The sequence below is a fragment of the Myxine glutinosa genome, chromosome 12 (genome assembly GCF_964187855.1).
Source record: "Myxine glutinosa chromosome 12, kmMyxGlut1.1, whole genome shotgun sequence".
NCBI classification, from domain to species: domain Eukaryota; kingdom Metazoa; phylum Chordata; class Myxini; order Myxiniformes; family Myxinidae; genus Myxine; species Myxine glutinosa.
The window spans coordinates 30,952,821-31,198,403 of record NC_136272.1 but is presented as its reverse complement, the minus strand read 5'-3'; the positions used below and the strand labels follow the sequence as shown (position 1 = coordinate 31,198,403).

Sequence of the window (245,583 nt, the reverse complement as noted above, 5' to 3'; positions counted from 1 at the left end):
CTGACTCTACAGTGTATATATGCAATATTCCTTTCCCTCTCCTATTCCCTTTCTCCAAAATACTGTATCCCCCCTTTTATTCTCACTTTTCCCCAGCTCTGATGTAGTGTACTTGCTGTAACGAAGTTGTCTCATCTCGGTTCAACTCCTACGAAATAGGATCAGAGGAGAATTTGCTGCTCTGATGCTTCCTTCCCTCAAATTTCGTTTACCTCCCTCTTTCCCCAAACCCCTTCTCCCTTGTATATTGGTGTACAGCAAAAAATATTTACTCATATCTGATTACAAAATGGTTTCATTCATTTCTCAAAATAAATTAGTGATGCAATGTGGGCACACATTCATTTTTTATTTTTTTTAACAGATTAGGGGCCTGGAGAGGAGAGGGAGAGACAACGATGCCAAAGAGGTGACATAGTCACCCTGCGTCTTACAAGAAACCAATAAATCACAATCTACAAACTCAGCAATGCTGTCAAGACTACATCATTTACAAGTCTTCACCATTTCAACAACAACATACATGGATCATAATCGTGCCAGCTGCTGGCAGAGCCACCCATCTTCCTTGCTTTAACAGTGTGTGTTTGAAAGCAGGCCAGAAATGTGCACAAGATGAATATTTCACAGCCAATTATAGACTCACAAATAGGCCTACGTGAGACCAGAAAACCTACAAGTCCATGAAGAAATGTGACAGCTCGTCCACAAAAGCACCGTCTTGCGTAACATGGAGCGCAAAGTGGGCCGAGCATGGCAAGTACACACCCCGTTCAAAATCCCAAAACTAATTTATATTGGATGAATCATTAGTTTGAATGGTCGATTGTCAAGCATGTGCAGCATCAGCTTTTCTGATCGGTTTGGTTTTACGAAGAAATCTGCTAATGTTCCCTGTCATGCTATCACTGACTTCACAGAAACCCGTTGACACAGTCACCTATTCAACTCACAATTTAAGAAGATAGTTGGAAATAATAGCAAACCTGCATAACTGCCACAGTAAAAGTGCTGTTTGAGAGAAAGGGTGCTTTTAAAAGGTTCCTAAATTGATGGCCGTAGTATAGAAATTGTGGGAGGAGTCAGGCAAACTGTCCAACCAACGGGTGGAATTCGCACGCACACTCACACCAGTCCCTGGTGTTGGGCTAGCGGCTAGGGTGCCAGCTTAGGATCCTAGGATCCTGGGTTCGAATCCCGGTCGATCGCTGAATTAACGCCAGGGGGGTTGACTCAGCCTGTCATCCTTCCGAGGTCGGCAAATTGAGTACCAGTTCACTGGTAATTCCCTGCTTGTCGTAAAAGGCGACAAAAAGGGTTGGCGGCAGGAAGGGCATCCGGCCATAAAACATTGCTTCAAAAAGGGGACCAAAAAACAACAACCACGGTCCCCGAAAAGGCCAACCCCTGCTTTGCGGGGAAAAATGGCCTCTAAACGGTGGTTTTACTCACGGCTCCTTGTATAGTATATATATATATGAATATGAATGAATGAATATATATATATATTTATTTTTTTTTCCGGTTTTTGGGAAACCACTAAAAAGTAATAGCAGCCACCATACAGGTCCTGGTGTTGGCTTAGCGGCCTGGTGTTGGCTTAGCCTGTTGGATTAGCCTGGTGTTGGCTTAGCGGCTAGGGTGCCAGCTTAGGATCCTAGGATCCTGGGTTCGAATCCCGGTCGATCGCTGAATTAACGCCAGGGGGGTTGACTCAGCCTGTCATCCTTCCGAGGTCGGCTAATTGAGTACCAGTTCACTGGTAATTCCCTGTGTGTCGTAAAAAGGCGACAAACAGGGTTGGCGGCAGGAAGGGCATCCGGCCATAAAACATTGCTTCAAAAAGGGGACCAAAAAAAAAAAACAACAACCACGGTGCCCGAAAAAGGCCAACCCCCGCGATGGCCTCTAAAGGTGTTTTTTTAATTTTATACAGGTCCCTTAGAATAGTTATTTCATAGCAGACCATTATCTTAGTCATTTTCCCTTATTTCAGGTTGTTATGTCATTATGTGTTGGGGAAAGGAAAGATAGGTCCTCCACTCATAAGGGATAATTTGCCAGTCAATGCACCAGGTGAAAGTTACTTTGGGGAAGCTTGTGGGGCGGAGTAACGGGCTCCACCAGTCGGGAGCCAGGACACCTCCAACATTTCCCCCCCTCCCGTGAACAATGGGAGATTGAACACGTTTTTGCAGACGCTGGGCCTGTCTCTCTCTGCTGGGTTCACTGAACTCGTTTTTGACTCTCTTCGGCTGGGACATTGTTGATCTTGCCACTGCGTACTGTGCTCACTCTTGGGCCTGGCATGAAGCATTACCGTGGATAACACCGACATGGTGAGCACAGTAGCACAAAAAGCTCCGTGAAGCCACGTCTCAAAGAGCAGTGATTGGACCTGGATTTGATTGACACAAGGACTGATAAGAAGGGACCATGGGATTGATGAAGCAGGCATGGATGACGCCAGAGCCGCGCGTACAAAATAGTTGAAGCGGCGGACATTTGCCCTTCTCGCGTCTTCTCGTTCTGGACTTTGTTAGCGAATGGTCGCATTTTGGCTCTCTCAGCATCGACGCCCTTCGCCCTTCTCGTTTTGGAACTGGTGGTGAACGGTCGTGTGCCGACATTTTCTCTTCTCTTGGGTCTGGACTGTTGGTGAACGGTCGCTATTGCTCTTGCGCAAGGAAGCTTCATCGCAAATGGTCGTGTTCCGACATCTTACTAGTTGTCGTGAGGAGGCAGAACTGCGGGCCGGGAACTGCGGTTTCCCATGCAGAGATCGTGAGGACAAGCGCGGCTGGAAAAGCAAGCTGCACGCCAAGTCCGTTCGCTTCGCTCACGGAGCCAGGAGTTAGTGGGCCGCGAGTGAGGCCTAGTTCGCACCAACAAACGTGCGTTTCCCGCCAAAGCCTCAGATGATCTTTGACGATTCCTGAATAAATACACCAGCCGATTTGAGCCAAGTGCCCACAAACAACACGTATTTATTTTCAGTTATTTTATCCCATTGTTTGTATTCAAGTCTGTATGTGGGGATGTCCCGTTTCGGCATTATATTTTTATTTGGCCGTGTTTTACTTTGTCACCGGCATATTGGTTAATAAAGCCGGCATTTTCTTGTACATTTTAAACCTGTGTCGGTTGGATTAATTATTGCAGGTTTGAGGACTACCGGTGGAATCGGTGAAGGTAAGCGCTTTTTGGTCTCTTCTCCCCACATGTATTGTCCAGTATATTTGACTGACCGCCTCGGATTGTTAAGCTTGTTTGGTCATCTGTGGCACCCTGCGGTGTTCACCACAGGATAGTCACACGACAATATATATATGTATAAATATAAATATATATAGATATCGTTTTGGGCCTGATCTCTCAATGGTGAAGATTCACTTTAAAAATTATTGTATCCCGATCCGGATCTTCACCAACATCAAATAAATTAGTGCAAGTCACACACCCAACCTGTCCACCAAGTTTCGTCTAAATCCGTCTCACTTTTTGAGATATCCTGCAATGTATCGTTTTTGGCCCTATCGCTCATTGATGAAGATTCACTTTAAAATTATTTTATCCAGATCTGAATCTGGATCTTCACCAAAATCTAATCAATTCATCCATGGCACACACCCAACCTGTCCACCAAGTTTCGTCTGAATCAGTCAATAACTTTTTGAGATATCCTGTTCACAGACAGACAGACAGGGGTGAAAACAACATCTGTTCACCTTCAGTGGCGCAGGTAATAACAACAACATCGTCTTACCGGCATGTGCATCTCTACAGTCACGTGCTTGCCTTCAGCATCACTCATTGTGAAACTCTTCCCAGATGGCTGCACCTGCAGCAAAAGCAAGCCGTCACAGAGCTCAACAAACAAGGAGCAAAGAGTTTGAATCAGAGGGATCTGGACAATTCCCTCTTGTTGAAATGGAAACGCAAACATAGATTAATCCATTTCAGTTTCAAATGGGCCACAGTCAGAGTTCAAGACAATGTCCTCGAGTTTCAGACAATCGAAAAGATTTCTGGACAGAAACTAGTACTGTATAGTCTGATGGTTTGTAATTAGGGGAAACCTTACAGATCGTCCTTTTGCAATTTATGTTCAAGAAAATTTGAAGAATAGACACACCAAATAAAACATCTTGCCACACATCATTACGGGATAGACAGAAAAATGTATAGATCCACATCCGGATATTCCGGATATATATATTTAACCGAAGAAGCACACTAACGCTATGACATGACACTGACGGCATGTACATAAATTATACCAACACATCACCTCCAAACTAGGAGGCATCCGCGTGGTATTCAATTATTTGCAGACTGAGATTAAAGCTCTATGGTCACAAATAGACAAATGCAGAGATGTTGATCTAGATTTCTCCCTTGTTATGTGCTCATCAGGCCAACATACTGCAAATTGTTTATTTGTGACACAAATAAAGTACCATGTGGATGCCTCCGAGTTAAAGCCACAAAGTGAGCCTTCCATACAGCTGTATGGGACACCTTACTGGCGTTCCCCACTGATGGTATGAAGTCGCATAATGACTGATATATAACCAGAAGGTTTTCAGAGTCACAAGTGTATGGAAGGCTCACTGCGTTGCCCTGATGAAGCCCCAACAAGGGCGAAGCCAGGTCGGCAACTTTGGGTTTTGCATACACTTGTGACAGTATCTGAATTTATAATCCATAATGACGCACTGCTAGATGGCTCCTCTGGAGCTTGGCAGGGAATGCGGGCATACGTGGCGATGACGTCATGACGTTCGCTCATTAGGTTGGAGCACAAAATTACAGATACTAATTAGTTACTCCCAACCGCATCCAGGTCGACTCTATATAGTGAGTGGATACCAGAGATAATGTTGCCGTGTGGCAGGCGGTGCTTATCACTCCCAGTAAGGTGCAGCAGTAGCTGTATGGGACACACTACTGGCGGTTCCCCACTGATGGTATGAACCACCTTTAGAGGCCATTTTTCCCTGCAGAGCAGGAGTTGGCCTTTTTGGGGCACCATGGTTCCCTTTTTAAGCAATGTTTTATGGCCGGATGCTCTTCCTGCCGCCAACCCTGTTAGTCGCATCTTGCGACACACAGGGGATTACCAGTGAATTGGTACTCAATTTGCCGACCTCGGAAGGATGACAGGCTGAGTCAACCCCCCTGGCGTTAATTCAGCGATCGACCGGGATTCTAACCCAGGATCCTAGGATTCTAAGCCGGCACCATAACCGCTCAGCCAACACCAGGCTCCCCACTGATGGTATGAAGTCGCATAATGAACCCACTCAGCGCACATATAACCGTGAGACTGACGTGTGTGTGTGTGTGTGTGTGTGTATTATATATATATATATACGTTTGGGGGAGGTTCGCAAAGGGTGAAGGGCGGGGCCTATATAACCCGCCGCAGGACGCTCCCAAGGAGATACGAGATGAGCTTTTACGGAGATGGGTCCAGGAGATGCGCTGGAGACGAGCAGGTGTGACCGAGCCGCCGTGAAACGTGCCGCGCTGCAGGAAAAGCGGACTGGAGAAACGCAAGGAGCGCACGAGGCAGCAGTACAGAGAAAGGAACTTCGCCCGCGCAGTTTGGGACCAAAGCTCGGCTTCTTGACGGCGGTGCCTTCTGGCCCGACCGTGCCCAGTACCCGCTGAACCTTCCTTGCCTCTAAAAGCCACCCATCTCCAAGCCATTCATTCCTGCCTGCATTTCCCAGTGTAAGTGTGATCGTCCGTCTGTCTTTAACGTTGTCCTGAGGGTTTATTAATTAAGCTTGTATAGGTAAGCTAAAGATTTCACTGTGTGCCTGCTCCTTCCATTTTCTGTATATAACCAACTGCTCTCTTTGCTTTGGCTTGTGAAAATAATTAATAAAACCTGTTATTCCTCCGTACGTCTTCTTTTTCTTCCTCTTTACATTCGGTCGCTTTAGAGGTTTCCATATTGAATAGCTGTGGCGCGATACGGCCAACGTCTGGGTGAATCGGGTGAGTCGGGAAAAACTGTTCGGCCGCGGGGCCTCCGCTCGGCAAATATAACATCCTTAACCGCGGACCGTAACAATTGGTGTCAGGAGTGTCGGATTCGGACCTGGGACTAAATTCATTTAGCCCAAATTTTGGACACAATTGTACAATTGGCGTAACAATTGGTGTCAGGTGTGTCGGATTCGGACCTGAAGCGTTTAACGCCCTCAAAATTACAAAGTACCGAAATTGCTTTTGTTTTACAAAACCCGAATTTTGAAATCGCGCCATGGCTGGTCAAGGCGACGGGATGCCGGTGGGAGAGATAGACGGGGTAGAATCGACCCAGGACCTCGGGGAAATGTATATGGAGGAGGTGGTTGAGGAGGTTTCAGGCGCGCAAAATGGCGTCCTCACGCACGTGGGTGTAGCGGCACCAAATTTTGCCACGCCCGCGACCGTAGCAGCGCCACCGGTGGATTTGAACCTTTTTATGATACAAATGAAGGCCCTTATGGACAAGAATAGTGAGCGATTGGAAGCCAAAATGGGTGAGCAAATAAGGGACGAAGCGAGGGCTCAGAGTGAGCGATTGGAAGCCAAAATGGGTGAGCAAATAAGGGACGAAGCGAGAGCTCAGAGTGAGCAATTGGGGGTAATGAGGGACGAAGCGAGGGCTCAGAGTGAGCAATTGGGGGGCGAAATGGGGGGCAAAATGGGCGAAATGGGGGGCAAAATGGGAGAAATGGGGGAACGGCTAGAAGCTAAATTTGAGGGTTTAGACAAGAAATTTGAGGGTTTAGACAAGAAATTTGAGGGATTAGACAATGGGATAGAGGGGGTGAAACATGGGTTAACGGGGGTGGAAAATAGAATGGCTGCCCAGGAAAATCAGATAGAGGGGGTGAAAAATGGGTTAGAGGGGCTAGAAAATAGGATGGAAGACAAATTGCGGGCAATAGGGGAGCAATCCGCCCGGGAAATCGAACAGATGGGGAACCAGATAGAGGAGGTGAAAATCGGGTTAGAAAGTAAATTGGATGCTCAGAGGGATGAATTGGGACAGATGAGGGTGGCATCTACAAAAGAGATGGAGGAGATGAAGGAGGAGATACGACGAGGTGTAAGTGAGGAGGTCTCGGGGGTACGCGAGGAGGTAAAGAGAGGTGAAAAGCGTATGGAGAAAGAGGTGAGGAATAATACGGTGAGGTTACAAGGGGGCATAGAGGACCTGACGGAGGAGGTGGAACAGCTGACGGTGGGACAGACGGAGTTAGTGGAGCAGGTTCAAAGGAACACTGCGGTACTAGTCTGGCCTGCAGGCCTGCAGCCTGTGCCTGGGCTAGGGGGTTTCACCTCTGCAACTGGTTCTCCCCCACCCAGCAAATCAACAGTCGACTACTGCACGCCTATCCACCAACCGATCACAGACAACGCAGTTGTTCGTGAGCTACTGAAGCGTTCCGAGGCAGCAACTGCTGAGGTGGGTCAGAGATGGGTCCTGAATACATTTGATCTGGGTGTCTGCATGAAAGCCCTTCCCATCATCTGGCGCTGGCCAAATGAATTTGCTAGTCATGTAGTAACGATTGGACCCTTCCACACATCCATGAACTACATCGGGATGCTCACTGGACACAAGATGCGTGGTTCTGGATATGCAGAGATTCTCTTTGAGGCACAACTAGTAACAAGTGGATCTCTCAAAGGTGTTCTCAGTGGAAAGGCCTACGCAAAGTCCCTCTTTTGCCTCAAAACAGTGTGTGAGGCAATGGAGAGGCTGTTGATGGAGAGATTCACTGAGGAGGAGAACATCATGATCTCTGACCCTGCTGTGCTTCTCAGAATGACCCAGTCTTGCAACCGAGAGCACCTCGATGAAGCCCTCAAAGACCCCTCAACTCTACTCCTCATCAAAAATTTGCATAAAATTTGCATAATTTTGCATAAAATTTGCAGCAGTAATTTGCATAAGAATGGTATGTGGGACATTTTTTCAGCTTGGGGCCATAGCTAGTCATTTTCTACACATTTTTTCCAATCTAGAAACACTGATTAGAAGTATATCTCCGGGGGGTGCAGGGGGACCTAGTCTTCCTACTAGACTATACTAGGAGGGTTAAAAGCGACACAAAACGACATTAAAAATGACTTGATAGCGACACAGAGGCAATGTCAGATGGTACGTGAGGGACTGACAATGAGGTTGGACGAGGTGACAGAGGTAATGGAGACGAAGGACCAGCAGGTGAGGACGCACATAGAGACGGTCAAGATAGCCTTAGAGGACGAACTTGAGGAGACGCACCGGGAAATAAAAGAGGTGAAGCAAAAATTAGAGGAAGTGGAAGAAGAGGTGAGTGAAATGAAGAAGAGACGGACAGAAACTAAGAGAGAAATACAGGAGGAAGTGATGGAATATGTACAAGGTCGGTGCTCAAATCGTGATGATGTGCTCGCTAACCAAATAAAGAGTTTGCAGGTGGCGAAGGAGGTGTGGAGACGAGGTGCCAAGGTGAGTGGCAATATACGTGGAAATGTATATGATGTGGGGGGAGCTTCAGTCGGCTTGGGGGTTGCTTTGGACCCGGGTGTTCGTGAGAGGCCGTTGGTGAAGTGTGCGACAGGTACGGTGTGCGAAGGAGGAGGTGTGCGAGAATGTCCGACTCTGGGATGTGTCAGAAAAAAGTGCGCGCCGAAGAGTGAGTGTACTGTCGAGAGTGAGTCGGTAGTGGCGCCTGTGCGAGGGAGCACATGGAAGCGCGTAGTGAGGAGTGTTACAGAGGATGTAACGGCAGAATGCACGCCTGTGGTGAGTGTTACGGAGGAAGTAACGAGAGAGTGTGCGCAAGAGGATGCGCGAGAAAGGTGTGTAACGGACGGGTGCATGAAGAAAGAGTGCGCTGTCAAGAGTGAGGGAGAATGCACACCTGTGGTGAGTGTTACAGAGGGTGTAATGGAAGAGTGTGCGCGAGAAAGGTGTGTAACGGACAGGTGCATGAGGAAAGAGTGCGCTGGCGAGAGTAAGGGTGAGTGCGCTGTCGAGAGTAAGGGTGAGTGCGTTGTCAAGAGTGGTGGTGAAAGTAGTGAGAGTGACACGGAGCGTGAGTTGGTTGTGACAGGTGAGAGAGGATGTACACCTGGAATGGAAGGATGCACACCTGGAATGGTAGAGCGTGTGTGGGAATGCACACTTGAGTTGGTAGTGAGGCACGTGGTTGGGTGTGCGAGTGAGAGCACACCTGTGATTGTCACGGAGGAGGTGACCGAGGAGGGGGCGCGGAGGTGTGTTGGTGAGGTGTGCGAACGACGAGTGTGTGCCAAGGTGTTCGGTGGTCAGGTGTGTGACCAAGTCTGTGAGCGAAAGAACGAGTGAAATAACGAAGTATGCGGGGTGTACGGGCGGCGTTGGAGCATCGAGCTCAGTGAGGGTGAAAGGGGTAGCGTATGCGTGTAAGCATGCAGGTGAGGCATCGACGGTAACCGGGTTAGCGGTTAGAACGACATTTAGCCGAATCGGGCCCTCGGTGCGCGTCGGGCAGCTTCGCGTGCCGCGAGGACCAGCGGGGATCCGAACCACGGCGGGTTCGAAAGGACCGCCGTATGTGATCCACGCTGGGCCGCGTTTGGAACGGCCGCGTCCGTGCTCCGCTAGGCGGAACGGGCAGCCCGATAGGAAGGGTCGTCATGCGACCCCCTTTTGTTGAGGCGTTCCGGCAGGTCGAGATCGGGCCATGGGATGGCTCCGTGCCGAGGTGGTGCATGGGATCTCGGCCCGGGTAAGCGCCCTTCCCTGCACGGAGTGCCGGACGCATCCAGCCGCCGGCACCAAACAACACGCATTCATTGCTCGGCTTTACGAAGCCGGGCTGTGGAAGTGAATTGGCGCACCGAGAGGATCTAGTAAGTAGACGGGTGATGAGGTTAGTGTTTTGGACCCAAAATTAGAAAAAGGCAAAATTTGATGATTGGCAAAGGATTGGCAGTAATGATTGGCAGATGATGGGTAGTGATTGGCAAATTTTTGATTTGTTGAAATTTGATGTGCAAAATTTATAGTTTGAGATGCCCCATGTGATGGGATGGCCAATCCACCATCCCTCACAGCGGGGGCAAAGGAGCACTAGATTTATGGGGTTTATGGCAGTGTAAGCTCGCCGAGGGAGGGTTTGGATAATGTGTAGGGACCTAGAAGATGACCTTAGGTGACGTTAAGATTAGGTAGTGACAATGACACCTGTAGTGGGGACGCAGGTAGTTTAGAGTGGATGATAATGACGAGGGAGCGCAATAGTTTAAAGGGACGACTGGGAAGCGCAAGTTTTAGAGGGGAGTAGTTAGATGAGATGATGCCGTGTGTTTGAGGATTGGAAGTGTATTGTGAAAAGTGTGAGGAACAGGTGTGATTGCACAGGTGTGCAACTGGACAGGTGTATGGAGCAGTGTATGAGTGAGTGATGGTGATGAGTGTTGTAGTGACCAAAGGGTCCAGGAAGGAAGGAGGGTGCAGGTGGCACCATGTAAGATTGCACAGGTGTGCAACGACAGGTGAATGGAGAACAGGTGTATGGAATAAATGGTATGGAGTATATGGAGTATTGGAATGGATGGTCGTGGAGTGAGTATGGTGGAAACTATGGAGTGGAGTGGATGGTGCGAAGGTGTGAATGGGGGAAGGATGGACCCCCATCACGAATACCCGGGGAGGGTAGTGTAAGTGTTAGGTAGAGGGTATAGGTAAATTGTGGTTGGATATTGGCATATGTGGTGCGTGGTGGAAGAATGGTATTTGGATGGGTGCATTAGTGTTGTGGAAATGGCTGGGCGTGTAGCCTGTTAGTGTGTGTAGTTGGTTTGGGCACTCCACCACTGTGAGGATGTCGGCCAGGTGAGGCCGCAGGTGGGCTCTGGGAGCCGGTAGTTGTGGATGGGGTTCGAGGATCCGGAGGACGGACCCGGGTAGCCCAGTGCCAGAGGGCACCGAGTGGGGTGACAGAGCCAGGAGGGGCCTTCCCCAGTTAGTTAGGTTAGGGTGAGGAGCTAGGTAAGCTCGGGTAGCAACTACAGTGGTGGAGGTGTGCAGGTGGGTAGACCTGCTGGGAGAGCTACACGTCTCAGCCCAGAAATTGTGCAAGGGCACCGGGAGATGAATCGGGGGAGTGAGACCCCAAATTGAGAAGCACCACAGTTTGGTCAATGGGAATTGGTTTTTAGAACCCATTGTGTAAGTTGGCCAATGGATTGGCAGGGAAAGACCCCGGGTAGTGTAAAGTGTGTTAATGTCATTTAGAAAGTAGTTAGGATGAAAATCTCCTTGCACCATCCACTCACCTGAGATGACGTACCTCCACACCATGCCAGGTTGTTTTTATTATTTTTATGTGCAAATGTTTTGGAATGTGAGACGCATCATGACGTGGGTGTGACATTGTGCTTGATGTTCCATCTCTTCCTCCTTATGAGGATTGATGATGAATTGGGTGATGGCAAATTTTGGATAGAGGGATTGTGGAGACGAATTTGGTATTGAAGAAATATGGGGAAGACGTGACAGTAGTGACGAATTTGTAAATGTGTAGATTTTGTAAATATGGGGTGAGGGCAAGGGTAGTGTAGGTGACAGGGGGGGGTGACGTACGGTAGGGACGAGCTTTCTCACTTCGCTCTCCGTACGCATTTCGCCCTGCATTGCCTTATTGATGTGTACCCTTGTGACCTTACCCCTCGCTCATCTGTTTCCCCCCCCTTTTGTCTCCCACCTGAGGACTGTGCGCCACTGGGTGTTGAGGGGAGCGTGCGGAGGTCGTCTTGTGTGCCAGGACCCTCTCAACCAGCATGCATTGCATTGATGTACCACTTTATGGACCGCTGTTCTACGGCCAAGTACCACTTGATGGACCCCAGGTTCTGAGGCAGGGCACCTCTGTTGGAGACCGGCCATAGTGGCCAAGGAATCTTGCTTGCGGACCTCGGTAAGGTGGCACCTATGCCAAACAGGTGGACCACCCTTAGTTGGCCCCTGTGGCCCTAAATAAAAATGGACACGGTTTGTGCTTTTTATATGTCCAAGTAGGCCGCATGAAGCAAGAAGACATCGGGAAGAACATCGGCCCAGCAGAGAAGAAGAAGACCACCACCAGTTGTTTTTTTTGTGTGTTTATTGCAAACAGTAATGACTGTGCACTGGTTGGTGCGTTTGGGTGCTTTTGGGTGCTTTGGTGTTATTGGTACTGGTGCATCGATGCAATGCGTGCTGTCTCCTCCCTCCCAAGAGGAATTTCCTTCTCTTTGTTTCCCTAAAAAGAAAAGAAAAAAAAACACAGGTCCTGGGTTGCGTTGTAAATAAGAAAGAACATCACTGTAAATAATGCTCCCCACCGTAAATGTATAGCTTGAAAACAATTCCGTAATTCGGTTATCCTGTGGGCACAAATCTGTTAGGCAGGGTGCAATGCAGCAGGGGGACATATTTATTTGTGTTTTAAAATTGTCACACTCAGGGTCAGGTTAATTGTAGAGGGAATTACACCTACGTGTCACACTAAGTTAAAGTTTTGTAGGCCCGAGCACGGGTCTGAAGAAAGGAGGGTGCAGTGTAACGAATTTGAGAAGTGTAACGGATTTGAGAAGTGTAACAATTTTGAGAAAGTGTAACGAATGTGAAAAGTATGGTTTTGTTGTGTGTAACTGACCCTCGTAATGTAAAGAATGGTCGCAGCTCGTCCTCTTAGTTAATTCCATAAACCTACACACAGGACACGATATATCCTTTTAAATAGTTAGTCCCTTATTCTCTGTGTAGGCTAAGGATGTGTTTCCCACTAGTTTGACTCTTCATTGCACCGAATTAAATAAGAGTAGGCCCTCTGACGCCCCATGGCAGCTTCCAAGTGCCAGGTTCGCCACTTTGCTGCAATTGCCTCTTTAGGCACTTTGCTGCATTTCCATCTGCCGTCCACTTTGCTGCATTTGACTCCATTACGCACGAGGTAACGCCGAAGAAGAAAGGCGGGTCTCCACCTCGTCATAGAGGGGAGGAGTAAGTCGGCCCCGCTCATCCAACCCAGAACGAGGGGTTTGGCTTGAGAGGGCGGAGAGAGAACGTTTGGGGGAGGTTCGCAAAGGGTGAAGGGCGGGGCCTATATAACCCGCCGCGGGACGCTCCCAAGGAGATACGAGATGAGCTTTTACGGAGATGGGTCCAGGAGATGCGCTGGAGACGAGCAGGTGTGACCGAGCCGCCGTGAAACGTGCCGCGCTGCAGGAAAAGCGGACTGGAGAAACGCAAGGAGCGCACGAGGCAGCAGTACAGAGAAAGGAACTTCGCCCGCGCAGTTTGGGACCAAAGCTCGGCTTCTTGACGGCGGTGCCTTCTGGCCCGACCGTGCCCAGTACCCGCTGAACCTTCCTTGCCTCTAAAAGCCACCCATCTCCAAGCCATTCATTCCTGCCTGCATTTCCCCGTGTAAGTGTGATCGTCCGTCTGTCTTTAACGTTGTCCTGGGGTTTATTAATTAAGCTTGTATAGGTAAGCTAAAGATTTCACTGTGTGCCTGCTCCTTCCATTTTCTGTATATAACCAACTGATCTCTTTGCTTTGGCTTGTGAAAATAATTAATAAAACCTGTTATTCCTCCGTACGTCTTCTTCTTCTTCCTCTTTACATTCGGTCGCTTTAGAGGTTTCCATATTGAATAGCTGTGGCACGATACGGCCAACGTCTGGGTGAATCGGGTGAGTTGGGAAAAACTGTTCGGCCGCGGGGCCTCCGCTCGGCAAATATAACATCCTTAACCGCGAACCGTAACAATATATATATGTATGTATGTATGTATGTATGTATATATATATATATATATATATATATATATATATATATATATATATATATATATATATATATATATATATATATATATATATATATATATATATATATATATATATATATATACATATATATACACACAATATATATACATATACATATATACACACAATATATATACATATACATATATACACACATGTAAGCTATGATGCAGCCATATCCACGACCCAAGCGGATTACATTCCAAATTAACAATTATATTTCACAAAACTAGTATCAAGAGGCAACCAGACAGGTAAGTGTCTTTCCAAAACTTGTGGTTACAACATTAAACAAATTCGTTTTTGGAAAATGATCATAACTTGTAACACAAAACACTTGTATCGTGTTTTGTTTTGCGCCAAAGAACAATAATAAACTTAGTTGTTTGTTACAGGTATCGTTCTTCAAAATGTGCCCAGGGTTTCTGGACCACCCTGTATATCGTTTTTAGCCCGATCTCTCAATGGTGAAGAATCACTTTAAAAATTCTGTCATCCGGATCAGGATTCGAATTTTCTCCAAAATTGAATCAGTTCTTCCTTGTCACATACCCAACCTGTCCAACAAATTTCGTCCGAATATGTCCACAACTTTTTTTTTTAGATATCCTGTTCACAGATAAACAGACAGACAAGGTGAAAACATAACCTTCACCCACGTTTGGTGGCAGAGGTAATAAACAAACATATCTCAGACCAAAAAGCCACTCCTGGTTAAACTTCCAAAATCCAGGCTCACTTCACACCTCAAAACTTTTGTTTCCCTTTTCTTCCATTTGTGGAACTGCCTTCCTTAGGCTGTTCAATTTTATTCCTCCTTTCAGAGCTTTACGCAGGCCATGCACCCACAACTCATGTTACATCCTCACACATAATCCTTATTATTTACATTAACTCTTCCCAACCCTACCCTCTTGCTCAGTGTGTCTTCCCCATTCTGGAAGACATTTTCCCCCACCACCTCCCCCCAACCGCTCTACACTCCACCTCTCACCAGACTGCCTTCCTGTCGACGATTTATTTCCCACCTAAGCTCTCCATCAACATAATTTCCTCCTTTCTTTTTGAATCCCGCGACATCACTTCTCCCAGAAAGACGAGATTCTCTTCCATCTCAGCCAATTCTAGCTACATCCTCGAAGACGACCTCCCAAGCTTCCAAAATGAGAAGACAAGAGGCGTGCCAGATCCACCACCGAATGGGTGCAATTGCAACCATAACACAATTTCATCCCCACTTCAACACCATGATTTAACCAAAGCAAATGGCAAACTGAATCTACCAAACCCTTTTTTCTGATACAGACTCGATCACACCAGTCCTATCATCACATTCACTCAGGTCATGCTATGATTATCGAGGTAGGCTGGTTAGTGGCTACTGCGCTTCCCCTTCTCTCTCTCCTCAAATGGCACTGCAATGATGCCCATCTTCAAGCTCAATTGATCAAAATCTAACTGACAGCTGCTTTTAGCCACAGAAAGTTTATCCCAATCAAATGGGCAACGCATAGTTTTGCCACCCATGCTTTCATATTAAATACTCCGTCCCAGCCAAACATAATCTAATGGCTCCAGAATAAATTCCCAAATTTTAAACGGTACCAACTCCGACCTGGTGACAATCGTTTTCCACCTATTCTTTCTACATTTCCCTCTCTTCCCCCTCCATTCCTCTCGGCCTAACTCCTGCAGAGGTTTCAGTAGCCTCCTGGGTCAGCCCCAATTCTTCTGCTGGCCTTCGCTGTCACTTGTACCGCCCACATGCGGCCCTGTCTCCCGTAATGCCAACATATGCGAGGGATCCTTTTTGGGTTATTAGGAGGCATGCTGTCCTCCCACGACTGTCATATTTATAGTCCCTGTAAAGTCTCAAAACCCCGTCGTATCATATTATCAAGTCTTTAAATCCCCCACTTTAAGACACTGCTTTCTCCCTACCCATTACTACCAGAGGGTCGTTTTTCTGCAGCTCCATCACTAATACCTGTTCTCGGAGCTTTGTACCTCGCAAATCTCCACCCTTTGCGTACTGGGAGTTCAACGTGCATTGATGAAGACCAATTCCGAAGCAATCTCTTTGGCTGCCAAACACCCCCTGATACCGCTGAGGGAGAGTACGAAACTGCAATTCCTCATCGATAGCTGTTATAAAGTCTTCACAGGTCAGATGTTCAAATCCAAGTCTATTCACGCTTGGGTAGACAAGCTTTACGAAACGTTCTGCATCACCAGTCAAATTCTGAAATGTTTTTGGGGCCACAATTTCCACTGAGTGAGCTGCACCCACACCAGCTAGGCCAGCTGTTCCTGCCCAAAACATCTATGAAGGCATTGCGCTACTAACTCGTAACTCATTGGCTCTTCTGGCCAAGTATTCAGCCTCAGCGATGCTACTCTCCCCTGCCCACTCATTCCTCCCCACACCCATTGTTTGTCTAAGTCTCCCTCTATTTTGTCCTTCAACCGTGCTGTTGGTGTTTTCCCTCTCTATCTCTCCACTATTCCTTTTGTTCTGTTGCATCCTGATCCGTACAGTGTTCTAGCTCTTCCACGAGCCTTTACTCCGCATACAATTTATTTAAAAAACTAGAACGGCACTCAGTAGAGAGCATACCTCTGCCAGGTGAACAGTTTACGTTTTGTATCCCAGAGTAGACCAGACCATCACATTTAATCAAAATCATTCGTCCACCACTTTTTGAGATATCATCTGCCAATGGTGAAGAATCACTTTATAAATTCTACTAGCTGGATCCGGATCTTCACCAAAATCGAATCGATTCTTCCTTGTCACACACACACAACCTGTTGTCCACCAAGTTTCGTCCAAATCCGTCGACAACTTTTTGATATATCCTGCTATGTATCGTTTTAAGCCCTATCTCCCAATGGTGAAGAATCACTTAAAAGATTCTACTAGCCGGATCCGAATCCGGATATTCACCAAAATCTAATCATTTCGTCCTTTTCATATACGCTACCTCTCGACCAAATTTCGACTGTATCCGTCCACAACTTTTTGAGATATATTCACAAACAAACAAATGGACAAACAGACAGACAGGGGTGAAAACATATCCTCCATACACCTTTGGTGACGGAGGTAATAAAAAGCAGCTGTTTTTCACCCTGCCACCTCTCCGTTCAACCTGGATAAACATTGAAATTCTTCAAAATATGCCTACAGGTTTTCCTCCTCACTCTAAATGCCACATGTGATGTCACGTTCGTGTGTGGTACTCCTTCCTCACTGTCCCCATGACAACAGTCCCCTCAACCCTGCAGACAATTTGAAGGGAATCCTGTGCCACAGAAAAAAAAAAACTCAAATCTTATGTCAAAGTCATGGTTCATTTTAGTAAAAATGTACAAAATTTGACGTTCATCTTTTGCATCGCAGCACTCTGGGCATTTCATTTGTTTTTTATTTATTTATTATGTATGCGTGATCAGAAGCTGCAGTAGCATTTCCAAATTCCCCACTCCCGACTCGACTCCACCGGCTGCTACCCTCCTCTTTTGAGGGCCCTTTGAGTTATTTCAGCCCCCTCGTCCTCTGTCATGCTGGTCCTCAATTGCTGTATCTGATCCATGGTACCTCCAACAATCAAAATTTGTCCCTCCCTTTAAGGACAACAAGCTCAAAATCCCACTCCTGACACCAGTGTTATGACCTCCCTGTGTTTGGGTACTTTTAAATATTAACTCCAGTGGTCCGAGGTCACTTACTCAGGAAGTCGATAATTTCCCCATGAGTGGGTTGCACTGTGTAGGTAATCAAATTATCATACCTGAATGCCATGAATGCCGTGAATGCCGTGAATGCTGAATGCCGTGAATGCCTGAATGCCGTTTTACACCCTGGTGTTGGGCTAGCGGCTAGGGTGCCGGCTTAGGATCCTAGGATCCTGGGTTCGAATCTCGGTCGATCGCTGAATTATTATGAATTATGAATCATTCGAAATTATGAATCACGGTTCCCGAAAAAGGCCAACCCCCGCTTTGCGGGGAAAAATGGCCTCTAAAAGGTGGTTATTGTTGTTATAATGCCGGCACTATCAGCTGGTACTTCCTGCGTTCAATTTGCAGTCCCCGTTAATATGCCCCAGCTGATGGAGTCAAAACGCACTGCTCTAAGCAAAGGCACCAATTTATTATTTTGCTATGGTGAACAAAAATAAAAAGATGGAACACAAAAGTGGAAGGTTCTTTTACAGCAGTGTCGTATCAAGTGTGGTGAACCTCCTCAACATAGATTAATAGTTGATTAATTCCAGCACTAGGTCGTGATTCCGGCACTAGACAGGGTTGCGATTGTTCTGAGCTCAACTCCGATAGCCTGACAGCATACCACGGCCCGGGTGGTTCTCTGAACACGCACCACGATGCGTATAAGACTGCTTAACCCACTAAATGCCAGATGTCCAGGCCAAACAAGGTGGAAAACAATCGCTCGGCCCCTAGATGGTGCAGCAAACTCAAAATGTCACTTCTTCCTCACTTTCCAGAAGACCGTTCTCCCCCTCTCACCATAACACTGTCCTTTTGACATTTAATTTGCCACCCAAGTTCTACTTCGACCGCACTTCTCACCGAAGGATTGAGATTTCCTTTAATCTCGGCAGACCCTAACTACCTTCGTTGAAGACGACCTCCCGAGTGTGCAACACAGAGGAAGACAAAACAATAAACATGGAAGATTCACCTTAACAATCATGTCAACCTCTGTCCCAATTACATAAAGCAAACCGACTACCCCCAGACAGCCCATATGATCAGTTGGACAACGGTTTTCATTTGGGGTTTTGGTCCTTTCAGCCAGGTGGTTTACCGCATAGTTGATTCATCAACCAAGGTGTGTAAACCAGTCACTCAATCCACCACGGTATTTTTAGCCCACCTGGAACGAAGTTCAGGTGAGCTTATGCGATGGCGCGTCGTCCGTCCGTCAGTCCATCAGTCCGTAAACACTTGAAACTTCTTCTCCAAAACCGCTGATGGGATTTGGCACAAATTATATTTGTTGTATTGTGACTAAAGTTTGTTCATGCCATCTAAAAATAAAATAAAAATAAAAATAATAATAATAATAATAATAACAGGCGTTACGCCTCGGTCCCCCGTCGGGGAAGTGATGTGAGTTGACAAAGTGGAAGATGCAGAAAACATGCTATGATATGATATTTCGCTCACAAGGTTCAGACATACATGGAGGCGGCCATCTTGGATTTTGACATGGCGACCCAATTTTCTATAGCGTTCTTCCTTATGCCTAGATACACCCGCACACCAGATTAGAAGTTGGTACTTCACTTATTTTTCAAGATATTCCACTCACAAAGTTCAGACATACATGGCGGCGGCCATCTTGGATTTAGACGTGGCGACCCAATTTACAATAATAATAATAATAATGCATTTATTTTGTATAGCGCTTTTCAGGAAGCCCAAAGACGCTTTGACAGAGTGCAAAAACATAATGCATAGCAAAACATAAAAACAATTGCAAAACACAAGAATCAATAGGGAAATATTTAAAGCAAAAAGGAGGGAGAAGGAGAAGCGATAGTCAGGGGTTAAATGCTGTGGGTTAAATGTTGAATGCAGTGTTGAACAGGTGGGTCTTGAGTGATGTTTTGAATGTGGTGAGTGAGGAGGAGTCTCTGATGGTGTGAGGTAGTGAGTTCCAGAGGGTGGGAGCAGCGATGGAGAAGGCCCTGTCCCCCCAGGATCTGAATTTGGTCCGGATGGGGGGGGGGGGGGTCAGGAGGTTGGTACCAGCAGAGTGGAGGTTACGGTTGGGAGTGTGTCTGGAGAGGAGGTCAGCCAGGTAGGATGGGGCCAGGTTATGGAGGGCTTTGTAGGTCAAGAGGAGGATTTTGTACTGGATTCTCTGGGGGATGGGGAGCCAGTGAAGCTTGTAAAGGATGGGGGTGATGTGGTCACGGGTCCGGGAATGGGTGAGTAGACGGGCAGCGGAGTTCTGAATGTATTGGAGTTTATTGGCGATTGTTGAGGGTGAACCATAGAGGAGGCTATTGCAGTAGTCCAGACGGGAGGTGATGAAGGCGTGGATGAGGGTTTCTGCAGCCATGGAGGAGAGGGATGGACGGAGACGGGCGATGTTTTTCAGGTGAAAGAAGGCTGTCTTTGTGATCTGTTTAGTGTATTTGTCGAAGGAGAGGGTTTGGTCAAAGATGATGCCAAGATTCCGGATGTGAGGGGAGGTGGACACTGGGATACCGTCGATGTTGAGGGCAAAGTTATGGGTGGATTTTATGAGCGTTTTTGGGCCAATGATGATTATTTCAGATTTATCACAGTTAAGTTTGAGGAAGTTGATTTGAAGCCAGGATTTTATTTCAGTGATGCAGTTTGTCAGGATAGAGTGGGTGGCGGTGGAGATGGACTTGGTGGAGATGAAAAGCTGGATGTCATCAGCGAAGCAGTGGAATTGGAGACCATGACGGTGGATTAAGTGACCGAGGGGGGACAGGTAAAGGATGAAGAGGAGGGGGCCAAGAACTGAACCTTGGGGGACTGTTGTGAAAAACCAATCGGGTCCACAACTTTAGTCCATCTGGTGGTTTAATTCCATTACGACCATGACATCATTCTGTAAATACAGGAAATGCAATAGGAATAAGGTTTGGCATCACATGGGTCCATTCATAACATTCAATGCAAGCAAGCTTAATATTCTATGCAGGCGTACCGTTAGCGAGTCCACTAGATGTAACATGTCACAGGAGAAGTCCCCCTGAGCACCGACCGCAGCGGGTCTTATAGCCGCGCCCCTAGCGGCGGTGTCAGCGAGCAACGATCATCACCTGCGTTCAGCATTAGTACGAATACGATTTCACTACATTCTCCCCACCGTTAGAATTATACTGCAGAGCGGCTAGAATCGAGCGAGCGTCAGCATTAACAGGGTGTGGAACATGGTATCAGTCGACCCAACCGTACCGGTCCGGGCGGCGAATTTCTCTGCCAGCACGCGTCCGAAATTCCCCGGGTACGGCATCACGTATCCCAGAGACCCCGGCGTCGGAGGAGCTACCGGAGTCAGGTGACGAAGGGGGTACCGCCAAGCCTTCGGGCACGGGTAGATGCGGCGAGGGGAGGGTCGGCAGACTTTCAGCGACGGGAGCGTCGGAAGAGTCCATAGTCTCATAGATTGGTTCGATCGGTTCGTCCGATTCCCTACGAGGGTCGGCGATCCCACATGGGGCAAGATGACATACAGAGACAGTGGTCTCACGTCCATCAGCCGTCATCACACGAGCATGCTCAGGATTAGCCTGGAGTATCTGCACTTTGTCCACTAAGGGGTCATACTTGCTCGTGCGAACCGCCCGTTTGAGGTAGGCCGGCCCGGGCTCAGTGAGCCAACTGGGTAAAGTCCGTATACACCCCGTGCTCCTGGGGTGGTGGAAAAGTCTCTCGTGGGGAGTCTGGTTGGTGTCCGTACACAGTAGAGCCCTGATCGAGTTCAACGCCGCAGGTAGCGACCAAGCCCATTTATCGAGGCCCCGGCCGAGGGTCCGGAGGTTGAGCATGACGGCCCTCCATATAATCCCGTTGAAGCGTTCGATCTGCCCATTTGCCTGGGGTCTGTACGGCGTGGTGTAACTAGAAGCGATGTTATTTTGGAGCAGATAGCCTCGCACCTCCTGAGACAAGAAGACCGCACCCCGGTCGGCATGCACATAGGCCGGGTACCCGAACATAGAGAACAAATTCTGTAAGCATCGCATTACCGTGGCAGCAGTCATGTCCACGCACGTATAAGCGAAGGGAAATCGCGAGTACTCATCGACGATAGTGAGCAGATAGCGAGAGTTACTCGACAGCGGCAATGGGCCCTTGAAATCCATCGCCAAGCGTTCCCACGGCCTCGTAGCCCTAACCAGAGTCCCCATGGGTGGGTTATAGAAACGCGGTTTGATTTCCGCGCATATAGCGCAGTCGCGACAGATACGGCGGATATCGTCAATCGAGTATGGTAGATTGCCACGCCGCACAAAATGAGCGAAACGTGTTACGCCCGGATGCCCCGCAGTGGCATGCAGCACGCGTAGGCCCTCCAAAGTAGCGATACCCACGCACGTAGCCGGTCTCGATAAGGCGTCGGCGGCCTGGTTATCCTTCCCCGGGCGGTATTTGATAGTGTAGCAGAAGTCAGCAAGCTCTATACGCCAGCAAGTGATTTTCTCATTCTTAATGCGCTGGGCGTGTAATGTGTCGTACATGAACGCAACACTTTGCTGGTCCGTGATGATTTGGAAACATCGCCCGAGTAAGTACAGGCGCCATCGCCGAATAGACTCGACGATCGCATACGCTTCCTTTTCGACAGACGAAAGTCTCCGCTCAGCGGAGGTAAGAGTCCGTGAAAAGAAAGCCACCGGACGCCCTCCTTGAGAGAGGGTCGCCGCGATGGCCTGATCCGAGGCATCACTTTCGAGGACGAAAGATCCGCTCTCGTCGATCGTCGCCACAGCGGCACTGGCGATGTCGGCCTTAAGGCCTCCAATGCGGCCGGACGCAGAGGGAATGTGTCGCAGGCCACAAGGGGGCGAAGTTTCGCGGAGAAATTCTGGACCCATTTTGAGTAATGGGCGAATAGCCCAAGGTCGCGCTTCAGGGACGCCCGATCGCAGGGAGGGGCCATGTCGAGCAAAGGTCGCAGACGCTCCTTATCCGGAGCGACAGAGCCATGGGTCACGGAGTACCCCAGAAGATCTATCTTGCGTAGAGAGTATTGACACTTATCTTCATTCATGGTTAAGTGATACCTCTGCGCGACCTCGAGGAAGCGCTTCAGATTAGCATCATGGTGCCCTTGGTCATACCCACAAACCGTAAGATTGTCTAGGTAGACGAAAACATCGGTTAGGTTCTCCCTTGCAATGAGGTCATCCATGGCCCTCTGGAAACAAGCGACCCCGTTCGTTACCCCAAAAGGCAATCGAGTAAACTGGTACAACCGTTGCCCCGACTCAAATGCGGTATAGATACGATCCGCCCTAGAGATGGGGATCTGATGGTACGCACTACGGAGATCGAGAGTGCTGTAGACCGAGTACTGGGCCACCTGTCGCACCAGCGCGTCCATCCCCAGAAGGGGGTAGGCATCCAGCTGTGTAAAGCGGTTAATCGTTTGGGAATAGTCGATTACCATGCGTCTGCGGTGTGCATCGCTTCGCACCACCAAGACCTGGGCTCGCCACGGCGACCGGCTAGGTTCTATGATACCGTCTTTCAAGAGCTGAGCCGTTTCGTCCGCAATGAATTGCATGTCTGCTCGAGAGTAGCGCCGTGATTTTACCGCGACAGGGGTACAGTCGGAGGTTAGATTGGGGAACAGCGAAAGCGGCTGGATTTCCATTTTCGCTAGGGCACACACAGCAAGCGCGTCAGCCCCCACAACAAGCGTGTCAGGCCCACCAAACTCCATTTCCAGACGTCCATGTCGCTTAAGAAAATCGTGTCCTAACAGAATATCAGCACATAAAGCAGGTAAGACCATAAGGTGTACATCTGGGAAAACCCGTCCCTTTATCACGAGTTTCAATCGGCATTCCCCCTTCGTGCTGAGTCGAAGTCCCTGGGAAGCCATGAAGATCTGTCTCGTAGACCTCAAGACCTGCCAACCATGCCTGTGCACTAGTCGCTGGTCGATAAAACTATCCGTAGACCCTGTATCCACCAAGGCCCGCACACAATGGCCCTCGACCATGAGGGGAATAAGGGCTTGAGCCAGGCCGGACGAGCCTGCTGGGAGTGGGACCAAACCTCCCAAGTGGGTCGGCCGAGCCTCGCGGGCGGATCCTATGCCAGCGGCAGTTTTGCGGTCGTTGCCGGAGTATTCGTTGTCCATGGGGAATCCGTTAAAGCCATCAGAGAGCTTTCCCATGCATTCCGGTGCTTTGCGATTCAAAATCGCCGTTTGATGTGTATGGGCCTCCGTAGTATTCGAAATCGCCGTTTGACGATCCAAAATCGCCGTTTGATGTGTATGGGCCTCCGTAGTATTCGAAATCGCCGTTTGACGGGTATAGGCCTCCGTAGTATTCAAAATCGCCGTTTGATGGGTGAGGGCCACCGTAGTTGGTACCGAACTCGTGTCGCCGCCAGTGGACGCTGTACGCTCTTGAGAGACACGACGAGAACGTACCGCTGGGGCTTGGCGAGGCTCCAAAGCCCCTCGCGTGGCCCGGAGTCTGGTCAAGGACGCATGTGCCGTGCCCGATTGAGGATGAGACTGTTGTGGCTGTTCGGTGACTCTCGCCAAGGTCGATTGAGTGACCAGGGGCCCGCGAGGAGGGGCCCTGTCCTTCAAAGCCGGGTAAGGCGCCGTGTTCCGAGCTCGGCTCGTAGGCTCCGCAATGAGCCCATTCAAGGTCGAGCCGCGTGCGGTTTTCCACCACACTTTTGCGTAGTGCCCCTTTTGCGAGCACAAATGGCATATGGCGTCCCGAGCCGGACAAACTGCCCGGAGATGTCGTTGTCCCCCACAGAAATAGCAGGTGGCTCCGCGTAAGGCCTTGGGTCTGGCCGTTGCGGCAGCCATCAGGACCGGATCCTCCTCCGGAGCATCCTGGAATTCCACGAGCAGTTCCGCTCCCTCGGCGGTAGCACTCTCCAGCCGTGCGTGTAGCATGGTTCCCGCCAAGAGGCGCGTGCGATCATAGACGTTCGACTGCAACCGCGCTTCAGTGTGTACCTTTCCTTGCTCGAGTGCCGCCGCGAAGGTCAGGTCGGTCTTCTCCAGGAGTTTGAGCCTTAGGTCCTCAGAGGAGACCCCGGCGACATAGGCGTCTAGGAGAAGGTCATCCTGAGCCTGCTCGTGAGTCCGTGGCTCCCGGGTGCTGTCCAGCAGGAGTTGCCGGAGCTCCTGGGCATAGTGATCCATCGGCTCGTTGGGTTGCTGGCGTCGCGTTAATAGCAAATGCCGAGCATACACCGGGCTCTTTTCCTTTATGTACAATCGTTTGAGCTCCGCAATCGCGAGGTCGTACGTCGCACATTGTGCGATGCTGTTGTACACCTTGTAGTCGATTTTGGAGTGCAGCGTTGCTAGCTTCGCGACAGCCGTCGGCTCGGTCTCAGGCTCAACGAAATGGTTCTCCAACGTTTTCAGCCAGTGCTTCAGTTGCAATCCACCATCCGAGGCTTGCGGATCGGCGCAGAATGGTGTGACCACCAGTGTCTTGTTGCCCGCCATGTCGGTAGATCTTTAATGAAATTAAGTGTTGTGAAAAACCAATCGGGTCCACAACTTTAGTCCATCTGGTGGTTTAATTCCATTAAGACCATGACATCATTCTGTAAATACAGGAAATGCAATAGGAATAAGGTTTGGCATCACATGGGTCCATTCATAACATTCAATGCAAGCAAGCTTAATATTCTATGCAGGCGTACCGTTAGCGAGTCCACTAGATGTAACATGTCACAGGAGAAGTCCCCCTGAGCCCCGACCGCAGCGGGTCTTATAGCCGTGCCCCTAGCGGCGGTGTCAGCGAACAACGATCATCACCTGGGTTCAGCATTAGTACGAATACGATTTCACTACAGGGACACCTTGGGGGAGGGGAGCAGTGGGGGATTTGCAGTTATTGATGGAGATGAACTGGCGTCTGTCAGAGAGGTATGATTTAATCCAAGAGAGGGCAGTGCCGGTAACGTTAAAAGTGGTTTCTAGTCGGGTGAGGAGGATGGTGTGATCGATGGTGTCAAAGGCGGCGCTGAGGTCGAGGAGGATGAGAATGTTGAGGTTGCCAGCGTCAGAGGAGAGGAGAAGGTCGTTGGTGATTTTGAGGAGAGCAGTTTCAGTACTGTGGTTGGAGCGGAATCCGGATTGGAATGTTTCATACAGGTTATTGGCAGAGAGGTGATGTTTGAGTTGAGTGGCTACAGCGCGTTCCAAAACTTTCGACAGAAAGGGTAGGTTGGAGATGGGTCTGAAGTTGTTTAGGGTGTCAGGGTTTAGTCCAGGTTTTTTCAGAATGGGGGTAACAGCAGCAATTTTGAGGGATGGTGGGACGATGCCTGTAGACAGGGAGGAGTTTATTGTTGCAATGATAAGTGGAGAGAGAGCAGGAAGGAGGCCTTGACAAAGCTGGAGGGGATGGGGTCAAGAGTGCAGGTGACAGTTTTCATTCCTATGAGGAGTTCAGAGAGGTCAGTAGGGGAGACTGGGGAGAATTGAGACAGGGGATGGCAGGATAAGGGGGGGCAGGTGGTTTGAGGGGGAGCGGGTGCGGCGGTGGTCAAGCTGTTGTAGATGTTTTCAATTTTGCGTTGGAAGAATGAAAGGAAGGAGATGCAGTTGTCTACTGTGAATGACTGGGTGGTGGTGTTCAGGGGGCTGAGGAGTTTGATTATTGTACAGAAGAGTGCTTTTGGGTTTCCGGAGCCAGAGTGGATAATTTCAAAGTAGTAGGCGGAGCGGGCATGGGAGAGGGCATCTTTGTAGTGTTGTAGGTGGTCCTTGTAGGCTTGGGAGTGAACTGTGAGACCTGTTTTATTGCGGAGTCTTTCAAGTTGGCGAGCACGAGTTTTCATCAGGCGGGGTTCAGGGGTAAACCAGGGAGCAGAATGGGTGAAAGAAACTGTTTTGGTTTTTATAGGCGCAAGTTGGTCAAGGCAGGAGGAGAGAGTGTGGTTGTAGTAGTCAGTGAGGTCAGAAGGGGTGTGGAGGTCAACGAAGGGAGAAGTGGACATTTTTTCAGAGAGGGTGGATGAGAATGAGGTAGGTGAAAGAGCGTTTAGCTTACGGAAGTTGATAGTGCGATAATGCCTTGGTGCTGGGGTGGGGATGTTGATGGTCATAGTGATGGCTAAGTGATCAGAGAGGGTGAGGTCGGAGCCAGAGAGATGGTGCAAAATTAATCCAGTAGAGCAGACGAGGTCCAGAATGTGACCACGGTTATGGGTCGGAAAGTTGACATGTTGAGTGAGGTTAAAGCAGGTGAGTAAATCAGTGAAGTCAGTGGTTATCATGGAGTCAGTGGAGTCCATGTGGATATTGAAATCACCGAGGAGGAGGATTGAGGGGGAGAGGGAACATAGCTGGGTCAGAAAGTAGGAGAAGTCAGACAGGAATTATGGGTGTGGTTTGGGAGGGCGGTAGACGACATCCATGACTGACTGTGTGTGATCAGAGAGTTTAAAAGCCAGGTGTTCAAAGGATGGAGCAGATGCGATGGAGATGAGGCTGGTCCTGATGTCTTGTCGGTGGATAACGGCAATTCCACCACCTCGGCCCTCCGAGCGTGGTTTATTGATGTAAGAATATCCATTTGGTGTGGTGAGGTTGAGTGCGAAGTAGTCCAGAGGTTGTTGCCAGGTTTCGGTGAGACAGAGAAAGTCCAGTTTGTTATCCAGGATGTAGTCGTTCAGGATGAGGCATTTGTTGTTGAGGGACCGGGTATTGAACAGGGTGAGCTTGGTGTTGTTTTGTACGGCGGGGATGAACCCAGGTGATTTGGCCAGGGTTCGCAGACAGGAGGTGCGATTGCGTGCGTTGCTGTGACCAGGTGCGCTGGGACGATGAGTGGGAGTGCGCTGAGCCGACCAGAGGACGGGGATGGAGTGACCTGATTGTAAATAAACAAACTTACGACCGGAGCCACGGTGAATGTACCTGGGTCGTCGGAGGAGTCCATTTGATTTGATTGTAGAGATGCATGATGGGGTGGAGCGGGTATTAAGCAGAAGAAGCCTTGCGGCGGAGTACCGCAGAGCCATGCCAGGCAGGAGCGAAGGGACGAGTACGAGGCCAAGGTTGAGGAGGTGAAACAATGGTCACAACCCACGGGAGCGGGCCCGAGGAAACAGCGAAGGAGCCGGGCAGGTGAAGCCAGGAGCAGAGCCAGGACCGAGCAGAGGGCAGACAGGAGCGAAGAGACGAGCACGAGGCCAAGGTTGAGGAGGCAAAGCGGCAAATGCAGCGGCAAACGACCGCCGCCGCTAATCAAGATCACGGCGGCAAACCGTCACCACCGCCGCTGCAAACAATGGCCACCACCCCTGGGGAAACAGCGAAGGAGCCGGGCAGGCGGAGCTAGGAGCAGAGCCGGGACCATGCAGAGGGCAGACTCAATGGCCAAAAATCCGCCACGACCACCAGCAAAGCACGCTACGGACAATGGCCCAGTCGGAGAAGCGGCGAGCAAGCGACGCCAGCGTCCTCTCCGGACCGGACCAGATAGCGTTCCTCCTTGTGCCTAGATACACCCAAACACCAGATTAGAAGTTGGTACTTCGCTTATTTTTCAAGATATTTCGCTCACAAGGTTCAAACATATATATGGTGGCGGCCATCTTGGATTTTGACGTGGCGACCCAATTTACAATGGCGTTCTTCCTTATGCCGAGATACACCCACACACCAATTAGAAGGTGGTACTTCGCTTATTTTTCAAGATATTCATCTCACAAGGTTCAGACATACATGGCGGCGGCCATCTTGGATTTTGACGTGGCGACCCAATTTTAAACAGCGTTCTTGCTTGTGCCTAGATACACCCACACACCAGATTAGAAGTTGGTACTTCGCTTATTTTTCGAGATATTTCGCTCACAAGGTTCAGACATATATATGGTGGTGGCCATCTTGGATTTTGACGTGGCGACCCAATTTTCAATAGCGTTCTTCCTTATGCCTAGATACACCCACACACCAGATTAGAAGTTGGTACTTCGCTTATTTTTCAAGATATTCATCTCACAAGGTTCAGACATACATGGCGGTGGCCATCTTGGATTTTGACGTGGCGACCCAATTTTCAATAGCGTTCTTCCTTATGCCTAGATACACCCACACACCAAATTAGAAGTTGGTACTTCACTTATTTTTCAAGATATTCATCTCACAAGGTTCAGACATACATGGCGGCGGCCATATTGGATTTTGACGTGGCGACCCAATTTTAAACAGCGTTCTTCCTTATGCCTAGATACACCCACACACCAGATTAGAAGTTGGTACTTCGCTTATTTTTCAAGATATTCAGCTCACAAAGTTCAGACATACATGGCATCAGACATACATGGCGGCGGCCATCTTGGATTTTGACGTGGGTTGCACCCGCACACCAAATTCGAATGCGGTCCTTCGCTTACGCAAGCACGCACGCACGCCCGCACGCACGCACACACACACACGCCCGCACGGACGGACACACGGACGGAGGGGAAAACCATAGTCCCCCTTTGGCTCCGCTGTGCGACGGGGGACAATAATAATTATTTTAATCGGGATCTAAGGGGGGTCTACTGGGGGTCAAAGTGCATCCAGGTTTGACCCTCCAAAATAGGAATTTGCTTTTTCCTTTGAAACTACACACACTGTTTCGATTAAACTTTACCACAACCTTCATCACCCGTGATGTACCATAGTTTGTTCCTGGCATTTAAAAAAAGTCAGGGTCTAAGGTGGTCTGTGGGGGGGCTTGCCCCCCAAAATATGTATTTGCTTTTTCTCAGAATAGTCAGGTTCACTATGTTAACAAATATAATTTCGTTCAAAATTTTGGTAGATTAGCAAAACTATACATTTTTGGAATATTCAGAGCATGAGGAATCCAAAAATTAATGTTTACATTTGCGTAGACACCTTTGCGAAAATGACACTCAGGACAGTGATGAAGATAGTCAGGTTCACTATGTTAACAAATATAATTTCTTTCAAAATTTTGGGATTAGCAAACCTGTACATTTTTGGAATCTTCAGAGCATGGAGAATCTGAAAATCAATGTTGGCATTTGCACAGACACCTGCATGGTCGCCATTTTGGATTTTGAAAATGGCCGCCATAAAATACATATTTTGCGCGATCTCGGCTTCTAGTCATCCTAGAGACTTAATTAAATATGCTAATCCTATGTTTTCTGGGTCAAGGAATCCAATAAAGGCCTCAAAATAGTGCTCAGGATTATAGAAAAGCAACAAACAAAGGTAATTGAAAACAATTGTCTTTATATTTGTGATATAACTGTATTACATAATACATGATATTGCAAGTCCTCTGAAGTTATAGGTTGTTATAGGAAGTTATAGGTCGTATCAGATTGAACTATAAGTCCTATACACAGGATCTACGAGGTCTATACCGTTCAGGAATATGCTTTTACAGATCTTCATCACTGTCCTGAGTGTCATTTTCGCAAAGGTATCTACGCAAATGTAAACATTAATTTTTGGATTCCTCATGCTCTGAATATTCCAAAAATGTATAGTTTTACTAATCTACCAAAATTTTGAACGAAAAAACATAGTGAACCTGACTAGAACCTAAACACACAATTTTGATGAAACTTCACCACAACCTTCATCATCCATGATGTACCAATGTATGTTCGAGGCATTGGAAAAATTGGGGTCTAAGAAGGTACACGGGGTGGGGGTTTCTCCCCAAAATAGGTATTTTTTCGGCGTAGCCCATCGGGCAAAGCCGTCTAGAACAGTGTTTGTCGTCTGAACTCTGTATGTATGTATGCATGTCCCCTCAAACGTATACCAATCAGAGCTGAGGATCTGGTCACATGACTGGGTGATGTGATTATGTCTGATGTTATTGCGGCAGTACAGCGGCTGAATCTCCACACACCGCCATTTTGATTTACATGCCGTTCATGCCGAACATATCGTCGAACCTGTCATATATCACAATCGCCATGCTCTACCTTTACGTTTTTCATTCTGTGTGAAACACAAACAAATCGAATGTTAAAATGATCATCAAATATCGAAAGCATTAGCGTTACGTCTCTTGCAACAAAACGTTACATATCGGCCTTTGGCATTATGCCTGACCTTCGGACTGCTTCGGACAAATGAAGCCCAGGTTTCTTAATACAGTAGTCAGTAGTGTATCGTTTCAGTAGTACCGTTTTCGTAATAATAATAATAATAATAATAATAATAATAATAATATAGTAAATGTAACCATAACATTTTTATTCCTAATGTCATGAATACAAGGATAATAGATTGAAGCAAGCGGTGTATGGTTCATGAATCAATGATAAGCGGTGTTCGGTACTAATATTAATAATCACAGAAGTAAGGAATTAGCCTTGGTTTTTTTTAATGGTAATATCATTTTCGAAATATAACGTTAATATCACAGTAAATCTAATCGTAACACTAATCCTTTCGTAGAGACTGCAAACGTACTGGTATTTTTATCTACATATTAAAGTAGCAGCAGTTTTGTGTCCGTTACGTCATTACGTCTATAATGTCATTACGACGGCTGACACCACCGACTGACATTTTAATTAACTAGTACATCCGTTCACTACGGAAGCTGTAGGAAGGGTCATTTGATCTATGGTCGGGTCTCAAGAACATTTGGTGTGTTCATTTACCAAGTTTCTTGTGGAGAGATCGCCATGTGGTTTAAGCATTCGAACAAGCACTCCATTCAAAACCGTTAAGGAATGGCTGGCTTGGCAAGCACTAGTTAGCTGCTTGGTAAATGAGCACACACCCAACCCTTGTGGGGTACATAGATTACAGTAGATCGTCGCTCAGTTCTGTAAGTAAAAATTACCTCACGGATGTTGAGATTCCTCCAAATTTCTTTGTTTAATGTTATAAACAGCATTAGCGACTGTTAAAAAAGCTAATCAGATGTGTTTGTGGTTTATAATATTTTACAAGCCTGGCTACACCGCTGTTGGGCTGTTGGTGTTATTTTGTTTAAAGTCTTATGATTACGTTAGTATGATTCTACATGCTGCATGTAAGGATAGAGGAACAATGAATGGAGCCAAATACAGCCAAATCCTTGAGGAGAACCTGCTTCAGAGTGTAAAATACCTTAAACTGCGGTGAATATTTACATTCCAACAGGACAATGACTCCAAGCATACAGCCAAAGCAACATTGGAATGTCTAAAGAACAAGAACACGAGAGTCCTTGAGTGGCCCAGCCAAAGCCCAGACTTGAATCCCATTGAGAATCTGTGGAAAGACGAAGATTGCTGTTCACCAACAATCCCCATCAAACATGACAGAGTTTGAGCAAATCTGCAAGGAAGATTGGGAGAAACTCCCCAAATCCAGATGTGCTAAGCTGATACAGACATAACCAAGAAGACTCGAAGGTGTAATTGCTGTCAAAGGCGCTTCTATGAAGTATTGACTCAGAGGGTTTTATACTTACGTAAATTAGATATTTCCATATTTCATTTTTTATTATTTTGTAAAAATTTATAAAAACTTTGTTTTTGAAATCTACGGCGTTAGGACAATCTTCCTTGCAGGCCATAACACAACAGAATGTGTAAAAAGTCAAGGGGTGTGAATACTTTCTAAAGGTACTGTACACATGCGCACGCGCGCACACACACACACACACACACACACACACACACACACACACACACACACACACACACACACACACAGACACACACACACACACAAAAGGCAGTGTCCGTCCGTCCGTCCGTCCGTCCATCCATCCGTCCATCCATCCATCCATCCGTCCATCCATCCATCCGTCCGTCTCCTCCATAACTCCAAACCATGAAAGCTAGCGGCCCCAAACTTTGCATGCATTGGCCTTCCAAGATTGCAATGATGAAAATTGGGTGTTTCGGTGTGTTATAAGTTATAACATCCTTTTTGAAGATGATTAACGAGGTTCTCATAACAAAAAACCCGAAAAAGCCTTACCAATATGGTGGCCCACCATCTTGGTCAGCCCTCTGCACTTTGCTGGGTTAAGCCGCCATTTTGTTTCGGCCTACTCAAACGTGCCTTGCCTTGGAAACACGATAGATTATATCATTACATAATTGAGAATTATCATTACATAATTGAAGATTATTAATAATTGAAACACGATATATTAATCATTACATAATTGAAGCACATCATCAAAATCTGTATTCGGATACGAGGATTGGATCCTGTAGACTAAATAAATGTCCAAATCTGGAGTGAAATCTGACAAAATTTACCATATGTAGCGATTTTTATAACCAAGTGTATATATTCATTTATTTAAGTGAGGCAGTCATTCCCTTTCTGGGGTTAGTTTTTTTTATTTAATTTAATAATAATTTTTAACCTAATTCATAGTTCCATGGGATAGGGTGTCACTCCACTGTACCTGCGATCTGTTTTTAAAATTCCCTCTAGATGATGGACCCAGATTGCGTATATTTTAAAGTATTTAAGAGGTCATGTCCCGAACATTTTCGGCCGTTTCAACCAGAGGCAATCAGCTTTCTATCGCTTGCCAAGCCAGCCGTTCCTCATCACCCATTTCGTTGGATTGCTTGCTGGAGTGTTTAAGCCGCTTGGCGAGGGCTCTACAAATGAAGTGAGAAATGCCTGTGTACTTAATTAATTAGTCACAAGGCCGGGGAGGTTTGGGTGTGTTATAACACCCTTTTTGAATATGCTTAACGAGGTGAACCACCACTTGGTAAACACTATTCAGGCTGCTTTTGCAAACCATGGCGTTACTGTAGAAAGAGTTCCCTTTTGGTTTTATGCACACATTTTTTTATTGACTAACATTTTTGTGCAATATACTTTCATTGTATTGAAAGAAAGTTATATTAATATACCTATAAAAACATACTTATTAAAAAACAAACAAACAGATCAAACGTCACGTATGGAACTCAAATCAAATGGCCGCCATATCAAACTGTATCATTGCAAATGTAAAGTTGACATTTTGTCTGCTCTCAGTGGTTTCCACATTTCGATGATTTTGTGGTGCCGTGCACACACAATTCGTTTGCCAAAAAGGTAGGCCACAACGCGTGGTACAAACGAAAGCACTTTATTACAAGCTCACACATCAGCACTGGGTGGGCTTGACCTTCGAGCCCGCATATGTCCCAAGGCCACGCCTTCCCCGTGGGCGTGGCCGATCGGCCGAAAGGTGGGGCATGTATCTCAGTTCCACGCCCGGACGCTCGCGCCACCCACTGGTGCGCGGAATTATTGATCATTGTGCCCGCCACACGCGCCCCCCCAGAATTCCCGCGCACCTGAAGGGTGAGCTTGCGGGGAAGCCAGATGACCCGGCCGAAACGCCCTCTGGCGATGCGTGCAGGGCTGGGGGGTAGCAGGACGGCGGGGCTGGGGGTGCCGGGGGTCTGACCGCCGGGGGGTGGCCTCGACACGGAGGCAGAGCTGCTTGCGGGGGGTGGTCCAGATCGAGGTGGGCCGGCTTGAGGCGGTCCACGATACACGATCCGCGGCACCGCCGATGTCCACGGTGAAATGTTTGTCCCCTGTCTCCAGCACGTGGAAGGGCCCGTCGTACGGGGGCCGCAGCGGTGCCCGGTGGGCGGCGTGCCGGAGGAAAACGTACTCCGCCATGCGAAGCTCCGGGGCGACGTGGGAGGACGGGCAACCGTGGTGTGCCGTCGGCACCGGGGCGAACTTCCTGGCGGTCTCCTGCAGGGTGGAGCGCTGTTGCGCCGCGGACCAAGGAGCCGTGGAGTCAGGGATAAATTCGCCCGGCACCCGCAGCGGTTGTCCGAAGACCAGCTCCGCCGAGGACGCGTGCAGGTCGTCCTTGGGTGCCGTCCTGAGGCCCAGCAGGACCCAGGGGAGCCTGTCGGCCCAGCTGCCGTCGCGGAGGCTGGCCCGGAATGCGGCATTCATTGAGCGATGAAAGCGCTCGCACAGGCCGGTGGCCTGGGGGTGGTAGGCCGTGGTGCGGTGCAGTTTGACGCCGAGCCCTTGCGCCACCGCTCACCAGAGCTCCGAGGTGAACTGGGGGCCGCGGTCGGACGAGATGTCCGAGGGGGCACCGAACCGGGCCACCCACGTGGCGATGAGGCTTGCGCGACGTCAGCCGCAGCCGTCGCCGCCAATGGCACGGCCTCCGGCCACCGGGTGGTGCGGTCCACCATGGTGAGGAGGTGGGTGAACCCCCGTGAGGGGGCAGAGGTCCCACCAAGTCGACGTGGACGTGGTCGAACCGACGCTCGGGCACCGTAAACGGGGCCAACGGGGCCTGGGTGTGGCGGTGGACCTTTGCGCGCTGGCACGCGAGGCACATCCTGGCCCAGTCGCGGACGTTCTTCCTGAGGCCATGCCAGACGAACTTCGCCGCGACGAGCTTCTGGGAGGCCTTCGTGCCCGGGTGGGACAGGCCGTGGATGGCGTCGAAAACCGGGCGCTGCCAACCAGCGGGCACGATGGGGCGAGGTCAGCCGAGGGAGACGTCGCACAAGAGGGCCGTGCCCGCGACGTCGAACGGCACCTCGGTGAAGCGGAGGCCAGTGACGGCGGTCCGCAAGGCCTGGACGTCGGGGTCGGCGGTCTGGTCCTCCGCCATCCGGGCATATTCGATCCCGAGGTGGACCGCATGTGCGACGGACCGGGAAAGGCAATCCACCACCGGGTTGTCTTTACCCGCGACGTGACGGATGTCCGTCGTGTACTCGGACACGGCAGAGAGGTGACGTTGCTGCCGGGCCGACCATGGCTCGGCGACCTTGGCCATCGCGAACACAAGGGGCTTGTGATCGACGAAAGCCGTGAACGGGCGGCCCTCGAGCAGATGACAGAAGTGTAGGACCGCCAGGTGGAGCCCGAGCAGCTCGCGGTCGAAGGTGCTGTAGCGGCGTTTGTGCGGGCGAAGCTGCCAGCTAAAAAACGCCAGCGGCTGCCAAGCACCACGCACCCACTGCTCGTGCACCGCGCCCACCGCGCAGTCCGACGCGTCGGTGGTGAGGGCGATTGGTGCATCGGGCACCGGGTGCGCCAGCATGGTGGCGTTGGCCAAGGCCAGCTTTGCGCCCGCAAACCCCACGACCATCGGCTCCGTCCAGGCGATGTCACCTTTGCCCGGCTTCCCCCGGAGGGCCTCGTGCAGGGGGCGCAGGAGCTGGGCGTTGCGGGGCACGAAGCGGTGGTAAAAATCCACCATGCCCAGGAATTCCTGGAGCCCCTTGATCGTGCGGGGGCGCGGGAAACTCCTGACGGCCTCCACATTGGCCGGTAAAGGGATGGCCCGTGCCTAGTGATGCGGTGCCCCAAGAAGTCGATGGCGGTGACGCCAAAACGGCACTTCGCGGGGTTGATGATCAGGCCATGCTGGCCCAGGCATTCGAAGAGCGTGCGGATGTGGAGCAGGTGCTCCTCCCGGGACGCGCTCGCGACTAGGATGTCGTCCAGGTAGACGTAGATGAAAGGTAAGTCACGCAAGACGCTGTCCATGAGCCGCTGGAACGCCTGGGCCGCATTCTTCAACCCAAAAGGCATCCGCAGGAACTCAAAGAGGCCGAAAGGGGTGATGACGGCCGTCTTTGGGACGTCGTCCGGTTGTACGGGGACCTGGTGGCAGCCCCGGATGAGGTCCACCTTGGAGAAAACGGTTGTGTTTGCCAACCGGGCGGAAAAGTCTTGAATATGCGGGACCGGATAGCGGTCGGGGGTGGTGGCATTGTTGAGCCGGCGGTAGTCACCGCACGGCCGCTATCCGCCGCCGGGCTTGGGCACAATGTGCAGAGGAGAGGTCCATGCGCTGTTGGAGCGTCGTACGATCCCCAGCCGTTCCAGCGTGGCGAACTCCGCTTTCGCCACGGCGAGCTTCGTGGGGTCGAGGCGGCGTGCCCGGGCGTAGACCGGTGGGCCGACGGTGGGGAGAAATGGTGCTCCACCCCGTGTTTGACGGCCACCGCTGAAAAGGTGGGCCGCGTGAGTGCCGGGAAACTGGCGAGGAGGCGGGTAAACTCGTCCGCTGCCGGAAGCGTACAGACTAACCTCGCCGGGAATGAACCACCCAGCAAGCCGCTTGGCAAGCCGATCGGTGAGCCGCTCAGCGAGCTGCTCAACGAGCCGCTCAGCGAACAAGCGAGCGAGCTGAAGGCTTCGGCCTGGATGAGACGTCGACGCTTAACGTCCACCAACAGCCCATGCGCACAAAGGAAGTCCGCACCGAGCAGGGGCATTGGCACGCTGGCGGTGACGAACAACCATTGGAAGCGCTGCCCTCCGAACCGCAGTGAGAGGCAACGGTTCCCGAATGTGCGGATGGGTGTTCCGTTGGCGGCAAGCAAAGCGGGACTCCGGCCCGCGGCTTGCTTGTCAGACGCGGAGGCACGGAGGACGCTTACCTGCGCTCCCGTGTCGCACAGAAAACGACGACCAGGCGAGGTGTCCGTGATGAACAGGAGGCTGCCGGAATGGCCGACGCTCATGGCCGCAAGTGAGCGCCGGCCCGGTCGTTTCCCGACCCGTCAAAAGAACACGTCGGGCGGCACGTTCTAGCCTTGCGGCCGAACCTGCCGTGATAGTAGCACCAGGTTTGCGGCGGTGGCGGCCGCGTCGATGGTGGTGGCGGCGGCGGTAGTGGGCGGGGCGTAGCAGCGGCCACGAGGGAAGCAGGGGGCGCTGTAGCCTCCGCACCGGGATCCACTACGGCAGCACCGTACACTGACCGCGTGTCGCAGGCCGCGAAAAATTTGTCGGCCTCTCCGGCCAGGGCGCGGGGTTCCATTGTTTTTGAACCGGCCAGCGCGAGGCGCACCTGTACAGGTAGCTGGCGGAGGAAAAGTGCTCGGAACAGGAAATCCGGGCGCTGGTCTCCGAGAAGGGACAGCATAAAATCCATCCGAACGGACGGTCGGGTGTCGCCGAGGGTGGGAAGGTCCAGGAGGCGGTCGGCGCATTCGACCTCTGTGAGCCCGAACGTGGCGAGGAGACCTTTGAGCGCCGCGTACTTGTGGTCGCCCGGCGGGCGCCGAAGGATGGACACGACGCGGGCGGTAGTGCCGGGCCCGAGGGCGGCGACCACGTGGTAGTACATGGTCTCGTCCGCTGTGATGCCCCGGAGTTGGAATTGAGCTTCGGCCTGCACAAACCAAACGTCGGCTTGCGCTTCCCAGAACTCCGGGAGTTTGACGGCGACGGCGTAGGTAGCCATGGCGCATTCGGGGGTCAGCGACGGCTGAACCCGTCGGGTCACCAGTGTGGTGCCGCGCACACACAACTCGTTTGCCAAAAAGGTAGGCCACAACGCGTGGTACAAACGAAAGCACTTTATTACAAGCTCGCACATCAGCACTGGGCGGGATGTCCCGAGGCCACGCCTTGCCCGCGGGCGTGGCCGATCGGCCGAAAGGCGGGGCATGTATCTCAGTTCCACGCCCAGACGCTCGCGCCACCCACTGGTGCGTGGAATTATTGATCATTGTGCCCGCCACAATTTGCTGCTTGATTTTCACATTTATAGGCTATTTAAATGTATATCTTTGTGGTTGCCGTTTTTGTGTTTGGTGTACTTAATCTGTGCTGTCCACCCGGAGAACAAATTAACGCTTTTTAGCAGTCAGAACTGCTGCTAACCTCAATACCGCAGCTTAAATTTTTTTATCTGGCTCAAGTTAAGAGTCTCCGGCCATCATAACCTCTCATTCTCATTGCATATCATTCTCTTTCCTAACTCACCCTCACATTTTCTACCCCCTTCTTTCTCTCTTTCTCTCTCCTCTCTCTCTCTCCTCCTCCTAATAAAGTGTCACGCACTCCTCGCTCCCCCTCCCTTCCGGAGCTTATAGTGCAGCGACATGTGGTGATGCGTTACTCCCCTTCCCCACCACCCATCCCTTCCTCGCTCCATCCTAATTCACTCCGCTCCCTCTCTTCCCTGCTCCTCCCCCTCCTCGCCTCCCTTCCGGAGCTTGTAGTGCAGAGACGTGTGGTGAGGCGTCACTCCCCTCCCCCACCCCCATCCCTTCCTCCCTCCACCCTCATTCCCTTCTCTCGCTCTCCTCCCTGCTCCTCACCCTCATCGCTCCATCCTCATTCTCTTCTCTCTCTCTCGTCTCCCTACTCCTCCACCTCCTTGCCTCCCTTCCGGAGCTTATAGTTATAGTGCAGCGACGTGTGGTGAGGCGTCACTCCCCTACTCCACCCCCCACCTCACTCCACCCTCATTCTTCTTTCTTCTCCCTGCTCCTCCCACCTCCTCTCTTCCACTTCCCCCTCCCCCTCCCCTCCCTTTTTCTCTACTTCCTCCTTTCTCTCTCTCCCCTCTCCCTCCCTCCGCTCTCTTCATATTCCCGTGAGGATGCGACTCAGTGTTACCCGGCAGCGCCGGATACTTTTGCTTATATATATATAAATATAACAATACTGTACTGGTTATTAATCATATTCTTCCAATCCTTTGTTTTCACTGACGTCACAGTTACCCATCTCGCATTGCGCGGCGGCCATTTTGATACCCAAGCTAATCTGTCCGTGTGCGCTGATATTGATTTGTTGCGTTGGTTTATGGTGAATGCGGATCGCAAAAAGTCTGTTTTATAAAGTAATTTTGTTTGTTTTGTCACGTTCATGTGGAGTGTGGTGCCATCTAGTTTATATATGTATTGTTGCCCAACAAACACAGAACATTCGGTTTAAGTTTGCCGTGGACCAGTGAACTGGTGAACACCTGGGCAGTGGGTCAACCTGCAACCAACTACCTGTAGAACAGACTTGGAGTGTACGTAAGGATACGGTAGATCCAGGCTTGAGTATGGCTAGCAGTGCGAGTGCCAACCTTGGCTACCAAGAGACGCTCCCCCCGGACGTTCTTGTTCGTTACAAAGAGAAGATTTCTGTCATTGGGTGTGACCCTTATGGTCTATCAAATGATCAATTTGAGAAGAATGTGAGCAAGTGGCCTCAGGTGACCCACATCGACATGATCAACTAACTACCTGTTGTTCAGCAAATCGGCCTATACCAAAGATGAGTTGAAGAAGTATAAATCCCTCGAGGCATACAGGTTGTACCAAGATGGATGGGTGCGACAAATCCTACACAAAGAACTGAATGACGTCCACTTGATTCGATCCAAGGTATTAATATATGAAACAAACATGTATTTTTTAAAGCTGCTTGTGTTAATGTTATGGACCGGATTGATTAAGTGCCCTCCATTTGTTCAAAAACCACTGCAGTTTTAAGCTGTGCATGCATGTGTGCATACTTTGTAGACATGTGACGCACAGTGCGAAGTGAGTGCCGCCATGTGTGCTTTGTGCGTATGGCCATAAGTCATCAGTCATCACCTATATATTTGTATGGTTATACAATGAAACATGTTCTTACTTAGTTAACAAAATGCTCGGAGCAGACAGGTGTGCGATCCCACTGTGATTCTGTTTGGATGTCACTGCGATTGATGGCAGCCTTCCACAAACGCCGCCTCTCTTCACTTAAATTTCTTGTTTCCTCACCCTGATTTAGTAGAAGTTTGGGCGTTTTGTAAAACTTAACTCCTGGCCTAACGCCTGGCCTGTTTGAACAACGAAATACGCCGCAAATTGGCATGACTGGTCGTGAACAAAAACTATTTAATGTGAATCCGCTGACGACGTTGTTCGAGAGGGTATCAAAATGGCCGAGGTGTCCCAGGGTGCCCTGCGCGCGTGCTCCGATGACGTCACAAGAAACGTTTCAGAACGTGGGTTCTGTCAAAGCAGTTTCTTGGCAAAATGTTATACTGGACGGTTTGTCATTGCCTTCCCAGCAGTAGTTTGGACAGGAATATTTAATTTGTTCAGGGTGCCGGAGATAGCTCGCCTACTCTTCGCAAAGCGCACCGTGGGATCTTTAACGTTCATCAGCTAATGCCGGCAGACAGGATTCCCAGATTCCCAGATTCCCAAACGGTACACACATTGGTGAATCACCCTGCCCGTGAAACATCCGGGATGACAGATTATAGCCGAGTCGGGATTCGCACCTGTTCGACACGTCCCACGAAGCAGACTTTGGCACCTGGCCGCAACATGCTCGCATTAACGCGTTTCTGCGGCACCTCCAAGGCTCCGTCCATGACTGACTGAGGAACCTGTTACCTGTCCAAGGCCCTCCAATTGGAAAAGAAACAATGAAAATAAACTTAAAGCACACAGCCGACAAAAGCCAATGGCGCACGGATAAAACTTGGCGCCAAAAATGCCCTCCAACCCGGAATTGTTTTTCTCTTCCTGTTTCGTCTTCTTCTTCTTGATTATTTGTAATAGCGAGCCGCTAGGCTCTATATACGCCACTCAAAATCAAATGCTGTAATCTACAGGTCTTTCTCCGTTTATTTAACAAATTGAACTATTGCTTTACAGAATTGATGGTATTTGTGATTGAACCGACAAAGTATATCCGTTAGAGCTAGATCATAGATTTACATTTCTCCAATGAAGTGGAAGAGCCGCCATCTTGAACCAAAGTAAGGTACCTCTCATACCAAGGTAGGCATGACAAAAAAGGTTTAATATCTTCAGGCTCATTGTATCATTTGCTGGCCCAAGAAGGCTGGCCCAAGGCCTTCAAGATCATTTGAATCTCCCGCGCTGAAGCTGAGTCTATGGGTTTATCACTTCGCCATCACAGACTTGTCGGTGGTCTGTCTGTCTTCTACCACCTGCTTTATGGTCTTGCTCTGCATGTGGGTTTGGTTCCGTGTTTTGTGACGTAACAAACGCCTTTGCGACTCGAACAGGATCGTGTAAGATCTCGCGAGAGTACGTCACGCAGCTTTTGCCTGACGAATAAAGTAGTTACGTCACAATCACTGCTCACATCCACTTATTTGTTCCTCTTTTTTACGGCCTGTGGAATCAAGTTCCACATTCTATTCAATCTCATTCTTCCCTCCAGATCTTCAAGGCAGCTGGTCACCACCATCTCAGATGATCCCCAATTCAAAAGCATGAACCTTTCTACCCTAGTTAACCCCACCAACATCCTTCTTTACAGTTTTCCCTTCTTGGAGTTTCCTTCTGTATCCATCCTGTCCACCCCATGCATCCTCTATATCCATCTTGTCGACTCCATTCATTTTGTGTCCATCTTGTAGACTCCATGCATTCTCTGTATCCATCGTGTCGACTCCATGCATTCTCTGTATCCATCCTGTCCACCCCATGCATCCTCTATATCCATCTTGTCGACTCCATTCATTTTGTATCCATCTTGTAGACTCCATGCATTCTCTGTATCCATCGTGTCGACTCCATGCATTCTCTGTATCCATCGTGTCGACTCCATGCATTCTCTGTGTCCATCTTGTCGACTCCGTGCATCCTCTGTGTCCATCCTGTCGACCGCATGCATTCTTTATATCCATATTGTCGACCCCATGCATCCTCTGTGCCATTCTTGTCCATCCCAATGCATTTTCTGTATCCATGTTGTCCACCCCCTGTATCTGCATCTTATCCACCCCAATGTATCCGATATATTCATCTTGTGCACACAATGCATCATCTTTATCTACATCTTGTCCACTCCAATGCATCCTGTGTATCCAATTTGTCCACCCCAATGCATCCTCTATATCCATCTTGTCCAACCCAATGCATCCTCTGTATCCAATTTGTCCACCCCAATGCATCCTCTATATCCATCTTGTCCACCCCAATGCATCCTCTATATCCATCTTGTCCACCCCCAATGCATCCTCTATATCCATCTTGTCCACCCCAATGCATCCTCTATATCCATCTTGTCCACCCCAATGCATCCTCTATATCCATCTTGTCCACCCCAATGCATCCTCTATATCCATCTTGTCCACCCCAATGCATCCTCTATATCCAATTTGTCCACCCCAATGCATCCTCTATATCCATCTTGTCCAACCCAATGCATCCTCTGTATCCAATTTGTCCACCCCAATGCATCCTCTATATCCATCTTGTCCAACCCAATGCATCCTCTGTATCCAATTTGTCCACCCCAATGCATCCTCTATATCCATCTTGTCCACCCCAATGCATCCTCTATATCCATCTTGTCCACCCCAATGCATCCTCTATATCCATCTTATCCACCCCAATGCATCCTCTTATCCATTTAGTCCACCTCATGCATGAGTGTTTTGCATCTTGTTTTTCCTGTTACATCCTAATCCGTTCAATATACGAGCTCTTCCATGAGCCTCGACAATGTATACAAAAAAGACACCGTGGGATATTTAACGTACCGTCTTTATGTCCATCTTTGTGAAAGTGCACTTTGTGATGCAACACCCGACTACCTGCAACGCATCAATCAGACAGTTTATAGTAGAGTCAGGAATTATGAAACCCAGACTAGCTCGCTCAAGGGCGAGAGAGCTACCTCTGCGCCATCTTGTCTGATTTATTATACAGTACTGTATACACCAAAAATCCCCCAACCAGTATATTTCAGTCGACTTCAGGATGAAGATTATTGAGGGGTGCTCGGTGGACTCGTCACGCTTGCCAAATGCAGGTTGCTGCCATGAGAGTCAAACCCACACCAAGTAGTGGATAAAGAAGTGTTCCTAACCTCTCAACCACACAGTCATCATAACTAAACATCATCTTAAAGTTGAAAGACACTTCTTCTTTTTTGGGGTTACAAGATCGAGGCTCGTGTAAGAGCTAGCACTTTAAACACAAAAAACATAAACGGACAAATAAAACATATAATAAAGGGAGAGGGAGACAAGATGGGGGGAGAGAGGGAAGCACACAAGTACAACAGTAGCACACAAGTACAACAGTAGAGAACAGGGACATCGGGAGATCTGTGGAAGTGGGAGGGCTGGGAGGGGGCGTACACGGCATAAAACAAATTGACACTACCAGGAATTTCAGGAATGAAGTCGGAGATTGAAAGAGGTGGATTTTGGAATTTAGGGTGTATTAACGGGGGTAGAAAAGATCAATGTTTTGGATGGGGGAAGATAAGAGATGGTGGTGAACAGCTGTTTTAAATACCTGGAGGGAGGAGTGGGATTGAAGAGAGTGTGGGAGTTTGTTCCACAGGCAAGAGAAAAGAGGAATGAAAGAGTGAAGATGAGCAGAGAGTCTTAATTTTGGCAGTTTCACCAGAAGAGCGTTGCTGGCAGTTCTTGTGTGTCCTGCAGGAATATTTGGGGGACAGAGCACAGACAGAGCTGGCGGAGCTCAGCCGGAGACGAGTCGGTAAAAGACAGAAAGACCACCAAACCTGCCTGCGGTGAGAGTGAAAGGCCATCAGAATCAGCTTCGTCGCGGTAGATACCAATGATTCTGAAAGCTTTGGATTCAACAGCGTGAAGCCGAGCCGGTGTGAAGCAGGAGCACCAGCCCAGAGGGGAGAGCAGTATTCCATCAAGCTGCGGATGAAAGCTTTGTTTGTGGTAAGGAGCTCAGAGGTGCCAAGGAAGGACTTCACATGACTAAGGATGCCCAGTCTGCAACTGGCTTTGGAGGCCAGATTGGAAATGTGGTTTTCCCAGGAAAGATCATGGCTGATTTTGCGACCCAAGAGCTTGAGTGACAGAACTTATTCGAGAGGATTGTTGAGAAAGTAGATGGGAGGGTTTTCCAGACGGTCTTTTCAGAGAGACAAAGTGAGAGTGTGAGATTTGTCAGGAGTGAAAGATGTGTTCCACATGTTTAATCAGTTTGTGATTTTATCCAGGTCTGCAGAGAGTGAAAAGGCTGCAGACTGCCGATCTAAGGGATGAGATATGGAGCGGCAGAAAGTGGAGTCATCACCAAAGAGATAGAGAGGATTTTCCAGAGAGTCGGAGAGATCATTAATGAAGACCAGAAAAAGCACAGGGCCCAAAACATTGCCTTGAGAAACTCTAGCCTGAACAGGGAGGGGAGATTAGAGAATTCCATTCAGGGCCATACGTTGACTGCGCCCAGAGAGGAAGTCCACAAGCCATTCGTTCAGATTTCCATGGATACCATAAGATGAGAGTTTGATGAACAGGGCGGGGTGCCAGACCGTATCGAAGGCATGAGATATGTCAAGGGAGATGGCTCTGATTTCCTGTTTGGCATTGAGAACCTCCATCCGTTGTTGAAACAGCAGAAGCAGCATGTCCAGAGTAGAATGACCTGGTCTGAATCCAAATTGATGATCTGAGATCAGGCCATTGGAGAAGAGGAAAGATTTAATATCAGAAGCAATGATGGATTCCATGACCTTGCTGATAATTGGGAGCAGGCTGATTGGTCTGTAGTTGCAAGGATCTGTTTCTGCACCTTTTTGTGTAAAGCGGTAATGTTGGTTGATTTCCAAGCTGATGGCAGAGGTCCTTGAGCAAAAGAGAGGGTGAAGAGAACAAAGAGAGGGTGAGATAGAGTGGCAGAGAAGGATTTTAGGACCCGTGGGCTGATGCCGTCTGGTTCAGTTGCAGAATCAGAGTCAAGGTTTGACAGGAACTTCTCCACCTTGTCAGGAGAGTACGACACAGAGTCCAGGAGCAGCTGGGTACGACTGGGTACGGTGGGTACAGAGAGTAATGGGTTTGGGACACAAGATTTTGAGGCAAACACAGAGTTTATGCATTCAGCTTTTTCACGTGCGGAGTCAGCTGTGTCGCCATTTGAGGTAAGGGAGGGGATTAAAGTGGAACAAACACCAGAAACTGATTTGACCAGATGCCACAAGCATTTGGAGGAGGGAGACAGGTTTGAGAGTTCAGTCTTGAGATTGGAGAGGAATAGTTTCCTGGCTCTCCTGAGTGTAGACTGAAGACCCACACTTGTTCCGAGCTCTGTGATAGGAACGGATATTGCCTTCCGTTGTATTTACCTTCCATGAGGTAGAGGCAAGTTGTTTCAGGGCAAATGCCTCACCACAAGATTCAAGATTCACTTACGATCATATATAATGGACAATCCAAAGCAAGCCTTGTTGTGCGACCATTGAATATCCAGAAATGTGAAGCTTCCCCATGCCATGCAACCACAGCCTGGAGATCCTTACTCCCCCATCTGCGACCAGTTCTTGATAGCTTGTGAGTGCGAGTTTTCACCACTCCTTGTGTTTCGCATACCAGAGTTACATTGTTAGCTCGGCCACCAAAGGTGGATGGAGGTTAGGTTTTCAGCCCTGCTTGTTTGTCAGTAGGTTGGGTGGGCGACGAGGAAGATTTGATCCACAACATTGAGAGATAGGGCCAACGATGATATATAACACGGTATTTCAAAAAGTTGTGGACAGGTCATGATATAACATGGTGGATGAGTTGGTTAGGTGACAAGAACAAGCAGATTAGATTTTGGTGAGGGTTACGAATGCCTACCAGTGGGATACAAAACGTAAACTGGTCAACCTGGCAGAGGTATGCGCTCTACCGAGTGCTTGTTCCAGTTAGTCTCGCCCTGAAGAGGATGCGAGACATATTTTCACTTTAAATATGTTTTTCTCTCCAACCACTTGTCCCATCAATGCGAAACTTGAAACATGGGAGAGACTACCCTGGAAGAATATTTTATTGCTCTGATATCATAGGTCATATGGTTTGGCAGCCATATTAGATTAAAGGGAAGAATGTGGACATCAATTTGTCTGAAACCGCTCAACAAAAAAAGTTGAAACTTGGCATATGTCATCAACTCACATGGGGTATACAACAACAACAACAACAACCATGCATTTTAAGGCCATTTTCCCTGCTAGAGCGGGGGTTAGCCTTGCGGGCCATGTGGTTGGCCCCATGACAATCTTCTCCATTTTGCCCTATTTTCTGCATCTCTCCTTGTTAACCCCCTTGCCCGCATTTCTTCTTCCACCATCTTTAGCCAAGTCTTTCTCGGTCTTCCCCGTCCTCTACTTCCTTCTACATTCATTTCCATCACTCTTCTCAACCAGTCACTTTCATCCTTCCTCAACACATGACCAAACAATCTCAACCTGTTTCTCTTCACAGCATCAATCACAGGCAATATTCCCATCATCTTTCGCAATTCATCATTTGTCTTCCTCTCTCTCAACGATACTCCGCACATCCACCGAACCATTCGCATTTCCACCCTTTCCAGCCTTCGTTGCTGCTCTACGTTCATGACCCATGTCTCGCTCCCATAAATCATAACACTTCTCACACATGCAGCATACACCTTTCCCTTCAGCTTCAACGACACTCCCCTCCTCATCAGCACGCCAATCAGTTTTTTTTGTTTTTTTTTGGGTTTTTTTGTATACTGAATCGAGGCTCGTGAAAGAGCTAACATTTACTTCACAGACAAATCAACCAGACAAACAAAATATATAAAAAGAGGGGCTTCAGCTTCACGCCGTCTCCAAGATCCAATTCAACATTTCCTCCATCTGCAGCTCACTCTGTGTACACCTTACATTTGAATGTAGCTGCCACACTGGTTAATGACCCTCTCAAACCACTACATTTTTGATGAACCCACTCAGCGCACATTGTACATTGAATGGAGTTCACTCCGACACCCTTCTTGCACACAGCACATGGCCACTTCCCAGTTCTTTCCACCTCACCACATGCTTTACCACTTGCCATCACCTTTGTCTTTCCGATATTCACCTTCAGACCTTTTGTCTCCATACATTCCTTCCACTTGTTCATCTTTTCCTTCAGTCCATCCATACTTTCCGCAATCAACACCAGATCATCTGCATACAACAACTCCCACGGTGGTATATAGGGTGATAATGATGTCATCATCATTGAAGTGGTATTCCAGCCTTAATTGGTTGAATTTAAATCCTTTGGTTTTCTCTGTAACCGCTTGGCCGATTGATGTGAAACTTTAAATGTAGGAGGGACTCCCCATGGAGTATATTTTATTGCTAACTCTGACGTCATAGGTCACATATTGCTTGCCATAGGCCATAATTGCTTGAATTGAAATCTTTATCCGAAAAATCTGAAACTTTGTATATCTGATCTGAGACCCAAGGTGAGGGAATAATGAAATTTATGTTGTACATAACCCATGCCGAGAAACCACGTGACATAATGGGGTGTATGGAAGATCCGGGTATATGGGCCATAATAGCAGTGGGTCATAATAATAGCGTGTTCAGTTAATGACGGTATTTTTGTCCAAAATGAACATGAGGCGAGTCTATGCACTCCACCTGTGCCCTTCTAGTTCATTAAGCTTTTTGTGCTCATTGTTTATGACTCCATACTTACAGAAAATGGCAACGGTAGTGATGGCACACCCTCCAGTATGCACCATGGATGCATTGATCTGAAATCGCCCTCACTTGCATAAGTAATAAATATATGGCCCTTTGTAATCCGAGAAAATACATGAACCTTCACCTAAGTCGCAGTTTTTCAAAGAGATATAGATACACCGTGTGCCACTGATCCAAAACAGTGGATCCAAAGTTTTTGTTTGTTTTTGTTTGTTTTCCATTCATAAAATCAGCTAATCTGCCTTTCACTGTAGGATGCTTGCAGGTAATATGTAGGATATACGTAAGCACCTGGGCTGAATAATAACTCGCACCTCTAATGAGAATGTGGGAGTATGACGCCATCTTTCTTTGGGTGAAAGGAATTGTCAGGAGAAAAGGAATTTTGAAGAAGTTTCTTTTTTCCAAAAAGTACACTTGAGGATTGTGGTGAATCCGTAAAAGGATTGTGGTGTTGTATTGTGGTGTCATAAAATAACACTTGAGGATTGTGGTGAATCCGTAAAAGGATTGTGGTGTTTGTATTGTGGTGTCATAAAATAACACTTGAGGATTGTGGTGAATCCGTAAAAGGATTGTGGTGTTGTATTGTGGTGTCATAAAAGAACACTTGAGGATTGTGGTGAATTCGTAAAAGGATTGTGGTGTTGTATTGTGGTATCATAAAATAACACTTGAGGATTGTGGTGAATCCGTAAAAGGATTGTGGTGTTGTATTGTGGTGTCATAAAATAACACTTGAGGATTGTGGTGAATCCGTAAAAGGATTGTGGTGTTGTATTGTGTCATAAAGAACACTTGAGGATTGTGGTGAATCCGTAAAAGGATTGTGGTGTTGTATTGTGTTGTGGCGGACACGAAAGCTCACTGGCGTGATGACATCATTCCGCGCGCCAAGTGGGCGGCGGCCACGCCCGAGGGGTAGGCGTGGCCGCGGGATATACACCGGGCACGCAGCCCGGAACGCTCCAGTGTTACAGTGGAGCTCTTGAATAAAGACTCTTACAACTTACCGCGTTGTCCACTTCCTCCTTGCTTACAAGCAGCGTGCGTAACACCACGCTTTATTGGTGACCTCCGACGTTCTGGTCAGTCGTCACTGACCACCCTAACCCGCCACAGCCATGGCAACCAACGCGGTAGCGATAAAGCTCCCCGAGTTCTGGGAAGCTCAGGCAGAGATCTGGTTCCTGCAGGCCGAAGCCCAGTTCAGGCTTCGAGGCATCACGGCGGACGAGACACGCGACTGCCACGTGGTCGCCTCCCTCGGGGCCGGCACGGCCGCCCGCGTCGTGTCGGTCCTGAGGAATCCACCGGCCGACGACAGGTACGAGGCGATCAAGCGTCTCCTCCTCGCCACGTTCGGCCTCACGGTGGACGCATGGGCCGATCGCCGCTCGGACCTCCCCGAGCTCGGTGACACGCGACCGTCGGTCCGAATGGACCATATGCTGTCACTCATGGACGACGAAACCCCGAACGCTCTATTCCGGGCGTTATTTTGATGCCAGCTGCCGGCACGAGTACGCCTCGCGTTGGCCGGTTCTGCGACAACGGAGCCCCGAGCGCTCGCGGCCGAGGCTGACAAGTTCTACGCGGCTTTGGACACGCAGGCGAGTTTCGGTGCGGCCGTAGCGGCTCCCGAGCCCGAAACTGCTGCGGGTGCCCACCCCTACTACGCGATGCACCGCGTAGCCGCTGAACCTCCTGCGGGTGCCCACCACTACGCCGAGGGGCGCCTCGTGGCGGCCGCCACGCCTCGCCCACCACCACCGCGGAAACCGCGGCCTCCGGCTTCGCCGCAAACCTGGTGCCATTTCCACGCTAGGTTCGGCCACGAGGCCCGGCAATGTCGCCCGCTGTGCTCATTCGGCAGGTCGGGAAACGCCCGGGCCGGCCCTCGGTAGTGGCACTGAGCACCGGCCGATTAAACAGCCTCCTGTACATAACGGACACCTTATCCGGGCGCCGTTACCTGTGCGACACGGGAGCACAGGTGAGTGTCATTCCCGCCGGTACGTCCGACAAGCAGTCCGTGGGCCGGGGCCCCGCGCTGCTTGCTGCCAACAGTACGCCCATTCGCACATACGGAAAACGCTGCCTTTCTCTGCGGTTCGGAGGGCAGGTTTTCCGGTGGTCGTTCGTCACTGCCGACGTGCCTATGGCACTGCTCGGCGCGGACTTCCTCTGTGCCAATGGCCTGTGGGTCGACGTAAAGCACAGAAGGCTTGTCCAGGCTGAGACGTTCAGCTCACTCGCGTGCGCGCTGCCCGCCTCGTTGAGCAGCTCACGGAGCGGCTCATCGAGCGGCTCGCCGAGTGGCTTGCTGAGCGGTTCGGTTCCGGCCAGGTTCATCTGTACGCTTCCGGCAGCGGACGAATTCACCCGCCTCCTCGCCCATTTCCCGGCCCTCACGCGACCCACCTTCTCGGCGGGGACCGTCAAGCACGGGGTGGAACATCACATCCCCACCGCCGGGCCACCTGTCTACGCCCGGGCACGCCGCCTCGAGCCGACGAAGCTCGCCCGAGCTAAAGCGTAGTTCGCTACACTGGAGCGGCTCGGCATCGTGCGGCGCTCCGAGAGTGCTTGGGCGTCGCCGCTCCACATCGTGCCCAAGCCCGGCGGGGGATGGCGACCGTGCGGGGACTACCGCCGTCTCAACGACGCCACCACCCCCGACCGCTACCCCGTCCCCCATATTCAGGACTTTTCCGCCCGCTTGGCGGGCATGTCCTTCTTTTTGAAGGTGGACCTCATACGCGGTTACCACCAGGTCCCCGTCAGGCCGGAGGACATCCCGAAGACGGCTGTCATCACGCCGTTCGGTCTTTTCGAATTTCTTCGGATGCCCTTCGGTTTGAAGAATGCAGCTCAGGCGTTCCAGCGCCTCATAGACAGCGTCTTGCGCGACTTGGATTTCGTCTACGTCTATCTGGATGATATCCTCGTCGCAAGACGCTGTCTTTGAGGCCGCATCCCGCGAAGAGCACCTACACCATCTCCGCACGCTCTTCGAACGTCTGGGCCAGCATGGCCTGATCGTGAACCCCGCCAAGTGCCGGTTCGGTGTCACTGAAATCGACTTTTTGGGGCACCGCGTCACCAAGCACGGGGCCGTCCCCCTACCGGCCAAGGTGGAGGCGGTGAAGGGGTTTCCGTGCCCCCGCACGATCAGGGGGCTCCAGGAGTTCCTGGGCATGGTAAACTTTTACCATCGGTTCCTGCCCCGCATCGCCCAGCTCCTGCGCCCCCTGCACGAGGCCCTCCGAGGGAAGCCGGGCAAAGGTGACGTTACCTGGACCGAGCAGATGGACGCGGCGTTCATGGGCGAGAAGGTCGCCTTGGCTAACGCCACCATGCTCGCGCACCCGGCGCCCGATGCACCGATCGCCTTCACCACCGACGCCTCGGACTACGCAGTGGGCGCGGTGCACGAGCAATGGGTGTGTGGAGCTTGGCAACCGCTGGCGTTCTTCAGCCGGCAGCTTCGCCCGCCCGAACGCCGGTACAGTACCTTCGACCGCGAGTTGCTCGGGCTCCACCTGGCGGTCAGGCACTTCCGCCATCTGCTCGAGGGCCGTGCGTTCACGGCCTTCGTCAACCACAAGCCACTGGTGTTCGCGATGGGCAAGGTCACCGAGCCGTGGTCGGCCCGGCAGCAGCGTCACCTCTCGGCCGTGTCCGAATACACGACGGACATCCGGCACGTTGCGGGGAAGGACAACCCGGTGGCGGATTGCCTTTCCCGGTCCGTTGCCCACGCGGTCCACCTCGGCATCGACTATGCCCGGATGGCGGCGGACCAGGCCGCCGACCCCGACGTCCAGGCCTTGCGGACCGCCGTCACGGGCCTCCGCGTCACCGAGGTGCCGTTCGACGGCGCGGGCACGGCCCTCTGGTGCGACATCTCCCTCAGGAGGCCTCGCCCCATCGTGCCCATGGGCTGGCAGCGCCAGATTTTCGACGCCATCCATGGCCTGTCCCACCCGGGCACGAGGGCCTCCCAGAGGTTGATCGCCAACAAGTTTGTCTGGCATGGCCTCCGGAAGGCCGTCCGCGGCTGGGCCAGGATGTGCCTCGCGTGCCACCGCGCGAAGGTGCACCGACACACCCAGGCCCCATTGGCCCCGTTTGCGGTGCCGGAACGTCGGTTTGACCACGTTCACGTGGACCTGGTGGGACCTCTGCCCCCCTCGCGGGGTTTCACCCACGTCCTGACCATGATGGACCGCACCACCCGGTGGCCGGAGGCCGTGCCTTTGGCGTCAACGACGGCGGCGGACGTCGTGCAGGCGCTCATCGCTACCTGGGTCGCCCGGTTCGGCGCCCCCTCGGACATCTCGTCCGACCGCGGCCCCCAGTTCACCTCGGAGCTCTGGGGGGCGGGGGCTCGGGGTCCAGCTGCACCACACCACGGCCTACCACCCCCCAGGCTAACGGCCTGTGCGAGCGGTTCCACCGCTCGTTGAAGGCCGCGCTCCGGGCGACCCTCCGCGACGACGGCTGGGTCGACAGGCTCCCCTGGGTGCTGCTGGGCCTCCGGACGGCGCCCAAGGACGACCTGCGCGCATCCGCGGCGGAGTTGGTCTTCGGGCAACCGCTGCGGGTGCCGGGCGAGTTCCTCCCCGACTCCACGGCACCATGGTCCGCGGCGCAGGAGCGCTCCGCGCTGCAGGAGACCGCCCAGAGGTTCGCGCCGGTGCCCACGGCGCACCACGGGCACCCACCTACGCACGTCGCCCCGGAGCTTCGCACCGCAGAGTACGTCTTCGTCCGGCACGACGCCCACCGGACACCACTGCGGCCCCCGTACGACGGGCCTTTCCACATGCTGGAGACCGGGGTGAAACATTTCACCTTGGACATCGGCGGCACTCCTGACCGTGTCTCCATAGACCGCCTCAAGCCGGCCCACCTCGACGTGGACCACCCACCGCCGGTGGCTCGGCCCCCGCGTCGGGGCCGCCCCCCGGCGGGCGGACCCCCGGCACCGCCCGGCCCCGCCGGCACGCCGCCCCCCGAGCCTGCACCCATCCCGGGTGCAGCCGGAGGCATCCCAGCTGGCATCCCTGCACCCCGGACGCCGCCAGTCGCCAGAGGGCGCTTCGGCCGGGTCATCCGTTTGCCCCGCAAACTGGCCCTCCAGGTGCGCGGGAATTCTGGGGGGGCGCGTGTGGCGGACACGAAAGCTCACTGGCATGATGACATCATTCTGCGCGCCAAGTAGGCGGTGGCCACGCCCGAAGGGGTAGGCATGGCCGCGGGATATACACCGGGCGCGCAGCCCGGAACGCTCCAGTGTTTTAGTGGAGCTCTTGAATAAAGACTCTTACAACTTACCGCGTTGTCCGCTTCCTCCTTGCTTACAAGCAGCGCGCGTAACACCGCGCTTCAGTGTCATAAAATAACACTTGAGGATTGTGGTGAATCTGTAAAAGGATTGTGGTGTTGTATTGTGTCATAAAATAACACTTGAGGATTGTGGTGAATCCGTAAAAGGATTGTGGTGTTGTATTGTGTCATAAAATAACACTTGAGGATTGTGGTGAATCTGTAAAAGGATTGTGGTGTTGTATTGTGATGTCAATCGTACTTTGTCATTCTTGTCATTCCTCCTTAACTTGTTAGGTTGTTTTTGTGGATTCCATCCTGACGTGTTTTTAGCCCGTCCGCCATGCAGCCGGAGATTGGGTTTGCAATCACTTCTGTGTCTCTCTGTCTGTCTGTCCAGGCCGTAACTTTTTACCATTTAAGCTTTTGTCATCAGCGTTTTAACAAAAGTTTTATGATGAGAATATGGAGAAGACAAATTAATATTTTTGTCAAAAGTTCAAAGGTCAGCATCACTTAATATCGCGCATTTTCGTCTAATTTACCTGGGATTTAAGGAATTTGCATATTTGGTCACTAAATTGGTTCACCAATCAAAAGCTAGAACCTGATTGTTTTGTTTTTTTAGATCAAAAGGTCAAAAGTCAAGGTTTCATAAAATCATCAATTTTCATCTAATTGACCTGAAATTTTAAGAATTTGCATATTGGGTCACCGAGGCCTGTTGATTTTGAGGTCGAAAAGTCAAGGTTGCCTAAAATCATCATTTTATTTCGCTGTTTTTGGCATGTTTAGCATACAGAAGAAGAAGAAGTCTGAATAAAATGCAGACACTGATCGGCTTTACATTTTCAGATCCTTTGTAGTTTCTTCTTTTATAATGTTTTTTTTTTTCTAACTTGTTAGAAAACTTTTGTTTAACTTTTGGTAGGATAGTTAGTTAGTTAACTTTTGGTAGGATAGTTCAACTGTCTCCAAGTTTCTTGCAAGTTTATCGGACATCAAATCCTTGCTCTTCCCTCGAGCCATCTGTTCTGTGGTTCCACCGAAAGGATCCGATGACTCGGTCTGTTGTCTCCACCATATTGCACATCTCCGGTCCAGTGGAACGTAGTCCTGATTGCAAGAACCAATCAAGTCTGAGCCGTTGCAGCAACTCATTGCAAGGAGCAGCTGTGGAACACTTCGGTATATTATGAAATGCTGAGCACTCTTGTCGACTTTGGCTTGTTTACGACATATTGAAAATGGAAAGAGTGCCTATAATTAAGTGAATTCTGAAACCAAGAAGTACTAGGAATCCATTGTTGGCAATTGGTGAAATCAATCTTAATCTTGGCAATACTGACAGAAAGAAGTACAAGATGTGCCAAGCAGCAGAAACTCGATCAGACAAGTAGAAATCAAACACAGAAAAGATCAGGGTTACACCGCTGATCACTTATTATTATCCCAGGGCCTTGTAATCGAATCAGGCAAATGATAAATAAGAAAGCCAATAACATTGCTGCACTCTTTAACTAACAAAAGATCATCGAGGTTAGTTTTAGCCAGCAAGAGTGAAAGTCTGACCAACACAGGAATGGCTCAATTAATAAAAACCACATTATCAATTGAAATAAGTCATTGTTGGCTGATAAGTGAAAGATGAAAGTCATCCATTTATGAATCTTTCCTCATGATTTTGAAGATCCGAGGGGCAACCCCATTGACGTATCTTTGGTCAAAACGAGCCAGTGATGCCCGTCTCCTCTCTGGGTCGGGGCTGGTTATAGGAGGATTTTGTCACTTGGTTAAGATATATCTACTTGTCATAACTCATCTAGTCTTTGTTAAAGCCCCTGTCACACCTTGACGATTTAGCCAGCGTATGCCGACGTATCAAAATTGAGTGCTGGTGTGAGTCATACGTTGGCATACGTCGGCATACGCTGGCATACGTCGGCATACGCTGGCTAAAACGTCAAGGTGTGACAGCGGCTTTAGACACCGTAGGATCTTTAACATTCGCCGGCAATCAATTGAACCAGACAGGACACATTGATGCCTCATCCTGCATGCGAAGCACCACTCCGCCAGTTTATAGTTGGCTCGACAATCAAACTCAGGCTAGACAACTCAAAGGCAAGTTCTCTCCCACTTGTGCCATCTTGTTACACATGGAAGATGTACTGATGTTGTAAAATCCTAAAAGACTGCAACGAAGAGCTAATGCCACACTTCCTCCATTCTTTACACACCAGGCCGTGCCATGCTGGACCCTTCTGTGCAAAGCAGGACATAAAGATTACAGCAATGGCGGCAATTCTGTACACAGTGGAATGCAGCACCTGATGGTGCGGTTCACTTTCTGGTGTGAAAAGGACACTCAGGACCTTTATCTCTACCATGTCTGTTTCCTTATTTATTTTTCCTTGGAACTCCAACACAAAAAAATGAATCCAACCATCAACATGTTGAACAGCATAATCACCCTTCATCATGGAGTACATTGGAGTATGGTCTGGGGGGGGTTCTGTATGGAATGAGCTAAGTGAAACAAACTGTGGAGTTGGGATACATGGGTTTTGGGGAGTAAAACGTATAGGGGAAGGTCGACAGGTGCTATTGCCCTGATCAAATTCCATGTTATCCAAACTGATCATGTACTATTGACCGCCTTAGCTCGTTAGAACTCTTTCTGGTCTGTAATGACGTGTTGACCTCTGTGTTTAAGAGCCGCTTGGGATTTCCATAATGAGCCTGGAATTCATTCACTTTCATTTGAAGGCCTTTCATATCCAAAATCGGACTGTTGAGGCATCTGTGCTCAAACAAGTGGAGCATGTCTTTCAATCCTGACAAGTCTCTCCGAAAAAACCGTCTGGATAACCCTCCTCTTTACTTTCTCAACAATCCTCTCCAAGAAGTTCTGTCGCTCAAGCTTTTGGGTCTCACTATCTGCCATGATCTTTCCTGGGAAAACCACATTTCCAAGCTGGCCTCCAAAGCCAGTCGCCGACTGGGCATTCTCCGTCATGCGAAGTCCTTCCTGGCCACTTCTGAGCTCCTCACCACATACAAAGCTTTCATCCGCAGCTCAATGGAATACTGCTCTTCAGTTTGGGCTGGTGCTCCTGCCACACACCCATCTCGGCTTCCCACTGTATAAACCAAAGTTTTCAGAATCATTGGAATCTCCCACGATGAATCTGATTCTGAGGGCCTTTCACTTGCTCACCGCAGGCAGGTTGGTGGTCTTAATGTCTTCTACCGACTCCTCTCCGGCCTTGCTCCCCCAGCTCGCTCTGGGCTCTGTCCCCCAAATATTCCTACAGGTCGCACAAGATCTGCCTGCAACCCTCTAATGGTTAAACTGCCAAAATCAAGACTTTCTGCTCACCTTCACTCCTTCATTCCTCTTTTCTCCCACCTCTGGAACAAACTCCCTCACTCTCTTCAATCCCTCTCCTCCATCCGGGTCTTTAAAGCAGCTGTCCACCACCATCTCTTATCTTCCCCCATCCAAAACCTTGATCTTTTCTATCCCCGTTAAAACACCCCAATCTCCAACTTTCAATCTCTAAGTTCTTTACTGAAATTCCTAGTGGTGTTCATTTGCTTTATACCGTGTACCCCTCCCCTCCCTCCAGCCCTCTCCCTTCCACAGATCTACCAATGTCCCTGTTCTCTACTGTTGTTGTGCTTGTGTGCTTCCCTCTCTCTCCCCCTCTTGTCTCCCCTCCCTTCATTGTATGTTTTATGTGTCTGAGCATGTTTTCATGTTTAATGTGTTGGCTCTTACACGAGGCTCGATTCTGAATACAAAAAAATATATAAACCTGCGTCAAAATGGAAGAAACGTATTTCTGGAGGGAATCGTCGTTTTCCTCCCAAGCCGCAGGCTGGAACTCGAAGTTTGGCCTTGTGGAAGTTCGTGGACCATTAAGGAAAGGTCACCTGAGACTAAGTCTGCCTTTTTAGATTTTTGCAAATTGGTGGAGTAGAAGACCAGTGAAGGGCCGCACACAACATTTTCAATAACTGCAGGATTCCATTACAGATTTTTAGATTTAATTGTGAATTCGGGAGATCACTGCCATACAGAACTGATGTGTTAATGCCCCGAATGTTTTTGAAACCTACCTTGCCTAACGTTGTGTTAGGCAATTGGCGGGTCGACATGTTGCGATGGTGATGAAAGCCTGCTTGAAACGAACAACATTTTCCTGATGTGAAAGAACGTTTTTCCTGGTGTGGAGGAACAATGTATTTACCAATGGTGGGAATCCGCACTCGCAACTTAATTTATGCGAATGTAGTGCATTTTGTTGCTGCGCCGCTATAGCGCACTACTTTTTATCGCGCCATTGGCGTGGACTTCACGTCACACCGGTATGATTTTATTGGCAAACGTGACATACAATTTCAATTTTAAATACCTTTCATCATTGATTCACTGATGTAAATCAGTCTTTTCACATAAAAATCGATCTTTTCTTTCTTCAGGCTATCTATCTACGGAAAAGACAAACTGGCCCAGAAGCTGCATTTCAAATGCGAAAACGGGCGACTTCTTTGGACAGAGGAACAAAAAGAAGCACAATTAAGAAGAAACCCAGAGAATAAGGACCCTTCTCCCTCTGCCCTGCTATTGGCATTTCCCCTCTTCCATGAGCCAAGATCATGTATAGAAAAAAATGATAAAACAGTAAAATGTGACATCAAGTCCTCAACCCCTTTCTTCTTCAAGTCTTCAAACATTCACACTCTCTTCAATCCCACTCCTCCCTCCAGGTCTATAAAACAGCTGTTCACCACCATCTCTTATCTTCCCCCATCCAAAACCTTGATCTTTTCTACCCCCGCTAATTCACCCCAGATCCACTTTTTTGAAATACCAATTTCTTTCCTGGAAGTCTGAGCAGTGTCCATGTGTTTTATACCTCCCCACCCCCCCCCCCCCCCTTTCCCACGCCTCCTCCCCCCAAGCCCTCTCCCTCCCACAGATCTCCCGCTGTCCCTGCTCTCAAATGTTGTACTTGTCACTTGTGTGCTTCCCCCATCTTATCTCCCGCTCCCTTTATTGTGTCCTATGTGTCCGTTTGTTTGTTTTTGTCATTAATGTTAGCTCTTACATGAGCCTCGATCTTGTATGCAAAAAAAAAAAGGTTCACTGCTTCCTAAAAATGATGGCAAAATTCTCCATCAGAAAGCCCCCTTCCCATTCGATGGGGTCCAAACATTCTGATTCCGACTGAGTAATGAACAGCAAGCAATCCTGAAGTTGGTCTCGCCTCTGCTCTCATCTTCGAGCTTCTTTAAATACATAATTGCACCACAATTTTATGCAACCAAACAACCTTTGTGGGCACGTTCTCAACAAGCGACCGCAAGTCACGGTGCCGTTTTGAAGATGAAACGGCGATTAAACAACAAAACGAACCAACTATTTCTCTATGTCGGAGTCTTCTATCTGTTCGCAAGTGTATGTTATGGTAATATTATGTCTGAAGCCTCAGCCGGTTCCTTAGGAAAGCATAAAGCTGGCAGCAAGCTAACGACCACTCGAAACCCATAACCAAATGTGAATGAACATTTAATTGGATGTCTGTCTCCACCTCATTTGAGCAATCTCGTACTGCGAGAAGGTCCTTCATTAGACGTGACACTTGGGACCTCAATTGGCTGAAGTCATTTGATTTGAAAATCTTCTTCTCCTCCAATAGGAGGAATCCTATTAACTGGTACAATGTTGGGGCTGTCTCATGATCAACGGGCTCAAGTGTTCTTTTTGGAAAAAGCTCTTCACAATTCCTTTTCTCTAGACAATCCTTTTGCCCAAAGAAAGATGGCGTCACACTCCCACAATCCCACATTCTCATTAGAGGTGCGAGTTATTATTCAGCCCAGGTGCTCGCGTACATCCGACATCTTACCTGTAACTATCCTATAGTGAAAGGCAGATGAGCTGATTTTGTGAATGGAAGACGAGCAAAAACAGGTTACCCTCCCCTGTTTTGGCTTATTGGCAAATGGTGTATCAGTCTCTCTTTGAAAAGCTGCGACTTGGTGCAGGTTCATGAATTTGCTCAGATAATAAGGGGCCATATGTTTATTACGTATGCAAGTGATGGCGATTTCAGATCAATGCGTCCATAGTGCATACTGGAGGGTGTGGACGTCCAAAAATTCCGCAACATATGTGTACGTAATAAGTAGATGTGCCTAAGTGTAAACCGCCAAAACGAAATGGCTCTTGACATTTCGAGGAGCAACTTGCATCTTCTCCAAACAAAGTGGAAGATTATTGTCCATCACGTTTTACGGAACATTGATTAAATTGTGTTAGTTCACTAGACACTTTTAATTATTGCTTACTGGGGAGAAATGGTGTATTCATATGGGACCTCGGGGAATATGGACCCCAAAGTAAGCAAGCAACTCAAAGCCAAATAAATATTACTTTGCAGTATATTTGGGGGTGTTTTCATGATTTTTCTTCTGGGTCTGTGGTTACTCGGGGTGTTCTTTCTTTCTTGCATATGGCGGACAAGAAATTCGAATCAAATGCTTAACGTTTCGTATATTGACTGAGAGCCCATCGACCGGGGGAAGGTTCGAAGGAGGAAAGTCCTTCAAGGATCGATGTCACCGATACTGTTAGTTGAGCTTCTTTAATCAATTCACCTCCTTGAATATGACCTACAGCTTTAGGCAACTAAGTGCATCATTCGATTAGCTCCTTGAATGTTGCAGACACTTTGACACCCTTGAGAACACCATTTTGATGAAGTTATTTATTTATTTATTGTTGCTCATTATTTTGAAAACTGCTAAGATATCGAGACAACTCTCAATAAAACGAAATACTGTGCAGGTTGTTCAAGTTTCCACATCCAAATGTAAATAATTCCAAGAACTGGTCCTTTCACCTTTCACTCACTTTTCACTTTTTCACTTTTCACTTTCAACCTTTCACTCACTCACTGCAGGCAGGTTGTTGGTCTTTCTGTCTTCTACCGGCTCCTCTCCGGCCTTGCTCCCCCAACTCTCTCTGTGCTCTGTCCCCGAAAATTTCCAACAGGTCGCACAAGGTCTGCCAGCAACCCTCTTATGGTGAAACTGCCAAAATCTAGGCTCTCTGCTCACCTTCACTCTTTCATTCCTCTTTTCTCCTGCCTCTGGAACAAACTCCCTCACTCTCTTCAATCCCACTCCTCCCTCCAGGTCTTTAAAACAGCTGTTCACCACCATCTCTTGTCTTCCCCCATCCAAAACCTTGATCTTTTCTACCCCCGTTAATTCACCCCAGATCCACTTTTTTGAAATTCCGACTTCTTTCCTGGAAGTCCTAGCAGTGTCCATGTGTTTGTTACCTCTCCCACTCCCCCCCACTCATCCCCCCTTTCCACGCCTCCTCCCCCCAAGCCCTCTCCCTCCCACAGATCTCCCGATGCCCCTGCTCTCCATCTTGTTCTCCCACTCCCTTTATCATGTTTTATGTTTTATGTGTCAGTTTGTCTTTTTGTGATCAATGTTAGCTCTTACATGAGCCTCGATCTTGTATACAAAAAAAAACAAAAAAAACTGGTATGTTACTCTTCCATGAGCCTCGACACCTGTATTTCAATAAGCATTTTCAATGACACTGTGCTGGAGTCACGAATTGTGTATTGCATTTTTTAATCTACAATTTTTGCTCTGGGTATCAAAACCCTCCTGCTCACCATTCCCTCCGCTGCCCCCAATGTGAACACCCGGGCTACAACATTTATTATGACGTTGTCGCCTCTCACATTTCAAGATTTTTCATCGTTATGTCCACCACCGAAGGTGGGTGGAGGTTATCTTTTCACTCCTATCTGGGTTGTTTATCTGTCTGTTTGTCTGTCTGTCTGTGCGCAGGATATGTCAAAAAAGTTATGGACTTGCTGGACATGTTGGGAGTGCGATAAGAAGGAACTGTCCAGATTTTGGAAAAGTTCCGGATCTGGATCTGAATCAAAGAATCTTTAGCGATTCTTCACCATTGAGAAATGGGGCCAAAAGTGATATATAGCATGATATCTCAAAAAGTTGTGGACAAGTTATGACAAAACTGGGTGGATGAGTTGGGTAAGTGACAAGAACAAGCCATTTTGATTTTAGTTCAGGTCCGGATCCAGATACGGCCTATCGGTGGGATACAAAACGTAAACTGTTCAGCCTAGCTGACCATTCTAGTTTCCTGCTCGAATGATTCATTTCAGAATTGGCTGGACAGGTATCCCAGAGGCTATGGCTTCAAATATGGCTGAAGGGAGCAGTATTAAGGATTCAGATTTGAATCCTCTGGAAAACTAGGTTGTTATTTCAGGAGAATCTGCAATGTGGTGAATTAGGTGGCTCACTAATGCCTTTCAGGAAGGGGACCACCCGCCTTCTTCCTTCGTATGCAGCATTGGGCCCTGCATGTGAAATACCAGGATGAATGGTTGTAGCTGTGTCGATATTTGGACCTCGGGTGGACAGCTCAGAGGCAATTGTGCGTATCTCTAGGTATCCTGCCTGCCCAGGTTAATCTTCCTGTCCCACTGAGGTGTGGTCTACATGCTGTGCCAAGCACATCATGGTCGACTATGAAGTGCTCTCAAGGCAAATTGATATGAGTACAGTACTTCTTCTTCTTTCGTATACAGCAATGGCTGCGGGTGCCAAAGTCGTGATAAACAAGGCAGGTTTATCTAACGTCGTCTGCACAGAGGAAAGCGGCAGAGAACGATGCGGGTTGCTCGGCTGGATTAGATGCTGCGGTCCTGACCATGCCTGCCCGCAGGGACTGCCCTTCATCATTGTCAGCTCTCATGTTCGCCGAGCGATTTCGTCAAGCTGCCGCACATGCTCTCTCGTTCAAACATCTTGTATGCAATTCACTGCGGAATGATGAATTCCCCAATAAACATTCGCAATTTAAAGGCACACGGCTCTGCAGAGGAGCGAGTGCTGTTGAGGCGAAGCAGATTCTGCCCGAGAACCTTTCGGGAATCTTGCACAGAAGTGGTTACATTTTACAGAAGGACTGGCTACTCAAACAGTAGAATGCTAGACTCTGTCAAAACCAGCCTGACAATTGGAGTTGTTTATCAATGGAAGGTTGTCTCAATGAAACCAAAATTGCCCTGCAGCTTCCAATTTTACCTTTGTGTTATGGTGATGTAGGGTAAAGATTATTATTACAAGTGATGGTAAAGATTTATGCTTGGGCTATGTAGGCCTTGCAGATGTTGCTGAATTTTCCCATTGAAAAATGCCAACCAGGTCTATGTCTGAGGCCCACACAGCTTTGCAGCTGTCAGGTGTGAAATCACCACAGAAGGCCCAGGCAGCTGTACCTTGACTGGAACCGTGCGAACACTGAGGCCTGTGTGAGCCCAGGCCTTGTGTACAGTCTGCGCCCTAAGCTGGGAATATGGGCTAAGGTTATACAAAGCTTTGAGAAATACACAGAACTCGCTTCACCGGCGTACGTCCTCACATTACGCCGATTCATCAAATCCCGACCATTCATTGAAAAGGTGGCTGGTTCGGTGTCGGTTACCCATTCGGCGGCTCAACCAAAACTGCCCTCGTGAATCTGAGCTTCGCGAACGCGTGCGGCCTTCCTGGTGCCTGCACGATTTCACGACCGCAGAGTGCTGTCAGGATGAAATCAAGGCACCTTTAAATTCAAAGTCGGGTCCCATTCCAAAAACTTCTGGAAGGGATTTGGTTGTCCCCAAAGAGCCGACCTAAGCCTGCAGGCCCAAATACAGATTCCGGAGGCTTGTCAGTTCTCGTTATTGTGCTTGCAATTAGCCAAGAGTTACACTTTTAAAATGGGGGTCAATTTCATTTCGAAGGGACATGTGAGTAAATAAGATCTTTTTGAAACGTGAATTGCCGTCTTGTTGTCGGGCCTGTTATAGCTACGGTAAGTCTGAGTTTTCTAGTCTTGGGAGAAGGGGTTTGAAACATCCATGAGGCAGGCCTCAGTCGATGAACTCTTCTATCGAAACTATTAACAGGATAGTGAATTTATTATGTTGGGCTGTGAAGATACCAAACGTGATGCGATCCGCTACGTCGACTTGCATGAAGAATGTCTCCAGAAATATGTGAACGTAAATATCAGTAAATTATTTTGGGCCTCAGGCCTCAAGTTGATGCGTGGCCATTTTGTAATTTATAAGCAGTGTGGAGATAAAACAGGCCAACCAAAGGCTTACTGGCCAGACAAAGCCTGCTCTGAGCTACGGCTGTTTTCGGTCTCCGTTTGCAAATCAAAAGGAACGATTCAGGCCTACTTTGATTGGACCATGTCAGCCCGCATGCCTCAACTTCCGGCCTGTCGCGTTTCATCATGATCACGCCCCCCAGGCAACGAACTTGTACTGAAGTTTGTGAACATAAAATACAGAATGGTTGTTAAATCCACAGCCGAGCAAAACTCAATTTACGCGTTATCGAGTACGACGCGACACAGTGAGGACGTAAAGCCCAAATCGAAGAGTTCAAGCTACTTCATATGAGGAAACATCTGGAACGAGACCATTTCTGGATGCAATATCCATGAGGCAGGCCTCAGTCAATGAACTCTTAAATTATTGCAAATCCTTTAGGAAAAAGAATCCTGCTTTTGTTTTTATATTCCTTTTGCACATCATGTCGGCATCATTCAACCTTGAATCTGTTGTTTTAGAAAATATGTTCTTCGTCCTAGTCTACGACAGGCCGACCTTTGTGTTTGAGCTTGTGTCCAGCTTGTTCACCCCCTGTAATCTTCCTGCGGCGACCCTATCATCTCATTCCTCCCCATCGCCCATTCTTTCTCCAAGTGTCCCATTACCCTGCGGCTGGTGCGTTCCCCTGCTTTACAACTGCTTTCTTTCTGTTCTGTTCTATGTTCTAACTCTTCCACAAGACCCAACTTTACATCCAAAAGAAAAACCTTTCAAATACTAGGGCAGCATCTATCAGTGTTGTGCAAAATAATCCCATTGCAAATGATCTGTTGCCCAAGGATTGTGAAATTCCACGTTTCTAGGAGTTGCATCATGTTGTAAGATTATTACATTGATAAAATAATTGGCAAACAAATGTTTTTTTCTCAAAGTCTTTTTCCTTTTGAGCCTCTTGGTGGAGCCTCATAAGTGCAGCCTCATGGGCTTTTGCAACATTTAGTTTGGAGATGAATCTTTACATCTGCATAGAGAGTGACAATTCTGTTTGGCCAGGCAATTGGATGACTCGTACGTGGTCTTTTGCTTGCGGGCATCGCCGGACGGATTTTGAGAGGGGGATGAGTGAAACTCTGTAATCCTGCAGGAAACATGCAAATGGCTACCAGAACTCCAAACTCTGACCTTCTCAAAGTGAGCAGTCATGTCAAGGCCGGCGTTCAGATGTTATTACAGCCCACGGGCACTTTCGTTAAAGAAACAGTGGATTTATACCTGGTCACTTCAAATGGGTCCAGTGTAAAGAAAGATACTGAAATGCCACGGCCTGTTTTGTGTCACACAACGTAAGACATACAAATTCTTACCGTGGAAGCATCAACTAAGTAATTTTATTGAATTGGGGATGTGTATTCTTAGCAGGTCGGTCCTGATAATCTTCTATGATTGCACATTACATTGTCGCAGACACGGCCAGGATAACATTGAAACCCCGGTGTGTCGATCAAAAGGCTGTCTCCAGCACGCCTCTGGCCGGATCTTCACGCCCAGAGTCGATTTACCATACCTGTGAGGTGAATGAAGCAAATGGGAAACCGTGCCGGTGGCTGGTTATTAATTGGCCAAGTGAACGAGTGTTATGTGACACACCAATTAATAACTTGGGCCAATTACCGCAGGAGCACTGACTCAGATCAAATCCAAGCAGGATAAATGAAGACGCGATATCAACTTTTTCATCGATTTATTACACAAGCAGGAAATTGGCAGAAGAAATGGCGGATGGGGAATTTAAACTGGGAATGGCAGGAGAAATTAGGAAAGGCTCTGCAAGCAATATTCACAAATATACAAGCATTATGCATTCCCAGTATCCCCTACACGATATAACCGCCATCAGGTCCTTAAAACAATTAGTTAGCACCTCAAAGCAACTGGATCCAGACACCAAAAGACATGAGAGAAAGTGTGGGAAAACGGGGTGAGAAATAATGGTGAGAAAGAGGTAGTGAGGGAGCTTCTATACACACCGACGCATCTTCCACAACCCGGCTGTGATTATGGTTGCCCCAATGCTCGACGGTTCAGGTTCGCCTCCTGCGCACTCTCTCAGATTCCTCTCTCCACTCCGTCAGCTGCGTCTCATCTTTTATTGACTCTCTCCCTCTCATCTCACAGCTACCAGGCCCCCCCCAATGGTCCAGGCATACAGGGACGCCCCCCCCCCTCCCACCGCCTGCCTTGGTGGTGATTGGCTGAGTCTCCACATCGCATCGCAGTTTGATTGGGCAAAAGGGGGCCTGTGCTAAAGTTCTGTCTGAGAGAGGGGAGGGGCATGAACTTGCCGCTCACCTGTCAAGGGTGATGGAATTGCTTCGTTTGAATGGGAGGTAGATGAGGCAGTGGCCTTGGGAGGACTGCAACAAATTTTCCGCTAAGGAAAAGGGCGCGAGAATTAATTGTTGCGCCATGTGTATGTGCTGGCGAGAAATGATTCGAGTTGAGAATGTACAGAAAGGAAAGTAAATAAAGTTATTCAAAACTCACATTCACAACCTCTTCATCTTGTTGACGGACAGGGAGCCAGAAGCTTGTCAGTGGATAGTTTCCCTTTTATTTATTTATTTAGTTATTGTTATACATGGTCTAGACTCGTGGAAGAGCTAGGCCACAGAACCGATCAGGGCACAACATAACAAAGGGAACATCAGGAGAAAGGGGAAACGCCAATGTCTATCTATATAAATAAAAATGAAATGTATGGTCTGTCCGTGAAGATGTGAAGTCGTCCGCAAAGCCTCGGTATATGTCTCTTAATTACGTACTGTTTGAATGTCAGTTGCCCTTGACTACACGTACGTCTATGAATTACGTACTATTGGAACATACCTTTAAAACCTTTCGACCCTTTAAACTGCTGAGACCCCTTAGACCTTTGAAGACCCTTCAGACGCTGTTACACATTTACGTCCTATAGACCCCTGAGACTCAATACCTTAAGACCCTCAAAGGCTCCTCAAACCATTGAGGCTCACAAGACCATTAATTCCGTTAAACACCCTTAAGACCCTCAAAACCCCGAAGACCCTCAATACCTTCTAAGACCTCCTAAGACCCCAAGACCCTTAAGACCCGAAAGACCCTTTCGACCCCTAATACTCTCAAGACCACTAAGGCCTTTAAGACACATAGGACCCGAGACCCTTAAAACCCTTAGGGCCCTTAAGATCCTTGAGACCCTAAAGAACCCTTAGGCATTAAAACCACAAAGTCCTTGTAGATCATTTAGACCCCATTAGACCCATGAACACCCTTAGTCCCCTAAGACACTATAGACCCATTACAACCCTAAAAAACCTAATATCACTGTACATAGACCCGCAAAACCCTTTATACCCATTTTACCTTTAAGACCCTTTCACCACCTTTAAACCCCTTCACCATTTAAAGCTTTTATACTCTTTAGACCCTTAGAACCTTTGGACCCCATAGATTTCTCGACCTTTACACCCCGAAGTCCCTTGACTCCTTTTAGATCCCTTCGACCTTAACACCATTTGGACCCCTTACACCCTTCAGACATGTTAGACAGTTTAGACCCATGACCATTTAAAGCTTTAGACCCCTTAGACCTTTTTACACCCTTCCTTTTTAGACACGTATCTATGCCTTTAGACCTCCTAGAGACCTAGACATTTACATGCTTGGAGATTAGACCCTTTCGACCACTTCGATCCTTTAATTAGACCCTAACTACCATTAGAACGTACCATTTGGACCTTTAGACCATCTAAAACCTTTTAGGATTACACCACACAAACATCTAAAGTCTTCTTGTAAAATCCAGACTATACTTTTTTTCAGCAAGTAATGCGTAAACTTTACTCCTCCAGGGGTGGCCACTCTGCTAATACAGAACTGTACTAAAATAAAACGGTTAAACTCTCTCTGTTGTTGAATCCTTTAAAACGCATTCATTCATTTCATTCTGGTCTAAAGGTTACATTATTAATTCTGGTGTCCCGTGTACCAGCATGAGTTGGTGGACCCGTGGACGTGAAAGACCCCACCATGCAGGCTTTTGGAAAATAGCATGTCATTGTGTGCCTGTACCATGGCCAATCGATATAATATACCATATAATGGACAAATGAACACGTGCGGGGCGAAACTCCGCGTGGGACGAGCCCTTTAAACTTGCCCGTGACTCGGTCACGTTTCTTTGTTTACGTCGCCACGGCGCGACGTCACGGCGCGTCCAGATCCCTTGGTGACGGAGCGAGCCGACCAATCACCGTGCGCCGCTACGATGACGTTTCGATAACAGGCGTGTCCAGCGAATGAGGCTTCGCCGTGCCCTGGGTATTTAATCCAAACGCAACGTGTTGGCGTTTCATTCATGGAGCAAGCACAGTGCGTGTTTCACGTGTTTAGATAGATAGATAGATAGAAAGGACAGGAAATAACAGGAACGTAAGCCTCAGAGCCATGTCGTCTCAAGTGTCTCGAGTGCGGCGGACAGCGTCGCCACCGCAGCAGAACCGGCCGCAGCCGCTGCGCGCCACGGTGCCGTTCCAGCTGAGGCACGGCGCGGCGAGCCCCGGCCGGCCGAGCGCCGCACCGGGCCCTCAGAAACTCGCCGCGTCTCCGTCTCCCACACCGGAGCACCGCGCTCGCCATTCACGGCGATCTCCCGAGCTGCGCGGTTCGCCCGAGCGCCGGAGCCCCAACTCGCCCGTGTGCAAAGGTGCTTGTCCGTGAGTGTGTGAGCGCGACACCCCGACGTCCCTTCACGGTTACACAATCACCTCAGCGCCGTGTACGAGCCGTGCCTGGTCGTAAAAATTAATTGCGGGACGAGGAATGAAATGAATAAACTCCACGTTCACTCGGCCTCGTCGTCCGCGGCTCCGTCCACGCGTTGCTTCCATTACACGTAACGCTCTTGCTGCCTCCACTTCCGAGCACAACGCGAACAAAGGCTCGCAGCGCTGGATGTCTGTCTGATTGTCTGTCGCCGTGTCTGCTTGTTGTCTGTCGCCGTTCACCCCCGGCCCCCTTGGCTGTCCCATAGCCAGTCTCTCTCTCTCTCTTGTTCGGTGCCCTTTCCTTTGCTGCCATTCCCCATCCTGGCTCGCTGCCTCTTGGCTCATCGCCTCGTTCCCTGAACTCCCAAAGCAGAACTGTTGTGCTTTGTACAAGGATATGTATTCTCTTGTCTCTCGATCCTAACGGTTGTTTCCCTTTATAGCACCATTGTGTCTGTGTGCCCACTCTAGCTCGTACAGTCCAATGGATGCAGATGTACGGTACAAAGTGATCCATGTTGGGGGGGGGGGGGGGGGGGGGGGTTGGGGTGGATTTTCCGATAATTATCCCCTCTTATCCCCCACTTAATTTTTTTTTGGGGGGGGGGGGGGGGGGTTGCTACCAAGCGATCTTTGTACGAAATGCTCTTTAGGTCTTAGCCCAACCCATCATACCACCCCACAATATCATCTAAACCCACACCCACATCTCCTCTCTTGCCCCCCCCCCCCCCAAACCCCTTTCCTTACCACCTTCCACTTTCCAGCTTCACATGCTCGACCTCCACCTCCTCCATCACTCCATCACTCCATCCCCTTGCACCTCCTCCATCACTATAAGCTTTGTGCATGAAGTGTCTAAACCACCGACGATTGAGAGCGAGGGTTCGCAGGAGTTGAGATGGAGAAAGGCTTCGCATGGACGAGCGAGCACATTCCTTTGTGCTGCCTTGTCCGGCTGATGAGGGAGTAACTGCTGGTCGGTCATTTCGGGAGATGTGGTGCGGAGCAGCCGTGGAGGTCGGTTCAAAGTATCCGGCCAAGATGGGCAGATAATGATGTGCGTATGAATTGGCAGTTGTGACATCCACTTGCTGGCTTTGTGGCCTGCGGAGGCCCCAGTGAGGGTGATCTGTGGTTGACACTTGCTGTTGGTTGTAGGTCCCATAAGGAGGTGTCTGTGCAAGTGCAGACGTGAATGTGTCCTTCTCTGAGCTGTCTATAGCAGACTGTACAGGGTTGAGAATGACTCCGTCCGACTGCAAGCCAAACACTGCTCGGTGTTATTGATGAGGCCTGAGATGAGATCTCGGATTGGTGTTGAGTGGGTTTAAAATGGCTCGCTGGATCTACCGAGGGGACTTGTTAAGTCTCCTTCATAACTGGTCTGTTTGTCTTGAACAGAAGGACATCTGTGAGTGGCGTTCCGAGTACATGAGAGCAGAGGTGATTAATGGCAGACCAGTCTGTCTCTCGCGTAGTTGTGCTTATTGTGTCCAACTTTGAATCCGAATAAGCCATTGCCAACTCCATACCTTGGAATAAAGCTTCTTCTTTTAGGGTCTCAATAAGGTACTGACCCTTGCAAAGCACCCTCTTGCTGAGGCTTTATGAGTGGTGCATTGTCTCTGCTTTTGGAAGCCGCACGAAAACACTTCTCTTGGGATTACGCTTGCCGGAAACTGATATTCCACGATAAATTGGGCCTGGTTCACCACACTGCCATGTTTGGGGTGTGCTGTGCTCCACTGCTCTGCCTGCATGGGTGTGAAGCTTGATCCGATGGACCTGCACCCACATGCCTGTGGGTTGAGTAGCAACATCATGCTGTGGCCTGTGAATTTTCCCTGTGAGAATGTGCAACTTTTACACCCAAAGCTCTTCAAACCATGTCTATGCCCCGGGCCATAATTGTATGATAATGGATGGATTGGGCAGAGCGTTCGTGGAGTTTTGTTACCAGGATGTGATGAGTTGCATTTCTGGTGTTAACCCTCCTTGGGAGCCTGAAATGTCACATTTTTCCTTGCTTCCCAAGGCGGTCAGCGCATCTCCTGTTGTCACCAATCGTTCTACCTGTTAATGCGGATCAACACTGTCCTTCACTAGCAAGACTAGTTCATTCTGAATGACCACTGAAAGGAACTCTACGTCGTAATGGGACGTCTACATATTACGTACGCATTGTGTATCGAGTTTGGAAAGAAAACGTTGAAGGGGAAGGAGGAAAAGAATACTGTGGTGGAGGAGAATGTCAAAACCATTTCCATGTTTTGCTTTGAAGATGTTTATTTGGGTCGTGGAAGCGGTGTTCTTGATGACCCGAGACACAAGCAATGTTCTGCCTCACGGATCCCGAGATACCTGCTCGATCGGCCCGACGACCCTGGTTCTGATGTCAAGAATGGCAAATTATGTCCCATTGATGGCATGGTGCCACTCGTCAAAGTCCTTGTATGAACATCGTGCATTTCTTGAGCTAGTGGCAGCCATCTATCTTGTACCTTGAGGCGTGGAAACGTCTGCAAGGAATCGTGTATTGTAGGTCGTGTTTTATGCATGTGCCTCTAGGCTTTCGATTTTACGTGTCTGCTTTTTAAGTGTACACGCATGAGCATACAAATTGATCGAGTGTGCGTAGAAAAGCTCGTTGACAAATGACCCTGAGCAGTTGAGCTTTACAAACCTTCACCGGGGTTGCTCTGGGTTCCTTCAAAATTGAAAATGCACAAAATAGCAGCAAACGTGCTCCACGTAACCGTGGGACAGCTGTGGGTTTTCAGAGTCCCGGGCAGATCACCGAGGGCAGTTGTACGAAGTCTGTTCGGGAGGACACAAAGCTTCAGATGCTTCTCTTCCCTCGCACCCGGTCCACCTCCACATCTCTGTGGTCTCTGAGCCTTCCGAGCCATTTTTTTTTTAAATGGCAACGTTCTGATCCACAGTCTGAGACTGTTGGCCTGGTTTAGTGTTCCCACCTGGGCACTTGGCTTAGGGTTCCGACATATTGGGTTCAAATCCCTTTGTACTGTGTTGATTTGTCTGTTGTCAGCAATGTCCTTGTAATTCAAGTCAAAGTACACTTGTTTCTCAAATCTTTGCCCTGTCCGTAACGTGTTTGGTTAATGCTCCTGAGCAATGTCTTAGATCACTGTTAAAAACAAAAAAAACAACCCAAAAACAACCAAAAGCTCATGTAATAAAACTTTAGGTTGTATGGAGAGTTTGTTTCGTGCCAGTAAAAGAGTTGGGAAGACGAGACTTTTATCAACTGCTCTGGATGTCCACGACCTTAGCAATCGAGAGCAGTTGCGAAAGTTTCATCTTCCCGGCCCTTTTACTGGCACGAAATAGTCAGGTTCACCATGTTAACAAATATAATTTCGTTCAAAATTTTGGGAGATTAGCAAAGCTGTACATTTTTGGAATCATCAGAGCATGGAGAATCCGAAAATCAATGTTGGCATTTGCACAGACAGATTTTGGATTTTCAAAATGGCCGCCATAAAATACATATTTTGCGCTATCTCGGCTTCTAGTCAACCTAGAAACTTAATTAAATATGCTAATCCTATGTTTTCTGGGTCAAGGAATCCAATAAAGGCCTCAAAATAGTGCTCAGGATTCTAGAAAAGCAACAAACAAAGGTAATTGAAAACCATTGTCTTTATATTTGTGATATAACTGTATTACATAATACATGATATTGCAAGTCCTTTGAAGTTATAGGTATGGGTTTATAAAGCAAGAAAGCAGCCTTGTTGGTATCAGATTGAACTATAAGTCCTATACACAGGATCTACTCGCTCTACACCGTTCAGGAATATGCTTTTACAGATCTTCATCACTGTCCTGAGTGTCATTTTCGCAAAGGTATCTACGCAAATGCCAACATTAATTTTTGGATTCCTCATGCTCTGAATATTCCAAAAATGTATAGTTTTACTAATCTCCAAAAATTTTGAATGAAAAAACATTGTGAACCTGACTAAAACTCTTTCTTGAGCTCTTTCACGAGCCTCGATTCTGTATATATATATATATATATATTTTTTTTTAAACCAAAAAAAAAAAACAAATATCTAAAGTTTTATTATATCCAAATTCACTCTTATGAAAAGTTTGTCCACATATTTATGACTTTTTTCCCCTTTCCATCCTCCAAGCGGGGAATACGTTGAGAGTGTACACATGAGCAGTTGAGAAATCGACTGGGTTATCCTGCATGATCTGGGTTTTGTAAAACGTTTCAAAGTTCAGATTCCTCTTCAGAATCTCATTGAACAAATATCCGTATCACGCTCAAACATTTCGTTTGAAAATGCCATTAACACCAAAGCTGTACTGACCTCGAAAGGTTACCTCCATGTGCTCTCCTCAATTTGCTTGCTCCCCCGATGTGGGATCGCCCCGTTTACCTCTTCGGGGCTCGAATAGCCCTGACATTTACTGTAGGACGGGATGGCTTGTGGTGTCCTGCCGTTTGTGTTGTGGACAAGCTAAGCAAAACACGATAGCATGTTGTCCACCGGGTCACGGCCCCGCTCGATTTCCTTTGGGCGTTCGCGGTCTCCCAGGCAACAGTGCAGACACCACAACAGCATCCAGCACGTTTGGTGGACTCGAACATTCTTATAATGAACACCCTGGACAATGCATTCCTTTGGTCCCCCCTTCGACCTGTCATTTTGACGGTGGTGCAAAATCTCTCGAGCCAGTTTTTGGCAGTTATCGATTCTTCCGTCCTCCCGATAATTCTGTATCGGGCGATTTCTTCCTCTCGTCATCTCTCCCAGGCCACAGATGGAACATTGCCTCTTTTTGTACTGCTTTTGTTGCCATCTTGTGCTGTGAAAGAGACGCACAACTTGATCAAAGTAAATCGAGTTGAGATGTTTACCTCCTGGAGCCCAGGATGCTGTATTTCCAAACCAGTTTGGACCACTCTGATGCCAAAATGGGTGTGATGTCCTGGGGGCAAGCTGCCCTTGTCACCGTTCTGTAAACCCAGCAATGGACGGATTCATAATGGGCCACTGCACAGGACAAGTTTCTTTCTCGTGTCTATGGACCGCTGTTGCACTATGAGGTGGTTTTCACGATGCCCACTGATGTGTTGATATTCTTCAATTATTTCATTCTTTTAAAACCCCCTTTTCCAAGAAAATATTGTTGGTTCTCCGGTGGTGCTGCAGTTTTCTGTTTGGCATCAACAATCATGCTAATTTCATCACCCCAACCCTAACCCTAACGACCCTAACCCTAACGACCCTAACCCTAACGACCCTAACCCTAACGACCCTAACCCTAACGACCCTAACCCTAACGACCCTAACCCTAACGACCCTAACCCTAACGACCCTAACCCTAACGACCCTAACCCTAACGACCCTAACCCTAACGACCCTAACCCTAACGACCCTAACCCTAACGACCCTAACCCTAACGACCCTAACCCTAACGACCCTAACCCTAACAACCCTAACACTAACAATCCTAACCCTAACAATCCTAACCCTAACGAGGGAGTCATGTTTATTGGACACTTTGGAATGTAAATTGTATTTTCTTTAATCTCTCCGTATATTAATGCAAGCAGTGCTGGCTCCATCAGCCCGTATAACCTTTTATTGGACACGAGTAGGAAGGGAAGGCAATGTCAAATAATCTTTTGTCGAGATGAAATTTTAGAACTGCTCGTGTGAGAATGGTGTTATGAAATTGGGACGTGCACAAAATGAAATGACAAGTCCTCAAGTCTGTTGGTAAATAATCTCTGCTGGAGTCGAGTGTAATGTGTTGATGAATAATCTGTTTAATTTTGAAATGAAGGCTCCACAAACGAATTCAGCTGTCCATCTGGGCAAGGTCTGATGTCAGGTCTGACGTTAATTTTATTTTATTTATTTATTTGTATACAAGATCGAGGCTCGTGTAAGAGCTAACATTAATCACAAAAAAACAAACGGACACATAAAACATATAATAAAGGGAGCGAGAGACAAGATGGGGAGAGAGAGGAAAGCACACAAACACAACATTTGAGAGCAGGGACATCGGTAGATCTGTGGGAGGGAGAGGGCTTGGGGGGAGGAGGCATGGGAAGGGGGGTGGGGAATGGTAGATGCATAAAACACATGGTCACTGCTAGGACTTCCAGGAAAGAAGTTGGTATTTCAAAAAAGTTGATCTGGGGTGAATTAACGGGGGTAGAAAAGATCAAGGTTTTGGATGGGGGAAGATAAGAGATGGTGGTGAACAGCTGTTTTAAAGACCTGGAGGGAGGAGTGGGATTGAAGAGAGTGAGGGAGTTTGTTCCAGAGGCAGGAGAAAAGAGGAATGAAAGAGTAAAGTAAAAGTAAAGGACAGTGAAAAGGAAAAGTAAAGTTTCCCCCAATCAAGGCCAGAGAAAGTTTCCAGCCCAAGTCTTTCACGACCCAGTTGGCCAAGGTTGATGCTTGACTGAAGGTGATTTTTTTTTTTTTGGGCAGGCATTTGTAAAAAAAAAACAAAAAAAAAACGGGAAAAATAATAATAAATTCAGGGCTGGAGATAACTTGCCGCCTCTTCATGAAAGACACTGGGATCTTTAACATCCACCGGCATATACTAGCAGACAGGACACCTGACTTGACATCCTTCTGAGGGACCGCGTTTTGAGATGCGACACTCTGCTTTTGAAGTATCAGTTTGACAGTTTATTGTTTGGTCCGGAATCAAAATCCAGATTGGATAACTTGAAGGTGAGCACCTCTGCGCCATCTGGTCAGAAATTGAAAACGAGGTATTACTGCTGATAAGAGTTTCTCTCACCTTCCCATTTCCCCACTGCCAACATCATGATTGTGACTCGTTTCCAGGTCCAATTCTATTACTCAAGTCTGGGTTGTTTGGTGTTCCCATCTGATCACTTAGCTTGGATCCCAGATGAAATCCCATAAACGATGTATCTGTCCATTGTCTGTATTTTCTTTCCTTTACGGGAGCAAGGTGGAGCTGTTAGTGGGACAAACGTCAATGGCATGAACGAACAAGAAAAGAGGAGAGGGAGAAGGGATGGAAACTCTTAAACTAGTAAGTAAGAGGGTTGGGTTAGTAAAGGTTAACATTGGGGGCAATAAAGATCATGGGTCAGAATTGGGGATGACTAGATGAATTGTGCATTGTCCTTGTAATTTATGTAAAACTGCATTGTTTTATCTTACCGTCCTTGCAAATCACGTTTAAGAACACTTGCCTCTTGATGTCCTCATCCTTCATGTGGTATCTGTACAAATTCCTCCCTCTGTTGTACATCACTGTTAAAACTAGAACGATACTCGGTAGAGCGCAAACCTCCACCAGGCTGAACAGTTTGTTTTGGATCCCACTGATGGGCCGGATCTCGATTCCAACCTGAACTAGAATTTAATCGGTTGTTCTTGTCACCAAACCAACTCATCCACCTAGTTTAGTCAACTCATCCACAACTTTTTGAAACTCATGCTATATATTGCTTTAACCGTATCACACAATTTTGAAGGATCACTTTGAAAATTCTCGGAAACGGATCCGGATCGTCGCCAAAACCGAATCAATTCTTCCATGCCACAGATTGAACCTGTCCAACAAGTTTTGTCCAAATACGTCCACAACTTTTTGAGATATCCTGCTCACATGCAGACTTCGGTGAAAACAAAATCTTCGTCCACTTTTGCTGGCAGAGGTGATAAAAATGGCCAGTATTTAATCTTTTTATTTCATTTTATCTACTTTAGTGTGAATGAAATACTCCAGGAATTAATAAATAGCCCCAAGTGGGCTGAAGGTCAGCTCGAGGTTGTAGTTCAGACTGCCCACTCCCCCACGGGTGCCCTCTGATCCCCTGCGACTGAACCTAATCCAAAATCGAAAAATCTAAGATCTAGCGATCCTGTGGACCTTCTAGCAGAAGGGCTGTATGTGGTGTCAGAACAATCAGTTGGTAAATAAGGGTCGAGTAGGGATCCGAAGTTTCAGCTCGGGGGGCAACCACCCTCCCTCCCGCACACCACCATCCCTCCCCCCTGGGAACCCCCATGATCCAAATTCGAAAAATATGAAATAGAAAAATGGAAGCCTGGGCGATTGTACGGGCCATCGAGTAGAAGGGCTGTATCGGTTTTCAGAGCAATAGGTTGGTAAATAAGGGACGAGTAGGGATTAAAAGTTTGGGGGTAACTCCCCCTCTCTCCCTTGTGCCCCCATTATCTGAAATTGAAATATCAAATCCCGAGCAATTGTGTGGGCTGCTGACTTGTATTCATATGTCAAATTTCCGAGCAATCAAGTGGATGATAAGGGAGGAGTAACAAAAATAGCAAAAAGTTAACGGCCAGATGGCTGGATGGACAGACATCCGGACATCACGACCCATTTTACAAGTTTATCTCTTTGAGAATGAGATGAAATGCCCGAAAAAGAAAGAAAGAAATAAATAAATAGTGAATTGTTGCGTTTATGAGAATGACATTTTAAAGATCGTTTTGTGCAGGTAGGTATTGACATGACCGGTGTTGAGAGTGAAATTACAGTTGGGTAGCATGCCGGTGCCATGATGCCACTTTGCACGTCTGCATGTCACAAGCTTCCGGAATTGTGGAAAGTTGTCATGAATGAATGCACTTTAGTTCTCTTTGACAATGGAGCCACCACTGACCTTATTGTTTGGCAAATATATATGTAACGTAAGGAGCAAATAAATGTAAAACACTTGCGGTCTCCTCTTTTTCTCCTCTTCACTCAGTAATTGTCCCCTGTCGCACCGCGGAGCGAAAGGGGGACTATGGTTTTCCCCTCCGTCCGTGCGTGCGTAAGCGAAGGACCGAATTCTAATTTGGTGTGTGGGTGGTGGTGTGTGGGTGTGTGGGTGGTCCACCCACGTCAAAATCCAAGATGGCCGCCGCCATGTATGTCTGACGCCAAGTATGTCTGAACCTTGTGAGCGGAATATCTTGAAAAATAAGCGAAGTACCAACTTCTAATCTGGTGTGTGGGTGTATCTACGCATAAGGGAGAACGCTATTGAAAATTGGGTCGCCACGTTAAAATCCAAGATGGCCGCCTTGCGTCTTCCACTTTGTCAACTCACATCACTTTACCGACGGGGGACCTAGGCGTAACGCTTGTTGACAACATTGTCTCAACCTTCCATGAACGTCGAATGTCAGTTTTACATTCTGCAATGTGGACACATTTCTTGAAAACTTTTGATATTGTTGTTTTGTGTTTGAAGCGGAATGTATTGGGAAGGAAGGGAGTAAGGGGCGTTCAATAACTATGCTCTATTTGTATACGTAGTATGTAGATAACATTTTGAACAAAACTTTTATATTGCATTCTTCTTTTGCAGCTCCTTGTGTACACTGATCTGCAGTGATATGATTTGTTCATCATTGCAGTCTGGTGGGTTGTAACATGACGAGGCCAAAGCGACCGACCGTATTTAGGCAATTTTGAATGTTGGACCAATAATTTCAGTGACCGCTAAGCCTGTTTTGTTTTTCGTATACAAGGTCAAGGCTTGTGGAAGAGCTTGTACACTCAACACATCAGGACACAACAGTAGACAGAGAGACAGGGGGAAACACTAACAGCAGGATTGAAGGCCAAAATCGGAGACTTGGACAAATGAGGGGTAGGGGAAGACACATGGGGCAAACAAAATGGACACAAGCAAACTCTCACGAAGGAAAAACTGCAAATTTGTAAGGGGATTGGCTTTGGGGTTGGGAGGAGTAATGGGGGAAGAAAATATGCTTTTGGATGTGGGATGATCTGAGATGGTGAACAATTGTCTTGAAGACCTGGAGGGAAGAATGAGATTGAAGAGAATTTGGTTCCACTTTGGAGAAGAGAATTGAAGAGTTGATTCCACAGGTCTGAGAAAGAGGAACAAATGAGTGGCGAGAGTAGTGATTCGGGATTTTTGGAATTTCACCATAATGGGGTTGATGGTGGACGACGTGCACCCTACAGAAAACTTGCAGGACAAAGCATGGAAAAAGTAAGACCAGAAAGGAGGCGGTAGAAGACAGAGACCACCAACCTGTCTGCAATGTGAAAAGACTCCGCTTCATCTTGGGACATTCCAATAATCTTGAAGGCCTTGGTTTTGATGGTATTAAGCTAAGCAAGGTGTGAGACCGGGGTGCCAGCCTCGGGGAGAGAGAGCATTACTCCAAGTTGCGAATGAAGACCTTTTAGGTAGAAGGGAGTTCAGTTGTGCCAAGGAAGGACTTTGTGCAATGCTGGATGCCCAGTTGGTGACTGGCTTTGGAGGCTAACTTTGAAATGTGGTTTGGCCAAGAAAGATCATGGCTGAGAGTGAGACCCAGGAGTTTGAGTGACTGAAATTCCTCAAGAGGATTGTTAAGAAATCAGATGGGAGGGTTTGCTAGCCGGTCCTTTCGGAGAGAGGTAGTGAGCATAAGATTCGTCAGGATTGAAAGACATATTCCAAGTGTAATTTGATGGTGTGAGTTGTTGCTTTTGATGAATCTCTCCTTTGTTCGTGTGCTCACTAAGCATTCTGTGTTGCCCGATGGCTGTTTAGGTAAAAATGAGTGGTGAGCAGATGAGCTGGTGCCAATGAAGGGAAAAACCTGCACAGAAAAGCGATTAAAGGGGAACCCAAACACTCAGACCACTTTGATACTAATCTATCCTGCTGATGCCCTACAATATAGATGTGATGTCTTTTTTGCAATTTATAAAGTGGGTAATTTTCTGATTAAAAGTCAGTCCTCTTCTTCACATTTAGCCATGACGTCAGTGAGTGAAAACGACCGCCACTTCTGTATTGTCTACGGATAACACCAATGAACGATTTAACTCAAACAGGCGAATAGTTTTCGAATTTCTACAAACATGCCGGGTCGATGTGTTCTTGGTTGTTGTAATAATACAAACCGAGATGGTTTCATGCTACACCAATGGCCAAAAGATCCGAGGTTGTCAGAAATTGGACGAGGCTTGTTCGAAATACCCGAGTGTGGATGGGGCCTACAAAATGGCCGCTTTTGTGCTTGGAACATTTTACAGAGAACTGTTATGAAACAACAGATGGCTATATCTTGTGGTTATTCGCCACAATTGAGAGAGGATGCCATTCCCACAATTAAGTGGAAGAAACAGCCGTCGCACAAATGTGTAACACCTCTGCTGAGCTACCAGCATATGGACACTGGTGATTTGAGTGGTGAATCGACCACCTGTGTTGGACTGCCGGCGACCTAACTCGCCTCGCTAGATATGCTGCCTAACATCGCCGCCACCTTGCCCTACGCATGTGAAGAGCTCATAAACCTAGAAGCCATTGTCTGGGACGCCATCACATCAACTCCGATATCCCATAAAGTACCACCAAAGGAAGGAAGATTCAAATTCAGTACAATCGGCATTCAAGAAGAGAGAGAGTGAGAGAGAGAGTGAGAGTGAGAGTGAGAGTGAGAGTGAGAGTGAGAGTGAGAGTGAGAGTGAGAGTGAGAGTGAGAGTGAGAGTGTTATTGTTATTGTAAATATATGATAAATACATTAAATCCTATTGCGAGTAAAGTTCGAATAAGTGATGTTGCATTGATGGGTTGACTGACTGCCTGGATGCAACTGAGGTTGTGGATCTACTGATTTACCATCAATTGATGTGGATCCATGACCGAAGTTGTGGATCCGCCGTTTGGAGAGGACCTGGGCTGAAAGGATCGAAACCTCGAGGAAGAACAGTGCCCAGCTGATGATCCATGCAGTCGGGAAACTACTCTCAATTGCTTACAGGTTAAGGTTCTTGCTTTAAGTTCCCAGTGTGTACCCTGGATTAGAATAGGTACACCGTATCCCTGCATGTCGTAAGAGACGACTAAGAGGGTTGGCGTCAGGAAGGGCATCCGGCCATAAAAACATTGCCTCAAAAAGAGAACCATGACAATTACAACTACATATGGGCAGGGTACAGCCCGAAGTGGAGATTGGTTTCTGAGGTTTGGGACATGGAATGTAGGGACAATGAGAGGGAGATCAGGAGAAGTGGTGGAAGTATTGGTCAGAAGAAGAGTGGACATATGTTGTGTGCAAGAGATGAGATGGAAGGGAAGTGGTGTGAGAATGGTGAAGGGTAGGCAGGGACAGAAATACAAGTTTGCGTGGCAAGGGTGCCTGCCTGGAGGGCGTGAATGGTGTTGGTGTCCTGTTTTCTGAGGAGTTTGTAGACAGTGTGGTGAGTGTGACTAGAGTGAGTGATAGGTTGATGATGGTGAAAATGATGATTGGAAAGCTCTTGGTGAACGTCATCTCGGGATATGCTCCGCAGGTTGGTCGGAGCGATGAAGAGAAGGACAAGTTCTAGTGTGCGACAGAGAAGCTGATGGAAAACGTGAAAGATAAGGAAGTTGTTGTGGTAGGAGGAGACCTAAATGGACATGTGGGAAGGAGTATGGATGGTTTTGAGGGAGTTCATGGGGGTTACGGATATGGTGTGAGAAATGGAGAAGGTGAAAGGATTTTGGAGTTTGCTGATGGAGCTGATTTGCTGATTTGTAATACTCAGTTCCAGAAAGAGGATAATAAGCTTGTTACATACACGTCAGGTGGGTCGACGACAACCGTTGACTACCTGATGGTGCGTAGGCGAGATAGGGGGCACCTCCGGGACACAAAGGTGATCCCGGGGGAGGAGGCTGTTTCACAGCACCACTTGGTTGTCTGCGACATAAGGGTGAAAGGTGCGAGGAGAGCTCGGCGGGTGAAGTACAAACCGAGAATGAAGGTGTGGAGGTTGAAAGAGGTGACAGTAAGGGAGGCATTAAAAGAGAGGCTGAGTAGGGTAGAGGATGATGTGGTTGAGCTTGAAAGTGGTTGGATGTCAATGAAAGCTAGTCTGTTGGGAGCCGTTGGTGAGGTATGTGGATGGACAAAAGGACCACCGAGGCACTCGTAAACATGGTGGTGGGATGATGAAGTTGGAAAGAGGATTGACGAGAAGAGGAAGAAGTTCAAGGAGTGGCAGAAGGTGAAGGGCACGGGAGCAGAAACAGCAGAGCATGAAAGTTATAAGGCAGCCAAGAAGGCTGCAACGAAAGAGGTAGCAAAGGCGCAGGAGGCATGAAGGAAAATGTTCGTAGAACGCTTGGATTCGGAAGCGGGTCAGAGAGCAGTATTCAGGATTGCAAAGCAGATAGCGAAAGAGATGTGTGATGTGATGGGGGTGAGTTGCTTGAAGGATGAATTGGGACAAATCGTTGTGGACCCAGATGGAATTAAAGGAAGATGGAAAAGATATATGGAAATGCTGTTGAATACAGAGAATGAATGGAATGGCAACATAGAGAGTAACCCAGTTTTAGGACTGGCAGAGAAGATAACTGAGAAGGAAGTTGAGGAAGCGATAAAAGCAATACAACAACAACAACAACAGCAACAGGCATTTTAAAAGGCCATTTTCCCTGCAAGAGCGGGGGTTAGATAAAAGCAATGAAGAGTAGAAAAGCGGGAGGGCCGACGGGAGTTGTGGGAGATATGTTGAAGGCAGCAGGAAGTTGGGGTGTGAAGAGAATGACAGAGATCTGTAATCTGGCGGTGAAAGAAGGCCGCATTCCAGTGGATTGGGAACTGAGTACCCTCGTCCCTCTATACAAGGGGAAAGGTGACCCTCTAGAGTGTGGCTCGTACCGAGCGATAAAGTTATTGGAGCAGGGAATGAAGGTATTGGAAAGGGTGTTGGAGAGAAGGATAAGGAAGAAAGTGAAGATCGAATAAATGCAGTTTGGATTTATGCCAGGAAGAGGAACGACAGACGCGCTTTTCATTGTGAGGCAGTTGCAGGAGAAGTACAGGGAGAAGAGGAAGAAGTTGTTTCTTGGGTTTGTTGATCTGGAGAAAGCATTCGATAGGGTTCCACGCAAAGTATTGACATGGGCAATGAGGAAATTAGGAGTGGAGGAATGGTTGATCAGAGTAGTGATGGCAATGTACAAAAGAGCGCGCACAGCTGTAAGGACGAAGGACGGGAACAGTGGTGAGTTTGAGGTGAAGGTGGGAGTGCATCAGGGGTCGGTACTAAGTCCATTACTATTTGTAGCTGTGATGGAGGTGCTGGCTCAGAACATAAAAGAGGGTTTACCGTGGGAGTTGTTGTTTGCAGATGATCTGGTGTTGATTGTGGAAAGTATGGATGGACTGAAGGAAAAGATGAACAAGTGGAAGGAATGTATGTAGACAAAAGGTCTGAAGGTGAATATCGGAAAGACGAAGGTGATGGCAAGTGGTAAAGCATGTGGTGAGGTGGAAAGAACTGGGAAGTGGCCACGTGCTGTGTGTAGGAAGGGTGTCGGAGTGAACTCAATTCAATGTACAATGTGCGCTGAGTCGGTTCATCAAAAATGTAGTGGTCTGAGAGGGTCATTAACCAGTGTGGCAGCTACATTCAAATGTAAGGTGTGCACAGAGGGAGCTGCAGATGGAGGAAATGTTGAGTTGGATCTTGGAGACGGCGTGAAGCTGGAAGGTGTAAAAACATTTTGCTACCTCGGAGACATGCTGAATGGAGAAGGTGGATCAGACTCGGCAACGGTTGCTCGAGTGAGATGTGCATGGAAGAAGTTTCGGGAACTGAGTGGCGTGCTGATGAGGAGGGGGAGTGTCGTTGAAGCTGAAGGGAAAGGTGTATGCTGCATGTGTGAGAAGTGTTATGATTTATGGGAGCGAGACATGGGTAATGAACGTAGAGCAGCAACGAAGGTTGGAAAGGGTGGAAATGCGAATGGTTCGACGGATGTGCGGAGTATCGTTGAGAGAGAGGAAGACGAATGATGAATTGCGAAAGATGATGGGAATAGAGCCTGTGATTGATGCTGTGAAGAGGAACAGGTTGAGATGGTTTGGTCATGTGTTGAGGAAGGATGAAAGTGACTGGTTGAGAAGAGTGATGGAAATGAATGTAGAAGGAAGTAGAGGACAGGGAAGACCGAGAAAGACTTGGCTAAAGATGGTGGAAGAAGAAATGCGGGCAAGGGGGTTAACAAGGAGAGATGCAGAAAATAGGGCAAGATGGAGAAGATTGTCATGGGGACCGCAAGGCTAACCCCCGCTCTAGCAGGGCAAATGGCCTTAAAATGCATGTTGTTGTGTGTTGTTGTTCTTGCTTTCGGTGGAGAAACTATGTTTAAGGTTTACAATTGAAACAAGTGAATCCTCTTGGATTGCGCTGAGGTTCGGGCTTGGAATTTCTAGGAGGAAGTATAATTTGTATGCAATGAAAGTACATGTAATATGGGATCGAGTAAGATCGAGTAAGCTTCACCAGTGCGCGTGCGCGAATTTACGTCACGTCGGCAGCGAGAAGGCGTTCCCCAACACGAACCAATCAGGAACTGCCACGCCCACTTATATGATCTCCGAATTCCTGTGACAGGAATTAGCGTTACACTGGCTGGAAGTCAATCGCTAAAGGCGCTTCCTCAGCGCCAATCACCAGTGCGCGTGCGCGAATTTACGTCACGTCGGCAGCGAGAAGGCGTTCCCCAACACGAACCAATCAGGAACTGCCACGCCCACTTATATGATCTCCGAATTCCTGTGACAGGAATTAGCGTTACACTGGCTGGAAGTCAATCGCTAAAGGCGCTTCCTCAGCGCCAATAAAGTTGAATATGGGATGTTGTGAAATTAACTTCATTTACAACGATCCTTTAAATTATTTATATTGAAGTTTAGGAACAACTAATACTGTGTGTGTGTGTGTGTGTGTGTGTGTGTGTGTGTGTGTGTGTGTGTGTGTGTGTGTGTGTGTGTGTGTGTGTGTGTGTGTGTGTGTGTGTGTGTGTGTGTGTGTGTGTGTGTGTGTGTGTGTGTGTGTGTGTGTGTGTGTGTGTGTGATGGAATTGTAAGGAACAGAAATGAAAAAACGAGGTGTGTGTGTGTGTGTTTTATATAACCAATACTGTACAATTAATTAAATGCATTTTAAATAAGAATTGAAAAAGAGAAATAAGAATTGAAAATCATAAGAGATAGAATTGTGGGAAAGAAAAATAGAAAAACAAGGTGTGTGTGTGTGTGTGTGTGTGTGTGTGTTTATGTTAGTGTGCAGATATACATAGAAAACCTTGCACTGCCATATATCAAGATGATATCTCCACAGGTGATGCAGGAAATACAATCGAGCAGCACATCCATATACCCTGATTCCCAGTTTAGAGGTATGACCTTTACACACACTACTCCAAAAGTGTTCCTATCACTAATCCTGTCTCCAGTGGCTTTGTCACACTCCCATTGATGCATTTCAACATATTGAGAACCTGCAGAGTTGCTAATGATGGAGGAATCGTTATCGGAATAGGAGCTTGGAATACTCTGTTTCTCTATGAACGTCGCCTTTTTGATTGGGGTGAGATCACGATGTGACATCATTGGTGAAATTGAAAATCGACATGCTCGGGCTGTTTTCGACACTTTGTGATTGGCCAAAAAAATGTTTAAAAAAAAAAAATCCCTTCAAATTAAACCACGATTAATGATTTTCAATGGTTTTCAGAAAAACAAATTGTGTTTGGGTTCCCCTTTAAAGTGATAGAGGTGTGTGCTATCCCTCTCCCACTCTCTATTCCTATGAGCAGCGTTGGCTGCAGGTGCAGTAAATGCAATGTGAGGTCTGATGCACATGGGCGCAGCAGACTGGCCAGCTTGTTGGTATGATGATGGCTGCCCTTGATGTCCAAAGTGGACACAGGTGTCTGCAGATGCTGTGCAGTGATGCCTATGGTGGTGCAAACCACTGACTTTCCTGGGCACATTTATCCACGATGTAGCGCTGCTCAGGCTGACCTACAGATGTGGTTTGATATCTGCATGTCCTCATAGCCTTAGCCTAAAGAGGCTTTCCCCATAAGGCAGTGGGAATCTGTTATCCTGGACAAGGGGCCCATTCCAGGTACTGTCAGCCGGAGCCAGCTGAGCCCGGGACTCACACAGGGCACGCCGAAGTAGTTCAAAACGGCTACATGTAATATAACATCCACAAACTAATGCTGGCATGCCGTTTTAACATACATCCGAGGGATGGCATGCATTGAATCACCCTGCGTGTGAAACACCGGGATGACCGTTTATAGCTGGGTTGGGATTCAAACCCAGGCTAGACAGCTTAGAGGTGAGTGTGCTTACCAATGATTGGGTGAAAAGAGCAGAAAGAGGATGTGTAAGAGCAGCAGAGCAGGTATTTAGGACATGTGAGCTGATGCAGTTGCAGAATCAAAGTCAAGGGTTCCCAGAACCTTCTCCACCTTTTCAGGTGCAAAAAACACATTCCAGGAGCAGTCGGATGTGAGTAAATGGGTAGGATGGGTACCGAGAGTGAGGTATTGCGGACACGAAATTTGGAAGCAAACACATAATTGAGGTATTCAGCCTTCTTTTGATTGGAGCTTGTTGTGGTGCCATTTGAAGTGTGGGAAGGGATGGATGAGGAGCATACTGCAGAGACAGACCTAACAAGGCACCACCAGGTTTTAGAGGAGGGAGACTAGTTTGAAAGTTCATTCTTGAGGTTGGACAGATGTTTTCTGGCTCTCCTGAGAGTGGACTCGCACTTGTTGCGGACTTTGTGGAATGAGCTGGGATTGCCTTGGCCAGTTTTACTTTCCAGAAGGAGAAGGTAAATTGTTTCAAACCAAATGTCTCACCATACGATTCAGTGTACCATGGGCAGGAAGAAGGGTAGGATAACTGAAGACGAGATGGGATGAATTTGTACATAGAGAGCAGATATTTGTGGAAGAATTCCCAGGCTGAGTTAACATCAGTGACAGTAGATATAGGAGACCAGTCTTGAAGAGAGATGGCTGCTTCCAGTGCCTGCCAATCTGCTTGAGTGAAATGCCAGACTTGCCGGCGCTGAGACAGCTCTCTGAGAATTGCCAGAGAAATGTTTACTCTCACAAGCACATGAACCGATGAACAAATTGGAGCAGAGGAAGAGTAGTAGACATTTGCAGGGAAGTTTTTCATGGACAAGTCTAGAAGGGAAGATTTGCCACTGGGAGAAAACCGGGTCTGAACCTTTATAGTTGGCCAGCCAAGGGACGTAAAAAAAAAACTTTTGATGGCATGGCGCGTTAAAAGCGGTCATCCATGCTTAATCAACTCTACATGTGATGGGGATAAAGATGTGACCGGATGACATTCTCAGTTTTGACCGTAAAGGTCATTTTTTAGGTCATAAAGGTCACATGAGGTCAAATAAGTAATATTTATCTGGTTTTTGCAATATCTTTGGGATGAAAACAATTAAGGCCCCAAACGAGGAGAGATTCGATAGGCCATTGTACTGGGCTTTTTTCAATCAATTTGCATAATCATAGATACAAAGCATCATGGGAAAATTCAACATGGCTGCCAATTGAGGTATTTAAAAAGTCGTTCTAAAGTAGAGTAATGCAGTGTATTTTTTCTCTAACTTCTATACCATTCAATATTTTAATATGAAACTTCACAACTCTATAGCTCAACACCTGCTTCCATTTCAAATCTGATCTGCATAAGAATCTATGCAAAGGATCATGGGAAATTTAAAAGGCAACCATATAGCATCCTCAGAGATCGTGTTTGTGTTGTTAGTGGTCATTGTCGGCAATACAGAATAGCCATACAGAATATGGCATTCTAATGTTGATCCTTTGGTCAATCGTAATAATAGGTCATTCTAAGAGTCTTTTTGGGATCTTTAAGTGTCTGTATGGCAACTGACAGAACAAAAAGACGAAACATCGTTATCACATCGCTGGTCGTATCAGATACAAGTTACATTGTTATATTTGCAAATCATCGGGCATATATTTCAACTCTTGTAATATTTCTCTGGTAGATCCACATGTTGATGGTTTCCCACAAATCTTAAAGCATCGTAGCATATATGATTGCCAGAAATAGTGTTTTAACTACAGAATTAAAGAATGTAGCTAGAGGAACAAGAATCATCACTCAGTCCCGTCCTCCATCCCTGATATCTCTTCTGAGATCAATGATCGAACTAGAGAATTTACGCGAGTCAATCTATTGTCCTGCAGGGTTGCTGCAGTCCTCTGCATCACAACCACAAGCAGGAGTGCATCTCAAGTTTTTCATGAAGCAACTACACCTTGCAGAGCCACATTTCGCCTTGCAACCACACGTGATCAATTCCAGACATGCATCTGGTACAGAAGGAAGTCTCTTCCATACAACTTGAAGGGCACCATCATCAGCTGCTGTCCATGCCTCTGTGCTAACAGGGTCCTGGATCTCAATTAATTCCTTGTCGGCCTGTAGCCAGATTTTCGCCTGGTGATTAACTCTCGTGATATGAAGATATAGAGTATCCTTGGTCGGTGGAAGTTTCTCCAGGTCCTTCTTGTCCTTTGTGAAGAGATTGTATCTAACTTTATCAATGTCCTCCTCGCCAGCTGAACCATACAGCTGGCAGACAAACTTCTCGGTTTCAGTATCTGCCCCACCACGACCGACACCGCTCAGAAGACCAGGCTCTTTGAAATAGTTTCCAGCAGGTCTTCTTTCCATATCCAATGAAGGAGGAGGTCGTATCGCAACCTGTCAACGCCTGTCAACCTGGAAAGGATCCAAGCCAGATCTTTGGACTTCGCTTTTGATGTCTCATCAGCATGGTTGAACCAAACACTAGCATCAATCTCTGCATCTTTACCAAAGACAGGTGACGGCCTCTGGCCCGATAGAAAGCGTGCGCGATCAATCATTTGAAATGTCTGCAAACTCCCAGGCTTTATGGCTCTTGCTCTCTGAATATGAATGATCGTTTTAAGGCCATTTTTCCCCACTAGAGCAGGGGTGAGCCTTGCGGGCCCCATGACAATCATGGTTGAATGGTGGGGTCAATGTATTTAGTTGTATCCCGTTCTGTTTCTGGTCCCCGTTGCCAAACCACCATCTGTGTACAGTGGAAGGTGTTTTTGCCATCCAGAGTGGCCTCCAGCACATCGATATTGTCACATGAACAGTGAACCATCCGCCCTTCAACTATGTTCTCCGGTATGAACACGTTATCATTGTTTTCCATCTTGTCTAGGATGTTTTGTGCTATTGCAGTGTTAATTCGTCGGACGGTATCAATACCAATGGTGTGGTTTGCTGCATGAAACGTATCCACCAGTGCTTCGGATCTGGTGGCTTGGTGAAGAGCTAAACCCAATCCAATATGCTTTGGAGTTAGTTTACGACTGTCAGAAACAGCATACACTATGTCTTGCGCAAAGCTGCACACTTTGCGCTTGACGTCATCATCATAATCGTCATCCTCTGGGCTTTCGTCCAATACAGCCGTGCCGCCAAATAACGAGCAGGAACAGGTATAAACGCTCAGGAATCACCCGTTCAACATGAACCTGATCAATACCCTGCCATGTGGTTGAATGACCCGGGGTATCTTGTAGGTCTTGTCTGACACGTAGAGCAGCATGCACCATTTCCTGGAATATACTGCTAGGATTAAGGGATAATGTCAATTCCTCATCGGTGGACTCATATTCCGATGAGGCCACATGTTCTGCTGCCTTCGTGAGAGTTTTAGAGATGAGAAACTCTGACTTCTCTCCAGGGTACAAAATAAGGTATGCTTTCGGGTCTAAAGGCCGAACACAATTTCCCTTATGCCTAACTTTCTGCTGAATATCTTCATAGAAAGTCTTCCTCCTTGATTGGTATTTCAGAGGAACATCTGAACCAGCTTCCTTACATATGCACTCATATCTGCGCCATACATCCATCATGTCATACACATGGCCACGAGACAATCCTGTAATCAACTCGCAACACAGAGTGCCCATACTCTCATCGTGCTCGAGACCTGATGCCGAAGCAATGTGTTTCTGCTTGTTTTGCCTGTCAAACGCTACCCAACATCGGAGGTGATAACAACCCACAGCTGCTATCAAATCATTGATACCTTCCAGTCTTACGCTCATAACTGGGTCATTCTGGGCCATTTCAATGATGCATTCGGATTTCCTCATTGTTGTGACTCTATGGGCCTTCTCGTCATCAGCCTTCTGACAAAACGTACATGCTTTCCAGTGAATTGGCGCTTGAGAACTACGTCTCTGGATGGGTTCAGTATGTGATGAAGTTGCAGCAACAGGAAGGTTAACAGGACTGACACGCGATACAAGTCGTTTTTTAAGCCTGTTGATCTGGCTCTCGGACATAAATGTACTGTAACATGCCTTGTGCCATTTCACTTCTTCTGCAAGAAAATTTGCTTCTGACACAATATCCAATCTATCTCGCACATCTAGATTGTTTGTATCATGAAGTTTTCTTCTCTGTGAAGCAACAATGAGAGTTCGGCGTTTTCCTTCGATAGACGCTGTCCGCAGTTCGACAGATGTTGCTGTATATTCCTGGCAGAAGAAACAACGTGTGTCGTGCGATTGATTTTTTTTTTGTTTTGTTTTTTTGTTTTTTTGTATACAAGATCGAGGCTCGTGAAAGAGCGAACATTAATCACACAGAAAGACAAACAGACACACAAAACAAATAACATCGGGAGCGGTAGACAAGATGGGGAGAGAGGGGGAAGGACACAAACACAACATTTGAGAGCAGGGACCGAGAGACATGGAGACATCGAGAGAACTGTGGGAGGGAGAGGGCTTTGGGGGGGGGGGGCATGGGAAGGGGGGCGGGGGTGGGAGAGGTATAAAACATATGGACACTGCCAAGACTTCCAGGAAAGAAGTTGGAATTTCAAACAAGGTGGATCTGGGGTGAATTAGTGGGGGTAGAAAAGATCAAGGTTTTGGATGGGGGAAGATAAGAGATGGTGGTGAACAGCTGTTTTGAAGACCTGGAGGGAGGAGTGTGATTGAAGTGAGTGTGGGAGTTTGTTCCAGAAGCGGGAGAAAAGAGGAATGAAAGAGTGAAGGTGAGCAGAGAGCCGAGATTTCGGCAGTTTAACCATCAGAGGGTGGCTGGCAGATCTTGTGCGACCTGTAGGAATATTTGGGGGACAGAGCACAGAGAGAGCTGGGGGAGCAAGGCCGGAGAGGAGTCGGTAGAAGACAGAAAGACCACCTACCTGCCTGCGGTGAGTGAGTGAAAGGCCCTCAGAGATAGCTTCATCGTGGGAGATTCCAATGATTCTGAAAGCTTTGGATTCGACAGCATGAAGCCGAGCCAGGTGTGAGGCAGGAGCACCAGCCCATAGGGGAGAACAGTATTCCATTGAGCTGCGGATGAAAGCCTTATATGTGGTGAGGAGCTCAGGTGTGCCTAGGAAGGACTTCGCACGACGGAGGATGCCCAGTCGGCGACTGGCTTTGGAGGCCAGCTTGGAAATGTGGTTTTCCCAAGAAAGATCATGGCAGATGGTGAGACCCAAAAGCTTGAGCGACAGAACTTCTTGGAGAGGATTGTTGAGAAAGTAGATGGGAGGGTTGTCCAGTCGATCTTTACGGAGAGACATAGTAAGAGTGTGAGATTTGTCAGGATTGAAAGACATGTTCCACATGTTTGACCAGTCTGTGATTTTGTCCAGGTCTTCAGAGAGTGAGGAGGCTGCAGACTGCCGATCTGAGGGAAGAGGAATGGAGCGGCAGAGAGTGGAGTCATCAGCAAAGAGATAGAGGATTTTCCAGAGAGTCGGAGAGATCATTGATAAAGACCAGAAAAAGCACAGGGCCCAGCACACTGCCTTGGGGAACTCCAGCCTGAACGGGAAGGGGAGATGAGAGAAATCCATTCAGGGCCACACGTTGACTATGACCAGAGAGGAAGTCCGCAAGCCATGCATGGAGATTTCCATGGATACCATAGGAGGAGAGTTTGGTGAGCAGAGCTGGGTGCCAGACCGTATCGAAGGCACGTGATATGTCAAGGGAGACAGCTCTGATTTCCTGTTTGGCATTGAGGACCTCCATCCATTGTTGAGACAGCAGAAGCAGCATGTCCAGAGTAGAGTGACCTGGTCTGAAACCAAATTGATGATCAGAGATCAAGCCATTGGAGAAGAGGAAAGATTTCATATCCGAAGCAATGATGGATTCCATGACTTTGCTGATAATTGGGAGCAGGCTGATTGGTCTGTAGTTGCAAGGATCTGTTTTTGCACCTTTTTTGTGTAAAGCGGTAATGTTTGCTGATTTCCAGGATGCTGGTAGATGACCTTGAGCAAAAGATAGGGTGAAAAGAACAGAGAGAGGGTGAGATAGAGCGGCAGAGCAGGATTTTAGGACCCGTGGGCTGATGCCATCTGGTCCAGTTGCAGAATCAGAGTCGAGGTTTGACAAAAACTCCTCCACCTTGTCAGGAGAGAAGGTCACAGAGTCCAGGAGCAGTTTGGTTCGACTGGGAAAGGTGGGAACAGAGAGAGATGGGTTTGGGACTAAGGATTTTGAGGCAAACACAGAGTTGAGGCATTCGGCTTTGTCACGTGCGATGTCAACTGTGTGGCCATTTGAGGTAAGGGAGGGGATGGAGGGGGAACAAACACCAGAAACGGATTTGACCAGACGCCACCATGATTTGGAGGAAGGAGACAGGTTTGAGAGTTCATGCTTGAGTGAGGAGAGATAGTGCTTCCTGGCACTCCTGAGGGTAGACACACACTTGTTCCGAGCTTGGTGGAAGGAACTGAGATTTCCTTCAGTTGGATTAGCCTTCCAAGAGGCAAACGCAAGTTGTTTCAGGGCAACTGCCTCACCACAAGATTGTGTACCATGGACGGGAGGAAGGGTAAGACAACTGAAGGCGAGATAGGATAAATCTGTGCATGAGAGAGATCAGTTTGCTTTGGAAGAATTCCCAGGAAGAATTGATGTCAGAGGCAGTGGAGATGGGAGACCAATCCAGACGATTGATGGCTGCTTGAAGACCGTCCCAGTCGGCCTGAGTGAAATGCCAGACTCGTCGACGCTGAGGAGGCTCTCTGAGAATGGCCAGAGAGATGTCCACTTTGACAAGCACATGATCAGAAGAACCGATTGGAGCAGAAGAAGAGCAGCAGACATTAGCAGGGAAGTTAGTCATAACCAAGTCTAGAAGAGAAGATACTCCATTGGCTGAGATCCGGGTCGGGAAATTGACAGATTGTGTCAATCCCAGTGAGTCACAGAAGTCCTTTGCTGAGGTGCCATGACTGGTGAGAGAGGAACCCACACCCAACCAGGTGGCATGATGACAATTGAAGTCACCACATATGAGGAAGAGAGAGTTGGGATGAGTGGATAGAAGTTGGTCCATGTTGTCAGACAGTGAAATGTAGATGGAGTCATCACTGTTTGGGGGACGGTACAGAACACATATTAACAAAAGGTGGGAGCGGAGAGGAAGCCGTAGCCAGAGGTACTCCTGGGGGTGAGGAGGAGAGAGGGCAGTGCAAGGAGAGTGAGGAAGAGAGTTTTTGATAAAGATAGCCACCCCACCACCAGGCCGAGGCTCAGGTCTATCATACCGGAGGAGGGAGTAACCAGGAAGAGATATTAAGGAATCGGAGACATCTTGAAGGAGGAAAGTTTCTGTTAAGCAGATCAAGTCTGGATTGTCAGAAGCAACCTGTATGGAGAGATCAGTCAGGTTTGAGCGAAGGCCCCGGATGTTTGAGGTCCATACCGTTAATGAAGAGAGAGGGGGAGCATCGGGTACAGGACAGGGGAGGGGATGAGTAGGGTAAGATGAAGGATGAGAGGGGGAGGTAAGGAGAGCAGTTGTTAGTGTGTCAGCGATTGCAGAAGAGTTCCAAGAAAGGGAAGGATGAGGAGGATGAAAGGTTTGAAGGTGAAGGGATGAGGCACAGAGAGGGGTTGTTTGAGGGGGGGCAGAGGAAAGAAGAAGGTTGGGGGGGGGTGGAGGTATGAGATAGAAGGGAGACGAAGTGGGGAGGAGGCAGCTTTGAGGAGGAGGGGGGAGGAGGGAGAATTGGAGAGGAATGGTATGGGGGGAGATTTGAATGGGAGGGGTTGGGAGGGAGTTTTGAAGGGGAGGAGTGAGGGGGGAGTTTAGGAGGGGAAGGGCAAGGGGGGAGTTCAGGAGTGGAAGGGCAAGGGGGGAGTTTAAGAGTGGCGGGGCAAGGGGGGAGTTTAGGAGTGTAGGTGCAAGGGGAGGGATTTGGATGGGAGGGGCAAGAGGGGAGTTTAGAAAGTGGATGATTAATGAAAGACGAACATTGAAAACAAATTGGGTTTGTTGTGATTTTCAAGTTAGCAATCCGGTTCAGAATGACGGAGGAGGGATGGAATGAATGTGAATTTAGACCATGTAGTGAGGGAGACGTATAAGATATTGAATTTCTTTTTTTTGAGGTGGAATGAGTTGGAGAGGAAATTGAGAAAAGCCTTTTAAATAGGAAGAAAAACAGCGTGTTGTAAAATACCACTGAGTAAAACACTGAAGGGGAAAGGTTATACATATTTAAATAATATTTAAACAGAACCGTGAACAATCTTATGTGCACAAAAATACCAACGGGGGGAGAGCCGAGAGGGACCACCACGAGTCACGTGAAGGGCAAACGGTGGATGGCAAGGAGTTAATGGGGGCGGGGCGAACAGCACACCTGGACAGAAAATACAGGATGAGTCAACAGTACACGTGGAGAAAGGAAAATAAATGTTTTTGGTTTTTTTTTTGTTTGTTTGGTTTTTGGGGGTGGGGGGAGGGGGAAAGGTGGGGATTTAGAACGTTAGACAGAGTATTATGTTCGGGGTAGAAGGGAAAAAAACTAAGAGCCAAGCAAAACACGATTAAGATAACAAACACCGACGGGGGTACAACTACAAGGCCGCACACGAGGAGCAGAACACGATTAAATAATTACAAGTTACAGGAAATTCAAACCAAAAGTAACTATAATCAAAACAATAACGCATGGACGATAAAATAATGAGTTGAAATTTGACAATCTATCTGGGGAAATGGGGGAGAAACACGTGGTCGAAGAACGAAAGAACGAACGAATAAGAATGAATAAACGAATGAGAACAGAGAAGGAAATGTTTTTTTTTTTGGATTTTTTTGAGTTGTGATTTACACAAGGAAGAGGGCTATGGGGTGAAAAGATTGGGAAAACAGAGAACGAAAGTTATTGGATCACAAAAACACGGACCGCTGAGAGAAAAACAAAGCCTCAAGGTTGTACAGTGTTCACTGTACAACTACAAGGCCTCAAAACACGACCCGAATTAACACGATTTTCAATACAGGTATGAAAGATTTTCACCGAAAATCTTCGTCGGGAGACAATATATACACCATAAAATAAATAGTTATAACGAAAATACAAATGGGAACAATTACTTAACTTCGATTTCGATGGATAGCATGGAGAGCTGAGAATAAACGAACCCTCGCCAGCAAGACCGGAAACGGAAGTAAAAGATTCTGGCTTTTGCGCTTAATCACAGCTACTGGATCCATAATCCTGATCTCTGTTCTGACGAGAAGCTAGTGAAATCTGCAACGAGAAGAGAAAATATCATTGTAAAGACGCTTCTACAAGAACATGTACGCAACATTCAATGTTATCTATCTATAATTCCAGTAATCTCTGTGTGTGTGTTTGTCTGTGTGTATGTCTGTGTGTCTGTGACCGCTGTTTCTCGACAACCACGGGTCCGATATACTTTAAACTTGCCAGGTATATTGCTGGGGACCTGAGGATGTGCCTTTTCAAGGTTTCATATTAATCGGAGAAGTAGTTACCGAGCTATGTCCAAAAAACGATTCAACCAATCAGAGAGCAGCGAGCTATCACGTGTGCCGAACGTGCCGAACAGACTCTGCCTCGGACGGCACATTTGAGAGCGTATTCATTTATTTCACGTTGGCAAACTATGTTGGCGTTAAACTATGTTTTAAAACTAATTAAAACTAATTTGCGATTCATCGTAACTGCGATATGCGACCTTCCGGACAGTCAAATGAGGACGTCACTTCCGGACTTACGGATAGTCATAGTGACGACGTACTGATGCTGAACGTGGCGAGCAGACGCTGTAAGGTACGATCGATTGTAGTACACGTTTATAATAACTCTGCCGATACAGGCCCGATTAACTGCAGCGCCATCCGAGCTGCGGCGTCGGGACGATACATTCATTGTACGGTCACATCACGCACTTACGGGCACGCCCATGGGCCCATGGGCACGCCCAGACATTTTTTTTTTTTTTTTTGGCAAGGAACGGGCACCCACGTACGGGCACGTCCTAGTATAGTAAAACGGAGCAACACAAATCTGTGACAACACTGTGTGGCCGCAACTTTGAATTTCCCATGATCCTTTTCTCGCACCGTCAGGCAAATAGTCTTCTGAATAGCCCAATAGTCGAAGCTACATACTTGATAAGTTTAATGTTCTTGGTTTGGGGCGTTTATGGGTTACAGAAAGACATGTTGTACATTACTCTACACCAGAGACAGGTTTGGTGGCCATTTTGTGGACGCCATATTTAATTTTCCCATGATGCTTTTTACGTGTGTGTATGCAAATGACCTTAAAATAAGCCCAATACAATGCGCTATCTCGTGCCAAAGTTTGAACACGCAGGTATATTCCATTCATGAGTTATTGCAAAATTTAGATACATTGTCCTTATTTGACCCCACGTGACCTTGTGACCTCAGAAATTACCTTAAAAGTCAAATTTGAGAATGTCATCCGGGCACTTTCTAATCCCCACGCCATGTAGAGCAGATTGAACATAGATGACTGCTTTTAACACGCCATGCCATTAAAACGTTTTCTAGCGCTCTTTTAGCTAGGTGGCTGGTCCACTATTACAGATCGAGTCAGTCCCATGGAGTCGCTGAAGTGCCGTGGCTGGTGAAAGGTACCAACACCCAGCCAGTTTGCATGGTGACGATTGAAATCGCCATGTATGAGGAAGAGAGAGTTGGGAGGAGTGGTTAAAGTTCATCCATCTTTTCAGAGAGAGAGAGAGAGAGAGAGAGAGAGCGCGAGCTTTGAGCGATAGAGAGAGAGCTTTGAGCGATAGAGAGAGAGCTTTGAGCGATAGAGAGAGAGCTTTGAGCGATAGAGAGAGCTTTGAGCGATAGAGAGAGCTTTGAGCGATAGAGAGCTTTGTATTACATTTGAATTATCTTCCATTACCCAAAGATAGTATTATGGTCAATGTTAACTGAAGTTGCCTGTTCTGTTTTGGTAGCTATTTCATTGGAGAGGCCAGGAGGATGAGAGGCTGTGGACACATTGTTGTAAATGTTCGGCGGCATCTCCTGAATGTCAAGGGCAAACAGGAGTGCTGTCTGGATCGGCACAGATGGACTAGTGTGATTAGACTGTAGTACAGCCCGCAGGTCTTCACACAAGCACTGCCGGCACGATCCCCCTGATAGCGACGGCCTGGAATATATGTTTGAGCTCGTAGTCGGCTCCGGCAGCGTGATGCTTGTGCTGGCGTGGCACCAGATGGGGTGCACTGATTAGAAAGCTATTTTTTGTTATTGTTGTTATTCACTGATGGGTACTTTTGTTTTGCAAGATTGAGTTTTGAAGCTTTGCCCGATGGGGAGCTTGTTTGATGGCTTTTATTCCTTATAAGTCAGGTTCCTTTGCTTTGACTAGGTTCATGTACCTGTGTGGCCGATGAAGGATGTTGTATCGAACGTGGGTGTGGTGGGAGAGAATGTGCGTTGCGCAAAGCCAAGATGTGTAACTTGGATACCTGAGTAAATTGGCAGAAATAAATGACAGGCCTAATCTGTCAGAATTGGCAAATGCTGATTAATAAACTTTGCTTTACTTCCTGCCTCAACGCAGAAGCCGATTCTGGAACTTTCAGGTTGGTGATCGGAAATTTCCTTTCTTGAAAAGCCCCAATTCTCATGGTTAAAATAATTTTGCTTCATGACCGATTGCTTTCAAATATTCTACCAAACTAACTTTCTATCAAAGGAAACTGCTACTTTGGTGAAATTTCTGAAGATCCAATGTATTCCCTTGAGGCAGGAGGACAATGCTAAAGCAAAGTTGTGTGATGGATTTTTTTTTTATGCCTCTGCCGACAAAGTCGCCGGAGACATTATGTTTTCAGGTTGTCCGTCCGTCCGTCCGTATGGGCTAAATCTCGTTCTTCTCAGCGACCATGTGTCTGATTGAGACGAAACTTTCAGGGTAGGAGTAACACCCATGCAGAATGTTTGTATGATAATTGTGACGTCATAGGTCATGTGGTATGGCAGCCATCTTGGATTGAAAGCAAATAATGAAAAAATTATTTCTCGGAAACCGCTGAATGGAAACATTTGAAACTCGGTACATTGTCAATTACTCCCAAAGGGAACAAAAGCATGATGATGATGATGACATCATAGGCGAAGTGGTATACCAGCCAAAAATGTTTTAATCGAGTTCCTTATCTTAAAAATCTGAAATTGCATGCACATGACCTATGACCCATTTGTATTGAAATATTAAATTTATGACATCATAGGTCACATGGTTTGACAGTCATTTTGGATTGAAGGAAAATATTAAATAATTATGTCTATGAAACCGCGAACCCTATCGATGCGAAATTTTACAATTATCATCTAACATCATTGTTGCATATAGTTTGAAAATGATGTCATAGGTCACATGGTTTGGCAGCCATCTTGGATAGAAAAACTAACCTTATCCAATCAACATGAAACTTCACAAACGTGATCCACTACCCATACATATGCAGAGTGATGGAATCTACCCGTTGTGGGACTATGCAGAGGCGTTTTGGCGACAGTCGCATTGTTCTCGTTTTTTAATGAATCGGTGTTTTGCTTTCATGTGGCTTCTTCTGACACGGGTTTTGCTTCCACCCATGTCTTTGTGTGTTTCTGTCTGCGAGCAGTATAATCTCAAGTTATTAACGGATTCCGACGAAATTTAGTGGACATTGAGTGTGACAAGGACGAATTGATTAGATTTTGGGGAGCATCCGGATCCAATAATTTTTTGTGAAAGCAATTCTTCACTATTGAGAGATGGGGCCAAAAACAATATATAACATGATATCTCAAAAAGTTGTGGACAGATTCGGACGAAACTTGGTGGATGAGTTTGTTCGTTGACAAGAACAAGCCAATTAGATTTTGGTTCAGGTTCGGATCTAGATCTAGCCTATCAGTGGGATACAAAACGTGAATTGCTCAGCCTGGTGGAGGTTTGTGCTGTATCTAGTGCCGTATATATATATTTGTTTTTTCGTGAAAAAGAGGGCATATTGTGTCTGTATTTGAGGGAACCACAGAAACAATATTTGTTTTCTGCTGCTTGATCGTGCCAGAATCTGCACGCTAAGAAACCATGAACATGGAGCCTCATGAAACATGAACATGGAGACCATGGTGTGGTGCTTCAAGTTTTGGCTAAACGTACTAAGGTATTGTATCTTCTCATATGTGCAGGTCCTGGAGCAAGTACCCATGTGTTTGATCTGTGAAAATGTAATTTAGCAACATGGTGTGAGGGTGATATAATTGAAAGTGCTTTTGGGAGTCCACGCCTCCTCCGCACATCAATCGTCGAGACGTCATTGTGATTAGCATGTTTGATGCAGTATTGCCATGGATGATGATGTGAGTCTGTTGGAGCGGTCTTTATCTGCCTTCTATTAACGTGGTTGCATTATTTACCAATCAATGTTGCCCCTCCCCTTTCTGACATTCTATTGACCTCTTGCCCCAAAATTGGTAGATAATATTCCCTTGCTATTGCCCAGCATTGTCCTTTATTAATACAAGTTAATTGTAATTATGGTGGTGGTCAATATTTACGTGTACACATAAAAAAATGCATGTAAGCTTCTTCACTTCAATTGAGGAAGTTGAAGTTGATCCAGAATGTAAGTGTTTGCAGATATGTTTAATGGTACGTTACGTTGTTATAGAATAATTTTGATTTTTTAGTATTGTGCACAGTTACAACTGCTAATTGTAAAATTTTGTTTGTCATGTTAGTGTTTTTATAAACAAAATCTAGAAATATTGAATATTCTGTGAAATATTAGAGAATTGTATATAACGCATATATTCAAGGGACGGGGTGGGGTAAGTCGTCAAATCTGTGATATATGGCTGTTCTATTAATGGGCCTTTGTTTTTGTATTTTGCATGTATTGCCTGCTTTAAACAACGCAACATGTGCTTGCTGGACAATGGTCGTTACAACTATTCCCTCTCCCCCCCCCCCCCCCCACCCATGCCGGTCGTTACAACCCCCTCCCCCCCAACCCATGCTGGTCTTCGTGCATCACTTTGTGTTGTGTGTGTTTGTGCGTGTATGTCCAATATCTATAGAAAGTTTACACCCCCTCTCAAAATTTTCACCTTTTGTTGCCTTATAGCCTGGAATTGAATTACATTAAATCAGACTTTTTCCACCTTCATTTACACATCGTCACCCACAACTTCCAAGTGAAGAGCAAATTCCACAAATTTGAAAAAAATAATAAAAAATAGAAAACTGGAATATCTTTGTTGGATAAGTGTCCACCCCCCTGAGTTAATACTTGGTGGAATAAACTTTGACAGCAATTACACTTGTGAGAATGTTGGGTTAGGTCTCTACCAACTTTGCACACATTGATTGGGCAATATTTGTCCATTCTTCTGTACAAAACTGTTCAAGCTCAGTCAAGTTGCATGAGGAGTGTTGATGGACAGCAATCTTCAACTCATGCCACAGATTTTCCATTTGATTGAGGTCGGGGCTCTGACCGGGCCACTCAAGGACATTTGTCTTTGTGTTCCTGAGCCACTCCAGTGCAGCTTTGGGTCGTTGTCATGCTGAAAGGTGAACGTCCGTCCCAATTTCAGTTTTTTGCAGAGGGCAGAAGGTTTTTCTCTAGGATTTTCTGTATTTTGCTCCATCCATTTTCCCTTCTATCTTGACAAGTTCCCTAGTCCCTGCTGATGACAAACATCCCCATAGCATGATGGTGTTCTTTGGGTGATTTGCTACATTGGGTTTGCGCCAAACGTAACGTTTTGCATTTCGGCCAAAAAGTTCTATCTTGGTTTTGTCAGACCACAAAACGTTTTGACACATGTCTTCAGAATCTCTGGAGTGTTTTTTGCATACCCCAACGGGTCTCAAGGGGGGCTTTTTTGAGTAATGCCTTCCTTCTTTCTACCCTCCCTTACAGGCCAGAATTGTAGAGTGCTTGGGATATTGTTCACATGCACACAATAACTAGTCTTTGCCATAAAGGCCTGTAGCTCTTTAAAAGCTGCCATTGGCCTCTTGGTGGCCTGCCTCTCTGATCAGTCTCCTCCTTGCTTGGTCATCCAATTTAGTGGGACAGCCTGATCTTGGCAGGGTCTCTGGTACCATATGCCTTTCACTTCCTCATGATTGCTTGGCTGTGCTCCAAGAGATATTCAAGGCGTTTGAAATATTTTTATACCCATTCCCTGATCTGTGCTTTCCACGACTTTATCCCGGAGGTCTTTTGAAAGCTCCTTAGTGCTCATGGTTGAGTCTTTGCTGTGAAATGCACTACCCAGCAGAGAAAACCTACAGGAACAGCTGATTGTATTCTGAAATAATCAGAATCACTACAATTGAACACAGGTGAAGTTCAATTAACTTTTTATGTTATAAGGGGGTGGACACCTGTCTAACCAAGATATTATAGTTTTGTATTTTTTATTAATTTCCTGAAATTTGTAGAATTTGTTTTTCACTTGGAAGTTGTGGGTAACGATGTGTCGATCAAGGTGGAAAAGTCTGATTTAATGCATTTTAATTCCAGGATACAAGGCAGCAAAAGGTGAAAGAATTGAAAGGGGGTGTAGACTTTCTATCGGCACTGTATATACAGTCACGTGAAAAAGTAAGTACACCCCATGTAAAGTTTTGACTTTTTCAACATATTTCAACATACAGCTGTTTGATCTTCATTTCAACAATATTGATAGATAAAGGTGATATAATATAACAAATATCATGAAACATTTACATTTTGTAGTCCATTGTGTAATTTAAATAAACATAAATGCAAATTTCGCATGTGGAAAAAGTAAGTACACCCTTGGCTCGAATAGGTGGTATTGCCCTCTTTGGCAGAAACAACCTCAAGTAGGCGTTTCTTATAACTGTCTACCAGTCTCTGACATCGACTGGGAGAAATTTTTGCCCACTCCTCCATGCAGAATTCTTTCAGCTGTGCGATGTTTGAGGGGTTTCTTGCATGCACAGCTCGTTTCAAATCCCCAAACAACATCTCGATGGGATTTAGATCCGGGCTTTGACTTGGCCATTCCAGAACCCTCCATTTCTTTGTTTTCAGCCATTCCTTGGTGGATTTACTGGGATGTTTAGGGTCATTGTCATGTTGCAAGGTCCACCTTCGGTTGAGCTTCAACTTTCTGACAGATGGCCTCACATTATCCTCAAGCACCCTCTGGTACAATGAAGAATTCATAGTGGATTCTATGATGGGGAGCTGCTCAGGCCCTGATGCAGCAAAGCTGCCCCAAACCATAATATTTCCACCACCATGCTTTACAGTTAGTATCAGGTTCTTGTGGTCAAATGCTGTCTTTGGTTTTTGCCAAACATGTCTTCTGGTACTGTGGCCAAATAGCTCTGCCTTTGACTCATCTGTCCAGAGCACATTGTTCCAGAAGTGCTGGTCTTTGCCTTGGTGTTAATTGGCAAACTTTCGTCTTGCCCTGATGTTCTTTCTGGACAGCAAATGTTTCCTCCTGGCACACCTCCCATGTAGATCAAATTCGTGCAGCCTCTTTCTAATGGTAGACTCGTGCATTTTGACATCAACAGTGGCAAGAGCTACCTGTAGGTCCTCTGATGACATTCTGGGGTTCTTCGAGACTTCTTTCAGCATCTTGCGGTCTGCTCTCGGGCTGAACTTGCTGGGGCGGCCTTGCATGAACAAGTTGGCAGTTGTTTAGAATCTTCTCCACTTGTAGATGATCTTCCGGACAGTCGAATGATTGATTTTAAATTGTTTGGAGATCTTTTTAAATCCCTTCCCAGACTCGTAGGCATCTATAACCTTCTTTCTGAAGGCCTCAGAGACCTCTTTTGATCGAGGCATGGTGACGCCGCACACTTCAACAACAAAGAGCAAACCAAACTAAATATCTGAGGTTTAAATAAGACAGGTTCCTCCAAGATCCTCTCTAACAATGTTCAAATCATTTGCACCTGAGCTGGTGCACCTGATTCTAATTTTAGGTATTTGAAGTAGTGATAAATGTAAGGGTGTACTTACTTTTTCCACAGGCGAAATTTGCATTTATGTTTATTTAAATTATACAATGGACTACAAAATGTAAATGTTTCATGATATCTGTTATATTATATCACCTTTATCTATCAATATTGTTGAAATGAAGATAAAATAGCTGTTTGTTGAAATATGTTGAAAAAGTCAAAACTTTACATGAGGTGTACTTACTTTTTCACGTGACTGTATGTGTATATGTATATATGACAAATGCATACATACATACATACATACATACATATGCATATTTGTTTTATTTGTTGGCAGGCACTATACCCTAAAGCTATGCACAATTGCCTTTGGGCCGTCTACCCTGGGTTTGAATCTGAACCCAGCTCAAAACTGTCACCCTGATGTTTTCATGCAGAGCAATCCATGAATATGTGCATTGTTTATCGGTAGGTGGTTTAGGCAGAATACCAATCTGCTGAGCTGAGCTTCATTCAGTGCATCATGGCAAGGCCACTGGATAAGCCAAGGATGTGCCTTTCTATGGGTATGGCACTGTCCAATGAGTGTGCCCCATATGTGATTCAATAGGCACTGTGGGACTAAAACTAAAAGCGTACCTCACGTACAATAATGTGGCAGAGAGGCTCGGTTCGTGCTGTCGGTCCAGGAGGGAGACACCTGAGGTGTAGCGGGGCCAAGATTGTGCCAAACTGCTTGCACCCACCCAGGACCCCAACAGCTGACAGGGTCGAGTAGCAAGCACCTGGGCGATGCAGAGTCGCATCAGTCAGGTTTTTGTCTCGTCATTCCCCTGCGTCATCCGTCATCCCCCACCGTCACGCGTTCCTCCCCCCCCCCAAATGAACCAATAATGTGTAATTGTGATGGGGACCACAAGGCTAACCCCTGCTCTTGCAGGGAAAATGGCCTTAAAATGCCTGTTGTTGTGAAGGCCATCATGGTTTCAGGGCATGTTGTACTTAATTGTCTCTGCCACCAAGGGTGGGTTTTTTTTTCCTTTCATAAAGCATGGCGATAATCAGTCATTGCATGTGTATGTGCTCCATCATTCTCCTGAGTCGGTGTTGCTGCATAACATTAGGTGCGAGAAATTTAGCAATGGTAAAGTGACTTTCAGACCACCCTGTACAAAGATCCCTCTGCTTGGCCATGCTTTCTGCACCCTCCACAGGAATTGTGAAAGTGGCCTCAGAATGCATTCGTTGGTATTTAATATATCTGGCACCATCATTGGCTCTGAATAAATATTTTCAGAAGTGAGTATGTACTATTTGACCTTTTAAAATTCATAGTAAATCAGTCTTGTGTGCCTGCACATAATGTAGTAAGGGAAACATATGAAAATCTGTTAACTAAATTGTTACCAAAAAATTTCTTCACCAATATGTTTATAAAGGTGTGTAATAACATGTGTTAAAATGTTGAAGGTCAACTCCCGTGGGAAACCCAGAAAAAAAGCTGTTGAATTCGGGTACCGAAAAATTATTTTCGAGAATTTTTAATTTTTTTTAATCGGCCCTTAAGTAACTTATGAGGGGTCAAATAAGGGTTTTTCATGATTCTGAGTTGATTGTTAACATTTATATTTCACCACAGACACTCCTTTGTGGAAAAATAATTTCTAAATATATCATTTTCTACTTTGCAGGACATGGAGTCTAGCAATATGGATGAAGACGTTACTCCACCTGTGCTCAATTGCTTCATCTGTGCACGCTCGGATACACCAGCTGAAAGGCTCATACAGGCAACTCCAAAGGGATACTCAACTTTATTGAAACAAGCAGAAACTGTCGAAAATGTTACTGTTGTGGAACGTATGAAGGAGGCTCAAAAGGAAGGAAAACTGAGGTACCACCAGAAGTGTAAAAATGATCTGTACAACAACTTTGTTGCAACCACCAAGAAGTCAGCTCAAGCATCAAAGGCAGAGAAAGAGTCATCAAAGTTGAAGAGAAGACGCACTACTTGTGAGTTCAGTTCATCAACTGGCTGCAGTTCTAGAAGATCACAGTCAGTTGACCTCCTGTATAAGGATGTATGCATTCTTTGCAACCAACCAGCCCAGCTCTACAAAAATAATCCAGCACAAGCTAGAAAGAAATACAGAGTGCCAGATAATTTGACTGCAGATACACTGAAGGCAAGCTTGCTGAAGACAGCACGGAGTCGCGGGGATGACTGGGGCACTGAAGTCACTGGACGCCTGGAAGGGATCAACGACTTGGTAGCAGAAGAAACACTGTACCATTTGCGATGCAAACTTATGTTTGCGAGAGGTGACAGTTTGTCCAAGACTGATGAGGAAGGAAAAAGGAAGAGAGGACAGAGGAGTATTGATCAGGAGCGAGAGGCAGTTTTTATTGAATTCTGCGAATGGTTAGACTCAGAATTAGAGCATGGGGTAATGAACATGGACCAAGTCCATGAAAAGCTGCAGGAGTTTGATCAGTCACCAGAGAAGAGCCTTTCTTATTCAAAGCATTGGCTAAAGATAAAACTTCTAGAGAAATACGAAGACACCTTGTATTTCACAACACAGGAAAGAAGGGCAGATGTACTCTGTCTCAAAGATGGCACCGACAATATTCTGCGAGTGCATCATGCTAATCTTGACCATGGAGATGAGAAGACTCAGATCATAAAGACGGCACTCAAGTTCATATCCAATGATATTGCCTTGATTGATTTAGGTCCAAAGTCATACCCCACCACACACAGTATGACTGACATCGATAGTCAGCTGACACTTGTTCCTGCAAGCCTTCAGATGTTCTTGAGACCGATTGTCAAGACAGACGAAAGAGTTGCCGTTTGGGGGCAGAATTTTATTAAGGCCTGTCGACCTCGGTCTGGAGTATTGCCACACCAAATGGGGCTTGCCATACAACTTGATCATAGATTTGGGTCAAAATGGATGCTCAACAAGTTCCACCGGCTGGGATACACTGAGTCTTACACGGAGACACAAAACTACAAATACTGCTTCCTTAATAGTAGGAGTGGAGATGATGTTCCAGATACTTCTGGCACTCTTGACACCATTTTGGAGGAAACCGATGAACAGATCAATGATGAGGTTGTGGTTGATGCTGTGCTTGAGGATCAATCAGTGATGACAGCCAAAGTGCCAGCCAGTGAAAGTGAATTGTCAAGTAATGATCAGGTGGTCTTTATGGAGGTTGGGGAAACAAACAATGCAGTCACTCAGTTTGTTGGAGACAATATAGATTTAAACATTGTCTCTATTCACGGAAACACTCCCTTTCACTCAATGGGTTGGATCGAAGTCACCTCTCCGGCACCACCTTTGCCAGATCCACAGACAACAGCAGCTTTCCCCCGGGTGAAGTTGAAGGCACTCGACAAAGCTAAGATCCTGAGAGGAACTGAAGTAAAGATTATTCCATTTACGAACAGGAAACAGATAGGAACGAACGCGATCATGTTTCTCCCCCTCGCTGAGCTTTCCTCCTCCCTGGCTCATGATCAGCCACTCCTCACTCCAGGTGACACACTCTGGGCAGCGGGGTGGGTGATCAAAGCCAACGATCCTGAGTTCCCACACTCCAACTGGAATGGCTGGATGAAGAGAATCCATGCTAATGATGCAAAGCAGAGCACACAGATCGAGTTCCTCCCAGTTATTGAAGGAGACCCTAATGACCTCAACACCATCTTCACCACTCTGAAAGAGTGCATATGGCGCGCTGGGGTCGCTATAGTGACCTTTGATCTTCCGATTTGGCTGAAGGCTGTGAATATAATAAAGCAGGCAAATCTACCCGTCATTCCAAGGTTGGGTGGTTTTCACCTGCTGAAGTCTTAACTTGGATCAATGGGTAACATCATGGAAGATTCTGGACTACTAGATGTGATCCAGTTGATCTATCCTGGAAGTACGACAGCCAACCACATCATGGATGGAGGCAATCCGTGTTTTGACAAGGCAATCCGTGTTCACCTCCTCATCGATGCAGCCATCTATCAACACATCATGAAACTTGCCTTCACTGAGGAGGAGCGTGGTGACATGAAGACCTTCATGGAGAAGGTGGCTGATGGGAAGATGGGAGCCAGACACTCAGACCCAGTAGTGCCAGTGTTTGAGCAAAGGTTTGAAGAAACCTTCAAACGACTCGCAAAAGGAGGAAGAACACCTGCATTCTGGGTGGAGTACCACCACATGGTAGATGTGATCAAGGTCTTTATCAGAACCGAGCGACTTGCAGACCACAATGGGCATCTGTCCTGCATTGTTACCATGAACTCAGAATCATGAAAAACCCTTATTTGACCCCTCATAAGTTACTTAAGGGCCGATTAAAAAAAATAAAAATTCTCGAAAATAATTTTTCGGTACCCGAATTCAACAGCTTTTTTTCTGGGTTTCCCACGGGAATTGAACTTCAACATTTTAACACATGTTATTACACACCTTTACAAACATGTTGGTGAAGAAATTTTTTGGTAACAATTTAGTTAACAGATTTGTGAAATATCTCATAAAATGCCCTTACTAATGGTAAAAACAAGTATCTGCACAAGAAAATAATGCAAATTTGTATTCCAGACAGTTTGTTATATATGCATGATGGATGGTAGTTTAACATGAATGGAAAAGGCCAATTAGCATTTCGTAGAAAAACTTACTGGATTGCTGTTTCTTTATTTTTTTTTTGTCCCCCGTCGCACAGCGGAGCGAAAGGGGGACTATGGTTTTCCCCTCCGTCCCTCCCTCCGTGCGTGCGTGCGTAAGCGAAGGACCGCATTCGAATTTGGTGTGTGGGTGCATCCCACGTCAAAATCCAAGATGACCGCCGCCATGTATGTCTGAACCTTGTGAGATGAATATCTTGAAAAATAAGCGAAGTACCAACTTCGAATTTGGTGTGTGGGTGTATCTCGGCATAAGAAAGAACGCTATTGAAAATTGGGTCGCCACGTCAAAATCCAAGATGGCCGCCTCCATGTATGTCTGAACCTTGTGAGCGAAATATCATATCATAGCATGTTTTCTGCGTCTTCCACTTTGTCGACTCGCATCATTTCCCCGACGGGGGACCGAGGCGTAATGCTTGTTACCTACTGGATTGCTGTTTTTTAATTTATTTACTGGATTGCTCTATATTTTGTCTTTAAGATTGCTGAAAAAGTTACGGCATGAGATAGGCAGATTGGATCTTCGCTTATGCTCCTCAATACAGGATGTCGACGAGCCCCACTCGCCTATTTCCGTCGGCGATGGTGCCACGGTAGTTGTTTGGAGACACCAATTCCAGGTGGATGCGGAGACATTTTTGTCCCAGATGGTGTGACGGTCATTGAATACGACGTGACTGTAGCAATATTTTCGATTATTGTCATTATTGTGACTAGCAACGGTACGCACCCTACGGGTGGGGCTTCAATTGGGAGGCCCAAATGAAAAGGCAAAATATCAGAAATTGAAGGCTTTTATTTTATTTTAAACGATTCATATGAACATCCGTTGAATCATATCACAGGCAAATCATCAAAATCTAAACAGTACATGGCGCCCATTTTGAAAAAAGATTGAATTCTGCAAAACGGAAGCGGCCGCCACACGTCTTTCTCAGTCGCACGTTTATGTGTGAAGAGTGCGCGCCGAATCTGTAACACGGAAGCGGCCGCTACACCTGTTTCTCAGTCGCTTTGCACACGCTGCCGTGTTACTTCGGAGCCACACGCTTACATAGGAAGAGTTTGTCAGGAGTCTATCTACTCTCTCCTGGTATGTAGAATTTCAACAAAAGCCACATCACTGTTCATATCGGTAAATATTATTCCATCGAGTTTGGAAAAACTGGAAAATTGGAAACTTGGAAAATTGGGAAAAAATTGGAAAAACAATATAGCCTATTTTACTCCCAGGGGTCCCAGGAATACCCACCCAAAATATCGTTGCGATCGGTTGAGCGGTTTTTGCAGTACCTTCGAACGGACGGACGGACATTTGGTGAATTATAGTAAGATTAATTTTTTTTTACCTCCACCACCGAAGGTGGATGGAGGTTACGTTTTCACATCTGTCTGTCTGTTTGTCTGTGAACAATATATCTCAAAAAGTTGTGGACGGGTTCTGCCAAAATTTAGCGCCATGGTTGGGGTTGTGACAAGGAAGAATTGATTTGTTTTTGGTGAAGATCTGGGTATGGATTTGGATACGAGAAATATTAAATTTTTTAAAGTGATTCTTCACCATTGAGAGATCGGGTGAAAAGCGATAAATAGCGTATTTCAAAACGTTGTGGACGAATTATGACTAAACTTTGGGGATGAGTCGGTTAGGTGACAAGAACAAGTCAATTTGATTTTGTTTCATGTCTGAATCCAGATCTGGCCTATCAGTGGGATACAAACCATAAATTGTTCATCTTTGCGGAGATATACGCTCTACCGAGTGCCAAAGCTAGTTTTGTCTTTTCTTTGATTTCAACTTGTACCTCTCCTGATCTACATGCTGCTAAATCCCACTATTAGCACAGCCCTATCAACCTTATTTTTTCCTTTTCTCTTACCATAGACTTCATTACAGCAAATTTCAGATTGAAACATCCCTCTCTGGCACATCTTGGCTCGCTGCTTTTCTGGGACACAACGTGAGAACAATTGGAAATATGTTATTGGAAGTGCACAAGAAGCAGGGCATGGAGTAGCGTAGAAGCAATTTAAAATATATCAGTTTGATAGCTGTTGGACACGCTATTTCTTTGATGTATTATGTGAAGGAGCACTGGGAAGGTTGTTCAGACTCGTGGATACACCTCCCACACTTGCTCTCCAGTTATAGATCAAATTTAATTGTGTTTTGGGAAACCTGCTATCCATGTCTTGGCAGGTCTACTTTCCAATGTTAATCAGGGATGATCGTTATAATGAGCTTCCCAGCTGCAGATGTACGAAGCCACCATATTTGCACTTGCCCATTGTCAACACTGCCAAGTGTGACTGCGGTTGACCTTTTACTTCGGTTTTCACCAGGAGCCCTGCCAATAGCTGCCTGACAGCGTATTGCAGGCTGCCTATGCCTGCTTACTACCTTGCTTCAAAGGAAAACCAAAAGTGGTTAAATGTACAGGATTTTGGGTGCCTATTGTTTAATGAGCAGGTAACATTTGAATTTGTACGTAACGGGCTTTTGGTATAATGCTGGTTTGTAGTGATTGCATATGTGGGTGCAGTTTCTCCATGGCTTTTTTTTTTTCCATGTCCAGATCCTGATTCACTCTGGCTTTCCTGCACCACTAAATGGTTTATTTACACTCTTCCCTTTAGGTTGGGGCTCCAAGCAGACGAGGCACCACGATCATCGCCCATCCCTACTTGCAGTATACATTTTTTTTTTTTACGCTCATTATCCTTACCTAACAAAAGCCAAGTACTCGCAGGTTGCTGTTTCCTCCCTGCCTCCCCCTTCTCTTTTGTTGTTGACTCATTTCCTTGCGTATTGTATCCAACTGTGGAACCATTGTCACTCCGTTGCCTCTGTACCCTTTAACAACTCATTGTTGTTGCCTCAGTTTTGTAATTTGTATACAATAAGGGTCTTCCTTTAATTCCTGCATTCTTCCACTTAGTTTAAGGTAGCTGGCTAACTGCATGTCTGCAAAGTAATTCTTTCATGTCACAGCTATTCCTGGAGGTTCCAGAATAAGTGGAAGTGTGTAACCGACCCACCCTCACTCGCCTTTTTTTTTTTTTACTTCCAAGTGGTTTGTTTCCTCAAGTGTGCATTTTGCATGCCTGTTGTCTTTGTCTTGTAAGATGGAGAAGTCCTGCCACTCCTACATAGCTGTTGAAAGCAACAGACGTCACTTGGGATTTGGTGCATTACAGCCTGTGACAATCGCAAGCTCAATACAAGTGTTGAATGGGTCATCCTCCTCAGCAGTTAATCTCTTATCACCAGTTTCCAGAAATGTCCTGGTTTCGGCAGTAACCCAGCCGATATGAGCTTGCGGCCCTTGTATACCTCACAGACTGCATTCATGCCAATTCGCCAGTCACCGTATTTGCATTATTATAGTCTCGGGTTGAAAGTTGATAATTTGGGGCATTGTACATTCAGTTTCGCGAGTGATTACGACATGATTTGTGTGTTTTCAATTCAACAGAGACTTACAACGGTTAATCCAGCATTAATTTAGTTGCAGTGATTGATGTCTGTTTCTTAACTGGTAACAATTGGTGGCGTCCTGCAAACATGGCCGTATCAAGACTAGAAGTGGTGGTAAAGTGGTGGTAAAGTGGTGTCCCCCAAGGTTCAGTTCTCGGCCCCCTCTTCATCCTGTACCTGTACCCCCTTGGTCACTTAATCCGCCGTCATGGTCTCCAATTCCACTGCTTCGCCGATGACATCCAGCTTTTCATCTCCACCAAGTCAATCTCCACCGCCACCCACTCTATCCTGACAAACCATCACTGAAATAAAATCCTGGCTTCAAATCAACTTCCTCAAACTTAACTATGATAAATCTGAAATAATCATCGTTGGCCCAAAAAACGCTCACCAAATCCATCCATAACTTCGCCCTCAACATTGACGGTTTCCCAGTATCCACCTCCCCTCACATCCGGAATCTTGGCATCATCTTTGAACAAACCCTCTCCTTCGACAAATACACTAAACAAATCACAAAGACAGCCTTCTTTCACCTGAAAAACATCGCCCGTCTCCGTCCATCCCTCTCCTCCACGGCTGCAGAAACCCTCATCCACGCCTTCATCACCTCCCGTCTGGACTACTGCAACAGCCTCCTCTATGGTTCACCCTCAATAATCACCAATACATTCAGAACTCCGCTGCCCGTCTACTCACCCATTCCCGGACCCTTGACCACATCACCCCCGTCCTTTACAAGCTTCACTGGCTCCCCATCCCCCAGAGAATCCAGTACAAAATCCTCCTCTTGACCTACAAAGCCCTCCATAACCTGGCCCCATCCTACCTGACTGACCTCCTCTCCAGACACACTCCCACCCGCAACCTCCGCTCTACTGGTGCCAACCTGCCCCCCCCCCCCCCATCCGGACCAAATTCAGATCCTGGGGGGACAGGGCCTTCTCCATCGCTGCTCCCACCCTCTGGAACTCACTACCTCACACCATCAGAGACTCCTCCTCACTCACCACATTCAAAACATCACTCAAGACCCACCTGTTCAACACTGCATTCAACCTTTAACCCACAGCATTTAACCCCTGACTATCTCTCCTCCTTCTCCTTCCTTTTGCTTTGATTAGTTACCTATTTATTTTTGTCTTTTTGCACTTGTTTTTTGTACTCTGTCAAAGCGTCTTTGGGCTTCTTGAAAAGCGCTATATAAAATAAATGTATTATTATTATTATTATTAACTTGCTCCGCATGGTTAATCCTATCATGGACTGATGCATCAGTCTACGTTTGACTTGGGTTCACAGTGCCACATGAATGTTGGATATTCCTTTCCATACCATCACAACTGGTCAGTGCTCACCACAAAAAATGTCTCCACATTAGCTGAATGATGGCTTTTGAAGTCAAGCATGGTATGCTGAACTCGTGATTCAAGGGAATGTAGAGGTTTAAGATTCCAATGTACATTTCTTGGAATGGTAAGGTAAATCCTCCGATTCTGCAACCGGACCGGACGACATCAGCCCACAGGTCCTAAAATCCTGCTCTGCTGCCCTATCACATCCTCTCTCTGTTCTCTTCACCCTCTCTTTTACTCAAGGTCATCTGCCACCTGCTTGTAAATCGGCAAACATTACCGCTTTACACAAAAAGGTGCAAAAACAGATCCTTGCAACTACAGACCAATCAGCCTGCTCCCAATAATCAGCAAGGTCATGGAATCCATCATCGCTTATAATATTAAATCCTTCCTCTTCTCCAATAGGTTAATCTCAGTTCATCAATTTGGATTCAGACCAGGTCACTCTACTCTGGACATGCTGCTTCTGCTGTCTCAACAATGGATGAAGGTCCTTAATGCCAAACAGGAAATCAGAGCCGTCTCCCTTGAAATATCTTGTGCCTTCGATACGGTCTGCCCCCTGCTCTGCTCACCAAACTCTCCTTTTATGGTATCCATGGAAATCTCCACTCATAGCTTGTGGGCTTCCTCTCCTGTCGTCTTTCAATCCTGACAAATCTCACACTCTCACTATGTCTCTCTGAAAAGACCGTCTGGAAAACCCTCCCATCTACTTTCTCAACAATCCTCTCGAAGAAGTTCTATCACTCAAGCTTTTGGGTCTCACTATCTGCCATGATCTTTCCTGGGAAAACCACATTTCCAAGCTGGCCTCCAAAGCCAGCTGCCGACTGGGAATGTTCTGTCGTGCGAAGTCCTTCCATGGCACTACTGAGCTTCTCACCACATACCAAGCTTTCATCCGCAGCTTGATGGAGTACCGCACTCCCCTCTGGGCTGGTGCTCCTGCCTCACACCCAGCTCGGCTTCACGCTGTTGAAACCAAAGCTTTCAGAATCATTGGAATCTCCCGCGATGAAGCTAACTCTGAGGGCCTTTCACTCTCTCACCGCAGGCAGGTTGGTGATCTTTCTATCTTCTACCAACTCCTCTCCGGCCTTACACCCCCTGATCTGTCTGTGCTCTGTCCCCCATATATTTCTGCAGGACACAACGTCTGCCAGCAACCCTCTTCTGGTGAAATCTCCAAAAATCAAAACTCGCTGCTTACCTTCACTTTAATTCCTCTTTTTTTTTTTCCAACCCTGGAACAAACTTGCACACTTTCTTCAATCCCACATTTCCCTTCAGTTCTTTAAAACAGTTGTAATCCACCATCTCGTGTCTTTGCCCATCCAAAAACCATGATCTTTTCTACCCTTGTTAATCCACCCTAAATCCACCTCCTTCAAATTCCGTTTTCTTTCCTGAGTCCTTGTAGTGTCCATCTTGTTTATCCCGTGTACCCCACCCCAGCCCTCTCTCTTCTACAGATCTCCTGATGTCCCTGTTTTCTACTGTTCTTGTGCCTCCCTGTCTCTCCCCCTCTTGTCTCCCACTCCCTTTATTGTATGTTTCTACGTGTTAGCTCCCATTGAGTCTCGACTTAGAATACAAAAAATAATACCGTTTGTACAACCTCACTGTTGCAGTTATTTATAATTCCTTCAAATGGTTCTGAAATAATCAGTCTCGGCAACCTAAAAACATTGTTGCTGCTAGTCACGTGAAAAAGTAAGTACACCCCATGTAAAGTTTTGACATTTTCAACATATTTCAACATACAGCTATTTGATCTTCATTTCAACAATATTGATAGATAAAGGTTATAATATAAGAAATATCATGAAACATTTACATTTTGTAGTCCATTGTATAATTTAAATAAACAAATGCAAATTTCGCATGTGGAAAAAGTCAGTACACCCTTGGTTCTAATAGGTGGTATTGTCCCCTTTGGCAGAAACAACCTCAAGTAGGTGTTTCTTATAACTGTCTACCAGTCTCTGACATCGACTGGGAGAATTTTTTGCCCACTCCTCCATGCAGAATTATTTCAGCTGTATGATGTTTGAGGGGTTTCTTGCATGCACAGCTCGTTTCAAATCCCCACACAACATCTCAATGGGATTTAGATCCGGGCTTTGACTTGGCCATTCCAGAACCCTCCATTTCTTTCTTTTCAGCCATTCCTTGGTGGATTTACTGGTATGTTTAGGGTCATTGTCATGTTGCAAGGTCCACCCTCGGTTGAGCTTCAACTTTCCGACAGATGGCCTCACATTATCCTCAAGCACCCTCGAGTGCAATGAAGAATTCATCGTGGATTCTATGATGGTGAGCTGCCCAGGCCCTGATGCAGCAAAGCTGCCGCAAACCATAATATTTCCACCACCATGCTTTACAGTTGGTATCAGGTTCTTGTGGTCAAATGCTGTCTTTGGTTTTCACCAAACATGTCTTCTGGTACTGTGGCCAAATAGCACTACCTTTGACTCATCTGTCCAGAGCACATTGTTCCAGAAGTGCTGGTCTTTGCCTTGGTGTTCATTGGCAAACTTTAGTCTTGCCCTGATGTTCTTTCTGGACAGCAAAGGTTTCCTCCTGGCACACCTCCCATGTAGATCAAATTCGTGCAGCCTCTTTCTAATGGTAGATTCGTGCACTTTGACATCAACAGTGACAAGAGCTAGCTGTCGGTCCCGTGATGACATTCTGGGGTTCTTAGAGACGACTTTCAGCATCTTGCGGTCTGCTCTCGGGCTGAACTTGCTGGGGCGGCCTGGCCTGAACAATTTGGCAGTTGTTTGGAATCTTCTCCACTTGTAGATGATCTTCCGGACAGTCGAATGATTGATTTCAAATTGTTTGGAGATCTTTTTAAATCCCTTCCCAGACTCGTAGGCATCTATAACCTTCTTTCTGAAGGCCTCAGAGAGCTCTTTTGATCTAGGCATGGTGACACCGCACACTTCAACAACAAAGAGCAAATCAAACTAAATGTCTGAGGTTTAAATAAGACAGGTTCCTCCAAGATCCTCTCTGACGATGTTCTAATCATTTGCACCTGAGCTGGTGCACCTGATTCTAATTTTAGGTATTTGAAGTAGTGATAAATGTCGGGGTGTACTTACTTTTTCCACATGCGAAATTTGCATTTACGTTTATTTAAATTATACAATGGACTACAAAATGTAAATGTTTCATGATATTTGTTATATTATATCACCTTTATCTATCAATATTGTTGAAATGAAGATCAAATAGCTGTATGTTGAAATATGTTGAAAAAGTCAAAACTTTACATGGGGTGTACTTACTTTTTCACGTGACTGTATAAGAACCTGCTCCCTATGGGAGCTTCCAGAGGGGGTCATGTTATCTTTGTGATTATTAATAACATACCTTCTGTTATGTGCTCCTCCCCGACCCCTTTGTCGCGGTGTACCTCCGAGCCCCGAGAGGAGTCACGGCAGAAAAATGTGTTATTCTGTATCTAAAATCAATTGTGAAACCACACCAATTGTTACTAACAAACAAATATTGTATTAAAAATCGCACAAGAATAGCAGTACAACAATGATAGCAATCAAAAGTACAATCAACATATATCTTATGATGGTACCATCAGCTAATATCAGGTAACTCACTGTGCTCCAAGTGAGTGAAAAAAGAACATTCCCCAATGTCTCTATATTCCCGTCTTCAAGCTCAAAGTTGATCCCCTCCAGCGATCATCAGAGCAATGTCGAATCGAAACCAGAATCCCGTTCAGATGACGGGCCCAGTCACGCCGCCAAAACTGCACAAAGGCGTACGCGGCCAAAGCAGCGCAAAGAGTCACGCGGCCCAAAGCTGCGTAAAAGTGCACTCAAGGTGACTGGGGAATCACACCCTCTGGTATGGATGTTTTACAGCTCCAAATCGGCGAACCTCAGGTTTGCCTTCAAAATCCGCGTTGCACACACACATCCCAGATAGACGTCTGAATGGTGAAAATGGCTGACGCGAAGCAAAGACCTTTCGCGATGAGCAAAGCGCGCGAGTCAAAATGGCCGACGGCTCGTACTTGAGACGTAATGACACAATGATGATTCCTCGGAATCCAAAGCCAAACCTGACACACAGGTTGATCAGTCACAGCGATAACAACCCTATCGTAGGAATCCCTTTGCAGGAAACCCAAAGTTTACTCGTGACTCTTGCTCGACAACGTTCGCTCAGGACGAAGAAACGACTCGCTTCTTCTCCGACTTCACTCGCTCCGCCTCCTTTTTCCTCGTCTTCTTCCGGTTTGTCGTCCGGTTCCCGATACGGTCTCCTGTTTCTTTTAACATTAGCTTTTAACTTTTGAAACTAGAAATATCTGTTCCCTTTAAATGACAACAATAAGAATACATGGAATCGGAAATATTTACAGTGGATGCAAACCACCACAACGGAAGTGACGAATCCGTAACACATGGCAGATTGCTTGGAGGGTGGATATACTCTGCTAAGTATGCAACACCTTCTGAAACATCCCTTTTAATAGGGTGGTGTATTAGCAACAGACCGCTGCCTCGATTGTTCCCGAAAATAAAATTAACCCGGGTTCACGAAAAAGCGAAAATATGCACACTGCTTTTGTGCATATATAATAATGTAATGTGGTTATATAGCACAGATAATTACAATTGCCCTCCCCCCCGCCCCAAAGGAAGACCAGAACGGCACTCAGTAGAGAGCATACCCCCACCAGGTGAACAGTTTACGTTTTGTATCCTAGAGTAGACCAGAAAATCACAATACAGAATCGCATTTCATCAAAATCATCTGTCCACAACTTTTTGACATGTCCTGCTTTGTATCGTTTTTGGCCCCATCTCCCAATGGTGAAGAATCACTTAAAAAATTATACTAGCCGGAACCAGTTCCGGATCTTCACCAAAATTGAATCTCTTCTTCCTTGTCACACACACAACCTGTCCACCAAGTTTCGTCCAAATCCGTCCATAACTTTTTGAGATATCCTGCTATATGTTGGTTTTAGCCCGATCTCTCAATGGTGAAGAATAACTTAAAAAAATTAAATAATTCTCATATCCGAATCCATATTCAGATCTTCAAAAAAATCGAATCGATTCTTCCATGTCAGACACCCAACCTGTCCACAAAGTTTCATTCAAATCCGTCCATAATTTTTTGGAGATATCCTGCTATGTATCGTTTTTGGCCCTATCTCCCAATGTTGAAAAATCACTTTAAAATTATATTAGCCGAATCCGGATATTCACCAAAATCTAATCATTTCGTCCTTGTCACATACCCCCACAACTTTTTGAGATATCTTGTTCACAAACAAACGGACAGATGGGTGAAAATATAACCTCCATCCACCTTTGGTTGCAGAGGTAAAAATGCCAAAATGGGCAGAATTTTTCTTTCCCAAAAGTTGATGGAATCGAACGAAATTCGCACACAAAACTTCAAGGTGCCCTCATTAATCCCTGAAAGTTTCAGCTTCCTCGGTCAACTCCTCTCGGATAAGTGTATGACGTACATACACTTGCTCCATATATATATATATACATGCATACAAACATACATACATACATACATACATACATACATACATACATATAGTCGGACCCTGCTATTCGCCGGTTCCACGTATTCGCGGTTGAAAAAATGCGACATGTTTCTCTATTCGTGTAAAAGTGCCCTGCGAATACACGATTATTATTATTATTATTATTATTATTTTTTTTTCTATTCGCGGCCATGTCATGCAAATTCGTGGTTTAGGGGAGGGGGGGGGGGGGCGCAAAAGAAAATTCACTAGCCGCTAGCTTGACACATTGATAAAACCCATCTTTCACCAGCCATGCACAAAGCAGCTGGACATACACAAAAAAACGTCTGGCCTCTGCCATAAAGCCCAGATCGGTGGAGTGTTGCAGTGATGGTTGTCCTTCTGGAAGTTTCTCCCATCTCCACACAGGATCTCTGGAGCTCAGCCAGAGTGACCATCGGGTTCTTGGTCACCTCTCTTACCAAGGCCCTTCTCCCCCGATTGCTCAGTTTGGCCGGGCGGCCAGCTGTAGGAAGAGTCCTGGTTGTTCCAAACTTCTTCCATTTAAGAATTATGGAGGCCACTGTGCTCTTGGGAACCTTCAATGAGCAGAAATGTTTTTGTAGCTTCCCCAGATCTGTGCCTCGCCACAATCCTGTCTCTGAGCTCTGCAGGCAGTTCCTTCGACCTCATGGCTTGGTTTTGCTCTGATATGCATTGTCAGCTGTGAGACCTTATGTAGACAGGTGTGTGCCTTTCCAAATCATGTCCAATCAATTGAATTTACCACAGGTGGACTCCAATGAAGGTGTAGAAACATCTCAAAGATGATCAAGAGAAATGGGAGGCACCTGAGCTAAATTTCAAGTGTCATAGCAAAGGGTATGAATACCTATGTCAATGTGATATTTCAGTTTTTTCTTTCTAATAAATTTGCAAAACTTTCTAAAATCCTGTTTTCTCTTTCTCATTATGGGGTATTGAGTGTAGATTGATGAGGGAAAAAATGAATTTAAACGATTTCAGCATAAGGCTGCAACATAACAACATGTGAAAAAAGTGAAGGGGTCTGAATACTTTCTCAATGCACTGTGTGTATATATGTATATATATATATAATTTTAGGTGTTTGTTGGTTTTCAAGTGTGTGCGTGTATTTTTGTGATATGATGATTGCCAGGTTGGCTTCGACCTCGATGGAAGTGTGTGGTGCATATATTTACTATGAACAAGTTTAACTCGCGTTTACCTTCTGCCAGTTGACTTGACTTTGAAGACAGCATCTCCTCTCAGCTATCGCAGCTCTTTTTCTTTCTGTCCCTCGATGGTCAGCAAGGTAGCACAAATTAATTAATCAGCCGTTTTGCCAAATCCCTTGCCGTGTTTGAAGCATTTGCACATTTTATTTTAAGATCTCCATTTATCCATGTAATAGGTTTTTCTTCCTGTCATGGCCTCCCGCATTATGTCGGCCTTCATAGGTTGCTCTCCACCTCAACCTGAATTTATCTTCCTTTGTCTTCAGCTGATTGATCCTCAGTCTGAATATCAGTCGATTGGTTAATCTCAAGCTTTGCACTGCTTCCATTGTTCTCAATTTCATAACTAATTTGGAAGATATTTATTGAACCTGCAAACGTTTTTCAAAAGCAGGTCCACATTCTTCCCAGTTGTATGGAAAATTCAGCTCGTCTCCATGAAAGAATGAATGAGCAGTTTGGGTGCCATGTCTCCTCTGCATTGCTTGCTGACTCTGCATCTTGATGATCACCTTTCATGCTTTAATAGTTTTGTTCCTGCTGGGCCACTAATTGTTAGCGTTAAATGTTTGCGAATAACGAGTGTGTTGCAAAATTGACAATATGGTAGCAGGTGCTTCTCCATCGGAGACAATTACCAATGCTCGACTTTCATTGATTGTATGATGATGGAGAAATCGCATGGAAACTTTGGAGATCCCTTTCGAGGTGGTCCTCAACAATTTACCAAAGCTCATTTTCTGGCCTGAGTTTATATTTATATATTTATATATTTATATATATTTATTTATATGTTTATATATATATTTATATATTTATATATATTTATATATTTATTTATATATTTATATATATTTATATATTTATTTATTTATATATTTATATATATATTTATATATTTATATATTTATATATATATATATATATATATATTTATATATATCTTTTTTCCCTTGCTTTTTAAGCTGCTGGGAATGCGACTTGTTCCCACAAACCAATCATGGTGTTTTGACAGCTCTAACTTGTTTGAACTTGATACTACACAATCTGGGCACAGCCCTGAGATTGTTGCTCCTTCTTTGGACCATGGGGCACTCTTGTGCTGGTACTTTTCAACAGCTGATTTTTTTTTTTTTTTTTTTTTCTTTGTAATTTATTTTAAATGTAGACCAGACCAGACGGAGCAAGTAGATTACCCTCCACCCCCACCACCACCCTCCACTCATAATCGCATCATATCGTATGCAGCTTGTGGCTGCTGGTTGCATCATTGCTGGGTGCACAGCCGTGCTGCGAATGTGGTGCTCCCTGTTGCCAGTAAGCAGGTACTCATCTATCTATAATTCCACTAATCTCTGTGTGTATGTTTGTTTGTACGTTTGTTTGTTTGTTTGTATGTCTGTGACCGCTGTTTCTCGACAACTACCGGTCCGATATACTTGAAACTTGCCAGGTATATTGCTGGGGACCCGAGGATGTGCCTTTTCAAGGTTTCATATTAATCGGACAATTACTTACCGAGCTATGTCCAAAAAACGATTCAACCAATCAGAGAGCAGCGAGCTATCGCGTGTGCCGAACGTGGCGGACACACTCTGCCTCGGATGGCACATTTGAGAGCGTATTCATTTATTTCACGTTTGCAAACTATGTTGCCGTTAAACTATGTTTTAAAACTAATAAAAACTAATTTGCGATTCATCGTAACTGCGATATACGACCTTCCGGACAGTGAGGACTGCACTTCCGGCATCCAATCACAGAACGCGTTATTGCGTAGGCGTGGCCGATGTGAGAGCGAGCTGATGCTGAGCCCAGCGCGTGCGCCATTACGGTACGTAATTCGATTTCTTCCGGAGAAAATAATAATTTCTCGATTTCTTATGCGCATTATTTCTCCCAATTCAGTCAGAGCGAAGGGCGGAAGCGAAGAGCGTTGTTTTTTTGTTTACGGGCGTACGGGCGGGGTAGAGCGTACGGGTAGCGTTTTTTTTTTTTTTTTGGCACATTTGAGAGCGTATTCATTTATTTCACGTTGGCAAACTATGTTGCCGCTATGTTGGCATTAAACTATGTTTTACAACTAATTAAAACTAATTTGCGATTCTTTCGCTTTCCTGCGCATTTGTGCACGCTATGGCGATTTCTTTACCAAACTCCGCTAGCCGTTAGCTTTGGACCAAACCATTTCATGTAAATAGAGGGGGGGGATTGTCACCGTACTCGCAAGCCGTTAGCTTTGGACCAAACCATTGCATGTAAATAGAGGGGGGGGGGGGGGGATATACTTTTAGATATATATATAGTACGGGCATGCCCTAGTCTATCTATAATTCCACTAATCTCTGTGTGTATGCGACCGCTGTTTCTCGACAACTACCGGTCCGATATACTTGAAACTTGCCAGGTATATTGCTGGGGACCCGAGGATGTGCCTTTTCAAGGTTTCATATTAATCGGACAAGTAGTTACCGAGCTATGTCCAAAAAACGATTCGACCAATCAGAGAGCAGCGAGCTACCGAGCTATGGCGATTTAGCCGTTCGCCGTTCGCTTTGGCTTTGCGAATGGACCAAACCATTTCATGTAAATAGAGGGGGGGGGGGGGGGTTCTACCGTACTCGCAAGCCGTTCGCTTTGGCTTTGCGAATGGACCAAACCATTTCATGTAAATAGAGGGGGGGGATATAATTTTAGATATATATATATATAGTACGGGCATGCCCTAGTTTTGCCAATCTCAGAAAGATCTCAAGCTGTGTCAACCCACCTAGTGTTATTTAACAGCATGACCGAGGCTCAAACTCAAAACCCTAAGATCTTAAGCCAGCCATGTTAACCGTTAAGCCAAAACCAGGCTTACCCCTCTCCCGATGGTCATTAATGATTCGCTGGGTTTTTACAATTTATTCGTGACATGGCAATTCTCCTGAGGCTCACTTAAAATTCCTAATATTTCTGTCTTCAACTGGATTTGATCCCACAACCTTTGAGGATGGTTTCCAATTCACCAAAAACATAGGGGATGTTTTCTGTACTTGGAGAATATATATTTTTAATAGCAGGCCTTGTTGGGGGCTCCACTGTTCTGTAAACTGAATGCAAGGTGGTATCTTTAACATCTTATCACGTAGATGGTTTTACCTCCCCTGCTTTACCAAGGCCCAAACAGCTAGTTGTAAAAGCAGGCCGCTGAAGGTGCTGCCATGCCAAATGCTGTGCTCTGCAGCTGCTTCCTTTGAGCATACCAACTGTAGTCATGACTTGAATGACACGGCTGGGAGATGCCTGGTTGTTGGCTGCGTCTCACATATACTGTCCTTCCTGCTGGGCCTTCACTGCAATAAATCGAGCCCTGCCCGTATATACCATTCAAGCTCGTAACCACAAGCACATTACAAAATTTATGTTTTACCACCGGTGAAGTTGATTTTAATGGTTTCTACGTTAGGACAGACACCTTAATGCCATGAGGTAATGAGCATTCTATGGTCTCTTATGGGCATTCATCCCTCTTTCTGTCTCATTCCAATCTGCAGGGGATCGACTTCGCAGCCATTCACGTAACAGCCCATCGGGCCTAACCCGGCGGCCCCCTCCTGTGGACCCCATTGCCGGCTCCTATCTCACTGGACAGTGGCCTAGAGACCGCGAGCCAGCCGTCTGCGTCCGGGACAAGGCGACACAGGTAATGAATTATTTATTTATCTATATTTTTGTTTAGCATTGCACAGCTGTTTGTGTTCGGGACAAAGCGACACAGGTAATAAATTATTTATTTATTTCATTTTCGTTTAGCATTTGCACCATTCATTATTGATTGTTATTGTACCAGCAATGTTATGCATTCCTTTTGTGATGGGATGGGCTCGTTAAAATGCACAATATATCTGGGGTAGCCTGTCAAGTCCGGTAAGACAATATTTGTCACTTGATCATTTTTTGTTGTTTCTGTCCATTGTCCATGATGATATATTTTCTCTGTCCCTCTCCCTCTCGACAATAATAATGCACGTGTGATGTATTTTATTCATGCCATGACTGTGCCAAGTACAATGGCCAGGTGTTTTCCGGACACGGATCTAAGGTGGCTTTTGTATGTTAATAACATGTTCAAATAAGTTTAGTTTTAATTTCTCGTACATGAGCTCACTGGTGTTTATCTTGCTTTGAAACAGCTGAACCTGTTCTCTTTGACTATACATTTTGTTCTACCTCGTGATGATTGTTTTTCCATGCTTTTGACTTGGTTTTTCTATATGGGTTCCTTTTTTGCGTTCCTCTTTTGCTGATCATTTCTTCTTTCTGGTGCAGTGGCACAACAGATTGTCAGTGCCAGCTCATGCTGCTCGGGGCGGCTTTGTAGCCGGTTGTAATTTTCAGGTGTCTTCGTGCGTCGTGCTCAAAGGCAGAAGCGGCCTTGCTCTTTTGAGCCTTGTCCCACGCCATGCAGCAACTTGTCAGACTGATTGCAAATGCCCGTGTAGACTCTTCATCTGCATTAGACATGACCTCCCATGCACCTTCACGTTTTAGACATTGCCTTTCTTGATTACATTATCTCGTAAAGTATTTGTTTTTTTTATTTTTAAATACTGTTTGTCTGTTACCAACATGGGTTACTACTTGGCATTGTCCGGTGCTGTTATAATCCTGTTGGTGTTTTGAAGAAATTTTGTTTTCGGGTAGGGGATCATTTACTATTACTTTTTACATAGCTACAAAGGTTTGGGCACTATCGAGCAATTTATAATATAAAAAATACACAAAAATGTTTTTTGCCGAAATCACTTGCTGATGATCCTCTGAAAGTTTGGCGATGATCCGTTTGGCCATCTTAAAAAATGGCGAGAGACAGACAAACATCTCTCATGGTATAGATTATTCATAGGAGAATTGGTTCTCCATCTTGGACTCAGGTTTGCATGTTCAGAAATTAAAATTCTGCAACCGTTACGAACCCCGGTGCCCACAAGTACACTAACCCAGAGCACTTTGGTGGCGACGTTAAGACGATTGTCCGATTTGTTGTGTTTTCCTGATATGATAGGTCATGTTTGTGAGTACCGGTATCTCAAAATGCTTTTCTGCGGCATTAGTTTCAGTGCAAACGCTTTCTTTTATATATATATGTATAAAAGAAGGCGTTTGTTTGTTTGTCTGCACGCGCTAATCTCCTGAACGGTGAAAGATAGGAGGAAACCTCTGACACAAAAAATGTCGGGACGGGCCCCGGGAAGGTTTTAGGCTAGGTGGCGAGGCCGGTCGAGGCTGCCTCGGCCGGGCTGGGCCCATTTCGCAATTAAAAGCCGAGCTGAATTATAGTAGTCAATCTTCTATGGCCATGAGTAAAAGCTGAATTATAGTAGTAAATTCATTCCAAAAGAACCAAAAATGTCGGGACGGGCCCCAGGAAGGTTATAGGCTATGTGGCGAGGCCGGTCGAGGCTGTCTCAGCCGGGCTGGGCCCATTTCGCAATTAAAAACTGAGCTGAATTATAGTAGTCAATCTTCTGTGGCCACGAGTAAAAGCTGAATTATAGTAGTAAATTCATTCAAAAAGAACCCGGGCAACGCCGGGTGTGTGTGTGTGTGTGTGTGTGTGTGTGTGTGTGTGTGTGTGTGTGTGTGTGTGTGTGTGTGTGCGTGTGCGTGTGCGTGTGTGTGTGTGTGTGTGTGTGTGTGTATGTATATATATATATATATATATATATATATATATATATATATATATATATATATAGAGGTACCTGTGCTATGCATGGGCTGGAAGTTGAAAGCAAACGACCAATGCTGAAACGGCGAATGCTAAACCATGAACCAATAATTTCCACATTCCTGTGCCACACTCAGTCGAATGTTAGGCATTGACAACAGGTTCGTGAAGGACTTGGGCAAAAAACAACGTACCCAGTCTGAATGTTTCTATACCCAGTCAATGGCAAAACTGCAAATGGTGAATAAGTGAATGTCATGGGTGGAACACCCCACATAATCTCATTATTCTACCTTTAACTAAATATCTCTATTTTCATTCCAAACAGCATCAATCACAAATTCCAATCACAGTGGTTGTGTGATTGGTATAAATATCTTGCTTGATTCACAAGATGCTCGTTGAACTGGTCGCGACCGTAAATAGGGACAAAGATAAATCGTAGGACTACCACTTCCACGTGTTGTTGGTAGTGCTAAGTAATTGGTCGGGGTTACTACGGGTCTGGTGTGTCCCCTTCTTTCCCAGTGTTGAATACCCTCTAGACTCTAGAGTACATATTTTGGTATAATGAGTGTACTTACTATGAGCTAGCCCAGAAACAAACCACCTAGCCCATTCTGCCGAAAGATGCGGAATGACCTTCAACACATGTTTTGTCATGCCTATGACATGCAAGAAGCAACTTCCACAATACCACGACTCAATATTTGATATTGATCTGCAGAAGATGAAGTCTATCAAGTACCTTGGAATTCAGTTGTCACATGAGCTGAGATTGGAGAAAATCACAGAAACTGGAGGCATGTTGAAAGGTAATGCCTCCGATTCTTTTTCTCCAAAACAGGTAAAGATTTTGAATGAAACAGATGGATACTATTATCTATCTTTATTCTACCTTGGTGCATATTTATTTCTCAAAGTAATCACCACTGTGGTCCACACATTTCTGCCAATGTTCGAGTAGTTCAAGGATATTGTCACAATAGACCTGCCTTGCTGACAGAACCAGTGCTTCACAGCAGCCTTGACATTGTCAGAAGAAAAATGTTCTCCAAGAAGGTGTTCCTTAAATTGGGGAAGTGATGAGAATCTGATGGAGCAAAGTTGGGGCTGTATCGTGAGTGTTGTAAAGCGGTGAAACTGAAGCGCACAATTGCATCAGTAGTTTGTGCACTTGTGCGAGGTTTTGCATTGTCATGCTGGAGGAGAATCATCTGCATTTCAGGATGAACCCTCTGAATCTGCACCTTCATTTTTCTTATAGTTTCATTGTAGCATTCAAGAGTTAATGGTGTTGCCCTGTGTCATGAATTCCAAATGGACTATCCCCTTCACGTCACATTAAGCTGTAAGGACAACTTTCCCGGAAGGTCCTTGTCTTGAATTTCTTTTGTAGCAGTACTCCATTGGCCGTCTCCATGACCTATGGTATGTCTGGTGTATCATTACTTTAGATTGTAATGGTACACCCAACTCTCATCCTCAGTCACAATATTGAGCAGGAACTGTTCACCTTAACGTTCATAGCGCAACAACAGCTCTGCCCACTTCCGTCCACTACTTTAATGCATCAGTGTGCATTCGGGGAGCACACCAGGCACACAACTTCCTGTATCCGAGGGTGGTCACAATAGTTGATCGGTGCGTTGTTCGTGAGCCGTACCCATTGCCGTTATTGGTCTCCCACAGCGCTGTTTATCCAACGTCACTGTCTTTAGTATGCCCAGCCCATGGCAGGACAGTTCAGTACTCGCATCAATGCAATCACCATACACATCATTCGTTCACTGATGAATGTCGATATGAGGCACATTGACTACTGTTAGAAACTCAACTGCATGCTGCTTTAACCGCACTGACAATGTGCTGCTTGCTCTCTGCCATCTTGACTAACGTAGTACTGATGCATCTCGTGTTGTGACCACAACACTTCACAGCCAATGCTGGGAAGAACTAATATGCAGACTGTGCTTTGCTTCATTCAAATATCTTTACCTCTTTTGGAGAAAAATAATAGGTGGCATTACTTTTTAGCATGCCCTTGTGGAGCCATTTTTCTGGAATTGTTCTGCAGGAATGTGGCAGCACCATTCTTCCACAAGGAGGTCCTCCAATGCACTTCAGTTTGTTCAAGGCAGAAACTGCTATCTTTGTCACCTCTTCAGCCAGTCCCACAAATCATGATCTATGAGATTTAGTTCTGCTGATTTGGAGGGCCATGGAAGATGGGTAATTTTGGTGTTGTGCTCTGCAAACCACCCAATGACAACACGTACCCTGTGGACTGGATCATTGCCATCCTGAAAGACATTCCTACCAGTAGGGTAGAAAAGAAAGTAGGGTAGATGCAGATGATCGCTCAGGACAGTAACATGCATGCTACATGAACCCTGCCTTGTAATGGAATGAGTGGACCCATACCATGCCAGAAAAACTTACCCACACCATCATCGAACCGCCAGAACTTTTTTAATGGTGGAACTCGGCACTCTGGGGCTGTCAAACTCCTTTTCCTGTCACCACGCATGCATTCGTCGAGAACACTGTGAAGGATGACTCATCAGACCATAACACATTCCTCCACTGCTCAGCAGTATATTTCCTATGCTTCTTACACCACTGGACCCACAAATGAGTGTTTCCAGGTGTTAAGAGTGGTTTGTGCCCAGCATCCCAGCTATGGTATCACATTCCACGAGGGAGTGGTTTGTGCACAGCATCCAGGCTATGGTATCCCACTCTGTGAATTTCCCTTCTGACCATTTCCGATGATGCAGGATGTTCACAACCCACGTTGAAGTCCACAGTTTGTCTGCCATTACTCTTTCACCAAGCAGTCTGGACTAATGCCTGCTGCATCATGCTTCTTGAGTATGTGCTTCAGTCCATTGTTGCCCTTCAATGACTTTCCTTCTTTTTCTGAGACCGACATCACCTTTGAGACAGTTCCTCATGACACAATCACAATTTCTGCATCCTTTATCACTGAAGTGCCTGCCAGATGTGCACCAACAATTACACCCTGTTTGAAGTCACTGAAATCTGCTATTGTGGCCATGCTGGTTCTTAATACTGCAATCGAGTCGCAGCCTGCTGCTTAAACATGCTGGGAAAATATATGCATATGTACGCGTGGTGGTCCCATATAAGACGAAAGACGAAAGTATCGTCTTACACGAGCCTCGATCTTGTATATATTTTTTGTATACAAGATCGAGGCTCGTGTAAGAGCTAACATTAATCACAAAATCACAAAAAGACAAACTGACACATAAAACATAAGCTAAAGGGAGCAGGAGATAAGATTGGGAGAGAGACGGAAGCACACAATTACAACATTTGAGAGCAGGGATATCGGGAGATCTGTGGGAGGGAGAGGGCTTGGGGTGAGGAGGCATGGGAAGGGGGAGGGGGTGGGAGAGGTATAAAACACATGGACACTGCTAGGTCTTCCAGGAAAGAAGTTGGAATTATATGTTGGAATTATATTTATAGTCGGAAAATATCGGAAGTCGGAAATTATAGTTGGAATTATACTTTGCATATATGTTGTATAACCTGGTGTTTCCATTTTTTTTTGTCCACTATATCACAACTATTTAAACGAGAGCATCAATACTTCATGGTACTGTAATATTCTTTGTGCACAATGTAAAAAATATTTGTTTAATGTACAAAATAAACAAATAAACAAATATTTTTTACGTTGTGCACAAAGAATATTACACTTATTACAGTATCATGAAGTATTGTTGGGCCTCGACATTCATGGTCCCAACATTCGCGGTTCATAACATGTGAGCTGCTTATACATCTGCGCTTCGTGTATTTGTGGTTTAAAGAAAAATGTATGTATTTTTGGTTTTGATACCTCATCAGGACTGGTCTCCTATATCTACCACCACTGCTATTGATTCAGCCTGGGGATTCTTCCACAGAAACATGTTCTAGCTTATGCACAGATTCATCCCATCTCATCTTCAATTAACTTACCCATCCTCCCACCCTTAGTACACTGAATCTTGTGGTGAGGCAGTTGCTTTAAACCAACTTGCATTCTCCTCCTGGAAAGCAAATCCAACTGAAGACAACCTCGGATCATTCCACAAAGCTCGCAACAAGTGTGTCTACTCTCTGGAGAGCCATAAAATATCTGTCCAATCTCAAGAATGACTTGTCTCCCTCCTCTAACACCTGGTGGTGCCTTGTCAAGGTGGCACCTCTTCAAGACTCTAATAAAGTTTGCTTGTGTATCCATCTTGTTCACCCTTTCCATTCTCCCTTACCCCTAATCACCATACCCTGCATCCCTTGTTTTTGTTTCCATCTATTTTCTCCCTCCACCCTGCTGTTGGTGTTTCCTCTTTCTCCTGCTGTTCCCTTTATGTTGTCCAGTTTTGTTCTGTGTCATTGCTCTTCCACGAGCCTGGACCATGTAGTTAAAAAAAAAGAAGAAAGTTCCACCCCCTCTCCCCATTCAAACAATGCCCCCACATTCACAAATTCGCCATTCATGGCAATTTCCAGGAATGTATCCCCCATGGATGTTGGTGCCTGACAGTACTAATTTTTTCATCTTTCTGTTTGGATGGCATGAACTTCCAAGCAATGTCTTTGAAATTGGGTACATGGACACCTTTAAGGCAGCTATCTCCCAACACCTACTTGGTATAAATCATTAAAAAAAAATTGGAATCCAAAAATATGGACACCTGTGATAATACCTAGGAGGACACCAAAAATATGCCTTTCCAGCTGAGACTGACCCTTGGTGTTTGCATAATTGATAGGAATATCGGTGAATTTGGATTCAAAAGAATGAACCCTCATTCTCCACCCCAAGTTAAAATGTCTTGATGAAAATGACATAAGGTCTCACCATCTGCATATTGCAGTCACGTGATTCCCCCTGCCCTTGGGAGGATACTTAACACCGAGCACATGATGCCTGCGGTCCACGACGAAGACGCCTCGATTGTTTGAAACATTGGACCTGAGCCCTGCCTGCGTGGTCGCTATACTAGTTTGTGTTGCATTGATTTTTGAATATTATACTGTACGTATATTCTCATGAACTAGTGCCAGTTAGTTTGCAAATTTAAGTATGCTCCAGCAATGTTTTTTTTAAGGTTAGTCTGCAAAACCTATTTAGCCAACCATCATAAGTCTTGAAGAGCAGTATACAAGTGTTTTGATTTGTCGTGTTGTGGTGCCTTGTTCAAATATAGTTGATTTGTCCATCCTCTCCTCGTGGCTTTGACCCCCTCCCCTCCCCCATGTGATAATACCTAGGAGGTCTTCCATGAGCTTGGGACCCTAAAACTGCCTTGGTCTTGGTGACTTAGTTTACCAGGTTATACTGCTCACTTGATAGTTTTCCTTTCTTGCCTCAGTCCATGAAAGACCTTTTTGTATTTGGGGGTTTGATTGCATTTGTGCCCACATGTCCATGCTTTGCTCTCCGATCTTGCACCCCAGCCATAGAAATATGGGTTGGATGGGGGTAGATGGCAGGGTCATTGGAGCCTGGGTCAGAGCTGGGTCATCTACCCATATGCCAACGAGGTGTATCGAATGAAAACAGCTGGCCCCTCATGACAGCATGCCGGCTTGACGCAATACACATGTTGTTTGCATTTAGTTGAGATTCGTCTGAACGTGCACATTCGGAGTAGCCCCAGTCTTCAATAAGAACTTTATGAATCTGAAATGAGGTTGCCATTAACAGTTATCTGCTTCTGCCTGGTTTAAGCAACCACTTCCTCAGCAACGATGACCACGAGCTTTTGTTGCTTTCATAGCCATAGCTATATTTCATACAACGAGCAAGTTATTTTCTTGAGGATTTCAGCCCCTTGTAATCCAATAAGCAGAGCTGGATTTTCTGTTTGGTGGTGATGTGCAACAGCAGCGGCTCACAGACGTGCAGGCTTTAGGCCTTTGGCACAAGTGTCCGACGCTGCATTCCACATGCCAGCACTTGGGAGTGGCTGCTGAAAACAATGGTTCAAGTCTTCATTTGTTCTTTGCCACTTGCAAACTTTTTTCTCTCAGCATGAACACTTGGATAAGAGCAACGTATTCAATGTAGACTATCCTTTAACATAAAGATTGTTTTGTGCAGTTTTGAAGTGGATGCTGCAAACAGTGTTTGCATATTGCTCAAAAATAACATGTTTTTCCCTAATCTATTGTTCAAATACCTTTATTGGCAGTTCCAGGTGGTGCATACTTTCACCGAGCTTGGAAAAAGTTTTTAGGAAATGAGGAAACTTCTTGTTCATTGGTCAACAGGTCACATCACAATAATTTGGCAAAACCATGTTAAGTATCGGTTTTTAGAGACTTGCGAGCATTCTTTTTGAACAATTGGACATCTTTGAAATGCATTTTTGTCAAAGCTAACATCAACAATCCCGAATGCTTCAGACTCGACAGTCTCCAATGGTTACAGATGAGTTGCACGTGTTCCTACCTGGAGAGAAAGATGTTTCATTTGGCTCGAAGAAAACATTCTCAGCAATGAGAAGCTTAATATAAAGATCAGTTCTTTACTGGTGCAAGTCCACTTTTAAAACTTGAACATCTTGAGAAATGCAAAGCAGATTGAGAGTCCAAGCAATTAAGATTTATTTACCCCAGCAAATGTCTTACCACAGGTTTTTGGTCCGATTTATAAAAAAGAAAATGACACAATTTTTTTGAGCACTGTCCAAGCCTATCCAAGAAACTAAAAAAGGCAAATTCAATCGACAGCAACTTTATTGAAGTATTGCTAACAGTCGTGGAAAGCAAGGAGAAGTTGATGCTTTCGGCATTAACCCTTCATCTGAGTGATAGCGGTGCATCATGGTTAAAAAAGAATTCCCCTCTATCCTTTCCCCCCTCCCCCCCCCCCCCCCTCTCTGTCTCTAAGTCTGCTCCTTTTGTTCTGTTGTGTTCTGATCCATTCAGTGTTCTAGCTCTTTCACGAGACTTTATTCTGTGTACAAAAGAGAGGGGTTAACACCCGAAACGTCAGCTTCCCATGGTGGTTAGTGTAATACCTCAATCAGCGTCCTGTTATCATCTACTATAGTACACCTGCGGGAGCAGCCGGGCGGATCATCTTGTTATCCTCTCTGGGGTTTATATAGATTACGGTAGATTTAGGCTCATATAATACCTCAAGAACGTTGGGTTTCCTCCCTTTCAGTTTAGTGCTAAACAGCAGTAGCAACTGTTTAAAAAAAGGTAATCATACGTGATTGTGGTTTATAATTATTATTATTATTTTTACTTCCAGAGTTTTACTCCCACGAAACGACACGATAATCTATTTATACGCGTTAACACGGTGCTTGTCCAAGGAGGAAAGACCCCTTGGGGAGGGAGAATATTATTCGTATTAATATTTGTAATAACATTAATATTCTATTATCGCTGGTGTTGTCACGACTTTTATAATTAGAAGCGACTTTGGAAAAACACCACAATGAGCTGTCGTAACATGGATATACACCTTAACACGGATTTCGCCCAAGGTGGAAAACTTCCTTGGGGAGGGAGAATATTATTCGTATTAATATTTGTAATAACATTAATATTTTATTATCGCTGGTGTTGTCACGACTTTTATAATTAGAAGCGACTTTGGAAAAACGCCACAATGAGCTGTCGTAACATTGATATACACCTTAACACGGATTTCGCCCAAGGTGGAAAACTTCCTTGGAGAGTGGGGGCAATGAAGTTGCTGCAACCTCCATCGTGTGACCTTTAATTCTCCTGTCAAGTTTGGTTGAGATTGGATAAGTAATGACCGAATGTATCGTGGTCAGACAGACAGACACCAAATTACGGATTTTGGTATGATTATTATACCACTTTTCTGACACAGGTTGACACTATCCTTCACCTGCCAGAATAGTTGTTCATTAATCATGGTTAATTGATCATGAGCGCTGTGGAGTGTCGACTCTTGCGTCTGGTAACTTGATGTGTACCGTTGTCTGTTTGTATGGGACAAAAATCTTCCCTCATCCATTGCTTTTTGTCTCAAGAATTACATTTGCTATTCATTGGTTTCCATTTGTACACAAATTCTGATTTGTGAGCGACTACACTGTCCAAGTGTGACATTTATGCACAATACTGCTGGTGGGGTTTTTGACAGTTGGGCATGTGTTCAATGTAACAAGAAATAAATAAATAACAAAATAATTATAACAAATACATAAAGCTTTCTCACCACTCACTCACCGACTTGCTGATGTAAGTGTTTTGTACTTTCTTGGTTTTGGCCAAAAAGCTGAAATTTTGCATACCGATTCAGCTCGAAGCCAATATACCAGGAATAATCACAAACCCATCCTAAAATATCCAAAAATAGAAGTTGGTCCATGCAGCCTCATGCTGCTCATGGCGGGTCACGTGACCCAAGTCGATGGAGTTTACACTCGACCTAGTTGCCATTTAACACGAACACGCTCCTCTTCTCTCGCGTGATAACTTTTTTCTATAATAACATGAAAAATCACACCCGTGTCCGAAGGAAACGGTGCAGTTTGGCAGCATGTGTGCAATCCTTGCAAGTTACAGGGCTTCCAGATGCTGACGACCTCAGAACCCTTTAGAACTACCCTTGTAATTATCTTTTGGAACCCTCTATAATTGCACTTTAGAACACTTTAGAATTAAACACGGTGGGTTCGAAAGATTCTTATTATTTTTTGCCCGGATGGAAGGAAGGACATAGGCAAATAATGAAGCGGCTTCACCGCTTAAAAATGACTACAGCTGCAAATTTTTAAACAAAGACCTCATTCTAATCACTAATTCTTCATTATATAACTGCTTTCGGAATAGAAGTACCGGTACAATCCACATCATCAAATATAGAAATCTATTATTATGTACAAGCCAAGGTCCAGAAACATCTGGTCTATCCTGCCTCCACACTCCCACACATCCCCTTCCACTCACTCCTCCCACTTTCACTCTTTCCCTCTGTTCTCCCACCTCCACCCTTGTCCTCCCCCCCTCCCACAAAGGTACCCTGCATTTACATCTTTTGGATTACCACAATTAAGCACCTATTTAGAGACAAACATTTTATTTATCAAGTTGCAAAATATGGAACAGATATCCTCAGAGATTTCTCACACTAACACTGCGAGCTTTATAATGGCTGATGTCTTATGTGCCTGCGAGGCAGACCCCGGATGTGAATGTATGTAAGTGTGTGAAAGGGTAATGAGAGTAATGTCACTGGATGAACAGTAAAATTGCCTTTTAAATCGGTGTATAGATTGTGTTTGTACTATTCTTGGTTTTTGAATAATTAGCTATTAGCGCACACACACACACACACACACACACACACACACACACACACACACACACACACACACACACACACACACACACACACAGAAACACACACACACAGATAGACACACACAGATACACACACACACACACACACAGATACAGACACACACAATGAAAACACAGACAAATACACAGACACAGAAACACACACGGCAAATACACAGAGATACGCACACACACACACGTGTGAATCCAATATGGCTCCTCCTTTCCCCCTCATTGTACATTTCTCATGTTCAAATATTTCCTGGTTACCACATCCAGGGCCCATTAACCACAAAATAAAAAAACTACGATCGGTTTTGTATTAAATTTGCTCCATAATGAACTAATCGGACTACGATCAGAGAATAATTGTCCGAAAAAAAACAAATCAACCAAAAAATAATTCTACAATTAGCGTATTGTGTAAAAAAATATTAAATAATCGATCATTTGAGGCAATTTCCTATTTGAAGTATTTAAATAATACATTCAAAAGCATCGATCGACTGACATGCGTGAAGAAAAATATTAAGCACCCAAACAAAACCGATAAGAATTATTGGAGCAAAAACCCGATTTGAAAGGCCAAACAAGACGACAAAGCAAGAGCGGCTTTCCAGAAACAATTCTAGAAAATTTATCTATTCTAGAAAAATTTACAATTTACAATTTTTAATTTACAATTTTACAATTCTAGAAATTTTTATTTATTTATTCTAGAAAATAGATTAATTTATCTGTATAAAGATAGACGAGGGAATGAATTACGAAAATAGAAACGTCCGTTATGTTCGGGGAAATGTGGAATGGTCTTATCTGTCTTGTCGTCTTGACACACACACACACGCACACACACACATATTGTTTTGTCGGTGGGGTAGTGATGACTTTAGACCAGGTAGATTTGTATAGGTAGCCTGCTCTGATTGTCGTGTAGAAACCACCATGTAATAAGTACTTGTTAGCCCGGATGTCGGATTAAGTGTATATTTGTCCCTGTCATGGGTGGTGGGGCATGTTAACTAGCTTAGGGAATAAGGGTAAATTATCCCTTGTACGTAGTTCCCTTGGTGATTTATCCTTTGTCCCTTTTGGCACTGCACCATAGACACTAGTTAGAATTGCCATTAAACTACACTAAATAACAATAAAAGCCAACCGGAAGCTAGGCATCAAGCACTAGGGCTGACAAACCCGCCTGGCAGACACACATAGCTCAGGCAGGCCGAGAGCCACGCCCAGAAGGGCAGTGATTGGTCTGGAGGTGACCAACAGGATGGCCGGGGTAAGAAGCAACTCGCTGATTGGTAGAGGGAAGGACGAGTAGGAAGCATCACGCTGATTGGCAAGGCACGACCGACGACGTCAGAAGGCGGACTGTGCGCTAATTGGTGGGGAGCTGGGCCTATGGTGTTGGCCTGCGGAGATTGGAAGAAAAGCGCCGATGACGTCAGAGCGGGACGTTAAAATAACTCTCTAACCGGCATTTTCCCTCTTGCGCTCTCGCCTCTCTCTTTTGCCTTCTTCTCCTTCTCGCTCTTGTGCCTGCTCACGTTTTGGACCTCGCAAACGATTGTGCGTGGACGACGGGCTCCAGGAAGCGATCGGACTGACCGTGTTCAGAGACACCATCGGGAGACGTGCAGAGGCAACAGGAAAAGCCGCGGCCCGGGAACTGCGGTTCTCAGTGCGGCTTGCCGCTGCAGTGTGACAAGGCCGAGTGAACAAGGGCACATCGAGACCTAGTGAACAAGGGCGCATCGAGGCCTACTGGGAGTGTTCCAGCGCACGGACCTCCGGGACTCGTTCGCAGACTGAGGAGGCCCACGAGCTGATCAAAGTTAAGTGCACTAAATAATCTAACACAATTATTTTCCAGTTTATTTTCTTCCTGTGTCTGTGTTCAAGTCTGTTTGTGGGGGCGTCCATTTAGGAACATTAATTATTATCACGCGTTTTATTTTGTATTATAATACCGGCATTCCGTTTTAATAAACCTGTTAATTTTTGTACATTTCTAAATCCGGTTTTGTTTGAGTTATTTTCTGCAGGTTCGGGAACCACCGGCGGGACCACAGGTAAGCTCTTCAGTTCCCCCTTCTCCCTTTCTTCCCCCCGCCTACATTAAGTCCGCATTTGATCGTCGCCTCGGAGTTGAAGCCTGCTCGGCTAATCTGTTTCCTGGGAAAGATTTTAATCACCAGAAATGCAACTATATATATATATATATATATATATATATATATATATATATATATATATATACACACACACACAGTCATGTGAAAAAGTAAGTACACCCCATGTAAAGTTTTGACTTTTTCAGCATATTTCAACACACAGCTATTTGATCTTCATTTCAACAATGTTGATAGATAAATGTGATATAATATAACAAATATCATGAAACATTTACATTTTGTAGTCCATTGTATAATTTAAATAAACATAAATACAAATTTCGCATGTGGAAAAAGTAAGTTGACGTCTTGGTGAGGAGGAACCTCAATGGAAGCTTAAGTACCGCAGTGTATAGGAAACCCACCCAGACCGAGCGTTACCTCGATTTCACGTCTTGCCATCCACTGCACCATAAAAGAGCTGTGGTGAATACACTCGTAAAAAGGGCAAGGAATATACCGTCCACCTTGAAGGGAAAAAGGAGAGAGATCAAGCATCTAAAATGGGTATTGAAAGCCAATGGCTACCCAGACCACCTCTGCCCAAAAAATGAAATGGTACTGGCAGCTCCAAGAACCCAGGACGTGCCACAGGAACCACCTAAGGGCTTCTGCGCGCTACCATTTGTGCCACGGGTATCTCAAAGGATTGGCAGGATTTTGAGACCGTTCGGGATGAGGGTTAACGACCAACCTATTTTTCACCTTGAGACGTGCACTGACCAAGGTCAAAGACAAAAGACTAACGAATGATTGCACAGGTGTGGTATACACCATTCCATGTGACTGTGGTGGAGAATACATAGGCGAGACTGGAAGAACCTTAGGCTAGCGCATTAATGAACACCACAAGGCCTTTGAGTGTAATCACCCAGAAAGATGTGCTATTGCCAGGCATGGAATAAGGGTGGGCCATGTTCCTCTATGGGACAATGTGAACGTGCTGGCGGCATCCCCGAACCGGGCCAGGAGGCGAATACTGGAGGCCTGGCACACTGGCCAAACGAGGGCACCATTGACAGAGGAGACTATGGCATTACCACAGGCATATGGACCTCTTATGCATAAATACACCAGAGAGACACTGATGCTGGGAGGAGGACAAAGACAAAGTGGGACATAGCCGACACAGGCAACACGGACAACAAAACACAATACACCGCTCAAACACACACAAAACACTTGCAACATAAGCCGAGCATGGGTCTATGGTAACGAGGTCTCACAACACACCTTTGTGATTGGTTGATAGAATAGGCCCACCCCTCCCCCCAGGTATATCTGGGAGGAGGTGAACAAGGGAACTTCTCTTGATGAAAGCCAGTGGAGGCTCAGCGCACGCTGGGTTGCTGGCCGAAACGTTGTTTTTTTTAAGACAAAGCTATAGGTTGGAGAGCGGAAAAATGGATATCGTGGATATAATTCCCAACCGCCGTTCATTACTTTATATATATATATATATATATATATATATATATATATATATATATATATATATATATATATATATATATATATTATATATATATATATATATATATAGTTACGGATCTCAGAGACGGCACTCACCTTAGCAAGGGGGGGTTAATCCCCTTGGCCTGTTAAGCCGGCCGTCTCTGGTCCTGGTACTTGTCACGCTCTTTTGCGGGGTGGGATTGATCAGGGTTATTGGTCAAGGTGTTATCCCGAATACCTTCACCAGTCCCTCCGCAAAACAGGGAGACAAGTACCGCTCGAACCACGGGCAAGTTGGTATTTGCCGAGCGGTTTAGCAATCCGCGGTTCGAGCCGTTATCAAGGGACTAAACCCGATTCCGAGCGTTGGCCGAATCGTGCCACAGATACTCAATTGAAAGAAGGGACAAAAGCGATCGGATGAGAAAGAAGAAACCAAAGGTAAGAAATAACAGACATTTATTAATTATGTACAGAAAACCAAAGGAAGAGAAATGAAAGTAATATACAGGACGAAGAAGAAGAAGATACACAGGGCAGCCTTAAACGGTCTTATATTAAAGCCCAGACAACAAAAAAGACTTGCACGACAAGGGAATAGCAGGCAGGAATCACTGGAGGAGGGGATGAGAAGGCCCAGACAGACGGTGGCATCGAGGTCCGGCTCCAGGAGTCGACTCGCGTCGTGGTGGGAAACCCTGGCAGGCAGCGAGTGCGTATCGTTCACTGCGAGTGGTCGTTGCATACAGCGATTGGGATGCTCCTCTCTCCCTTGCCTTCGTCTTCCAACTCCGGATCACGTCTCTCTCTCGTGCCTTCTCACCGACTCGTACCTTCTCTCTCTCTCTCCTTCTTCGGAACCCTCTCACTCCAACTCCACTCAACTCTCTCAACTTCTCGGTTCGGCTGGAGCACTCATCTCTCTAAGCAGTCCCCCGCGCCCGCCTTTATTGCTGTAGGCCGTATCAAGCCGTGGGCTCCGAGGGCACGCCTACCAGTTGGCTCACCGCGGTGCTGGTTGGCCGGTAAGGGCTTGCTGACTCCACCTCCGATGACGCGTCGACGTGCCACGCCCGTGATCTGGCGGCTCCTCCCCCTTCTTCTCGGCCCGGCCGCATGGCCAATGGCGGCTGGTGGGGAGTTAGCAAACCACTCGCACCACTTTTGAAGGGAACAAAAGGGACATATCTTATTTGATTAATGCAACGCAGATTCAACTACTGGGAACAGTTCCTTAACTGAAACACATAATAATGAAATAACTACAAAGAGGGCCTATGGTTCGCTACGTGTTGTTCATGGACTAACTAGGGTGCGATCTTTAACCAGCCAATTGATGGGGATATTTATAAGGGATACATTTACTAAATTTACTAGTGAAGGTGATAAAAACCGTAACGATATATATATATATATATATATATATATATATATATATATATATATATATATATATATATTGTTGCGGATATGAGGACTATTTTTTTTGATTGTGTTGTATTGTGGTAAATTGGGGATGAATATTGCTTGAGTCTGCGCCTCCTGCCTCCGGAGCTGTGTAAAGGTCAAAAGGGCGTCCCATAATTAGTCCACAAGCATACACGTCAGCCAATCATAGAATACCCCTGTTCGATAGTTATATCTTATTCTGTGTTTTAGGGTAAGGCTGTGTCTCCCATTAATAGAAGTACTCCATTGCACCAAGTGAAAGAGATAGATTCCCTTCATTCCCATTCCCAAAACCTCCATTCCCCCTTTTCGTCAATTGCCAACTGCATTTTGGGCGGTTTTCCCTTCATCCGCCATTGACCACGAGGCAGGGTTGGGGAAGAAAGGCGGGTCCCCACCTCGTCATAGAGGGGAGGAGTGAACCAGCCCTTGCCGACCAACCCAGAACGAGGGGTTGGCTTTAGAGGGCGGAGAGAGAACGGTTTGGGGAGGTTCGCAAAGGGTCAAGGGTGGGGCTTATATAACCCGAGGCAGAGGCCCCCGGAGAGAGTCGAGGAGGGAGGAGATCAGAAGACAGAAAGGCCTTGAGTTGGACTAAGCAAGAGAGGAAGTTGTTGGACTGGGTGGGACTAAGAAAGAGAGAGAAAGAGTCCTGAAGCTTGTGAGGGAAGGAGAGAGAACCCGTCACACCAACCCCCCACCAGCCGCGTTGGCTCCACCAAGCGTTCACCTCCACCAAGGCTCCACCAAGCTCCGCGTTGGCTCCACCAAGCGTTCACCTCCACCAAGGCTCCACCAAGCTCCACGTTGGCTCCACCAAGCGTTCACCTCCACCAAGGCTCCACCAAGCTCCGCGTTGGCTCCACCAAGCGTTCACCTCCACCAAGGCTCCACCAAGCTCCGCGTTGGCTCCACCAAGCGTTCACCTCCACCAAGCTCCGCGTTGGCTCCACCAAGCGTTCACCTCCACCAAGCTCCACGTTGGCTCCACCAAGCGTTCACCTCCAGCCATCCACCTCCTGCGATTCCTGTCATCATTCCCCGCGTGAGTCTGTCTTTTGTTTGTTCTGTCCTGGGTTAATTAAGACTGTAGGTAAGCTAGTATTTGCACTGTGTCACCTGCGTCTTGTGTTGTAAATAAACGTGACTGCTTTCTTTTTGCTTATGTGTGTAAATAGTAAATAAATTGAGTAGTATTTCCAAACCTTTCTTTGCCTTCGTCTTCCTCTTTGCATTCGTCGTTTTAGTCTTTTCCCTCATTGAGCAGCCGCGGTGCGATCCGGCCAACGTTTGGGTGGAATCGGGTTCTAATCGGGGAATAACTGTTCGGTCGCGGTAATACCAACCGCTCGGTAAAATAACATCTTTAACCGTGTCCGCAACAATATATATATATATATATATATATATATATATATATATATATATATATATATATATATATATATATATATATATATATATATATATATATATATATATATATATATATATGTATATATATATGCAAAGATTTGCGGTTGGGAGTAAATCCAAATGACTCCATGGTAAGATCTCCAACCTTTAATTTAACAAACAATGACAACGTTTCGATTAACAACATGTGAAGCCACACGCCTCCGTTAATCTTCCTCAAGAGTGATAAAATCATCTCAACATCCCCTTATATGCAAAGTGGGGTGGGCAAAGCTGGACAGCCAATGAAACCGTATCACACCGCTCCCGTGAATGGAGACGTTATTGACCAAATTCAAAAATCAACCGCATATTAACGGCTTAAAATAATCCTGTAAGCAATGCTGGATTATAACTCAAGTCTTTAGAAAATCCAAGAAATATATATATATATATATATATATATATATATATATATATATATATATATATATATATATATATATATATATATATATATATATATATATATATATGGTCGCGCGGACCCTTTAGTTAATACCAGGGCTCGCGGATGGACCAGAACGGCTTTACTTGGAGGCGACGACCGAACACGGATTTAACTATGAAACGCGGGAGGAAGAAGGAAAGTGGAAGCTGCGGTAAAAGCGCATACCTGTGGAAGGCGAACAAACTCAAACGGACACGGGTTTAACAAGGAAGGAAAAATAATGCAAGGGTTTATTCAAATAAAAGGTAGGGACAGGTAAACGCGCTGATAAATCTAATTCCTAATTTGGGATCCCACACATCAGACTTCAGATACAGATGAGGGAATGAATTACGAAAATAGAAACGTCTGTTATGTTCGGGGAAATGTGGAATGGTCTTCTCTGTCTTGTCGTCTTGCGTCCGTCGACGCCCCACGCGGCCCTCTCCGTCCGCCTCCGAGCACCACCACGCCTCGCTCCAAGCACCACAAGGCCTCGCTCCAAGCACCACGCGTCCAACGCAGGCTAGCGGCTCCAGACGAGGTCGATCTCCACCCACGATCGGTCTGCCAAGTCCCAGTCAGCTCTCCCAAGAGTTGTACGTGCCAGAGAGACAAAGAACTTGCAAGAAGCAAGCGAACTCCACTCGACTCAAGAGAACTCCCAGAAGCAAGCCAGCAAACTCGGGCTAGGACTGCGCATAGAGTTCGGCGCGCCCTTTTTATAACCCTGCGGCGGTGACGTCGGCCTCGGCACGCCACCCAATCAGTGCCCTCCACCGATTCACAGGGCTAGAGCGTGGTTATAGCATGTAGCGTGTGGCGTGGTCATAGCACGTAGCATGTTGCGTGGTCATAGCACGTAGCATGTTACTCGAGGCCTAGCGGAGGTGTAGTTGACCGGTCCATGCGGCGGTTCCCTGAACTGGCTTCCTGTCCGTTTTCTTCCAAAGTCTTGTCAGGGAAGGGAATTTAATTAATGCGTGCACTAAAGGGCCTAACTAAGTGTCTACAGGTGTGCATTGCCATAAGGGACAAAGGTTTGATGACCAGGTGTGACACACAGGGGCGTTACCTTTAAATCCTACACTATCTCACACACGAGCATCCTGGTATGTTCACAAGCAGACATATTAACCCGACAAACCGGACGAACAGAACTTATTACAGGTAGATTCCCTATCGCGACAGTCGAATACCTACCTACTCAGATCTATCTGGCTCTAGATACTACTTTACCCCCAGACATAACTATATATATATATATATATATATATATATATATATATATATATATATATATATATATATATATATATATAATTATATATTCTCGTATTTCTCCTCACAACTGCGTGTGCAAGTCTGCCATAATTGACGCAATCTGAGGGAGTAAAAGCCAGTTCGGTCCTTCCGCCCAGTGTCTGGTATTCGGCCTGAGCGTGACAATATATATATATATATATATATATATATATATATATATATATATACATATACATACAGGCACGTGAAAAAGTAAGTACACCCCATGTAAAGTTTTGACTTTTTCAACATATTTCAACATACAGCTATTTGATCTTCATTTCAACAATATTGATAGATAAAGGTGGTATAATATAACAAATATCAAGAAATATTTACATTTTGTAGTCCATTGTATAATTTAAATAAACATAAATGCAAATTTCGCATGTGGAAAAAGTAAGTACACCCCGACATTTATCACTACTTCAAATACCTAAAATTAGAATCAGGTGCACCAGCTCAGGTGCAAATGATTAGAACATCGTCAGAGAGGATCTTGGAGGAACCTGTCTTATTTAAACCTCAGACATTTAGTTTGGTTTGCTCTTTGTTGTTGAAGTGTGCGGCGTCACCATGCCTCGATCAAAAGAGCTCTCTGAGGCCTTCAGAAAGAAGGTTATAGATGCCTACGAGTCTGGGAAGGGATTTAAAAACATCTCCAAACAATTTGAAATCAATCATTCGACTGTCCGGAAGATCATCTACAAGTGGAGAAGATTCCAAGCAACTGCCAACTTGTTCAGGCCAGGCCACCCCAGCAAGTTCAGCCCGAGAGCAGACCGCAAGATGCTGAAAGAAGTCTCTAAGAACCCCAGAATGTCATCACGGGACCTACAGGTAGCTCTTGCCACTGTTGTCAAAGTGCACGAGTCCACCAATAGAAAGAGGCTGCACAAATTTGGGAAACCTTTGCTCTCCAGAAAGAACATCAGGGCAAGACTGAAGTTTGCCAATGAACACCTTCGGCAAAGACCAGCACTTCTGGAACAATGTGCTCTGGACAGATGGGCACATTTTATATATATATATATATATATATATATATATTGTTACGGACCACGGATTTGATGTTATTTACCGAGCGGAGGTCACCGTGGCCGAACAGTTGCTCCCCGTTTCTTCTCTTTACACCCACCCGATTCACCCAGACGTTGGCCAAATCGCGCTATGCTAAATCAATGATGGAAAGGACACGACGACTGGGATAGATGAAACGACGCAAGGGGTACAGTTCTCAAGACCTCCGGAGGAGGGTATAATTACAGTGGTGGAGAAAAGGGGGTAGATTACAAGGCAGAGTGAGGTAAAGACACAGAAGAGATGGGCACTTAAATACAATCTTATCTATTCCCGGACAGACCACGGACAAACGGGCAAGGTAGACTCACACGGGGATTGATGGCGGGAATGGGCAGGTCGGTCGATGGCACAAGGTGCACCTTGGCTCGGGGACAGGATAAAGCACGGTTCAAAAGATGCAGGGAGGTCTCACAGCGCTCGGAGGTGGTCTTGCTTGCTCCAAGCTCGGCGCGCATCTGACGTCACCTCTCTCTCCTGCGCATGCTCAGCGGGGAGTGACACTCCCTCGGCTGGTTGGTTCCGCCCCACTGGGGCCGGTCCGCCGCTTCCATTGGGTGCGGGGGTTACCGGGCCCCGCCCTTGACGAGGAGCCGACAGGGAGCCCCTGTTTGGTAACCCCGTCGAGCACATGTTCGATGGCGGCTCGTTGGGAAGGCCTGGTGCCCTCCCACCACCCCTACCAACCAAGCCGGAGTGAGGACGCGCACTCCCTGCGCTCGTTGTTGTTGTTGTTGTTGTTGTTGTTGCTGCTTAACTGTGAGGAAGAGCTGCGGGGAGGTATTGGGAGGTCCTAAACTTCCTAACGGTGCCATACAATCACATTCTGGTGCAACGAAGGGTCAGAATTAATGGAAACAAATCCTTAACTGACATAGACTAAGAATAACTAGCAAGATGTCCTATAGTTGTCTTACATGAGATGCGGTGAACCTGGGTGCGACATTTAATGGGGGAAATAGGGGGAGGTCGGGTCTACAGAGTGTTGTTTATAGAAAATGGGACTAGGGAATGGGGGATTGGGGAGTTGGGAAGTATTGAGGAAATAGGGGAATATTTACAAGCGGATATGGATGGATGCAAATCACATATCCACAACAATATATATATATATATTGTCACGCTCAGGCCGATTACCAGACACGGCAGAAGGACCGAACTGGCTTTTACGCCCTCAGACTGCGTCAATTATGGCAGACTTGCACACGCAGTTGTGAGGAGAAATACGAGAATCTTATTTATTTCAAAACCAATGGGTTTATTTCCCAAAACAACACAAACCAGGGGACGATTGATCTGACAGAGGAAAACGACGGTGGGATGGGAGGGGAGTAAATGTGGAATGCAATGAACAAATAACTATATACAATGAGGTTAAGTAAATCTAAGTAAATCTAAGTCGCCTCAGTCCAGATTCTATCACAGACGGAGAAGGAACTACAATGTGGTGGGGATGTCGAAAGAGGAGTTGGTGCTGAGCAGGGAGACTTAAGAAGCAGGCAATGCGACAGGACAAGGAACACGTTTCTCCTCAACGCAAAAGCAATTCTCCTTGGCTTGAAGCTACCTCCAAAAGTTCTCTCTCCTTTGACTTGGAGCGTGACTTTTACTGTCAGAGCTAGACATGTCATGCCAGAGCAGGTGGCATGGCTAGGCATAGGAGCTGGGCATGTCAGAGCCAGGTCTTTAAAACATCTGTTCACCACCATCTTCCCCCATCCAAAACCTTGATCTTTTCTACTCCCGCTAATTTCACCCCAGATCCACTTTTTTGAAATACCAACTTCTTTCCTGGAAGTCCTTGGTGTCCTTGTGTTTTATACCTCTCCCGCCTCCCCCCCAAGCCCTCTCCCTCCCACACATCTCCCGATGTCCTTGCTCTCAAATGTTGTGTTTGTGTGCTTCCCCTTCTCTCCCCATCTTGTCTACCACTCCCTCTTTTTATATATTTTGTTTGTCTGTTTGATTTTTTTTGGGGGGGGGGGATAAATGTTAGCTCTTTCACGAGCCTCGATTCTGTATACAAAAAAATAAAATAATAATTAAAAAAAACATTCCCCTGGCACACTGCCAGTTCTCCTCAGACCAGCACGATGCTTCAGCGCCCCCAACCCTGCGACACTCTAGCTCCTGCCCCTTCTCTCCGGACCCTCTCCACCATCTGAGACGTCCACAGCTCTGCCCCCATCAAAAGAAGATCACAACTCACACACCCCCCCACCTCTGTCCTAAACTACACCCAGCCCTCTCCGCCTGGGGGATTACAAGAGGTTTTCCACATGTTTGTTGACCCTTAAATCCTAGCTATTTCTAGCTCACCTGGAACGTAGGTCTGGGGAGTTTATGGGATGGCGTATCGTCCGTCCGTCAGTCTGTAATCACTTGCAACTTCTCCGAAACTGCTGATGGGATTGTGACCAATCTTGGCACAAGTGATAGATGGTATGTTGCAACTCAAGTTTGTTCACGCCATTAAAAAAAATCGGGGTCTAAGGAGGTTTACCGGGGTACAAAGTGGATCCATGTTTGACTCTCCAAAATATGAATTTGCTTTTTCCCTTTAAGCTGCACACGATTTCGATGAAACTTGACCACAACCTTCATCATCCATGATGTCCCAACGTTTGTTTGTTCATGGCATTAAAAAAAATGAGGTCGAAGGAGGTTTACTGGGGGGTCAAAGTGGATCCAGGTTTGATTTCCCCAAAATAGGAATTGGCTTTTTCCTCTGAAATGCATCCACTATTTCGATGAAACTTGACCACAACCTTCATCACCCATGATGTACCAACGTTTGTTCATGGCATTAAAAAAAACACAAGGTGTGTGTGTGTGTGTGTGTGTGTGTGTGTGTGTGTGTGTGTGTGTGTGTGTGTGTGTGTGTGTGTGTGTGTGTGTGTGTGTGTGTGTGTGTGTGTGTGTGTGTGTGTGTGTGTGTGTGTGTGTGTGTGTGTGCACGCATGTACATTTTGCTATCCTCATGTGGCATGTGATTTGTGTCCAAGCTCCACAGTGAGCCTTCGATCCATGGACAAATGGAAGCTCGGCCTTTGGACATGTTTTCTTGTTGATCCATTGGTGCAAAGAAAAAACATTGTTAAACTAGAAGTTTGTTTGATGGAAGTTTGTTTGATGGAAGTTTGACGTTCAATACACTTTCCTGATGTAATAAGGTATACTGATTGGGCCGGCCATGTTAAAGGCAACAAAGCCGAGCCATGCCACCCTGTTTCTACATTCCAGCCTGATGGTTGCACTCGGCAGGGAAAGTCCCTGCACCACCAACGTAAAGCTATTTTTATGTGCCATAATAAAGTCGGCTTTGGCATAAACTGCCAAAGAAACTCGACTGACTTCAGAGTCAACGCTCGCAGAAATGAAGCTTCATCGCCATTTGTGTCGTCCATTTTATCATCCGTGTCGGTGATGCAGAGATGTGCACACTTTTGTTGTGTGCTTGGGCTTCGAGGTACCTTTTGCAGCCATTTTCTTTTCGTTTTGCCAAAGTCCTAAACGCTGCCCTCCCCTCTCTTCTGTGAAGTTGACTCAGCTGAGGTTGAGCGGCCCTGGCAGCCTCTTCTGGCACTGGTAATTTGGCTTGGTGACATGTCCGACGGTTTGCTCAGGGTGTGGAAAGTCATGGTGCACGTTTTATTATTATTTCTTGAGGAATTGTTTTTAAGAGTCCTCCATTTTGGAGTGAATGAGTGATGCCGGCACGGTGTCTTGTAAAGTACAAGATTGTCATGTCGTGAAGATCACGCTGAGGTTAAAGCTATCAGATGTCATCGAGCAACATCACCACAACTTGTTTGTAAGTGGGCTTTTAATCTTCTTTCGCTGTTTTTATCGGCATCTTGTTTGCATTTTGTTCGCCCATGGTTAAAAATGAAGTCTGTTTCACATAAAATGTTTGAGTTTTTCTCTTCTTTTTTTTTCCTTTCCCCCCCCCCCCCCCCCCCTTTTTACCTTCGCCACCAAAGGTGGATGGAGGTTATGTTTTCACCCCTGTCTGTTTGTTTGTCTGTCCGTTTGACCATTTGTGAACAAGATATCTCAAAAGGTTGTGGACGGATTCGGACAAAATTTGGCAGAAGTAGGTTGTGTATGTAGCAAGGACGAAGTGATTAGATTTTGGTGGAGATCCGGATTCTAGAATTTTGTAAGTGATTCTTCATCATTGGGAGATAGGCCCAAAACGATACATAGCAGGATATATCAAAAAGTTGTGGACGGATTTGGACGAAACCTGGTGGATGTCTGACGAGGACGATTTGATTTGATTTTGGTGAAGATCTGAATATGGATTCGGCTGCAGGAATTATTGAATTTTCAAGTGATTCTTCACCATTTGGAGATCGGGCCAAAACGATACATAGCAGGATATCTCAAAAAGTTGTGGACGGATTTGGACGAAACCTGGTGGACCGGGTGGGTGTCTGACAAGACGATTTGATTTGATTATTTTGTGAAGATCTGAATATGGATTCGGCTACAGGAATTATTGAATTTTCAAGTGATTCTTCACCATTTGGAGATAGGGCCAAAACGATACATAGCAGGATATCTCAAATAGTTGTGGACGGATTCAGACGTCTTTGGCCAAATTTGGCAGGGATGTAGCGTATTTTACAAGGTCGAAATGATTAGATTTTTGTGAAGATCCGGATTCAGATCTGGATACTAGAATTTAAAAAAGTGATTCTTCACCATTGGGGATAGGCATTTGTAGTTTAGTGTGATATAATGTGTGTAGTTGGACTGCAGTTGGACTCTGTGGTTACAGGAGAGCAATGATTGGAGACACTCAACTAACATTCTGGAATTTGTCGGTTTCAATTTGCCTGAACGAAAGGCCATATAATTAGAATTAGGATTTGGGTTCTGAACATGTGGAAACTGAGCTAGTAAGAAAGTACCAAGTCATTATTGGTATTTGCAAATGGCGACTCCAAGAAAAAAAAAAAAAATTTAACACAACAATCCGACTCGCCAATGACCTTCAGCGAGGGGAAAATGTGCATGCCCCACTTGGTATGGCCTACACTTTATCGTCAGTCCACAGGTGCAGACATCTTAATTACTTAATGTGGATTTCTCCATCTTCACAATCTCATGCCGTTTCATTTGAAAGGCTGTCTAGTGTGCAAGCATTGGAATCTCCAAAGAGCACCTACAAATGCTTAGTCAAATTGACTGCACAAGGTGATGACTTTAGGTCCATAGAGACAAAAAAAGATCCACTTTTCACCCCCATCCCATCCCCACCCCACTCTTCCCCCTTCTCTTTTGCCCATTACCCTCACTTCATTAATTGCTAGTGTTGTAACTTGCAAAACCTCTCAAAGGGTTCCAAACTATGATTCCTCAGACTCTTCCTAACATCGATGGATACATAGCCCCCTCAGAACCACAGAAATGTTTTTGTTTGGGATTATTTTGTTTTGAGGGATAAAACTTCTCATTTGGTCATGTCCTGCAGGTCTTTGGGGTTGTTCACACCCATGGCCTGGCCAGACAACAGGCAACATCTTTGCCAGCTCATGGGCAGGCATCAGCCGAGGGTGGAGATCATCGAGGCTCTGCACAGAAGTGCAAATCTCGTCATTGGGTGAAGCTGTAAACCCTCCCTTTCCCAGAGGCCTTGTGAAATGTAATGGAAGCTGAGTGCCAATATTCTTTTGTTATAATTTATTACCTTGACATTGCAAAGCATTGATGGAATTTCTCGTCCTTTCGTTGCCTTACATTTTGTTGGTGATTCGCTGATCAGAATGCTGGCTTCCCATTGTGATGTCACTTTAACTGCCTCAACCTTGTTGTTCCCATGGTTGTTGCTGTTCAACCAACAACAAATGTACTGCAAGAATGGCCTGATTTTTCTCGCTTATATGAGCAAAAGATAAATAGCCTCCTCAGCCCCATTCCACTAAAGGCCAGGCAGCTGAGAGAGCGAGACCAACTTGTGTTCCTTTTGGCTCTCAGTTTCTCTGGACACAAAGCTCACTCTCATAGCCTCCGAGGGCTGTGTTTGAGAAGGGGGCCTTACTGGGTGGTGCTAAGGGTCTCGCAACCCCTCCCCCAAGCAGCCAGAGCTCCCCATCGGTGGCAAGGCTTTTATGCACCGACTGACGGGCAAGTGAATGGATTAGGACCCGCCTGGCGGGGACTGGGTGGTCCTGTGAGGCCACATTTTATTCTTGGGCCTATGCCTCGCAGTAGGAACACTTTTCTGCCTTTCACGGCTCTGGCGCCAGCCTGCGAGACCTTCCATTGCCCCCATCATCCTGTTTCTCCTTCTCTGGGAAGTCATTTGACGCTCGGAGCTTTATCTTGGCCTAGAGAAGAGGAAAGGGTGTGCAGAGGGAGACGAAGCGGACCATGCCGTGGCCTTGTGTGACATTAAGGCGAGAAACTAGGGCACAATGACTTGTTGGAGTCCGATTGTCCATGGCCTCGACGTTCCATGTCGCAGATAGCCTTACTGGAATGTGAGCGCTCCCCTCCAGCTTTTTTTCATCTTTCTTTGTCATTTGGTGTTCTTTAGCATTCCAAAATTTAAAAAAGCTTCAATGTTGGCTGGATGTTAAAAATGCCACATGTTTGTGGGATGCAACACCTTCATGGCTTGATAATGAATGCCCATTGTAAGTTTTTAAAGTGGTCATGGTTCGTGCGGCGACAGCCTCGATGCAGGCACCTTTATGTGTATGATAGGCAGACCATTTGCGCATGAGAAGCCAGGAGAGCCTCCATTGGCCTTGTATTATTATATGCGGATGGTGCAGCCGCAGATCGATAGATGTTTCATATGGTGTGCACTGGTGCAACATATTAGCAGTGCTTCCAAAATCATGTAATATGAAACTTGTTTGATGTTTGAACTTTTGCTTTCTCTGCTTTATAATTTTATTTATTTATTTATTTCTTTGTTCCCATCTTTGTATTTGTTTTTTTTTTTTTTGTTAGTTCTTTATGCTTCTTACCTTTTATCCTAGTTCTATGTATTCTTCATCTTCATTTTGTCTGTATATATATATATATATAATTATATATATACAGTATATATATATATATATATATATAAACTTGCCATTTAATATGGAATTTTTTTTTTGTGGGGGTGAACTTACTTTTCAAGATGACTTAGAACCAAAAGTTCATTGGAATTATGTTGAAATTATTCTAGATTTTGTTAATGTGACCTTTAAAAGAAACAAAAACCACATTTCACATTTCGAAGCAAATAAATTGATCCTTGAAAGTGATGTAAACTGATATCGAACTCAATTCACGGACAGTACTGTGTTAAACTTCTGTACGTTTTCCAGAATTATCTCTATTTTACACAATAGCCAAAAAAATTTTCAACAAAAACAAAAGCTAAATTATGACTAGGATTACGGACAGTAAAATTACAGTTCAGTACTTCGTGTAACCCCCACGAGCATTCAGGAGAGCACGTACACGTCGAGGCATGCTGTTCACGAGATTTACCAAGGTTTGGACAGGAATCGCTTGCCATGCAGTGACAATAGCCTGCTGCAATTCATGCACAGAGGTCGGCTGCTGGTCCAAGTTGTCGATTTGACGCGTTAATTCTGCCCACAAGTTCTCCATCGGATTCATATCCGGGGACATGGCAGGCCACTCCATATGCTCTACACCACGGTCAGCAAGAAAGTGTTGGATCATGCGAGCACGATGAGGCCGTGCATTGTCATCTTGGAAGACAAAGTTTCCTCGAAAGGCTGCACGAGCAAATGGAAGCAATGTTTCTTCCAGAATGGCCCTGTACTTGAACTGGTTCAGGTTTCCATTCAGAACAACCAGGTCCGTTTTGCACTCTGCATGAAAAGCAGCCCAAACGGTCACCCCACCACCTCCAGCTTGGACTCTTGGCACTATACAATCTTCGTTGTGGGCTTCATGCACTTGTCTGCGCCCTCGGATGCGGCCATCTTGACGATAGACCAGAAATCTAGACTCGTCACTGAAGGTCACTTGATTCCAGTGTCCTGGCTGCCATTGACGGTGCTCTCTGGCCCACTGCAATCGGCGCTGGCTGTGTTGTCTGGTCAGGCGTGGCTTTCTCAGGGGACGCCTGGCACGATAGCCTGCTTGAACCAGTCGTTGGTTGACTAGCCTTCTGGATACAGGCACATTTGTCAGTTGCTGCCACTCAGCCCGAAGCCGATTAGCTGACTTGGTACGGCCATTGCAGACTAACCGGTGCAGCTGGTGATCATCTCTCCTTGTGGTTCTGCGTGGACGTCCTGGCCTCGGTATTGGAGTAGGGACACCCCTCTGAGCATTTCGTTTCAGGATCTTTGACACCTGACCTTGAGTGATGCCATACTGCCGAGCAATAGCATGCTGTTTCATGCCAGAATTTCGTAAAGCAACCACTCCATGACAAACAGCATTGTCAAGTTGACGGACCATCTCCAGAGGAAGCGGCAATAACCTTTGTAGACGTGCAGCAGTTGTTTTCCACTAATACAGAACGCAACAACCCTTATATCCCCGATTGTGAAGCCAATCGTCAAATGTACCTGTCCTTACATTTTGTCACGCCACCTGTGATATAATCCTGTGATTGACTTCTTGCTGCGAAAGACAATCAGTGACATGGTTCTTTCAACAGACATCACTGAAGGGTAAAAGAAACTCACCAGATTGATATACTGAGTTCAGAAAGTAAACCCGTCAAGAAAAAAATAATATTCCATATTAAATGCCAAGTCTGTGTATATATATTTATATATTTATATATATATATATATATATATATATATATATTTATATATTTATTTATTTGTATTTATTTATATTTATATATTTATATATATATATATATATTTATATATTTATATTTATATTTATTTATATATATATATATATATATTTATTTATATATATATATATATTTAAATATTTATATATATTTATATATATATATATATATTTAAATATTTATATATATTTATATATATATATATATATATATTTATATATATATACATATATATATATATATATATATATATTTATTTATTTATATATATATATTTATTTATATATGTATATATGTATATTTATATGTATTTATATGTATATTTATATGTATATATATATACTAGCCGAAAGCACCCGGCATTGCCCGGGTTCTTTTTGAATGAATTTACTACTATAATTCAGCTTTTACCTGCGGCCGTAGAAGATTGACTATGATAATTCAGCTCAGCTTTTAATTGCGAAATGGGCCCAGCCTGGCCGAAGCGGCCTCGACCTGGCCTCGCCACCTAGCCTATAACCTTCCTGGGGCCTGTCCCGACATTTTTTTGTTTCAGACGTTTCCTCCTATCTTTCACCGTTCAGGAGATTAGCAAGATTGCTGCCCTTTGCAAATTGCTGATTAGCAAGTTTGTCTTGCAAACAAACAAACAAGACATCATGCGGAGCACGATACTTGCAAAATCTGCTCCCCAACCCCAAGAAAAAAAATTCCATTGATACAGCAAATTGTCCATTTCATCAAGATTAAAATTGACAATCTTGATCAAAGCTCGGGTCAACAGGAAGAAAAGTGACGATTTTTCAGATGAAAAATGATTTTGTAAGGTTGACCTTGATATGACCTTTGACCTTTTGACCTCAAATAGTTAGTTTCCCTATTTAGTGACAATGGGCAAATGCTGTTCAATTTTCAAGTCAATCGGATGAAAATTGAGGATTTTAAAAACTTGGCCTATGTTGACCTTTTGGCCTATGTTGACCTCAAATATACTTGGTGGTTGAATTCAGTGACCAGATATGCAAGTAGTCTTCAAATTTGAAGTCAATTGGATAAAAATTGAGGATTTTAGAAATTTGGCAATATTGGTGACCTTTGGCCTATGTTGAACTATTGACCCTAAAAATAATAGGCTTCTCATTTGGGACGACCTATACAACTTGGTGAAGTTTCATGACTATCGGTTTAGAATTGTGACCTGTAGGCCCGTGACAAACAAACAAACAAACAGACAAACAAACAGACAGACAGATAGAACCACAAACGCAACTGACCAATATACTTGAAAAATCTTCGATTTTGCAAGTCACAAACAAAAACTTTCTTATATATATATATATATATATATATATATATATATATATATATATATATATATATATATATATATATATATACTGTATTTAAAAAAAACCTATATATTTATATTGTTGCGGATCTCGTCGCCGGCCTTCTCCCCTTACCAAAGGGGGATTAGTCCCCTTGTCTTTGACTGGCCTGGCGGGACCCGGAACCTATGACGTCCTTCCCGGACAGCGCGAAATCGGGTATTAGGACCAAGAATTCGCTATTGCCTAATTACTCGCGCTGCCCTGAAACGAGGAAATAAGCCCCGCACGAATCACGCGTGTTGAGACGCCGAGTGGTGCGTACACGCGATCCGTGCCATTTAGATGGTGACCCCGGTTCTAGCGATCTTATTCGTGCCACGCTTCGTCAATGGATAAATTACAAAAGCGGTCAAATTGGAAAAAGGAAGAACAAATTTATTTACACTATTCACAATGGTTCAGAGAAAAAGGGGACACAGTGCAGCCTTAAAAACAGTCTTAACTTACTACCCAGGACAAACGGGCCCGTCACGCACACACTCACACGGGGCTTGCAGCTGCAGGATGATGGTCCACGTCCAAGGATGGCTCTCGTGCAGCTCCCTCCGGTCTCCGGTTCGTCCCGTGCAGATGGTAAGTAGAGAAGGCTGGAGCTCTCCGTGTGCCGTTTGGCACACAAGGGTTAATACGGGGCGATTTGGTAGGGAGCGGACTTCGGCGTTTAATCACTGGCAGGTATTACCGCGTTTACTCGCGTGGCTGACGTAGGCACTATCGCCACCGGCGCGTCTGGCTGCAGCCGTGTACTCAACGCCTCTTCTTCCTCTCCTCTGGCGCGTACGTTATACTGTGCGAGTTACAGTTCAATGCCTCCAAATGCTTATCGCACGAAGTTCTCTTCACACAAGTCCTTTCACCAAGCCGTGTGCACGCGAGTCCTAACCAAGTCCTGTCTCTCCTCTGCGAGTCCTTTGCTCTCAACCAGTCCTGTTCAAGGGCTTTGTGCAGTCACTTATATCGGCACGCCCTGCGAACCTTCTAGAACTCACCAGACGCGCCTCTCCACGCCCCCTCATGACATGCCGTTAGAGCCCTGGTTGGCTGGTGGCTCTTACCGTCAACGTCTCTGACGCTCCGCCTTGACGCCGCCCCCACCCCGACCTCGCGCTCCTCCTCCTTCTCAGGTCTACCTCGTGTTACTCGACTAGTGAGCGAGCAAAGGGCAGCAAATGCTGCAGGCAGCCAAAGCGTAACAAATGCTGCGGGCAGCCAAAGCGTAACAAATGAGTCGGTCAGCCAAATGGGGCGCGGGATCAATTATGCCCATAGAGGTGGAATCGGAGTGTGAACACAAAATGACCGGGACCTGAACTCATGTCTTTACACAACGCAGATGTTACTAGGGGAAATGGCCTATACTTACACATACTATGACATAACTAGTACTACAGGTGGCCTACGTGTTGCTCGTGGACTAACTGTGGGGCGGGGGGCAACCCTTTAACCTTTAATGATCAATATGTGCAATTCTCAAAACCGTAGCAATATATATATGTAGGTTTTTAAAAAATATTGTCTTGTCTTTTATGTTTTTTTTTTTTTTTAATAGTGTGCACCTACAATAGGTTTGTAATACTTGTGTGAACCTTTTCCTTTGGTAATATCGGAGTAAAACTCAACTTTTGACTTCATTATTCTGCAATGACTGCTCATTTTGACCTTTCATCATTCTTCGCCATTCCTTCAATTCCCTTTTACAAATGGTCTATTTGCACCAATCATGATTATGATCGATCACGGGGCCAGTGCGAGAGTTAAATTGGTTGAATACGAGTCGCATATTGTCAATTTCGCCCCGACTGATTCGTCGCAGAATTATCCGATTCGATGCTCACAGGAGGTGCCGCATTACGGAGCATGCTGGATTATGTTTCTTTTGGAGAGGAGGTTAAGCTTGTTAGCTTGTTGTGCAATTTATTTCTTTTCATCTGGAGAGATCAAAGACCCCACATTATTTTCCATAATATGTTGGCCTTTATGCTGGCACCACTTACATAATTCAAAATTGCATGAAATGGTGGAGTAGGGGATGTTGAGCACCTTTCCTTGCAAAGGATCATCCCAGGTTTAACTGGCATGCCCCAATGAGGCGCCAAAATCGCCGAGCTTCCAATGTGAGATCACATCGGTTTTATTTTTATGACGTGAAGGCACTTGGTTGACTCTGAAATATATCCCAGGTCCCTTCTGGCATTATGACGTTCAGAACCACTCGGCCACATCATTGCTGTGAAGCATGACGGTTTTGTTCAAATGGATGTTGGCTTCGGGCAGTCTCGGCCTGCCACTTTCATGTCGGCTCCAGCCACAGCAATGGCCTTTGAGGGACGTGGCCGTAATTATGAAGATTTAAAGGTGGTGGATGATGCGCCATGTACTATGAGGTTAGGATGAGATGGGAGTATCGGCTGAGGCCTGCCTGCCTCCACCTCACCTGGAGCACATCTCTGCTGGCGCCATTGTTTTATCACCTCGTGTATTCTCTCATGCTGTTGTTTGTCCTCACGTGTGCCGCCCTTCTTTGGTGAGTTTGGTTGCTCATGGACAGCAAACCATCGTGAAATCGAATGCAGGTGCATTAAAATGAATGTTAGTAAAATTAGGACAAGATGGTGCCTGCTGACGATCACAGGCCTTGCAGGAGTAAACAAATGAATGTTGATGTGACGTGATTTTGTAACAGTTCAATGTCATCAACCCGCTTCTAGTGAGAGAAAACCTGCTTCCCTGATGATTTTGACTGAAGGTGGACTGTGGTCATTTACACATCTGTCTGTCTGTGAGCAGGATATCTCAAAGATATGGACAGGTTCGGACGAAATTTGGTGGACAGGTTGGGTGTGTGGCAAGGACGAATTGATTCGATTTTGGTTCAGGTCCGAATCCAGATCGGGCCTATCAGTGGGATAGAAAACATAACCTGTTCAGCCTGGCGGAGGTTTGTGCTCTCCTGAGTGCCGTTCTCGTTCCCCTCTTTATTTATTTTTCTTTCCAATATTTTACCCTCTTTTGGCTTCACTCTCTGATTTGCTTTCTTGTGGATTCATGTTCTGCACTCTATTAACTGTTTCCTGCTCGCGTATGCTCCAACTGTTGGGGGAAACAGCAGCCCACTTTCACTGTGATGTGGTTGATTTGGGTTTCTCTGTAATTGCAGACACCAAGCACGTGGTCTGAGGAGGTCGGTGAGAGGGAAAAGGGAACCACGTGGCGAATTGATGCTTGGAGCAGCTCAGAGCAACGGAGGGAGGTGAGACACCCATGGGATATCACCGTTGACCACCAATTAAAAAGGGTAGTGTCATGATCACAGAGAAGTTTGTACGGGATGTGTAGTGTACTGGTTTTTTGTTTTTTTTGGTATACAAGATCGAGGCTCGTGAAAGAGCTAACATTAATCGCACAAAAAGTCAAACCGACACATAAAACACAAAATAAGGGGAGCGGTAGACAAGATGGGGAGAGAGGGCGAAGGACACAAACACAACATTTGAGAGCAGGGACATCGAGAGAACTGTGGGAGGGAGAGGGCATGGGGGGAGGTGGGAGAGGTATAAAACATATGGACATTGCAAGGACTTCCAGGAAAGAAGTTGGAATTTCAAAAAAGTGTATCTGGTGTGAATTAGCGGGGGTAGAAAAGATCAAGTAGTCCGTGGGCTGAGTAGGGTTTACATGCACCCCCCCCCCCCCCCCCCCACAACTTAACTTCCCGGGTATGTCCATGTACCCCCCACCCTAGGGGTTAGGAAAAACCATGTTAACAGAAAAAAAACTCATTCCCAAGGTTCCTCCCACGCATATTTTGATGTTACCCCCCCTGTGTCAGTGATTTCCGGAAATTAGGGGTAGGCGAAATTCAAATGGCCATAACTTTTTACCTCGTCATCCTATGGTTGCATATGACCCCTCAAAATGTTTGTCCTGGGACACTCTTTACAATGATGTGTTATATGCAAATGAGGTCACTAATGAGGTCACCAGAGGTCAAACTATGAGAGAATGTTTTTTTTCTGTTAACATGGTTTTTCCTAACCCCTAGGGTGGGGGGTACATGGACATACCCGGGAAGTGAAGTTGTGGGGGGGGGGAGGGGGTGCATGTAAACCCTACTCAGCCCACGGACTAAAGGTTTTGGATGGGGGTAGATAAGAGATGGTGGTGAACAGCTCTTTTAAAGACCTGGAGGGAGGAGTGGGATTGAAGGGAGTGAGGGAGTTTGTTCCAGAGGCGGGAGAAAAGAGGAATGAAGGAGTGAAGGTGAGCAGAGAGCCTAGATTTTGGCAGTTTAACCATCAGAGGCTTGCTGGCAGATCTTGTGCGACCTGTAGGAATATTTGGGGGACAGAGCACAGAGAGAGCTGGGGGAGCAAGGCCGGAGAGGAGTCGGTAGAAGACAGAAAGACCACCAACCTGCCGTGAAAAATAAATAAATAAAATTGTTTCTGACTTTTAATGCTATTAGCCTGACGATGAAGAAAGCAAATAGTCGGCATCTTATTCAAGTTGATGAATTGTTTTTCCACTTTTAAAGTTTGTCAATTTTATTTATTTATTTTCCACGGTCCAAGGCTCATGCAGGAGCTGGTGTATCACGTGCAGGATAAGGACGTTAGGAGAGATTGTTGTAGTTGAACATGAATTACAATCTCGTGAGAAGAACAAATTGTCAGTGTTTGGGATTTGAACCCAGGATCCCACTTTTGTGAGCAATGTGCTCAGATGGGAACACCAAACAAAATGCCACAAGAAATGTGGAATGTCCCTTATTTCCAATGATTAGTTACAAGTACATGTAGATGAAAGAAAAATAAATTGATTTCACTGTAAAACTTTGTGGTGCTGTCCCACTCTCCTCTAGTCCAGCAATTGTGAAGAAGATGACAGACGCAAGAAAAGTACAATCAAACAAGTTCGTCACACTTTGACTTTGTAGAGCTAAGCAGGCAAAAATGAAATGCTCGACTTTATGGACACTCGGGAGTCGTGACGATCTACATTTGCCGACAAAGTGAACGATGAATGTTATCAACTGAAAGCAGCGGGGCTGACTATTTGACCATTACCCACCCGTTCATCAGAGCAAAAGAGCTATTAATTTATTGATTTATTGATTTATTTTGTTCTTGCACTGACGGGTCCTTTTGATCTGACGAGGGGCTAATGCAGAAAATGTCACCTGCACCTCTTCCCACTGTTGAACTACTCTTGTTTGCTTTAACGTGAAAGCCGTTGTTTGGCAGATATCCATTGCTGGAGCCACTCGAATCAGCCTCTTGATAATGAATCATAAATAGTTTGTTGGGCTTTTCTTTTTCTTCTAAAGAACAGCCCATTGACCTTTTAAAAATTTAGGTAACTACAAATTTGAAATTCCATCTGCTTGTGTGAAATTTACAAATACAGCTGTGTTTGTTTAAGTCTGTTTCAGCCGAAGACGAATAGAAAACCAAAGCAAATGTGATTAAATGAGGCAATATTTCTATAGTTAAAGTGGTAGCAGCTGCCAACTGTACACTTGTAAACTTTCTGTACGGTACATACTGCCACATATGGCATATAAAATAGTGGAGTAAAAGCTCTTAATGTTGCTTGTCAGGGCTGTGCTTGTCGAGTGGATGGGGGAGAGGGGAGTTTTGGGGTCTTGGGGGGGGGGGGGGGGGGGGGAATGGTGGTGAATGGGGTAGTGCAGAGGTATGGGGGGGATGAGTGCAATTGAACCATCTCTGCAAGGAAGTTCCACAATTGGGAGAAAAGAAGAACAAAAGAGTGGAGGTGGGTGGGAAGCCCGGATTTTGGGAGTTGAACCAAGAGGGTTTTTACTGCAAGAACACGTGCATCCCGAAGGACCGAGAGCAGATGGAGCTAGACAGCTAGACTGGCAGAGAAGCTGTAAAAAAAAGAAGGAAAAAAAAGAGGTACTTATATATATTTTTACTGTAGATTCACTCAAGATCAATAGCAAAATGCCAATCTGTCATGTTAATGACAGCAACAGCCAACTGACCTTGTGCTTCAGCCTCATTGTGGAATACCAATAATGTTGAGAGTTTTAGATTCCCAGAGATGGAGGGGGATGTTAGGGCCCGAGCCCTAAGGGGGACCAGTACGCCATTGAGCTATGGACAAAGGCCTTGTAAGCTAAGTAGGTCTCATTTTTTTTTTTTAAAGGAAATTCTTGGAATGATGAAGGGTGCCCAGTCTGCAGCTGGTTTTGGATGCCAGCTTTGCTATAAGGTCAGACCTGGAAAGATCTGGAGGTCATGGCTGAGGGTGATGCTTACAAGTTTGAGACCAAACCTCTGCCAGTGGTTAATCATTCACGGTACCAGTGGGATGCTGATATTGACCAGGATTTATTCACATTCCATTTATCAGACCAGCATCTAATCAATTCCATAACAGCAGAGGGTGCAGCTGTTATCTGCCTCCTGTCAGTGGGATGGGGTGATGTGCACACAATGCAGAGTCATATGCCAAAAGGAAGGAAAGAATTGTCGGAAGAAATTGAGCAAGTGCTAAAACTTCTCAAGAGTTGAAAGAAGTGCCAGCAAGATAGGGCTAACAATTAATGCTCATAAAATCTAAGTGAGAGCAATGAACCAATCGAGCGAGGTCTCAATCCTATCAAACAATGGAATAAAACTGGAGACAGTCAATGATTTAAAGTGTCTTGTTTCCTGTGTGCAGTTCATACAACTTCTCAGGATATAAAACAAAGGAAAACTGCTGCATGGAGAACTTTCAACAAATTTTTAAGAATATGGAAGTCAAAACTCTTGGCGTATCAAGGAACGACTGTTCATGGCAACAGTTATTGGTCCGTCATGCTTTATCCAAGCAAAGCATGGACCCTCACTATGATCCACGAGAATGGACTCGATGGATGCTGTGCCCTACTTCTTCATTCTGCTTTAAATGTTCATTGGTTTGAACATTTTTTTTTTTAATTCATGATCTAAGTCTTCAATGGAACTCGCACACATGCACATGCACATACACATACATACAGTCACACACACATACATACAGTCACGTGAAAAGGTAAGTACACCCCATGTAAAGTTTTGACTTTTTCAACATATTTCAACATACAGCTATTTGATCTTCATTTCAACAATATTGATAGATAAAGGTGATATAATATAACAAATATCATGAAACATTTACATTTTGTAGTCCATTGTATAATTTAAATAAACATAAATGCAAATTTCGCATGTGGAAAAAGTAAGTACACCCCAACATTTATCACTACTTCAAATACCTAAAATTAGAATCAGGTGCACCAGCTCAGGTGCAAATGATTAGACCATCGTTAGAGAGGATCTTGGAGGAACCTATCTTATTTAAACCTCAGACATTTAGTTTGGTTTGCTCTTTGTTGTTGAAGTGTGCGGCATCACCATGCCTAGATCAAAAGAGCTCTCTGAGGCCTTCAGAAAGAAGGTTATAGATGCCTACGAGTCTGGGAAGGGATTTAAAAAGATCTCCAAACAATTTGAAATCAATCATTCGACTGTCCGGAAGATCATCTACAAGTGGAGAAGATTCCAAACAACTGCCAACTTGTTCAGGCCTGGCCGCCCCAGCAAGTTCCGCCGAGAGCAGACCGCAAGATGCTGAAAGAAGTCTCGAAGAACCCCAGAATGTCATCACGGGACCTACAGGGAGCTCTTGCCACTGTTGATGTCAAAGTTCACGAGTCTACCATGAGAAAGAGGCTGCACAAATTTGATCTACATGGGAGGTGTGCCAGGAGAAAACATTTGCTGTCCAGAAAGAACATCAGGGCAAGACGAAAGTTTGCCAATGAATACCTTGGCAAAGACCAGCACTTCTGGAACAATGTGCTCTGGGCAGATGAGTCAAAGGTAGAGCTATTTGGCCACAGTACCAGAAGACATGTTTGGCAAAAACCAAAGACAGCATTTGACCACAAGAACCTGATACCAACTGTAAAGCATGGTGGTGGAAATATTATGGTTTGGGGCAGCTTTGCTGCATCAGGGCCTGGACAGCTCACCATCATAGAATCCACTATGAATTCTTCATTGTACCAGAGCGTGCTTGAGCATAATGTGAGGCCATCTGTCGGAAAGTTGAAGCTCAACCGAAGGTGGACCTTGCAACATGAAAATGACCCTAAACATACCAGTAAATCCACCAAGGAATGGCTGAAAAGAAAGAAATGGGGGGTTCTGCAATGGCCGTCAAAGCCCGGATCTAAATCCCATCGAGATGTGGGGGGATTTGAAACGAGCTGTGCATGCAAGAAACCCCTCAAACAATGCACAGCTGAAAGAATTCTGCATGGAGGAGTGGGCAAAAATTTCTCCGTCGATGTCAGAGACTGGTAGACAGTTATAAGAAACGCCGACTTGAGGTTGTTTCTGCCAAAGGGGGCAATACCACCTATTAGAGCCAAGGGTGTACTTACTTTTTCCACATGCGAAATTTGCATTTATGTTTATTTAAATTATACAATGGACTCCAAAATGTAAATGTTTCCTGATATTTGTTATATTATATCACCTTTATCTATCAATATTGTTGAAATGAAGATCAAATAGCTGTATGTTGAAATATGTTGAAAAAGTCAAAACTTTACATGGGGTGTACTTACTTTTCCACGTGACTGTATGTACCTGAGCTCAATTTGGAGTGTCATAGCAAAGGGGTTTTCTTTTTATTGAGTCAAGAAATTTCAGTTTTTAATTTTTAGTTATTTTGTAAAAAAAAAAATCCTCTAAAGGAAATTTCACTTTGACATTATGGGGTTTTATGTGTAGATCAGTGGCAATTTTTTAAATGTAATACCTATCAAATTCAGGCTTTAACAACAACATGCATTTTAAGGCCATGTTCCCTGCTAGAGCGGGGGTTAGCCTTGCGGTCCCCATGACGATCTTCTCCATTTTGCCCTATTTTCTGCATCTCTCCTTGTTAACCCCCTTGCCCGCATTTCTTCTTCCACCATCTTTAGCCAAGTCTTTCTCGGTCTTCCCCGTCCTCTACTTCCTTCTACATTAACTTCCATCACTCTTCTCAACCAGTCACTTTCATCCTTCCTCAATACATGACCAAACCATCTCAAACTGTTCCTCTTCACAGCATCAATCACAGGCAATATTCCCATCATCTTTCGCAATTCATCATTTGTCTTCCTCTCTCTCAACGATACTCCGCACATCCATCGAACCATTCGCATTTCCACCCTTTCCAGCCTTCGTTGCTGCTCTACGTTCATTACCCATGTCTCGCTCCCATAAATCATAACACTTCTCACACATGCAGCATACACCTTTCCCTTCAGCTTCAGCGACACTCTCCTCCTCATCAGCACGCCACTCAGTTCCCGAAACTTCTTCCATGCACATCTCACTCGAGCAACCGTTGCCGAGTCTGATCCACCTTCTCCATTCAGCATGTCTCCGAGGTAGCAAAATGTTTTCACACCTTCCAGCTTCACGCCGTCTCCAAGATCCAACTCAACATTTCCTCCATCTGCAGCTCCCTCTGTGCACACCTTACATTTGAATGTAGCTGCCACACTGGTTAATGACCCTCTCAGACCACTACATTTTTGATGAACCCACTCAGCACACATTGTACATTGAATGGAGTTCACTCCGACACCCTTCCTGCACACAGCACACGGCCACTTCCCAGTTCTTTCCACCTCACCACATGCTTTACCACTTGCCATCACCTTTGTCTTTCCGATATTCACCTTCAGACCTTTTGTCTCCATACATTCCTTCCACTTGTTCATCTTTTCCTTCAGTCCATCCATACTTTCTGTAATCAACACCAGATCATCTGCATACAACAACTCCCACGGTAAACCCTCCTTTACGGTCTGAGCCAGCACCTCCATCACAGCTACAAATAGTAGTGGACTTAGTACCGACCCCTGATGCACTTCCACCTTCACCTCAAACTCACCACTGTTCCAGTCCTTCGTCCTTACAGCTGTGCGTGCTCTTTTGTACATTGCCATCACTACTCTGATCAACCATTCCTCCACTCCTAACTTCCTCAATGCCCATGTCAATACTTTGCGTGGAACCCTATCGAATGCTTTCTCCAGATCAACAAACCCAAAAAACAACTTCTTCCTCTTATCCATGTACTTCTCCTGCAACTGCCTCACAATGAAAAGCGCATCTGTCGTTCCTCTTCCTGGCATAAATCCAAACTGCATTTCGTCGATCTTCACTTTCTTCCTTATCCTCCTCTCCAACACCCTTTCCAATACCTTCATTCCATGCTCCAATAACTTTATCGCTCGGTACGAGCCACACTCCAGAGGGTCACCTTTCCCCTTGTATAGAGGGACGAGGGTACTCAGTTCCCAATCCACTGGAATGCGGCCTTCTTTCACCACCAGATTACAGATCTCTGTCATTCTCTTCACACCCCAACTTCCTGCTGCCTTCAACATATCTCCCACAACTCCCGTCGGCCCTCCCGCTTTTCCACTCTTCATTGCTTTAATCGCTTCCTCAACTTCCTTCTCAGTTATCTTCTCTGCCGGTCCTAAAACTGGGTTACTCTCGATGTTGCCATCCCATTCATTCTCTGTATTCAACAGCATTTCCATATACGTATCTTTTCCATCTTCCTTTAATTCCATCTGGGTCGACAACAATTTGTCCCACTTCATCCTTCAAGCAACTCACCCCCATCACATCACACCTCTCTTTCGCTATGTGCTTTGCAATCCTGAATACTGCTTTCTGACCCTCTTCCGAATCCAAGCGTTCTCCGAACATTTTCCTACATGCCTCCTGCGCCTTTGCTACCTCTTTCTTTGCAGCCTTCCTGGCTGCCTTATAACTTTCATGCTCTGCTGTTTCTGCTCCCGTACCCTTCGCCTTCTGCCACTCTTTGAACTTCTTCCTCTTCTCGTCAATCCTCTTTCCAACCTCAACATCCCACCACCATGTTTCCGAGTGCCTCGGTGGTCCTTTTGTCCATCCACATACCTCACCAACGGCTCCCAACAGACTAGCTTTCATTGACATCCAACCACTTTCAAGCTCAACCACATCATCCTCTACCCTACTCAGCCTCTCTTTTAATGCCTCCCTTACTGTCACCTCTTTCAACCTCCACACCTTCATTCTCGGTTGGTACTTCACCCGCCGAGCTCTCCTCGCACCTTTCACCCTTATGTCGCAGACAACCAAGTGGTGCTGTGAAACAGCCTCCTCCCCCAGGATCACCTTTGTGTCCCGGAGGTGCCCCCTATCTCGCCGACGCACCATCAGGTAGTCAACGGTTGTCGTCGACCCACCTGACGTGTATGTAACAAGCTTATTGTCCTCTTTCTGGAACTGAGTATTACAAATCAACAAATCAGCTCCATCAGCAAACTCCAAAATCCTTTCACCTTCTCCATTTCTCACACCATATCCGTAACCCCCATGAACTCCCTCAAAACCATCCATACTCCTTCCCACATGTCCATTCAGGTCTCCTCCCACCACAACAACTTCCTCATCTTTCACGTTTTCCATCAGCTTCTCTATCGCACACCAGAACTTGTCCTTCTCTTCATCGCTTCGACCAACCTGCGGAGCATATCCCGAGATGACGTTCACCAAGAGCTTTCCAATCATCATTTTCACCATCATCAACCTATCACTCACTCTAGTCACACTCACCACACTGTCTACAAACTCCTCAGAAAACAGGACACCAACACCATTCACGCCCTCCGGGCACCCTTGCCACACAAACTTGTATTTCTGTCCCTGCCTACCCTTCACCATTCTCACACCACTTCCCTTCCATCTCGTCTCTTGCACACAACATATGTCCACTCTTCTTCTGACCAATACTTCCACCACTTCTCCTGATCTCCCTGTCATTGTCCCCACATTCCATGTCCCAAACCTCAGAAACCGATCTCCACTTCGGGCTGCACCCTGCCCATACGTACTTGCGATTGTCATGGTTCTCTTTTTGAGGCAATGTTTTTATGGCCGGATGCCCTTCCTGACGCCAACCCTCTTAGTCGGCTCTTACGACACGCAGGGATACGGTGTACCTATTCTGACCAGGGTACACACTGGGAAATGTTTAAACAAAATGTGAAAAAAGTCAAGGGGCATGAATAATTTCTGCAGGCACTGTACATACATACATACATACATACATACATACATACATACATACATACATACATACATACATACATACACACACTGACATACTGATGAGACAAACAAACTTAACACACCCACTGAGCCTGGGAGAAGTGATTTCACTGCCGTCACCTCTGGGGTTACTCTGGGTACCATCGACCTCATAACAATGGCGCCGCTTTTCTCAGTGCACTCAGAGGGGCATTTCCTCCTCCCCAAACTGATGGGTTTTCCATGCTCTGTGCTTTTAAATGCTGAACATCAAGCGAGGAAGCAGCCTTTACCATTTTTAAAGTCTTTGGTATGAATCATGTCAAATTTGGATGGGTGTTTTTGAGGAGACACCATCTCCTTACTGGATGATCGTTGGCTCCCTTCAGGAGCTCATCTGCCCTTTGTCAATATTGTTTTTAGTTCTGGCAGGGTGTCGGTCACCTTCCCCACTAGCAAAACCAGTGAGATGTCGTTTTAGTCGCTGACGACCACAACCAACTGTGCAGCAGGTAGCACTGGGTTACATATTACCAGTGGCAGTCCCAAAAGATTGACCTGTCTTGACGAAGTCCCAAAAGATTAAGGAGAACCAAAGAGCTCTTTATATGATAAATGAAGAGCTCTTTGGTTTTATTTCGAAGCTGTTGGTTAAACGTAGAAGACATCTCAGGGTTGCTGCTACTGCCGTAAAAACGACCGTTTTCAATCGTCCATACATTATATGCAATCAGTTGATGAAGCATGTTGCACGCAAAACAAAGGACAAGACCAGAACTGAAAGACAAAAAGACGCTAGTGCATGCGTATAATTTAATGACTGGTCGAATTTGGTAGCACATATTGCAACGGATATCCTCATGATTCTACACGTCGCAGCTGGTGACCACATTGTGGTCATTTTTCTCTTGTTACTTGCAAAATCGAAGATTTTTCAAGTATATTGGTCGGTTGCGTTTGTGGTTCTGTCTGTCTGTCTGTCTGTCTGTTTGTTTGGCACCGGCCTACAGGTCACAATTCTAAACCGATCGTCATGAAACTTCACCAAGTTGTATAGGTCGTCCGAATTGAGAAGCCTATTGTTTTTGGGGTCAAAAGGTCAAAAGGTCAACATAGGCCAAAGGTCACCAACTTTGCCGAATTTCTAAAATCCTCAATTTTCATCCGATTGACTTGAAATTTGAAGAGGACTTGCATATCTGGTCACTGAATTCAACCACCAAGTATATTTGAGGTCAACATAGGCCAAAAGGTCAACATAGGCCAAATTTCTAAAATCCTCAATTTTCATCCGATTGAATTGAAATTTGAAGAGAACTTGCATATCTGGTCACTGAATTCAACCACCAAGTATTTTTGAGGTCAACGTAGGCCAAAAGGTCAACATAGGCCGAATTTCTAAAATCCTCAATTTTCATCCGATTGAATTGAAATTTGAAGAGAACTTGCATATCTGGTCACTGAATTCAACCACCAAGTATTTTTGAGGTCAACCTAGGCCAAAAGGTCAACATAGGCCGAATTTCTAAAATCACCAATTTTCATTTGATTGACTTGGAATTCTAAGAGGACTTGCATATCTGGTCACTGAATTCAACCACCAAGTATTTTTGAGGTCAACGTAGGCCAAAAGGTCAACATAGGCCAAATTTCTAAAATCCTCAATTTTCATCCGATTGAATTGAAATTTGAAGAGAACTTGCATATCTGGTCACTGAATTCAACCACCAAGTATTTTTGAGGTCAACGTAGGCCAAAAGGTCAACATAGGCCGAATTTCTAAAATCACCAATTTTCATTTGATTGACTTGGAATTCTAAGAGGATTTACATATATGGTCACTGAATTCAACCACCAACTATTTTTGAGGTCAACATAGGCCAAGTTTTTTAAATCCTCAATTTTCATCTGATTGACTTGAAAATTGAACAGCATTTGCACATTGTGTCACTAAATAGGGAAACTAACTATTTTTAAGGTCAAAAGGTCAAAGGTCAACTCAAGGTCAACCTTACAAAATCATTTTTCATCTGAAAAATCGTCACTTCTCTTCCTGTTGTCCCGAGCTTTGATCAAGATTGTCAATTTAAATCTTGATGAAATGGACAATTTGCTGTATCAATGGAATATTTTTTCTTGGGGGTGGGGGGGTGGATTTTGCAAGTATCGTGCTCCGCATGACGTCTTCTTGTTTGTTTGTTTGTGAACAAGATATCTCAAAAAGTTGTGGACGGATTCAGACGAATCTTGGTGGACAGGTTGTGTGTATGACAAGGAAGAATCGATTCCATTTTGGTGAAGATCCAGATCTGGCTCGTATAATTTTTTAAGTGATTGTTCACCATTGGGAGATAGGGCCAAAAACGACATATAGCAGAATATCTCAAAAAGTTATGGACGGATGGTTTTGATTAAATTTTATTCTGTATTGTGATTTTTCTGGTGTACTCTGGTTTTAACATGAATAATAAGACGAGTGTCATTTTCTCGTACTTTGACTTAGAAATCATGCCGGCCACACGTGCAAAGAGAATGAGAATTTTTGTTTTTCATGTTCAAGATGCAAAGTGCAAACATGTGCAAAGGCCCCACATGGCCACACATGTGCAAAGAGGAATGAGAATTTTTTTTTCATTCTGTCTGACTGCCTGACAATCATACAAAATTAATAATCATTCCAGACATACAACTTAGTTTTAAGGGTGTTATAAAGGACATGACTAATGTGACATGTTAGATAGTGTACTTTAATAGACACTGGGTAAAATGGTGGTAAAACCTGGAATTATTTTTTATTTATACGTTTTAAAAACTTTATTCGAATGTAAATCATGCTTGCAGACTGTAGAATACAATAATACTTCCAAGAACCTCCAGTTTTTCAGTACTTCAATTTAAATAAAGGTTTAATTGGGTTGTGTATAAGGGTACTGTTCAGGAATGCTTCTGGACTACTTCAATAGCACTAAACGTTGGGATTTTTTATATTTTTTTTAACGATCCTTAAAATCATTATTTTATTAAAAGTGAAGTTACACAGTGTGGGGTATCGTGTTCTATGAACTCGAGTTGATGATTGTGATGAGCTTAGACGAGTTGTTGAAATGGTTAAGTGCACTTTACAAATTCCTGTACCAAACGTGGTAAAATGGCATTCTGGAAGATTATGAAGATGTTACAATTCTACATTATATATATATATATATATATATATATATATATATATTCTCAATTGTTTGCATTTAGTCCGAGAGTGAACATCTGTTCAACCTGCTTCTTGGCCTGAGACATGTCTATAATGTAAACCAAACAGAAGTAGTTTTTAAAGCCTGTTTCTGTCAGCCTTTGTACCGTATTTTATTTAATTATTTATTTTTTCAGGGTTTGGTCAGGTTCATCTTTACTTGTTCCTGATGAGACAGTAAAGGGAATGTGGGGGTGTGTCATGGGTGTGGTTGAGGAGGATGAAATGAGTTTTGTCGTTGGCTCCGGAAATGAAGGTGCTGCGCTGTATGAAATTTCTTGGAGCCAGCCAAGCATGTACAGTGAAAGGGAGACAAAGATTAAGGAGTAGCTTTCACTTGCTTTTTGAGGTCAGTTTGCTTGTTAATACAACACCCTAGTTCATCGTGGCCCTGTAAGGGATTGAACTTGGCCTAGTCAGCTTGGAGGCTCTATCACAGGGTCATTTTTCTCATCTTTCCTGATTATTCATCAATATGTAAACCCTACTCTGTGATAAATTGGTTCTCTTCATAATCCTAAACAAGTTTCAATAATGCTTCCATGCAAGTCTCTCTTTTTCACTGTAAGCCCACTGGACCTGTATACGATTTCTTTGTAATCCAGGCGAACTTACCATCTAGGTTTATTTGTGCTTTGTAATAAGTGGGAGGTAATTTGCACTCACTTGTTGGCTGTGAGTGATGCTTGGCGCCTGGACATTAATGTGTTTGTCTTGATGAAAGGAAAGTTTGTCACAAGTTTGTTTGTGTGTTCATTTATTTTTGCGACCTTAAAAAAAAAAAAATCACACCAATGTCTGAAGGAAGTGGTTCAATTTGGCATTTTAAATATGAACTAAGCAAAGCCTAGAAACAAACGAAACCCTTCAGAACCCTCCAGGATTACCCTTTAGAATTACCCTTTAGAATTACGCTTTAGTATTACCCTTTAGAATTGCCCTTTAGATTTCCCCATTAGGATTACCCTTTAGGATTACCCTTTAAGATTACCCTTTAGAACCTTTTAAAATTACCCTTTAAGATTACCCTTTAGAATTAAACATGGTGGGTTAGAAGGTTCTTCTTCATTTTTTGGTGGACGGATATAGCCAAATATTGAAATGGCTTCACCACTCAAAATCTTGTATTTTAAGACCAGCTTAGCCTTGTCGTGTTCTGAAAAAAATGTTTCGAGCAAAAGGCGATGGGCACATTGAGATTTGCATATAAATTAGTCATTTTGGGACAAATAAAGGTGGATAAGAAAATTGAAGTACTCGTGGAATCTCTTTGAAATACTTCGCTTTGTTTTTGAAGTCTGGACGTTATCTGTTCACCATTCTCCATCTCTTCCTGGCACAATGCAGGCCTTCTGATTGTGGAAAAAGAGAAACGAGGTTGCTTTTAAAACTACCTTTTAAACAGCTTCCACTGGAATGTTTTTTTTTTTTTTTTTTTTTTTTTTGTAGTATACTGAATCGAGGCTCGTGAAAGAGCTGGCATTTACTTCACAAACAAATCAACCAGACAAACAAAATATATAAAAAGAGGGAGCGGAAGACAAGATGGGGAGAGAAGGGGAAGCACACAACCACAACATTCGAGAGCAGGGAGAAGTGTGGGAGGGAGAGGGCTTGGGGGGAGGAGGCGTGGGAAAGGGGGGGGGGGGTGGGAGAAGTATAAAACACAAGGACACCAAGGACTTCCAGGACAGAAGTTGGAGAAGTATAAAACACAAGGACACCAAGGACTTCCAGGACAGAAGTTGGACAGATGTTGATGATGATGAAGAAGATGTACTGTATTTTCCTTGTTCCTAATGGCATCAAGTTTGTATATGGGTGATCGTAGATATGCTGTTCTTTGTTTGTTTTGTTTGGTCTTGGAAAAAATTAAAACGATAGCAAAGTCGATGGCATGCCATCGCAAATCCCCATGCTTACCATCTAAAGCAAGGTTGAAAGATGGCAAAGCGTTTCACCAGGGATGACCCAAATTTTGACTTAAAAAGAAATCTTCTGTTTTGACCCGTTACCCTAAGTCGCCACCTCTGGGGCATGAACCAGGGGTCAAATCCAAAAAATCATTCCATATTTCATGCATCCCCCAATGTTGATTGCATAAAAAAAGTTTCATTAAAATGTGCCCATAGCTGCATTTTTTTTGTGGTATTTAGCAGTGTATACAGTATACAGTATGTAACACCACATTTTCCCTTTCCTTTCAAAACAGTTTTCCTTTTTCTGGCAATGTGGTGAATGGCTTACAGGTGCTGCCGACCAAATCTGTTGCATAATGTTTTGTGGTAAGGAAGTCAAACTACTTATCAGGCTTCAAAATATCACCCGAGAAAGTCCTTGACCAGGTGTCATGGCTTGGGAATACAAACTGAAGGCCTCCCTCTCCCAACCCTTCTTTAGAACCGAAAATGATCATTTATAGAGATAGAGTTATAGTAGACTATGGTTAGTAGGGGAAATAACTATAGTTAGTGGATCAGACTTGGCAATGGTTGCTAGAGTGAGATGTGCATGGAAGAAGTTTCGGGAACTGAGTGGCGTGCTGACGAGGAAGGGAGTGTCGTTGAAGCTGAAGGGAAAGGTGTATGCTGCATGTGTGAGAAGTGTTATGATTTATGGGAGCGAGACATGGGTAATGAATGTAGAGCAGCAACGAAGGCTGGAAAGGGTGGAAATGCGAATGGTTCGGTGGATGTGCGGAGTATCGTTGAGAGAGAGGAAGACAAATGCTGAATTGTGAAAAATGATGGGAATAGAGCCTGTGATGGATGCTGTGACGAGAAACAGGTTGAGATGGTTTGGTCACGTGTTGAGGAAGGATGAAAGTGACTGGTTGAGAAGAGTGATGGAAATGAATGTAAAAGGAAGTAGAGGACGGGCGAAGACCGAGAAAGACTTGGCTAAAGGTGGTGGAAGAAGAAATGCAGGCAAGGGGGTTAACAAGGGGAGATGCAGAAAATAGGGCAAGATGGAGAAGATTGTCATGGGGACTGCAAGGATCTAGCAGGGAAACTGGCCTTAAAATGTCTGTTGTTGTTGTTGTTGTTGTTGTTGTTGTTGTTGTTGTTGTACTTGGTAGGGGAAATGAAGAATATTGAGAATCAATAAGTCCATCCTCTTTCATTCAACCGACAACATTGATTTGGTTTAAATTAAATGTTATTTGATTCAATATGATATGATCTAATTTGGAGGTTCAGTGGAAGGAGATTGATTAGTCCTCAGCCCTGGAAAGGCTGAGGAATGTTTTATTATTTATTTATTTATTTCTATCCCCACACTTTATATTATGTGTGAATTGTAACTCGTCCTGTGTGTCTGTCTGTCTGTCACGCTATCTCCAACAACAACAACATGCATTTTAAGGCCATTTTCCCTGCTAGAGCGGGGGTTAGCCTCACGCTATCTCCAAAAGACCTAAACGGTTTTTCAGAAATTCACCAATCCTTGGTAGTTATGATCACCACGTGGCAAGGTGCGAGAGCAGTGTGTGTCATTTTGGGGTTGTGGGTTGTTGAGTCAAAAGGTCAAATACCAAACAATGTAATGAGCACATTTTAAAACTTTTTTTTTTAAATGACATTTGGTGTATGCAATCAACATTGGGGTGCGCATGAAATATGTAGCAATATTTTGTCTTTAACCTCCCTCAGTAAATGCCCCAGGAGGGACATCGGATCACATGGGTAAAAACAAGACTTTTACGCAAAATTAGATATTTGGTCATTCCTGGTGGAACATTTTGCCAAATTTCAACTTTGCTTTAGGTGGGAAGTGTGGGGATTTGCAATGTCGTGCCATCGACTTTGCTGTAGTTTCCACTTTGATATTGTTTTTCTTTTAATGTTGTATCCTTTTATTTACTTGTTTTAAACTGCTCTCTATTCCTGTCTACCGTATCGATGGCTAATTATGGAGATGTTCTTGAGTGCTGTGCCATAACCAAAATGATGCTTTGCTTACAGTCAAAATATTATTTGTCTCACATGTCTGCTACATGTTCTTCTGCCGTCTCATTTTGGGTACCATACAATGTTGAATTCCGTAATACTTTTATGTGGTATAAAATGTTTCTCTTTCAATGTTTTCAGCATTTCCATGTTGCATTGTAACATGGCGATGGTGAAAAAGAGATCGATATCCATGATCTAACATTTTAACGTGTTTTGACTGTCATTTAGGCAATTAAGTACGAAGTAAAGGCCAAAACTTGACATGTGACCAGCTTGTGGGTAGAGTTCCTCATAGCAAACAAAAACTTTATTCTCATCTTTGTTCCACAAACAAATTCCTTTAACATATTGAATCCACCATTGTCCATTTGAATGCTTGTGCTCCCCCACTTGTTATGCATGCCTGGTGGAAGCCTGATCGCATGGTGTGCATTTCCAGCAGAGGCTTGACAGCATGTGCTCTACATGTTTCCTGTGTGCGGTTCAGATAGCAAAGATGCGGCAACAGCTGCAACGCACCAAGCAGGGAGGGAAGCATGGCGCCGACCGGGAGCCACCGCAGTCGCCCATGCACCGAGCCCCACCACCTAGCGTCCAGCAGCAGGTAAGCTCCACCAAGTCGCTTCCCTTGCTGTCGCATCTCATCTGCACTACATCTCTTGCCACAGGCCTCTACATTGTTATATGAACCCTCTGTAAGCACTCTTTCATCAGAGCATCAATGTTTTCATTCCATGTTAAAGTTCAAATTTTTCACATTTTAAATGAACAATGACTTGTGTTGCATAACACACACGTGATACACATCAACTTTGGCTGCAATTTATCCACCAAACAACTACTCCATTAAACGAGTGAAGGATGCATGACTGATGTGGGTGAACGTGAATGACCAATGCTTCATCTGTGTCATCACTTTGCCGTTCAGGCCTCTTTAATGAAGCTGATTGCCTGAAAATTAAGTGCCAATCCAGCAGGAATCGATTTTGAGATTTTGTTCATGCCCCGCGTGGTACATGTAATATTATTCTTCCTTGTAATGCACCGGGCGAGTGTCTCCTTGGACTGCTTAATATGTTCAAGTTAGTTTCAAAGTCATTGATTGAATTCATATTTAATTTCTTTTTAAATATTTGAGAAAAATATCTGAGAAAAATGGTACCGGTACGTGCTGCTTACGTGCTTGACGTTCAGCATTTAATGGAACAGAGCACAGACATTCCCCCATCGGCTGGCATCCATGGGGAGGAGGAAATTCCTGTTGAGGAAGTGACCCACTGAATGCGGTGAGAAAGGTGGCACCATTGTTATGATGTCACTGGTACCCAGAGTACCCCGGGAAGTGACGGCATTGACAGCACTTCCGCCAAGACCAGTGGGTGTGTTAAGTGTTTGTCTCGTCAACTGGTGCGTTTGTGTCGGTGTCTATGTCTGTGTCTGTGTCAGCTCAGTTATGGGCTCAGACAATGTATTTTTCAGCTTTTCTTTATCTTTTCAGTTTCCAATATTCCCATTTTACGAAGTTCCAAATTTCCAAAGCTTTCCAATATCAGCTTCTTTGGTTAATTTGCAGTTTTCTATGCGTCAGAAAACAAAAATGTTCCACACCTAAAATTTATTATCTGTAAGTACCTGCTTTACATGTACCTGCTTTCAGATTGTGTGAGCAGCAGGTATTTAAGTTGGTTTGAACATGTCTTGAATGCGATTATTTGCCACAGCTAAATGCAAAATAATGTAATTTCTTTTCAAACTTCCAATTTGTAGGCATTGCCCTCCATTTTGAACAAGGGTTCTTCTTATCTCCTGATATGTCCATTTCAATAGGCTCTTTATAATGGGCAGGATCCCATATAAAGGGGTTCAGCATCATTCCGAGACACAGGGCAGATCTACCCAAGTACAGACTGGTTGGCCTGCCTCCAACCATAAGTAAAGTAATTGAATCCATAATTGCTGATGGCATCAAGAAGCAACGTGCTAATCCACCGATTCACTTCTGGGAATCATCCCTTTGAAGATCTCAACATTGAACTCTGATGCCTCAGCATGGGGTACCTTTTTTTTTTTTTTGTATACTGAATCGAGGCTCGTGAAAGAGCTAACATCTATTTCACAAACAAATCAACCAGACAAACAAAACACACAAAAAGAGGGAGCGGAAGACAAGATGGGGAGAGAAGGGGAAGCACACAACCACAACATTTAAGAGCAGGGACATCGGGAGATCTGTGGGAGGGACTTCCTTTTTTCTTTTTTCTTTTAAGGTGGCTTACAAAGCCAGGCAGACTGGGCCCATTAATAGTCGGGTTGTGCACTTCATCGGAAACCTTTGAACCCATTCCAGCTTTAAAAGTATTTATTCATATTGCAATGGAGTTTAGCTCTTAGCTGTGAGCCAGCGCTCCTGAATCCCAACTTGCGGATCTTCTAACAATCCAAATCTGAGAATCTTTTCACCACTCATTGAAAGCCGAAAGCACAGGGCTTGCTGGTCCGTTATTGCAGACAGGTTCGGAGCCTTCTGGTCTTTCTCTCACCGCACGTCTTATCTTGTACTCTGACATCTCGACCATTAGTTATCCTCCTTCATTCGTATGCAGCACTCGGCTGCTGGGTGGATGCCGTTGATGCAATGCCCTCTCTGCTGGTTAGAGCAGGAATTTGGGACACCATGGAATCTTTAACGAATGCTGGCAGACGGGATTCCCGTTCACGTTCATCCAAGGGGCGGCACACACGTTGATAAAACCACCGGCATGATCGTTTATAGCTGGGTCGGGATTCAATCCCAGACTAGACAGCTTAGTGTGCATACGTCTAGGCCATCCTGTCGGCCTACTCTTCTCCTACCCTACCAGGATGAATGCGTTATTCTGCTAACCCACTTCTTAACATTCCAAAGCCAGGACACTGCACTTTTTTTTTCCTGCATGTGGAATTGCTTACTGTACGTATTATTCTCTCTTGCTTGAAAGTTGCATCTCACTGGCATCACATTTCATTTCCTGTTCTTATCCATTGTCTTTCATTGAAGCCATCCTTCTGGATGCAGGCCTGTACAGTCCTCTTGGTGCAGTCAGTTCTTTTAAAATATATATATAATTATTACTTGCAAAATCGAAGATTTTTCAAATATATTGGTCGTTTGCGTTTGTGGTTCCGTCTGTTTGTTTGTCACCGGCCTACAGGTCACAATTCCAAACCGATCGTCACAAAACTTTACCAAGTCGTATAGAGTCGTCCCAATTGAGAAGCCCATTGATTTTAATGTCAAAGGTCATCTGGAGGTTAAATTTTTTAAATCGCCATTTTAAATCAGATTGACTTGAAAATTGAATAGCATTTGTATATCGCGTCACTAAATTGGGAAATGAAGTATTTTTTGAGGTCAAAGGTCAACTCGAGGTCAAATTTTTTACATCGATTTTCATCTAAAAAGCCGTCATTTCTCAACCGATTGACTTGAAAATTGAACAGCATTTGCATATTGAGTCACTAAATTTGGAAACATACTATTTTTGAGGTCAAAAGGTCAAAGGTCAACTCAAGGTCAAACCTCCAAAATCATCACTTTTCATCTGAAAACTGTCAATTTTCATCTGATTTACTTGAAAATTGAACAGCATTTGCACATTGAGTCACTAAATAGGGAAACCAACTATTTTTGAGGTCAAAAGTCAACTCGAGGTCAACCTTCCAAAATCATCATTTTTCATCTGAAAAATCGTCACTTTTCTTCCTATTGACCCGAGCTTTGATCAAGATTGTCAATTTTAATCTTAATGAAATGGACAATTTGCTGTATCAATGGAAAAAAAATTCTAGGGGAGGGGGTGGGGGGGCGGATTTTGCAAGTATCGTGCTCCACATGACGTCTTGTTTATTTTATTTTTGCTATAACCCTGTTTTGTACACCTGCCTTTTCCTCCCAATCATGGTTTGACCTACACATGCCCAACAGGCATGATCCCAACCACCGTTCTCCACTGTTTGTAATCTCAGCATGTCATTTGACTCTTCCTTGAGCTTCAACTCTGTATTGAAAAAGAAACATTGAGTTGTAACAATAACAAAAAAACAGGCCCAACCCAACAAAAACTGCCCCAAGGTGAGTTGCAGGTTTTTGTTCAAACGACTTGATTCAGATTAGTAATGCCTGTCAACTTTAACTTTTTCTTCCGCTTCATAACGCCCAATCATTCCTGCCAACATTTTCAAAGGTTTAAGGTGAACAGCAAAGAAGTACAAGACGTACTTGAAAAGGTTAGGTCCAAAAGTTTAGGGCCTCACCACATACAAGGCTTTCATCCACAGCTCAATGGAATACTGTTCCCCCCTCTGGGCCGGTGCTCCTGCCTCACACCTAGCTCGGCTTCACGCTGTTGAAACCAAAGCTTTCAGAATCATTGGAATCTCCTGCGATGAAGCTAACTCCGAGGGCCTTTCACTCACTCACTCACCGCAGGCAGGTTGGTGGTCTTTCTGTCTTCTACCGACTCCTCTCCGGCCTTGCTCCCCCAGCTCTCTCTGTGCTCTGTCCCCCTAATATTCCTTCAGGTCGCACAAGATCTGCCTGCACAACCCTCTTATGGTTAAACTGCCAAAATCGAGGCTCTCTGCTCACCTTCACTCTTTCAGTCCCCTTTTCTCCCACCTCTGGAACAAACTCCCCCACTCCCTTCAATCCCACTCCTCCCTCCAGGTATTTAAAACAGCTGTTCACCACCATCTCTTATCTTCCCCCATCCAAAACCGTGATCTTTTCTACCCCCGCTAATTCACCCCAGATACACTTTTTTTTGAAATTCCAACTTCTTTCCAGGAAGTCCTTGCAGTGTTCATGTTTTATACTCTCCCACCTCCTCCCAAGCCCTCCCCCTCCCACATTTCTCCCGATGTCCCTGCTCTCAAATGTTGTGTTTGTGTCCTTCCCCCTCTCTCCCCATCTTGTCTACCGCTCCCCTTATTTTTTGTGTTTTATGTGTCGGTTTGACCTTTTGTGTGATTAATGTTAGCTCTTTCACGAGCCTCGATCTTGTATACAAGAAAAAAAAGAAGAAAAAAAAGTGCAATTGATTATTGCAACAATTTTTTTTGGTGAATCCTAATCTTTTTGGGATGTATATATTATATGCTTGATGAGTCAGAGCAACAACAAACAGGGAAAAAAGTTGTAAATTATCCAACAAATCTTAACCAACAAAGAAAAAAGTTGAAAATACAACTTTTTATTGTCATCACTCATCATATATATATTTTTTTATTTTCAAATTTTTCATTGTAAATTAAGTAATTTTTGAGATGTGCGTAAAGCAATTGATGTTCTCGATGCACCTGCAAGAGCTGATGCATTATTCCGATGCATTGTTGCATCGTTTCAAAACCCTCGACTACAGTTGCCTTAATTTATTTATTCCTGCTCTCTTTGTTTTGCTGTTTTTAACTTGCTGTGTTGCTCTAAGTAGTTGCTAGTGGACCACTCGTCGAGAGTTGTGGGCCATGTTGACAAGAAAGCATTGGTTTTCGACCAGTAGTTTTACCAGAGTGCCTTTACAATGCAAGTGTAATTTACTCGTCTGGGTGTTTTTCTGCTTGCATTTCCTCCCACACCCACGTCTCTTACCCCACCTACTTTTACCGATTGACATTGATCATGTTGACTTCGCATCCCCGAGGGGAGGGAGAGGATAGCTATTATCAGACTTGTGATCAGTTGTGATGTTGTTGTAAGGAGTTTTCGAATGGCATTTCTGATTGCAACCTTGATTTTGCTTTTTTTTTTGGAATGAGATGGCTTCCAGCATGTCTCCCGCTGACCCCCTCCAACCTCCAACCTCCACTCATCACACCAACTCTCATCTTCCATGTTCTTCCTTTCACTGATTTGTCATTGAAAGCTCATCGAAAATGCCCTCGAGCATTGTGTGCTTGTGCTGTGCATGTCTCGGTGCGTTTGTACAACTTTTTCACCAGTTTTTTAAAGAAATCTCGGCTCTCTGCTCACCTTCACTCTTTCATTCCCCTTTTCTCCCACCTCTGGAACAAACTCCCCCACTCCCTTCAATCCCACTCCTCCCTCCAGGTCTTTAAAACAGCTGTTCACCACCATCTCTTATCTTCCCCCATCCAAAACCTTGATCTTTTCTACCCCCGCTAATTCACCTCAGATACACTTTTTTGTTTTTGAAATTCCATCTTCTTTCCTGGAAGTCCTTGCAGTGTTCATGTTTTATACCTCTCCCACCTCCCCCCAAGCCCTCCCCCTCCCACATTTCTCCCGATGTCCCTGCTCTCAAATGTTGTGTTTGTGTCCTTCCCCCTCTCTCCCCATCTTGTCTACCGCTCCCCTTATTTTTTGTGTTTCATGTGTCGGTTTGACTTTTTGTGTGATTAATGTTAGCTCTTTCACGAGCCTCGATCTTGTATACAAAAAAAAGAAAGAAAAAAAAAGTCTGCAGCCTTTAAATACATGAGTATTTGATATCTGGGTCTTATTAACCCTAGCCCCATAGGTGTGGGTCAAATGTCAGCTAGGTCAAACCTCCATTCCAAAATCCCACTTTTCTCTCGTTGTCGTTCGCATAGGTGTGGGTCAAATGTCAGCTAGGTCAAACCTCCATTCCAAAATCCCACTTTTCTCTCGTCCGTAGAATCAACTCCTTGACATCTCGTGCTCTTCTCTCTCTCTTTCGTCCTACGAGACTGCTGCCCCTATGGTCATATCACAGTATCTCCCACACCCCTTCCGGAGCTTTCTAAACTTGCTGACTCTAACCTTTTGTCTTTCTGGTTACGCCCCTTCTCATCCTGTAATGCAGCTATGCAGTCTTTCTTTTTTCTCCACCTGTTCTGCTGTGCCCTCCTGTTGACCCACCAGCCTTTGCCATTCCGTTCTTCTACGAGCCTTGATTTCTGGAAAAATATACAAAAGATTTCACCTCATAGCAACCATCATTACTTCTTGGGAATTTTTTAGAAGTTTTAACTGATGAGGGCGGGATAATGGGAGATGGGACGATCATTCGAGACTGCGCTGCTTTCTTTGTTTCAGAGTAAGAGAGGAGTGAGATTTGGGGTTTAAATGGGTCCAATTAAACTCGGAACATGATCGTTATCTTTAAATGGGTCCATCCATAAAGCTTTTCCTTTTTCTTTTTGTCTGCAGTGTTGAAGCTTGTGGAGGAGGTAGAACACAAAACGGACCATGACCTAACAGAACGACAATAGCAGTAGAAAGAGGATAGGTGGTAGGAGGGGGACACCAAGCAGCAGGGTTGAGGGATAAAATGGAGGGAGACTTGGAGGGATAAGGGATGTGAAGAATGAGAGCGAAGGGAGGACACTGGGGAGGGGGGGGGGGCGGTTGGGAGTGGCAAGATGGATATACAGCCGCAAAGTATCAGTCAGAGGTAGAAGGATAAACTAGACACCCAGAAAGAGGTGGGTTTGCGGAGGTTTTAAGGTGGGGGTGGGAGGGGTAAGAAAATATCATGGTTGTGGATGTTGGAGATGATGATCAGCTGTCTTAAAGCCCTGGATAGAAGCGTGAGATTGAAGAGACTTGAGGAAGTTGGTTCCACAGGTGTGTGTGTGTGGGGGGCGGAATAAGGAGCTAATGTAACAAGTGTGTGTGGAATTTGCGAGTTTCACCAGAAGGGGGTTACTGACAGACTGTGAAGGCCTGCAGAAACCTGGATGGAATGGGGGACAAAGCACGGAAAGAGCAAAGGGTGCAAGACCAAAAATAAGGTGGTGGAAGACAGAGATCACCATCTGTGATGTGAAAGTGATAGGCCCAGAGACTCGGTTTCATCATGGGAGAAGCCTCAACTGAACCCATTTTAAATGGGTACAGTTAAACTCGGACATGACCATTGGCTTTGTTAGATCTCGCTCTGCCTTTCAGTTTGCTCATGTGCGTTTCCACTCGAGCAAAGAGCCTGTGTTTTGGATTTCATGTTTGGCAGCAAGGCTGTGAATATTGCCAAAATAGTGGCAAGAAGACAAAAAAAAGAGTACTATCATATGGTGTGTGCTCTCATTTTCTGGCCTGGCTGCAAAAGATGGCTTTCTTTATCTGCCAGATGTCCTGAAAGTTGGTGAAAATTTACAAATGTTTAAGACAATATCCCTCAACAATTCTCCAACAATTGTTTGAGCAAAAAAGGGAATTGTTGCACCATTGGCTCGATGTGAGGTTCTGTGCATTTGGCTGAAGGAAACAGGCAAAACCGCATGTCGGTTAGTGATTTTGCAAGATTATAATGTTTTGTCCAACATGTATGGAGTTGGGTGTTTGTGTTTGTGAGAGGCGAGATCTGGATTGAAGTTATTCTTGAAATGCGTGGGCTGAGTAGAGCTCAGAGGCAGGATACTCGCCTTTGAGTTGTCACGTCTGGCCTGTATTACCAGGCTGAATATGAAGTAACATACTATTGTTTTATAGGCAGGGTGTCGCATCATCAGTGAGAGATATTAAGCCCAGTGTCCCATGTGCGAGCATTTTCTTATGGGCATTCCAAGATCCCACAGTCCCTCAAAAACACAAGCAGGCCATTGTTTGCTGGTACTCAGACCATATTGTGCAGATCCCTGCCTCATCCTACAGGGGCCTGCATCAAATTTTCTGTGCTTTTGTACTCCCCTTTTTGCACAAACCGACGCCATTATGGAAACATTTAAATACAGCTGTGTTAAAACGTCGGTTCATTTCTGGTCAACCCGGCTCCCACCTATGAATAACGACGACATCAGAATGCGTTCTTCATTTTGCTTTTCTTCCATACAAGTCTGGTCATTAACGATGGAGCTGCAACCTGTCTCGTGTTCATAAGCGGATAAATATATAATTTATTTTAAATGCAACAATAAATGTTTCGATCAATGCAATAATGATTGGAAGGATTTTTAACCACTTAGGAAGAAGTGTCCACCTTTTCAACAATGGAAAGTCCATAACATCTTCTCCTGGTCGTTCACCCTGGGCATGTCCTCCATCACAGGCATCACAAACTAGTTTGCTCAATATACTGGTTGAGAGTTTCCATACTGCTACACAGTTGAGATTACAGAAATGATTAACTATGGAAAAAAGTAAGAAGACCTGAGGAGTTCCTGCAAATGACTGCAAATGATTTCCTTTTTCTTTTACACTTGCGAAAATTTGTCTGAAAATTCCAGAAAGATGGCCAAACACATGGCCTTCTCTCTCAGTGGTAGTTGGAAAATAAACTCAAATTATGTTTTTTTATATATATATATATATATATATATACAGTGCATTCAGAAAGTATTCAGACCCCTTCACTTTTTTCACATTTTGTTATGTTGCAGCCTTGTGCTGAAATCGTTTAAATTCATTTTTTCCCTCATCAATCTACATTCAATACCCCATAATGACAAAGAGAAAACAGGATTTTAGAAAGTTTTGCAAATTTATTAAAAAGAAAAAACTGAAATATCACATTGACATAAGTATTCAGACCCTTTGCTATGACACTTGAAATTTAGCTCAGGTGCCTCCCATTTCTCTTGATCATCTTTGAGATGTTTCTACACCTTGATTGGAGTCCACCTGTGGTAAATTCAATTGATTGGACATGATTTGGAAAGGCACACACCTGTCTATATAAGGTCTCACAGCTGACGATGCATATCAGAGCAAAAACCAAGCCATGAGGTCGAAGGAACTGCCTGCAGAGCTCAGAGACAGGATTGTGTCGAGGCACAGATCTGGGGAAGCCTACAAAAAAATCTCTGCTGCATTGAAGGTTCCCAAGAGCACAGTGGCCTCCATAATTCTTAAATGGAAGAAGTTTGGAACAACCAGGACTCTTCCTACAGCTGGCCGCCCGGCCAAACTGAGCAATTGGGGGAGAAGGGCCTCGGTAAGAGAGGTGACCAAGACCCCGTCACTCTGGCTGAGCTCCAGAGATCCTGTGTGGAGATGGGAGAAACTTCCAGAAGGACAATCATCACTGCAACACCACCGATCTGGGCTTTATGGCAGAGTGGCCAGACGGCAGCCTCTCCTCAGTGAAAGACACATGAAAGGCCGCTTGGAGTTTGCAAAAAAGCACCTGAAGGACTCTCAGACTGAGAAACAAGATTCTGTGGAAACAAGAAATTCACTGTATATGTATATACGTATATATCTGTGCAGTGTCTGTGTTGTCTTGTCTTGTCTTGTGTAGTCACTGAACAACTCCCTCAAACTTTTGTGAAATCGTACCAAACTTCTGGTATGCACCTATGTCTCCCGTCGGTATGTCCTCAGGGTATTTCTTGACAAATTTTCCAATATTTATTTATTTTATTTTTTGTGAATTTTTGGGGGAAAATTTTTTTTTTTCAACTTAAGTTTTCAACTTCAATTGTTTATCAAATGCAATATCACGTATATTACAAATGCATTTGTGCATTTAGCATTATGATTGTTTGAATTATGATTGGTGTAAACCATGACAACACAGCAACTCAGGTACAGTCATTTATCTATATATCTACATATCTGGGCAGTGTCTGTTGTCACTGAACTACTCCCTGAAACTTTTGTTTCCGTGGTTGTGCAGTGTTTTTAATAACGTGGTGGTGGTTTTGAATCACGTGGTGGTGACGTGTTTTAAATTACTTGGTGGTGAGGTGCTTTTACATGACATGGTGGTGAGGTGTTTTGAATTACGTGGTGGTGAGGTGTTTTTAATTACGTGGGCGTGAGGTTTTAAATTACGTGGGCGTGAGGTGTTTTCAATTACATGGTCGTGAGGTGTTTTGAATTACGTGGTCGTGAGGTGTTTTGAATTACGTGGTCGTGAGGTGTTTTGAATTACGTGGTGGTGAGGTGTTTTGAATTATGTGGTCGTGAGGTGTTTTGAATTACGTAGTCATGAGGTGTTTTGAATTACGTGGTGGTGAGGTGTTTTGAATTACGTGGTGGTGAGATGTTTTGAATTACGTGGTGGTGAGGTGTTTTGAATTACGTGGTGGTGAGGTGTTTTGAATTGCGTGGTGGTGAGGTGTAATCGTCCCAAACTTCCAGTCTGCACCTACCCCTCCTGTATGTATGTGCTGAGGGGTTCTTTTTTGAATTCATGTTTTTTTCAACCTAAATTGCTTATAAAAATGTAATATCACAAACACTACAAATACATTTGTGCAAAAAAATTGTTTGTCTTATGATTGGTGTAAATCATGATAACACAGCAACTCAGGTACAGACATTAACCTCACCTAAAATAAGCCTGTTCCTCAGTAACGACGTGTGGTGAGGCGAGCGTAGCGAGCCGAGCTAAGCTAGTATATATATTTATACAGTCAAGTGAAAAAGTAAGTACACCCCATGTAAAGTTTTGACTGTTTCAACATACAGCTATTTGATCTTCATTTCAACAATATTGATAGATAAAGGTGATATAATATAACAAATATCATGAAACATTTACATTTTGATGTCCATTGTATAATTTGGTGACAAAAAGGGTTGGCGGCAGGAAGGGCATCCGGCCGTAAAACATTGCTTCAAAAAGGGGACCAAAAAACAACAACAACCACGGTCCCCGAAAAAGGCCAACCCCCGCTTTGCGGGGAAAAATGGCCTCTAAAGGTGGTTTTTATTTACATTTTGTAGTCCATTGTATAATTTAAATAAACATAAATGCAAATTTCGCATGTGAAAAAGTAAGTGCACCCTTGGCTCGAATCGATGGTATTGCCCCCTTTGGCAGAAACAACCTCAAGTCAGCGTTTCTTATAACTGTCTACCAGTCTCTGACATCGACTGGGAGAAATTTTTGCCCTCTCCTCCATGCAGAGTTATTTCAGCTGCGATGTTTGAGGGGTTTCTTGCATGCACAGCTCGTTTCAAATCCCCCCACAACATCTCGATGAGATTTAGATCCGGGCTTTGACTTGGCCATTCCAGAACCATCCATTTCTTTCTTTTTAGTCATTCCTTGGTGGATTTACTGGTATGTTTAGGGTCATTGTCATGTTGCAAGGTCCACCTTCGGTTGAGCTTCAACTTTCCGACAGATGGCCTCACATTATTCTCAAGCACCCTCTGGTACAATGAAGAATTCATAGTGGATTCTATGATGGTGAGCTGCCCAAGCCCTGATGCAGCAAAGCTGCCCCAAACCATAATATTTCCACCACCATGCTTTACAGTTGGTATCAGGTTCTTGTGGGCAAATGCTGTCTTTGGTTTTCGCCAAACATGTCTTCTGGTACTGTGGCCAAATAGCTCTACTTTTGACTCATCTGTCCAGAGCACATTGTTCCAGAAGTGCTCGTCTTTGCCGAGGTGTTAATTGGCAAACTTTGGTCTTGCCCTGATGTTCTTTCTGGACAGCAAAGGTTTCCTCCTGGCACACCTCCCATGTAGATCAAATTTGTGCAGCCTCTTTCTAATGGTAGACTCGTGCACTTTGACATCAACAGTGGCAAGAGCTACCTGTCGGTCCCGTGATTACATTCTGGGGTTCTTCGAGACTTCTTTCAGCATCTTGCGGTCTGCTCTCGGGCTGAACTTGCTGGGGTGGCCTGGCCTGAACAAGTTGGCAGTTGTTTGGAATCTTCTCTTCTTGTAGATGATCTTCCGGACAGTCGAATGATTGATTTCAAATTGTTTGGAGATGTTTTTAAATCCCTTCCCAGACTCGTAGGCATCTATAACCTTCTTTCTGAAGGCCTCAGAGAGCTCTTTTGATCGAGGCATGGTGACGCCGCACACTTCAACAACAAAGAGCAAACCAAACTAAATGTCTGAGGTTTAAATAAGACAGGTTCCTCCAAGATCCTCTCTGACGATGTTCTAATCATTTGCACCTGAGCTGGTGCACCTGATTCTAATTTTAGGTATTTGAAGTAGTGATAAATGTCGGGGTGTACTTACTTTTTCCACATGCGAAATTTGCATTTATGTTTATTTAAATTATACAATGGACTACAAAATGTAAATATTTCTTGATATTTGTTATATTATATCACCTTTATCTATCAATATTGTTGAAATGAAGATCAAATAGCTGTATGTTGAAATATGTTGAAAAAGTCAAAACTTTACATGGGGTGTCCTTACTTTTTCACGTGACTGTGTATATATATATATATATATAAAATGGGGGTGGGGACAGTTGTTCCAGAAGGGCATTGATTGGTGGTTTCTGTGTCCCCACCCCCCTTTTCCCTTATATAAGGGAGGGTATAGAGTTGTTTTGCTTTACTCTTGAGAAAGGTCAGTGGATGCACGTTTATCCGTGTTGCTGATCGAAACGTTGAGCAGTTATTTATTTGCTCATTAAAGGCTGGAGAACTCAAAATGGATTTATATATATATATATGTATGTATATATATATATATATATATATATATATATATATATATATATATATATATATATATATATATATATATATATATATGTATATATATATATATTTATTTATATATATATATTTATATATATATGTATATATATATATATATATATATATATATATATATATATATATATACACACACACTCACACACACACACACACACACACACACACACACACACACACACACACACACACACACACACACACACACACACACACACACACAAGTCAGGAGACGACGATAGTTCACGAGCGAGTGGTATTCAATGACAAAGGTCAAAACCGACATTGAAAATATATAAATAGGAATGTATTATCTGTTATGAGACTAGTTAGCTACACAATACCGAAAATGTGGTTCGATTCCGACAACTTTGAAAATTTGACCTTTGCGACCTTCAAAGGTCGAAGATTCTGAAATTTGTTGGAAAACTTGTATTTCATGATGTATGTGATAATATAAGATCATGTACGACATTTCACCCTATCAGGAAGTGAACAATGTAATAAAACCATCAAAAATCGACTTTTCTAAATTTCGTGACCTTGTGACCTTGACCTTGGGGCGAAAATGAAAAATCGAGCTTCGTGGGGCTAGATACATGACATTGGCCTAACCAAATATCGAAACCCCTGTCAGATTCCACCAAACCCTTCAGAGAAGATGTAGCTTGAACTCGATTACCACCAAAAAAGACATCTTTTTGGGCGTGGTTTCGCCCACAATGGGCGCAATACACCCACTCTAAGCAGGACACAACTCGATCATGATATCAACCTCCCACCCAAGTTTCATCCAGATCGGATGATATCATCGGGTTGTTATGCTGCGGACAGACAGACAGACACACACCCATGACGAATATAGTGGTGACTCTGTTTGATAACTCGTGAACCAATATATATATACACACAGATTGAACCCCCTAACTTGACTAGGAAGCAAGGCACAGATTGAGTCTCACCACAGCAATTGCTGCATAACCTGTCAGCAACAAGTGTCGCCTGTATAATTTATGCACATTTTGTCAGCGTCATGTTATCGGGTTAGTATTCTTCCTTAGTTAAATTGAATATTCCTGACTGCAAACCTCCTAGTTGTTGATGCGCAGGGCAGAGACGACGTGTCCGCGTGGCAGGCGGCACTTGTTGCGAAACAATTTCATTAATTTGAACAAAACTTTGAACATATTGGTTTTTCGGCGTGGATGTGACTGGAACTGAGGCTTTTGTGAGATTGGGTTGAAATGCAACATCTCAGTTGCCGGTGAAAATGCATCACATTGCTCATTCCGCATCAGCTGTGCAGCTGCACCCCCAGAAAATGATGCTACCTGCCCACAGCCATGTGCTGGATATGAAAAAGAAGAAAGCTATTTCTGAAATTCCCACATTACATTTGTATGCCCTGAGAGCTGTTGTCGCGTCAGTCTCTGCATACATGTGCGTGTCTGTACTTGTCTCTGTTTATCTGTGTTAAGCAAAACAATTTAAAATAAATTATTAACAATGATATCGAGCACTGCAGAGTCGGTTTTCCCCCCAGTTCAATATAAAATCCCTTTTAGGTGTTTTATTAATTTAATTATTTTTCTACTGAGGCTTAAGCGTAGTGTCGCTTAAACGTGTGTCACATACAAGACAAGGACATTAGAGGGAGGGTATCATTGTATTTTGTCATGAATTGCAAGGACATTGGTAGGCAATAAACGTATTGACACAGCACACGAGATTTGAACTGCGTATCCCAAGATCATGAGCTAATTGCTCAGATAAGAATGTCAAGCAGGCCAACCCAAACAGGTATTGCTTTCTGATTCTGTTGTACCTTTTCTTTAGTTTTAGAACACATCACCTTTTATTAGTAATTTGTTTTATTCACTTTGAACTTCGACATTTTGGTTTCTAAGTTTTTGTTTTTTTTAACTCGTGCACCAAGTTAATTTAGCTTTAAAATTTGCCTCGAGTTTAGTCTCTGCATATTGGAGGAACAATATCTTTTACAGCCCCACTCCCTCCCTTTTTCAACCTATAGTTTCATGGAAAATGGTAATTGGGCAATGTTAATGAGTCACCATTCACCCAGTATTGCAGCTTTATGGCATGACTCGTTAGGTTACCCTGTCAGGAACGGGCTATTCAGACTTTGGTTGAACATCAAATCGAACCAGACTGTGGCATAATGGTTATGAGCGTCCACTCTGAGACGGAGGTCGGGGGTTCGAACCCCGGCCAAGTCATACCAAAGGCTTTTCAATGTGGTACGTGCTGCTTCCTTGCTTGACACTCAGCATTTAGAATGTTGGAGCACGGACAAAACGATGGGAAGGCAATGGCAAACCCCCCAGTACAACCCTCGCCAAGAAAATGCTTCAACAGCACCAACACTCTGAAACCGAGTTTTTTTTTTTAATACATGGGCTAAGGCTTCGAATACAGCTGACACACACACACACACACACACACACACACACACACACACACACACACACACACACACACACACACACACACACACACACACACACACGAGACAAACACTTATCACAGTCACTGAGCTTGGGGGAAGTGACATCACTTCCCGGGATACTCTGGGTACCAGCGAAGTCATAACAATGGCGCCACTTATCTCCAACTGGCTCGTTTCCTTGTTTAAGGTCGTACAGGAGTGTGCGACACTTCGTTCCCCTTGGTGTAGTCCCACAGTGAGTGCAGTCCCTTTATAGTTTATATTGATCGATTTCCATTGAAAACATAACCGATTGATACAATGGCTAAACGGGGAATAAGTACTGACAGAAAAATTGCGATTCATGTTCAATAATGAAATCCAAGATAGTGCTGCTGCCTGTCTGGAAAAAAACATAATTCCTGGAATTTTGTGTGTGTGTGTGCGCGTGTTTGTGTGTGCACGTGTGTGTGTGCACGTGTGTGTGTGCACGCGTGTGCGGAATCAGTAGGCATAAACCAACATAAAGACCAGAGAACTGTCTATGAAAGAAAAGCAAGCAATTTGGAAGCTGAAAGAATAGAATAATTAAATTAGGACCATAAGCACAAGTGTTGGCTTAGCGGTTAGGGTGCCGGCTTGGGATCCTAGGATCCTGGGTTCGAATCCCGGTCGATCGCTGAATTAACGCCAGGGGGTTTGACTCAGCCTGTCATCCTTCCGAGGTCGGCAAATTGAGTACCAGCTTGCTGGGATGAATGATCACAGTGTTTACCCCGATTTATAATAGGTACACCGTATCCCTGCGCATCGTAAGAGCGTGACCAAGGGTTGGCGTCAGGAAGGGCATCCGGCCATAAAAACATTGCCTCAAACAGGGAACCATGATTGTCATGGGGCCCGCAAGGCTAACCCCTGCTCTAGCGGGGAAAATGGCCTCAAAACGATCATTCATTCATTCATTCAAGCACAAAAATTGGGCATAACGACTACAACAATTTGGAATATCTTTAAAAGAAAGAAACCACTTGTGTACTCAGAAATAAACAATGGCTAGGTTGGCCAAGAAAAAACAACTGCAATTAATGATAGAAAAATCATCAGAGCTGTGCAGAAAAACTTGAAAACAACTGTCAATAATATCACCAACAATATCTGGAGTGCAGGGGTGAAAATATCACAATTTACCGTTTGCAGAAGACTTAAACAGCAGAATTACAAAGGCTACACCACTATATGCAAACCTCTCATCAGCGCCAAAAATATAAAGGCTATATTAGAATTATCCTTTAGAATGTTCCAACACAACTCGGCAACGGTTGCTCAAGTGAGATGTGCATGGAAGAGGTTTCGGGAACTGAGTGGCATGCTGACGAGGAGGGGAGTGTCGTTGAAGCTGAAGGGAAATGTGTATGTATGCTGCATGTGCGAGAAGTGTTATGATTTATGGGAGTGAGACATGGGTAATGAACGTAGAGCAGCAACGAAGGCTGGAAAGGGTGGAAATGTGAATGGTTCGGTGGATGTGCGGAGTATCGTTGAGAGAGAGGAAGACAAATGATGAATTGCGAAAGATGATGGGAATAGAGCCTGTGATTGATGCTGTGAAGAGAAACAGTTTGAGATGGTTGGGTCATGTGTTGAAGAAGGATGAAAGTGACTGGTTGAGAAGAGTGATGGAAATAAATGTAGAAAGAAGTAGAGGACATGGAAGATCGAGAAAGACTTGGCTAAAGATGGTCGAAGAAGAAATGCGGGCAAGGGGGTTAACAAGGGGAGATGCAGAAAATAGGACAAAATGGAGAAGATTGTCATGGGGCCTGCAAGGCTCACCCCCGCTCAAGCATGGAAAATGGCCTTAAAATGCCTGTTTGTTGTTTTGTATATTAGAATTTTCCTGGAAGTTGAGGTGAGCGAGTAGAGTTCTGCAACAGTTTTATGGACAGATGAGACCAAGATAAACCTTTACCAAAATGATGGCAACGCGAAAGTGTGGAGAAAGGAAGGAACTGCATCCGATCCAAGGCATACCACCTCATCTGTGAAGCATGCTGGAGATAGTGTCATGGCTTGGGCTCCAATCCACATCTTTATTCGGATCTTCACCAAAATCCAATCAATTCGTCCTTGTCACATACATACATACATACATACATACATACATACATACATACATACATACACAAACACACACACCCTGTCCACCAAGTTTTATCTGAATCCTTCCACAACTTTTTGAGATATCTTGTTCACCGACAGACAAACAGACAGGGGTGAAAACATAACCTCCACCCACCTTCGGTGACAGAGGTAATAATGTTAACATGAACAAAATCGATGAATTATTATTTTATATGTAATTTACAGTTTGTTACTATTGTGTACAAATATGTCAAACGTTATTAAAGTTCAAAGTTGCACAAGGACTTTATGGACACGATGCATACATACACAATACATATATCATGCATGCATGCATACATACATACATACATACACAAACACACACACCCTGTCCACCAAGTTTTATCTGAATCCTTCCACAACTTTTTGAGATATCTTGTTCACCGACAGACAAACAGACAGGGGTGAAAACATAACCTCCACCCACCTTCGGTGACAGAGGTAATAATGTTAACATGAACAAAATCGATGAATTATTATTTTATATGTAATTTACAGTTTGTTACTATTGTGTACAAATATGTCAAACGTTATTAAAGTTCAAAGTTGCACAAGGACTTTATGGACACGATGCATACATACACAATACATATATCATGCATGCATGCATACATACATACATACATACATACATACATACATACATACATACATATATATACATGTAGTGGACAAAACAAATGTCAACCAATGCGAGTCCATCAGCGTCTGGCATTCTGCAGGAGGAATGTGGCACTATTCTTCCATGAGAAAGTCTATCAACTCGCACCTGTTTGATGAGGTGAAAAACGCTGTGTCGGATGCCGTTTCAGAATCGTACTAAAATACACAATTTCGTGTCTGTCTGTGATTTTTTTTGACCCCTATACATTTGGGGTGGTAAGGGGTGTTTCCTCTTTGAACAAATGCCGTGTTAACGTGTGTACATAGCTTATCATGCCATTTTCTTGGGAGCACCCCCTACCAGAAGTAAAAAGATTATAAATCACAAACAAGTGTGATTACCTTATGAGAACAGTCGCAACTGCTGTTTAACACTAAACTGAAAGAAATTGTCCAGACAATTCAGACATCAGGAATCCAGACATCAGTCTATCCTTCACGTCGACGAACGCACCTGATCGCAGATCTACTGTAGTCAATATACCCCATAAGTGTTAACGTGGGAATTTAGATTGGTGAGGCACAGTCTGATCTTTTCAATAACCTGATCTAACATAAGTAATAGTCATAATAATTGGCAATAATAATAAGGATAATAACATGTCCCTCTGTCACTTACATAGTGAGCGGGTGTACTTGTTAGTTTCCCATAAATGCTCAATTGTGTTCAGATCCTGTGACTGAGAAGGCCATGACATGTGGATAACATCAGTGCCATGCTCACCAAACCATTGGTGAACCACACATGCTCTGTGGACGGGGGCATTGTCATCCTGGAAAACACTCTTCCTGGTAGGAAAGAAATGGTGCAACATGTGGTGAAGATGATCACTCGGTACTGTTATGTATCGATTGGCATTAACCTTGCCTTCTAAGGGAATGACTGCACCCAAACCATGCCAGGGAAATTCACCCCACAACGTTACAGAACCACCAGAACCCTTCACTGTTGGAACTAAGCACTCAGGGTTGTGGAGTTCTTTAGCTCTTGGTGCCACGTGCACTCGTCTGTTTGTTGAGAACATGGTGAAGGACGATTCACCTGACTATCACATTTCTCTACTGCTGAGTACTCCATTGCCTGTCCTCTTTGCACCACTGAACTCGCAAGCGTGCATTGCCAGGTGTGATGAACGGTTTTTGCACTGTACCCCGACTGTGGTATCCTGCACTGTGGATTTCTCAGCAGACCGTTTTTGATCAGACTGGCTGCTCGCACCCCAGGTTGAAATTTCGTCAATTGATCTGCAGTTGCTTGCCTGCTTTGCCTTGCACTTAAATTTTTTGCATAGTTGTCACGATCTTGTGGTATGCACTTCCGCCCACTGTTGCCCTTTGCTGATGATCCCCCAGAGTTCCATGCCGACATCACCTTAGACACCATTGCTCGTGGAACATCAGCAAGTTGAGCTGTTTTTATCACTGAAGCTCATGCCAAACGCGACCCAACAATCACCCTTCTTTCAAAGTAACTGTGGTCTCCTCTTGCAGCCATGCTAGCCATAATTATAGGCAACCAGGCCTGTGCAGCATTTTTATACATCACGTTAAGCATGCTGGGATGTTATTTGCTGAATTAATACGTGGGCCGCACCTGTGTGGAAGCTGTTGCTTTCAATATACAGTGCCTACAGAAAGTCTACACTCACTTTCAAAAATTTAACCTTTTGTTTCCTTCTAGCCTGGAATTTAAATGCATTAAATCAGACTTTTTCCACCTTAAATCAGACTTTTTCCACCATGCAAAAAAAACCACTGGAGATTCTGAAGCCATGTGGCAAAAAGTTTTGTCTGACGAAACCAAGATGGAATATTTGGCCTAAATGCAAGACGTTGAGTTTGGCATAAACCCATCACAGCACATCACCCAAAGAACACCATCCATACTGTGAAGCATGGTGGTGGCAGCATAATCGTATGGGGATGTTTCTCATCATCAGGGATCTTGGGGCACTTGTCAGGCTAGAAGGGAAAACTGATGGAGCAAAATACAGAAAACTGTTAGAGGAAAACTTGCTGCCCTCTGCAAAAAGCTGAAATTGGGATGGAAGTTCACCTTTCAGCAAGATAACAACCTGAAGCACACAGCCAAAGCTACACTGGAGTGGCTAAGGAACAAAAAGATAGATGTCCTTGAGTGGCCCAGTCAGAGCCCCGACCGAAATCCAATCGGAAATCTGAGGCATGACTTCAAGATTGCTGTCCATCAACGTTCCCCGTGCAACTTGACTGAGCTGGAATAGTTTTGTACAGAAGAATGGACAAATATTGCCCAATCAAGGTGTGCAAAGTTGGAAGAGACCTACCTCAGCAGCCTCACAGCTGTAATTGCTGACAAAGGTGCTTTGCAAGATATTATAGTTTTGTATTTTTAATTAATTTTCTGAAATTTGTAGAATTTGTTTTTCACTTCGAAGTTGTTGGTTACGATGTGTAAATAAAGGTCGAGAAAGTCTGAATGAATGCAATTTAATTCCAGGCTGTAAGGCAACAAAAGTTGAAAATTTTGAAAGGGGGTGTAGACTTCCTATTGGCACTGTACTTGGTGTCCCTCATTTACCCAGGTATTTCCATGGTGTGCACGACCTGTACATACATGTACACATTCTGGATATATGCATGTGTATTTGTTCTTGATTTTGGGGTAAGTGGAGATGAAATTATACTGTGATGGGACAACAAAATTTATGCAATGCAATAAAACTGGATATTGATTAGAAATAAGTATCATTGAAGCATCAGTAATGAAAGGCACTTGGTTTGAACAGAGATATCAGAATGAAATTAAATTGGAAGATACATTTTTACCACCAGATACAATTTGTGCTTCAGAAATGATGTACAGACTTGGCATTTAATATGGAATTTTTTTTTTCTTTCTTGACTTGGGTTTACTTTCTTAACTCAGTATATCAATCTGGTGAGTTTCTTTTACACTTTGGTGATTTATTTGTTAAAAGAACCATGTCACTGATTGTCTGTCGCAGCAAGAAGTCAACAACAGGATTATATCACAGGTGGCGTGGCAAAATGTACGGACAGGTGCATTTGATGATTGGCTTCACAGTCGGGTATACAAGGGTTGTTGCGTTCTGTATTAGTGGAAAACAACTGCTGCACGTCTCCAAAAGTTATTGCCGCTTCCTCTGGAGATGGTCCGTCAACTCGACAATGCTGTTTGTCATGGAGTGGTGGCTTACGAAATGACGGCATGAAACAGCGTGCTATTGCTCGGCAGTATGGCATCACTCAAGGTCAGGTGTCAAAGATCCTGAAACGAAATGCTCAGAGGGTTGTCCCTACTCCAATACCGAGGCCAGGACGTCCCCGCAGAACCACAATGAGGGATGATCGCCAGCTGCACCGGTTAGTCCGCAATGGCCGTACCAAGTCAGCTAATCGGCTTAGGGCTGAGTGGCAGCAACTGACAAATGTGCCTGTATCCAGAAGGCTAGTCAACCAACGACTGGTTCAAGCAGGCTATCGTGCCAGGCATCCCCTGAGAAAGCCACGCCTGACCAGACAACACCACCAGCGCCGATTGCAGTGGGCCAGAGAGTACCGTCAATGGCAGCCAGGACACTGGAATCACGTGATCTTCAGTGACGAGTCTAGATTTCTGGTCTATCGTCAAGATGGCCGCGTCCGAGTATGCAGACAAGTGCATGAAGCCGACAACAAAGATTGTATAGTGCCAAGAGTCCAAGCTGGAGGTGGTGGGGTGACCGTTTGGGCTGCTTTTCATGCAGGGGGCAAAACTGACCTGGTTATTCTGAATGGAAACCTGAACCAGTTCAAGTACAGGGCCATTCTGGAAGAAACATTGCTTCCATTTGCTCGTGCAGCCTTTCGAGGAAACTTTGTCTTCCAAGATGACAATGCACGGCCTCATCGTGCTCGCATGATCCAACACTTTCTTGCTGACCGTGGTGTAGAGCATATGGAGTGCCCTGCCATGTCCCCGGATATGAATCCGATAGAGAACTTGTGGGCAGTATTAACGCGTCAAATCGACCACTTGGACCAGCAGCCGACCTCTGTGCGTGAATTGCAGCAGGCTATTGTCACTGCATGGCAAGCGATTCCTGTCCAAACCTTGGAAAATCTCGTGAACAGCATGCCTCAACGTGTACGTGCTCTCCTGAATGCTCGTGGGGGTTACTCGAAGTACTGAACTGTAATTTTACTGTCTGTAATCCCAGTCGTAATTTAACTTTTATTTTTGTTAAAAAAAAATTGGCTAATGTGCAAAATAAAGAGATACTTCTGGAAAACGTACAGAAGTTTAACACAGTACTGTCCATGAATTGAGGTCGATATCAGTTTACATCACTTTCAAGGATCAATTTATTTGTTTCGAAATGTCAAATGTGGTTTTTGTTTCTTATAAAGGTCACATTAACAAAATCTAGAATAATTTCAACATAATTCCAATGAACTTTTGGTTCTAAGACACCTTGAAAAGTAAGTTCACCCCCACAAAAAAAAAATTCCATATTAAATGCCAAGTCTGTAAAAAACAACAACAAACAAACAAAAAAAAACTTTTGTTTGAAATGTAGCACGAAATATTACATGTGCTCAGAGAAAACACGAAAAATATCCATGCAGGAAAGCGAAGCATCTGAAGCACTGTGAATCCAAAATGCATTTTGAGCTAGAATATATGCATTTGTGTCTGAAGAACTTAAAATAAATGCAGATTGTGACCTTTTAAGTGCCCATTGCACATAAGTGGATTCCATAAGTCACTTTATGATGGAGAAATTGTTAATTTTGTCGGTACAAGCTATCGAGAAATACGACCTCCAATCTTGTCCAAAAATCTTAAATAAGTTGGGCTATCATCCAAACGATTTCCTTTTGGAAGTTGCCTACGGCCTTGCAACACTGAACCGTTTGACATGGATAGGCCCATTTTTGGTACCGAAATCGCTCACTTCCTGCATGTTGGAGCCATTCTTCGGCCTCTAATAGCAGTCGTTGAGACTCGCTGTGAACTGCAGCTCACGCCGGCATGCAGCAGTTGTGGCCACGAAGAAGCAACAAGGTCGAGAAGGCATGCATGCATGTCTGGCCGAGCCAGAACAGGAAAAGCCCGATTGGATGTGTCCAAACGGTTCTTGTTCTCACGCTTGAGATTCTTGCCGCTTTAGGAGTACCGTAGTTTATTCCATCGAAAAACAAGAGGCTTATTATTCAGCATTTATATCGCAACACTTCCCTCTCTGTTTGAAAGTGCATATATCTGGAAGAATCCCTTTTGAAAATATCAGGCAATGATATGGGCAAGGTGTCCTGAATAGGCTCCAGTTAATTTTCTTCTCGTACTGTTTCTGTGCCTCACTGGGAATAGTTTTGTCTACTTTCGGCCTTGGGGTGTTCTCTTGGTACCTCGTTCATTTTTAATTACATGTGATGCATGGTGTGATCTTTGTGAAGACAATGATGCATGTTATTAGGCGTTTTTTGCATGCTTGCATGTATAATTTTGTACTTAAAAAAAAACATCATTATCTCTGCTCTAAGCACATGTATCATGATGGAATTTGGTGTGTTTTGATTGCAGGTTGATTTTCTTTATTTTTATCCATCCCTTCCTGCTTTGTGAAACAGGCTTCACTTGGCAAGCCTGTGGGAATTGCCCTGTGCGGGCTGGCAAGCATTTCCAAGGCGGTGCTACCTCGACTGCGTGGCAGTATGGAAGCTCTCAACCAGGAGATTGAGCACACACTTGTTCGTGATGCCTGTGATGGGGACATGCCCAGGGTGAGAATCTGCTTCATTCGGCTTGGTTGCATACTGTGGCGATTGTTCGGATTATTTTGTGCAACGGTATTTTGAATGGGTTATTGGCTTGTACATGTGTGACGACAACATTGAAGGACCTCGGTGTACTTATATGTGGATTACAAGGTCATTAATAGATCATAGACAAACACCACATTCAAAACTGAAAGCACCACCAACTAGTATCACTGCCCAGCGGACAAGGCTCGGGTCTGACCTTTCCACCATTGAGTGGTCTTCATCAAGGACCTTGGAGGCATTTTGTATCCTCCCAAAGGGAGTAGGTTTTCGGAGAGGAGGGCATCACTTGATCGAAACGAGCAGAGGGTGAGACCTAATAATGCTTTCATCATCACATTTTTTTTTTTTTTGCAAGATCAACACATGGTGCAGCATTCAAACATGGTCTCCCGACACCAGGCGTTGTGCTTCAATTAGAATGGATTTTATGGAGGTAAATTGTTGTGCACTTGAGGTAGAATTTCCTTTCAGTACAGAATCCATAATAATAGGTTATGTCTCCAAAGTAGCGCAGATTTTGATGCAGTTCATACACCTTCGTTAGGCATCAGATATGAAGCTTGTGGCCGAGTTTCATCGAAATCGTGTAGTTGGTTGAAGCGATAATGACTGAAGTGTTTACGCACTCACTCACTCACTTCCTCACTGACTGACTTACCTACTGACATTGCTCGCATAATCGATGAATCACATAAGCTCGCTGGACTAAAGTCAAGGTGAGCTAAAAATCACCCTTTCATGCTTGACAAACCAGATGGATTCACGTTTACCTCACGAAGTGAGAACAACGAAGGCTTCCACATAGACTGAAGTTACTGCACTTTGGCTCTTGCTGACTTGTCCAGACCCAGAGGATCTTCATTTGTTTGACAGAGATTTCAATTGAATGATCAAGGTAGTCTGTAGCCTTTGGAGACAATGTAAATAGACAATTCTTCCATGAGACTTTCAATCAAATCTGCCTCTGATATAATCTAGGTGTGAACTTTGAAGCATTTCAAACTCCTTTGACTTCATGTAGGACATCGTGAATTTGCAGCAAGCAGTAAATAAATGAACAGTCATTTTGTGCCAAAATACTGCTTGCTCGGTTTCCTGTCATGGTTTGGATCCATAAGATCAATGTGGTAAACAAATGTGATTCCGCCGTGCAGTACGTGGAGACAGAATTGGGAGGGAGTGGTTTTCATTAATTGATTGTTTAACTGATCGATTGCATAATTAAAATTAATAAACAGAAATCGTAAAATAATTAATTTCTTAATCAATTGGCTAATAGCGTACCTAAACCACCACCGTTTCATCCAAATCGAACTTTTTGAAAATTAATTAATTCAGTAATTAATCGAAAAATTAAAATATTAATGGATTAATTGATTAATCAATAAATCAAAAAAATACCCTTTACAGCCAGACAAATCGCTTGGTCATTGCCGTGTCCAAATATCAGCTTCCTAACTCAAAGGATGGCTGAGATATCACCCGGACAAACAAGAAAGAAAAGAAACAAACGGAGCAAATATGAGTCCTCCCTTTCAGCGCACATCATCGCCAGGCCCCCTTCGGCACCCAGCGATAATGTCATGCAGCGTGTGGAGATAGAAAAGGAAAGGTACAGTGTCCAAAAGTTTCTCAAAACGGTCTGATTTATAGAAGACTGCATCTGTTGATTAATGGACAGAATCCTCTTCATTCGACACTGTTCTCTGACTTGATGTAAAAATGATGTGATGAAAAGGTCATAATCGTTCATATGACAAATAGGAAGAGCAAGCAGATTGTAGACCCTTGTCAGGACTTTTTTGTAGAATACACTGTCTTCAGAAAGTATTCACACTCATTGACCTTTTTCACATTTTGATGTGTTACAGCCTGACTTTAAAATGGACAAAATTGCATTTTTTTTGTCACTAATCTACACGTAGAACCCACAATGTCAGAGGAAATTTTTTTTGAAAGTTTTACAAAATGATTAAAAATTAAGTAAAGAAATATCTAAATTCTACATAAGTATTCAATCCCCTGAGAATACTTCATAGAAGCGTCTTTGGCAGTGATTACAGCTTCGAGTCTTTTTGAGTATGTCTGTATAATCTTTGCACATCTGGATTTGGGAAGTTTCACCCATTCTTCCTTGCAGATTTGCTCAAGCTCTGTCAAGTTGGATGGGGAGCGTCAGTGAACAGTAATCTTCAAGTCTTTCCACAGATTCTTAGTGGGATTCAAGTCTGGGCTTTGGCTGGGCCACTCAAGGACTTTCACATTCTTGTTCTGAAGCCATTCCAGTGTTGCTTTGCTGTATGCCTGTGGTTATTGCCTTGTTTGAATGTAAATCTTTGCCGCAGTCTAATGTCTTTTGCACTCTGAAGCAGTTTCTCCTCAAGAATTTGCTTGTATTTGGCTACATTCATTATTCCCTCTATACTTACAAGTCCCCATAGCATGCCGCTGGAAAGCATCCCCATAGCATGATGCTGCCACCACCATGCTTCACGGTAGGTATGGTGTTAGATGGGTGATGAGTTGTGCTCAGTTTCTGCCAGATGTAGCGCTTTGCATTCAGGCCAAAGAGTTCAATTTTCATCTCACCAGAACACAGAATATTTTGCCTCATGCTCTGAGTATTTTACATGCATTTTGCAAACGACAGGTGTGCTGTCATGTGCCTTTTTCTCAGGAGTGGCTCCCATATGGCCACTCTCCTATAAAGCCTAGATTTGTGAAGTACTGCAGAGACTGTTGTCCTTCTGGCAGGTTCTCCCATCTCAGCCAAGGAACTCTGTAGTTCTGTTAAAGTGGTCATTGGGATATTGGTCACCTTCCTGACCAAGGTCATTATTTCCTGGTTGCTCAGTTTGGTCGGACGGCCAGCTCGAGGAAGAGTCTGTGTAGTTCCATATTCTTTCCATTTCCTAATGATGGAGCTCACTGTGCTCTTGGGAACTTTCAACACTCCAGAAATATTTTTATATTCTGACCCAGATCTGTGCCTCCTCACAATTGTATTGCAGAGTTCTACGGACAGTTCCTTGGACTTCATGGTAGAGTTTCTGCTCTGACATGCCCTGCCACAACTGTAGGACCTTATATCGAACGTGTTTCTTTCTAAATCATGTCCAATCATTTGAATTGGCTACAGGTGGATCCAATAAAGTGGTAGACATTTCAAGGAAGATCAAAGAAAATTGGATGCATTTGAGATCAATTTGGAGTGTCGTAGCAAAGGGGTTGAATACCTGTTGACTCAAAACATTTCAGATTTTCATTTTTAATTATTTTGTAAAAAATAAAAAAAACTTCCACTTTGACATTATGGGGCATTTTGTGTAGATCAGTGACAAAAATCTCAATTAAAGCCATTTTAAATTCAGGCTGCAACACAACAAAATGTGAAAAAAGTCAAGGGGTGTGAATACTTTCTGAAGGCATTGTACACACATACATGCATAGATACAAATCGCTTGCATACATATAATCTCACTAATCAAATACATGCATGCATACATACATATGTGTAATCTGTAAGTACCAAGTAAACTTTGTGTTTAGTTGTTGAGTCAAAAGTACACTAATAAATGTGTTTTTCCATGTTCAACCTGCGAGGTCTACGACTGCTTTCAGCAATGCTTATTCGGAAAATCGGTCAGAACATTTGACCGCAACAATTTCATGGTTCATGTCCGTGTCTGTCCTTTAAGAAGTTCTTCGGAAAAGTATATATTTCTTGTTTATTTCAAGGCAGGAGCTTTGTGTTTGATTATAGTGACCTTGATGACACTCCGATGGTTCAAATGTGTGTTTTCAAATCGCTTCCAAATAGCATTTTGGAAGTCGCCTGAGCATTTGCCAAAACATTGACTCAAGTCAGAATTTCTTGTTGGTCTCGTTTCCCTATTTTTTTTTTCTGCTCTTCTGTTTCTTCTCTTATGCCCGGCAGTCAATTATGCACATAATAGACAGATATCGTTTTCAGATTTTGTATCTTGTTTTCCCTTTTTATTGAAATCGTTGTTGCTTCATCTCATCTGCCTCAATGGCACAACATGCAAATTTGTTGCATATATTGTGTTAAGTAACCACTCGGTACTGTGTGCATGGATAACGATCAGTGCTTGATCATTGTGTGACCCATAAATGACTTCAGAAATACGTGCATGAAATGTCAACCTGTAGAGTTGATGAGCACATGGCTGTGTTGAACAATTCAAGAATCGGCGATTTCCTCACCTGTGATATTATTGCCTCTGCCACCGAAAGTGGATGGAGGTTGTTTTTCACCCGTCTGTTTATAAACAGATATCTCAAGTTGTGGACAGATTCGGACGAAACTTGGTGGACAGGTTGGGTGTGTGACGAGGACGAATCAACTCTATTTTGGTGAAGATCCGAAACCGGATCCGGGAGTTTTTAAAATACCAAGTGATTTTTCACCATTGAATGGTGGTGCCTAAAATGATGTACAGTATAGCACAATATTTCCAAAATTTGTCGACGACTTATGACAAAACTTGGTGGATGAGTTGGGTAAGTGACAAGAACAAGCCGATTAGCTTTTGGGTCAGGTCCGGATCCAGATCCGACCTATCGGTGGGATATAAAAACGTAAGCTGTTTAGCCTGGCAGGGTATTCTGTCTACCGAGTGCTATACTCTAGTTGGCGTGAAGTTTGATATCATTATTATTTCAGCATCCTGTGGCTGCTGGTTGCATCATTGCTGGGAATGTGCTGCTGATGCAGTGCCCCTGTTTCGAGCAAGCTGGTACTCATTTTGCCTATACCTCAGGAGGATGGCAGGCTGAGTCAACCCATCTGGTGTTATTTAATATCATGATAGGGGCTCAAACTCAATACCCTAAGATCTTAAGCGAGTCACCATAACCGTTTGATGTAAAAGCGATTCATTAAAACTTTATCTAATTGGTACAGGAATTTTACAACTGGGTAAATGTAATCATCCCTGTGTTGCCCTGTCACCAGCTTGGAGAGGTTCCAGATGGACATCGTGCCCCACCACCCAATCAGTCCCGCTGTAGCACACGAAGTGTGGACACACAGACTCCTTCGGCACTTGATGTGGTCCTAGTGGTCCCAACCACTCCTCCGGCCTCACCCGCAGCTGGTCCTCCTTCAACCTACACTCCTCTGGCAGCTCCCGAGGGCAGCATGAGTAGGCCTGGTCCTACCAATGACAGCCCAACTGACAACCCAGACAAAGGTTTGCTCCATTTCAATGATCTTTGAAAAGAGTGGTTGCAGTTGGGTGGCTATTGTGCTATCTTCATATTGAAGCCAAGGAGGAAATTGACCACCCAAAGTGTGTGGTCATGCCAGCTGAACGGGTGGGATTTTCTTGCCCCATTTTTCTTGCCTCTGGAGTGTCGCATGGCTTTGAACCTTCGTCCTTGTGCACATATAAATCCATGGCTGCATGCCAATCCTATCTTGCTGTTTCTTTGTTGCAGAGGGAGTTAGTTCTTCTCCGTCACTCAGGTTTGCTGCTCCAAAGCCCTGGTTTCAACGCGAGCCGCCCGAGGGGTGCGAGAGGATAAAGGTTTTCGAGGAAAACCCGTGAGTTTGGGGAAACGGCGGAGGTTTTGGTAATCTTGTTTGCATTAGAAAGCATGTTGATCCCGGTTTAATAACTCGGTGTTCAAGATGTGTGTAAATTAACCACTTTTGCTTGCTGTATAAACACTAACTAGCCATTAGTTTGTGCTAGTTAGTGAGAAAGAGCAACTGCCAATGCCACGTTTCTTCTGCCCTCTAGCATCTTGGTAACCTATAAATAATAGGTTTATGCAGTTGACACCTGCAGTTGCAAAAAAACGTATCACTTTGTAAAAGGTTTCTGTACGACCCTCAAAATGTGAATCCTCCAAGTGGTGTCACTTCATGAAATGTAGACAAAAACACACTTGTTTTTATCTTGGAAGAAGTGGTGTCCTTTTTCCTTCATGCTGCGGTTTTGTGGGCCACCTAAATGGTGGAAGTGGAATACCGAATCTATTCATTGGCGAAGCTTCTTCCCCATATTGCACAGCTGCCTATGGAAGATAAAAGATCTCCAGTGGTTCTCTGGGTGGAATCTATTCATGTGCTTTAATAGTTTTGTCGCCACTGAAGTGAGATCGATAGCACTGACGTCAACACAACGATCATTTTGAACCGTTTTTCCAGTTTGGAGCTCCCTCGACCCCCTTAGGTGGACAGAGGTTGTTTTCACCCCAGTCTGATTGTCTATCTGGTTGTCTGTCTGTGAGCAGGATATCTCAAAAAGTTATGAATTCGTAATAAACTGAGTAGACAGCTTGGGTATCTGCTAATTACTAATTGATTCAATTTTGGTGAAGAACAGGATCCGGATATGAGAATATATATATATATATATATACTAGCAGAAGTACCCGGCATTGCCGGGGGAGAGGAGGGGTAAGGGGAGGGGAGGGGAGGAGAGGGGGGGAGGGGAGAAGAGGGGGGGAGGGGTAGGGGGAGGGGGGGGAGGGGAAGAGGGGGGGCGGGGGAGGGGGGGGGAGAGAAGAGGGGGGAGAGGGATGGGAGGGGGGTGGGGGGAGGGGTAGGGTGTAGGGGGGAGGGGAAAGAGGGAGGGGGAAAAGGGAGGGGTAGGGTGGAGGAGGAAGGGAGGGGAAGGGGAGGGCCAGTCAACAATGACGTTGCAGTTCTCATGGTCGGAGAGCAGCACAACAATCGCGACATCGTCCTGCATCTTCGCAACAGCACGAAGCGGATTTTGGAGACTCACCGATCCTGTGACGCCCTCCAGTACCGGCGTTGCCGGGCGGGGGAAGGGAGACCCGTACATTCCCAACCCGTACATTCGCCCTCTCGACTCAAGCTCACTTGGACAAAAGCCTCGCACAAATTACACCGTGAAGGCCCAATGGCCATGTCTATGCCACAAATCAAGTACGTGAGCGAGTCGGGCGCACTGAATTGAAAATATATAGAACGCTCATACTCCGTGAAAAGTGAAACCGCCGTGTCGCCATCTTGGTTAGCACGACTCGACCAACTCGCTTCGCGGATCTCGTTTGTTTTAAACGTGTGAATTACGTGCGAACGCGTAACTGTGAGTTTATGGCGGCAAGGAACATCACGTGATCGCTCTGAGCGAATCAGCACGCTGCTCTGCCACCTGCTCAGATTCCGTGTATAATATTCCTCGCTGAAATGCGCTGAGGTAAATATGAATAAAAAATATGGATCTCGTAAAGATGAAAGAAAAAAAAACCTATGTGGTGTGAATGACAATGTTCCTCGCTGAAATGTGAAAAAACGCAATCGCTTTTCGCTCTGAATTACATGCGAACGCGTAACTGTGAGTTTATGGCGGCAAGGAACATCACGTGATCGCTCTGAGCGAATCAGCGCGCTGCTCTGCCACCTGCTCAGATTCCGTGTATAATATTCCTCGCTGAAATGCGCTGAGGTAAATATGAATAAAAATATGGATCATCAAATATTTTGAGGTAGGCCATGTTCTTCCCAGGCTCAATGGCCATGTCTATGCCAAATATCAAGCACGTGAGCCTCTGCGTTTAGGAGTCTATCGGTAACATTACACACACACACACACACACACACACACACTGTTTTATATATATAGATATATATTTTTAATTGATTCTTCACCTTTGAAAGATGGAGCCAAAAACGATATATATATATATACACAAAGAATTAAGTTAAGCACCCCCCCCGTTTTTTTACAACCTCGCACATTACAAGTTTGTTGTCGTCAAAACAGTGTAATATACCCATGATATTGCTATATTTTCTGGAGAAGTGATATTATGGTCACATAAAAACATAACAATCATGCCGTTTTCAATATTTTATTCTGAATAATTTAAGGTGAAATTTTTTGGGAATTTTCGGCATATTTTCACCTCAATTTAAGTATGGAGCTATAGGTCCATCACGGACAGTGTGGATGACGTTTATGTTTTCTAACGTACAGTCATTGTTCTGAGAAGACCTCTAGCGATCTTTGCGTCAATAACGTGTGTAGGACCCACGTGATCGGATCACTGACTCAACCAATCACTTTTTTTCACTTTGATCACTCAATTTCATCAATGGATAATTGCTAATGTCATACCAATCATTATTTGATCTCACATACCTTAGAATATATGCCAATGTATACATATACACAAAGAATATATATTAGGGGGTGCTTACCTTAATTCGTTGTGTAGGGGTGCTTAACTTAATTCTTTGTGTATATATATATATATATATATATATATATATATATATATATATATATGTATGTATGTATGTATGTATGTATGTATGTATGTATGTATGTATGTATATATATATATATATATATTTATCTTCTTCTTCTTCTTCTTCTCCTCCTCCTCCTCCTCCTCCTCCTCCTCCTCTTCCCTGTATAAGGAGTGAGGTCCAATGGCACCAAGCTTCTGACCTGCTTTGACCACGATAAATCCTCCAATCCTCTTTTCGCTTTCCAACCACCCCCACCTTACTGATATCCCTCTTCACACAATTCTCCCATCTCAACCGCGTTCTACCTCTTTTCCTCCAATCTTGCTCCTTCAACCTATCCTCTCTCTTTGCCTGCTTATCTCTTCCCCCATCCGCACCAAGTGTCCAGCTCATCTCAGATGGCATTTCACCAATGAGGAGATTGGTGGCATTTCACCAATCTCCTCATCAAGCTCATCTGCACACCAATCTCCTCCCTTCGTTCATCCATCCACCTTCTATCCACTCTCTTCACTCCCGCAATAGCCTGGTGTTGGCTTAGCGGTTAGGGTGCTGGCTTGGGATCCTTGGATCCTGAGTTCGAATCCCGGTCGAAGTTGAATTAACACCAGACTCAGGCTATCATCCTTCAGAGGTCGGCAAATTGAGTACCAGCTCACTGGTAATTGGGGCACTGCATCAGCGGCATAAACACGCTTCCAGAGAAATGATGCAACCTGCAGCCACATGCTGCATATGAATCAACAATATGTGTAATCCTCCTGGCCCAGTTGTTCTTGCAAACCTGCAGCCTCTGTTGTCTGTCAGTGCCACCGTCTCCAGACCGTAAAGATTGGCCGGCATTACACAAGACGTCAGAAAATTTCCTTTTCAATCTTCTTGATATATTTGTCTTCTATGACTACCTCCACGTATTCACACCCACCTGAATCCTCCTCCGCACCTCTGCCTCAAACCTCCCTTCCCTGGTCACTGTCCCCCCCTCCCCCCCCCCCCCCCCCAGATACTCCAACCTTTTTCCATGTCTGATGTCCTTACCCTCTAACCTGATATTCATTTGTTTTCTTTGCTGCCTGACCCACATCACATCAGTCTTCTCCATAGTCATCTTCATCACATGCTTCCTAAATGCCACCTTCCTATGACTCAGTACTTCCTGTATATCCTGCCTACCCTCGACCACAACAGCCAGATCATCCGCATGCAACATCCTCCCCATACTACCTCTGATGTTTATCTTCCTGCTCACCAGCTACATCACCATGATAAACAAGAGTGGGCTGAGAGTGCTTTCCTGCCTCAAAACGATGTTCACATTGAACTCCTCCGACATCCCAGGACCAACCAAAACTCTTCCCTTCGTTCCCGTGTACATCCCTTCCACCAACCTAACTTCTGCCTCCAGCACTCCTGTCCATCTGTGTCGCCATCACCATCTCTCTCAGGACAGTGTTGTAGGCCATCTCTTGGTCCACAAATCTCAATCCCATTTCACCGAGCACCTCCAACCTCTTCTCCACCAGCTGGATCAGAGTAAATATCCATTCAACAGCCTCTTCGTCCAACTGACTCCGACTTCCCCCGCTGCAGTTATCTCCATGCACACCTCATCACTGCCTGGTACTCTTCCCTTCTTCATCCCCTTCAATCCTGTCTGCACTCCCTCTTCCATGATCCCCACCACCTCCACTTTCCCCTCCACATAACTCAGTAGCTCCAGCTCGCCGTTGCTTCCTTCCCAGTTCAGCAGCTGTTTGAAATATCCTTCCCACACCTTCAATGCTGCTCTCCCCCCCCCCCCTCTCTGTCACTATCTTCCTTCCACCATCCTTAATCACTGCCCTTCCCCCACCCTACCCCACCCCCTTCATATCCTTGCTATCCTCATCCCTGTCACGAGCCAAATTATAGATCATCTTCCTCCCACCATCCTCTTCCAACGTGTGTACACCTCCTCTTGCATGTCATTCCTCACCTTATCCACGGCTCCTTGCTGCTTTCTTCCTCTGCCCATGTAGGTGCAGTAACCCTGCTTCCAGCTGCCTCTCTCTATCCTTGATCTTCTCTGTCCTCTTCCAAACTTCCTCCTTTTCATCAACTGCATTTGCTACTTCCTCTGTCCAACATACCTGGTTTATATCCCTTGGCAATGCACCCTTTCCTGATGTCCTTCCACACTACTGAAATTCCCCCAAATGCCTCTCCATACTTCTTCCACTCATTCTCCAAACTTATCGCTTCTTCAATAAGTGGCTCGTACCTTGCCCTCATCCTCTCCTTCTACTCTATGGCGACGCTTCCCTTAAACTTCCTCCAAATAATAATCTTCCGACCGCTGCTCTTAACCTTCTTCCTTTTCTTCATCCATACCACAAACACCGCAGGCTTGTGCTGGGTGGTAATAACATGCTTTCCCGTCACTGCCTTGCAATCCTTGACTCTCCACAACTGTCGCTTCCTTGCCACCACCAAATCCAATTCTGTTCTATGCTGTCCACTCCCATAGGTAATTTTTTGGCTTTCACGCTTTTTAAAGAATGAACCAGCTATGGCCAATCCCATTCCTTGCCACCAGCACCCCAAAGCTCTTGACCCTCTCTTTTCCTTGTCCTCCAACTGAATTTACCAACACATTCCATTACTCCCACATATGCGTTAAAGTCCCCCGCAATGCTCAACATCACCTCCAGTTCAACCATTCCCATCACCCTTTCCACTGCCTCCCTGAATTCCTGCTTTTCCACCCCAGTCCTTCCCGTTTGTGGCCCATACAGTGCATTCAGAAAGTATTCAGACCCCTTCACTTTTTTCACATTTTGTTATGTTGCAGCCTTATGCTGAAATCGTTTAAATTCATTTTTCTCCTCATCAATCTGCACTCAATGCCCCATCATGACAAAGACAAAACAGGCTTTTAGAAAGTTTTGCAAATTTTTATTTTTTTATTTTTTATTTTTTTGTATACTGAATCGAGGCTCGTGAAAGAGCTAACATTTATTTCACAAACAAATCTTATTAAAGAGAAAACTGAAATATCACATTGACATAAGTATTCATACCCTTTGCTATGGCACTTGAAATTTAGCTCAGGTGCCTCCCATTTCTCTTGATCATCTTTGAGATGTTTCTACACCTTGATTGGAGTCCACCTGTGGTAAATTCAATTGATTAGACATGATTTGGAAAGGCACACACCTGTCTATATAAGGTCTCTCAACTGACAATGCATATCGGAGCAAAAACCAAGCCATGAGGTCGAAGGAACTGCCTGCAGAGCTCAAAGACAGGATTGTGTCGAGGCACAGATCTGGGGAAGCCGACAAAAAAAATCTCTGCTGCATTGAAGGTTCCCAAGAGCACAGTGGCCTCGATAATTCTTAAATGGAAGAAGTTTGGAACAACCAGGACTCTTCCTAGAGCTGGCCGCCCGGCCAAACTGAGCAATCGGGGGAGAAGGGCCTTGGTAATAGAGGTGACCAAGAACCTGATGGTCACTCTGGCTGAGCTCCAGAGATCCTGTGTGGAGATGGGAGAAACTTTCAGAAGGACCATTACTGCAACACCCCACCGATCTGTGCTTTATTGCAGAGTGGCCAGACGATTGGTCATGGTCATGCCGGATGGTCATGGAAAGTCCTGTTGTGGAATAGTTGTTTCTTCTTCTTCTGTGTGACATTTGAGTGAATTGAAGCCGCTTTTTGTTGTGGCATCTGATGCATCAATTTTTACACTTTCACTTTCGCAAAGTTCACGGGCAGCGATGTTTAATAACCGGATAATTTTCCATCCATCGTTAAAAATGAACCTTTGAGAAGTTTAGAGAGTTACTTTAGAGTTAATGATATCTTTATACATCAACAGTCGACCAATCATACTAAAATACGCCATTTGTGTTTGATGAATTTTTGACGCCAATACATTCCGTCGTTACTTATCCAATTTCAACCAAACTTGCCAGGATGATGAAGGGTTACAAAATGAAGGTTGTAGCGCATTCATTTGCCACCCTCCTCAAGGGCTTTTCTCCCCCCCCCCCCCCCCCCCCCACGCGGGTTTTCCCCGCCATTGCCGTCAATGGGGTTGCACGTTGAGGTGTATATAAATGTTAAATTAGCTTTATCGTGGCGTATTTCCAAAGAAGATTTCTCGTGCCGTTTTTCCAAAGACGCTTTTAATTACAAAATTAATGATAATCGCATAAATTAATGCTAATCATATTGTTAATGTTATTACAAAACAATATTTATACTAATAATGTCCCACTTCCCCAAGGCGTTTTTCCTGCAGTGATAACGTGTATAAATAGCTAATAGTTATAATTAGAGTCCCTTTATAGAGAGAGTAGCGACAACTAACGATTTGACGCCATTTTGAGTCCATTCAGTGCGGAGCCGCCGTATGGCGTTAGTGCATTGAACCGTGTATTCCATTATGTTCTCTATGTATGAGAGATGGGAATGGTCTTTTCCATGTTGATAATGAACAAATTATGTGAAGATGACAAAATAGAAGATTTATGACAACTAAGAGCCATATGATAAAGAAGAAAATCACAGAGCTGGTTGTGATTTAACAGTCACAGACATTTAGAACCATGACAAAGAAGGAATGAACTAGACAGGTACACATGCTGCTTATTTCAGCTAGTCACATTAATTACGCATGGAAAGGTAGAGGGTGTTTTCTCTTGTCTTAAACCATACTCCATAATAATGACATCACAAAAGTACAAATATGTGCAAGTTAATTCAATAGAGAATGCTCACAAATTTTTAACCAGGGAAAGGCGAAAAACAGATCAAAAACCTTTAGCAGGAAAAAAAGATACTGAAAATTACTTTCCGACCCTCTTTGACTTTGATAAGAGCGATCAAGCATTTGCTCCAGGTTTAAACCCTTAGGGTTTAGTGTTAGGGTTAGATTTAGGTTTAGGGTTAGGGTCAGAATTAGGGTTAGTGTTGACCCTAACCCTGCCTTTAAAGAGTGGGCCGAGTTAGCCCGGATCCATTCTCCGTTCATTCGTCTTTGTTTTGACTTTAGTTTGACCGGAGTTTGACTTTGAGTCTGAGTCTGACTTTGGAGACATGATCTCGACCCTATATTAATTGATCTCGCTCGAAGACTCTAACTCAAACTTAATTTTAAATAAAGATGCCTTCCCCTTCAAGTGCTAATTAATCCACGAGCAATGGATAACAAGCCTGTAAAGCCAAAGCAAAGGCCAGTCTCACTCGCAGCACACAAATATACGCATATGGGACCATTACCACCATCACAGTTTAGTAGTTGCCGAAGACGACAAGAAGAGGCCATTTCGTTGGGTACAAAGCTTGTTTATTGTACAGAAATCTCCAGCAACTGCTCGCGAACGGAAGTCGTAACGGCTTATATAAAACCAAGAACCCTCTTCGGAGGGCGTGGCTCCAACAGCCGCGCGTGCGTCACGACCACACAACCAAAAGCCCGTGTGCATGGGTTAGACCAAACATATCGTATTGGTAACCGTCACATGCGGATAAGTTAACCGCGACATGTGAATAAGATAACCGCGACATGTGAATAAGGTAACCACTACACCTTCCCCTTCAAGTGCTAATTAATCCACGAGCAATGGATAACACGCCTGTAAAGCCAAAGCAAAGGCCAGTCTCACTCGCAGCACACAAATATACGCATATGGGACCATTACCACCATCACACTGACCTGGCAGAGAACTGACGAAGAAGTTACTTTCCATCCAACACGACTGACTCTGTTCTCCCAGATTTTCCGTCTTTTAGCATCTGATGGAAATCTATACATCTTGAATCCCTTCTCAGTTCTATTTGTGCACCCACAGGCGCTACAACCTGTCATTTTGTCGTAAAATCGATGTAAAACACGAATGAGAACGCTGCGTACAGCGGGAACGTTAAAACGCTGACCGATATGCGTCCGATCCTGATCCTGTCCGCGATGGACTCAAAATGGCTCCACGCAATCACGTGACTAGATTTTTCCGGACCCTCTATGTCGCAACTCTGTATATAAAGGGACTCTAGTTATAATGGCGTTTCTGTGGGAGCAACGGCTTCTACAGGAAGTAAAAATATTATAAACCACAAACGCGTATGCTTAGCTTTTTAAACAGTCGCTAATGCTCTTTATAACACCAAATGAAGAAATTTGGAGGAATCCCAACATCCGTGAAGTAAGGTTTACTTACAGAACTGAGCGAAGATCTACTGTACTCTATATAACCCACAAATGTTGAGTTAATAACATGGCCCTTTCTGCCGCTACCGTGGCATTTTTCATAGCGAACTTTTGAAACTCGCTCCTGCTGTCTCATACGAAACTGAAAGGGAGAAGCTTGGGTTGTGCTCCTTTACCAAGCAGCTAGCTAGCACTTGCCAAGCCAGCCGTTTGCTCGAATGCTTAAACCACTTGGTGATCTCTTCATAAGAAACTTGGTAAATGAACACACACCCAATGTACTTGAGACCCGTCCATAGATCGACAGTAATCTATATACCCCAAAGAGGAATGACCCTTCCTGCCCTTCCTGCCCCTCCTGGAGTCTGCAGGTGTACTGGTAAAGTTAAAATCTTTTTTTTTTTTTTTTTTTGTCAAGCTATTGAGTGCTGATTTGAAGGTTGAAAACTTCCTGAGATAAATTAACTTCATTAATTGAAAAATTTGTGAATTTTATGAAGCTAGATTAGCATGTACTAATTATGCTAACTTACAAGGCTATGTGAACACGTTGCCTTTTTGTGTACGTAAGGGGAAGGGTTTCCCAGTACATTCAACGATGAGGGTCACTGGGAGAGATCACAGAAATCAAATGTTGGGGTCACTGGGAGCTAAGGGGAAAATTATTAGCTCTATATGCTAACTAATGAACTTTCTGAAATGGTGTCCATGACATCACAAACAAAGGACATTTTAGGCTACAGAGGAATGGCATGGAAACCTCAATGTTGGGTAACTCGACCACGTCATGGCAGAGTTCCAGAACAACTGCTGCAGAATCCTAAGAACAAGACCAATTGGGTGAGCCTGTCATTCACAATAAGCTTGGATCATCCCTGCAATCCATCCCAGTTCAATCCATTGAGTGCCGCTCCTTGTGTGTGGCAAGCAATACCATTTAATTTAATAAACCGCAAGTTTATTCGATGGTGTAAACCTTCCCCCCCCCCCCCCCCCCCCTTAAAATCTTTCATGCCCTTTTAAATTTGTTGGACGTTTACTGGGGACTTATGTGTGGATTACCCTTTCTGAAATGCTGCAGCTGACCTTTATTGGACATTGTTGTGGAGTAGTGGATGTCGACTTTTCGAAATCCTGTGTTTATGCAAGGTTTAGTTAAATGACGAGGCATACTATATAGTCTTGGGAAAGAGTAGTGATGGCCTGTGTTGGCAGAGAAGCCAAAAACAGATTTTCCAAAACAGGTGTGAGAAGCTGTAATTTTACCGTCGTGAGAAACAGTGAGTCTGACCGTTTCAGGCATTACCTACCCATCGTCAGAAGAAAACTGTGAACTTATCAATACATTTGTCTTCGCTCTCAACTGTTTTTCATGTTTTCTGGTGTATTCTACAAGCAGACCAACCAATGGGGTGGCGATGGGAACCAAAACGAGTCCAGGCCTCGCTAATCGTTTTGTTGGTTGCATGAAGGAACAATTTTTTGATCCGTTTGATGGTCCAAAGCCAGAAGTTATTTGTTTTTAGCTCTATCAGTTAATGGTGAAGAATCACTTAAAAAGTTGTCTTATCCAGATCCAGATCTGGATCTACGGCCTGCATGACGGCTTGAAAATCGAAACAATTGGTCCTTGTTATAGACCCAACCTGTCCACCAAGTTTCGTCTGAATCCGTCCATAACTTTTTGAGTCCTCCTGCTCACAGGCAGACAGGCAGACATGGGTGAAAACACAACCTCCGTCCACTGTTGACTACAATAGACCCTGCACCCAAAAACATCGACAAACAGACTTAGTAACCTTCGGAGCCAGAAATTTAAGAAGTTATTGCTTTCACTTGTTACCCTGACAGCCACATTGGATTAAAAGAAAAAAGATTGACGTCATTTTCTTCCAAACTGCTCAACGAAAAAAATTTAAACTTGGCACATGTCATCAACCCCCCATTAGATATACTAGGGCATGCCCGTACTATATATATATCTAAAATTATATCCCCCCCCCCCTCTATTTACATGAAATGGTTTGGTCCAAAGCGAACGGCTTGCGAGTACGGTGACAATCCCCCCCCCCCCCTCTATTTACATGAAATGGTTTGGTCCAAAGCGAACGGCTTGCGGAGTTTGGTAAAGAAATCGCCATAGCGTGCACAAACGCGCAGGAAAGCGAAAGAATCGCAAATTAGTTTTAATTAGTTTTAAAACATAGTTTAACGGCAACATAGTTTGCCAACGTGAAATAAATGAATACGCTCTCAAATGTGCCGTCCGAGGCAGAGTCTGTTCGCCACGTTCGGCACACGTGATAGCTCGCTGCTCTCTGATTGGTTGAATCGTTTTTTGGACATAGCTCGGTAACTACTTCTCCGATTAATATGAAACCTTGAAAAGGCACATCCTCGGGTCCCCAGCAATATACCTGGCAAGTTTAAAGTATATCGGACCCGTGGTTGTCGAGAAACAGCGGTCACAGACATACAGACATACAGAGATTACTGGAATTATAGATAGATATAGTGATAATTATGACGTCGTTGGTGAAGTGGTATTTCAGTTGAATTGAAATCGTTATCCAAAAATCTGAAGCTTCATATATCAGATATATGACAAGATGTGTGAAGAATTAAATTTATGACATCGGTCACATGGTATGGCAGCCATATTGGATTAAGCGAAAAATTTGGACATCATTTTTTCCGAAACTGCCCAATAAAAAATGTTTAAACTTGGCTTATGTCATTATTCATTAACTCCCCATTGGGTATATAGGTTGATAATGATGTCATCAGCGAAGTGGTATTCTAGCCATAAATGGTTGAATTGTAATCTTTATTCGAAAAATCTGAACCTTCATATATCTGATCTATGACCCGGTGCGAACAAGTAATTAAATTTATGATGTTCATAGCGCTTTCCAAGAAACTGTGACATATAGGCAAAGGTGGGCGGTCCACTTCGAAAGTCCGCTTATCCGCTTATCCGCTGCAGCGGACTAACGTTTTCGAAGCGGATAAGCGAATCGGAACAACCCCCGGAAACCGAAGCGGATAAGCGTAAGCGGACTACCGAAAAATTAAAGCGCATCGCGATTCGCCAAATCAGCTGTTAGCCTGAGCCGTTACTCTAGAATTGTGAATATTTATTTAAGTGAATAATAAGTGAAAACTGAATATTTTATTGGACGCTAGAGCGGCAATAACGTCAAGATGGAGAGATTTCTGACTCTCCAGCCCAGCGGCAGTGCCAGGGACAGGCACACGAGCGACGCAAACCAGCAGTCCCAGCACAGCGACATCCACAACCCAGTCGCTCCCGAGCTCTGCCTCGGTCGAGCGCGTGTTCAGCTACGGGTCGGACATCCTCAGGCCTAAGAGGTCGGCCCTGGCTGCACCGAACTTCGAGGCCCTCGTCTTCATGAAGGGCAACCTCCAAATCCTCAAGAAGGCCCACGAGGTGGAGGAGGAAGACGAGGACTAGTCAACAGACTGCAAGTCTGTTGACTAGTAGACTCTCTTGTCGAAGAAAGGACGGGCAAATTGATTTTTCTTTAATTTAACTTGCATCTATCTATAATTCCAGTAATCTCTGTTTGTTTGTACGTTTGTACGTTTGTTTGTTTGTCTGTGACCGCTGTTTCTCGACAACCACGGGTCCGATATACTTTAAACTTGCCAGGTATATTGCTGGGGACCCGAGGATGTGCCTTTTCAAGGTTTGAAATTAATCGGACAAGTACTTACCGAGCTATGGCGATTTAGCCGTTCGCCGTTCGCTTTGGCGTTGCGAATGGACCAAACCATTGCATGTAAATAGAGGGGGGGGTTCTGTGGTCGTTGCGAATGGACCAAACCATTCATGTAAATAGAGGGGGGGGGGGGGTTCTGTGGTCGTTGCGAATGGACCAAACCATTTGATGTAAATAGAGGGGGGGGATTGTCACCGTACTCGCAAGCCGTTCGCTCTGCCTTTGGCTTTGCGAATGGACCAAACCATTCCATGTAAATAGAGGGGGGGGGATATAATTTTAGATATATATATAGTACGGGCATGCCCTAGTATATTAAAATTATATTTAAATTAACTGTAGAGTAGAGTAGAGTCGAGTGGAAAACTTTATTTCAATAAATTTTGAATAAATTTTATTTAAATAAAAATGTATATTTTTGATCTTAAAAGCTTTGTTTGTCTTTGTAGTAGTTAGAAATGGCTATTTAGGCTTAAAAAGCATTAAATTCCCTTTAGAAACGTCAAAAATCGCTTTAAAAACGTCGAAGCGCTTTTAAAAAATCGAATCTAAGCGGATAAGCGGTAAGCGGACTAAGATTTTCGGCCGCTGAAGCGGATAAGCGAATCGGACTACACGGGCTGGCGGAGCGGATAAGCGGTAAGCGGACTTAAAATTTTCCGAATCATGCCCACCTTTACATATAGGGTGCATGGATGATGTGGGTATACGAGGCATAATAGCAGTGGGCCATGATCGTAGCATGTTCAGTTAACGATTATTTTTGTTCAGAATGAATGCGCAGTTCGAGTTCCATCTTTACTTCACGGTGCAATCTCTCCCTGTGACCTATGACATTTCAACCCACCCAAGACCTAGTATCTTCGAACCTGTGACGTTCAACAATGTCACCGCTTCCTCACTATTCCTGCCATTTGACCCTTGCCGTCTCAGCCCTCCATTTGACGTTTGACGTGTATTTATGGTACATCATTTGTCTTCCTTTATAATGCCATCTTGACCTGCACGGTCTGAAAGGAGAAATGTGACGAGCTTCACCTTGGTTCTCATGATGGTAAACTTGCACTATTGCAACACCTGTTTGTGAAAACCTTCTTTTTTAAATGTTTGATCAGCCCCTTCCTGTCAGAATGCTTATTAGTCCCCTACCGGTGTACACCGGAGGGGACTATAGGTTTGCACTCCGTCCCTCTGTCTGTCAGTCTGTCAGTCTGTCCGTCCGTCACGCAAAGAACGGTTTTCCGGACTTTATTTTTTTCTAAACTCTTAATGCTAATGATTTCAAACTTGGCACATGGTTTCCTCATGATAAGTTACAGATCAAGTTCGAACTTCACGACGTTTTGATCATTTTTGACAAAGTTATGGCACTTTGAACTTTGGTAATTTCCCCAACAGTTTTCCGGACGACAGACTGCCGGTAGGGGACATGTATTGCAGCGCAATACTCAGAATGCTTGTTATACTGTAGTAGCAACGGTCCCTGCCCTACGGGCGGGGCTTCAATTGGGAGGCCCAAATGAAAAGGCAAAATATCAGAAATTGAAGGCTTTTTTTTATTTTAAACGATTTATATAAACATCCGTTAAATCATATCGCACGCAAATCATCAAAATCTAAACAGTATTTGTAGAATTTCAATAAAAACCACATCACTGTTCATATCAGGAAATATTATTCCATCGTGTTTGGAAAAACTGGAAAATTGGAAAATTGGAAAAAAATTCCTAATTGGAAAAACAATATTTAGCCTATTTTACTCCAGGGGGTTCCAGGATTACCCACTGGAAATTTCGTTTCGATCGGTTGAGCCGTTTTTGCAGTACCGGGAACAGACAGACATTTGGTCAATTATAGCAAGATAAACTCATTTGGTATTACCTGCAAATAAAACCCTAAAGGTTTGAAAATTTCCTTTCGTTGGGCATGTGGCCTTGGATTGATCTTAACAGTTTGGATTCGGTCAAGGAGGATTTCCCTCTTTGCTGTCCATTGAAATGCAACACAGTACAAATCCTTATGCAGACTTACGATAGCTGATTATAAAGTGTTAATTTTCTTTCGATTGCACTTTCCCTGCGAGCCTGATTGGTTGAATTTGCAGCCTGTATGTCGTGCATCAGGTTAGCACAGCATGGGCTACGTAGTGCGCTGAAGGTATCCGATGTGGTTTGGTGTAATTGACCCATTGCAGGCGAACGCAGAACAAACTGCCTCCGGCTAATGCTGTCGTTATTGGGTTTGAGCAGCTGTGCCATATTTCCTTTAATTCAATCTCCGTTTCCCCAGGCTGCCCTCACCGAGTGAAAGTTGCCTCCTTGACTTTGGGTTTGTGAGGGTGACTGTGCTTGGAACATTTCTACTTTCTATCCACCCTACCTCTACAATCCAATCTTTTATTTTCCTGAAATTGAACCTCAGACTACGTCTTCGTCTATGTTCCTTAACATGTTTAAAGGAAGCTGCTTAATCGTTTTGTCGCTCATAATATTTTATTTTTCATTTCTGGCGATTCCAAATTCCAAAAGCTCTGATCATGCATTGCATTTACCGTCACTGTTGCAAACCTGCTCAGTCTCTCGTGGAATTAACTTTGCTCTTGTGGCACCATATTTGAACCACTTCTTGTTCACTTCAGCTTTTCCCAAGAAAACATGGAATAATGATAACTAGCAGGGGTACCCGGTATTGCTCGGGGGTGAGGGGGATGGGACTGAGAAGGGAGGAGCAGGAGAGCTGCCTGGTTGGGGGTGGAGGGTGGGGGGGTTGGAGAGCTGGAGGGGAGCAGGAGAACTGTCACGGCGTCAGGGGACAGGAGAACCAGCTTGGGGAGGGGGCAGGAGAGCTGATGGAATGGTGGGGGGTGGGAGGGGGGGCGGAGAACTGCAGGGTTAGGGGGCAGGTGGGCTGGGAGAGGGAACAGAAGAACCACCGAGGAGGGAGCAGGAGAACTGCCGGGGCGGGTGTGGGGGTATGTGGGCTGGGGGGCAGCAGGAGACCTGCTGGGTTAAGGGGCAGGAGGGCTGGGAGGGGGAGCAGAATAACTACCTGGGAGGGAGCAGGAGAACTTCTGGGGTGGGTGTGGGGGCAGGTGGGCAGCAGGAGAACTACCGGGGGGGGGGAGGCTGGGAGGCTGAAGGAGGAGCAGGAGAACCACCAGCATAGGGTGGGGCAGCGGCTGGGAGGTGTGACGAGACCAGACCAACAACCATTGAACTCCACAATCCTGAGGGGGTGGGAAGCAGTGTTCAAACTCCAGCCACACAGCCCTTCCGCCCGCATACAAACACCCTGGGGATAATGTACTGCATCACTCCACCAGGAGCTTGACACAGAGGATTCAAATGCATACACTTGTCGAAGTACATTTTAAGCTTTGGAAAAAGACAACAACATGATGAAGGCACTCACAAAAACATGTAATTTTATTTACTAGCAACGGTACCTGCCCTAAGGGCGGGGCTTCAATTGGGAGGCCCAAATGAAAAGGCAAAATATCAGAAATTGAAGGCTTTTTTTTATTTTAAAAGATTTATATAAACATCCGTTGAATCATATCACATGCAAATCATCAAAATCTAAACAGTATTTGTAGAATTTAAATAAAAGCCACATCATATGTGGTGATTTCAATTGTCACCATGCCAGTTGGCTGGGTGTGGGTACCTCTCTCACCAGCCATGGCTCTTCAGCAAAGGACTTCTGCGACTCACTGGGACTGACACAATCTGTCAATTTCCCGACCCGGATCTCAGTCAACGGAGCATCTTCTCTTCTGGACTTGGTTATGACTAACTTCCCTGAAAATGTCTGCTGCTCTTCTTCTGCTCCAATCGGCTCATCTGATCATGTGCTTGTCAAAGTGGACATCTCTCTGACCATTCTCAGAGAGCCTCCTCAGCGTCGATGAGTCTGGCATTTCACTCAGGCCAACTGGCACGGTCTTCAAGCAGCCATCAATCATCTGGACTGGTCTCCCATCTCTACTGCCTCTGACATCAACTCATCCTGGGAATTCTTTCAAAGTAAATTGCTCTCTCTCATGCACAGATTTATCCCATCTCGTCTTCAGTTGTCATACCCTTCCTCCCGTCCATGGTACACGGAATCTTGTGGTGAGGCTGTTGCCCTGAAACAACTTGCTTTAGTCTCCTGGAAAGCAAATCCAACGGAAGGAAATCTCATTTCCTTTCACAAAGCCCGAAACAAGTGTGTGTCCACCCTCAGGAGAGCCAGGAAACAATATCTCACCGTTCTCAAGACCGAACTCTCTTATCTGTCTCCCTCTTCCAAATCCTGGTGGCGTCTGGTCAAATCTGTTTCTGGTGTTTGTTCCCCCTCCATCCCCTCCCTCACCTCAAACGGCTTAGCGGCTGACTCCGCATGTGAAAAAGCTGAATGCCTCAACTCTGTGTTTGCCTCTAAATCTTGTGTCCCAAACCCATCCCTCTCTGTACCCACTGTACCCAGTCATACCCAGCTGCTCCTGGACTCTGTGTCCTTTCCTCCTGACAAGGTGGAAAAGTTTCTGTCAACCCTCGACTCTGATTCTGCAACTGGTCCTGATGGCATCAGCCCACGGGTCCTAAAATCATGTTCTTCTGCTCTTTCACTCCCTCTTTCTGTTCTCTTCACCCTCTCTTTTGCTCAAGGCCATCTGCCATCTGCTTGGAAATCAGCCAACATCACCGCTTTGCACAAAAAAGGTGCAAAAACAGATCCTAGCAACTACAGACCAATCAGCCTTCTCCCAATTATCAGCAAAGTCATGGAATCCATCATTGCTTCAGATATGAAATCTTTCCTCTTCTCCAATGGCTTGATCTCTGATCATCAATTTGGTTTCAGACCTGGTCACTCTACTCTGGACATGCTGCTTCTGCTTTCTCAACAATGGATGGAGGTCCTCAACGCCAAACAGGAAATTAGAGCTGTCTCCCTTGACATTTCACGTGCCTTCGATACGGTCTGGCACCCTGCTCTGCTCACCAAACTCTCCTCCTTTGGTATCCATGGAAATCTCCACGCATGGCTGGCGGACTTCCTCTCTGGTCGTAGTCAACGTGTGGCCCTGAATGGGTTTCTCTCATCTCCTCTTCCTGTTCAGGCTGGAGTTCCCCAACGTAGTGTTCTGGGCCCTGTGCTTTTTCTGGTCTTCATCAATGATCTCTCTGACTCTCTTGAAAATCCTCTCTATCTCTTTGCTGACGACTCTACTCTGTCGCTCCATTCCTCATCCCTCAGATCGGCAGTCTGCAGCCTCCTCACTCTCTGCAGACCTGGACAAAATCACAGACTGGGCATCCAAATGGAACATGTCTTTCAATCCTGATAAATCTCACACTCTTACGATGTCTCTCCGAAAAGACCGACTGGACAACCCTCCCATCCACTTTCTGAATAATCCTCTCCAAGAAGTTCTGTCACTCAAGCTTTTGGGTCTCACTATTTGCCATGATCTTTCCTGGGAAAACCACATTTCAAATCTGGCCTCCAAAGCCTGTCGCCGACTGGGCATCCTCCGTCGTGCGAAGTCCTTCCTTGGCACACCTGAGCTCCTCACCACATACAAGGCTTTCACCCACAGCTCTATGGAATACTGCTCTCCCCTCTGGTCTGGTGCTCCTGCCTCACACCTAGCTCGTCTTCATGCTGTTGAAACCAAAGCGTTCAGAATCATTGGAATCTCCCGCGATGAAGCTAACTCCAAGGGCCTTTCACTCACTCACTGCAGGCAGGTTGGTGGTCTTTCCGTCTTCTACCGACTCCTCTCTGGCCTTGCCCCCCCCAGCTCTCTCTGGGCTCTGTCCCCCAAATATTCCTACAGGTCGCACAAGATCTGCCTGCAACCCTCTTATGGTTAAACTGCCAAAATCAAGACTTTCTGCTCACCTTCACTCCTTCATTACTCTTTTCTCCCGCCTCTGGAACAAACTCCCTCACTCTCTCGGTCCCCTTGTGTTTTATACCTCTCCCCCCCCCCCCCCCCTTCCCACGCCTCCTCCCCCCCAAGCCCTCTCCCTCCCACACTTCTCCCTGCTCTCAAATGTTGTGGTTGTGTGCTTCCCCTTCTCTCCCCATCTTGTCTTCCGCTCCCTCTTTTTGTATATTTTGTGTGTCTGGTTGTTTTGTTAGTGAAATAAATGTTAGCTCTTTCACGAGCCTCGATTCAGTATACAAAAAAAAAAAAAAAAAAAAAAAAAGAATCACTGTTCATATCGGTAAATATTATTACATCGTGTTTAGAAAAACTGGAAAATTGAAAAAATTGGAAAAACAATATAGCCTATTTTACTCCAGGGGACCCAGGATTACCCACCGAAAATTTCGTTGCGATCAGTTGAGCCGTTTTTGTGGTACCTGGGAACAGACAGACGGACGGACGGACAGACAGACATTTGGTCAATTATAGTAAGATTACAAACCCCTCAAAAATACACATCTCAGCCAAGTAGCGGAATTTTCACGCAAGTCCCACACTTCCGAACCGGGGAATAAATGGCACCCCATGACCACCACCCAAAATGGAAAATGCCAAAAGAGACTCCTCCCTTTCTCTCAAAACTCCACAACTACTAATCGTGCACTTCCGTCGGGTTGGCCAGAGGGAAGTCCCTGACCCAAGTCTCGCACGAACCGGCCATGATAATCCGTCATTAACAAACACCAATAATACATGGGAACCACCATCTGCATGTGGGAGGCCCTGTCAGACAAATGAAAAAATCTGGACAGGGGAAGACTAAATGGCAGAATAAAAAAAAAAAAATTAAACCGTTAATTTTGATAGGAACGAAACAAAGCAAGAGACGCCCCAGAAAGGGAAAAACCTTGACAAAACAACGCAACTCTCAAGTCTTAGAGTTTCCAAGTTGGGAGGGAAATACGAGACCGAGAGAACCGAAAACGAGGAAACGCGAGGTGGGAGGGGCGGGAACAGGTTGGGTCGAGGCCACACCCACAAACCGCCACAATGTAATTTAGAATTTAATTCAGCAATATTATCATTATTAAGTCACTAAAAACAAAAACAAATAGCCGATGTTCAACAGGAGGCCCAATTTGGTATGTGTGCCAAGTTTGGTGACAATTAATTAATAACTAATCATTGAAATCTCCCGCGATTAAGCTAACTCCGAGGGCCTTTCCCTCACTCACCGCAGGCAGGTTGGTGGTCTTTCTGTCTTCTACCGACTCCTCTCTGGCCTTGCTCCCCCAGCTCTGTCTGTGCACTGTCCCACAAATATTCCTACAGGTCGCACAAGATCTGCCTGCAACCCTCTTATGGTTAAACTGCCAAAATCAAGACTCTCTGCTCACCTTCACTCCTTCATTCCTCTTTTCTCCTGCCTCTGGAACAAACTCCCTCACTCTCTTCAATCCCACTCCCCCCTCCAGGTCTTTAAAACAGCTGTTCACCACCATCTCTTGTCTTCCCCCATCCAAAACCTTGATCTTTTCTAGCCCGTTAATTCACCCCAGATCCACTTTTTTGAAATTCCGACTTTTGTCGTGGAAGTCCTAGCAATGTCAGTGGTTTTTTTTTTTTTTTCCTCTCCCCCCACTCCCCTCATTCCCGTGTCTCCTCCCCCCAAGCCCTCTCCCTCCCACAGATCTCCCGATGTCCCTACTCTCAAAAGTTGAACTTGTGTGCTTCCCTCTCTCTCCCCATCTTGTCTCTCGCTCCCATTTATCTTATGTTGTATGGGTCAGTTTGTCTTTTTGTGATTAATGTTAGCTCTTACACGAGCCTCGATCTTGTATACAAATAAATAAATTGGCCCAGAAGTTTGAGTTTGATTAGTGTTGCACACACACACACACACACACACACACACACACACACACACACACACACACAGACACACACAGACACACACACACACACACACACAATGACTTTTATTTATAAGATAATCTGGAATTTTCACAGAGAGGATTTTGTTGTTATCTTATCCTGATGGTTATGCTTGCCGTCAACAATAGAAGTAAGCACAATGGACACAAAGTCCAATTAGGCCTGGCATTGTGCTGCTTTTTTGCCTTTGTTGACCCCATGATGACACCGTTGTAATGAGAATTGCTTAACAAAGGTTAACAACGTGGGCTGTGCCAGATACCTATGTATAAGCCTTGGTACGGAATTTCATTCTTTAAGCAATCCTTTTGCAATCACCTCGTCTGTTGTGCATTTGATACACTGATTTATTCTGTCATCTGTTATTTATTTTTTTTGTATACAAGATGGACGCTCGTGAAAGAGCTAACATTAATCACACAAAAAGTCAAACCGACACATAAAACACAAAATAAGGGGAGCGGTAGACAAGATGGGTAGAGGGGGGGGGGGGGGGAGGACACAAACACAACATTTGAGAGCAGGGACATCGAGAGAACTGTGGGAGGCAGAGGGCTTGGGGGGGAGGTGGAAGAGGTATAAAACATATGGACACTGCAAGGACTTCCAGGAAAGAAGTTGGAATTTCAAAAAAGTGTATTTGGGGTGAATTAGCGGGGGTAGAAAAGATCAAGGTTTTGGATGGGGGAAGATAAGAGATGGTGGTGAACAGCTGTTTTAAAGACCTGGAGGGAGGAGTGGGATTGAAGGGAGTGAGGGAGTTTGTTCCAGAGGCGGGAGAAAAGGGGAATGAAGGAGTGAAGGTGAGCAGAAAGCCTAGATTTTGGCAGTTTAACCATGAGAGGGTTTCTGGCAGACCTTGTGCGACCTGTAGGAATATTTGGGGGACAGAGCACAGACAGAGCTAGGGGAGCAAGGCCGGAGAGGGGTCGGTAGAAGACAGAAAGACCACCAAACCTGCCTGCGGTGAGTGAGTGAAAGGCCCTCGGAGTTATCTTCATCGCGGGAGATTCCAATGATTCTGAAAGTTGTACTTGTGTGCAACTTGTGTGCAAAAGTTATTGTAGAAAGTGTGCATTCTATCTTGGTTAGTTATAAAGGAGGAGTGAAATTGGTGGAATCTGACACTCCCTGTCCCCCTCACTAGCCTCCTATATCTTCCTCGTCTTCTTAGCATTCTCCCATATCCTCTCCCCTCTACTTTCCTTGTTTAATGCATCCGTACTTTCCAATTTCCGTTTGTGCATACAATGTAGATAGCTCCTAATATGATACAGGCCAGTCCTCTCTGATGCGAATCGACAATAATTTGCATTTGTCGACTTGGAGTGCCTTTACTTGTCATTTCCAAAACTCGTGTGGATTTTGTTGTTGCAAATGGATTACACGACTAACCTATTTTTTTTAACTTCATTGAACATGTGCGGACTTGAAATGTCATGAATCGTTCGACAGTCGCACGAAAGACGCCGTTCCTCATAGATTCCTTGTGCCGCTTTCTGTTTGCTTGTCTGTCGCAAAAAGGTATGGATGGATTGGGACGAAACCTGGTGGACAAGTTGAGTGTGTGACGAGGAAGAATTGATTCAATTTTGGTGAAGATCTAAACGCGGATCTGGATATGATAATTTTTTTAAAGTAATTCCTCACTACAGAGATTGGGCCAAAAATTATATAGAGCAGGATATTTCTAAAATTTGTGGACGAGTTATGGCAAAAGTATGTGGACGAGTTGGTTAAGTGACTGGAGCAAGCCAATTCGATTTTCGTTCAAGCCCGGATCCAGCTCCGGCCTACCAGTGGGATAGAAAACGTAAACTGTTGAGCCTGGCGGAGTACGGAGTGCCTTTCTAATTTACGGGATGTTTCGACTTGTTTGGCAATATGTTATGGTCGCCCTTATATACTTTAAAAAGATAATTATATAGTCCTCTCCTGCTCATAAGCCTGGTGTTGGTTTAGCGGTTAGGGTGACGGCTTGGGATCCTAGGATCCTGGGTTAGAATCCCGGTCGATCGCTGAATTAACACCAGGGGGGTTGACTCAGCCTGTCATCCTTCCGAGGTCGGCAAATTGAGTACCAGTTCACTGGTAATTCCCTGTGTGTCGCAAGGGGCGACTGACAGGCAGGAAGGGCATCCGGCTGGAAAACATCGCTTCAAAAAAAGAGGACCAAGGTGCCCGAAAAAGGACCAACCTTTGCTCTGCAGGGAAAAATGGCCTCCGAGGGTGGTTTGTTCTCCTGCTCATGGAGGAAGTTGTAAACATATTACCCACTGGACAAAGATATTGATAGAAAATGGTGTACCTATCAAAAATTTACATTCGTATATGAACTTGACAAGTACACACCACATGTTGGAGTGTAATCTGAGTCCTGAGTATCATGAGCCACAGATTCAGGTACTTTGTATAAACTGGGACCGTTTGTCATTTTTCTCCGTAGGCAACAGAAGGCGATTCCATTGTTGTGCCCGGACAAGAACAAGGTGAACTTTGTACCGAACAGTGACACTGCTTTTTGCCCAATCAGCCTCCTCAAACTACTCACGCACAGCTTGGCCTCCCTGAAGCCACCCACGGGACCCGCGGGCGTCGCAAGCACCGCGGAGATGCAGACCGACACGGGGACCGGGGCCCTGGTCTCGGGTCCTCCGCCTTGCACGAGGCCCCACAAGGACCCCTTGCTGACCGGCGGTTCGCAACCGCCCGAAGATGGCTGACGGCACGGAGAGAGAGAGCCGGTGAATGAGAACGGTGGGAGTTTGAGCAAAGGCGATGGATTTGGCGGGAGATTAAGGGGAGAGCCGTATTGTGTTTGTGTGTGTTTTGCAATGGCCGTCGGGCCGACAAGGGAGCAGCATGGATTTGCATGAACTTTCTTTGTCATTGAACCAGAGCACAACCCGGTACCACCCTCAAACTGCGAAACGCCAACGTGGCGGTCGGCGTCTCTCACGGAACGAATTTGTACGTTGTAGCCTCCACAGCAAACGCACCTGCGATGAGCCCGACACACCACGCATCCTCTATTGCAGGATGCAAAAACAAATAAAACAGCCTTAATTCCCTCTGGAAGCACAATTCCGTCCCAGAATTGCTTGCATTCCCATTCTCGTAGCCCATAAACGATCAACCATCCATTTTTGTATAACCGCATCCAGCCAGTTCAACCCGTTGTGGTTTTTTGTTTTGTTGTTGTTGCTCATGTTGTCTCCAATTGTCCCACAGTCTCGTGTCTTGTCGACATTTCCCCGTTTGTTTTGCAAAGTGTTGAAACGACATCGGGGAATGTGCGGCGAGTTTGCAACGCGTTTCTATTCGATTCCGCACAGAGGAGTTTTCTTCTTTTTTTCCTTTTTTAATCCTTTTTTTTTTGCTGAATTGCTGACTGTGACGTATTAAGATTTTTCATATTCCATCCCTGCTGATTGGTCGGCTCACTGACCGGATATACCTTTTTGTATGACGTCTCGGCTCGCGGCCATATTGCTTTGGGCCGGGGCCTAGTGCGAAACCGTTTGGCGTTGTTGGTGAGGAGCCATTCCATGCTCTAAGGGCTTTTAGGTCATGCTCGTGTTGAAAGCCCAGTCAGGTATGCCTGCACAGGTGTCGTTTTGGGGTCTGGCCTCGTCAGTGTTACAAAATGATTCGCATGTAGTGTGAGGCTTCTGGTTTGTTTGAGGACTGAGTGTTTGACAGGTGATTTTACACCTACTGTACCTAATTGCTTTTGAAGAGCATCGGATTTCCTCAAGACAGACAGCACTGTTTAAAAAAAGAAAAAGAAAAAAACCTCAAGTAAAGGGACATTTACAACGTTGATTACTCAAACCTGCCCCAACCCCTAATTGTCTTGTGTGTGGCCGGAACATCAGAAACTCAAAGCTCTGTCTGAATTGTGTACTACCTGTTGTCCAAGCATCGAATTTGATTGTCTCTGCAAAGTGTTCATTTAACTGAGGGTTCACGCAAGAGCTTCAAAATGACATTTGTTATTCAGCTTCTTTTTTTTTTTTTGGGTGGGCTTTGCAGTCCACATGTATGCAGTTAACATGTCACTCCTGTTAGTCCAGTGTGTTGGGACGGTGCAGGAGTGTAGACCCCGTGGCCTGGTGGGTGAAATGGCGTGCATAGTCCAACTCAGGAAAGTTTGGCGCGACAACTTGTGCTGATTGAACGTGTGTGTGTGTGTGTGTGTGTGTGTGTGTGTGTGTGTGTGTGTGTGTGTGTGTGTGTGTGTGTGTGTGTGTGTGTGTGTGTGTGTGTGTGTGTGTGTGTGTGTGTGTGTGTGTGTGTGTGTGTGTGTGTGTGTGTGTGTGTGTGTGTGTCATATCTCTCATTTCTATAATTTGGATTACTGAGATTACTTTTCCAGGAACTATGGAAACAAAGAACTCATTGTCTCCTGAAGGTGAACTGAACAATAACTCACCTCAGCCCATTCTGTGTAGACCAGCACGTGTTCATTGTTTAATATTGTTATTTTATTATGATTGTTGTTATTATTATTATAATTATAATTCCAAGAGTCTTATTTGCAATCTCGTGCATAAAAGCAGAGGTGGTTGTGTTTTGTGTGGTTCATTACATGTGTAAGGCCAGGTGTGTACATCCAGGTGGGAAATAGGAGTTCGGCAGCTGGAGGTGACCTGGTTTCGTAACGAGCGCCTCATAGCGGTTGTGCCCCTGGAATGGTTTATGTGAGCATGGGCTGTCTCGATCCACAACCTTTGTTTCCTGGGTGCAAATGGCAATCATTGGTTTATTAGCAATTGCACGTCAAACGGGCAAAATAGTTTGTTTTTTTTGTTGTTTTTTGTGACACCAGTAAATGCTTCTGTTTAAACCACGTTTTCTTGAAACGTTTCTTGACAGCAAATTAATGCTTTGTTGCATTTAATGCTGCTGTTGTTGTTGTTGTTGTTACTACCAAGTTTCCGTTTAAGTTTGTGAGGCTTTTACACCGCATGGGATTTGAATCCACAAGCCTGCAGGAAAGGCCTCACGGATGAGCCGCCCGAAACGTGAGCCAACTTGGCTATGAGGTTGAGGATTTACTGAGGGAATGGGAACGTTTTGAAGATTTGGACCATTTTTGAAGTCTGTCGATGGGGTTGGGTATTGCGAGTGCCTTTCAGCATGAATATTGTGCAGGCCGCGTAATGGCGGCCAAAGGCAGTTCGAACACCGCCATGATTCTCTCGGTGATTACTCCCATCTCACTCCACCGCAGTGATAAATTATGCCTTCGACTGCGATTGTAAAATGCCGACATTTGCTCTGTTACGGGAACGCTCTTTCCGAGTACCCACGCTCTTATGTCAGAAGAATATGCATTATTACCTTCTGTTTAGCAGGTTTCTGTCAGGGCGGTCGCGGTGTAGACTTTCCTACTTTGCTCGTGCGTTATCTTACCTGACCTTACCATTTGTCGTGCATCGCACCTAAAACAACCTGGAAAAGAAAACTCTACGTGGTCTCGCAAAAAAAACATTTCTCCATTTTAGATTTTCTCATCCACTAGTGAGATTTCCACTTGATTTGTGCCTTTCCCTTTCCCAGTCTTTCCCAGTGGCGAGTCGATTAACAACACAAAGCCACACACGGAGCCCCCGAAACATTCTTCTGAATGGCCAGGCCTCCCGAGGCTGCACTGGCCCATTTCCCACTGGACAGATTGACTGAACTGACTAGTTGCACTGTTCTCTCCAATCAGGAATAATAACGATCATAGCAAGCCAAAGAGCCTGGCTTTTGATTGGAGAGAAACTCGGTGTGCCTTACAGCGCAGTCACTCTCTGAATTACAAATAGGCCAAGTGTGCTGACTGCGGGATCAACGTATATGGTCTTGCTTTGCTCAGAATCACCAGGATTATAACTCCTTGGTACCAGCATTTTGAATCGGTCTCCCTTCGCATCCTGAGACGCATTCTCTTTTTTGAAAATGCATCTATTCTTTTTTTTATCGACTGTGGTTAACGTGACATTTTAGGCCATCTTAGGCTATGTCTGTGGGTGTGTGTGGGAGCAACTTTCGCGAAAACTTGGCTTTTGTGCAGTCCATCCCTACACGAGGACGTTTTAGGCACAAATAACAGCTTCATTTATTTAATTTTTTTTCGAAGAAAAAAATAATACTCGAATGCAGTGATTGATCAGGAATCGATCTCAGGTGTGCTTTGCTCCTCACTATTCGATGCAAATTCAGAATCCTTACTTTGAGACGTCGTCGAGAGTGAACATCCTTTTATTTCTACTCTAATTTTGGGCTGAATGCAAAGAGAGGTGTAAGTCGTGCTTGATCACCCGTGTGCTGTTTGTGCTCCCTGCGCTTTTCTTCCATCGTCATCACCTTGCAGCTTTACCTGCCAGGAAGCACCGTCTGCCTTGACACACTTGTCCGAACTGTCGTTGTAAAAAAAAAAAAAAAAAAAAAAAAAAAAACAAGGGGAAAACATTCCGTCTTTCAAATGGTGTGCATAATCGCATTTTGTATTGTTTTTGGTATCCACTTGCAAAAAAAAAAAACAATAAAAATCTCAAAGCCCATGCCGCTCGTCCATGTTGTTCTTGACTGTTTGTCGGATTATTCTGAAAACCCATGCAGAATGGATTTTTAGGAAACTAAAAAAAAAAAAAAAGATTGTTTTATTGCAAACCTGAGCACCCCTCTGAGGTTTGTGGTTTTGGGGTTCCTCCTCTGCCGGAATTGGACCTGACTAAAAGCTGCCATTCTGCTGCAGTTCCAGCAATGATATATGTATCTGATGTAGGGTATTGGGTATGTTGGGTGTATTTTACAAGAGTAGGAATTTGTAGCAGTGCTCTAGTCTAGTACGTTCCCTGAATTGGTTGAGTATGAGTATATATGGTCGGTGACTCTAGTACTCACCTTCACTCCTTCATTCCTCTTTTCTCCTGCCTCTGGAACAAACTCCCTCACTCTCTTCAATCCCACTCCTCCCTCCAGGTCTTTAAAACAGCTGTTCACCACCATCTCTTATTTCCCCCCATCCAAAACCTTGATCTTTTCCACCCCCGTTAATTCACCCCAAATCCACTTTTTTTTCCTTAAAAAAAAAAAAAAAATCAACTTCTTTCTTTCCTGGAAGTTCTAGCAGTGTCCATGTGTTTTATACTTTCCCACCCCCTCCCCCCCCCCCCGCCCCTTCCCATGCCTCCTCCCCCAAGCCCTCTCCCTCCCCCAGATCTTCCGTTGTCCCTGTTCTCTGTTGTTTTACTTGTGTGCTTCCCTCTCTCTCATCAACTCGTCTCCCGCTCCCTTTATTGTATGTTTTGTGTCGGTTTATTTTTTTTTGTGATTAATGTTAGCTCTTACACGAGCCTCGATCTTGTATACAAAAAAAAAAAAAAAACCCTCTACTTACTCTAGTCCCGCCCCTCTGCTGGTTTTAAAGAATCCCTATTGAACCCGAGACGTTGCACTTTTACAGGACGTTTGATCCCATCTTGACAAAAGCCCTCCCTATACGTTCCAAAATGTGCAACTGATTTTGGGGTCCATTGCAGCTTCCTTCAGCGCTTGTGCTACACAAGGTCTTTATGGTGCATTTTCAGATCCCAGCTTGACTTTTTGGTGATTAATTCCATCCAAATAACATTCCATATCCTTCCCAGCCCTCATCTTGGAATGCAGTAAGCTCCTTGAGAGTGCCAATGAGAAGCAGGTACGCAGCCTTGCGTGGCATGGGATTAAACTGGCGAGTGCGGCAACGCTCCCGCAACTCGCCACTTGGCAAGTGATGAAGCAGCTTGAACTCGCAGATTTCTCGTAATTCCAGAAAACGCCAATCTTTTTCACATGGCAACCCACTGAAACCAACGACTGCCTCAACAGAATCAAAACATGAGTATTTTTTTTTTTTTGGTGTTTTTGCTAAAAAAAAAAATCCTGGTATTGGAGTCTGATTCTCTTACAAAGTTGTTGGCTTCTCCGACGTGGACTTCAGAGTTCCCAGTTTGTCACATGAAGGTTCTTGACTCAATGTATTCTTCGTTTTGTATGCAGCACATTGTTGTGGGGCGACACCATTGGCTGAGGGTGTGATGCAATGCCCTCTGCTGGTTAGTGCAGGAATTTGTTCCATGGTGCCGGCGAAAAAAAACCAAAAAAATCTAATGACTGCAGATGACTGTCCACCATCTAATGACTGCAGACGGGACGCCAGTTTAACGTCCATCCAAGGGACAGCATATCCATCGATGAATCACCCTGCCTGTGAAACACCAGGATGGCAGTTTATAGCTGGGACAAGAAAATACTATCGTTATCAAAAGGTATCATAATGATAACAGGTGACTTGTGTCTTCATTTTCAATTTAAAGCTTTCTAACCACTCACTGATATAAATGTTTCGTACCTTCCAGATGGGGTAGGAAGCTGAAATTTTGCATTCTGATGTAACTGAAAGCCCATATCCAAGTAAAAATCACAAAACAGTCGGAAAAATTACGTAAACGAAAATATCCGTGAATAAAGGTCAGCTGGTGCAGACTGTCTGCTCATTGCAGGTCACGTGATCCAAAATAATGAAGCTTACACTGGAACTGGTTGCGAGGCAATGGTAACGAGCACCTCTTATTTTATAATTCAATTACTTAAATAATTATTAATTTTGTTTTATTATTTTTATTTAATTGTTTTAGTATTTAAAAAAAAAAATTTGGGTTATATTTACATATTAATTATTTAATTATATATTTAACGAATTAACAATTTATATTTAATATTTTTCAATTATTTAATCTAATATATTATGGCACTGGGGCTCAGGGGTTACCACGTGGGGGTTCCTCAGATCTGCTTCCTGACCAAGACCTGAGGCCACCAGGCCACAGATAAAAGCAACCACGGACCTCGGTTGGAACAATTGGATGTAACAGGGTTCTCTCACCTTTTATGTCATGTTACTTGTGGGTGACCCAATGATATCGGCTAAGGACCACGTCCTCGGCCTTCACCCGTCTTCCACTATTACAACTATGGCCGAGCAAAACCATAAGTGAACGCTGGCTAAACACAACTGAAGACACCAAATGTTACGGATTTTACATTGTCAGGGGTTCAAAAGATCCCGATCCACACTTGCATCCTACGTTACCCAGCCATGTCGGACCAATGGATTAGAAGGAAGCAGATGGAAAATGCACAACTTCTATTTACTGCAAAGCAATGGTGAAAACACATTAATTACAGCTCTTTATTGACCAAGCAAAGGCAAAAGGCGTGTATTTACAGAAAAGAAACAGCAGAGTAAAAAGATGCAAAAGAGCAGACTTATCCTTATACAGTATACACCTTAGCACGGACAATGAGACAAGGTACCTGCATTCATTGTGCGAAAAGAAGTATAAAAGGAAGAATAATACACTGAAAAAGGCAGTTTGGAGTATGGGAACGACTCCAGAATCACCTTAACCCACCAGGGGGCCTGGATCGGACCAAATAATATAGGTGGGAGGAGGCATTTATAGAGGAGGGGGCGATGGAGTGTTGATGTAGCGTAGGAGTGGTGTCACTGCACCATCGCTTCACTCCAGACCCAGCGGCAGCTCGTCCTGGCAGGTAACCTTTGAGCAGGCAGAACCCGTAAGTCGACTTCTCACAGCGGCAGCTCGTTCTGAGGCACTCCACAGCAGCTCACCACCACAGCTCCCCGTAGCCGCACTCCACCGCTACAGCCACTACCCTCAATCAAGCTCTGCTCTGGACTTTTATACTTCCTAGGCCAGGCATGGCTTCCAAGCGAGCACAGTCCGTGTGAGCGTCTGTCCAGTTCGTGCTGCCTTTCCCCATTGGTGCGTACTCGAAGGGGGCGGTTCCAACTATGCAGCTTAGGAAATTCCCATCATCACTGAAGAGAGCTTAACATAGATGTGTAGCCCTCACACCTCTGCTCCCATGGGAAGCGGTACGAGAAAGCCCCTGCCCCCTTATTTGCATGCGCGAAGGTTGCTTTGTGCAGTATACACATCGAGCAACCCTGCGCTCAGCTTCCTGGGCAGTATATGTGCCGAATCATTCAGCGTTCAGTCTCTCGGTACAGCATGCCTGAAAGATCCGGCCCTCATGCATTTGGCATATTTGAAAAGGCATTCCGGGTGAGGGCGATGAAGCTACAAGAAGGTAAGACGGACAATCCAAAGGATGATTACTAATTAATTGTTATACTATTAAATGGCGGATTAGTCTGCCGGTCCGGAGTTTGGAAGGAGGTTAATGTTACTAATGAATGAGTGAACAGTCAAATGAGCAAACAGCCCAGAGGTGGGAATGAATCGAATACTGTGTAGATCCAGAAGGAAAGATTGCTAGAACGGACCGAATTGATTGAAGATAGGATTGTTGGAACGAACCGAATAGGAATTGAAAGAAAGAGATAGTTGGAAATGGGGAGAGGCCACACCAGGAATACATAGACTAATTAAACACAACGCATGTTCCCATTCCCGAACGAACCCATGGGAAAAGGGCTACCGCACATGGAATAAGAAATAACTATCTTGAGAATCCTAGTGTAAATGGATGTGCTCCCCCTGGGGGGTGAATCTTCCAAAACCACAACAATATAAAGATCTTTCACACCACTGACTTTATTAGCCCCCTATGGACTTCGTCCAAAACGGGGGATTATGGATTGGGTCTCATCCATCCGTCCGTGCATGCGTGCGTCCGCAACCATATCTCGGAGATGTAGAACCGATTTTGTTCATACTTGGCACAAAGACAACGCATGACGGTACACATACGCACATCATCTTGTTTCGAGATGTGATCAAATATGGCCGACTGGCTGCCATTTTCGTTGTAAAAAACTGATGTTGAACACTTGCTCGACCATTTCTTGGACATGCATTTACCCATCTTGTTCAAACTTTGCACACAGATAATGAATGATGGCTTACATATATGCACATCATTTTCTTTCGAGATCAGATCCAAGAGGGCGGACTGGCGGCCATTTTGTTACTTAAATGTGTCCCCAACCATTTCTTGAACATGCATGGTCTAATGTTCAAACTTTGCAAAAGCACAGCACATGACAGCATATCCTTCCACCTCACTTTATTTTGCGATCTCATCAAAGATGGCCGACTGGTAGACTGGCGGCCATTTTAGTTATAAAAGACCTGATATTGACCACATCCTCATCCATTTCTCGGACATGCATTTACCGATCGTGTTCAAACTTGACACAGAAAATGAATGATGGGTTACATATGCATGTCATTTGTTTTTGAGATCAGATCCAAGGTGTGAAAGATTTGATATCCAAGATTGCCGACTGCTGGCCATTTTGTTACATAAACATGTCCCCAACCATTTCTCGACATGCATGGACCGATTTTGTTCAAACTTGGCACAAAGATAATACATGAGTATACATAAGTATACGTACACAGAAGATTTTGTTTTGTAATGCGATTGACGGCCTTTAACTCCGTACAGCCAAATTACTAAAACCACGGGGGCCATGACGTTATGTCTTTTTCTTCTTGTTTAATCCAACTAGTGAGGTACCCGTGCTACGCACGGGTGGGAGGCCAGAAGCAAACAGGCAATGCAGATACTGCGAATGCTAAAGCATGAAACCAATAAATTCCACATTCCTGTAGCACCTTAAGTCGCACATCAGACATGGACAGCAAGTTCGTGAAGGATTTCCATGAAAAACGTACCCGTACGCAAACAAACGGGTACGTTCACGCATAGAAACATCGATCGTGGGTCCGTGGCGAATCTGCATATGGAGATCTGCGAAGTTCACGTTCAGAAAGTAGAAACCATCACAGCATGTCATTCACTTGAACTCGATATCTCTTTTTTCATTCCAAACAATATATCTCCAATCACAAATTAATCACAAAATAAACTTTTAACATCATTGTTAATGTTTCCTTCATTGTAAAAACGACTAAGTCAACAGTTAAAAGGATTTTGAGCCGATAGGCGTTACGGCCTCGGAAAGATCGATGGAGACAGCGATCTGTTAGCTTATACACCGCCCAAATAGCTATATGGAATTCTCTCATATAGAGATTAAACCCACGTCGTTTGAACTTTGGCCGAGGTCATTATTTACTTTTAATGATGTTTATATACGAATCAAAAAGAAGATAATTGGTTTTGGGTCGTCCTTTCCGCATATCTCGTGGGATTGTGAGTTGGAGAGACGGCCGTGATGGCGGGGAGGGAGTTGGCATTCTCTCAAGCAGGGATTCAACCCATATCCTTATAAAAGGTCTTTGTCCGAGGTCACCGAGTCCGATCGGTGCAGCCGTTTGTGCGGCACCCGGGAAAATATCGTTATGCAGGAGTCCAAACCTGAAAATAATGGAGGCCAAAGCTGAAATTGGAAAAACAATACAGCCTATTTTACTCCAGGAGATCCCAGGATTACCCACCCAAAATATCGTTGCGATCGGTTCAGCCGTTTTTGCGGTACCTTCGAGCGGACGAACGGACAGACGGACGGACATTTGGTGAATTATAGTAAGATATGCGAGATTCTTTCTAACCACTGTTTGAATATAAAGCTCTTTCGCAAACCACTTCATCAAATATAAAAATGCTTATATTTATTATGTCTGCACCTTGGATGCATCTGAGTAGTTGCTTGTAGTGTGCAAGCATGCCCCCCTGGTTGGATTATAAAGTTTTTGTTTTTGTTTTTTTTGTTTTTTTTGTGTACAGAGTCGAGGCTCGTGAAAGAGCTAACATTTATCAAGCAAACAAAGTATATAAAAAGGGGGAGCGGTCGACAAGATGGGGAGAGAAGGGGAGGAAGCACACAAACACAACATTTGAGAGCAGGGACATCGGGAGATGTTTTTGGAGGGAGAGGGCCTGGGGGGAGGCAGGATAGGTATAAAACGCAAGGACACCAAGGACTTCCAGGAAAGAAGTCAAAAGTCACCTCAAAAAAGTGGATTTGGGGTGAAATTAGCAGGGGTAGAAAAGATCAAGGTTTTGGATGGGGGAAGATAAGAGATGATGGTGAACAGCCGTTTTAAAGACCTGGAGGGAGGAGTGGGATTGAATAGAGTGAGGGAGTTTGTTCCAGAGGCGGGAGAAAAGAGCAATGAAAGAGTGAAGGTGAGCAGAGAGTTGATTTTGGCAGTTTAACCATCAGAGGGTTGCTGGCAGATCTTGTGTGTCCTGTAGGAATATTTGCGGGACAGAGCACAGAGAGAGCTGGGGGAGCAAGGCCGGATAGCAGTTGGTAGAAGACAGAAAGACCACCAACCTGCCTGCGGTGAGTGAGTGAAAGGCCCTCGCAAAATCAAAATCTTAGCAGTCTTGTATATGCCCAGGTGTATGTTTGGATTCTCATGCAAATTCCCATTCACTTGAATGGCACACACACACACACACACACACACACACACATACACATACACACACACACATTATTGAAGGAGGATAAAAAATCCAATGTAACATTTTGTGACCAGTTCCTATATTAAGGTAGGCCACCAAGAGGTGTTCCATTGAATTACACCTGCATTCAGACTCAAAGACATAGAGACCCTTTGGGAACAGGCAATGTTGAAAACCCACAACGGTCCAGGCCGCTGTATAAAGTGATGTCACCCTATACACGGCTAACCACATCGTCGTTCAGTCTTAATGGTTTATGAACCTTCTATTACCAAATCACCAGCACACCATTTGCGGGAAGGAATCAATCCACGGACACGTTTTTGGCTCCCCGGCTGTGATCAGCAGTGAGCGATTCTATTTTCCCCAGAAAGCAACTGAGCCAGATTGATTATTTAATTTTGATATGTTTTCCTTTATCTATCTATAATTCCAGCAATCTCTGTGTGTCTGTCTGTGTGTCTGTGTGTCTGTGACCGCTGTTTCTCGACAACCACGGGTCCGATATACTTGAAACTTGCCAGGTATATTGCTGGGGACCCGAGGATGTGCCTTTTCAAGGTTTGTAATTAATCGGACAAGTACCTACCGAGCTATGTCCAAAAAACGCTTCAACCAATCAGAGAACAGCGAGCTATCACGTGTGCCGAACCGTTAATGCAATGCAAGCGTTAATGCGTTAATGCAAGGCTTTTCTTTTTTTCCCTCTTCTCTTTCTACTTTTCCTTGCGATTAAATTGCAAACAGCCAAAATACGTTGGCGCTAATTGAATAATTGGCCATTAACACTAAAATAATCGTAACTGCGATATGCCAACTTCCGGACAGTGCAGCCTTCCATGTTGTTGTTGTTTGCAGCAGCTGTTTGCAGCAAGGCAAGGCTTTTCTTTTTTTCCCTCTTCTCTTTCTACTTTTCCTTGCGATTAAATTGCAAAAAGCCAAAATACGTTGGCGATAATTGAATAATTGGGCATTAATAGATAGATAGATAGATATGCGATATGCGAACTTCCGGACAGTGTGCGCGTTACGAGCTGACCGCCATTACGGTACGTAATTCGATTTCTTATGCGCATTATTTCTCCCAATTCAGTCAGAGCGAAGGGCGGAAGCGAAGAGCGTTGTTATTTTTTGTTTACGGGCGTACGGGCGGGGTAGAGCGTACGGGTAGCGTTTTTTTTTTTTTTTGGCAAGGAACGGGCACCCACGTACGGGCAATGCCCTAGTATTCAAAATTTAGAGATCTTGTTGACTGTATAATGGGTACTTAAAACAGGGTCGATGTGTGGCAGGCACCCCCTGTTGGTCAGGACCTTTCCTGAAAGTGCTGGTTTGGCAGGAGAGTTCGTGGCCGCCATTCGAGTTGAGGGGCATTAGTTGTATATACTCCCTTACGAGAAAGCATACCAGGTCATCTGAGGGGAATCCACTCAACCCGAGGAGTGGTTTCCGGTTGTTGTATGACCATGTGTTTGTTTGACCAGGTGCTTAAGTCTTCGACCTGAAGTACTTGCGTGCACTAGTTTGACAAGCTTTGTTTGACCATGTAAATACTTTGGCAATGGGGTCATCAGCTTTGATACAATGTTGAATTTTTAAACCATTCTTTTCTATAAAAAGACATCTCCCAACAGAGATGGGCAGGGAGCCATAAACGCATCCATTCATTGCCTCCTTTTCCAACTGGGTGTGCTTCGGATTTGCTAACAAAAGGCTTGTAAAGCAACGTAGGCCGAATGATGTGGTGCTTAGCAATGGAGTAACTGATACTGCTTAATGGCTGGTTCTGGGTTTAGCACAGCCTGCTACTCGGCAGGTTTGTCCATTGAATGGATACACATACGTACACTGCTCTCCATAAGTATTTGAACGGTGAAGTCAAATTTGTTATTATTGCTATTTACTCAAATACATTTGTATTTGAGATCAAAAGATGAATATGAGGGAAATACAGAAGGTCAGGTTTTATATCTTGGTATTTCTATGCATATATGTTTTACCATTGTATCACAATAGCACTTTGTATGTTCAGTTCCCCCATTTTAGGTGCGCATAAGAATTGGAACAGATGACTGGCAGGTGGTTCTTGGTGCTCCGGTGTTTCTTCTTGCATTGATCATTCATACGTAAAAGAGCTGCGATTGTCTAGTCTTGCTTTTAGCCTTTGCTTTTGCTTCAGGAGTTTGCCTTTGGAGTCAGCAGGCCTACACCAACATGAAGAACAAAGCACTGTCTATGAAAGAAAAGCAAGCAATTTGGAAGCTGAAAGAACAGAATAATTCAATTAGAACCAAAGCACAAAAATTGGGAACAGCAACTACAACAATTTGGACTATCTTGAAAAAGAAAGAAACCACGAGTGTACTTGGCAAAAGACAGCGGCTCGGTGGGCCAAGGAAAACAACTCCAGTTTATGATGGAAGAATCATCAGAGATGTGAAGGAAAACCCGAAAACAACTGTCTGTGATATCACCAACTAGATGGTATTCATAGAATACATACCCTGCACAGTCAACTTGTTGGGAGCCGACTCTTCTGTTTTTGAACGTTTTTTTCCTTTGATCCAATATGGCTGCCAGACCACATGAGCGATTATATCATAAATGTATATTCTCTAATATAATTGTTGCATAGATCACACTCAATAAATTTCAAACTGATCAGACTAAGTGTTGTCACTGTCGAATTATGACGTCATAATTACGGCACCAATGACGTCATCGTTAACAACACTTATTCCCCATGCGGAGTTCTTTACAATGAGCCATGTTTGATTTTTTTCCATGGAGTGGTTTGGGAGATATTGAGGTGCAACATTTTTTGGATTTTCCAAGATGGCACCTGTACCATGTGACCTATGACGTCATAATTACCATTAAAACATTGTACAGGAGGAGGCTTTGGTGAAGGAGGTACATGGAGAAAAACATTGTCTCCATGTCTCTCGGTCCCTGCTCTCAAATGTTGTGTTTGTGTCCTTCCCCCTCTCTCCCCATCTTGTCTACCGCTCCCGATGTTATTTGTTTTATGTGTCTGTTTGTCTTTCTGTGTGATTAATGTTCGCTCTTTCACGAGCCTCGATCTTGTATACAAAAAAACAAAAAAAAAAAAAAAAAAAAAAAAAAAAAAACAAAAAAAAAAAAAAAAAAAAAAAAACATTGTACAGGAGGAAGCGCTCCTTTGGTGAAAAATGTGTGTCAATCGGACCAAGAATTGCAGGCAAAAAAAATTCATACTGATCGAATCAAGCATTGTACTTGTTGAATTATGACATCATAAATAAGATACCGATGACATTGTCATCAACATATGTTATTAGTCCCCTACCGGTGTACACCGGAGGGGACGATCGGTTTGCAGGCCGTCCCTCCGTCCGTCAGTCTGTCAGTCCGTCACGCAAAGAACAGTTTTCCGGACTTTTCTTCTAAACTCTTGACGCTAATGATTTCAAACTTGGCACATGGTTTGTTGGTTTCCTCATGACAAGTTACAGGTCAAGTTCGAACTTCACGACGTTTCGATCATTTTTGACAAAGTTATGGCACTTTGAACTTTGGGAATTCTGATAATTCTGATGATCCTTAACTCAGTGCCATTTTAAGTTTTAATTTCCTTTAAAAAAGATTTTCTCTGCAATAATTGGACCGATTGAGATCAAATTTTCACCATATGATGGACTCGGTCTGTAGAATATTTTAATGGTAATTATGACGTCACAGGTCACGTGGTTCTGGCGCCATATTGTTTTTCGTGAAAACACGAAAACCCCCTTTTTCTCTGCAACGGCTGAACAGATCGAGGCCAAACCTTGCAGGCAGACTCGCATACCCATGACGAACAAAAACGTCAGCGACCATGACGTCATGCGTCACATGGTTTCAGAGATGACATTTTTAAGCATGAACCTTTAAAACCAAGCTCCTCCGTCATTTTTGATCCAATCGAGGGGAAACTTCACAGTCCTGTTCAGCATGTCAGTCAACTAGAATGTCGTTTTGGAATTTGCGATAGGGCACGTGGTTTGGCAGATATCGTTAATTAAACGAAAATATTAAAAAAATGGATATCTTGTTTATTCCAGAGTTCTCCTCAAACCGCACCGCGCGCTGTCAGCCTCGTTTCGCGAACGTCAAAAGCGCGACACAGCGCGTGCTTTCCGGAGGGGTGGAGCCAAGCCGATCAACATATATATACACATCGATCATTGATCGTGAACCGGAAAATATAATAAATTACTGATATTTACCGACTCGAAAGGTTCTTTATCAACAACTTATTTTCTCATGCTTCTGCTGACCTGTCTGCAAGGTGTATAAATCAAAGTCCCGAGTGCGAATCACAGGTGAGCCCGTCCTGAGGGGAACGATTCAGAACCTGTGGGTAAATAACCCTTGGTAATTTCCCCAACAGTTTTCCGGACGACAGACTGCTGGTAGGGGACATGTATTGCAGCGCAATACTCAGAATGCTTGTTCTCCATGGGGAGTACTTGACAATGAGCCATGTTTCAATTTTTTTTGCATGGAGCGGTTTCGGAGATATAGAGGTGCAACGTTTTTCGATTTTTTTTCCCAAGATGGCACCTGTACCACGTGACCTATGACGTCATAATTATCATTAAAACATTGTACAGGAGGAAGCTTTGGTGAAGGAGGTACATGGAGGTACATGGAGAAAATTTAGTGTCTGTCGGTCCAACGCTTGCCGAGAAAATGAAATTTTAAAATGCAGACACGCACGCACGTCGCACATATGCCACATACACACACACGTACGCCACAAGTACACAACCAAATGCCTAACCCTGCTTTTTGCTTCGCAAGCGCAGGGTAAAAACCTCCAGACTGCAGGAGTGAAAGTATCACAATCTACCGTTCGTTCGCAGGAGTCTTCGACAGCAGAATTACAAAGGCTACATACACCACATGATGTAAACCTCTCATTAGCACCAAATATAGAATGGCCATATTAGAATTTGCCAAAAAGTACTGAGGTGTGAGCCAGTGAAGTTCTGGAACAATGTTTTATTGACAAACTAGCTGAATGCATCCAGCGTTGCAGGGGTTCTTTTTGAATGAATTTAATCTTCTGTACATAGGTCTGACGCAAGCCCAGTATCAGTTAGTGCTCAGCGATTCCTTGTTCTTTCTTCTGTCGGGCCCCGCGAGAGATAATTTTGAAAGCATGTGTTGCAATCAGTCAGATATTCCTATTAAGTGCATAAGTTGTACTTCAAGAGAATTTTGAAAGAAGAAGAAGATTTATTGCGAAATGGGCCCAGGCCGGCCGAGGCGGCCTCGACCAGCCTCGCCACCTAGCCTATAACCTTCCCTGGGCCCGTCCCGACATTTTTTGTTTCAGAGGTTTCCTCCTATCTTTCACCGTTCAGGAGATTAGTGCGTGTAGACAAACAAACAAACAAACAAACAAAATCTTTCTTTTATATATATATATACTAGCCGAAAGCACCCGGCGTTGCCCGGGTTCTTTTTGAATGAATTTACTACTATAATTCAGCTTTTACTCGTGGCTGTAGAAGATTGACTACTATAATTGAGCTCAGCTTTTAATTGCGAAATGGGCCCAGCCCGGCCGAGGCGGCCTCGACCGGCCTCACCACCTAGCCTATAACCTTCCGGGGGCCCGTCCCCACATTTTTTGTTTCAGAGGTTTCCTCCTATCTTTCACCGTTTAGGAGATTAGTGCGTGCAGACAATAAACAAACAAACAAACAAAAACTTTCTTTTATATACATAGATATCGAAGATAGAAGAAGAAGACAGAGAAATATAGAAGATGACACAAAGAGAAACCTTTCCCAAAGAGAAGGAAAGGTGAAAGTGCGGAGAAAGGAAAGAACTACATTTGATACAAAGCATACGACCTCATCTGTGAATCATAGTGGAGGTGGTGTCATGGCTTGGGCTTGCATGGCTGTCTCGAGAACGAGCTCACTCATCTTTATTGATGACGTAACTAATGACGACAGCAGCAGAATGAATTCGGAAATGTACAGAAACATTTTGTCTGCCTATGTACAAGAAAATGCCTCCATACTCATTGGGCGGCGCTTCACCATGCAGCAAGACAATGACCCAAAACACACGACCAATTCAACCAAGTTCATCAGGGGAATAAAGTGTAAGGTTTTAGATTGACCAACTCAATCTCCTGATTTAATTCCAATGGACCATGCATTTCACTTGATGAAGAGGAGACTAAAGTCATAAACGCACCAAAACAAACAACTGAAAATGGCTGCAGTAAAGGTTTGGCAAATCATCTCAAAGGAAGATACCAAGAGTTTGGTGACGTCAATGGGTCACATGGTGAATGCAGTTATTGCATGCAAAGGATATGCAACCAAATACTAACTGTTATACTGCTTTAATTTACTTTAGGTTAACCTGTCACTTATGTTTATTTAAAATCGGGGGGACTGAACACACAAAGTGCTATTCTTATACAATGGTAAAACATATACTGCACACTTATATCATGCATATTATGTATACACACATTACACACGTGAATCATAATTATACATACACGACCGGTCAAAAGTTTTAGAACACCTCAATTTTTCCAGTTTTTATTGAAATTTACGCAGTTTAATGTCCAGTGAATAACCTGAAATGGTACAAAGGTAAGCAGTAAACTGCTCGAGGTTAAAAAATAAGTTTAGGTTAGTAAAAACGGGAAAATAATGTAAATTGCACAGTTATATTGTAAACAAAAGGCCTTCTTCAGGGAACAAGTAATGGGTCAACAACTTACAGCTGTTCTGCAGCAATGTAAGTAAATTAAGCCTTGAAAGTTGATGTAAAACAATTCCTACAGTTGTCCCAACCTCTGCTGATTACTTGATTACAAACCCCCTGTCTGTATAAAAGCAGTATTGGAACAGACTGTTATTACACCCTCTGAAGCATTATTTGGACAATATTGCACTGCAGGAAGTAGCATTTTGGAAACTGGAGGAAACTCTGACAGGAAGAGGTCTGGCAGACCCAAAGCCACAACAGAATCAGAAGACAAGTTTCTGAGAGTCAACAGCTTGCGTGATAGGCGGCTCACAGGACAACAGCTTCAAGCACAGCTTAACACTGGTCGAAGTAAGCAAGTCTCAGTTTCAACTGTGAAGGGAAGACTTCAAGCTGCAGGTTTGACAGGTCGAGTGGCAGTAAGAAAGCCATTGCTAAGATGGCAAAATAAGAAAAAGAGGCTTGCCTGGGCCATGAAGCACCGCCAGTGGACTACTGAAGACTGGAAGAAGGTCTTATGGACCGATGAATCAAAATTTGAAATCTTTGGTTCATCACGCAGGGTTTTTGGACGCCGTCGAGTAGGCGAAAGGATGGTTCCTCAGTGTGTGACACCAACTGTCAAACATGGAGGAGGAAGCGTAATGGTCTGGGGCTCTTTTGCTGGATCCAGAGTCGGCGACTTGCACAGAGTGACTGGCACCCTCAACCAAAAGGGCTACCACAGCATTTTGCAGCACCGTGCAATACCCTCTGGTATACACATAGTTGGTCAGGGGTTCATCCTACAGCAAGACAATGACCTTAAACACACCTCCAGCCTATGTCAAAACTACCTTCGAGGAGAAGAACAAGACGGTAGGCTTCAAATAATGGAATGGCCAGCAGTCTCCAGATTCAAACCCCATCGACCTGGTTTGGGATGAACTGGACAGAAGGGTGAAAGCAAACCAACCTACAAGTGCAACACATTTGTGGGAACTTCTGCCACAGTGTTGGGAAGAACTTCCCGAACAATATTTGATTTCGATAATAGAAAGAATGCCACGAGTGTGTTCGCCGGTTTTATCTGCAAAAGGTGGCTACTTTGATGAGTCAAAAATTTCAATTAAATTTTGTTAAACAAAATGATTCTATGATTTCTTTTTTTATCTCCAATTGTTTATTTGTTCTATGCTTCATTTCAGAGTACATTGAGCCATTAAACTGCGTAAATTTCAATAAAAACTGGAAAAATGGAGGTGTTCTAAAACTTTTGACCGGTCGTGTACACACTCATACACGGTCGTTATTGTGCATACACATACACATACATGGACATACACATACACACAGATACACATACACATGCATGCCACACATACACACACACACATACATACACACATACACACACTTCTTTGCTCTTAGCAATGGAAGCAAATATCTAGCATAACTTCTCTTGAGGCCCTGGGAGTGTAATGTACCGGTATGCATGTATTTATCATCTACTCCTCTGAGAGCATTTCACTGACCAAGCTGAAACTTTCAGGGATTCATGAGGGGACCCTGCAGTTGTGCATGTGCAAGTTTCGTTTGACTCCATCAGTTTGATTTTTTTCGCCCATCTTGGCATTTTCTTCCATTGGGGGGAGGTTGGGGCAATTGCAATTTTCTGAGCTATTAATATATACGTATATATATATATATATATATATATATATATATATATATACATAAACAGTACCGGTACACATGTTTTTCCTTCATGCACGTAAACTGGGTTAGTTTTATTTTCCGGAGCGATGGAGGGAGCGATCTGTTGCTTATACACCACCCAAATAAAGGCTGCGTCCTAAGAACGTGTTGCACTTTCGGAGCAGGATCGGACAGATACTCTGCTATGACCTCAATAATCATAAAGATAATACGACTACAGGGCGACTGGCGACTCACGAAGGGAGTGGGAGCTTCTCGTGTTTATACCATCCCTGACAGTGACAGCTGTCATTGTTATACATCACATTACGATACGAGAAAATTGGAGTTGTCCTGTGGTAATATTCAGATCTGCACATCTTGATTGAGTAAAACTTAACAAACCTCTGCTGTACTCCAAGTAAATCTTTCCGTCGTAATTCTGCATCATAAATCTTCATTACTTTCCCTTTATCTGTACATCAAATTTGTCATTAAAAACGAAGTATTTGTATTTTTTGTTGAATAAATCTTGCTCATGATTTTCGAGCGCAGCCTCATTTTGCGTGTTT

The 245,583-nt window shown here is 45.0% G+C and overlaps 2 protein-coding genes across 2 annotated transcripts in view; one reads left to right on the top strand and one right to left on the bottom strand.

Moving 5' to 3' along the window:
• The window catches only part of RPA3 (replication protein A3), a 51,558-nt gene extending 10,686 nt beyond the window's left edge, over nt 1-40,872 (bottom strand). The window contains exons 1-2 of the mRNA XM_068132841.2: nt 40,605-40,872; nt 3,767-3,841 (exon numbers count right to left, since the gene is read on the bottom strand). Of these exons, the coding sequence (XP_067988942.1) occupies nt 3,767-3,841; nt 40,605-40,697 (168 nt within the window). The 5' untranslated portion in view covers nt 40,698-40,872. The remainder of the gene's footprint in view (nt 1-3,766; nt 3,842-40,604) is intronic.
• A 26,829-nt stretch (nt 40,873-67,701) lies between these two features.
• LOC137438002 (protein FAM117B) lies at nt 67,702-229,716 on the top strand. Its single transcript, XM_068132842.2, has 8 exons — nt 67,702-68,053; nt 122,194-122,342; nt 156,430-156,522; nt 173,103-173,219; nt 196,914-197,066; nt 202,087-202,324; nt 202,572-202,677; nt 225,609-229,716. Exons 1-8 carry the CDS (start codon nt 67,795-67,797, stop codon nt 225,883-225,885), a joined length of 1,392 nt encoding a protein of 463 aa, XP_067988943.1. The 5' UTR covers nt 67,702-67,794; the 3' UTR covers nt 225,886-229,716.
• The last annotated feature ends 15,867 nt before the right edge of the window (nt 229,717-245,583 follow it).

Bases quoted from the DNA above. Each gene is read 5' to 3' on its own strand.
- LOC137438002 (XM_068132842.2), top strand. From the start codon at position 67,795: ATGTCGTCTCAAGTGTCTCGAGTGCGGCGGACAGCGTCGCCACCGCAG. The intron at 197,067-202,086 runs GTGAGAATCTGC...CCCTGTCACCAG, and splicing joins GTGATGGGGACATGCCCAGG to CTTGGAGAGGTTCCAGATGG. The intron at 202,678-225,608 runs GTGAGTTTGGGG...TTTTCTCCGTAG, and splicing joins AAGGTTTTCGAGGAAAACCC to GCAACAGAAGGCGATTCCAT.